The 267,130-nt window shown below is 40.5% G+C and overlaps 4 protein-coding genes across 17 annotated transcripts; 3 read left to right on the top strand and 1 right to left on the bottom strand.

Moving 5' to 3' along the window:
* Window positions 1–17,163: 17,163 nt before the first annotated feature.
* On the top strand, window positions 17,164–53,749 carry ARHGEF5 (Rho guanine nucleotide exchange factor 5). 3 transcript variants are annotated; one of them, XM_072326940.1, is made up of 15 exons: window positions 17,164–17,306; window positions 35,126–38,631; window positions 40,857–40,938; window positions 41,310–41,374; window positions 41,627–41,889; window positions 42,747–42,907; window positions 44,550–44,702; window positions 46,070–46,199; window positions 47,092–47,166; window positions 49,188–49,277; window positions 49,599–49,753; window positions 50,725–50,886; window positions 51,291–51,361; window positions 51,622–51,726; window positions 52,000–53,749. In XM_072326940.1, exons 2-15 carry the CDS (start codon window positions 35,235–35,237, stop codon window positions 52,152–52,154), a joined length of 5,064 nt encoding a protein of 1,687 aa, XP_072183041.1. In that variant the 5' UTR covers window positions 17,164–17,306; window positions 35,126–35,234; the 3' UTR covers window positions 52,155–53,749. The 3 variants fall into 3 exon arrangements, 2 of the variants coding, with proteins under 2 accessions (XP_072183041.1, XP_072183040.1); XM_072326939.1 differs by having other exon boundaries at window positions 51,177–51,361; XR_011902638.1 differs by lacking the exons at window positions 49,599–49,753; window positions 50,725–50,886; window positions 51,291–51,361; window positions 51,622–51,726; window positions 52,000–53,749 and having other exon boundaries at window positions 46,170–46,199; window positions 49,188–49,236.
* Window positions 53,750–58,751: 5,002 nt separating this feature from the next.
* NOBOX (NOBOX oogenesis homeobox) lies at window positions 58,752–69,979 on the top strand. Of its 11 annotated transcripts, none has more exons than XM_072353568.1 (8): window positions 58,752–58,807; window positions 61,066–61,133; window positions 61,599–62,283; window positions 62,735–62,841; window positions 63,057–63,166; window positions 64,116–64,237; window positions 68,196–68,466; window positions 68,966–69,979. In XM_072353568.1, exons 3-8 carry the CDS (start codon window positions 61,650–61,652, stop codon window positions 69,318–69,320), a joined length of 1,599 nt encoding a protein of 532 aa, XP_072209669.1. In that variant the 5' UTR covers window positions 58,752–58,807; window positions 61,066–61,133; window positions 61,599–61,649; the 3' UTR covers window positions 69,321–69,979. The 11 variants fall into 11 exon arrangements, with proteins under 11 accessions (XP_072209669.1, XP_072209631.1, XP_072209696.1 ...); XM_072353530.1 differs by lacking the exon at window positions 58,752–58,807 and adding an exon at window positions 58,954–59,033; XM_072353595.1 differs by lacking the exon at window positions 58,752–58,807 and adding an exon at window positions 58,954–59,033 and having other exon boundaries at window positions 61,066–61,137.
* Window positions 69,980–82,543: 12,564 nt separating this feature from the next.
* On the bottom strand, window positions 82,544–102,431 carry CD9 (CD9 molecule). Its single transcript, XM_072338590.1, has 8 exons — window positions 102,239–102,431; window positions 94,065–94,167; window positions 89,774–89,871; window positions 88,524–88,598; window positions 87,102–87,194; window positions 86,441–86,530; window positions 84,579–84,662; window positions 82,544–83,936 (listed from the first exon to the last, which is right to left on the bottom strand). Exons 1-8 carry the CDS (start codon window positions 102,392–102,394, stop codon window positions 83,871–83,873), a joined length of 765 nt encoding a protein of 254 aa, XP_072194691.1. The 5' UTR covers window positions 102,395–102,431; the 3' UTR covers window positions 82,544–83,870.
* A 35,011-nt stretch (window positions 102,432–137,442) lies between these two features.
* On the top strand, window positions 137,443–266,633 carry VWF (von Willebrand factor). Of its 2 annotated transcripts, none has more exons than XM_072352115.1 (52): window positions 137,443–137,462; window positions 140,286–140,337; window positions 141,469–141,627; window positions 143,083–143,185; window positions 143,277–143,485; window positions 148,443–148,567; window positions 152,814–153,030; window positions 154,601–154,723; window positions 156,978–157,089; window positions 159,036–159,082; window positions 161,411–161,547; window positions 162,834–162,972; window positions 163,560–163,660; window positions 165,068–165,263; window positions 166,133–166,348; window positions 174,206–174,446; window positions 175,517–175,611; window positions 175,854–176,014; window positions 187,441–187,544; window positions 192,190–192,328; window positions 193,978–194,112; window positions 195,838–195,984; window positions 196,677–196,817; window positions 198,400–198,519; window positions 201,339–201,495; window positions 202,020–202,178; window positions 205,789–205,924; window positions 208,567–209,894; window positions 210,478–210,597; window positions 211,468–211,611; window positions 220,006–220,149; window positions 221,105–221,269; window positions 224,601–224,644; window positions 229,914–230,091; window positions 233,163–233,383; window positions 234,315–234,507; window positions 235,349–235,690; window positions 238,465–238,670; window positions 245,227–245,329; window positions 245,434–245,508; window positions 245,971–246,075; window positions 246,540–246,745; window positions 248,319–248,468; window positions 248,992–249,102; window positions 251,070–251,253; window positions 252,169–252,209; window positions 256,737–256,853; window positions 259,891–259,989; window positions 260,857–260,985; window positions 262,331–262,370; window positions 265,343–265,440; window positions 266,232–266,633. In XM_072352115.1, the coding sequence occupies exons 2-52, from the start codon at window positions 140,286–140,288 to the stop codon at window positions 266,418–266,420; spliced, it is 8,403 nt and encodes a 2,800-aa protein (XP_072208216.1). In that variant the 5' UTR covers window positions 137,443–137,462; the 3' UTR covers window positions 266,421–266,633. The 2 variants fall into 2 exon arrangements, with proteins under 2 accessions (XP_072208216.1, XP_072208207.1); XM_072352106.1 differs by lacking the exon at window positions 137,443–137,462 and adding an exon at window positions 138,959–139,076.
* Window positions 266,634–267,130: the final 497 nt, after the last annotated feature.

Below are 267,130 nucleotides of genomic sequence, written 5' to 3'. Positions count from 1 at the left end.
GGATGAAAACTAGCATTTTTGGGATTAAAATGCTGTTTTGAGGGATGCAAAGCATTATTTAGGAAAGAAAATACTATTTTTGCCAAGCTAAGGAGTGATTCTTATGACAGACCTTCTTTTTTGTGGGGTAAGTATTGATATTCGTGTGAAACTATTCTAAACGTTGACAGAAATGGACATTTCGGGTGGAAATGTCCTTGTTTTGTAGAGGAAAACAGGAATTCTGGAAACAATGTGTCATATGATGCTAGAAAGCATCATTTTGTAGAGAAAATGTCATCTTTTGCGGATGAAAGCCAGAATTTTGGGGAGGAGATTTTCTCTCCATAATAATGCCAGAATTTAGGGGAGAAACTCAATTCATTCCATGAATAATTAGTGATACTTATGAGTGTTGTAGGCATGTAGGCGGGAGCGGGGCTTTTCGGGATGTGACGGTGATAATAGCCCCCCCTCTTCCATCCCCTACCTTGTGATGTACCTTGGGCGCGCATTTCAAACGTGCATCCTAGGGGGCGTAGGCGAAGTAATTAAGGTATATAAGGTGTTGATTACTCCTAATAAACGCCATTTTGCCACCTTTCTTGATGAGTCACGGTGGTCCTTTTGGCCCTAGCGGGGGTTTCGCTAGAACCTGGGCAAGGGGGGTTTTGAACTATGATTGCACACGGCAACATATGGCGCCCCGTGTGAGGCCATAAACTCCGGTGTCCCTTTTTGTTTTCTTTTTGGGGATTTTTCCTATTAGGGGTGTTTTCGGGTTTTTTTTTTATTTTATTGGGATGTACTGAGGGGACGGCAGTGCATCCCTCCTCCAGAAAGCTGCTCGGGGGAACGACGAGTGTGCTTTGGGGTTTTTTTAATTATGTGTATATCTGGGGTGTAGTGAGGTGACGGCATTGCACCCCACAAGGGAGCGCCTCGGGGGGACGACGAGTGTGCTTTCTTGTCTTTGTAGAGGTTGCCTGGGGGGACAGGGGTCTCTTTTTTCTCTTTTTGCAGCGCAGGTACTTGTGGGTGGCGATCAGGGGCGCTATATTTGCGGCAGGAGTTCCGGGGGGATGACGGGACGCCGACTATGGAACTTATCAGTGAGGTATTGTTTTCTTTTTGTAAAGAATACTGTAGCGAGACTGCTCCTTCTGTGAAGGAGATTGCTGCAGTACTTATCTTGAACAGGACAGGGAACTTTCATCCCCCCGCAAGATCCTTGACTGTCATAAATGGGATCCGCTCACTGTTGTTCTTGCAGAGCATGCAGTGACTACCCAGACGGCTGCCGAGCTTGCGACCTGGAGCATAATCCTGGGTGCTCTTAAAGCAGCCAGGGAGGAGGGGAAACTTGTTGAATTGTGTTTGTTAGTTAAGCTTGTGTTTGACCCGGAGCAGCCAGGAGGGCGGCCGGGAAAAGCGGCTGAGGACGGTGGGACCCAGGAGAGCCGGCGGGGGAGGCGGCGGGGAGATGGGACGGGGTCCGGGAGAAGCGGAGAAGAAAAAGTTCAAGATGGCGAATTCGAATCGACTACACCCCCTCTCGACCGCCAACTGGACACTTCATCCCCATATCCTTTGTCATTGGGGGGTAGGGAGTGCGGGCGCGCGGCTAATTCAAGTGGTTGGGGAAGTAGGCGTGTTCCAGACCCGGGGGGGACGCAAACATGGCGCCGTCCGGAGGTGGGGGGGAAATGGAAGTAGATGGAAGTATGGTGCCGTTTTCAGTGTGCCGCCCGCAGAGTAGCCTGGTCCAGCAAGTTTCGGCTGGTGGGACGGCTTTGGGCCAGGGGGGCGGCGGCGCGGCTCTGGGCAGCGACAGGATAGCCCGCCGCTGGGATCGCCGGAGGGCGTGGAGTGGAACCACCGCACCGCCCAGAGGGGTGGAGGGTGCCGGCGTGATATCGCCTTGGGAGGCGTGGAGTGCAATCGTGGCACCACCCAGAGGGGTGGAGGATGTGGCGGCGAGACCGCCCCGGGGGACGGGGAGTGCGGCCGCGGTGCGCCACAGAGATATGGGGGGTGCTGATGCGGGTGTTGTAGGTGTAGTGCTATCCTGGGTGGTAAAGGCATGGACAGGGTGGGTCCTGCTTTAAGTGCTGGGGACTATAAACGTGGTCAAGTTACGGATTGGGCAAAGATTAGAGAAGTAGCAGAAGATAAGGGCTTGTTTGGGACTTTGGAGGCGTATCCAGTTGTGGCTGTAAGAGGGAGGTGGCGGGGCAGCCCGCTGCTACGGTCGGACCTGGAGCTGCCCCGGCGCTGTGCAGGGGGGCGGCGGGCGCGCGGTGCGGCGCCCCGCTGCCCGCGCCCGCCCTCCGCCGGTGCTTTCGCATTTCCTCTGTCCCAGGGGGCAGCCCGCCTGGCGTGCGGGGGACCAGGGCTCGATTCCCCGGCACGGAGCCGCTCCGTCTTCCAGCACCGGGCTGCCGGCTGCTGCCGCGGGTTCCATTTGCCCCTGGCTTTAAACACATTAGAGATTTTAACGGCGCATGGCCCTGTGCTCCCTCACGACATTGAAAGTCTCACGTGCGTGATTCTCAAGCTGGTGCAATATACACTCTGGAAAGAGGGGTGGATGACTGAGCTTGGGAGGGTTGTGGCAGCTGAACAAGATGATCCCTTTCACCCTGTGCATGGTATAGACATGCAAGAGGGAATTAGAGCAGAGTGCTTGGAAGGGAAGGAGTGTTGCTGGGCTCAAACCTAGGTGTATGGCTTGCTGCATCAAAACTCAGAAGAAAGAGGGCAGTGCAGTTCCACAAACCAGAAGAAAGGAGGCTTGCTGGGTCAAAATGCGTAAGAACGGGGCTTGCTGTCCAGAAAACCATAAGGAAGAGTTGGTGCTGGCCCTAGCCCAGAAGTGACTTGCTGGGACAAAACCCAGAAGGAAGGGAGCTTGCTGGTCAGAAATGCAAAAAAAATGGGGCTTGCTGGCCCAAAACTCAGAAGGAAGAAGGTTTGCTGGGCTGAAAACCAGAATGAAGGGAGTATGCTGGACCACAATCCAGAATGAGGAAATGCCAGATGGAAGTGGGCTACCTGATATGAAATGTACAATGAAGGGGGCTTGCTGAGCCCAAAGGCTGTAGGACCAGAGTTGTCATTGCCCAAACAATGAAGAAAAGAGGCTTGCTGGACTGAAAAGTAGGTGGAAGGTGCTTGCTGGACAGAAATCAATAGGGGAAAGATTTTCTGCAGAGAGGGTTTCTCTGCAGAAAAGGGAGTAAGTAAGAAAGGGATTTTGCTAGGCTGAAACCCAGAAGGAAGAGGGCTTGCTGGGCTGAAACACAGAAGGAAGGTAGATTGCTGGGCCATAACTGAAAAGAAAGGCAGCTTGCTAGTGTGAAACACAGAAGGAAGGGGCCTTGCTGCATATAAAACCAGAAGGAAGGGTGCTTGCTGCCCCAAAACCCTGAAGAAAGGGAGCTTGATGTTCCAAAAATAAGAAGTAATGGGGCTTTCTGGTCCAAAATACGTAAGGAAAGGGACTTCCTGGACTAAAACATAGAACATAGGGTGCTTGCTGCTCCAATATGCAGAAGGAAGTGAGCTTACTGTCCCCATACCCAAATGGAAGGGGGCTTACTCATCCCTTACCCAGAAAGAAGGGGGTTTGCAAGGCCCTAGGCAAGAAGGAAGCAGCTTTGCTGTGAATAAAACCAGATGGAATGAAGGATAGTGTGCTGAAACCCAGAAGGAAGGTGTTCTGGGTTGAAAGCCAATAGGAAGTAGTCTTGCTGGGCCAAAAAGTAGAAGGAAAGGGTATTTCTGGTGCAAAATGCAGAAGAATGGGGGCTAGCAATGCTGAAGGCCAGAAGGAAGGGCTTGCTGAGCCCAAAGTCTCAGTATATTTTTGATTGGCATCTAAATAGCCCTTTTTTTAAAATAATCCATGCTTCACCGACATCACAACAGACCACTCTTTATCTTTGTATCCACCAGGTGCAAGGAGTTTTTCCTGTGTTTCATTTAAATTGTTTTGAGTTTAGGATAGAAAGACACTCATTATGGCATGACAGGGAATGAAAGTCTGCCAAATCATTGTAAAACAGGTAGAGATCAGCCAAAGGGCACTATAATGAAGAGATAGAAGAAAATAAAGGAGACGAAGTGGTTGGTCACATGACCACAATAGATGTGACTGCACACACCCAGTGTGACATTTGCATGTATTAATGTAAATTCTTAGAATTCATTTGTGTATTGATGTATCACGTAAGTATGTCTAAACTGTATAAATATAGAACCTGCACTCTGGGAGCATGCTCTTGATTTATTGAGTTGTCTGGTATGTATTATGAGAACAAAGGAATGCTGCTTTCTAACAACATATTAGAGTTTGAGTTTTCTTCCTGAATTTTTGATGACTTCAGTAGCAGTACAACCTTAGTCTGAGGTTTGATAAACATTTGTTTGAGCCTAATAACAACTGACCTTCCATTTTTCTCTATGCCTTCAGACAGAAATACCAAGCAAAACAGTTTATACTATTTATTAGAGAGATTGCAGGCATCTGCAGGATCAAACCTTTATGTGACTTTAGGCTTGAAAATGAAAACATAAGCTACTCTGTTCGAAAAGAGCAAATTATCACAAGAAGTGAAATTGCAAAAGCAATGAGGACACAGTGGAGTTGAACAGAACATGTCTAAAGAGGTGAACACTGAAAATCACTAAATATGTGTATAGGAACTGTTGAATCATGGCCCAAACCTCTGATTGACCACCTGAGATGAACAATGAGTCAGTCATGGGAGCACAGGTGAAGACAACTCAGCTGTGTAAGCAGAAGGGGTGGAGCCTGGCTCCACCTCTCCTAGACCCCATTTAAGGGCTGACTGCCAACAGGGAGGCATCTCTTTCTGGAGATTGTTCCTCTTACAGTTTTCTCTGCAAGCCTACATGGGTAGGCATGTTTCATTTATTTCCAGTTGTCCCTTTCTAACCACACCACTTTTTGTTGTTGATTATACAATGTGATTTTTACAGAATCACAGAATGGCTTGGGTTGGAAGGGACCACAAGAATTGTCAGGGTCCAACCCCCTGCTGCAAGCGGGGCTGCCAACCTCCACATTTCATACTAGACCTCATATTCTTCGAAAGGTTAAAAAAAAATATAGAATGTTATGGTACTTGTTTTGTACCCCTGAAACCTAAGAATCTGCCTAGCAGAGTTGACAGTGATGTTTCATGTCAGCACAGAGGTTACTGTGATTATACTCAGAGCTTGGCTTTGGGAAGTGATGTCCTGCCCATAAGCCTCGGGCATGTACTTTCATTGGGATACTATGTAAGGTAGCTGCTACCATTAATATAATTGTGGATTTTAACTGCACCTTCCATCTCAGCATGCAACTAATACATGCGAAGAGCAGGTGAATTCCTGAGGATGTAACCTGAGAAAATCTTGACATTCCTTTGTTTCTGAAGTCTTGTTGTTACCCCTCTGTGGTTCCCAGTGTTGGGTCAGCTAGTTTCCAGTAGTGTTATCCCTGCGCAGAGCTGTATGCAGTGAAGTATGCAGTCATAGGTAGGAGTGGGGGAGAGGAAATGAGATATATACACATAAATATTTATCCCAACCACGAGGAAAGCCAGAAGAAAGACAGATATGGAATAAAAGAGAATGTATAACTACAGTTTTTCCCCTCCAAGTGTATGATTAGGTGAGGATCATGTTGCTGCTGCAATTGCGTGAGCTGGTGTGGACATAAACCAAACAGCTGCTGTTTTTTCAGAGCTGAGCAGAAAATGTGTTCCTCTGGAATACATCCAGAAACTGGGTCCAGCTGGGACAGATGAAGAGAAGCCCTTACTGGGCTGTGGGTAGTGAGGCTCTCTCTTGTTGTTGCCTTGTTCCTGCAGTTGGTCTTCTGGAAACCGTGGATATATATTAATAGTAGTCTGTATCTATGTAAGTTGTCCTGAAAGCTTCTATGTATTTCTATGGAAATGACAACAGATATAAATAGCACAATAATGCTACTTAATAGAGTACATTTTCAGCTACAAAACACTATTTTGCAACAGTCACCACCACTAGCTATAAGGTTTTGCCAGCAATAAACAAAAGCCTGCATGCTGAGCTTGTTTTTTGAAAAATAATAAAAAAAATATGCACCAGCAGAGTGCAGATTCATGTCACTGTTGCCACTACTGAAACATACCACCTGCCTTGCTGTGCTAACATCCACTGTTTGGTCTCCATAAATGTTCAACAACTGTCAGTGAATGTCAGTGGGTGCAATATTTTTCTACATGGAGGGGAATTCAGTTTCACACCTATGCTTCTTACTCACTTCCTGTCAGAAGCCATTTAGTCATACTGCCCTTCTGCTGTACAGAAACAAAATGTTATGGAATATGAGTGGGAAGGTTCAACCTCTACTGCCATACCACTGCCATTCACGTTTCACATTGTGGGTCAATGTAATATAATATTAAGGATTCACTTCATGCTGTAGTGTCCCATCCCACAAATTTCACAGACTCTTTTCCTGCTAGTCCCAGTTTTTTGTGGGATGACTATGAATGCCAGGAAACTGACAAGAAAGCACTTCCCACTCTAAAAGCACCAAATAGTTCTGTAAGACCAGCTACTCTGAAACACAGAGCAGAGTGTGCCTTCCTGCTATAAGGATAAAGTATTTGATTGTTTTCTAATGATGCATATATATTTCTATTTATAGTAATATGTGTGATAACTAGATTTGTATATATTCACATAGAGACATTTGTAAATAATATATATATGTAATATAACTAAGAAATTCTAAAAGCTTTTTTTTTCTTTTCTTTTTTTTTTTTTTTTTTTTTTTCCCCCCCGATTACTTCAAATAGAGGTTTTCTACATAAGCAAGAGGAAATGTGAGAAAGGATATAAACGTGAGAAAATGTTTTGGCTAAAAAATCTACATAGCCTAGTGACTGAGATGACCACACAGTAATTTGTCATTTCACAACCCTACTTCAGATTAAATATTGATTCATTCTTACAATGAATTTTGCTGTAAATAGTTGTAAAGAACATATTTAGCACCACGTTTGCAGAACACTTGTGCTCACTTGTGCTGTGTCTGCTGGTCAAAGATAACTGAGCCTCATGTGTAACTCCAGCAAAGGTTGTCAGTACAGCCTGGCTTTTGTTAATTTTCCCCAAGACTAGTGTTTGAACTGCTGAAGAGACCAGGATGGCTTGCCTAGCATCCCATAACTTCAAAAATATTGTCCTCACAAATTCTCCAGATTTGCTCTCAGAGAACACCAGAGCATCCTCATTAAGAGCAAAGATTAATTTTTTACCAAAAATGAAAACACACAAGAATTAGAAAAATGCTGCTTAAAAGTAAGAAGTCTTTTCTTTAACAAATTGAGAACAAAAAATTCAACAAAACAAGAAAAGCACCCTGATTAAAAAAAAAATTTCTAGGGTGTGAACTCACCACTCTAAAAGTAGACATCTGAGATAGGTCAGAAAACTGCTGCTTAACAGTGCCTGCATCTCTCCAGTGTATCTCCAGCCTGACCATAATTCATATGGCAGCACCTATTTAGTGGACATCAAGATGGGGCAGATGAAACTCTAATATTCACCTGTGCTGCCTCAAACACAGTCCAGTTCCTGCAGGAATTGCTTCACAGTAAACCCATGATAGAAGAAGAGCAAAAGCTCTCCCTTGTTCCTTTGGCTGCCTTCTTCCAGCTTTAAGAAAAACATTCAGGAAGGACTCTTGCAGGAAGGGGCAATGCTTTCCCATCCTAGCCATCCCCTCTGGTGTTAAAGGCAGTGGAAAAAGAGGGTTAAGGGTGTTTTTCTTCTCTGTAAATACAGGCTCACTCTGCTCTGCTTCTTCCCCACTTTTGCCTTGACCAAAATGATATCTCTCATAATTTTCTACTTTGATATATTCAGAATGAGCCAGAAGTTTCAAAATAAGAATTTCAAAGCACTGTTTGATCTTTACTAAAATAGATGTTTTGAAACTCAAGGATCAATCTAATTATATATTTTTGTCAGGCTTGTTTATTTTCTGTAATTTCTTCTGAAAATAGGGCTACTTATTGCACTGCCAGTCCCCCATTACTCACTCAGGAACGAACCAGCTCATTAAAAAATGTAACAAACATATAGAGGAATCAAAGCTGAGACTGCCTCTGTATCTGAGTACCACAGGAAGCTCTTGCTGTCACTCTACAGGAGGATCAGCAGGCAGAGGCTGGTCCTCATTCATTATTTGTCAGCTTTTGCATTATGTTGTCCAGGGAACAGGTCAAAACATTTGGTTTGGGGGCACTCAGTCTGTTGGGAACATGGGAGGGATCTGAAGGTGGTTTAAGGGAAGAGGGAATGCCAATAAGCCTCATTTCTTTCAGCAGTAGCCTGAAACTAATAACTGACAACACAATGTGCTTCTTTTATAATGAATATTAATGGCTGTAGAGCAAATGAGAGCAATGACAGAGCCTTTATTTGAGAAATAGGCGCTACAGGAAAAGATATCAAAAGGAATTAACTCATTCCTCCCGGCAACAGTTTGGAGAAAGGGATGAGCTGAGGAATGTGACCCTCCCCTGTTCATACAGTCGCACTGCAGGAGAGAAGGGTGGGGGGAAAGGAGGATCCCATGCAGACTCAGATTGCATGGAAGTAGGGTGGCTCTAGACCTCCCCACCACTCCAGGCACTCAAGTACTCATGTAGCTCACCCATTGTTTCAGTCTGTGACCCTGGAATTCCACTACACTCCACCCCTTCAGAGCATGAACCATTGCCTGAATAGGTAGTGGGTAAGCTGCTGCAATTCGGTGACTTAAAATACAAAGTACATCGTGATACATGTACAGTACCCGCCACAATGTAGAATGTTAAGACAGTAGAGGCAATTATTGACAGTCTTTTCTGTGTTTCTATTGGGCCAGCACTTGATGTTCTTTCTTGAGGCAATGTCATGGTTTTGCAATTTTGTAATTTTGCTATCAGTATTCCACATCATAACATCATGTTAAGCATAGATAATTTTGACGAATCTGCTGCTCACAAAAGACGACTGAATGTCCCAGGGAACACCACGGTCAGTCATATGACACAGACTCTATATAATCTCCCTTCAGTGCTGGACTCGCTCTCTTGGACCTTGCCAGCCATGGGAGAGCCGTGTGGGAGCATTCCAGCCGTTTCGCCTAGAGTTACAGTAGGCCTCTCGGTTTCGGGACTCACTCTCTCTTATTTTACTTGATTCATTAGCCTTAATTCCAATTATATTGTATTATATTGTGTTATTCTGTATTCCGATATAGTATTTAGTAAATAAGTGTGCCTCCTTAGATTGTTGCCGCTGTATTTATTTCCTTTTCCCTGTTTTTCTTTTCCTTCTGGGCCAGCGGCCTGCAGGCCGACTGCCCCCCTGTCATGGGTGCAGGTAGATTTTAGGGTAACCTATGACAGGCATATCTTCAAGGACCAGTAGCAGTTCTGATTCATGTTCACCAGTTCACAATGTTTCCTCATGAACTCTGGAGCATGCTGGAGTGATGTTGCTCCTGCCAGTTATCCTTTGAACTTATAAGCTCAAGGGGAGTAAAGCAGATGTTTAATAGGTGCAAGGAGGGGTAGGTCTGCCCTCCATGGTAAGATACAGGCTGTATTTCAGTCTCGAGTCAACACCTCTGCCTGTATTGGAGCACATCCTGGTCTTCAATACCACGCCATATGACCTAATATCTGTGGCTGAATCATTATATCAGGTACCAAAGTGGGGGGTCTAATTTGCCACATGAACATGATTAATGTCCCCTTTGCAATGAAAGCAGGGTTGCCAACTACTACATCTGCTGGCCATGCATTGATCCCCCAACTTCTAACAATCTCCCCCAAGGTGCAAGGAGACCACACCATTTTGGTCCTGCTTGCACCTTCCGAAGTCATTTTACCTTGTGTTTCCTGGGCTCTAGGTCCTCAGGGGCAGGAAGCAGAAGATTATTCATGGTGCCAACTTGTGGCTTGAGCAAGGCATCCTTGCCTGTGATTTGTATCCTAAGCGGGGAGGCCCAAGTCGCCTATGACATTCTTAAAAGCACTGGGCCTGCCATCTCTTGCTCTCTCATTCAAGTCTCACAGGGTATCATAAAGCCTGTTGATCCACCCCTGTGAATCTGCCTTCAGAGCAGCCTTTCTATTAGGCCTGCTCCTGTTGGATTATAGGGTATGATGGCTGAGTGATAAACCTTATATGGAAACATCCCTCAGCAACTGTGTCTAGTAGGTTTTGCACCTGAGATGCTCAGCCAATAAGCAGCAGAAGAGATGAGACATGCTTAGTAGAAAGGGTAAAAAATAGTATGGTTTTCACTGATTAAGTGCACAATTTCTTCCTTGCCACAAGGTGGCGTGAGCCTGCTATTGCCACTTTGCAAAGATCTGTGTCAGATTGGAAATTATTGATTTTGAATAATAGTAATCCAGTGTATCTGCAGGGGTCATGGAGGACAAATTTCTAAAGCCACTTCACCAACGCACAGGAACACGTGTAAATGTATATCTGTGTTTGTTATGGTTTTATAATTTGGTTGGTGTTGGTATTCCACATCAAAACAACATCATGTAGGATAATGGGAGTTAAGGGGAGAAGTTTTTTTTTTTTCTTTTCTTTTTTTTTTTTTTTTCCTTTTTTTTTTTTTTTTTTTTTTTTTTTCTGTGGACTGCCTTAAATGGGCATGTGGGGAGCGGCACCGGAGGGGAGGTCGGGAAGGGGACGGGTTTTTCTGGCCCGGCGCCCTGCGAGGAGACAGCGTCGTCGGAGCTTCACGCCTTCCGCAGCCCGTCGGTGAGATTGGGATTTGGTTTTCTCCTTGTTGAAACTCTCTCGTTGTTGTTTAGTGTTACTGGGTTTACTAAACTGCCGTTCGTTCTCAGATCATCCTTTCTTCATTTTTTTTTTTCCTCCTAGACCCATTCGCGGTCTCCCGGAGCGCACGTGGCCGGCCGCGCCGCGCCGCACCGCGCTGTTAGGGAAGAGAGGTACTTTTGTTCCTGCTCCCCTGGGTTTGTTCCCTTGTCACGAGGGAGCTCTAGAGAGAACCCCGTGACAGTGTTAACGTTACTTCTCCTGGCTGCAGGGAGAAGGCAACACCTTCCCAATACAGAGCAGCACGTTATTATATATGGAAACTGAGAAAGCACCTCAAGGATACCTCTCATGCAAGGACAGTGGGGAGGATTGCATATTTCAGCCTTGTCCATGTCATGGTTTTGTAATTTTTGCTACTCTGTGCCAGGGAAGACCACAGACCAGATCCTCCTAGAAGCTATGCTGTGGCACATGGAAGAGAGGGAGGTGATGCGGCATGACTTCACCAACCTGCCTGACCAACCTAATGGCCATTTATCATGGTGTCACTCTGTCAGTGGAAAAGGGAAAAGCCACTGATATCATCTGTCTGGACTTCAGTAAGACCTTTGACATGGTCCCCCATTTTTCTCTCCAAATTTGAAAGATACGGATTTGGCAGATGGATCTTTTGATGGACGAGCAACTGATTGCAAGATTGGACCCAGAGAGTTGTGGTCAACGGCTCAATGTCCAGATGAAGGTCGGTGACAGTTGGTGTCTCTCAGGGGTCTGTATAGGAACAGGTGCTGTTTAACATCTTCATCAATGACATCAACAGTGGGATTGAGTGCATCAAGTTGTGTGATGAGGTCAACGTGCCTGAGGGCTGAGATGTCATCCAGAAAGATCCACACAGGCTTGAGCAGTGGGTCCAGGTGAGCCTCATGAGGTAATCCACACTATCAATACATGCTGGGGTATAAAAGAATAAAGCACAGCCCTGCTGAAATGGACTTGGGGTATTGGTGGATGGCAAGCTGAACATGAGCCACAATGTGCCCTAGCTGCCCGGTTAAAGCCAACCACATCCTCTGCTGCATCAAAAGAAGTGCAGTCAGTAGGTCAAGGGAAGGTGATCCTGCCCTTCTCCTCTGCACTAGTGAAACTTCACCTGGAGTACTGTGTCCTGATGTGGAATCCTCAGTACAGGAGAGATACTGACACCTGTTTGAGTGTGTTCAGAGGAGGGCCACAAAAGCCATCCAAGGAATGGGACACCTCCCCTACAAGAACAGGCTGAGTGAGCTGGGGCTGTTCAGTCTGGAGAAGAGAAGGCCTCGGGGAGACTTGATAGCAGCCTTTCATTACCTAAAGGTGGCTACAAGGAAAAAGGGTCCACTGAAATATGACAAGGGGAAACTGTTTCTAACTGAAAAGGGAGAATTTCATTGGATGTAAGGAACATGTTTTTGAAAACAAGGGTGGTGAGGCACTGGAACAGGTTGCCCAGCAGTGTGGATATCCAGTCCTTGGAGATATTCAAGGTCAGGCTGGAACAGGCTCTGCGCAACCTGATGCATCTGTCTAGATGTCCCTGTTCACTTCAGGGGAATGTGACTAGGTGATCTAGAAGGGTCCCTTCCAACTCTAACAATTCTATAATTCTATATGAAATCACAAGTAGCAAATATGTTGCTGATTCTACTTTCTTCTTGCCCTGTTTTTTTTCCTACCTGCTGTTCACACAGGCTTGCCATGCTTTCTGCTCACAGTTCACACAGGCTTGCCATGCTTTCTGCTCAGCTGACAATGTTTGCATATCCTCAGCAAAATAATGGATAATTCCATTCTGCCTGCTTTTGCTAATAGTGGCTGGCCATTCCTAGCTTCAACACAAGAAAAATCAGAGTAGGTCACGGAAGCCAGAATTTGCACATATAAAGTAAAAACCCTTCTGAAGCCTTGGTACAAACAGTGACACCTGTCTAGATTGCACTGCAAAAGCTGCAGCTGTGACTGCACCTGGGAAGATCTCTCTAGCCACCACAGGGCCCTAGTCCATTTGCACAAAGCCAGGACCATGTTTGTGCCCTTTAAAGCTGGCAGTAGCTTAAACCAAAGTGAACTGTTGGGCAATGACAAAGCTAAAATGGATGCATACAAACAAAAATACACTTTTGCCTCCTCATGCAGCTGACATGCAGGGAGACTCCAGCTGAGCCCTTCGTGTTGTATTTCTCACAGTAGACAGTAGTCTCTGGCAGAAAGTCTGAAGTCCCGTTATTTTCTTTGAAGTTTCTTGGAAGCACCTATAAGAAAGTAGCATGTAGCAAGTAAGCCACTTAGGACAATGGCCCAGTCTGTACATCAGTCAAGAACACTGCTATTATTTTGGAAGAAATATAAGCAACACAGTAAACAAGCCACTTAATCTTTTTTCTTAGGATATGCATGCTCTCTGACAATATAGGTTACTGTCTCAGGACTACTGTTATAGAATCATAGAATCACTCAGGTTGGAGAAGACCTTAAAGATCATCAAGTCCAACCATGACCCAACCACACTACCCTAACTAACAAACATCTGTTAAATCATGTCCCTGAGCACCACATCCAAGCGGTTTTTAAACACAACTAGGGATGGTGACTCAACCACCTCCCTGGGGAACCTATTCCAGTATTTAAGAACCCTTTCTGTAAAGCTTTTCCTGATATCCAGTCTAAACCTCCCCTGGCACAACTTGAGGCCATTTCCCCTCGTCCTGTCACCAGTGAGAAGAGACCAACCCCACTCTCGCTGTAAGCACCTTTCAGATACTGGAAGAGAACAATAAGGTCTTATAAATACAAATCATTTCAGTAATATGGTTTTATAACAAGTTTCACATAGGGAAGCACATATAGCCTTGCAATCCAGTTCTGTATTTTCTTAACAACTTCTGTCATGTCCAGCTGAACTTAATTTGGAACAAATTTCAGGAAAGATTTCAAAAAGCAGTAGCTGATTATGTTAACTTTATTATTTCTTAGACTCCAAGGACAAGTGACAGCTTTGCCCATCAACAGTAGATATTCACAATTACAGTTGTGAATACAACTGAAGCAGATTCAGATTAAGGCAGGCCCAAACCCATTTCCAGAAATGAAGAGCTACTGTGAAAGTATGTAAAGAAATAAAAGCTCAAAATACTGCTGCTTTCTATCTGCTGCAATGTAGGAAAATCAGAGCATGACACATACCTGAATCTGAACTGGGGGGATGGGGTGGCAGCTCAAATCTGCATCTCTGAAAGATGGCTTACATACTGAAACAGTTTAATACTTCATTATGTTCTTTCTGCCCTGCCACAGTGAATCCAAAGAGATGACTATAGGGATCTAGATAAAAAAGTCCTGGCAATATTGCTAAGACTGTATTCAAGATAATAATACAAAAGCTGAGTGGACTATGCAATCCTAACAATATATTCTCTTTTACTCAAGTACTTGCTTTAGCTGAGTAAGGAGTTGACACCTACAAACCTAAGAAAAGCACAAAACCTGTAGCACCTCTAACACTGACTTTTAACTTTCCTCAGAGTCCATCAGCTACTGGCCAAAAATGTTGACTCGTAGCTCATCCTGCTCAAGAGGAGTACTCCCAGCATAGGACTGGACCTTTCCTGCTCATAATGTGTTGCTCCAGATATGCAGATTTCTAAACAAACAAAACCACTTGTACCGCAAGGGTGGTTAAACTGGCACAGGCTGCCCAGAGAAGTCATGGAGCCTCTGTTCTTGGAGATGTTTAAAACCATCTGTTCTGATCATGATCCTAGGCAGACTGCTCCAGCTGATCCTGATCTGAGGGGGGAGCCTGAGCTGGTTGATCTTCAGAGGTGCCTTCCAATCCCATTGATTCTGAGCCTGTAGCACACTTATTCTTCACTGACCTTTCCTTTGTGCTATTGATGGAAGAAATAGCTCAATTGCATTTCAAGAATTTTCATGCATGCACACAGAAGCTAGAAGCCCAGCTGCCATTAGGTTACAGGAGAGCTGGAAGTAGGTACTGTGATACTGAGAGCTGCAGGTTATTTTTAGGCATTTCTTCACTCTAGGTAATCCTCAAAGAAAACTTAGGCACTCAAATTCCCTGTGCAGTACGTAGGGAAAGCAAGGTGATGTATGGAATCAGACTCTATAACCAAAACTAGCAGGTATGTGTTTATTCAGTGCTGGGCACGTGGGGGATCACTCCTCCTATCATGTCCACTGATAGAAGCATTGGAAAGTTGTAGGGCAAGCATATACACATTCAACAGATTTCCAAGAAATCATTAGCATATTCATTGTTTTTTCTGGGAACTCATTTAGATGCTGTCCCTCCTACTGACACATATGTAGTTCATAGAGGGGGTCTCGCTCCGGTGGTCGCTGGGATGAAGTCAGAAGTCTTCCTCAGGTTGACCTTCCTTCACTCAGACCAGTCAATACCAGTTTCTTTGGCTACCCTTCCCTTATGTTTGCCCAGCTCCATTGTCTTGACTACAGAAATGTCAACATGTCCCACTGGTCTTTTTCTTTTGATTTTCCCCAAAGCCTAAGATATTTTAATCTTCACGTGAAAGGCTCCTATTTACCCGATTTCTGATTTCAAAGGTACCTCAGGACCTCATTCACCAAATCAAATAAGAAAACTGGCTCTAGAGCCACTGGAGGTGCCAAGGAGAAGGGTAAAGGTTAAGCCCTTCTTAGACAATAAATCATCCTTTTCTGAATGACAGAGGTGCCATTTCTTAGGAGCTACTGGAATGGGTTTGGAGCTCTAGCTCACTGCCAGCTGTTAGCTGCTTATAAAAACGCAGTGGGAAGAAGCATCACCTGTGTAGATAATGGTCCAAAGGTTTGTGCAACAAATCAAAATAGACACGATCCAGAATTAATTTCCCTAATCTCATGCCTTTTGGGAATATGAAGTATACATTTCTTTCCAGTTGACTGTAAAGGCTGGGATACGGAACAGAAATAGCAACTGCAGAAGCTGTTCCACTACAAAGAAATAATTCATTCACAACTGAAGGAAATCATTAGTTGTATAAGAGAACAGTACCAAGCACAGGTAGGATTATCACAGGCTAGGGAGAGCTTTTAGCTGGCTACTTCTGAAAGGTGTTCTCCTGCCAGAGAAATCCTGCAGTGAAGGGAGACAAGGAATACTCAGGTGTGGGCTGCTGGGTTTTTCAAGTGGTTTGAGCAAACTTCCCCTTTTCTTTTGCTCCACAATGTCCTGGTGGATACACATCAGCAAGCCTCATGAAATGATTAGGGAAAAAAAAAATCAGGGAAGAGATGGTACTGAATATCAGTTCAAGGAGACTGCAGATGCATTATAGGTAACTCCTTCCTCATTCACCTGTCTAGCAAAACTCTTTAAATCTTTGGATCTAGTCATAGTCCTCTATTCTCTACTGGCCTCTGTTGCACTTTGCCAAGTCAGGGAAACTTCCCTACAGTCTGTCCCCATGGCTACAGTCAAACTGGTAGATAATGACAGAACATACTTCACTGGAAACTGATATGCTGTCCCCTTCTACTGCACAGCTGAGCACGACAACCACAGTAACCATAGACAGCTTTTATGCAGCTAGGTTTCCTTGGGATATTTGCATACCTGGAGGAACAGGATGCCCGAGAACCGCTGTTGTGGATTCAGATGTTTTATAGAAATTAGTTTTTCTATTCAAATCCTTCTCAGTAAGCTGTTTAATTCTCTTATCCCTATTTGACAATCCAGGACATAATGTTGGGTCTGCTGCAGGGTTGAGCTATTTGCAATGCTGTGAGAATAACTCTTCTAAAATCCTGGCTATTCGTTGCGGGTGGAGGAAACACAGCAGAAAAGTTCACGCATGCAAAAAATAATGATCGACCTTAAGCAGCAGGAAGAGAGACTGGGGTAATGAAAAAGGTTGTAAAAAAATAAATGACATAGTTCGTCTTTCTGGAACCAGAGTCGACGGGGGACAGGTATGCTGGCTCTGCTGTTGCCTTCCGGGCCTTCAAGTAAACAAAAACAAACAATACCAAAAACAAACAAACAAAAAACAAAACAAAAAGTGTTAAACGCGTTTTCCAACCTGAGTTACGCAGAGGAACACCCCTCGTCGTGCTCCGACGCACCGCACAGTCCAACACCACACAGCTCCAACACCGAGATATTTCCAGTGTGCGAGTTCACCAGGAAAAGAATGTCTCTCCCCGCGCCCACCCCCCCCACCGGCCAGCGGGGGTGCGAACCCCGTTGTCAGCCTTGCACGCCAATCAGGGCGGCCCGCCTGCCTTCCTGTAGGTGTGCCCAGCTCACCTGGGAGCGCGGTGCTGATGACATACCTGCAGCCCCGGGGGAAGCACAGAGATCTCAGTCTGTTGTCGCCCAGGGCAGGGGGGCCGCAGCCGGAACCGTGCTGGGGGCAGCATTGGCCCTGGCCCGGCCGCCGCAGGTAAGGGCACTGTGGGAGTGGCGTTGCTTGTTTGCTTGGAGAGGCGCGGGCCTGGCGCCCGATTCCGCATGGCCCGGGCTGAGGTTGGGCTGGAGGGGCGCTCTTCCCAGGGCCAGCGCGGTAGGAAGAGAGGAGGGCCGAGGGGGTGGCCCGCCGTTTTAGGATCCGACGAGGAGGAGGAGTAAGGAAGGATCTCAGGGGAAGGAACTCGTCCTCCCGCGATGGGGCGACAGGCCTACTACGCTCCTCTGGGATTTGGGGCTCGGCCCGATGCACGTAGGTGTGGGTGAGCGTGTGGGAAGTCGCCGTTCGGGGAAGTCCACGGAGCCAGGTGCGGGGACGTCCGCTCTGGTGCCCACAAGGAGAAAGAGAAAGGAGCTTGTACTCTCGTGGGACCCTTTATAGCTTTATCTTGATGCTCCTGCCCCTCACAGGTAGAGGCGGAAATGTGGGCCCGGCCCCGGCAGCCGGAGCGCTTTTTCACAGCACTGCTTTGTCTCCCACATGAGAGTCAGGTCTTGCTCTGGTCATTGGACTGCGGACTTCAGAGGCCCCGGTGTCTCAGGGCTGCATTTGAACTCTGGACACCTTGTTTTTCTCTCTGCTTTGCTCATTGGTGTCTTGTGACTTTTATGGCCTGTCATGGAGGAACGGAAGATGAGACACATGCTTACTGCAGATTTCCTTTCTCACCAGTTGGAGCTTACCTCAGAGCAGTGTTTGTACCCTTGGTGCCCCAAGCAACTTGCCTGGCCTTTCAAGCTCCTGCAGCTCTTGCCTGGCCTGCCCAGCACCCTTGTTATCCTTATACTTTGTGCTTTTAACTTATTTTTGGAAGTTGAATGGATCAAATCTGGCAGACAATACAGGGCCAGGGGAGCGCCTTTTGCCAAGGGATTACTGGATGTGGATGCTGTTGCCTTGTCCTTGCCCCTCATTTGCTGATCAAAACACATCTGTAACACACTACTGAAGTTTTGTGATAGCATTCACTGATGTTTTAGAATTTCTTGGAATTTAAAAGGAGGTAGCTTGTATTAGGTCTAAGCCTTCTTAAAGGGTTGCATGGGGGGAGGTGGTTTGTTTTGGAGTGATAACGTATGAGTGACCTGGGCTTCAGAAGTGCAGCTGAACTGGGCGAGGAGAAGGCATTGAAAATATGATTTGAAGTTGTTCTAAATCTAAATTACTCTTAAGTGTCAGTTGTTAATGTTTGGCTTCCATGCAGATTCTCATTTTGCTGTCTCACGGCTGATGAAGTATTCGTAGTGCTATTCATGCAGTAGCTTGGTGGCTTTGATGAATCTTAGTGGGAAGGGGGATCACATTCTATAGTCACTGGTGAGAGCATGGAACTGGAACTAAGCCTGGTGCTCTTGCTGAAGCCCTGTTTTCTTAATATCTGAAACAGTGAGACCTGGGTACTTCCTCTGAGAAACTCTTCTGAGAGCCCTTGCTGGATATAGCCTCTTCTTAATTCATTGTGTTAAACTTGGATGTTCTTGCTCTTGTTCCCTGAGCCTTCTTCTAGAAGTAGAGAACAAAATTTCGCTAAGGCTTTTAGTTTTTTATATATTTACATATTTTATATCATTGCTCCAACTGAAAACTGGAAAATTTTCTGGTCTCTGTGACCAGACAATGCTAGGTCTGGTGAAGGAGGGTAGCTTGAAGCCAGGCATGAGTAGCCCATCCTTGTGCTGAATTGAATAAAAGAAGTAATTATATGTTTAATTCCTATATTTCTGGGCTGAGGCAGTAGATTGCGGTTGTACAGATACTCTCAGCTTGCACTGCCACTGGAAGATGCTGTTTTGCTACCATTTGTCATCTGTACCAGTTCCCCAGCCTGGCTTTCTGGAAAGCAAGTGTGTATGTCCCAGAAGAGAAAGCAAGGTAGGGTGGGAGTAAGGAGGATGGGACAGGATGGCTCCGGGCAGCTGTGTCAGCTTTTGATGAGTTATGGGACTTGTGAAACTAAGGCTTGAGGTACAGGAATTGTTACGTGCACACTTTACCTTAAGTGTTTATGGAAGATGTATATTTTTATTTTTTGAGTATTCCCTTTAAAGCAAGTGTGTGAGACCAGCTTCCCTGATTCAATCATTATCCCAAGTTTACTCAGTTGCAGGACTGAGTTGGTTAGCTGAGTTTAGGTCTTTGGTATGGATGTCCAACTTTTTGGTTTGCCTGAGCTAAATTGAGTTAAGAGTAATTGTTTTGGGCCATGTATAAAGTACATAATAATACTGTTAATGTGGATAAGTAACTAAATTTATTTTTTAATGTATTTTTTATTAAAACATAAAAAAGCCAAACAAACAAAAAAACAAACACAAAACTTGTTTTTATTAAACTAATGCATCAATGTCTGGTTGAGTAAAAGTGTTTGCAAGTCTTGGTGAGTTCTCAAAGTGCTCGTCAGAGATTTCTGATGAAATATTACTCTTCCCATGCTTCATCCTTGAAAACAGTTGTTTATAAACATATACTGAAAGGCAATGACATGAATAAGATGTGATTGTGAAGCGAGGGATATTTTTCTCTGGTAAGATAGGTCTTGTAAAAGTTTAGTAAAAAGACATAATCAGACTTTTCTTTGCAACTTAATACATTACATGTGAGAATTTACAGGTAATGTATTTATGTCAGCTGAAAAGGGAGCCACAAATATTTGAAAAAACTGTTTTTTGTTTTTTTTTTTAATTTTATTTTTTTATGGAATCTTCAATCCTATCTCAAATTCCTTTATCAAAATAGGAGGCATGGCTGCATATTTTGTACTGTTCACAATAATGTGTTCAGCCAATGCATCAAAATGTTCATTTGCCATAACTTGAACTTGCTGTAAGTTTGAACACTGTTATGATTTGAAATGTAGCACAGATAAGTTGATTTTCATCTTGAAGATGTATGTTTAATTTATTTAAATTAGTGGTCAAATCCACCAAAAGTGCTAAACTTCTGAGCCATTTCTCATCTAAGTTCTGGTGCAGAATTTCTTTTCGATTCCAGAAATGACTTGGTTTCATTTTTCAGATCATGAAATCTTTTTAGCATTTTACCCCAACTTAGCCACCTTCAGAAAAGTAAATGACATTCCTATAATCAGCAAACAAACTTTTAAGAAACACCTGGAACTGTCAATGATTGTACTTTATGAACAGCTTTGATGATTTGCATTCTGTTATTCATTTTTAAAGCTTGCACATGTAAATTTATTGGATGTCTGATTCAGTGATGTTTCACCAAATATGAGTTGCTGGTGGTAATTGCATTGTCTTCTTTTAATTGTGTAAATCCCTCTTCTTTTTACCAGCCATCTCTGGGAAACTATCAGGCTATCAGATATATTGACAAAAGTTAAAGAAAATTGCTTTAATATATTTTTTCACTGCTTCATAGAAATCAACAGATTAATTATGTCTTTTAATGGCACCAAAGGAGCCATTTCTTCAGTGATCTTATATTCAGTATCGGTATCTGTAATTAAGATGACAAGTTGAACTGTATCTGTATCATACTTTCATCTATCACTTTTGTGATATAAAATAAATTTTGAAATCAGCAGCTTTATTCTCCAAATTTGTTTTGAAAGTTTTTCTGATTTTTTTTTTTTTTCAGTTTGCCTGACTACAGTATGGTGAGACAAACTGATTTTAGAAAAATCAATTAAAAAACAAACAAACAAAAAAAACACAACAGAACAAATATCTTACCATCAATAACTTACCATCAATAAATGGTATTGATTTTTTTTTAATTTTAAATTTTTATTTTTTTGCAATTAGCTTTACTACCACTAAACTAGATTTTTATCATAGAGTTCAAGTTGTGTTCTTTTTTTTTTTTTTTAAGATTTTGTTGAGATTACAGATTTTTTTCAGTTCTGCTGTTTTGCTTTTACATTTTGTGATCTTCCATTGAATTTGGCATCATGTTTCTGCATATAGTATCTTTTCAAATGCTAATCTTTGAAAACTGACACAATTTCCTTGCAAATTAAGCTTGGTGTCATGTTATTTATCTTGACATAAAAGAACTCATCTGTCTTTTTTTGTTGAACACTCTCCCTTCATCCATAATTTTCCTTTTTTAGGGTTCTCTTTTTCTTTTGAGACATCGTCAAGTATGCTGAAATACAGTATCAGCAGCTGTGTTTTGCACTAGTGACACAAGCATGTGCCATGTGTAATACATGTGGGTTTTGATGCCATGTATAATACATGTGGGTTTTGAGTGTGAGTGATGGGTGTGATAGGAAAAGTCTGTTCTGCACTATGCCTCCCTGTTTTGGATAGTATATGAGCAGTGAACAGGAGTAGCTGGCTGTAAATTAACTTCCTGAGACTGTAGCCTGCTTGCAGAATGTCACATTAGAAGTATGTGATGAAACACGGAAATATTCAGACATCAAACTACTTTTGTAGTCTTGAATTGAATGTTTATGTTCTTATTGTGTGACAGCTTTGTTGGAGCTCATTGTCTACCACTGGAGTTCTTGCCACTTATTGTACACAAAACTTCCCAAATCCTAACCTGGGTGTAGTGGAAATACTAAGTCACAGCTTGAAACAATGACTGAGCACTTGCTGGGAAGGCAAGGCCAACCCAGGGGAGCTCAGGTGCAATGCACCTGAGTGAGCAGAAGGAGTGGAGTGAGGATTTGCCCCTTCCCATACCCTCGTTGGCAGTAGAGGGTGTCTCTTGCTGAAGATTTCTGTCTACCTGAGGCTTTCTGAATGTAAGCAGCTCTACTCCTTCATTTCTGCATCCGTGGCTGCTGCATCTGGGTTCGTTCTCATTTGCTGTAGCCAAAGATGTTGCCACCCTGCTATTAGCCTATTATAGCGTAATAGGTACCGCAGCCTTACTGATGCCTCACAAAGCACTGATGTTGTAGCTGTGTCTTTAGAGGATCTGGGCTATAAGCAAGATTATTTTGGTGTAGATTAAGCATGAGCTGCTGTTAAGACCTACAAATTGTACTGTAGGTATTCCACAGTGCAAGTGTATAAGGGTAACTAGCCCTGTGAAATACAATATAGCTGTAACATTTGAGTCACTCTTCCTTCTAAAGTGCTCAGAGATTCCTATTTCAGGTTTACAGGTAAGGATTGTCAGGTTGCATGACAGCAAAGATGAGAAGGTGTGGTGTGAATATTTCCCCTCTATATTTATACAAGAACAGATGTTTCAGGTATACTGCCAGCCTAATAGGATGGGACTAGTGTCTCACTACACAGTATTTAGGACAGCAAGGTTAGATCACAGAATCACAGAATTGTAGGTCCTGATGATTGATATTCTATGTGGATAAAACTTGCTACCGTCTGTTGCCCTCCTGTATCTGTTTCTGTTACTTGCTTTGCCCTGACACTCTTCCTTATCTGCAGGCAACCCTGGGAAGAGGGGATGTTCTCTTAGTATACATGGAAAAGGGATTGAAAAAGAAACCATAAGATTTTTTCATAGTCACAGAGTAAGTACTGCCTTCTGCTGTCTTGCTACAGAGCTCATTTCAGCCTGTATTCTGTGCTATCAGAGAAGGCAGCCTTCCTCTGCCGCTCATGTGGCCCACTGTATTACCTTGCAAAGTGAGTAAAACAAGCTGTTTCCTTCCAGACAGGTGCAGAGGAAGGTGCATGGGCAGCTTGGACTGCACTGGAACAACAATCATGCATTTAACTGGAAGAGCAAGGCAGGCATGTCAGTTGTGTCACCAGGTGGTGTTCTGTGACCAGTCACATGGCAGGGCAGTAGGAACTAACCTGAAATTATATCTACATGTATAGAAAAATAATAGCAACTGTACTATCAGGCACATTGGAGCTCTTTATCTCAATCCTAAATGCAGCTTCATGCTTACCTATTTGGCTGCTGAGTGTATAGTAATAGAGATATTAAAGGAATAAGAGTGGGCATTGAGTGGAAAATGGAACTCTAGCTCATTGATAGTCATAGCAAAATGGCTTTAAAGGAAAAAGTTGAATAATAAAATATGGGGTTTGAGAAGTATGAAGTCAAATCTGCCCTGAAATATATTGTTTTACTAGTATGTTCCCTTTGATAAGATTCAGCATTGTACAAATTTTGATTGTGACAATGGAAACCAGTATAATGCATTTGATTTTTTTTTTTTTTTTTTTTTTTCATTATTATTCACAGAATTGCAGTATTGCAGGGGTTGGGAGGGACATCAAGAATCATTGAGTCCACCCCCCTGCTAAAGCAGGTTACCCACAACAGATTGTGTGTCCAGACAGTTATCGAATCTCCATGGAAGTAGACTCCACAGCCACACTGAGCAACATGTTCCACTGCTCTGTCACGCTTACCATAAATAAGTTCCTCATGTTTGTATGGAACTTCTGATGTTTAAGCTTTAGACAGTTGCTCCTTGTCCTGTTGCTGCACACCAATGAGAAGAGCCCGGCCTCATTCATTTGCCTCCAACCTCCCTTGAGGTATTTATGAACATTTATCACGTCCCTCCTCAGTCTTCTTTTTCCCCAGGCTGAACAGACCCAGGTTACTCGGCCTTTCCTCATAAGGGAGATGCTGCAGGCCTTCTAGTACTGAAAATAAGATTGAATTTCTCCCATTTGGAAGCATAATGTTATGTTACATATCACTCCAATGTGTATTATTACTTCAGTAATATACTGTCTTTAAAATAGTTATCTGGGGACCCGGTAGAACTAAATTTTGTGCTGAAGTGATGCAGTAATCTGGAACCAAGAGTTTAAGACCGGGCTCCTGAAATTAAATACCTGGATCCGTTCAGAATCAATTAAATGTACTCAGTCTGCTTGAACAATTCCAGTGTAATGAAGATGTTATTGATTTGTGTCTGTGGGCTTCTTAAAGCCATAGATACAGAATTATATATTATTTGAGGATAATAGTGGAGGGGGGAGTATTGGATTTCAGCGGTTCTGTTTTCTTTTTTGACAAAAGAAACCCTTTAACTGTCTTGACTGTAGGAGAGGTTTGAAGTAGGACAGAAGTGTGACATGGCTCCTGCAGCAGAAGACATTTAAAAAGTAATCCCAAACTTCGTTTGTCTCAAGCAAGATTTAGAAAGAAATTGCATAGGAGAGAACCTGAATTCAGGTTTATTTGTGAAGAATTGATTTTCAATAATGGTTTGGTGGAGATACTTGTTTTGTGCTTAGAGATGCCAAGAAATATCTGATGCTGTATGCATTGATCTCATAACATTGTTGGAATTGCATAACGGGACTTATTTGAGTAAGGACAGAATGAACAATAGGCTGCTGTGAATACCTGACATTTGTGAAGTTATGGGGCAGGTACTTGCCTGCAACTGGACAGTAAGATCACTAGAGTGTAAGCATGATATAAAGGTAAAACTGATCCAGAATGTGTTGAAACAATTAATTATGAACACTACATTGTATGAAAAATGTTTGTGCTAAGCATCCACAGTACAAAAATACCTTAGGGAACACCTTTTATATCTTGAAGAATTGTGAGGCAATAGACAAAGTGAGGGATCTGAATGAGCAGTTAGTACTTTTTCTGTTGGTGAAGGGATGGTTTAGAAATGGGATGGTTTACCCATAGTTGCAGTCTGTTACAGTTTAAAGCAGGGCTTTGCATGTTGATCGCACTGAGTGAGTACTGACTTATGAATCCTGAGAGGGCCTCTGTGAGGTAGGAGGAGGGGTTGTGGTTTCCTCAGCTGCTCAGATGGGGCAGGAGCTGCTAATCTAAGAGCCAAAACTGGGAATCCTGCTGGGGATGGTTTGAGGGTGAAGGGTTCTTGAAAAACCACAAAAACCACTGATCATCCAAGCCATTTGTAGATTTTTTTTTTTTTTATTTTTTTTTTTAAATCAAATGATAACAGTAGGCAACTGAAAGAATGAGAGCTCCTACTATTCTAATGTTCCAAGTTCCATTTCCCATTATGTTACTGATGTCACCCTTTGTGGACTCATCAACTTGAAATTTGTGGATGACCACAATTGTAACTGTTCACAAGCTGTAGATGTAGATTGAAGCATGGCTTGATACAACTGCTGTACTGGTGCATCTTGATCACCTTTTAGTAGGGCAAATGCTAGCAGTGCAGGAGTACATAAACATTTGTTGTGCAGGGTGTTTGTGAAACAAAAAGCAGTAACATCGCTAATTCCTGCTACGACTATAGCTGTGATCATTCTTTCTCTACTGTGATTGTTTCTTGAGAGCAGGTCTAAGATCACCTATTGTAACTCCTGTTTATGCCAAGGGTGACAGGTGGTTTGTTATCTCATGATGTGTCGCTGTGATTGTTCTCTCTAGCATACTGAAATAATGAGCTTGTACTTCAGTCCTGTGGCAGGCAATCATAGCCAGATAGAATGCAAACCTGAAACTGAGCAAAGACAAAGACCTGTGGAACAGTGGCTGGACATGGGCTGTTAAACCCTCCTGCCCTGTGACTGTGAGGGTGAGACCTGACTTGCTGCAGTGTTAGCTCTCAGCATCATGTGTGCTCTGTAGAGCAGGTGATGTGCAGAAATTGCTTCTTGCTGCTACCTGACCACTGATTCTCTGTGACACATGAGAGGTGCAGGGTTTGTTAATTGTCAGCAATGAATTGTTCTTTGAGCCAGGTTCACAAGACTGGCAGAGGAAAGATGGAAGATCTGTTCTCCATATGGAAGTACATTTGAGAAGAGTGTTTTGACTTCCCTCCCTTTCTGTCATGGTCTATGGACTACACCAGCTCTTTCTTTTATACTATCCTGATCCTCTCCCTTCAGACACCCCTGTAGATCTTGGCTTTCTCAAGGCAGAACTACTGTACCAGACTGCATGCTATGCTGTTGCCTGCAGTGACCAATAAGTGCAGCAAAATTGTTTGCCATATGACAAGTCTGATAATATGGTGTAGGTGAGTCTGATGGTCAGTGTCAGGAGTTAGGACAGAAAGCTATCTGAAGCTTAACTCTGCTGAACTCCATTGAGTCTGGGAGAGAGAGTTTGTGTGTTTATTTATGCCCCACAGGTCAAAGTTTTAGCAGATAATGGGAAAGCTGAGTCTTTGATTTCGTTAACTACTGCCTGTAACTTTCCAGGGGAAGTTACTTATTCATGCTGAAGTATGCACAGACTTAATTAGAATATAGTATGCATACTTGTGTAGGTTGATGGATCCAAATATGTCACGGACTTTGAATTCCTTAGCTTGACGTTATTGTGTAGTAGTGTTATAAAAGAGGTAGAGGAAATGATAAAAACTCTCTATTAAACAATTAGTCATGATGACTGTTAGGACACAAATTGTTTCATGTTCTAGTTTCTCACTAGCATACTGAAATTGTAAGCTTGGGGTGAATTTAGGGCACAAAGGACTGACTTCTCTGTATTCCTTTTTGGAGGGGTGTGGCCTGGGAAGAGAAAGAGCGGCAGTTCTGTGTGCTGTAAGGCTGAGGACAGAGAGAACAGGCCAGTCAAGAGTTGGAGTGGTTTTCTTCAGAGACTGCCAGAGGGCAGTCTCAGGGTTTAAACTGTTTAGTTGAAGAGCTGTGGAGGTGTAAAACAATACTATTTTAAGAGATTTTGGAAGGTGATGATGTGAAGCAGATTTTGCCTTTTCATTCATATTCAAAAGAATGAAAATAGATGGAGGAAGGAATAAAATGTCTGAAATTGTTCCTTACACATTTAAACTCATTTAATTATTACTGTAGGAAAAATACTGTAATTAGTTAATGATAGAGAAGCTAGCAATATTTCTAAGCAGGTATTCTGTGTGTTGAAATAGTACAATCTTGTTCATGTTTTTCCAATTTTTTCCCCTTCTTGCTTCCTTCCTTACCCTGCCCTTCCTTTTTTTTTTTTTTTTTTTTTTTTTTTTTCCTTAATCATATCATATTGAGTTCTAATCTAAATTCACTGGGACCTGTATACCCTCTGTTCTAATTATTCAGGAAGGAAGCCTTAACATTTTTTGGCTTAAAAGGCTAGGACAAAACCAAACAGCAAGATCTTGTCTTTGAGCCATACTTTTTTTTTTTTTTTTTTTTTTCTTCCCTCTCAGGCTTTTTCTACTCCTGTAGAGGCCAGACATAATTTTTTCTTGATTGTAAGCCAGAATTCTTGCATAAACGCATGATTCTAGGAAGTGGGACTCCATGTCTTTGCATTAGTACCTTCCTATTCGGCACCCACACAACTCCTGTGGCATTGGGTATGTGATGCTGTTTTTCCATGGGGAGAGGGATGGGGTCCTCACTGGTGCTTTCCCATATTTACATTGTTTGAAACGTTTTATTTATATGTAATACTTTTTGCTTCCAAAAGCAAACTTCCCATTGTGCTTCTTCAGTCTAAGTTCGCCAGTTAACTGTCTAAGAAAAATCAGTTAGTTCACTGAAAAGTAACTTTAGAGAAAGGTTTTACAAATCCTGTTTTCCAGACATACATCACTACATTCCTTTTGGATAGACTTTTTTTTTTTTTTTTCTTTAGCTGCAGGTTTCTGTACAAAGGAGCATCAGTGCTGCAGTATTGCAAGTATTGTTGGCTATCATATATGTCTCAAAACTATTTTCACCTTTTTCATTAACTCTGATTACTAGAGTAATAAAACAATAAAAATGCTGTGGGGAACAGTGAATGAAAGCATGTATTCTGAAAGCATGAAATGAGGACAAATTACTTTAAGATTTAAGAAAAAATAGTTGCTATATCAAATGTAAAAAAGAACAGTATTTTATTTGTATTTCTATTTGATGTTACTTTTAATATTGAAGCCAAATACGTGCCATGTTTTTCTGCTGTGGATATGGTAGTTGTGCTGGCTGAAGCTGTTAGCACAGTGTGATGGAGTTTTGTTGCTATTACTAGGAACTGTTTAAATTACAAAGAATACACTTCACCTATATTGACATAAAAACACTGTTTTACCAGTGCCTTGATGGCTGAGTGTATTTTGCTGTATAGCTTACCATTTGTCTTGTACTGATTAAATGTTCCAACTTTGTATCTTCCATTCTGTTAAGGCTCTGGCACTATCACTACTGGAAGCAAGAAATCTAACTGTTCTATTATGGAATTTGATCCAGTTGTGAAAACTTATGTTTTTTCCAAGAACATCAGACAAGGTAACTTCAGATGCCCTTCCTGCAAGAGAGGACTGTTTGTTGAGGTTGTTGAATGTTGTTGGTCCTTATCTGTCCATAGCTTAGCTGTACTTATGACTGGTACAGGTAATGGGGCAGTGATTGTGCTTAGCAATGATTTCACTGAGCCTCTGGGGCAAGGCCAAGCTTTCAATTCTGTTTCCAAGCTCTTTGATGTTTTAATGGCATTTATATATGTCAAAGTGGTTTGGTATAAACATTAGCATTCTTTAATCTGAGACTCAAAAACAGCAACGTGAGCTCATGTTTCTGTAATGCAGTAAGGGACTGAAATTTCTGCAGCTAGCTAGTGATCCTCTCCCATCTAGGTTCTGAAACACTTTTGTTTACAAAGAAACTGAAACTCCTGTAGTTTATAGCAAAACTTCAGTCTAGGAATGTGTGTAGCATGCCTCCAGAAATAAGACAGCTCATCATAGTATACATTTCAGAAGTCCTTGCTTCCTTTTGGGCACCAGGTGTTTCTGTTGGTTGTTTTGTTGTTTGTAGAGATACCTGTGTGGTGCAACTGGAAGTGACTGTACACTGCTTTCACTGAAGGGAATACTTCCTCTCTGAGACCAATCTTACTGCTAAGCCATGACAGTGAGCACTGTGTACTGTTCCTGCTTATTCTTAAAGACTGTACTAAAGATTACAAAGTGTCAAAACTTATCCAGTGCTTTTATGAATATGAAGCTGAATCTATGCTTAAAATGAACCAGATGGCTCTGGTTCATGAAGATCACAAATACCCAGCCTGATATTCATTTTCTGCTGTTTTTTGTTGGTGGTGGTAGTGATGTAGTTTCCTTTGTTTATAACATGTATTTAATTATTTATTGCAGATACAGATATGCAGTAGGCCTTGCACAAGAAGCACTGTGTTGTGGAAGTGGATTTAAATGAGGTGTTCAGTTATAGGAATGCCCTTCTGGGGAACAGCCCACTAAAAATTGAGTCTTGTGGTGGGATAGGCTTTGTGCTAGCACAGCCCTGGGTACTGCACTGAGTTTTTTTTTTTTTTTCTTGAGTGCCTGACCAAACTTAAGGATGTGCAGCCTCCAGGTAGAAGGGGAGATTTCTTATACAGGTCTGGATTTTGTATGGAGGAGGGTAGAGTGAGCCAGCCTCTGCTATCCTGACCCCTTTGAAGTATGCTTCAGCTGTGTGGCAGCCCAGCTGGGGCCAGACATCTGTTCACCACCTCATAGGAAAGGCAGTAAGGCTCCTGCAGACCTTGTGAGCTGCAGAGGGCCAGTAGAACAGGCAGACAACCCAGCTAGTAGTACATGTTAGTACACCTCCAGTTGTCAGGCCTGTAATTGCAGGGCAGGGCTTTCTCAGGTGTGAGTCTGTTTATACCAGCATGGGTGTATGCACCGTGTGCTCCCACCTCTCTGCCCTGGCACAGGCTGGCAAGCTGGCTGGAAGCACCTCCAGCTCCTCTGCAGAGGGAAGGCAAGACGAGGGCACAGGAGGTGGGGTCCATCCCCAGGTTGGCAGGAGGAGGATCTCAGCGCTCATCTAACTCTTGGCTTTCTTAGAATTTGTGCTCTGTTTAATTCCATGGAATAGTTGGGCCTTGTTTCCTGGCTAACTAGAGCTTGTGTGTGGTTGACAGCACTTATTTCTTGTTTGGGGAGGGAAGGTGAGTACTTGTTTAAAAACTGAAAAGTTTATCATTTCCATCCAGGTAATTGACACACACTGGAAGGAAGACCGCTAAGTTGCTTTTTGTAACCTGGGAAAACTTTGCATAAACATGTACCATCATAGCAATTGCTTTGTCCTCTAGTGCTTTCACTGCTGTCTAGTTTTGAGTAGCTGGCCACCTTGCTCACCCTTCCACTCTTGAATTTAATGCCCCCTGTTGCAGTAAAATCAAGTACTACCCCTTTTTTTCCCCTCCCATGCTGCTGTGCAGCTCACTACACCCTTTCATTTTCAGCTTGTAGTTGTTTTGCATCTGTACAGTTGGAATAATGCAAGAATAGTAATGTACAGTTGGAATAGTACAAGAATAATTGTAAATAGTCAGAGGTTATCTATAGGAAAAACCTCACCTACTCTGAGGCCTTCAGTCAAGATGGAAAACGTTGAGGCTTGCCACTAGAACTCCACAAAGAAGTGATCTCCATAAAGAGATACTGCCTTAGTGGTGGTCAGCCCTTAAATGAAATCTAGGAGAGGTGGAGTCAAGCTCCACCCCTTTTGGGAGCACAGCTGAATTAATTACCTTCACCTATGCTCCCACAGCTGACCCAACACTTGCCTCAGATGGTTAATCAGAGGTTCAGGCTGTGATTAACAGTTTCCCATACAGCACCTAGCATCAGTTAGCATCACTGTGCACTGTTGTGTGCATGCAAGCTCTGAAATTCTGGTTTTTCAGGTCCTCTTGGCAAAAAAATTGTGGCTAGCTTTATCTATACAGGGGCCATCAGACTTAAGTTATTTCAGAATGCACAAGGGAGAGATGACACACTGAACATCTGACCCAAAAGAGAATGTGAAAAGACAAGCAGTCCCAACAGTGGTGAAGTTGAGGTTTCTTGGAGAGTTTGCATAGCTTGCAGAAATAGTGCATTTGTCAGAGAGGTTTCTGTGTGCTTGTCTGTTGTGTTATTGGCCTCCTACTACAAATGCTAATTGAAAATGTACTTTGGCTAGCCCAGCTCCTGGGAGTTTCCTTGGCTATTTTCTGGAGGAGAAGCAGGCTGTAGTTAGCATAAGAATGCAGTGCTATATTGAGATTCTCTAAAATAATTGCAGGTATGTAGATTCTATATGTGTTCCCTGCAGATGTAGTAGAGGTTATTATTTTTTCCCCATCTCAATGAAGTCCTTGTTGCAGAGACATGTCTTTTACAACAGTGTACCAGACTTCAAGCATGAGCTTACCTGTTTCCCTCAACAGATACATAGGGTCGTCACTACTGAGTATCCAGAAAGTATGCCCATCCTTTCTCCTGCATCATATCCCCAAACTTTTCTCCCTGAGGTGCAGAACTCCTGGCAGCAATTTGATGAGAAAGATCTTATTGGCAGCTTCCAGTGTTGATGTGCTATACACCTAACTGTAACCTGCTGTCTCCCAATATCATTGTGGAATTGTACCAGACACAACTTCAAACTCGGACTTTCACCCATCCAAATCCCTTGCCAACAGAATCGGGAGAGAGGAAACTGACTTAATGCAAGAAGTTCACTGTTAACTGCTGCCCATTGCCCTCTTACAGTTGTAGTTTTTTCTCTCAAATTGAATTGGCTTGAGTTGGAGGATCTTTCAGACCTTTCTAGACCATCCCATCTTTAGCAGTATTAAACATTCCTTAGATACTGGCCTGTGTCTAGGTCCACCTACCTCCTTAAATATTCATGCTCCTAGGGAGCCCATCTTGTGGTAAACAGCATTCTAGTCATGTAGCAAGGATGCTAAAGTTAATAGGAAGAACTAAAAAGTTAGATAGTGTAGATAGTGTAAGCTAACTAAAAAGTTAGATTAGTTAGTGTAGCATGACTATTGTGGCATGATCATGGAGCCTTTGTTACAGGAGCACAAACATATCTCTCGGGGATGTTTTAGTTGTAAGTTGATCCTGCCTTGGACAAAGTGGCCTCATTACAAGTTGCTGCTTTCTGGGCTCTGCCAAGCTCTATGTTTCTTTACTGGAGATACTTTCTGACACTTGTAAAAGATAATTTATCATCACTGGAAGCAATAAGATACAACAAAAGCCCTCTGGGATTTTGAATGAACCTGTCAGTTTATAATTTCAACAAGCAGTATGTTTTAAATATTTACGACTATTCTCAATTTAAAAAATCCAAATGCTAAATAATCTGTTTTTACCTGATTTTGGAGAAAAGAAGTTTTCAAAAGAGAAAACCCACAAAACAAACATGGGGGAAAAAAGAATCATAGAATCATAGAACTACCCAGATTGGAAAAGACCTTGAAGATCATCAAGTCCAACCGCAGCTTAACCAGTACCCTAACTTAAAAACCCTCCACTAAATCATATCCCTGAGTACCACATCCAAACGGCTCTTAAACACATCCAGGGATGGCGATTCAATTACCTCCCTGGGGAGCCTATTCCAGTACCTAACTACCCTTTCTGTAAAGAAGTTCTTCCTAATATCCAACCTAAACTTGCCCTGGTGCAACTTGAGGCCATTTCCCCTCGTCCTGTCACATGTCACTAGTGAGAAGAGACCTGCCCCACTCTGACTGTAAGAACCTTTCAGGTACTGGAAGAGGGCGATAAGGTCTCCCCTCAGCATCCTCTTCCTCAGACTAAACAACCCCAGCTTCCTTAGCCTCTCCTTGTAGGACTGATTCTCCAAGCCCTTCACGAGCCTTGTTGCCCTTCTCTGTACCTGCTCCAGTACCTCCATGTCTTTCTTGTGCTGAAAACTGAACATTTTCTTTCTTGTGCCCAAAACTGAACATAGTACTCAAAAGGAACAAAGGACTCAAAAGGAACAAAGTTAACTGATGAACTCTGTTTGTTTGTTTTCATTTTTCTAAGCCTTAAAATGATGAAATATCATTTGAAGCTGCATCAGGGAGGATCAGATTGGACATTTGGAAAAGGTTCTCAGCTGGGAGGATGGTTGGCTACTGGAACAGGCTCCACAGGACAGTGGTGATGGCACTAAGCTGATGGAGTTCATAAAGCACATGTTCAGTGCTCTCAGAAGTACGATTTAAGTTTGGAGTGGTTTTGTGTAGAGCTAGGAGTTGGACTTAGCAATCCTTGTGGGCCCCTTCCACTTCAGAGTACTCTGTAACTGTATAATTGAGATATGTATGTATATATAAATATATATGTGTATATATATATGTTTCAGTTCTGGACTCACTGATTTCAGAGGAGGTATTCTGTTTCACTTGACATAAGGGAAAGTATTAGCAAAACCACCTTAAAGGTCAGGTATGTCCTTACCATGGAGCTGGATGGGGCAATTAGTCCAGATATAATCATGCCTCTAATGCTTTTACCTTCTGTGTGGAATAAGCACAATTAAATTGTCATTGATCTCAAAGACTACTCTTTCCTAGCAGAGACTTTTCTTTCTCTGTGAGTCTCCCTAGTTGAAATTGTTGTTCCCCTCCATTGCACAATAGTAGTTGAAATTCTGAAAAAAAACCCTCTGTAATCTTAAAGTTGTAGGGAAGATAGAGAACCAGAGAGAGAAAAAGTATATTTAATGAACTCTGCAAACTCTCCAGCTCGTGCCTTAGAGCTATTCTGCTGCTAAACAGTTAGTAGGTTTTTATTTGAAGAAGTGTGGACTGGTTTGTTTGATCAAAAGATGCAGGACTATGTGTCTAGAAACCTTGACTGAATGAAGGAGGAGAACAATGAAGCTTTGTTCAGGGAGAAATTTTCACTGCTGTTACATGTTGCAGCAGGTCCTTGACAGCTAATTTACAGACTCTAGCATGACTGTAGGTGTACCTGATAGGCATGTGAAGCAGTGTCAACAGTTTACAGGTCAGTTTGGCCTGGTACTGTGACTATCCATTTCTGATAAGCAGGGAATTGAAAATAGGGAAGAAAGCATGGAAAGTGAGGGAGCACATCCCCGAAGCCAAAGAAAGGAGGGAAGCCACTCAGGTTTGTCTATTTCTTGCATCTTTTAAATTTGAGGTGGTGAATCATGGGATAGACAGAATCCAGAAAAAGTAAAGCAATGAATCAGATTCTACCGTCCTTTCCATAGACGTTTCTCAAATGTCATATCTGAACTTCAAATGCAGTAATGGATAGGAAATTCCGCTATGTCCTTAGAGAAACTGTCCAACAATCCTGAGATTTTTACATTTTAATAATCTGAATTTTCATTTTGTTTCTCTTTGTAATCTGTAGTTATGTCCGTGTGCATCAGGAGTACTCTCTCCACCTATGCAGTGTGGGAGCTGGGATTGTACAGTCTGGAGAAGGGGAGGCTCAGGGGAAACCTCATTGCACTCTACAGCTTCCTGATGCGATGAGGAGGGCTCTGGCCTCTTCTCCCAGGCAACAAACAGGACCTTAGGAAATGGCCACAAGTTGCACCAGATGAGGTTTAGATTAGGCATAAGAAAAAACTTTTTCTCTCAGAGAGTGGTCAGGCACTGGAACAGGCTGCTCAGGGAGGTGGTGTGCCCCCTGGTGGCGCAGTGGTATAAGGTGCTGCTTGCAACACTGGAGACACAGGGTTCAAATCCCCCCTGTGGCGCAAGTGGTAGAAATGCTGTTCTGCTACACAGAAAGGCTCAAATCCTGGGAGTTGGACTCGATGATCTCTAAGGTCCCTTCCAACTTGCACAATACTGTGATACTGTGATACTGTAGTGGAGTCGCCGTCCTTGGTGGTGTTCAAGAGGTGTCTAGATGAGGAGCTATGAGGTATGGTTTAGTGGCTTGTGGTAGAAATGGTAATGGGAGGATGGTTGGACTAGATGATCTTGTAGGTCCTTTCCAACCTTGTAATTCTATGATTCTCTACACTTGTCAATTGACTAAAATATGTCTTTTGTTTTCTTTCCCCTCATCAGCAGTAGTATCTGTTTTTTAAGTCTCTTAAACTAATTAGTTCTACTAAATCATTCTGCAGTACTAACAGAAAAATTATTTCTTTATTTATTTTTTTAACTGAATGAATCATGGATGGTCTCTGAAGAAATCAGCAAGAGAAGTACCACTCCCTTGGAAGCTTGCAACATTGCTGAGAAACCTGGAAATCTGCAGTATCTGAAAGAGAGCTTCATGCCCCTCATGCATCAGTTGAAATGAGCATCAGCCCACTGGATTCTGCAGAGGGAGAAGAGCTCAGCACACTTCAGGACTGTCTTTCTGCTCCAGGGGAAGCAGCAGAAATGCCAGGCAGACCCTCAAACCCTGTACAAAAAGTGCCAGCAGGACTGGAACAAGAGCATGATGATGCAGGTCCTCAGAAGAGACTCTCAGAATGGGAGGGAGAAATGATTTCAGAGGGTGGACTGGATTGTTCACTGAAACTTAAGCTAGGGGAGTTGGCTGACCTGGAAAGCAACCAGGACTTTTCCTATCTTAGCCCAATCCAGGATGGACCAACTACTGGCAATGCCATCCCACAGCCTGTGGACCTCAGCACTGAATGTTCTCAGTCCCAGACAGAACTGGCTTTTCATGACTCAGACCTTCAGGCCCAGTATCAAAAATCTCCTTTGGCTGATGACATTTCCTCTCAGAGAGAGGTACCTAAATGCTTCTTGGTTTGTAAAACCATTTCAGAGGGGCACTATAAGGCTGAGCCATCTTTGGGTAATGTAGGGTCTTTGCAGGAGATTGATGCTAGTGCAGAGCAGAAGCAAAGCAGCAAAAAGGTGTCACTGGCAACTGGTGAACAGCCTACCATAGAGGTAACAGCAGAGGACATGGCTGAACTTTATACTTATGAAGATGGTAAGGAAAGCAGTAGAGCGCTCCAGAGCTGGGAAGAATATATGGGGTCTTCCTATCAGTTGTCTTCCACCTTAACAGATGACAGCCAAGTAAGCTCAGTAAGCTCACTACAAGCAGGAGGAAACCTCTCAGCTTGTGAAATGAGGAATAGCAAGATGTTCAAAGACCAGGGAACAGTAACGATTCCTAAAGAAAACTCATCCATTTCTAAATGCATTCATCTTGAAGATGATTGCAGAAAAACGGACAGCAGACCTACTTCTTCAGTATCATGTGCTTTCTACATAAAGAATACTGCTAAAAAAGTTAAACAAGCAAATACTTCACAACATAAGGAAACAGCACAGGAAGAAACAGTGTCTGAACTTCAGCAGGAACAAAAGAAAGAGTGCGAAGACCAGAACATGCAAGAAGAAGGAAATTTTTTGAAGCCCAAAAATCAAGAAGAAAAGGAACACAATGAACAGGAACAACTGTGGGGGGAAGAGCTCAAACTGAAGACTCTGTCATCAGCTCTCCTTTCAGAGTCACTTTATATGCCTAGGCATAAAGTGGACTTCTGTTGTTTGGAAAATTTTTTTTTGGCTGAGCAAACTCGAACCGCACCTCCTGGGGAATGTGACTTCATGAGAGAGTGTCTTGGTAAGAGTGTGCTGCTCAAAGCTCATGTCACTGCAGTTGGTTCTAGATGTCAGACACCTTCTGCCATCCCTTTCCCATCAGAGAGTGTGAACCTAGTGGGTGAAATTCCAGTGGTGCCTCTGCACATGTGCCATATCTCTGACCTGGAAGAGCTGAAAGACTCTGTCCATTTTTCCATCAGCAATCAAGATAGTGTAGAAGTTGACTGGGATGACAAGATAAGGCTGGGCGGGGAGGGTGAGCACAGTGGCGAACCTGGAAAGACTGTCCAGATATTTGACAAAAGGGAAGCACCACACTGTGCAAGAGTGGCAGCACTTTCTAGCATAGAGAACCCAGAGGCTTCTGCTGCAGTATGTTTTTCCACTGGTACTGAGAAGATGGACCCAACTGATCCTGTGGATCCTCATCCCGTTGCAGAAAACTTACAAAAAGCTGAGGTTTGTGACTTTGTTTCAGATTTACCCGTAGAGCTCACCTCTGTGGCTTCAGTGTCTGGCCCACAGCAAGAGGATGCCAGTGGAGGGGGCCTGGTGAACCCTGAGGACTGTCCTGGTTCCAGCCTGAACAAATTGCCATACTCTATAGAGAAGCATGCTAACCAAGCTCTTTCTGTGTGCATACAGGACTTGGCATCAGTGGAAACTATTGTTTTAACTGCTGATCCAGAGGAGGACAGTGGTTCCTATGAACTGCTTGCTCCTGAGGAAGATTTTCATGAAGACCTTAGTGGCTCATCTTCTTTCTCTGTAGCGTATACAAGCTCTCTTCCTGCAGAGAAGAGCCCTCCTGGGAACAGAAAAACTCTGTTTTTAATTGCAGAGCCTCCTCCTCAAACACAGAGGAGGACTTCCAACCCCCTGAACCAACCAGAAACAATTCTGCAGTACCAGCCTCCACCAGAAGAAAGTGCCATTATGCAAGAAAATGAAACTGAAGCAAACGTGTTTCACAAAGCACAACAGGTACCTTTACTTGATCAGTCTCACTGGAATCCTGGATCTAGAATCTCAAGCATCCTGAACTCCCTAGCTTGGCCCCCTGAAGGAGATATGGTCCTTGCTGTGAACCAGGGAGGACAGCCTCTGTCTCCTATGCCTAACACAGCCCTAACTCTGTTGTCTGAGCCTGATGCCAAACACCATGTCTCAAGCCCTGTTCAAGCTCAGGCCCCTGCACTTAATGCTGATCACTGTGTCCAGCCTCTAGCCCTTGAGAGTTACAAGACACTGACTCCTGTACCACACTCTGGGCCACATCTAAACTGTAATATAGATGATCATGATTTAGTAGCCCTTGCTAGAAGCCGTTCTCTAAGGACTGCTACTATTGTATCTGATACTAACCCTGTCAACTCTTCTGATACATGTCTAATAGACAAACATGTATTTGTTCCAGCAACTAAAGAGCACAATCTCTGTGACTTGGGTACCCAGGATACAGAGGCTTCTGATGTCTCTGGGGTGAGTTTGTTGGCCAAGGACTTTTTTGCTGTTGGAAATGAGGCACTGACCAGCTGTTCTGACACCAGCACTGAAACAGTGATTCAGCACATGGGTATACAGCATGGAAAATCCTCACCTGACCACCTTTCTTGGTCCTCACTGGAAGATTTGGAAACATTCACAAACTCCAAGAGCAGAGACTCTGTACAGTCCCTTCCAATGCTAGCATTCACCAATCCAATTCACTTTCTCCAGCTGAGCCCTCCATCACCACCAATCACTCAAACACCCTGCCAAGAAGATGAGTTACCAGGAGAGCTACAGTGGGAGCAGCGGACAGACCTCTTTGGTGTGGACACAAAGAACATCCAAGCTCCACCAGCAATTACAGAGGAAATAGAAAGTGAGGGGAGAGTCAAGCAAAGGCTAGAAGGACAAGAAGAAGAACACTGTGTGGTGTCTCAGTTAAAGGAAGAAGTACCCAAACATTTACCTTTGGAAAAATCATCAAGCTGGGCAGACAAAAAAACAATTGGGGTAGTTGTACAAGCACCAAGATCCAGTCAAGGAAGTCTGAGTAAGCATAGAGTGAAAAGCAAGGACTGGCACCGGCAGGGCCTGAAGAGGATATCTGTACCACCAGATGTGGTACATGGTGAGTCCATCCTCCATCTTCACCTACTTTTCTTCCCTTTGCAAAACTTAATGCAGATATCAAAAGTTAAATAGGTGATATGATACAAAGTCATGAGAGTTGAAAGTATGGCAATGCTTTTGTGCATTTCTGGCAATACGTGGAACTGCAGCCCCTTGTGCAACTCCAGCCTGCTATTACATAGCTCTCTTCCAAGCTTCTGTCTGCTACCCCTTCCTGCACACATGGGGACTTAGTTCCCCTGCTTGCCCCAAAACATGCAGCAGAGACCTTATTTCACTTCCTGTTCCTTCACTGAGTTTATTGATCTGCTGCCCTTACCCAGTAACATGAGCAATTTTAGCCTACTTGCTAGAGTTGGCTGTTTTGTGGGGCTGTTTGCAGCTGTTAATTACCTTTGCTGCCATCATACAGCCATTGTGTTTTGTTGCACTTAAATAACAGCCCTTTTCTAAGTAGTAAAAGTGTACACATGTCCTTGGCAGCCTGTTCATATTATGGCATGTATTAGCCCCTTGTTTATTTCCTACCATCCTTCATTTTGCAGCTGGCACCTTTAGTCTCCAATCTGACCTTTTGAAAGAGATTTCTTCCTAAGAATGCAAACTCTGAGATTACAGATAATGAAGCAAATTTGTCAAGTCTAAAATCCTGACTTGAACAGAAGCCAAATGACTGAAGTTATTAATGGAAAACTTGTGTTTTCTGTAGTGCAGCTCTTTCAGACAGTACTTGCTCTCATATGCCTGTCTGTTCCTTACTATATTCTACATGTACATGGGTTACACTGAAAGTAATGCCTCCCATTTGTTCTCATGTAAACTACAACAAAGAGTACAATAATGCTATTTGATAGAGCTAATTCTCAGCTATAAAATAGTTTTTCAATATAGCCACTGCCACTAGCTATGCATTTTTGCCAGTGATGAATGAGTACCTGCATGATGTAAAGTCTTTACTAGCAGAGGTGACTCTCTGTTGTACCTGCTTCAACACATCACCCACTGCCTTGCTTTGCTAACATCCACTGTTTGGTCTTCATAAATATGAGCAAACATCAATGAATATCAGTGTATGAATTTTTTTCTGCACTGAAGAGTTCAATTCCACATTTTGGCACCTGATCTGGAGCATATGAAGCAACTTTGTTAGAAAGCCCTCTGCTGCCATCTGTCACATGGCAACAAAATATAACAGTATTGGTGGAAAGGTTGAATCTCTACTGCCATACCATCATGATCTGCCTTGGATGTTGTGGGCCAGCATAATAAAATAGAAGGCAATACTTTTGGAGCAGCACTCATATAATATTTTAAACATACTTGCTTTTCCTCAAAATTAATAAGTTTATTTTCCAAGCTTCTCAATATGCTAGAGTTCTGTTATGTTATCTGTTATGGAGGAAAAGGAGAGAATGGCTGAGGGTTGCAAAGAGTTTGGCAGCACGCTCAAAAAATTCTTCATTTTTTCAATATTTTTAAAACATTCAAGGCAGTGGTTCTCTCTAACTTACATTTACAGCTCAGTCTCTAGTCTCACTTCCTCTTTCTGCTTCTGATGAATTTATGTGTAATTTCTTCACTCCCTATTTACATTATTTCCTCTCACAGAATAAGAGAGAAGCCCACATTTTCTTCATTTTATATAAATAGACACTGACTCGAACAGCAGTTTGTAAGCAGTCAGGGCACATAAATGCAAATTTTGGATAACACAAATCATTCTCATGCAGAATCCACCAGGTGTCATCCTTTAGAAGGCTCTGGAAATGTGTGATTTTTGTGAGGCGTTTGGTGTTTCTATCCTGGATGTTGCCTGGAGTTTTTGGAGCTCAACATCTGCAAAAGCAAGACACAATGAGTAACTTTGTGTCCATAGATCCTCAGGTACCTGGCCCGAGTTGCTGAAAAGGAAAAGGCAGCTTACAAATATAGGACCTGCAGGCAGTATGAAGATCTTCATTTTGGCAACTGAAAGTCAATGCTCTTAGAGTTACTGTCACTTCTGAAAGTGTCAGCCTTCTTATTGGTATGGAAAGCAAACTTGACTAAGTAATAGATCTAAAGTGTAAGTAATGCCGCGAATTACAAAAAACAGAAATAAAGTTCAGGAGGGCATTTGTACTGTAGACTTAAGACTGCTGCATGGATAATGGTATCTGTTCAGGATTCTCGCTTGACTCCACATTTGTATTTGTGTTTACCTTCTAATTATCTTATGTACAGAAGTCTATCCCGTTCCTTCAGAGGAAGAAGCACACAAGGTGCACAGGGAACCACCAATCAGTTCAGAAGCAGTTATATTGCGGTAAGTATCTTAAAGGCTCCATTGATTTTGGCCTCGTGCCTGCATAACACAGATACTTGTTGCTCTACCATTGTTTCTGAGGGGCCAAAATGAAGATAATAGGTAGAAAACTATGATATGGTGACTTACAGCTGTATTCCTATCCATGTTCTGTAGGAGAGGACTCCATTGCAGCAGAAGTATTTCTGTCCTGTGGATAGTATTTCCATCAAGCCAAATTTTGTTCTTTCTAAAGTAAAGCATGTGGAACTTGAGCTTGTTGGAAAGAGAGGGCCTTGTTGTACCAGATTCATTACTAAGATTTAGGTTATCCATCACTGGCACTGTGCTCTTCATTTTCTCTGTGTTTGCAAATCCTTACTCCCTGACAGAGAAAAGAAACCTGCAGATACAATGGAGACCTTCAAACGTCGGCACTCCAAACTCATTAACTCCTGTAAGTACCTTCTGCTTTAAGTGCTATGGCAGACCCCTATCCTCTGTCATCTCCTACCTTTGCTGTGGCTTTTGTCACTTGGGAGCATTAGAAAGGAGTGTTTAGTGGTGGCAGTGAAGCCAGAGTCATGGTCACCACTCAGCTGATAATAGATACATATGGTTTAATGTTATCCTAACAGTTTTCTCCAGACATAAGTAGAGGGCAGGTAGCTGCCATAGAAAGTATAAAAATATATACCTCTCTTCACAGCAAGGTTGCTGTATCAGGAGTACAGTGATGTGGTTCTGAACAAGGCCATTCAAAGCCAGAAGAGAGTGGATTCTTTTGCAGAGGATACAGAATCAAATTTGCCAAGCTCCCCGAGGCTGCGAAGGAAAGTGTTATCTCCTCAGGACTCATACTTGCAACGTCTGTCAGTGTCATCAAACGCATCCCTCTGGCAGGATATCCCCATGATCCGTGGCAGCAGATTGCTACTCAATATGTCCCGTGATGAGCAGAAGCTGCAAGAGGTAATGGATAGATGTGATAAGGTAGGTAGGTGGCTTGTAGTCAAGGAGGATAGAGGATGGTGGTTTAAGTGGAGAGCAAAAATGCCTAATGTGGGAATGCAGTGGTTGGTTCTCTTGTAAGCAGCTTGGGAATGTGGTGTCTATGCTTATGAAATAGTACAGTGCTGAAGTTCTGCTCTGTGTTAAAAGAAGCACAGAAATAAGATGAAATTTTTTTTCGGTAACTTTGTGAAAACAGATGCCAGGAAATTAGAACAAGAGAAAACAAAGAGTTTTGAACAAGTTTGATGCAAAAGAGAATTCTAAAGAGAAGACTGAGCTTTCTCCTACACTTAAGCTTATGAGAGATGCTAATAAAGCCACAATTAATTGTAGTTCCTGTGCTAGCGTGAGTTTACAGAATTGACCCATGTGTGCCACAGGGCTGAGGGAGAATGAGAATATGTATGTATGTATGTATTCAGCAAATTGGTACATGGAGTGACAGGTTAAGGAAAATGGGAGGGACCAAAAAGTGGATGGGAGAACTCTGAGGGAGAGGAAAAAAACAACAGCATGTGTAACATGAAGGAGAAAAAAAACGTGGGCAATGTGGATGCTGGAAAATTTATGGGAGCATGTAAAATAGGGGACGTAATGAAAGTGGAGTGAAGGAATGAAAAGTAAAATTAGAACAGGTTGCTATTGTTTGTCGTACCACAAGCTGTCTTTCATTCCTGAAGTTTCTCTTCTTTTGTAATTAATTGCACACATCTCATACTAAAAGTTTTCTTGCTTCATCCCATGTCCACCTGGTAAGATTCTTTGCAGGCTTGCCTGGTCTGCTTATGTTCTGCTCCCTTTTTTCTTCTCTCAAGGCCAAATTTGAGTTGATAATGTCTGAGGCTTCCTACTTGCGCAGTTTAAATGTGGCAGTGGATCACTTCCAGCGATCAACAGAACTCCAAGCAATTCTCAGTAATCAGGAGCGTCAGTGGCTTTTCTCACGCCTTCAGGATGTACGTGATGTCAGTGCCAGGTGAGATTCGCACCCTTACTTCCACATTTGATACCCTCCATGAAGTGCAAATACAGCCTTGAAACTACTAGTCTCTATCAGTAACATCTCTCATTCCTGTTCTGTGTGTTCACTGACCTTTGAGTTGGATATATATGCGCATAGCACTTTGTGATTGCATTATCAATGTTGCCCTCAAAGGAAACATCACCTTTATAGGTGACAAGACAATGCAAATCTTGGTGTTAAGTCCTGGAAATGATACAACTGTACACAGAGATCACTGCAGAATCAGAATGTTCAAAATGCTACCATGTCTTATTGGCACTAGCTACAAACAAGTAACTAGATCTCAGTCCAAACCAAATGCAACTCTTGCAAAATACATGTAGAGAAGATGCAGCTACACAGTCCTGAATCAAAAATAAGTAGATATGGTTACAGCTATCATATGACAATATCTAATATGAAATTAAGTAAGTGTAAGTCGTAATACATAGACCTGACCCCATGTGCAAGGAATCAGCTTTGATTATGTTCTGTTTCTCTCCTGCAAGTCTAGGTATGGTTTGCTCTGTGTTTTCAGTTTCTACCAAGGGAATTCTTTTTTGTGATGTCCTGATTTGCTATTGTTTCCTGATTGTAACTTTAGAAGTAGCAAATATAGCTTCTCAGGAACTAATTGGAGGGTTGGGCAGTTGCCAAATGCATGAAAGTTGCAAGATTCAGATTGTATACCTGGGACAGGCCAACCCTCACTGTATGTACAGGCTAGGAGACAAGAAGCTGGAGAGCAGCCCTGCAGAAAGCAATCTGGTTGATAATAAGTTCAGTCTGAGTCAGTACTGTGTCCTGGCAGCCAAAAGGGCCGACTGTACCCTGGGGTACATCACACAGCTGATTGAAGGAAGGTGTTGTCCTGTTCTGCCCTGTGCCTGCATAGCCTCACCGTGAGTGCTGTGTGCAGTTTTGGGTGCCATGACTGTATGAAAATGTAACATGGATATAAAGCTATTAAAGATCTTCCAAAGGATGGTTATCAAGATAGTAAAGGGTCTAGAGGGCAAAAAATAGGAGAAGCAGCTGGGGTTCATTGTTCATCCTGGAGAAGAGGAGGCCTCATGGTGGCCTACAGCTTCTCATGAGAGGGAACGGAGGAGCAGGAACTGAGAGCTCTGCTCTCTGATGACAGCAACAGGACCAAAGAGAATGGCATGGAGCTGCATCATCAGAGGGTCAGGTTGGGTATTTGTCTCTTCACTGAGGGTGGTTGGGCACAGGAACAAAGTACCTAGGAAGGTATAGCACCAAGCCTGCCTGAGTTCAAGGAGCATTTGGACAGCAACATTCACTGACATAGGGGTTGAATTTTAGATGGGGCTGTGTGGAGACAGGAGTTGGACTTGATTATCCTTTTTGGGTTCCTTCCAACCAGGATGTTCTGTGAATCAATGAGGAACAGTAACCCATATTGCCTCTGCCTCTTCCTTGATGTCTAGCCCCAAACTGTTATTGTACAGGCGCTGTGCTCTCTGAAAGTAGAGCTATCTTGTGCTTATATGTGAGCTATCTGGATTTTAAAGAAATGAACATGTTCCTGCTACTACTGATCACTGCTCTATATTTCTCTCTCCTTCTATGACACCACAACTGTGTGCTGCAGTTTCCTTTTTGACTTGGAAGAGAAGTTTGAAGAGAACATGTTCACCTTCCATGTATGTGATGTGGCTCTGAAACATGCTCCTGAGTTCCGCAGGGTGTATCTACCCTATGTAACAAACCAGACATACCAGGAACAAACCTTTCAGCGGTTACTGTAAGTTTTTCATTTGTTGAAACCTTCAACATTTGTTGAAGTCACCTACTTGTCTGCTGCACTTCTCATACACTCTGTTTCAAGTGACAGGGCATACAGCAAGTATGATCTGTTTATTGGTCCTTGCAGTACATCTCCAGAAGAAAAGGTGGAAGCCTTCTTCAATTCAGTAGCATTTAGAACGGAAGGACTGAGGTTCTGTAAGGCTTCTCTTTTGCGAGGACTAAAAGAACAGCTGTTAATAATGTAAGATAATAATATTCAGTAGAATATTTCTACTGAAGGCAATTGCCACAGCCGTAGGTCAAAAATGACTGTCCTAGACAGTTGTTTTCAGACTATTAATAACCTGAAAGTGATAGTTAAGAACAGTGTTGTTGCTGCCATTAAATCTAAACAGGTTATCCAAGAGTGTTTGAAATGGGAAAATTGAAAATCCTAAGGCCCGAGCACCATCAGTTTCTCTTCTGCACTTTGTGGCACAATCAAGCACTGCTCAGGTTCAGTCATGAGCAAGGCTTCCTTAGCACTTCTGCACTAATTCTCTCAGTAAAAACCCAGTCCTACTTGATGACTTTGAGAGAAGTCACTGTTCCAAAAAAGTCATTCAGGCACTGCGTGCTCTGGGTGCTGTTGACTGGGAGAGATTTAGTCTTACAATTGGTTTCTTCAGTAAAGGCTCAGTTCTGCATGGAAAGAACCTTCAGGATATCATCTAGGGCGTTGTGGGCCCAATGGCTGCTTGTGAGATATTTCTACGGGGTCTAAAAGCTTCTTTTCCATCTCTTCAGGGTTATAGGATTTAGCTGTTCTGGCAGTAGATGCCACTTGTGTACCATTATTCTTGTATCTGCTGCTGTCCAAGACAGAAAACTGGGTGGCAGTGGCTGTTCCTAAGAGGTTAAGAGACACACTGGGGGGAATGTAGGAGTAATACTCCTCCCAGAAGTAGCAAGAATGTGGAGGCAGCTTTTCCACTCTCTGGATAAAGTTGCTGGAGCTGTGCCATTTGGTATGAAGAAAGGATTACAAGCCACCACTATCTTGTGAAAGGTATTCTTTTTGTAGGTGAGGTTGAAACATAGATGCTACTTCTGATTATTCTGGAGGACAATAGCGCAAAAAGATCTAACAAGAGTTATACAACTCTGTGATTCTGCTATCCACCTATAGCTGTTAGAAACCTATACTTATCTGTGCTATGTAGAGTGGTCTGGTTTGTTGACATCTCTTGCTCCAGGGCCAAAACATGACTGCAGTGGCTGGCATACTCTAGCATTCACTGGAATCTGATACTCTTCCTCTCTGTTAGAAAGACTGTTTATTTGCTGATGCCTAGATATCCCTTCTCATTTACACTCCCACAGGAGTGGAAATGCAGGATTTCAACAAGTACTGGAGAGATTGGAAAGTGATCCAGTATGCCAGCGCCTCTCACTTAAATCCTTCCTCATCCTCCCTTTCCAGCGCATCACTCGACTTAAACTCCTCCTACAGGTAACTGTGCTTATTAGCTGTTTTCCTACGCTTTCTTTTAAGCAGACCCTTCTTCAAGACTGAAAGTCACATCAATATGAACTAGCATCAAGTGCTAGGAGGAGGGGCTGCATACAGCTCTTCATGCTCTATGTAATAAGTTTGGCTAGATGCCCTAAAGCAACTCTATTGCATTTATTGTGAATATGCCTTTCCAAAAACAAAGGAGGTATTTGTACAATGATAAATGTGTTAGATGAATGCCATTAATTGGATACAGTCTCTCCTGTGAGGCAGTGTAGTTTTGTATACTTGTTAGGACTTAGTTGTAACACTACTACAATTACATACCAATGAGTAATTCATAGAGTAGTCTCAGAACATGTTGTTTTAAGTTTTATTCATTCGTTTATTTATTTATTTTTTGCTTCCAACTAGAAGGCACATGTTCCCTGGCTGCCCTCTGGATGGCAGTCTATCTCTGCTCTTTACTTACAGCACTGTCTCTCTGGGACACTCCCATTAAGTCAACATGCAAGTCCCCATTGAATCAGCCTTGAGCTCTTCTGCAGAACTTCTTTTTGATTATTTGAGCCTCATTTGAAAAGGAGAAAAGGAATATCAGGCAAAGAATTATTCTACACTTAAGACTGTTTGTGCTCAAATTAGTGGTTGCCTCCTATATCACACAACTTGCAGAGGTTAGTTAACTCCATTTAAATTTTCAGGGATGTCCTATTCAGTACAGCTTGTCAGCTGCATCCTGCATCTCAAATTTCTGGCCCCTCCACATCTCCTACCACTACTTCAGTCTCTCTTGAAGCTAGTACCTTAATGTCTTCTTGTTTCTTCAGTCCTTCTCAGAGCTTTGATCTTCCTGTTTACATTATGAAAAATGCTTTTTCTTATGCAGAATATCCTGAAGAGAACTCGGCCTGGGTCTGAGGAGGAAGTGCAAGCAACACAGGCCTATGATGCACTTGAAAAGGTAAGTCTGCCAACCTGTTCTTTAAAGCCATTCTATATTGCACAGTTGCAGAATACCGAAGTGTCAGTGTATGCTTTTTCTATTGACCCTCACCCTTGTCAATGGCCCATATTACCGATTCTCACCTAAAACAAATGACTGTGTTCCTGTGACTCTTCTGCATTGAGCACTTAGATAGGACCTAGCTGGGATGCAACTGAAGCTTTGCCAATAATACTTAACTCAGGATTCATCTTTCCAGTTGTCTTGTCCCAGTCAGTGGGTTGCAAGGGAGGTAAATCTTTGGAGCCTCCAAAATAGGGCACTCCTTTCTCTGCAGGAGTCTCTAGAGCAATGGAGTCAGATAGTTACTCACAGGAACTATGCAAAACAAAATGTTTTCCAACAAGTGTCTATCAATTACTCCAGGGCAAAATTAAGCAAGTTTCTACCAAGGATAAACCAACTACTTCAAGGAAGATTAGGCAACTTTCTAACAACAATTGATCAATGTTATGGATAATTTGGCACTTACCAAGTGTTTCAAGGCAAATTTAGTCAATGGCTACTGAATAAAATGAGTAAAAGAAGATAACAAGGAAAAATAGGGGGAGAGGGAGAGAAATGGAGAAAGACAGAAGACATCACTGCTCCATTTCGAGAACTTCCAGTACTTGCCCACCAGTGCTGGAGAATAGATGAGAGCGAGAGATGAGACCTCATCCAAAGGTTGAATTCTCTTAACTAGCAAATAGCAGAAAGTGAAAAGCCCCCGGAAGCTTCTCTCAGGCATCCTTGCCTGCTGGGTTTGCAGGTACACCATCCCAAGGTTGCAAACAAGAGAGTTTGCAACAGTAAGTTTGTAGCAAAAACTTAATTGTGGAGAAAGTGGACTTTTTTTTTTTTGGACAGAGACTACCCTGTTACTTCACAGAATCCCACTCTTTGTTGTTATCAGTCTTTGGTTTGTAGTCATGGCCAAGGCCTTCTCCTGAAGTGCTGGAAACCTACCAAGCATACCACAGGAAGCCTGAAAGCATTTTTCATTGGTCTATCACACCAGTCTCCTAGATGTTGTCTCTTCTTTGTGTTCCTTATCTTTGTCTCTATTTAGCTATCAGTTTATCCCCCACTTCTCCAAGAAAATCTTGCTCTAAAAAAAGAAAAAATGCATCTCAAGGTGTTTACTTTATTACATTCATTCTTACTCTTACTTACAAGACTTAAAATCTTTTGAGACTATTTATTACCTGCAAATTATACTGCAAAATTGACTTGTTCCTTGGTAGCCCTTGTGCCCTTGTTTTGTCTAGTCTTCATTTGACCTTCTTGGAGTGTCACTCTCTTTCTTGTACTCACTTCACAAGTCTATACCACAAACCTAAACACCAGTTCTACACAATGTGTACCTCTTTAAAATCTGAAGGACTGCACTTGCCTTCTGCACAGATCCCAAAACACTAAAGTCTGAGACAGATGAGTATGGTATCATACATGGAATTCTGTGAGTTAGCTGTGTTTAAACCATCTCCATGACACTGTAATGCAGTTGCCTTGTATCACCTCAGACAGCTATGTGGTCAACTTTTAAGACTGAAATACTTCTTTTGTACCAGGTCCTCACAGTTACTGCAACAAGGTCTGGGTTGTGAAAAAATCTGTGCCTGATATCTAATCAACCTCCTGTCTTTACAGTGGAGCATCAAATAGAAGCTCCACCCAAATGACTGGTAATTAAACTTCTGTCAACGGAAAGGAGAAAGAATTCTCTACTATCCCAAAGTTAAAACAATAAATATAGAATATCCTCAGTTGGAAGGAACCCAGAGACTTCTTAAGAAATTCAGATAAAAACTGCAGTGAAAAAAATAAAAAAGTCACTGTAGGTATGGAGAAGCTTAGTATGTTTGCTTGGAATTTTTTTTTTTAAACTCTCAGGAGGATGCACAATTGTAACTTACTTATTCTTCATGGGTTCCTGGGAACAATACTGATTCCAGTAGGCAGTGCTGCCCCTCACTGACACCCATTTTCCTCCGCAGCTCATCAAGGACTGCAATGAAAATGTTCAATGCATGAAAAGCACTGAAGAGCTGATCTACCTCAGCCAGAAGATTGAATTTGAGTGCAAGGTGAGATTGTCGTTGCCTTTGGCCTTGCTCTAGCCTAATATCTCTCATCTCTTTCATTACAGAGTCACTTGTGTTTTCTTTTGTTCTCCTCCCCTCTAAACATATAAGCTGCTGAATCAGCAGCTTATACAGCTTAGTTCTTCATCAGTGCTTCCCTTGCCCAGACACTTGTGACTTCAACTGAAGGTCTCTAACACAAATTGTCCTAGTCCAGCTGAACTAATGAAAGTATGCTTCCTCTGGAGAAAGACCAAAATCCAAAACTTATGGATAGTTTTTCCTTGCATACACTTCATGTAAATATTTACTTTTGTCTTGTAGATATTCCCACTCATTTCACAGTCAAGGCGACTTGTGAAGTGTGGTGAATTAACAGCGCTGGATTTCAATATTTCAAGTCCAAAATGGAAAGTCACCACCCGTCCTATCTACCTACATCTCTTCAATGACTGTCTGCTCCTGTCTCGGCCAAAGGAGTGAGTGCTTCAGCCACAGTTCTTGTTGCCCCTTATAAAACGCCTCTTTCTGTGTCTTTGCTTTAGCAAGAATCTGTTCCCTCTGCCTGCCAGCATGTGGTAGCATTTGTCAAATCATTTTCCTGACCTTGCGTTACATGAATTATCACGTAAGCATGTGGAATTTAACATTCCTGATGTTTAGTTATTATATGTATTAACATAACCAGACACTTCACTGTCCACAGTGCAATATTGTCATTCTGTTTGTCTCTACAATATGAAACACTTTAATAGCAATTTATTGTAGTTACACTCTGTATGGTAACTATTGAGTCATGGCCTGAACCTCTGATTGAGCATCTGGGGAAAGGACCTGGTCAGCTCTGGGAGCTCAGGTGAAGGCAATTCACCTGTGTGACTGGAAGAGGTGGAGCCTGGCTCCACCTCTCTTAGACCTGCCACTGTGGAAGGATCTCTTCCTGAAGATCCCTCCTTTATGAAGTTTTCCTCTGTGAGCCTGGATCTTTGAGACAGGTGAGCAGTCCTTGCCTTATAACATCTTTCTATTGTGTTAGTCCCTTTGTTATTTTACCTCTTGTATCACCTTGTCATCATGTTGATCTTTCTGATTGTTACATACTCAAAGAATGATTTCCTCGTAATGACAGTACAAAGTCTCATGAATGTACAAATTAGTGAAAAAGAAAAAGTCGTTGGAAAAGGTGGGTGGGTGTTTTTATTATGCTGTAGTCTATCAAATAGAGCCTTGACTGGACAGAGTTTGCAAAAGTAGTATTTCCACTCTTTGAGTTAAATCTTCTCTAGCCTTCTCAGATTTCCAGCAAAAACAAAACTTTTATGGTGCCTGAAGCAGATCAATAATCATTAAAAGCTTCTTGCTTTTCTAACATCAGGGAATTACTTGTACTTACTTCTTAACCTTCATCACCTTAATACTCACAATTTTTGTTCCTCCTCTTTACCTGCAGGGGTGGACGTTTTGTTGTGTTTGATCATGCTGCTTTCTCAGACATACGTGGGGAAAAGTGTGAGATGAAACTTCATGGAACAAACAAAAATGTTTTCCGCCTCTTTCTACTTCAGAATTACCAGGGAAAGAGAGTGGAGTTTTTATTTCGCACAGCGACACAGTGAGTTAGCTCAAGGTTACCTTAGTATATCCTGATGCCATAACCAGGCACCTCCTATAAGCCTGGTGGTTGTCCCTTAACTACCAATATGATGAAATATAAAACACAGCTGCTGAATGGAAACTCAGAAATCATCTTTTTGCCATAACAAGCCCCATTGAATCATGTTGCTCCTCTCTCATCACAGCTGCTTATAGAATACTACATTGTCATTTCATACCATCAGCCTGCAAAAATGGGAGTTTTTCCTTGTCCCACCCTTTTTTTTCTATATTCTCTATTTCTATAAGGACTTGCTTCCTGACCTTTCCTGTAAGGTCCTGTAAGAGTATGCACATCCATACTCTTCTCATACTGCTATCCCTCACACTGAAATCTGACACGTACCCGGTGATGTTTTTCAGCAGTGAGAAGCTGAGGTGGATCTCTGCTTTGGTTCCTCCGCAAGGGGAACTGGACCTCCTGGAATGCCCTGGTGAGACTGCTCTGCTTACCAAGGAGGGTGGGCAACTTGGAATCACTGCAAGGTGGAATATCCCAGAATGACTCCATGGCAGAATATTTGCCTTTATGTAATTGAAATATATTCATGTTTTTTTTTTCCCCTCAGTGCCAGATTATGTCAGTCATTCTACTTATTGTTTACTCCTCAGTCTTTTATCCTCATCTGGGCTGGCATACAGAGGTTTACTGTTACTTTCTTGTATACCATTATGAACTTTGCTCTCCTTTTAGATGCACCACAGGTTCAATGCATAAGGACGTACAAAGCTCGGGAAAATGATGAGTTAGCTTTAGAGAAAGCGGATATCATCATGGTTATGCAGTACAGCAATGATGGTGAGCAGAATATCTAAATTATACAATATCTATATTATATATGAATATACAATATCTAAAATTATGGTTAGCAAGTTACTTAAGTAGCATAAAACTTTTGACAGCACAATCCAGCTTCAGAAGGAGCTTCTCACTTGTGGTTGTTGGACTGAGAGGAAGTTTATATGGAAGCTGAAGAGGGCTTTTAAGGCTTTGTTGAAGTGAGGATTGAGGGAAGAGGAAAAAAAATGCTCACCTATTTTGCCTCATGTTGTTTTGTCCCCACTCCTGCAGGATGGATGGAAGGAGTGAAACTTTCAGACAGGGAGAGGGGGTGGTTCCCCTCAGAACATGTGGAACTCATCTCCAGCAGGCATGCGCGGCAGAAGAACCTGAAAGAAGAACAGCGTGTGAAAAATGCCAAGCAGCAAGTCTTTTGCAGCAAATAATTCTACCTTGTTTGGACCTGTGCAGTCTCCCTGCTATAGAGAAAAACATCTTTTTCTATTGTTTCTCAGAATAAGTACCTCTGCAAAGAGTGTAATACAGATGGTGTCTTTTGCCAAAGAAAGTGGGAATTCCACCAGGAAAAATTATTCACTTCCTTTCTATCACCGGAATTGCAGCAGCAGAAGGGAAAAACATTGCATGTATTTCTTGCTTTGTGTTAGTAGGGAGTGACTTTAATCAAACAGAGCACTGGGATCTGTACACCTGGAAATGTATTCTGGTTTTACCACTGGCAGTTACTTCAGAATCTTGCCTTAGTTTTCCTATCTGTGAAATGGGGGTATTCTTACCTACCTCACTGGACATTGTGAGGCTAAATTCATTATTATTAGTATACTAAGAGCTTTGAGTTCCTGAGAACAAAGGCAGTAAGCACAAAGCACAGCATTAAATGAGAATTTTCCATTTGAATATTTTCTTTATGTATTGAGAGTATTGATCTCCATAGTTTAATTTCTGCTTAGAACAGTGGATCTATTTGATCATACACATCTACTGTTTGTTGTCTTGTTTTCCTTTTTAAAAGGAACAGATACAATGAAGTGCCAAGTTGAACTCAGCATGCTATTAAGAATCCTCAGTAGCATTAGGATACACACTTGAGTTTTATAAAGTTTTTGGAAGTCACTGTGATGATTTCTGGCAACTTAAGAAGTATAGAGCTGAATCACAGAGTTGTAGGTGCTGGAAGAGATCTCCAGAGTACGGCCCCACTGCAAAGGAGGTCCCCTACTGCTGGCTACACAGGTAGGTGTCCTGGTGAGTCTTGAATATCTCCAGAGAAGGATAATCTACAGCCTCCCTGGACAGCCTGTTCCAGTGCTCCATCATCCTTACCATGAAGAAGTTCCTTTGCATATTTCTGCAGAACTTCCTATGCTCAAGTTTATAGCCATTTCCCCTTGTCCTGCTGAAGAACCCCTCACTGCTGAAGAACCTGTTTCACGAGTCACCTCTCTCCTGAACCAGGGTCCCACCAAGCCATCTGAAATGACTGTTTTCTGCTCCACCTCCCACTCAAATGGAACAGTTACTTTTTAGAAAGATCTGACATGTTGGTACATACCTTATACAAAATAACCATGCCTAGACTTTTGGAATGAAGGGGCATTTTCCTGCTGCTCCTAGTCTCATAGCTAATATAGTACTGCATGCACCATTTTGCACACGTATGGCAAACGCTGATATACTTTACTACTGTAGATAAAGTAAAAGTATGTGCCAGGGACTCTTTTGTTTTTGTTGAACTCTCCAGTTGTAAGTCCAGTTTACACACAGTCCTTCTTTTGTGCAGAACCTGTTTATTTGAGAACATACCTTCAACTGTAAAATATTGTTTCTGAATTTAGTTACAGCAATGCAAGATTAAGTATATGAATCAATACACCAAAGAAAACTATCTTTCTTGAATTTAAATTATTTAAATAATTATCTTCACGTTTCCAGCTTTCCTTTTCTATAACATTCTATCTTTAATTCCTATATACATTGTGATATGACTTATTTCAGCCTATTTATGCCAGTAATCGTGGCTGGAATGAAAAAAAAAAAAAAAAAAAAAAAAAAAAGAAGAAGTTTAGTCCTAGTAAATTAATGAACTTCTTCCTGCTTTACTTATTTTAGATTTTCATATTAAATGAGGGTAGCTGACTACTACTTTTTGAGTATTTTCAGAAATATTCAGTATTTTAGTTTATTTTCTCCTCAAACACTCCTTTTTAAATTAAGTACAAAAAGCTATACTTAGCAAAGACAACTAAGAAAACTTGCTTTACTAGTTTTGGTAATGATCTTAAGTGCCTTATGATACATTTGTGAATGCCCTCGAATAGTTGTTGCTGCAGATTTCCTAGTGATATTAGTCATCAGCATATCAATGTAAGCTAAAAGGATGACCTAGAGAAGATGGGATTTTACTGTACTAGTAAGGGGGAATTTTTGAGCCCCTCGCTACAAGAATAATACCAAGTTGCTAGAATGCTTGCAAAGAAGAGCAACAAAGCTGATTGAGGGGACTAGAAAACTAGACATACAAGGTTAGGGAACAGGACTGTTTAGAGAATAGGACTGGGGGACACCTCTTAGATCTTTACAAATACCTGAAAGGAGGTTGCAGCAATGTAGGTACTAATCTTTTCTCAATTGACAAGTGATGGGGTACAAGGAAATGGCCTCAAGTTGTGCCAGAAGAAAGTTAAACTGAATATCAGGAAATTTCATCACAGAAAGAATAGTGAGGCATTAGAGCAAGCTATCTGATGGAAGTGGTGGAGTCACTGCTCCTGGATGTATTTTAAGAGATGTGTGAATGAGGCATTTTGGGACGTGGTGGATCTGTAGTGTTAAGTTGATGGTTGCACTTTATGATCTTAAGTTTTTTTTCAGCCTGAAAGAGTTGTCTCTTTAACTTATGGTCAGACTGTCGCCACCAGCGACAACGATCAGGGTGAATGGACAGGGAGATAGCTCCCAAAGCACCTACAGTTAGGTGGACAGAATAACAGACTGGCACTAACATAGTGATATCTGTCTTCCAGCTTTATTATGCAAAACAAAAGGAAACAAAAACAAAAAACCATCCCTACAGCAAGGTGAACATTCTTATAGTGCTAAACAAACACAGCTGAGACCTGATTACTCCCCTCAGCATCCAGTTCGGATTGGTTGTTACCAGACTTCCTCATTAACTCCCATCTGGGTCAGTTCAAGTAGCCTCTTGGTATGCTGGGTTGCTCAACTCCAGCTGTAGCAGATCACAGCCCTGCTCTATCAAAAACATCCCCAAACCAGGCTACAGTATGCATACACTTTTTTTGCCTAGAAGAACTGAAGCTGGTACCTTCCTCAGAGCAAAAATAACACATCCCAGGAAAATATATTATTTGAACAAGAATCTATAAATGCTGCTAATGTTTTACATTATGAACCAATATACCAATATGGTGTTTTCTGAAGAAAGAAGGAGAAAAAAAAAAAAAAGTTCTAAATGTGAATAATCTTAAGAGGTAACAATTCTTTCCTCCTTGTCATGGCTTCAAGTGCACCAACAGGTTCCTATTACCCTGAATGGTTTCCTACACCAATTAATCTGTTCCTTATTGTATCTGGAAGTATCTTTGAGCTTAAGCATAGAGACATAGAACCACATTCTGGAGTAGGCCTTTGCCTACAGAGTCAGGAATACCTGCTTCTTACTGCAATTCCTTCCGCTTGTGACTGCAGCCTCCAGAGTGTTTTGCCGTTCACCTTACCTTGCCTGAGGCTATCAGTGGACCCTGCTATCACCACCCTGCTCTGATACTCTAGCTGTGCATTCTGGTCAGCAAGGGTACCTCTACTGCGGTCATCACTGGCTCCAAGATGGTCTTAGAAAGCAGCTCCAATCTTGCTGTTCCTGGCCTTCCCAACATGATCTATCAGGTGGGAAGATTCAGACAAGTTCTCTCTTAATCTATCCGATTAAGTATTCCTGTCAGTGTAAGACATGCATTCTACGTGTCGTATAAGCTAAACTTCTCTAATAAGATTCAGGAAATGATCTATTTTCATTTTTTGTTATGTAGTACTCCGGCACATAGAAAATTCAAGGATGATCATCAGAACATTTATGATCTGGACAGTAACCACATGGAAAGAAAAAAAAAAAATTAAAAAATTGAGATTGTAAGATTTGATTTTTAATTCCAGCTGCACAGAGACAGTGTTCACTCACTGCAAAACTGTGAACATAAAACGCATTTATTTGGAATAAGATGCATCTGACAACAGCAAACTAAAAATAGTAAGGTATATAGTAGGAAAAAGAATTTTAAACCAAGCATAATGGTTTAAAACACTCAAAAACATGAAAGATAAACACATTAGCATTATCTCACTAATTTTAAAAAACCCTTTGGTTTTGCACATAAGTCTCTACAGCCAGTAAAGGATTTACCTCTAGAGAGAGATTCAAAACAAAAACCTAAATTAGGGTTCTGACAAATTAGGTTAGGATCAATTGTAATGATTTCTCTTCAAAGAAATTCCCACTACTGCTACAGGAACAGCTAGAATGGTGATGGCCATTAGGAATTTGTGGCTTGAGTGAAGAAAGAAATCAAACTTAGTGCTAACTTAGCTTAAAATGTGGGTTGTAAACAGAAGCACAAATCTTTCACAGGAACCATTTGAGTATCTGAACAAAAAATATAAATAAGTAATCCAGCATTTCCATGCTGCTATGAGAAAAAAAGAACTTTAAGGATAACCCACTGATGAGGGTAATTGTGCATGTTTCTTTTCGTGGTAAGAACAGCAATGAAATACAGGCATGAGCTACATTTGAAAAGTTTTGTTGAGAACCTGGGAAAATCTTGGTTTATGTCTAAAAATAAAACGTTCTAAGTAATATATGTTGTTGTTGTTTTTTCATTTTAAAAAAGTTTGAAATACATAAATACACATGTTGCTCTTCTCCTGCAGAAGCTGGCAGCCTGTGGCTTGGATGGGTACACTCTTGGCTGGGTAGGAACTGGCTGGAGGGCTGGGTTCAGAGAGTGGTGGTGAATGGAGTTAAATCCAGCTGGCAACCAGTTATAAGTGGTGTTCCCCAGGGGTCAGTGCTGGGGCCTGTCCTCTTCAATATCTTTATGATGACCTGGATGAGGGCACTGAGTGCGCCCTCAGTAAGTTCACAGATGACACCAAATTGGCTGGGAGTGTGGATCTGCCTGGGAGTAGCAAGGCCCTGCAGAGAGATCTGAATAGGCTGGAGAGCTGGGCTGAAGACAATGGGATGAGGTTCAACAAGACCAAATGCTGCGTCCTGCACTCCTGCACTTTGATTACAACAACCCTGGGCGCCACTACAGGCTTGGGGCAGGGTAACTGGAAGACAGTAGAGGAAATGGACCTGGGGGTATTGATTGGATGAATATGAGCCAACAGCGTGGCCAAGAAGGCCAAGGGCATCCTGGCTTGCATCAGAAACAGAGTTGCCAGGAGGAGCAGAGAGGTGATTGTTCCACTGTGCTCAGCACTGGTGAGGCTGCACCTCAAGTACTGTGTCCAGTTTTGGGCCCCTCACTGCAAGAAGGGCATCAAGGCCCTGGAACATGTTCAAAGGAGGGCAACAAAGGTGTCTGAATCACAGACCATATGAGGAGAGGCTGAAGGAGCTGGGAACGTTCAGCCTGGAGAAGAGGAGGCTCAGGGGAGACTGTATTGCTCTCTAGAACTTCCTCAATGGAGGTTATAGTGAGCTAGGGATTTGGCCTCTTCTCTCATGACATTAGTGATAGGACCAGAGGGAATAGTTTCAAGCTACGGCAGGGGAGAGTCAGGCTGGACATTAGGAAGTATTACTTCTCGGAAAGGGTGGTGAGGCACTGGAATGGACCACCCAGGGAGGTGGTCGAGTCACTGACCTTGGGGGTATTCAAGGTATGACTGGATGTTGTGTTGGGGGAGCTGTTTGTAATAGGTGAACAGTTGGACTAGATGACCTTTTAGGTCTCTTCCAACCTTGGTGATTCTATGATTCTATAAAACTAGAGCTTCACAGCCCCAGAGACCTTGTATTCATTCTTTCTGAAGATAGAAGAAAGAAAGCATTCTCAATAGTTCTTTTCCTCAGAAAACTAGAATACTCAGAATACTAGAAAAAGCTGATACTAGAGAAAGCCAAACCTTCATACACTGCTGATTAGAGACAAGAACCTCCAAAGCAGTCTCTAGTGTTTATTTTTATGCTTTGGTTTAATATTTAAGAGATTCTATCCATTCTAGGATCAAATTTGTACCTGGTCACTGGATGTCTTTAAGAAATTAAGCATCATTAACACTCTAGTCAGTATGCTTTAAATTTGCTGGCTGAATCAGCTGTATTATCATACTAACTATACTTGATTTACATAGTGCTGCTACACATACTTCATTTTATACTCATTTAACACAGTAAAATTACTCTTGGGTCAAAGCATCTTACCAGTAAAGAGGAGCAGGATCACTTCCCTGGACCTTCTAGCTATGTTTCTTTTGATACAGCCCAGGATATGAATGGCTTTAACTATGTTACAAGAGTATATTACTACCTCTTGTTCAGCTTGCTATCTGTTAGTACTCCCAAATCCTTTTCAGTAGAGCTGTGTTCTATTGTTTTATACCATAGCTTGTATTGATAGCACAGCCCAGGTGCAAGACCATGCATTTGGCTTTGTTAAACCTTGTAAGGTTCACCTGAGTCCATTGTTTGAGTCTCTCTCTGAATGACATCTTATTCCCCAGGTGTGTAGAACACACAACCTGGTGTATCTGCAAATTTACTGAGCATGGACTTGATCCCACTGCTGTTGTTGATGAAGATATTAAATAGCACCCCTTGTACAGACCTGAGTGGTATCATTCTTCACTCCATTCAGGCACTGAGCCACTGACAAACTCTCCAAACATGATCTTGTAACCAGTAGGAGCTGTGCCTCACCACTGGCCCGATTTCATCTGCTGCAGAGCTTTTAGGGTTGCCACCCCATTTCATATGGTTCTATTGGGAGTCCCTGCTCCTGTTGAGGGGTCACCTACCTATTACCACTATATGCTTGGCCTAGTGGCTGAGGTAGGTCTCTCAGATAGCCTCCACGGCTTCTGGGCGGTGCATTCCTTGTTGCTGACTCCACAGGTGGCTTTGATGAGCTGGCTGGTCCCACTGCTCACACAAAGCTCGTTGCTGGGTGGGGCATTAACAACACTGCCTCCGGCTGTGGTGGGTTGGATGCAGAGCAGCTGTCCAGCTGGCATGGATGTGGTGGGCATGGAGGAGGAACGAATGCTGAAAGGGATGGGTAAGAGTTCGGCTTCAGGAAGACAGTGCCAGCTCATGTTAATTACTGGAGAGAAGGTGCCTGGCAATGGGCCTAATGAGCAACTTCAGGAGAAAATAAGAACCCCATTGTTTCTTCCTCCAGACTGTTAACTGGGCAGCAATTCCACCAAGCCTGAACTGGTACTCGCAAGATGGGTAATGAGAGAGCTTGCCGCAGGGATAGCTGCCATCTAATCTGGTGTACTGTCTGAAAGCTGTAGGCTGCTGTCAGTTCAGTGTTTGTGTGGCCTTGGAATTACAGGGCTTATAAAAGCACATGGCAAACTGGTGAGGAGATTGAGGTTGCCAGTCTTCCCTTTATAGTTCCATAGTGTGATCCTTCTACCTCAGAACTTCCAGGCTGGTGGTGCTAATGTCCCTAGTTCTCTTCCTCTTTGTCTGATTTGTATGGATGGCTCTGTAACATTCATGTCTGGGTTGCTTAGTGCTGAATGCTCAAAATAGCCTTAAAAATCTTGCTGTCAATGTGCAAATGCTTACTTTGTTTTAGGACCTCTGAGGAGGTGATTGCAAGAAGAAAGAGGACAAATTTACTCCTTGTTCATGTAATCTCAGACTTTCTAGACTCCACTAGTGTGACCTACCTACTTAAGCTCTCTTTTATTTCTGTTTATTTATTTATTTAAAAAAAAAAAAAAAAAAAGTGATGTTCAATCAGGTCACCTCCTGTAGCAATGATGAAAGAAGGAGCAGGCTGGCAGCTATGTAGCTTGTTACTATGAAGGTCTATCTTTTTTTCCCATGTTTTACTTTCATTTCAGGTCTCTTCTTGTTGATACCAAGTTTTGTGTTGTCAGGTCTTTGCTTTGTGTCTAAGAAACAGAGATGGCAGATTTTTGATGAAAGAATTATTCCTGCAGGTGGTGCAAAAATCCCTGTTTTTGATCTGTCTCTACTAAGAATATGAGGAATGGGCACATGACTTCAAAACAGGTTTTGTGATGTAAATAGTAAAATAAATATATATAATAAATAGTAAAATAAAATACATAACAGTAAAAATTAGTTAAAAGTGTATTTAAATCATGAAGCTGAAAATATGATTTCTAATTTGAGGGACAGTATGACGGGATATATATGTGAAAATACTAGTTTTATCATGTAATGAGCAAGAACAGGACTGAAACAAGTTAAGGTAAAGCAGAAAGGACAGTGGAAAAGGAGATTATGTAGAATATAACTAGCTTTTGCCTCCCTTAGTTCTTGGCCCCTCCCATCAGGGTATTTTATGGTGTTTAACAGTGAAAGAAACTTGCTTCTTAACAAGATCATATTATAATGGGTAGAAAGTATTTTGCTACTGTCTTTTTCTTTTTCCTATACTACTGATTCAATTGTCTTAATTCTGTAAAAAGAAAAACTGGGAGGTCATGGAAGCAGGCTGATGTCCCTTTGTACTTCCATGAACACTGACCCAATTAACTGATGTTGCGAGTTTCCTCCTCTATTAACAGTTGTTTACGAAAGAGTGTTTGGATCAGAAAGCAACTTCTTTATTTTGGCAGTGTGCTAATATAATCAAAAGTAGGATAGAGTGAAATGATTTTTTTTTTTTTAATGCTTTGCTCCCCAATTAAGTTGCCACATATTCTCTGTAAATGCTTACAATTGAAATGCTGCCAGCAATCTGCTCAAAGCTCTTTCCAGAAAGAAGCAGAAATATAGTTCTTTATAGTTCTTTTTTTTTTTTTTTTTTAATTTATTATTATTAAGTAGTAGCCACCCCTTAAAGACAAAAGAAACAAATACACCCATCTATAAGTCACACTGAATTCTACATGCATTCTGGGAAAATCAGTCAGATTTTTTTGGTTTGAAAATGCATGCTTCAGCTGGAAGTGAGTGCACTTTATTTTTTGTTCTGTTAAAGTAATAATTGACTATTTTATTTATCTTGCTGTGTTGTTTCTTAACTATCTTCTACTATTTGATATCTGTTAGCATAATGCAGTCATTGTTCTTTATCAAACTTTGTCTATTTTTGCCTTCAGGTACCTACTTCATTGCCCATCCTTAGGTGTGCTATTCAATAATTATGCCTGAAGCTGAAGAAAGTTAAGTATGTTAGTACGTTTGTGCTATTTGTTGTTTTTTTGTTTGTTTGTTAACTTTAATCAACTTAAGTATGATAGAAACAGAAACATCTGTAATGAAAAATAGTGCCATTGTCAGATAATCACTGCTGACAGAATAGACCGGAATCTGGCTTTCATTTATTTTTTGCTTATTTTTGTAAGGAGTCCTTTGGTGTCTTGATAAATCATTAATTTTTATTATGTTCCTTATTCCAAATGCCTCTGTTGATCACAGTGCTGTTTTCCTTATAAATACTACTGTTAGTTATATACAGCTTTTTTTTTTTTTTTTTTTTTTTTTTTTTTTTTTTTTTTTTTTTCCCCCACTCTTAATTTTTAGTGTGGTGTTGCCCCTCTCCCATGACTGAAACTTATCTAGGCACACCTGGGTAAGAAAATGTACATATCAGTCTGGGGGATGTTTTTTGTTCTTTTTTATTTCTTTGTAGAGTGTAAGGACAGCGAGGGCTTATCACTGAACACTGAGCACTTTGTGTTAGATGCTGAACTTCTTGATGGACACAGTATGGGGAATTGATGCACTAGTTATGTTCCAACTTGCAACTGTAAAAGAAGTTGGGGATACTCTGAAAACAGAAGATAAGACAAGCCTTGTGAAGGAGGAAGATGGTAGTTACTGCATGCTGCAGTCCTCTGCGTCAGCTTCTCAAGACTCAACAGCTCTTCCACTCAACCTTGCCTCAGTGCATGGGCAGTTGTCAGATTTCCTCAACAACATAAATTCTGTGTCTCCTCTTCCTGTGGTTATGTTTGCGCAGGCACCCACAGATGATTCAGGGTCACTCAGACACCATGAAGGTTATTACTCTGATGTGACTGCAAATGAAGAAACGAAAAAAAAAAGCGTAAGTGGAATGTGTGCTGCAAAGGCACCTAGTGCAGACTCTGGAGAACTCTGCAGGCTGGCGCTGTTAGAGGATGTACGTGGCCCAGCTGCTTGCAGGTCAGTGCTCTGTACTTCAGCCAGTATTGTAGGACAGCAGTCCTACAAGGTATCTTCATTGCTGGAATCTGGAAGTAGTCATGGTGAGAACAAGCAGAAAAAAGATATATGTGAGGATCCAGAAATTCTACTTCCGGTCAAGAAGAAGACACGCACCTTCTATAGTGCAGGTAGGTAACAGGGAACCCAGTGGTACGCAGTGCACTTGTAACAATAGTGACACTAATGTATCTTATATCATATTGAAGGCATACCATGAAGGGGCTGAAATGCTCTGAATAATATTTGCAATGCATTCTGCAGTATTACAGGTGTGAGAACTTCTTCAGCTCAAAGATGCCGAGTCTTTGTGCTTGAAATATTTGTTTGTTATACTGTGGAAGGAGACACTAGCATACTTCTCTGGTTTGCTTTTTAAGAAAATACCACCCATGTTGTTCATTTATTGCTAACTATAGTACAGAAGCTGGTAAAAAAAAGTTAAAAATAACTGTTGTTCCTCTTTTGTCGCTCTGCTGTTCCTCCTTCCTCGGCCGCTCTGCTGTTCCTCCTTCCTCGGCTGCTCTGCTGTTCCTTTTTTCCTCATCACATTCTTTCCATTTCTGTCTGCATCATTTCTAGAACAACTAGAAGAGCTGGAGAAGGTGTTCCAAGAAGACCGCTACCCTGACAATGAGAAAAGAAAGGAAATTGCAACTGTGGTTGGGGTGACACCACAGCGTATCCTGGTAATGCCTGTGTGGGTATCAGTGACTTATGGAATCTGTGCCAGGAAAATTTTCAGGGGGAGAAATTGAGGTAGAAAGAAGTTAATCTTGCAGATGCTCTTTGGAGGAAAGCTTCCACGAGTTCTGGATTCATCTGGGCAAGAATGGAGGCAGTCATTGTAGTTCTTTTGCCTGTGTTCCTATTGCCAATCTGAATGTTTCTTTCTATTGATCAGGTCTGGTTTCAGAATCGCAGGGCAAAGTGGCGAAAAACAGTGAAGTCGATTGCCAAAGGCAGCAAAAAGTACTCAACACCATCAGCTCTGTCTGGGTCAGGCAGTTTTGGGTGAGGGACTTGCTCTATTTACTCTTTTCTCCACAATGGATACCTAATGAATTAAATCTTCACCTATTACTTTTGACCTTTTTGTTTAATCCATGGAGAACTGATCATTGAAGCGAAGGTTTGATGAACTTCCATTTTCTGCAGCCAGGCAGGTGTCTGGCAAATTGCTGGAGCTGGTCCTCTTAAGAGAAGTTTTGGACACAGTGTAGCACTGTTTACTGAAGCCACGTGGAGGGCAGAGAATTGAATAGATAGGATGAACAAAATCACTACTTCATTTTTCTTTTTATGTGCTGTTTAGGCCCTTTGTGTGCACAAGGGAAACTTTTTATCCCAGGCCTCTTTCCACCATCACTTAACATTTTCATGGCTTTTTCACTTAGTGATGGAAATGCTGCTTGCATGTAACAGTTTCATGGTGGCATGGGCTTCTCTGAAGAAGTGAAAAATTACACCTTTCATAGATGATTGAGGAGCATTTACATTGGAGGGGAAAAAGGAGTAAGTGAGAAGATATGTAGTCTGTCAAAGGAAGGCAGGGATGGAAAAAATTAAGTCTCTAGAGGGAGGTGTGTATGGCAATCTGGAATGTGATTCTTGTTCTTAAGAAGACTGAATAAAAAGTGAACCATTAAGTGACAGATAAGAGACCACTGATGAACTTCATTGCACTGTCCCAGCTGCATGTCCTTTGCACACAAGCAGTCTGAGACTGCTTCCCCAAATATTGGTTAACTGTGTCTCTTGCACTCATTAATCCTTCTTCCACTCCTAAGTAAGTAAGTTTACTGATGTAATGTCTAGGATCTAGCCATTGTAGGATAGTTTAAAAAATTGTGGGCTTTTTTGTTGTTGTTGTTCTTGTTTATTTTTATTTATTTATTTATTTTCTGGTAATGTCTTGCACTGTCTTCTTGTTCAAGTTCATACCTTTTATGTACAACTCCAGGGCACCTCTTCTGCCAGTGCCTCCATTGGCTGATCAGTCTGCCATATTAAGTGTAGACACTAAAGCTGGGAACTGTTCCTGCAGGCTCAGTGAGTGCTCTGCATTGCTTGCTTCGTCCTCAGGTGAGACTCATATCAGTGCGATATTTTTGTTATTTCTGGTGATGTTGGCAGGCTCTCAGACACTTCAGGGAGGTCATGTTAGAGGCCAATTGCATCAATCCAAAAAGTGATATTAGATTTAGCAGTTCCCCTTTGATTATATTAATGGCTATGTTGAATGGTGCCTCTTTGCGAACACTAGAGCTAGATTTACTATTTTTATTCATTCATCCCAGCAAGGAATTCTGAACATGAGTTCATAAGGATATGAAGATTGAGACATTCTGTTGTTGTAGCTGAATGATAACTGATGCATCTGAAGGTGCCTTTCTACATGATGACAAAAGTATTATTCTGGCTATTATGTGCTCTTTGGTGCAAAAGTATAAATCCACCTGTATTGAGCAGTTTCTTTCTGGAGAATCTGCATGTTGGGATGCAGTTCTTGAAATGAAAAATAAAATAAAATAAATCAACATAAAGATTTATGGATTTTTTACTCATGAACTTTGAACTTGCTGTATGTAAATCTAGCTTTTATGAAATATATACTTCCTTTACTGAAACTCTTATACCTTTAGTATTAAGGACACATGAACATTAATTCTGTTTGTTCTCTTTAAATCAAGGTAAGCAAAAAGTATTGGTCTGTTTGTTACCTAAGGCTGGTAAAAATTTTCCAAAGAAATGTCTGTATGGCAAAAATATTATTATTTTTTTACTTTGCAGAAAAGAGGCATGTTTTGCTAGTGAGCACAAATTGTGATGTTCAGTTATTTATTATATTAATAATTATTTTTATCCTGCTTTCCCACAAGTCATGGGAAAATTGTTGTACAGGAAAAGTAGAGATCTAAGTTATTGCTCCTTCTGAGGGAAAAGACTTGCCATTAAGAGTTCTCATAGGAGAGAAATCTGCATATCCAAATCACAGGAAAGCCTTCAACCATGAAAAATGAGACTTCCTTTTATTCCTCCTCACCTAGCAGTGCATAGACAGACCCATTCATCCACATTCAGAAATAAGTTTGCTCATAAATAACGCCATCTAGGGCTCTCCATTTTTCTTAGAACACTTTAGAAAATGAAGAAGATAAAACCTGGGTAGGATAACATGCCAAGCAAAAGAAGCAAAGTAAGAGTGAACAAATGAATAAAAAGGTCATAAATCCACAAGACAAAGGCTAGGGAAAGTGGTCTCAGTGGAAACAGCTCACGGCAGATTTCACCAGAATAATTTGTGACCTAAGCAGTGGTGTAGTTATGCTCAGAGGCTGGCCTAATAGAGTGATTGTTCAGATATTCTCCTTGGTAGCAGTTTATTGCCACTTTTAGCAGGATGAGAAAATTATTGATGTGCATGAGAATGCTACAACCTGTTAACTGACTTCTATGAAGTGCTCAGTGCTTTTTTTTTTTTTTTTTTTTTTCCTTTGTTTTTCCTTGTTCTCTAGACAATGTTTATGATTTACCTTTTTATTTATGTCTGTCTCACTGTTTGATACAGTTCTCCAAAGAAATTAGAAGTTGGTGATTAAAAATGCCAGCAAGCTGCAATCGAGATATATATATATAAATATTTTCTTTCTGGCAGTGCCACTAATACCAAAATCAAAAGAATTGATAGTACTTCAGAAATTTTTACTTGAGCTTACCTTGGTCTTAGAATTATATTATGATTTTGCTAGATAAGTTCTTGCTTTAAGCAAAGTACTGTGAATGTATTTGACATATCTAATTGTTTGCAGTTTGTCTGAGACTTCTAACAATTATATTACTTTGATTGAGTGATTTAAAGCATAGGTGTCCCCTTAGAGATGAAACCTAAATGTCTCTGAGTAGGACTGAACTTTCTGTTAAGGAGAGTTTAGATGCATGTATAAACTAAATGCCTTTTATATGAAATACAAGAACATGTTTATGCAGGTAAGCACTGGCCTTTTGTGTACATAAACTTCCAGTTGTAGCAGTTCCTTGGGCAAAACTAGGCAGACAGTTGTTTGTAATTTTGGATAATTTTGTGTATTTAGTGAGATTTCTGGTGATTTAGCAGTTGATGCCAATTTTTCAGAAGCTGTTTGTGAGCTTATATTCAGAAAAGCATTTATCCCCCCATAGAAGTAAAAGCTACTTTCTATGCCTCTGTTCACTGAATATTTTTTGTTCCCCCTGGTCATTTTTCAAGAAGAGCTTGTAGCTCATAGGGAAATAACAATGTGATTAATTAGCCAGAAGCAGAAATTTGAATGAAGTGGAGGGGCAATTGCATGAAGTTTAACATGATCTGTCAAAGAAGAGTAAATAAATCCCATAAGTCCTGAGATTTCACTATTCTATATTCTGGCCTTTAAACAGATTACTTTAAAACTGATGATGTGTAGCTTAAATAGCAAATAAGAGTCGCAACTTCTAAAAAAGTTGTCGGTTCTGTTCTACTGAAAATCTAGAAAATTAGACTGACACACTTCTCCTAGCATTATAGTTCTAAGCTGAAATAGGTTTACTCAACTTTAGTTAATTAATTGAAGAATTCTTGTGCTCCGAACTTTGATTTAGATTTTCTCTTTCAAGATGCCATTTGCAAGAATGATACTTTTTTTTTTTTTTTTTTACTGTAATTAAAAATTAAATTTCAGAAAGAGACTGTGTATGTGACAAGCTATATGATGGCCCTTAATGTTCCAGTAAATGCTGTGATTACAATTACACAGGCATGTTTTATTACAAGAAACTGGTTGCAGTGAGTTGAGAGGGGGGAAAAAAAATCATATGGGAAGATACAGTAAGATAAATGCAATTGCAAGCTCAGTGGGGAAACGTAGAAATGGAACTGCAAATGATTGAAGTGGAATCTTATTAGCTCTCTGGACACGCATACCAAAATTCTGAAAATGTTGCTTGTTCTAGCTGCAGCAGTATTATGTTTAGGTGTTATGCCAAAGGTGTGCATCTTGATGTTTCTCTCTATACCTGTGAGGGTGAAGTACAGTTGTAAACTATTCACGCTGCTATAGAATTCCCTGAGTGCTTTGCCATGGGTGGAAGTAGACCAATTGTACTTAATAATGTCTGAGGTATATTCTCATATCTGCTCATATCCTTATTCTGGTTCAGGCTAACTTGTCTTGAAAAATCATTTCTGTTGCCCTATGTACCTGAAGATAGTTACATTTTTTTCTAAAAAGAAATTGTTTGGCTTAATAGAGGAGCATTTTGTTAATGTACAAAGTTCTTGAAGACCACATACAAAATTCTTGAACATCTGTGTATTCTCATTCTGGATCACCAGCATATGTGCTTATGAACTTTTCCTATCATGTCCTCTTTCCACAGAGGTAGCTTTGTAAGAAACTGTTCCACTCTCCTTTTCCAGAAGTGACTGAAGAGGCAGGCCATCAGACAAGACCAACTACTGAAATATGTTGTGCTTTCCCATCTCCTAGCTTCCATTTCACAAAGCTGACATCTATATGATTTTGTTTTGTTTGTTTTAGTGTTTGGCATGATTCATCAAAAGCATATCAGGAGTTAGTTTTGTTTTTAAAACACAGCTGAGATGCTATGTCTCCAAAGGCATGCTTTTTGTTTCTTTCAAACTAGCTGAATTTTTCAAAAGGATAATCTGTGCAGCACCTTCTTCCCAGAGGACAATAGATATGGAAGAAGGCTGGGGGATCCTGTTTTCTTTTCCATGAAGCACTTATTTTAGTTGGCTAACTTCTTGAGAACTGAATAAACCTATATGGAGACTCAAATTCTGAAGGTAATCTTGGCTAACTAATAAGCACAGCTATGTGTTCAGAGAGCTTGCTACTACTTGTTCCCAGAAGAAATGCTGCTACTAGTTCACTTTCATTTGCATCAGTTAACCTACACTCCTTCACTGGCATCTTGTCTTTCTGTTTTGTCCTTTTGTTAGGCTGATACTGTGCTTACTCCTTTTAATTTTTAGTATGATAGTCTCTCTTTTTATTCACAGTCTCACCAGTGACTGGAATGACAGCATCTTGCAAAGCAGTTCAGACAAAGGCGTTGGTGCAGCTTGACTTCAGTTCCAGCAGGGTGGAGTGCTTCCCCAGCCTTCCCAGTCCTCCACCCATTCGCAGGGCCAGCCTGCCTCTCTGTCTTCCATTCAGCCCCTATAGTCACATTGTTCCATTGATGCTGGATGCTCCCAGCAGTGAATGCAGCTTGTCCAGTCAGGAAAACAGCTCCAAGGAGGCCTTTGCTTATAGCATCCAGAATCAAAGGTAGGAGAAGATGAGATTCTCTTTGAGGACGACAAAGGAAGTGAATCTTGAGAGTGCAAAGTTGGGTATGGGACCAGAAAATGAGAGTGTAACTGAGAATTCAAAAGAAAATGAACCCTTTAAATGGAGTATGGAAAAGTGTATAATGGTGTAGTAGGACTATACACTTACTTTCAGAAAAGTGATATTGGTAATAATTGCATGTATATCAAGTGGAAGTCGAATTCAGAAGCACATTCTTCAGAAGTGTTGGTGTGTGCCACTTACAAAGTAGGAAAAACTGAAAGGTAGTCCTCATCAGTGTGCCATGTTATAGAATTCTGCTGCTAATGCTCTGTCTTTTTTTCTTGTGTCCGGGATTTGGAAGAAAGTGTTGGAGACAGATAAGGATTTGAATGGCTGTCAAGAGTGAAAAACAACAGTTGTATATTTTAGAAAGTGCTGTACAGTTTTGACCCTACTTTGAACTCTGAATTGCTTCTTTCCTTGCTCTCCACAGCTTGTGTTCACCAGTTTCTCCTGAGTGGCTGGACTTCATAGGCAGTCTAGAGACCCCATACTGTCAGTATGGCAGCCAGGGTGAAACTTACCAGCTGTCCCAGCATCCACAGCAGCACCAGTGTTCCCAGTTCCACTGTCTGCCATTTCACTTGCCAAGCAGTGTCTCCAGCATTCACCTCACTTCAACAACGCCAATTGAGTCCAGTGCAGCTTTCCTTGCCTTACCTGGCAGCAGTGGAATGGTAACCTATGGGCCAGCAGGAGCCGCACAAGGCTATGTACAAAACCATATGAGGGAACAGCCCATGTTACAGTGGCTGAATGGAAACTCAGGTAAATTTCTGAAATCTTGACATCTCACTCCTCAGGAGTAAGTGTCACCTGAAAGCCACAGGGTGATCAGTGGTTTTAACTGATGACTGAGAGAAAGAATGAATCTGCATATACATGCATAATATATGTAATCACTTTTTTTTTTTTTTCCCCTCCTTTTCTTATAATCTGTTGCTCTCTGAAATGAGTTGCGACCCATTAATTTGAATCCAAAGTTACTTCTTAGGCTATATGTCAGAGAGAATGTTATTGTGTATGTATGTTAGGTATAGCAGTGGTTTCATCTGGATTGGAGAGCAATTTATCTTTTTCAGAAGAATACTGAACAAACTAACATGCCTATGGTATATGTAAAGTAGTGGTAAATAATGAAAAATGAAAAGGAGATTGAGTAGCTGGAGGGAAAAAGAGGGAAGACGGTGGAAGAAAGTGGAAGACAGTCAGAGGCCAAGATAATTTTTTTTTTTTTTTTTTTAATTCTCTGATAGGAATTTGTGTTATCACTTAGAATAAGGCAATTCAGCATAATTTTCTAAGTAACTAGGTAGAAATGGCAATGTTGGTATCCTTTTGTATCTTTGATCTGTATTCCAAATTTGTTCAAGTCCTGGTATGATCAAAAGATAATACTAATGCAATTTATTCAGTTTATCTGTCAGATTTGTTAAATAAAAATCACAGTCTAAAAAACACCTCTCATCAAATAAAAGAACAAAATCTTTTCAGACTACAGATGCTGCTCTTATACTATTTTTGTGGACTTTGTCAAGGAAAAAGTTTGACTCACAGGGTGACTGGTGCAAGATGGCTCACTTTTCATGGAAAAAGTTTCTAGAACAGGTTAGCAGCAACTCTATCTAGCACTTGGCCTGGTCCTCCTTTTTGGTTGTATGGTAAAATTACTATTTTCAGTGGTTTTTCAGTTTAAAGTTTCAGAAGTAATGAGAGGACTGTTTTCCAACACTGAGAGCTGCACTCTCAAATGTCATTTTCAAGCACAGCAGGAGGACAGAATTTCACAGAGCAGATTTTGTACACTCAGCTGCCTTGCTCGCCCTCTTCTCCATGTTGCCTTCAAGTGCTTCATGAAAAAGCATTAGGAACCATGGAAAACAAAAGGGAGTGATAACATCAGACCAAAGTTCATACCTGCACTACCAAAAAGAACCAGAGCTGACTTCTCTTGTTGAACGAGAGGAAATAAAGGGCAGCAACAAGAAGGAAAAGAGTATTGTTGGTAATGAAAAGTCCAGTAGTTTGGTTTATTTTATTTTATTTTATTTTATTTTTTTTGTGACATGTGGAGATCAAGTAAGGAAAAACATACCAAGACAGCAGTAGCTTTTCTGTGTGCAGTTATGGAAACAAAACCATGGCATGAATGGGAGTTGAATTTTTTTTTTTTTTTTTTTTTTTTTTGGGGGGGGTGGGGAGGGCAGTTCTGGCCCAAGATTGGCCTAATTATCCAATTGATGGTTCTCAGATTCATTTCTTCTTAGAAATGGAGAATAAATGGCATGAGTAAAAGATAGTGGAATTCTGTCTTGTATCAGACTTGCAACACAGTAAGCTAAGCAGCTACATAGGATTGTTTATCTATACTTGACAGTATGCAGAAGGCCAAATTCATCCCTTTCCATTGACTACACCGGAGCTAAACCAAGCTTCATCTACTCTGTAGATGCAAAGACAATTTTCTGCACTGCCACTGGTGAAAACAATGACAGTTTTGTGTGCTGAGCTCATGTAACACAAAGAGTTGGTCCGTTACATCTGCCATAGCAGATGCATTAGTACTTCTATAACTTTTTAGGACCCTCTTGCTATTCGCTCTGCTGCAGCTTCTCTTAGTAGAATTGGATATATTTTACCAACACACTGTTTAAAGCACTGTTTGTTTCTGTTTACAAATGCATTGTTTGTGTTCCATTTACAAGATTTTTATTTGCATGTCATTTGATGAAGGCTCAAAAAGAAACACCTGCTTTTTAATCAAGAGGAATATCCTTAGTTTCTTTGAAGAAGGATGTATTTGAAAGTATCAACATTTTTTCAACTAATCAGTTGAAATTCCAATTTTTATCACTTACTATAAAAATTATTATAAAGAATGTAATCTATTGTGCTTGGTAAATATTGATTTTCCTCTTTATATGGTTGACTGATACAGAATTGATAGTAAATCTGCCAGAATAGTATGCAGAGCATAAGATGCATGACATAAGTCATGCACTGTGGGACTTTCAGATGCATTGCACAGTTGTCTTGTGGGTCCTGTGTGCTCACATCTGCATGACCTGTTCAGGCAAGAGCTGGTAAATCCTCAATGTTACACCTGCATTATCAGAGGTCAGTGCTCCAATAGCAGCCCCCTATGTTTTGCTGTGGAGAAATGAACTGCAAAAATAAAAAACAAAAACAACAACAACAAAAAAATTTATAGCAAAGCAGCCACAAGTAGGCAAGAACTTAGACCTTCCAGTTATATGTAGGCATGGGCACCACCCACCATCTTGGGATGCTGCTTGTCTCCATTGTGCTTACTATACATTGTTAGAGCACCTAGATGGGGGACAATAAGGTCCTCTTGGTTTCTTTTCAGGAATTATAAGCAAAATGTGAAGAAGATGTGAAATGGCCAAATCCTGTTTTACTTGCTTTTGTTAAATCTCATCTGGTTTCTTACTACCCAGCTCTCCAGCCTGTCCAAGTCTTGCTGAATGGCAGCACAGGCTTCAGATGTGTCAGCCAATCCTCCCAACTTTGTATCATCAGTAAACTTGTTGAGGGTGGCCAAAATCCCCTTGTCAATGTTGAACAAGACCGGACCCAGCACTGATCCCTGGGAAACAGCACAAGTTACAGGTCTCCAACCAGACTCTGCACTGTCAATGATGATGACCCTCTGTGCTCTGCCAGTCAGCCAGTTCTCAACCCACCTCACTGTGGTGTGGACAGTCCACTCATCTATTCCACACTTCCTCAGCTTCATTATAAGGATGGGAGACACTATCAAATGCCTTGCTGAAATCAAGGTAGACTACATTCACTACATCACCAGGCTACCAGATTGGTTGAGCATGACCTCCCCCTGGTGAACCCAAGCTAACTACTCCTTATAATGTCCTTTTCTTCCAACTGTCTGGAGATGGCATCCAGCACAAGATGTTCCATCACCTTTCCAGGGACAGAGGTGAGGCTGACTGGCCTGTAATTACCCAGATCTTCCTTCTTACCTTTTTTGAAGACCAGAGTGACACTGGCTATCCTCCAAGTCTTCAGGCACCTCCCCCATTCTCTAAGACCTCTCAAAGATCACAGAATCACAGAATTTTTCAGGTTGGAAAAGACCTAGAAGATCATCTAGTCCAACCATTACCAATACTTCCCAGCTAAACCATATTCCTCAGCGCAATATCCAAATGTTTCTTGAACACTCCCATGGTCGGTGACTCTACCACCTCCCTGGGCAGTGCATTCCAATGCCTGACTACCCTTTCCGAGAAGAAATACTTCCTAATGTCCAGCCTGAACCTCCCCTGTCGCAGCTTGAAACCATTCCCTCTAGTTCTATCACTAGAGAGTGGTTCAGCAATCACCTCTGCCAGCTCCCTCCCATCTGGTCCCATGGATTTACAAACATTGGTGTTGCCTAGGTGCTCACAGACCACCTCTTCTCTGACTAAAGGGAAGTCTTCCATTCCCCAGACCCTTTCACTAAACTCCAGGGTCTGGGATTCCTGAGGGAGTGCTTTTTCACTGAAGACAGAAGCAAAGAAGGCGCTCAGTATCTCTGCCTTCTCAGCATCCCCCATTACCAGAACACCCCTCTCACTTAGTAGGGGACCCACATTCTTTGTAGTCTTCCTTTTACTGTTAACATACTTAAAAAAGCCTTCTTAAGTTATCCTTATCACTTATGCCAGATTCAATTCCAGGTGGGCTTTAGCCTTTCTTGTTGCATACCTGCAGGCCCTGACAACATTTCTATATTCTTCCCAAGTGGTCAGACCCTTTTTCCACATTTCATGGACATTCTTCTTCCCTTTGAGTTTGTGCGTGAGTTTCTTGCTCACCCACACCGGTCTCCTGCCACCCTTTCCTGATTTCTTGTTCACAGGGATGCCCTGATACTGAGCTTGGAAAAAGAGCTGTTTATTGAACACTGACCAGCTCTCACAGGCCCCCTTACCTTCTAACAACTTAGCCCATGGAATAGCTTCAAGTAGGTCCTTTAAGAGATCAAAGTTGGCTCTCCTAAAGTCCAGGGTAGCAATCCTACTTTTTGCTTTACTTCTTTCACTCAGGATCTTGAACTCCACCATCTCATGGTCACTACAATCCAAGCTGCCCTCGACCTTTACTTCCTTAATGAGTCCTTCCTTGTTAGTGAGAGTAAGGTCCAGTAACACTCTTCCCCTCACCAGTTACTCCACCACCTACAACAGAATGTTGTCTTCAACACACTGCAAGAACCATCTGGACCACATATGACTGGCCATGTTGCTCATTCAACAAATATCTGGATAACTGAAGTCCCCCATAAGCACCAGTGCCTGGGATTGTGACGCTACTTCCAGTTGCTAATGGAAGGCCTAATCAACTTCCTTCTCCTGATCAGGGGGCCTGTAGTACACAACCACAGCAGTGTCACCTTTACCAGCCTGCCCCTTGATTCTCACTCACAAGCTCTCCACTACTACATCACTCTCCTCCAGGTGGATTTCAATACATTCTAGTTGCGCTCTCACATAAAGAGCAACTCCACCACCCCGCCTTGCCAGCCGATCTTTCCTAAAAAGCACATAACCCTTCATGACAGCATTCCAGTCATGCAAGCTGTCCCACTACATCTCTGAGATCACAACAAGACCATGGCCATGCAACCACATGCAGATCTCCAACTCTTCCTGTTTATTTCCCATGCTGAGTGCATTAGTGTACAGACACTTTAGGGAAGCAGCCCCTATTCATCCCTTTGAACTCCACCCTCTTCACCCATCAAGCTCTGTTTTGAACATCAAACTACCCACCCAACCCCAGTGGCCCTCATTTTGTTCCCTTCCCCCTTCATACCTAGTTTAAAGACCTTTCAACAAGTCCTGCCAGTTCCTGGGCTAGGATCTTACCCCCTGGAGACAGGCTACTTCCATCTGCAGCCATCATGCCAGTTGCTGAGTAAATTGCCCCATGATAAAAAAAAAACCAACAAAATTCCTGTGTTTGCACCAACTTGTAAGCCATTTATTTATGAGGTGGGTTTTTTGGATCCTCTCAGTATCCTTCCCTGCCACTGAAGGTATAGAAGAAAAAAAACCTACACACCTGTTATGACAACAGAGGTGAGCATTGAAAAATTACAAAATGCTGCTGTAGATGTGCAGCTTCTTTTGTGCCCATCTATTAGAATAGTAGGTGATCTTGTAGTTAATTAGTATTTTAGCTCACAGCCTCTGTCTCAGCCAATAGATGTGTAGGTGGTAATTTGGATTTTGGAGGGCTGAGATCATATTTACTTTGTGTAATTTTAATTACTTACTATGTTGTTAATAATTCCTACACGGTATTTTGATGATGCTCACAGCATTGTTGGTGAGTGTTACACAGGCACGAACCATGTGAATAGGAGCCACTACTACCATTCTTTCCTGCATCTTTCCTTTACTGCTTAGGAATGCAGGCATAAAAATGATAAAGTTCAGAAATAGACACTGGCATTAAACGAAGACTATAAAGCTATAGTTGCATTCATAGATGCAATCTTTTGTTGTTTGTAGTTCTTACGGACTTCAGTTGCTGTCATTTGTGCCCAGCACTGTAGCAAAGTTAAAGATACTTCTCATACACACAGAGGGATCAGCTATGTGTCTTGTCCCACACTACTCTCAGTCAGAAACAGGCATTTTGTCTAGTTCTGATAACATAATTTGCCTTCACCACAAGACCGTTCTTTCTCTTCCACACTTCCTCCATATTAGCACTTCCAATCTGCTGCCAAGGGGAAAAAGAGATCTTGCATCAAAATGTATGAATACACAAATTAGAGTTTTCCTTCATTTTTTTTTTTTTTTTAAATTATTATTTAATTATTTATTTATTCTTTTTCATGGTATCATCACTTAAGATTGCAACCTTAATGTCATTTATTCTCAATTCTTGAGTGTTGATTTTTGCAGTTGTTAAATAAGTGGTAAAATGCATGTTTCATGAGGTGGGGTCACTAGCACACATAATGATCATCAGAAAGTTGGATTCCTCAACTTCATCATTTGAGCTAATGAGCTTGCTGATCTTTTCATAGTACCAGCATTTCAAGGCAGAAGAGGCCTTGGTATCTTTTACTCTGATCTTCTGCATACCATTTTTTTCCCAAGTATTACATGTTCCTGTCATTCCCCACATCTGTTTCTGCCTTGACACCTTACTAGTATGTCTAGGTTTTATTCCAGACTTGTGCTCTGCATTTGTGCTCCCTGCTTTGTTTAAAGCTCTGACCTTTTCTTCCACCCCTGTTTTTTCTCCCTTCCCTTGCTTTGATGTCAGAAAGGGCTGTGAGGTGCAAGAACTGCCATGGTGGATTTGAGTACTGGTACAAGGAAAATTCACTGGCTACTCTGAGATTGTTCATTTTTCTGCTGACAAAAAACAGCTATAATAAAAGCCGTCCCAGAGCACTGATCAAAACGCTTAAGCTCACTTTACAACCCTGGTAATGTATAGACCTTTATTGATCTAAATATTTCCTTGTAAAAGAGATCTTGGACTGGAATCTCCCTTCCCCTACCTCCAGGAAGCTAGTGAGCTGCTAAGTCATGCATTTCTGAACGTCAGATTGTTCTGTGGATTGCAACACTAGATCGGCAACGAAGTCATGGGCATGAGAAGACCTGCTCTCAGTGTTGCACCTGACATATCATTCCTCCATCTGACACATTGCCTGTTCTGCAGTTTCTGTAGGAAGTTGGCAACACAGCCCACAGCAGCAGGATGCAATCTGACCGTGCATTAAATGGTTGCTAGACTTTAAAAATATATATTATATATACATATATATATATTTTAAGAATTGACAAAGCAACAAATTGTGTTTCTCCAAGTTCACTGTTGAAAACATCTGAGCTCTACTTGCTGAAACTTAGGTTCATATAACAAAATTCAACTTGAGGCAGGCAGAAAGCTCCTGCACAGACATTTGAACTCTGACAGTGATAAGGAGCTGAAAATAAGGTTTTTCCCCTATAAGTAAGCAAGGTCACTGTAGAAGCCAAGACAGAGGGCAGGTTTACTCACAGTGTAACAGAATGCTCAAAGTGAACAGATCCCTGTTATGAAAAGGAAAATAGTTGCTCCCTTTTGCACAGCTGGAAAAGCTCAGGAAGTGGCTTCTGAGATTCCTGACAAAATGAGGACAGGGAACTGATGGCAGAAAAGCCTGCTTCTTGTACCTGCAGAGTAAGGTAAAGGGTGGAGCTAAATTGGTCCTTGCAAAAAGGAGAAACTTATTCTTTCTAGTGGATCCTGATATACAGGACTATCAATCCTGCCAAAGGCAAGCAGTCCTTGGCAGGAAGAGTTTGCAAAGTGGTGCCTCCACTGATTGTCCAGCTTTCTGTCACATTTCTACCTCAGTATTATTTCCTTTTCTGTGATAACATTCTTGATCATGGACATACTATCCTTCAAAAACCCAGAAGGCAGTAAAAACCTGTATATTGTTTTTCATTGCTACAGTTCTTCTCACTTTGACTACTAACTGGATTGAGCATCACAAGGATACAAGAACAAAAGCCTACAGCTTCTCAGAGAGCAGCCAAACAAGAGCTGTGTATGTAATAACTTTTCCAGACAACTACCCTATGTCAAAGATCCTTCCTAAATATCTTCCCAGAGAAGGAAAATGTTTTCCCTATTTGCTTATGTTGGAAACAGATCCTCAGCCCACAGGTAGTGCAAGTTTCCAAGTGCATAAAAAGAAAAAATCTTTTTAAAGGAGGTCAGTAACTACTATGCTGCATCTAAAACACAGCGCCCAGTTTTGGGCCTCAATATCCATCACTGACAAAACAGAGTGATCTCAGTGGAGGGCTACAAAAATGGTTAGCTTTCAGAAGCATGTTCACTGTGTAAAGATGCTGAAGTTATGATGTTTACTGACCTGCAGAAGAGAAGACTACGGTGGGTGCTAATGGCAGCTTCCCAGTACCTGTGAGAAGGTTACCAAAAAGACAGAGCCACCACTGTGGCACATAGTGTCAGGATAGCATACAACTAGCATAAGTTGAACCAAAAGAAGTTCAAACTCTTGCAAGGAAAGCTTTCCCACCATGAAGACAGTCAAGCAGTGGATCAGGTTTCTGTAAGACACTGTGCAGTTCTCATCCTTGGAGGTTTTCAGGACCATGTTGGATAAAGCCTTGTTTAACCTGTCCCAACCTCATGGCCAACCCTGCTTTGAATAGGTTGGATCTACCTGAGGTCAACAAAAAATTGGCCTGTTCTGTGAGCCTATGATCCCAATTCTCTTTAAGCTTAATAGAGAAATATAAGCTTAATAGAGAAAATAAGAGTCTGACCAGCCTCTGCAGTAAAACTGAAGTAACTTCGAACTGTTTAATTACTACTTGCTTCCTTGGACTGCCAGTGGGCTGGCAGCTGACAGGTTGAATGGCCAAAGCCCAGACATTTCCCCTCATAATTTGCATAAAAAACAAAACAAATAAACAAAAACAAACAAACAAACACCCAAACCCTTGTTGTCCTGTTGGAGTACAATATGTCACCCTTTCTGTTTCTACTCACCTAATCTATTACCCATTAAAGCATGATTTACACAAAAGGAGGATGGAATGGATTTAACTTAGTCTGCTCTCTTCCATCCACTTACACCATATTTGTCATGTTGCTTTCTTTTCAAGAGCATTTTTGATGTGCACAGCATGCAAAAATCTTCAGCGATGGTGCAGGATGAAGGCTGAAGACATAGACTGTGCAAGAGATTGGAGAAGGAGCAAAATCCCCTTCTGTACCACAAGTACAATCTGCATGCTTACGTAGACCCCAACAAAAATTTAAAAAGAAAGAAAACAAATAAAAGCACAATCATTTTCTTTAGAGGAGACTGAAGGGAGGCATCACTGCAGTGTACAGCTTCCTCTTAAGGGGAACAGAGGGGCAGGTGCAGATTTCTTCTCTCTTGACATTGACAGGATCTGATGGAATGGCACAGAGCTATGTCATGGGAGGGTTAGACTGGGTGTAAGGAAAAGGTTTTTCATCAGAAGGTGGTTAGGCACTGGCACAGGCTCCCCAGGGCAGTGGTCACTGGCCCAGGCTACTGGAGCTCAAGAAGCGGTGGAACAATGCTCTCAGACACTGGGATTGAATTTTGAATGGTCCTATGTAGAACTAGGAGTTGGACTCAATGGCCTTTGTGAGTCCATTCCAATTTGGGATATTCTGTGATTCTATGTTAGTGTTTGAGGGTCTATAAATCACAGTGGTCCTATATAGTACAATGCAACAGTCCTGTAAGAGCAGAGGTTCCTCGGGGCTGTAGTTCCCTGACACTTAAAAAGAGGCAGAGCAGCTGACCCTAGGAGACATGCTGCTTAAAAAATAGCTTGGCATTTAAGCTGGATACATTGTCATCTGAAGCAGCAGTTTGACTGGACACAGAAGGTCAGCTGGCTTCTTCATCCTGTGTGGTGAAACAAAAAGCAGTTCACTCGTGATGGGAGAACTTCTGTAATTTCACTGTACCAATAAAGCCAGTCCTAAGGAAAGACACACAGCAGTGACTAATGAGGGCTTTGCTTCCCTTTTTTCCTCTCCATGCTAATTCCATAAATCCAGCAAAGGCAGCCCTGGGGCAGAGAAACATGAGGAGAAACTAACCTGTCCCATGTGCAATATGGCTGCACAGGCTTGAAGAACCAGCCTCTATCCAAAAACAATGATTTTTCCATCTTACTCAGAGTAAAGTCACAGAGATTTGCAAAGAATTAATGAATGCCCTAAAAGCAGAAAATGGTAAACTCTATTGAACATCCACTGCTGTTTTTTCTGTCTGAACAGTCTCCAAGGAGCATGATTCATGACTTGCTGAAAAGGAACCATGTCTCTCCTATTGTGTGTCCAAGGATGGGATGTAACCTATAACTTGGAGGGGAGCCTATAACTGCTGCAAGGGGAACCATACTAGAATGTACAACAAAGCACTCAGGCACAGCAGCAGAGGAGTGTGAAGGATAACAGTTATGAAGGATTCTTCTAATTACCATCCACAATTGATCGCAGCACTGAGGTGAGACTGTGGCTTTTGAAAATGTTGCTGAGCACTACCCCAGCTCTCCAGGCGCAGCAGTGCATACATAAGCTGATGGTGCATTTAGCATAATATTTCACCCCTGCAAAGCCAAGAAACCTCTCTCTCCTCTACCCCTGTTCTTTTCTCATACCAAGCCTCAGAGCACAAACCTAAAATTCTTGTCCTGAGTAGGTTATGCCATGCTAAGGTTGATGCTTCATGTTGACATTGCAAGAGCCATTTCTTTAGTGGGACAAAGCAGAAATGCAAGCACTCAGCACGTGGCAAGTTAGCAATTAAATGTCAACATGGAGAACAAGGCAAAAATAGTTACTTTTCAGCCTAAATAGCTATTGAATGTCAAACAGGCAGCTAGAGAAGAGAAGCATTCAAACAGCCATGAAAGGGTGCCTTATAGATTCATTTTGCAGGAGCCACATGTGTGAAAGCCTGTGTCCAGTAATGGAAAATCACACTAATTATTATTGCCAGTGAAGTCTGGCAGTTGTCTAGATGTTCTAGGTTCATTTAAAAGTGAATTTTGGTAGGAATCAAGCTCCTTAATACTGACAGTTCAAATTAGGTCAGTTTAAATTAGGTCATTTCCTCAGAGCTGCCAACAGGCAGAAACTGAAGAGGCTACTATTTCATAATCATCCTAATTATATAGTGGATGTAGGCAAAAGCCACCCTCCTCAACACAGAAACATGGAATAGTCCAGGCTGGGTCTTACTTAGCTAGAGTTTATGCATGCTCTGCTCTGTTGGACCAGCAGCTTTCCCCTGAGGGACAGAAATCCCCTCATCGGGCCCTCTTGGGGTCCCAACAAGACAGAAATTTGACACACATTTAGTACTATGATTTCAGTCCTATCACTGTTTTCTATCTGCCTCCCCTCCCAGTTTCTCCTAGCCCAGATCGTGTGACATTCACTTGAACCATAGATCCAGCAGGAAAGGTGGAATAGGGAAGATGTACAACCAGTTCATAAGAACTGTCGGCAAATGCGCTACAGTATTTAGGCTGATGGGTGAAAGGGATACAGAATCATCCTGATCCAGACAGCCTGTCAACAGAAGTTCATGGTGTTGCTGCTGAAGCATTTCCTTTTTCACGTCACACTGTAGCTAACAACAGTAACCCACTATCAAACATTCTCTACCCCCTTTAGAAATAAACCTATTAATTGCTGAAATATAGTCAGAATAGTCTGACAATTCTTTCCACACTGAGTCCGTTAGGCTCACACCTTTCCTTTGCTGGCAGCTTCTTCCCACACTCTTCACTGCTGCCACAGTTCAGGGATCTGCTGTTATTTTTCCTTGCACTTTTTTGACAAATTCTGTCACAAATCTGACAAATCATGTCAAAAAAGAACCTCCTCACAAAAGAACAGTGGGAAGTGATGGAAAATTTAAAGTACACAGATGACATAGATCAGAAACTCAATTGCTAATATGCTAGGACTCCCTTAAAACAACAATATGTTGTACCACAGTTGTCCTTCCTAGCTCCACTGTAAAAAGAAATCTCTTCTGTAGTGATTAGTGTTGCTCCTGTGCAAGACCCAAGTTCTCCCCATGTTAGTGCACTCCGTGGCAATGTTGTCAACCATGCAGCTAGCTTGAGACCCCCCCTTAACTTCTGAGGCAGTCTGGGTCTGAGTTTTTAAAAGCGGTCTAAAACTTTTTTTTTCCAGCATAAATACCTCGCAGAGAGCCTCAATCCAGCCCAAGAACTTTGTAAGGTTTGGCCAAGTGGCAAGGACATATTTTCTTGAATTCATAGCAGCAGATATGTTGGTTGTTTCTTGGAGCAAATTTCCATATCTTATGTACTCCTTTTCCCTGCTGTCCTTGGCTAGCTTTCAGCAAACAAATAGCCATATCCTCTAGTGGCTTGGCTTAGTCTTCCTTTGATTTTCCACATAGCAGTGGATAGCAGGCACAACTTGCATCAGCCTCAGAGAAATGCAGTGCAAAACTTATCAATGTTTTCTCATGAACACAGCAAAAACTATGCTCTGCCACATGCATTTCAACAGTTCATGCTGTCTTTGCCCATCATTCATCTGACAGTTCAGCAGTCAGTGTTATGTTAGTACCTTACACAGGACTTACCCCCATTATCGATTATCACCTCTTCTGTTATGCCATTCCAAGTAAGAATCCTTCAGATACACCTGATCTGATTTGAAGATGGGAAACTCACCCTCTACTCAGAGCCTTTTTTTATTATATATATATATATATATTAAAAAAAAAAAAAAAAAAAAAAAAAAGTGGTATTGCCATTATTTAGAAGCAAATTCTTCAGGAAATCTGTCTCAGTTGCTGCCTAAAAAGCCAGTTGCCTCAGAAGCAGTTGTTTGAGATGTATTCATTTCATTTGATATCAGCTTTAACATCTTAGGAGGACTGCAAACAGATTTTATACATATAATTCATGTTCTTGCTAAAAGGAAAGTAGTAATCAAGTAACCATCAGTAACTAGTCACTCTCTTTGAAAGAAGATTTGCAGAAAACTCCAACCAACTTATACAGAACATTCAAGAAGGGCTGAAGTTTGGGTTATAGTACTTCCAAAAAGAATCTGATGGCAGACAATCATGAAACGTTACTATAAACACTGTAGTTAAGAAGGCAGTGTTGTAAGATAAAGACTAATGTGTAGAGAAAATGCTCATTTAGCTTCTTTAGAATACAGATGCAAACATTTCCTTCCAGCTATTCAGTTGACTTCTACATCAGTTTGAGAGCTTCCACCACAGCTGATGCTATTCACCTGTACTCCTGCTAGCAACATTATCTCATGAGCTTACAACTGAGTCACTCAAGTCTAAACTAAATGCATGCTTCCCACTTCCTTTAGATTATCTTTTTTAAGAATGCACACTGAAATAGAACAATAGATTCCAGAGGAAAGCTTAGTATTTGCATAAGGCTTTGAATTTATTAACAAAATCAAGACATCCAGGTATGGCTATGGCTACAATTGGAGCCCCAACCCTTCACAATTCTGACATTTCTCCTGTCAAAAGAGAACCTCCTTACATGAGAAAACAGCATAGTGCTGAAAAATTTAAAGTACGTGGATGACAAAGACCAGAAACTCCTAAGAACATATCTGAGATGCTACAGCAGAACACCGTAGGAAGGTAAAGCACAGCAACTGGCGAAGAGTGAGGTTTGTATCCCATCAGGAAATATTTTAAATACTATAAAGGCCATTTGGATTGTAAGGACAGGAAAACCAGTAACTTTTTAGCTAGAGTTTCTACAGTAACACAGTTCTTTCTGATTTCTACTTTTGGTCTGAAACACAACAGCCACAGTGCTAGTTGCTGCTATGAACAGTGACTGAAGAGCACTACATTAACTTCTAATAGAACTTCTGTGTTCCCTCCCCAGAATTTGAGGTTTGTCCCTGAAGACTATATTTGTCACTAGTTTTGGACAGACAAAGCACAAAGTCAGCTACTGAGAAAAATCTTACAAGTACATGCTATAGGAATTTGCCTAATCAAGACATTGAGGCCATGTCAGATGCTAGGGAACAGTTTTATGCCAGGACACAGGCTAAGAAAACCCAGCTGGCATCAGAGTAGAGCCTCACACAGCAGGGTACCACTGCCTGTGTATCATCAGTATGACAGTTATCCTTTAACATCCCATATGAAGATGATGTTATTGCAGCAGTAAGAAAAATATAATTAATGCCTGGTATTGTTTGTGCACTGAGAAAAGGAGTAATTATGAGACCTTCCACAATATGTACCAATAAAGCAGATCATGAAAGATCTTTGCATTCTTTGGAACTATCTTCTAAAATTACATCAACATAAACATAAAATCACTGAATGGTTTGGGTTGGAAGAGGACTTTAAAGAACATTTACTTTCAACCACCTGCTGTGGGCAGGGACATCTCCCACTAACTGGGCCCCATCCAACCGGGCCCTGCCCCATCAATGATTTTCCCCAAACATAAAATACATCTTACTCTTTATTAAATAAGAAATGCCCTAAAGCATAAATATACCCAACTTAGATAAGTTTCAAGAAAAACAGACATTTTGTGTACAATAGTCATCTTAAGTCAGATATAACTTCACCATTTTAACCTACAGCATAAAAAGCAAACCATACTTCACTATTAAATAAAGCATTAAGATGACAAAGAATTTATTTCTTTTGGAAATGCTTTGAGAACACTGGAGTTAATGACCGATTTTATTTTGCAGATACCTTGAATTTACAGCTCTTAGACCATTTCTCTGTTTCTACGGATAGCACAGCAAAGAACCATACTGAATATCATGCCAAAAATCTGTAAAGAAAACAAACTTATTAGAAATCAGAGTGGGGAAAAAAACATTCTTATCAAGGTGCAGAAAAGCATAGATATTTCCTGGCTCAAAATGCATACTAACAATTTTTTCTGCAGTTTATGACTCCAGGCCTCCTTTCTCTCTGATCCTCAAATTTCAGTTAATTGTCACCAATCCCCCATAGCCTAAGTACTTCAAAACAGATCAACTACAAATTCAAGTCAGTCTTCTCAACATACTTAATTCCATCTGCATCATATTTGCCTCCCAAGAAAGGAAATAAGTGCAAATTTTCTTATTAGCACTGTTATTTCAGACTTCTAGTCAATTTGAGAGGAAATAAACAGTTTAGGTTGTCAAGCCCATGTTTTCAACCTGCACATTCCACACTCACTCAATACAACTTAGCCAATGCTAACACTACAAGGAGGCAGATCCTAATCCAAAGTAGAAGTGTAGAGTCCCCAGGGCACCCCACACACCAAGTTGTTTCAAGGACCCACAGCATACAAATTTACCTTACAGGTACTTATGATCAGCAGAACAGGCTCACAGACTGTAGTTAATGTCTGGCACTGTTCAATAGACTTGTACTCTAAGCACCCTTGGCTAGGCAGCAACCCTCTAATCTGCAAACTCACCATTATCACAGCAATACCAAGGCCAACTGCGCCAATGACATTCAGTTTTGAATTAAAGATATCATCAATGGCTCTAGGGCATGGCTGAAAGGAAACCATATTTGTTAGTTTTTCATGCATATGGAAACACTGATTTGTTTGCTTGCTATAGAGAAAAAGAGCTAACTCACAATAGCTGCTTAGAGCTGGCCTTTTTTTTTTTTTTTTCTTCCAACATTTTTCTGGAAATCTATGGGTGTTCCAATATAAAGTTAGAGAAGTTTAAATCTGAGTACGTAACCCTCTTAGATGCACCTTGTAAAAAGCAGCATTCCCTTGTCAACAGTGTCAGTTAGATCAGGTGCAACAGTTGCTGCACCAGAGTTTATTTATTACTAATGGCTGTCAGCACTTAAGCTGCAGCACTGCTCAGCCCTTATAAAAACAAATCTGAGGACAGAGCTCATACTTCCAACTACTTTATATCTTTACAGACATCCCATAAGTACATGGTGCATATGAATGAGGGGATTTGCATTGCTTGCATAAGTAGTAAGCTGCGTGCAGATTCATACCAGTGCCAGTTTAAAATTGCCAGGACAACAAACTACCATTGCAACTAAAAAGGATTTTAAGTAGCCTTTTCCCCTTAAAGGTGCACAGTGAAAAAGAAAAAGAACAGCAAACTTACACAGAGGTATAAATCTAGGATATTAGCAGCTAGTCTCATCCCTCCACCCACCCTTGCTATCCCAGTAACATACCACAGTGAGATGCTACATACCACTTACTTTATTGTTTCATATCTAAATTGATTTGAGGATTATGGGAATATAACAGCATGAATGAATCAATTAAAGATTAGTACAGTACTGATTTTTCTGGTTTAAGTCATGCTATCAGCCAGCCACACCATTATATCCATTTAGAGTCTGTCTACTATTTTTTTTTTTTTTTTTCTACAGTTTGGACTAAGCCTTCAACACACTACTTGTTGAAGTCAATTGTCCAAACTGAAACAGAAAAATAGCAGATAAAACCTACATACTTTTTCAGTTACACTCACATATTGTAGCAAACACACTGTATGAACAAGACTAAAGACTGAATCTGAATACAGACTGAAATTTCTCTAGCAGGTGTTTCAAAGCACAAAATTATCTGTAGAGAGAGGTGGAGAACAAGTGATGCATAAACAAGTCAAGATATGAAACAAAATCTCTGCATCATAACAAACTCAGTTTCTGTGGGAGAACTAGTACAGGCTCTTCTAGAACATAAAGATCACAAAGCAGTCATAAAAACTTCAGGAAGAGAGTAGAAAAAAACCCTATAAAAGTGCATCTCCTGTCTGTGGTATACACAGGCATCACTGCAGCATTATTTCAACACTGGAATCTGATCCATATGATTTGTTTACGGTGTAACTACCCAAGCAAGACACCAATGTGCTACCTACCCTCTCCTCTCCAAAAATGGAAAATTTCTCACTAAAATTCCAGACTTGCTCCCTTCTCACGTTCTCCTCCCGAAGAGAGGCAACAGCTTCAGTGCATATCAGGAAGGCACTTTATGACAGCAGCAGTGCAGACAACAGAATTCTAGAATGTTTTATGCAAAGTTTTTGCATCAATTTGTTCATTATGCCCCTGAATTTAATGACATAGGCTACAACACCATGCAGATATAGAGCACTGCTTTCCTGCTGATCTTGCTTGTTCTTTGGTAGTGGGAGACTGCAGATTTTCTACAAGTGGATTGTGTGGATAGGCTGCCTATCAAAAACAACAGGCATGTTCCACGGACTGCAAGGTTTTACTCAGAGGTCTGTTTCTCATTCTACTCATTTGGTAGAATTACTGGAGAGTTAAGTCATGAGTTACCATTGTTGTAAATGACTCAGGCAAGGTCTTCTTTGGACAGGTGTCCATCAACTGCTGCTCAAGACCCCCAGTAATACCACAGCAGTTCAGCTACAACAGAAGACAGGAAAAGAAAACCAAGTTATATTTTTTCCTCTCTGTACTTGATTAAAGGAAGAGTTAGATTACATTAGCTATTATTACAGACCTTATGCAGTTTGCTTAGAAGTCTTGCAAATCTGATTAATTTAAAAGACTTTTTAAAACAAGGTTTATAGCAAAAGACAAGATTCCAGACAAGAACTTAAGAGCTTAATCTCATTAAATATACACATGCACACACCCCAGTTTTTGGGGCAACTTGGTACTCCTTACAGGTGAAAGATGAACATCTTAAACACATGTAACTACACATACTGTGATACCTTCAGATAAGTGCTAGAGCTCTAGAGTTTCTTAGCTTGCTTTTAAATTTATTTAGGAAAAGAATTAGTCTTACTTACTTCAAAGGGAAAAATGTATACTGGATTCACTAATGGCATACAAGAAGAACTGCAGTTTGTTACTGCTCCTTTGGTTTCTTTTAGTTAGCAAGGTACTAGATTTGTACAGTATTATGGATGTGTTAGAGAACAGTGTTAAACAGTATTGCTTCCTAGTTTTACATTAATTAGGTACTTACAGCAAAATGGAATGCTTTCAAGGTTTCTCTGGCAGCTGGTTGAGACCTCTTTTCATAGGTTTCTCTGTAGAAATCCTGTAACTCCTCAACAACCTACAAGATAAATGGTTGTATTCTATCAATGTTTTACCTTGATTAATAACTTGTTTTGGATAGAGCAGTCATCAAAACTTCTACAATCTACAATACATGGTTTTCTGACATATAGAAATAGAGAGTGGAAACAGAGTAGACAGCATTACTCACCTGGAATAAGTAAGCCTAAATGGTGTACTCACATTAAAAGCTTGACCCAAATAGATAAGCTTCACAGCTTCCCTTCAGAACTATGAGCTCCTGGGAGGATTGAGAAAACTAAGTTTTCTCCATTAGTTACACAGAATTATTTTCTACTCGTTGCTGTACTCCAGAAGTCACTACATTCCCCAGTTGCATAATATAAGCAACAAAACAATCCTGAACCAAGTACTCAATTTGGAAACAAAAAAATCTGAGTGTTAAAAAGCAAAACTGAATTCTATTCTACAAAGTATATCCAAAAAGTTTCAATTATTTCTGCTGTTTCTAAATGCTTGCCAAAAAGTCTAGAGCCAAACATACATTAGAGTTTCCCTAGCATAGGAGGACAGTACTCCCACACCTACCAACATTTCTACTCTTGTTGACCTGCAGCACCTTCACATTGGCTAGTTTTGCCCACATGACTCTGGCGATTAAGAATAAAGCCCTACTACTCCTGAACTGTTAGAGCAACAGTAATCCGTGGTATTTGCAGCCTGACTGGTATGGAAGACCTCACCACAGGACCTGCACCAAAAGTGCAGCCAGCTCAGTGCCTTGTTGTTATGTAAACTCATACACAGGCAATATTCAGAGTATGTGAACATCACAGTAGTGATATCTGAGGAGTATATCAACTTGAGGCAAGAACACAGAACAGTCATAGCTTAGATATGATATTTAGCCTTTAACAGCAAGCTTCTTCTTAAAAGTGGTAAGACCTTACTGAAGGCTTGCTTCATTTCACAGTACACACACTCCAGAGGGACAACAGCACCTTGGATTCTGGCCTCTCTGCTACAGTCTTTTTAATTCTTAGTATCTAGTTTCTCATATATGGCTGCAACACGTCTTCTCCCTCCTCCTCCAAATTACATAGTAGATGGTATACTTTTCACTAGACATCTACATTTCCACAGGCACACAGTCCTCTCAAATTTAAAAAGAATCCATCAAAAGACAGCATTAAAGGTTAAGAAAACTACTACCTGCAGCTTTGGGAAAAAATCTTCGCATTTAGAAGCTGTGACATTGAAAGAACTAGAAGCTAACAGACATGGTCTTTCAAGTGAAGAACACTCACTTTGAGGTCTCAGATAAGGTTTCACTGATCATTTTGGTTATTACTTAACAGCAACCTACCTTTTCTTTATTTGCAAATCCCCAGAGAGCAGTAGCAATTTCAAGGGCAAAAATCACAAAGAGGAAGACAAAGAACTAGAAGAGAATGACCACATAATTAACCAACACCATAACATTAAAAAAAAAATCCAAAAACAAACAAACAAAACCCCACCACCAACAGTTGCAGACATCCTTGAAAGCTTGTTTGGTCCCCAGTGTTAAGCCTTGTGGGAGTTATCACTCAACCTGATTCAGCTGAAGTTCTGAAACTCTGGTTGAAAACAGGGAATATGACATACACTCAACACTTCCTCCTGACAGCATCAGTAAGCTTGGTAATGTTTTCCAAGCAGGAATTCTGCTTTTTTGATCAGTGTTAATTAAAACCAATTATTTGTTAGCTCAGACTTGAAGTTAGACAGGTCACACAGACATCGTATAATTAACATGCATTCTCTAGTTTGTCAACCTTATTGCTCTATGAGTCATAACTTAATACCTAGCATGCCACCTGAGAGTTCTCCTCCAGAGCTAATAGTCACTTGTGTAATAGAAACAGAAGTCACACCATGTTCAATTGACTATCAGTTCTAGAACACTGACCACTTAAAGTAACTTCAAAAAGAGGCATTCAGAATGGGCTAGAGGTCCAAGGAAGGCAAAGCTGATTCCATTACACAGGAAGTGAATTTGTTTTCCACCAGCTATAGTAGTCTTATTAACCATATCTGGTTATTTGGATTAGTAGTTCCATAGTAGGTACAGACATGCTTGAACTCAGTAAGTCCTGAAAACAATAGGGTTACTCTCCAACAATTGACTTTTCAACTAGACTAGTTCATACAGCGATTATGAACAGCAGAAGTTTGCTTTTTTGAGGATCATATAATACTCCAGTACTGGTCTCAAATATCTAAACAAATTATTCAAAGTTTAAGACAAATTGTTTAACAAACAGCATTAGTCTTATCAAAATTTTAGATCCGCATTCACACATTCTCCCATTCTCTTGATACCTCAGTGTCTAAATGTCACTAACTTGGTCATTTTGCAATCAAATGTAAAATACATTTTGATTTAGTGCCAGAAATGGAAACTAAATGTCAATAATTAAACATTTTAGCATTATGTAAATGACCATAAATTAAAACATTGTGAAAGCCATCCAATTAGCATCTGTTCCCTTTTACTCCATAGCCAATATTGCCCTTCCTTTCTGATCACATTGCTAAGTTTAATCATTACTTGTTTTAAGCACTAATGCTTACCAGTCCAAGCATACACTGTGATTCCTGTAATGCACCACAGCATCCCAAGAAGCCAACCAGCATCATGAGTGCACCAGCTCCGATTAGGATGTAAACTCCTAGGAAGGAGAGGAAACAAAGATTCATACTAGCTGAATCCTCAGCATAAGCTTAAGTTTCAAAGTAAGCATCTCAAAGCTTGTGGGGAAGTTATTAGGAAAAGAACTTCAACCTACAACATCTGACGTGCACCACTGCTGCAGTTTCACAAACTGTAGATAAAGCACAAGATAAAGCCATTCAAATAAAACTATAAACACTTTAAAATTGTCTTAGAGACCAAATAATATTATTTTTGGATAAAAGTGTTGCAGTTAGTTGGAACTAGTGATTTAGCATGATCTTATAATTCTTGATGACTTTCAGTACCTATTCTCCTGATGCAAGCAGACAATACAATCATCTGTCAAAACTTTAAATGCTTTTGTACCCTTCCTGTCCATCAATAATTACCAAATTATTTTACCAGCCACAGTGGCATATTCAGCTGCCTAACCTGACAGCCCTTCTAATTAAAAGAAATTCAACATCTTCTGTCTTTCTGAAAGCAAATACTTCTTTAAATCAAGTGGCTATCTATAGACCATTTTGTCCAGAATTTAAGTAGCAAGTGCTAAAGCAGAGAGAGCAAACAGTTCTGGAATAAGTACTCCTACGCCCAAATATTTCCTAATCTTGGGAACTGTCAAGTTAAGAATTACAGTTCTTCAGCTGCTAGCCACTAATAACAATAAGAGACAGTGTGGAAAACAGAAGTCCCACAGGATGGTTGGCAAGTATCATTGAGATGCTGAAAAATGATAAAAATATTAACACAACACATGTAAAATTACTTCAACATTCTATAGAATAGAATCATAGAATGGCCTAGGTGGGAAAGGACTATAATGATCACCTACTTTCAACCTTGCTGCTATGTGCAAGGTCACCAACCACCAGACCAGGCTGCCCAGAGCCACATCCAGCCTGGCCTTGAATACCTCCAGGGATGAGGCATCCACAACCTCCTTGGCCAACACAAGTGTGTCACACCCTCTGTGTGAAAAACTTTCTCCTAATATCTAACCTAAACCTCCCCTGTCTTAGTTTAAAACCATTCCCCCTTGTCCTATCACTATCCACCCTTGTAAACAGATGTCCCCTCCTGCTTATATGCTCCCTTCAAATATTGAAAGGCCACAATGAGGTCTCCCTGGAGCCTTCTCTTCTTCAAGCTAAACAAGCCCAGTTCCCTTGACTCTTCCTCATAGAAGAGGTGCTCTAGTCTTCTGATCATCTCAGTGGCCCTCCTCAGGACCTTTTCCAAGAGCTACATTTCCTTCTTGTGCTGGGGACCCCAGTCCTGGACGCAGTACTCCAGATGGGGCATCACAAGAGCCAAGTAAAGGGGGACAATCACCTCCCACCCCTTGCTGACCAATCCTCTTTTAATGCATCCCAGAACACAGTTGGCTTTCTGGGCTGCAAGCATACACTGCTGGCTTGTGTCCAGCTTCTATCAATACAGACACGAAGTACAGTTCTTGTGTTCAGTGACCCAATCAAACACTGGTTTAAGAAAGGCTTTCTTTAGCAAACCAGTAGGTATAACCTGCCAAAATAAACATCTAACTTGATTAAGCCTATGTAAATGATTATTCTTATCAACTACTACAGCACTTTCTAAACTCAGTTGAAACTTTTCCCACTGTGGGGGGAAAGGAGTTCATAAGAACCTCTTATTTTAAATTTTACTTATAGTAGAATAGAAGGCCTGAGCCTTGGACCTGAGCAAGGCCTTTGACATGGTCCCCCATCACATCCTCATCTCCAAATTGGAGGGAAGTGGATTTGATGGGTGGACAACTAGATGGATAAGCAATTGGTTGAAAGGCCGCAGACAAAGGGTGGTGGTCAATGGCTCTATGTCCAGGTGGAGGCCGGTAACGAGCGGTGTCCCTCAAGGGTCTGTCTTGGGACCGGTGCTCTTTAGCATCTTTATTAATGACATCGATGAGGGAATGGAGTGCACCCTCAGCAAGTTTGCTGATGACACCAAGCTGAGTGGTGCAGTCGATACGGTGGAGGGAACGGATGCCATTCAGAGGGACCTTGACAGGCTGGAAAGCTGGGCTCGGGTGAACCTAATGAGGTTCAACACAGCAAAGTGCAAGGTTTTGCACTTGGGCCGGAAGAACCCCAGGCACTTGTACAGGCTGGGAGGAGTTGTCCTTGAGAGCAGCTCGGCAGAGAAAGACCTAGGGGTCCTAATAGATGAGAAACTTAACATGAGCCAGCAGTGCGCTCTGGCAGCCCGGAAGGCAAATGGGATCCTGGGCTCCATCAGGAGAGGGGTGGTCAGCAGGGATAGGGAGGTGATTGTCCCTCTCTACTCTGCTCTTGTGAGGCCCCATCTGGAGTACTGTGTCCAGGTGTGGAGCCCTCAGTACAAAAAAGACATGGAGATTTTGGAAAGGGTCCAGAGGAGGGCCACGAAGATGATCAGGGGCCTGGAGCACCTCCCCTATGAGGACAGGCTGAGGGAGTTGGGTTTGTTCAGCCTGGAGAAGAGAAGGTTGCGGGGTGACCTCATTGCAGCCTTTCAATACCTGAAGGGAACTTACTCCCAGGAGGGGAGCAAACTCTTCGAGAGGGCTGATAATAGCAGGACTAGGGGAAATGGTTTTAAGTTAAAAGAGGGAAGATTTAGGTTGGATGTTAGGGGGAAGTTCTTTACTAGGAGAGTGGTTAGGTCCTGGAACAGGCTGCCCAGGGAGGTTGTGGATGCCCCGTCCTTGGAGGTGTTCAAGACCAGGTTGGATGGGGCTCTGGGCAACCTGATCTAGTAAAGACGTATGTTTGGTGGCCCTGCTAGGCAGGGGGGTTGGAACTACATGATCCTTGAGGTCCCTTCCAACCCGGGTCATTCTGTGATTCTGTGATTCTGTAAAGGCCTTTGAGGTAACTTCATAGAACCATAGAATGAATTGGGTTGGAAGGGACCTTCCAGGAGTACCAATCCTCCTGATATGTACATGAATCACCTTCAGCACCTGTAGGGATGAGGCATCCACAACTTCTCTGGCCAGCCAGTTCCAGTGCCTCTGACAGTTTCCTTCTAACATCTAACCAAGATCTTCTTTATTTTAGTTTAAAAATTTAAAACTATTAAATAAAATTTATTATCCAGTTTAAAAATTCTATCACTCTTAGACTGTGAAATGCATCATATTTCCTTCTGTTTAATAAACTCCCTTTGCTTTCTTATTAACTGCAAGCTGGCATATTCTTTTAACCTCCTACTGAAAACTACCACCAGACAATAGCTCTGGAAAAAAATGTCAAACCATTAATTCTTATTAACCTCTTTCTAAACTCAGTTTAACCTACAGACAATAGACAGACAATAGGTTTGTTCCAATGTATTCAGCCATAGACTCAAATACAACATTACAAAACTGCCATAAATTTTAGGAGGTGAAAGGATTGTTTAGGATTACTCAAAATTCAGCTCAGTTAAGTTTAGCTCTCTTCCCCTCCCAAAGTCCAGTCAAAAGCATCTGGAAGTCTAGGCAGCTGCAGGAAGAACCCACTCTACTACCATATCAGTGGAATACAGGCTTTCTTGCCAGTTTGCATGCTTGTGGGTTGCTGCTGATTCATGGTGATAAACAAGTATATATTGCTTTTCCGAACTACTGTCTCTAAAAAACTCAACTCAGTAATAACAACAGCATTCTCTGCAAGACTATCTGATACCCAAAAGCTACTGTGTGAACAGCATATACCAGGATGACTTACATTGTCTTCACTCACACCACAGATGTGTTTGGATGCTGAAAAAAGTTCAATTAGCTAAATCACAAGAAGGCTGCTGAAGACAAACCTGCTGGGGATGGCTAATGAATGATGCAGCCAGTACAAGCCACAAGCCCATGTGCTTTATGAAGTATATTGACACGAAGTATGTGTGTACAACAAACATCCAAGCATAAAATGGCAAATGCATGCAAGAAACAGGTATTTTAATTTTCTTTGTACGCAGTTGTTTGAGACATTCAAGCTCAGCTACTCTGTTCCCAACTGCTTACCAACAGCACGCAGAGCCAACCACTGCTGATCTCAGCACAAGGACTCAGAGCACCAGCAAAAGCAAGCTAGTCTCAGCTCAACAGATGTTGATTACATCTGTTTTGTATTTAGCCTTGATGAAAGTAGCCGGGGACTCTGAGCAAAACAGTGATCTATCCCACTGAGTTACTGCACAACTGACCTGTGTAGAACGTCATGTTGTTGGATTCCAGTTCAAAGATGTTCTTGGTCTGCACATCAAACCGAAGCCATAGTCCAATTGCAAGAACTGCTGTTCCTGCAAGCTGCAGGAACAAGTAAATAAAACCAATCAATTCATTCACCCTACCAAAATCAGTATTATTAATCACAGGATTTAGTACTGTTACTTAACAAGGTGATGACAGAACCAGCATGAACACAGGAATACCAAAATAAGACTGAAGTCAACTCCTGATGTGTGGCATCTTGTTGACAGATCTGCTTGTATATTAAAATACATCAAGAGAACAATGCCATGCTTTTATTTAATTTTTTTTTACTGTTTTTTTTTTTTTTTTTTTTTACCTTTTTAATACTGAAAATGCCCTAAGTTTACAGAAGTGTGAAATATCAGATTTTCCACTGACCACTCCACCCATGTTTTTTTCCAGCTCACTACATAGCTAAAAGATCTTGCATACTTGCATACTCATTATGAATGGCCATGTATAATGCAAAAAACAAACAAACAAAAAAAAACCAAACAAAACAAAACACTCTACCATGTATTATATGGCCTGCTAAAATTGTTAGTACATTTAATACTGATGATAGTTCAGTGTACAGCAGTACTAAGTTTAGAAAGAATTATCTCATTTGTAAAGCAGGAGCAAAGATACGAGAAGTTATCACACCAATGGAAAGTGGAAAATAAAGGCTGCTAAACCAGCAACATTGCTGTGAGCTGGTCCAGAAGAACACAGTTAAGCTTTAGGTAATATTTAGCTTTGCAACTTATCATTTTTGCCTGTATGCCTGCAGGTTCCTTTTGACACAGGGCTTGTGTTTGTGGCAAGTATATGATTTTGAGATTTTCTTTTATCTGAATAGAATTTAACTATCAGAAGAGAAGCTGAAAGAAGAAATATGATATATATAGCAACACACAATACAAAAAAGGTTTATGAAGACCAATAAGCTTAAAGCTTAGCAAGTTCAGAACACTTAGGCTGAGCACGCATGAAAATAAATAATAATAAAAAAAGCCTTATCTTTGAGAAGTCCCATCTAGAAGGGAACACATTCTTGAATTACCTCCAAAAAACAGAGAGGTGTGTACTTTAAAACGCCAATTTTAAACAAGAATATGGAAAGAATTCCTGCAGAAGGCATGTAAACACACTCAGACACCAAGCCTAACCCTTGGACCTATGTTCTCTCCAGAGTGAAAACTTGTTCTCTTGCAGGAATATTCATATTTACTGAAGGCAGGCATATCCTGGTTGCCTATAGCTATCCATTCTAACCTCCTAGGCTTTCTCTCTCCCTTTCTCAAGGGGAAAAAAAAATAATACATATATAAAAAAATAAAAAATCTTTCAAGAGTGATACAGGATGAAGGATCAAGTTAAGAAATGGCTCAGTGGAAAAGTATCATTCTTATAACTTCTCACTAGAAAATATCCTAACTGAAGTCTTCAAGGACTCAGGTACCAGTGAGGAAAAGTGAGACAGACAGCTCTCAGAAAAGCCAAATTTGCTGGAAAAAAACCAAACCAACCAACCAAAAAAAACCAGCACGATCTGTACAGCAGACACATACCTGCCAAGTCTGCCACTGAGAAAAGCTACAGGGTTGAGACTGGGAAAAAGATGAACTGATACATAATGCACAGAACTAAACCCACACAAAGGTTTCCAAACATATGCAAATGATATTTAGTGCCATGTGCATAGGTACAGCCTTAGTCATAATAAATAATAATACATAATATAGCAAGGACAAAGCCTGCACAGAGCCAGAGCCAGAGCCTCCTTTGTAAGAAGTATGCTGACAGAATAACTAAATCATACCACTGATGCAACACCCAAATGTAATAAGGGTGTGTCACCTCCACATACAGTACAGTTGCACCATCCCAAGGGAAGAGAAGCTGCCAAGGGACTGAAGGGAGAGAAGTTCCTGGTCTATGTGGCACTCTCTGCCACAGCACTGCTTGGGAAAGTCCTTGGCAATCTCAAACACCAGAAAAGCTTGGTGAAAAAACCTATACTTACAGCTTACCTTCCAGCCACCCAACACTTCATTCCTTGATAGAGCCCTGTTTTTTGGAGTCATTCAGTTTACAGCTTTTATAGGTATCCAGTTCTGAAGTGTTAGGAGAAAAACCTGCTGCCTCTTCATGTCTTCCTGAGAGCTCATGAACTGCAGAGTTCAAGAGTGCCTGGCTGTGTACAGCTATATATTTCTGCTGTTTAACAAGCTTCAGTGTTCAAGCTGAGAGCTCAAGGGCTGTGCTGCAAGCAGAACAAGGCACAGGGAATGTTTGCACAACTTAAACAGCATTTATAATCCAGCGGATCTTTATTTGTGAAGGAAGTAAGAACACTACATCAAGTAGATAATCTTGCAAGTTTAAGCAAAGCAGAATGTTCTGTTAATCTTTCAGAGAAAGAAACTGCTTGATTAATGTTAGGGAGTCCTGACATACTTGATACAGATCCTTTTAAAAAGCTTAATACACACCCTAAGCACTACAAGTAAAGTGCAGTGTGGTGTTTTCTCCTTTGGGATGTAGCTATCCTGAGGGGGAAAAAAACCAAACCAAAACCAAAAAAAACAACAAAACAAAACACAACAGGATAATCACAGGGCATCAGTGAACAGCTCAATATACCTCTGAGAACTGCAGGATTAAAAGTGATCTCTCTCACAATGGTACACTCGCAAAAGTGACTTTTGCCAGACTTTTGCCTCCATTTCTTAAGGGAAGTAGATTCGTTTTTCCAGTTTGTGAACTTCCTACCCACAATGACAACTGAACTAAAAATGGAAATTTTAAAGCCAAAGGTAAAAATAAGTTAAATCTGGAATTGCTTTCATTAAAACAAGAGTTGAATAAGACAGGACACTAACTTACACCTCAGAGGAAGAAGTAGGCATAGTCCCACTGCACACTTGCAGGCAGCAGCAACTACTCATGCTCCAGCTTGCCACTTGGCACTTAGGAAGAATTTCTGCTCCTTCAATGGTGCTACTTCAATAGTTGTCAAGTGGCTTTGGTAGTTCTATTCTCTCTCCAATGGTAGATCATCTGCTAAGAGGTGAATTTTTTTAATGTTTTCTTAATTCAACAGATGAATTTTTGCATTGTCATGCGAGTTCAGTAATTCCAGATATTTCTAAGTACAAATAACATGTACCAAAACAGGAAATTTAACAGAGAATAGAACTCTCTTCCTGAAGCTAGCATTCCATGTTCGTAAAACCCACAAAAATAAACTAGCTTGTGCTTATGAAAGATATTGTAGTAGTAAATACTGGCAAGAGTACCTGGGAGACAGTTTCACCAGTCTGAACAAAGTTTGTTGTTAAAAGGGATATTATTTACTTACTGTATTAGAAACAAGTTTGAGGCAGCGAAACTCCAGTAGTTAGTTCAAGTGTACTAAGTCATAAGCACAAGTATACTACCGACATTCCTGCAGGATAACTAAGCTTCTCTTGTCTTCTATAACCACTATTAAGCACCTTAAAGTTCCCAGCTTATTCCTTTTCAACTCATCTCTATTCTATAGGGAAAAAGGACAAGGATAAAATCCCTGATTATTCCAAAACCTCTACTTTAATGGAGGCTTCTTGCTTGCACGCGATGTCAAAAGTGACATCTCCATTGCTCTGAACATTCTGCTCCTACATGCATCCTTCCACCTGCTGCAAGAGGGGAAAAAAAGAAGCCTTTCCAGCTATTTTCCACCCTCCTTCCTTTGCAGTTCTGTGGCTCACATAGCACAGTCTCCCACTAAAACTTCTCTCAAGCCAGCCTATTACCAAGTGCTTATGTATCTATGGGTGCAACACAACCTTGCATCTCAAAAACAATGCTTTTAGCCTTCTGTGTCACAAGACATGCTGACAAATATCTGTGTTAGTAGATATTTGCTCTGTACTTAAGATGAGTAACAGCTGATCTATTCTGAAGACAGAAGTGAATATATAACTATATGAATTATTTCCTTTCTGTTTAAGAAAGTTCTCAAGAACGCTGTGGGCTAAAGTCACAACATTCACTGCAATAAAATGGTACTTCAGTATAGTAGCAACAGTACTATAGAATTCCTGAGCCACAGCCAAGATCAGTGGCCATTTCACAGAAGTTCCTGTTCAGAAGGAAGCCTACTGTACTTGTACCTTAAATTGTAAAAGGCAACATCCTCTAGCTCCATTCTTGACTTACCAGCATCTGCTTGAATTAAAAGCTGTTAAGCTGAACCAGAGCAGCATTTGACTTATACACCCAGCAACTAGATTACTTGATTAGAGAAAACAAAACCAACTTCTGTTACTCTTGTATGTACACATGCATACGTGACTGCATATATGTATATTCCATGTTCATCCAGCAATTCTTCCCTTGAACAGTAAAATCAGAGCACTGATCTGACTGTCTCAAGTGCAATATAAACAGCAAGATTATGGCCCAGAATAAAGTCACAGATAAACCCCAAATTAATCAAAGAGCCTGATCCAACTAATCGTGCTTTAGTAGGTGCTCTTCTAGACTAAAGGAAGTGTTTATAAATGAAAGGGTCCAAGTGTAAAGCCTGGACAGGACAGTTGCCTTATGATATAAAGGAACAAGAAAGTAAATCCTTGCAAAGACTCTGACTGAACTCTGACCATATGCTGTAAAACTTTCTTGGTTATAAACATACTAAGTTGTTAATGTTAGCAGACAACATCTTTGTATGCCAGGAAATTCACCATGGAAAAAAAGGGCATTTAAGCTTAATAATGCAAGCCATGACTCCTATTTAGGAAGGGAAAGCCAGTGGGATAGCATGCAGGCGCAAGACTGTACATACAGTCACACCAGGGGCTGCCATACATTTATTAAGAAATAATATTATTTTGCCACCTAGCCCAAGTCAGCTCAGCAAGCTATGGGAGCTTAGTGGGAAGCGATAATTCATAACACAGATTGAGTTAATCAGGTATATGCTCACACTAAGGGTGTTCAGAGCCTGCTTCAGTGAACACTACTCAGGTTTAAGGCACATTATGGGAAGTTTCCATCATTTTCTTGCCAGACTCAAGCACTCAAGCAGTCATGTCAAAAACTACTGGTTGTTTATGATCTCCCTTCCCCACACCATCTCAAACTTTTTTTTTTTTTAAAGAAAAAAGAAAAGAAAAAAACCCAAAAAAACTAATAAAAGCCATACCAGTTATCTAAGTATGAAACAGTCAGGTTTGATAAGATTGTGACAGAATAGTAGTGTGCAAATCCAGGTAGGAGCGCACTGACCAAAACAGCAAGAAAAAAGAATAAAGAAGAAAGAAAAGTTATCACATTGGCTATGCTCAGAATCTAGCTGAGAATCCCATAGGTGGGTTATCTGGGAAGGGTATCAGAACAAAGCAGTGCAGGCAATGGTACTTCTCCGGACTGATCTCCCAAATCACATGTTGAGCACAGGAGGCTACACAAAGATGGAGGTAGGACTACTGCAAATAATAGAATCATTAAGGTTGAAAGACCTCCAAGATAATGAAGTCCAACTGTTAGCTCATCACCACCACATCCACTGAATCATGTCCTTATTAAGTGCCACATCTACCCTTTTCTTGAAAACCTCCAGGGATGGTGACTCTACCAATTACTTGGGCAGCCTGCTCCAGTACCTCACCACACTTTGAGAATTTTTTCCAAATAATGAACATGAATCTTCACTGGTGTATTACCACTCATTCTATCACTAGCAACCTGGGAAGTGGCCCACCCCCACATCATTACAACCTTCTTTCAGGTAGTTGTAGCAAGCAAAGAGGCCATACCTGATCCTCTTTTCCAGAAGAAACAATCTCTTCTCTTGTGCTCCACACCCTTTACCAGCTTTGTTGCAGTTCTTTAGGTAAACTTCAGGATCTCAGTGTCTATCTTGTAGTGAGGGGCCCAAAACTGGATGAAGTACTAGAGGTGCAGCTTCCTCAGTGCTGAGTACAGACATCACCTCCCTGATTTTATTAACTATACTATGTTTAACACAAGCCATGATGCCATTGACCTTCGTGACAACCTGGGCCCACTACTAGTTCATGTTCAGACACCTGTTGAGTAGCACTCACAGATACTTTTTCTCCATGCAGGTTCCCAGACATTTCACAGCAGTGTGTTGTTGTGATTGAAGTGCAAGATCCAGAACTTGGTCTAGTTGAAGTGACTGACTTCAGACCATCAATACAGCCTATTCAAATACCTCCACAGGGTCTTCCTACCCTCAGATTAACACTTCCTCCCATCTTGGTGCCATCTGCAAACTTTCTGTGGGTGTACTCAATCCCCTTATCCAGATCATCAACAAAGATATTAAACAGGACTGGCCCCAATACTGACCTTTGGGGAACTACTAGTGACTAGATACCAACTGGATTTAACTCAGTTCCACTCTGGGCTCAGCTGTGTTTTTTGTTTTGTTTTGTTTTGTTTTTTTTTTTTAAATAACGAAGAATTGCTCCTCAAACTAACGTCCTTTACCCTCACACACATCCAGCACACAGGAAGCTGTACGGTGTTCCCTCTTTGCTTTTACAGAAGGCAAACAACACTAAATTCAGATGTCAATTCAGCAGCCTGAACTTAAGTTACACCATGCTTCCCAATATTGCTTATTACATGAGGTATTTGTACCCAAAACCACGCTAGAGATACAACCCCTATTTGTTCTGCACTGCTACAAATTGAATCATTTTAGTCTTTTCCTTAGGATGACTTGTGGAAATTCAAACTCTATAACCACAAAGTGGTTATAAAGCAGATATACTTCTATTACAGCACTGCACACACATGCTTGGTGCAGAGGTAGTAGCCTCTCCAAGCCTGCACACCACAAAGTGGTATTTTAAGGATATTTATAGAGACAAGTTATAAGTACGCAAGAATCAGAGGGGATATTACAATTGATTCCAAGAAACAAGGTGTAGATTATTCTGATATCACAATTAGAATAGGATAGAATATTACAATTGGTTTCAAGAAATTATTATAATATTCTCCACCCCAATTGCTGAGTTATCATGACTTGCAGGTTGTAGTGGAATTCCTAAATCACAGCCTGAACAAATATGTGAGCACATGAGTGCCTGGCACAAGAGAAATAAGGCTGCATTCCTCGGCACAACCCCCCCACCTCAGCAGCCCTCCCTGTAGTGCCTGTTTTGCCTTTGTTTGCTCTACCCTTACTCTAGGCAAGGGGTACCCTTGCCTAGTTCATAATTAAGCAAATGCCATTTTGATACAATTCTAAAGAAATATGTTCCACATCAAGGAGACATTGCCTAAAAGATCTGATGCAGAAGCTTTTTTGGCTTTAGCTGAGGGTCCCACCTCAAAAATTAAACACACAAGACGACAGTGACTTCAAGTGCTTCCTTGCAAGGATATAATTCAGTATCCCCTAATAGTCTGCACACCAAAACAGCCTCCATACTGCAAAGAAGTACAGCTTCGTGGTACACAGTGCTGGGAAGGCTGCCTTCCCATCCAGCTGCATCACACATTAACAAGCAGGCTATGCAGCCTGTCTTTTCCAACTGTAGCTCTAGGAAAAAAAAATAATATTTTTTTTATTTTATTTTATTTTATTTTTTTTTTAAATGAACATAGTGAGCTGGCTATGAATTCTACTCAGGCTCCTCCTGACAGCACGAGAAACCTCTGAAGGCCGCCACTGACTTCGCTTTGCTGCCGAGCACGGACGGCCGCGCTCTTTCCTCAGCACTTCGCTGCGGGGCCATCGTGAACGCTGTCGGACGGTTCCAGACAGGCCAATCAAGTTCGGCTCCTGGAAGAGCAGCCCGGCTGTGGCCCTACCCCTGAAGCCCTGTAAAACCGGCTGGACGAGGGCGGGGCAGAGGCGCCCGACCCTTGGAGGCTTCCAGGGGACAGGAATGTTGGGGAAACCCTGCAGCTTAAGGGAGCGGACGGAGCACAGCGTCTCCTCTTATGGATAGGGGAAAAAGAACTAGGAAGAAACAAATCCCAAAACAAGCAAACAGCAACAACCTCAGCCGCTGCCCCTCCGTGCAAAGCAGATCTCAGCTCCCTCCCGAGAGGCCCCATCAGGGAAGCGCTGGAAAAAGTCCCCTCCCGGATCCAGGCACGGGTCTCTTACCCAGAATATGAAGTTGAAGCCAAAGAGCAAGTATTTGATGCACTTAGTGCCTCCTTTGACAGGCATTCTGCTGACGGATAGCAACCAGTAGAAGCGATAAGGACAAGTACACAAAGGATACTTTTGGTCCGCACCACTCCTTAAGTACTGCCCCATCAAATCCCTGCCCGCCTACCGTCACCAGCCCCGCCAGCCCAGCCCTCTCTCCTCCCTTGTCCACGCCCAGGTTCGATGACTCCTGCTCCCCACGCTTGCCGTAGCCCCGTGGTTCCGGAGCCCCCCGAATCCCCTGGAGCCCCCGGGACGCACGGGCGTGGCTTTCCCGGGACTGGAAGACGGGAGGTAGCGCTGCTGCCTGGCTGCCTTTGTGCACGGGAGTTTCACGCTGCCTCGACATGTCGGGGACCTAAAGGCACCTTACTGAAGAAGGGTCCTGGGTTGGAACAAAGTACTCTGGCAATTAGTTTTAAGGGTACTGAGTTTTGTGGCTGTTTTGTAGAGAAAGGTGGCCTTGGTAGTTTATCTTGTTTTTGCAAGAACTTGAATTACAAGCAGGTATCCCACTTGGGCTCTGTATCATGCACTGGATGTGTGGGTACAGTATGTGAGTGAAAAAAAACACTGTAGACCCTGGGAAGAATGAAAGCAGGAGAGATGCCGTTGTGGGAGAGGGAAGATTACTTTGAAGCAGGGCATGCCCTGCTGGCACTACCTATAATATACACCACCAGCATGTAACTTCTCTCCCCTTTTCAGGAGTTTGCCATCTCTCAAGGGTTCATAAGTTATAGTGCACTTGCTTAGGGAATTTCTGCTTGTCACTTACTGGGATTATGTAGAATGGATGCCTGTGCGTGTGCATGTATGTTAAATATATAAGCCTCTGTGCTTCTCTGAATGCATAGTTTGCTTTCCTCTGCTCCTGAGAAATCCTGTCTCTCAGATCCAAATGTACCCTGAAACACTAATAAAACTGTATCTAGCAACAAGTGGAGAGACTCTCAGTGCACAGAACAGCACTGCTTAGCGTAGTATGGGTTTAGTTGTATTTAACATATCAGCCTAGCTGATGTCAATTCTACCTTACTTTTACAATTATGTCTATGCATATATAGACATATATAGAGACGTATATATATATATAAGTCTATATGTATAAAGTTATAAGCACACAATTAAAAAAAAAAATCAGAAAATCAGTTAGGATAAGCACATGCCTATCAACTGATCCATACAGGCTGGGTATATGCATGCTGTTATCTCACCCTAGTTGCTATATAAATCTTATTGAATTTCAGAGACATTCCAGTTGATTTAAATGGGAAGTTCAGCACTCAGCTTCTGAATCTGATAAGAAAGAAAACTGAGGTCTTCTATCATCTGTTTCCTTCTAATAGAACATCATTAGAAGTTCAGCAGTTATCAAGATTCAAAACCCAAGCAGAACAGAAAGCACAGAAAAGACTTAGTGGTGAACTGAGTTAAATCCAGATGGTGAGCAGTCATGAGTGGTGTTCCCTAGGAGTGGGTATTGGTTGACTCTTGGCTGAACATGAGCCAGCAGTATGCCCAGCTGGCTTAGACAGACAAGAAATTTTGCTGCCAGCAGGAGCAGGGAAGTGATCTTCCTTCTGTACTCAGCACTGGTGAGGCTGCACAATGAGTACTGTGTTCAGTTTGGGGCCCCTCAGTACAAGAAATACATCAAGACCCTGGAGTGTATTCAGAGAAGGGCAATGAAACTGGTGAGGGGTCTGGAGCACAAGTCTTATGAGAAGTGGCTGAGGGAGATGGGATTATACAGTCTGCTGTATAATACTCTCTACCTGAAGGAAGTTGTAGTTAGCTGGAGGTCAGCCTCTTCTCTGGTGTAACTAGTGATAGGACTTGAGCGAATGGCCTCAAGTTGCATCAGGGGAGAATCAGACTGGGCATTAGGAAACACTACTTTTCTGAAAGAGTGGTCAGGTGCTGAAGTGGGCTGTCCAGAGGTGGTAGGGTCACAAAACCTGGAGGTGTTCAAGGGATGTTTAGACATTATGCTGAGGTATGTGGTTTAGTGAGAGCTATTGGTGATAGGTGGACGGTTGGACTGGATGATCTTGTGGGTCTTCTCCAACCTTGGTGATTCTATGATTCAGCCTGGAGAAGAGAATGCTCTGGGGTGACCTGTTAGCAACCTTTCAATGTCAAAAGGGGAGATATATGAAGAGGGAGCAAACTCTTTAGCGAAGTATGTGGTGATAGAACAAGTAGAAATGGCTTCAAGCTTAAAGATTTAGGTTAGATGTAAGGAAAACATCTATTATAGTGAGGGTGGTGAGGGGAGCTAGTCACCCAGAGACATGGTTGATGCCCTGTCCCTGGAGACTTTTAAAAGGTGAGACTGGATATAAGGCCCTGGGAAACCTGATCATAGAATCATAGAATCATAGAATCACCAAGGTTGGAAAAGATCTAAAAGATCATCCAGTCCAACCGTTCACCTATTACCAATAGCTCCCACTAAACCACATCCCTCAACACAACATCTAGTCACTCCTTGAACACCCCCAGGGTCAGTGACTCCATCACCTCCCTGGAGAGTCCATTCAAGTGCCTCACCACCCTTTCTGAGAAGTAATATTTCCTAATGTCCAGCCTGAATCTCCCCTGCTGCACCTTGAAACCATTCTGTCTAGTCCTATCACTAATGACATGAGAGAAGAGGCCAACCACCAGCTCGCTACAAACTCCCTTCAGGAAGTTATAGAGAGCAATAACGTCTCCCCTGAGCCTCCTCTTCTCCAGGCTGAACATTCCCAGCTCCTTCAGCCTCTCCTCAATATGGCCTGTGCTCCAGACCCCTCACCAGCTTTGTTGCCCTCCTCTGAACATGTTCCAGGGCCTCGATATCTTTCTTGCAGTGAGGGGCCCAAAACTGGACATAGTACTCGAGGTGCAGCCTCACCAGTGCTGAGTACAGGGGGACAATCACCTCTGTGCTCCTTCTGGCAACATTTTTTCTGATGCAAGCCAGGATGCCCTTGGCCTTCTTGGCCACTTGGCCACACTGTTGGCTCATGTTCAGCCAAGCATCAATCAATACCCCCAGGTCCATTTTGTCTATGCAGTCTTCCAGCCACTCCACCCCAAGCCTGTAGCGTCACCTGGAGTTGTTGTAGCTGAAGTGCAGGATGCAGCATTTGGTCTTGTTGAACCCCATCCCATTGGCTTCAGCCCAGCTTTCCAGCCTGTTCAGATCCCTCTGTAGGGCCTCACTACCCCCAGGCAGATCCACACTCCCAGCCAATTTGGTGTCATCTGTGAACTTACTGAGGGTGCACTTGATGCCCTCGTCTAGGTCATCAATAAAGATATTGAAGAGGACAGGCCCAAGCACCGACCCCTGGGGAACACCACTCATGACCAGGTGATCTAGCTGTGGATTTCTCTGTTCATTGCAGGGGAGCTGGACTAGATGACCTTTGAAGGTCCCTTTCAACTCCAAGGATTCTATAATTCTACAGCACATAGAACTTTGCTTACACCCTGAGATTTCGTTTCCACAGCAGATTTGCAGTTTCCCCCAGCAGATCATTCCCTTGTCAGCATTATTTTCCTTAGAACCTACTGACTATGCCAACTGCAATTCAAAAACACCAGCACTTCTGCATAAGGTTTACAATCCTGAAGAAAGGATGCAGAGGCAAGTTACTATTCATCAGTTTAATACAGAGGTTCTCATGTTACTGGGATTGGCTGTACAGTAGTGTGTCCACCCTGAGGTTTCTCCTCGCAGATGCCAGTGGCATCTGACTAGCAAAGAGGAAGCTGGGTGGAACTCCAGACCAGACCCCAGCTGCTCTCTGCCTCTGGCCATCTCAGCTCACTGCGGAGAAAAGCATGTGCTTCCCTTGCACTATCGTAGTTTGACTCCTACTTTGGGTACTCTTCTCTCTCTTGTTTTGTTTGATTTGGTTAAATTTAGTAAATTACCATTCCTCCTCAGACCATTGCCTTTGTGTTTTCTTTTTTTTAAAACTATCTGCTCACTCTCTGCCCTTTCCCCTCTCCTGGACTGCATGGCCAGCCATGCTGGCCGGGTCAAAGCAAACCTTCCTCATTTTTTTTCCTTTGCTCCTTTGTCTCTCCTTTTTCTTATCCCGGAGCCTGTGCACCCCCTGTCATGGACTTACATCTAGGGGTAACCCTGTGTCAGTGTTGAAGCAATGTTTAGATGCTGTAATGAAGGACATGGTTTAGTGGTGAAGTATTGATGGTAGGAGGACAGTTGGACTGGATGATCTTGGAGGTCTTTTCTTACCTTGGTGATTCAAAGATTATCAGCTCTTGATACACAGAGGTTGGGCTCCTCCTGTCATGCATACTTTGCATTTAAGATCTTCAGCTTATGTATATTACTTGCTTGACATATGCAGATATTTTACCAGAGTTATGTTGCATATTTTCTTCTGCTTGGAATAAGATTTCTTCAGGCACTATAGGAAAATATATCAAAAAGAAATTAACTCACCCTTCCTGGTAACATTCAGGAGACAGGGACAAGCTGAGCAATGTGACCCTCCCCCATTCATACTGTTCCACCTCTGGAGAGAAGGGTGGGGGAAAAGGGAGAGCTCTGTAGACTCATATTGTACACAAAGTATTGCAGAGACAGAAGGGGTGCTCCAGAACTCCGCTCCCTACCCCCCCCCCCCCACCTCGCTCCAGACACCCATGCACTCACGTAGCTCACCCATTGGTTCGGGCTGAGACCATGGAATTCCACTACACTCCACCCCTTCACAATGACTGAGCAGGTAGGCGGTGAGCCCACGCTATCTGGTGGCCCAAAACACAATGCACAGCGTGACAAATGCACAACACCCTCCTCAGTATAGAATGTCAAGAGAAAAGCAATCATTGGCAGTCTTTTCCACGGTTGTGTTGGTCTTGACATTCTTTCTTGAGGCCTTTCTTCAAGGACTAGTAGCAGTTTTGATTCAGGCTCACCAGTTCCCAAAAGTTCAGCAGTGCACCACAGAGTGTCACAATGTTTCCTGATGAACACTGGAGCATGCTGGAGTGCTGTTGCTCCTGCGGGCTATCCTGTGAACTTATAACCTCAAGGGAAGTAAAACAGATGCTTAGTAGGTACAAGGAGGAGTAGGTCTGCCCTCCATGGTAGGACACAGGCAGTATTTTGGTCTTGAGTCAGCACCTCTGCCTGTGTTGGGGCATGTGCTGGCCTTTGATACCACACTCTTTGGTCTGATATCTGTGGCTGAGTAATTATATCAGGTCCCAAAGGAAGGGGGAAGGGGGAGCCTAATTTGCCACATGGACATAAGTAATGTCCCCTTTGCAATGAAAACAGTGGTGTCAACTACTACCTCTGCTGGCCGTGCACTGATTTACTGATCCCCCAACCTCTAACCATCTCCCCCAAGGTGCAAGGAGACCACACCATTTTGGTCCTGCTTGCACCTTCCGAAGTCATTTTACCTTGTGTTTCTCTAGGTCTTCAGGGGCAGGGAGCAGAAGATTATTCATGGTGTCAACTTGTGGCTTGAGCAAGGTGTCTTTGCCTGTGATTTGTATCCTAAGTGGGGAGGCCCAAGTTGCCTACAACATTCTTGAAATCACTGGATCTGCCATCTCTTGCTCTCTCATTCAAGTCTCACAGGGTATCATAAAGCCTCTTGATCCACCCCTGCCTTCAGAGCAGCCTCCGGGATCCCATTATATCTTTCTATTAGGCCTGATCCTGTCGGATTATAGGGTAGGTGAAACCGCCATTTGCTGTTGTAGTCTTCAGCCCACTTCTGCACAGTTGCACACGTGAAATGTGTACCTTGATCACTTTCAGTGACCTCAGGAGTCCTGTATGATGCCATCAACTTAGTTAGAGCTTTGATGGTATAGGTTTGGTTTGCCTTTGCTACAGGATAGGTTTGCATTCATCCACTCACTGTATCAACACAAGTTAAGGCATATCTGTCCCCCTGAGATTGAGGAAGGGGACCTATATAATTGATCTGCCATTGCTGTAATGAGTGGTGTCCTCTATCAAGATGGGTCATAGTTTTCAGCAGAAGTCTTGGTCTCATTCATGAGCATACATGGACAGTGTCTGGTAACTATATGGGCAACCCCCAATCTTTAGCTGCCACATGACATGCAGGTTTTCTGTCCTGCATGTCACAGTTTCCAATTCAGCCAGTGGACTATGTCATCTGCTGGTGTATTTCCTAACCATCGGACTTGAGCCAGTGTGTCAGCTTCATTGTTGCCTGGTGACTGCAAGGGTTGATGTCCAGAGACGTGGTATGCTTGTACAGTCCTGTGCCTAATCACTTTCCATATATCAACCCACACATCTTTGCCCCAAATAGTTTGTCAGTTGTTTATGGGCTGGTCCTGCCCAGTTCTATGACTAGTGAGGCAGAGGGATTTAGCAAAATCCACGCCTCCAGAAAAGGGAAACAGGGGACCCCAAAATAATTAAAAACAGTGGCAAAGGAGAAATAAACTGATTTACTAAATATGGTATCGGAATGCAAGATAACACACTATAATACAATATAATTAGAACTGAAGCTAATAAATCGAATATAATGAGAGAGAGACTGTCCAAACAGCTGAAGGCTTTACACTGATGCACACAGTCAGGACAGGCAGCAGTGAGGAGAGGTGAAGGAGAGGAGAGCTGAGATGAAAAGCCCATTCAGGTGACCTTGCCAGGAGTTATATCTCCTCTCTGACTGCAAAGTCCCCTGGGGAATGTAGTTCTTCTCCTCCTCCGGGCAGGTACCCGGAAGTGGAGCATTAACACTTTAACTCCCAGTTCACTACATGATGTTATGATGTGGAATACCAGTAAAAAAATCATCAAACTATGACATAAGTCCAGTCCTGAGTGGCCCACTGTGCTATCCAGATTGTGAGCCCTCAGCAGACTGTCCAGCTATCTGTGCAGATGTTCAGTGCACTGTTGCCAGGCTCTTGAGTTCACCATCCACACAGCTCATAGCTCAGTCCACTGGCTACTTTGCCCATCCTCTTCTTTGAATCATTTCGATTGAGAGATGGTATGCAACAGCTGGCCACCTACCTGGGTTTCCTCTGCTGGATCCATCTGTGTACCAGGCATCTTCTGGAATAGGGTATTTCCCATACAGAACTCTTCTCTGGACAAGTAACCACTATTTCCTCAGGTGTCTCACTGTGGTATGTTACCAGCCCAAGTACATTTTGCAGTTCTTCCTTCAGTGAGGATGATGACAGGCAGCTTCTCTGACTAAGATAGGTGACCCAGTGTGCTCCTGTTTGTGATTGGGCCTCCCCGGTCTTAGGAATGTAGGTTAGGTCTTTTACCCACCCCTGAATTGGTAAAGTTGTCTTAACAACTTTACAACAGTTTGAGTTATTGGTTCTAATGCCTGCAATGCAGAATTGGTAGCCAATAACTGCTTTTCAACCATGCTGTATCTCTCTTCTGCTCCACGCCAAATCTGTGACCAGAACCCAATTGGGATTTGAATGGAACTCTGGTGCTGCCACAGCCCCCAGACAAAGCCATCTTGGGTTACATGAACATCTAGTTCAGCTGGAAGGGTTGGATCAAATATACCCAGGGCTCTACCCCAGTCCCATGCTTGGCCTTTTTTTTTTTTTTTTTTTTTTTTTTTTTTTTTTTTTTTGTTAATCGATATAAAAGTTTTTAGCAGTTGTGCTAAGTGGGGTATAAAGGGTTGCCAGTATCCTAATATAGCCCAAAATTCCTGCAACTGCTTCTGTTTTGTGGAAACCGGGAACACTTGGATCTTATCTATGTTTGCACTGGGTAACACCTTAGTTTTACCTGACCAGATGACACCTAGGAATTTAACTGATAGCCCTGGTCCTTGTACTTTCTGTGGATTTATTGCCAATGCTTTTCCCTGTAAATAAGTAATTAATGATGGTACTGTCTTCTCTAATGCCTTGATTGTGTCAGACATTAACATCAAATCATCTATATAGTGGTACATTTTTACAATAGATAGTTTGTTCCAATTTGCCAAGTTATGTGCCACCAAATTATGACAAAAAGTAGGTGAATGCACTTGAAAAGTCCACTGCCTGCCTTCCCGTGTGAATGCAAGCTAGACTTGAGATTCCTTAGCAATTGGAATGCTGAAAAATGCATTTGCCAGATCCAGAATGCAGTGATATGTTTCTATCTCTCTACTTAATGCATTCATGAGGGAGGCGGTGTTGGGTATGGCTGCATGGACTGGTGGCATGACTTTATTTAGTTCTCTGTAGTCTACTGTCATTCTCCCCATAACATCTGACTTCCTGACTGGCCATATGGGGGAGTTGTATGGGCTGTGTGCAAGTCTAATGATCCCTACTCTCTCCAGCTCCTTCACAGTCTTGGTAATTTTTTCTTGCCCACCTGGGAGTCTACACTGCTGTGTTTGGGATCCATGGTTATGGCAAACAAATAGGTTCAATTTTTGCATGGGCCCCTTATGATTGCCTGCACTGCCCAGATACTAATATATCTTTCCCTTAATCTGAACTCTCCCACAGTGGTTTGGAGAGTCAGATCTGACATGATGTCTGTCCTCAATATGTACTCTGAAACTGGGGCGATGGACACCTTGAGTACTGTGTTCAGTTTTGGGCTTCTCACTACAAGAAAGACATTGAGGCCCTGGAACGCGTCCAGAGAAGGGCAACAAAACTTGTGAGGGGTCTGGAGTACAAGTCTTATGGGGAACGGCTCAGGGAGCTGGGATTGTTTAGCCTGGAGAAGAGGAGGCTTAGGGGAGACTTCATTGCACTTTACAACTTCCTGAAGGGAGGTTGTGATGAGGAGGGGCTTGGCCTCTTCTGCCAGGCAACAAACAGAACCCAAGGAAATGGCCAGAAGTTGTATCAGAAGAGGTTTAGACTGGACATACAAATGATCCTTTTTTCTCAGAGAGTGGTCAGTCACTGGAATAGCCTGCCTAGGGAGGTGGTAGAATCGTCATCACTGGCAGTGGTCAAGAAGAGTATGGATAGGGAGCTAGGAGATATGGTTTAGGGGTGTTCTGTAGGTATGGTACAGGGAGGACGGTTGGACTAGATGATCTTATAGGTCCTTTCCAACCTTGTGATTCCATGATTCTATGATTCTATGATTGTACTCCCGGGGTGGTAGGCGCCCAATCCTCAGTTTCAATCATGTTTGGGTTCCTGTGGAAACACAAGAAGGATTTTACAGAGCAGCAGCTATGTAGCAAGATAATGACTTCACAGAGAAGCAGATGTGGAGCAGGATAAACAGCATGAGAACCAAGGACATCTCTAGGAAAGGAATGAATAGCTCACAGTTTTGAAGGGAGGTTTTAGGGTTGTTATTGCATTAGCTTTTCTCCAATTAGTGTGTGTGATTTTCTAATACCCTCGTCTGCCTGCTATGAAAGTACAGCTTTTCGGGCAATAAAGTTGACTCAGCTATATCTAAACATATTGGTGTGTGGCTGTTTGTCCCAGTGCACTGCCCTCTTGCCCTCACATTCACCAACATTTGGCACCTGAACAGGAACCCAAGCTGGTGTTGCAGGGTCTTGAAGCACCGTCTGGAATGAAGACAGTGGGTGAACTGCAAGAGGATAATGGTCACAGCAGATGGTTGGCGCCGCATGGCAAAAAGCAGTTAAGTGTTGTGGTAGCTGGAAGTGGGGTTGTGTCCCGCCCTCTGCAAGCCACAATCAAGTGGGAAGCTGCGGAGAAACTGCTTTTAAGTATTCTCTCTAAGAGAGGGGATCATGTATCTCCTAAAGACATATCCGAGCTGGCAAAATGGGCTCGGAAGAATGGACACCTTCAGGAGGTGGCACTGATGTTCTGTGTAGCCAGATGGTGAGAAACAGGGGACCATGTGTGGGACTCTATTATGTTGGAAAATAAAGAACATAAGCACTTGTGAGACTTGGGTCCTACATGGAGACTGATTATCAATACATTGTAGAATATGCAAGCTGAGTGGCAGGTCACTGCTGCTGCAGTACAAGCCCTCTCCAGACCTAGTGCTCAGTTAAGGTCAGAATTTGATTCCCTGTTACCAGGAGTCTTGCACTCCATTTACTCATCAGCCTCACAGGTTAGGGCTGCCGCAGAAGCCCCAAATACTCCCCCGTCCTCAACCTCTTTGACGTCCCCAGCCGGTCCGATGGCGGCAAGTGAGGAAGGTGTGGTGGGGATTGCTGAGGGGTGTGCAGAGCAGCGAGAAGAAGCTCCTGAGAATGAAAGCAACTTGGACAATGGTGGGAATGAGAAAGCATTAGAGGAAGATATTAAAACATTAACTTAGAAGCTGTGGGACTTAGAACTGTGTATGAAGGAGGCTTCAGTCTCCCCGAGCACTCCACTGATGTCTTTACAACCCCTGCCTATGCTGCTCCCCCCCACATAGTGGTCCTCCACCTTCGTGTTGATCCTGGGTTATTAGGGGTGCAATACTAGAGGGACAATGGCAAGCTGCATCTCAGCTCGCTTGCCTGGTGATATATGATCAGCATGGAGCTGCTTGGTGGGAAGTGCATGACTGGAAATTGTTACAACAAGCTCGTAAGACTGTGACTATGGGATAAAATCCAAAGCTTCTAAGCAGTTTATTCAATGGATTTTCACTGCAGATGTGCAAATGCTGCTAGACATTCGTAATCTTGAGCAGTTGTTACTAACACCATCAAAATACTTGTTGTTTGTTCAAGAATGGACAAAAAGTGCTAACAGAGAAGCTGCAATTCAATGACAACCAGCAGATCCTCTCTATGGGATAACACCAGATATGTTGTTGGGGACGGGGCTGTATACTGCCGCTGATATTCAAGTTACTTTCCCGTCCAGCTTTTGTAGGCTGTCTGCACAGCTTGCTTTGGAAGCAATATTTGCAATACCGTCAGGAAAAAAGGGAACGTGTATTTGCATCTGTTCGGCAGGCAGCTTCTGAGCCATTTACACACTTTGTAGATCGCATGTGGGTTGCTATTCATGATAGTGATTTACCTGACAAATCCAAACAATGGTTTATGATAATGCTAATCAGGCAACCAGGGTAATTTTAGCAATGTTGCCTCATGGTTCTAGTGTTGAGACTATGTTGCAGAGGATTGCTAGAGCAGAGCAGGATCTGCAAGCAAATTGTGTTGCTGCAGCAGTACGAGCTGCTATTGGTCCAAAAAAGGATGACAAGAAAAGAGATCCAGGTGGTCCACCACGTTGCTATCATTGTGGTATTGTGGGACACATGTAGAAAGAATGCAAAGAGTCAGTGTGGTGTGCCAACAGGGAACACATAATACTAGGAGCTGTCAGAAGCTGGGAAACGAGAAGATGAGCACGAGGTCCAGGGGCACTCAAACAAAAATGCCCGGCCATCCTCAATCAACAGCACAGGTAGTTCAGGCACTGGTTACCTCGACAGCCACCAGTCCCAAACTAGAGGGAGCCTTGCAGTGGACATGGCAACCACAGTAGACATCCATTTACTCGATGAGGCAGTTACCAAAGTTAAGTTAAATGCCCAAGGTCCTCTGTCTGTGGTTACAAAAATGCATGCTATTTTAATGGGCCACTCCTCATTAGAAGTAGCTAGCGTGATATTGATTCCAGGAGTTATCAATGCAGATTACAAAGGAGATATTTATGCTATATTTTATACTCCCTGTCTGCCTATATTCATTCCAAAAGGGACAAGAATAGCACAATTAATACCAATACTTGATCCCCATGGTGACATTCAGGGTGTTGATCGCCAAGGAGTTTTTGGGTCCACCGGTCCTATTGCATGCCTGACCATGGCATTGAATGAGAGGCCAATGGCCCAGATCAGATGTCATAATAGTACAGTTTCTGTTTGTGCTCTCCTTGACTTAGGAGCAGATGTCTCCTTGGTTTCTACGTGAGTGTGGCTGCCAGATTGGAAGACTCGTGTGGTGGCAGGTATCAGTGGAGTAGGAGGTGCTACAGAAACAAGTCTATCAGTGGAGCCCATTGTGATTACCATACAAAATGAGACACCAGTGTCTTGTATGCTCCATCTAACCCCATTGCCTAGTCTTATACAGATTCTCTTAGGGTGTGATGTCATGAGTCAATGGGGTTGCAACTGACAAATCAAAATTTAGCCTGACGGCCAGTGTGGCACTGCCACCACCAATTCCCATTGTTTGAATAAATGATACACCTATTTGGGTGGAGCAGTGGCCATTAAACAAGGATTGCATAGAAATAGCCCAAAAATTGGTACAGGAGCAGTTAGAAGCAGGACACACACGCCCGGCAGTAAGTCCTTGGAATATGCTCATTTTTGTTATTCCTAAGAAATCAGGGAAATGGAGATTATTGCATGATTTGTGTAAAGTAAATGAGCATGGGGGCTTTATAGCCTGGCATGCCTTCTCCTACTACGTTACCTAAGGAACAGAATATTTTTGTTATTGATCTGAGAGACTGTTTCATTACAATACCCATTGCAGAAACTGTAAGCGTTTTGTTTTCTCTATACCATCTCTCAGTAAGGCAGAGCCCTATGCCTGCTATGAATGGGTGGTCTTGCCTCAGGGGATGAAAAATTCACCAACCATATGCCAATGGTTTGTTTCAGCAGCTTTAGTGCCAATCTGAAATGAGAACCACAGATGATTATTTATCATTATATGGATGATATTTTATTTTGTCAAAAAAACCCTTTCACAGAAAAGTGGGAAAAGCAATTGGTTCAGCATTTACTTACATTTGGTTTAAAGGTGGCTCCAGAGAAAGTGCAATGCACCGTGCCATATTTGTATTTGGGGTGGAAATTGTCCGAAACTGTAATACAACCAAAAAAAGCAGAATTGTCTTTTTCTATTCAGAACCTTACTGATTTACAAACTATATTGGGTAATATACAGTGGTTGCATCCATTGATGGGTGTGACTAATTCACAGTTAGAACCCTTTTTGCAGTTGATGCGGGGTCAATCTGCAAATGACCCTATCTCTCTCACTGCTAAGGCACAGAAGACATTACGGAAAATTGGTCAGCAGGTTACCTCTGTAGTGAGTAATTGCTGATCACTCGCATTGGGTCTCAGCGTTATCATTTATGCACAGCAGAAGCATGCATTTACCATCATTTGTCAATGGCAAGAGAAAAAAGATGAGGATACTGTACTGTTATGGTGCATGCCATTGACTAATGATGGAGACTCTCTTTCTCCAGGTTTTTTCAAAAAATTCAGAACTTTGGACCTGAGTTTGTTCTATTTGCTAGAATGGGTATTTCCTTCTGATCAACTGTGGTCTTCTATTGCTACGCATATGGATGTTGTCACGGCTCTAATACTTCAGGCACATGAGAGAGTACTAAGTATTTCAGGATTGGAGCCTGAAGACATAAGTCTGCCATTTACATCTGTGTGGTTGGAGTGGACTTTACAACATTCTCAGACATTGCAGTTGGAGCTAGGGGGGTTTCCAGGTTTGGTGCACAACCGATGACCATCGCAGAAGATTGCACAGTTCCTGGAAAAGTCTGAGTGGTGTTTCACACCCATGCAATCTGAGTGTCCGATACAGGGGCGTACACTGTTCACTGATGCAGGAAAGAAGTCTCAAAAGGCAGTCTGTGTCTGGTGGAGTGAAGGATGGCAGCATAACTACATTTCTGTGAGGCCAGAGGACTCATTGCAAATTACGGAACTGTGAGTGGTCATGTTTGCATTTATGTGATGGAATGATGAACCATTGAACACTGTAACAGATTCCTTGTACGTTGCAGGGGTGTGTCAGCATTTGGAGGATGCTTACCTGTGGGAGAACAAGAATGAGCAACTGATGGGAATTCTTGAGGGAACTACAAGCTGTTTTACAAGTAAGGGAATATCCATACTGTCTTATTCACATTAGGAGTCACTTAACACAATTGGGTTTGGGTGAAGAGAATGATGTAGCAGATAAGTCAGTAGCAGTGGCTCTGGTTAACTCTTGTGAAGCTGCGAAGGTATCTCATGAGATGCTTCATCAGAATGCAAAAGGATTAAACCAACAGTTTAATATTAGTCTCTCGGACACTAAGCTTATTGTTCAGATATGTCCACAATGTAGTCATCATAATAAGGGATTGGGGTTAGGAGTTAATCCCAAGGGTCTTCAGACTTTGGAAGTCTGGCAGACAGATATTACGCACATACCAGAGTCTGGGAGGCAAAAATATTTACATGTTAGCATAGATACCTTCTCGGGCCTCGTGTGGGCTATGGCATTACCAGGAGAAATGGTGAGGCATGTGATTCGTCACTGGCGCTCATGTTTTGCAGTCATGGGTGTACCCAGGTAAATTAAAACTGATAATGGCCCCGCATATAGGTCCCGAATGGTCCAACAATTCATCCAAAAGTGGGGTATAGAACATAGATTTGGTATTCTGCACTCTCCCATGGGTCAAGCCATCATAGAGAGAGCTCACTCTACATTGAAGCTGCAGCTACAGAAGATAGTTGAAAAGGCTCTTATGGTCAATGAGAAAGTATATCATGCCCTATTTACTTCAAATTTTCTTTGCGTTAGAGGTCGGGCTACAGTACCACCTATGGGAGCGCATCATCCTGGGATTAGTCTCCAGACTATAGCAAAATTGGCACAAATAATGTATAAAGATCCACAGACATGCAATTGGATCAGTCCCGTAACTCTTATCTTTGCAGGCAGAGGATATTTTTGTGCCTCTGCAGGTCATGGGCCTTTTTGGGTTCCTGCTCGTCATATTTGGCCTTGGCATGAGAAGTGGAGTAGCAGTTCATTGGATAGTACTGAGACAGAACATGTGGGTCGCGTGGGGATTGGTCTTACATGGGTTCCAGAATGTTCGGCCTCATCTCAAGGCAGAAAATAGCATCCAGCCTTTATAGTACCTGGGACTGTGTTCTTACTTAGTGGTATTGCTTTGTAACTTGTTGTGTTATAGATAATGTTAGTAATGGTTTGGCATAGTGGGTGATTTTCCATGCTACCAATGCAGTCTCAAGAATTAGAATTTTAGGCATTATCTAGGGTGTTGTGTGCTTCTTCTATTTTTTTAATAGATCAAATGTAATCAGTGCTAGAATATATGGGAATAGCTCTTTTAATGTATTAGTACTGCTCGGTTATGATGTCATTAGCCTATCAATTAGACTTTTCTTAATTTGCGAAGTCAAAACCTGGAAAGGAATCCCAGGCAAAGGATGACCCTGTATCATAGAATGATTACCTCTCTTTTATCCCACTAATCGGAATTTTTGAAATATGACCATGCATCACTTGAGACAAAAGCACATTCTAAGAGAGCTAAACTTGATAGTTTATTCTGTTTTTCAAGCAGGTGTTCCACTTGGGCTCTGTATCATGCACTGGCCATGTGGATATGGTGTATAAATGGGAAAAGCCCTTCAGACCCTGAAAGCAGGAGAGAATCTGTGGTGGGTGAGAGAGGAAAAGTGCACTTTGAAGCAGAGAACGCCCTGCTGGCACTGCCTATTACATCCACTGCCAACATGGTTTGCTGTTTCTCAAGAGTCAATATGTAGTAATTACCCTAGTGATACTCTAGCACATTTGCCCTCTAATACTGGTTCTATCCGATATACAACTTCATAAAGTTGCTGGATCATTAATCAATTATTAACCCAAAAGCATGGTTATGAGCACCCTAAAAGCATTTATTGCACAAATTTTAGTGATCAGTCAAAATCAATATATCAGAGTATACGAAGGTTGAAGACTTTTCTCTAACTAATTACAGGTAAACACAGAATGGGACCCTCAGGGATTTATTTCCAGGCTGCAGAAACTTAGGCTGCAGAGCAAACGTGTTTGTTCTTTTTAGTGGGTTTAACAGTATTTCTTGTATTTCTTGTTGTTATGCTGTGTTGGACTTGTCTCCTTTCTCATGTTTAGAGTATTGTCAATCAAGGCCTTGATTGCGTTATAATGATTATGTTATTAATATAAGTAGTGTATAGGTAGTATCTTGCTAATTAATTAAAAAGGGGGAATTGTGGTTATACAAGGAGGATTTTACAGAGCAGCAGCTATGTAGCAAGATAAGGACTTCACAGAGCAGCAGCTGCAGAGCAGGATAAACAGCATGAGAACCAAGGACATCTCTAGGAAAGGAATGAATACCTCACAGCTTTGAAGGGAAGTTTTAGGGTTGTTATTGCCGTAGCTTTCCTCCAATTAGTGTGTGTGATTTTCAAACACCCTTGTCTGTCTGCTATGAAAATATGGCTTTTCGGGCAATAAAGTTGACTCAGCTATATCTAAACATATTGGTGTGTGGCTGTTTGTCCCAGTGCGCTGCCCTCTTGCCCTCAGGTTCATCAATAGGTTATGGGGATCATCTGCCTCCTGGCCCCACATATCATTGCCTTAGAGCCTGAAAATTTGTTTGGGTCACCATATATAATTGATGTTTCTGCCTCCGTATCTACTAATACCATAACCCCCTTCACATTCTTTCAAGACCAACGAATTGTTATTTCACAGAATCACAGAATTGTAGGGGTTGGAAGGAGACCTCTGGAGATCATCGAGTCCAACCCCCCTGCCAAAGCAGGTGTCCTACACCAGGCTGCACAGGTAGGCATTCAAGCGGGACTTGAATATCTCCAGAGAAGGAAACTCCACAACCCCCCTGGGCAGCCTGTTTCAGTGTTCCATCTCCCTCACTGTAAAGAAGTTCTTGCGCACATCTGTGCAGAACTTCCTATGCTCTAGCTTATGTCTATTACCCCTAGTCCTGTCTCCACATACCACTGAAAAGAGACCAGCCTTGCCACTATAGCCCCCACACCTCAGATATTAATAAACCTGGATTAGATCCCCTCTCAGTCATCTTTTCTCAAGGCTAAACAGACCCAGTTTGCTTAGCCTTTCTTCACAAGGGAGATGCTCCAGTCCCTTCACCATCTTTGTGGCCCTCTGCTGGACTCTTTCCAAGAGATCCCTGTCTTTTTTGTATTGGGGAGCCCAGAACTGGACACAGTACTCTAGATGAGGCCTTACCAGGGCAGAGTAAAGGGGGAGGATCGATCACCTCCCTCAACCTGATGGACACGCTCTTTTTAATGCACCCCATAATGCCATTGACCTGTTTGGCCATGACAGCACACTGCTGGCTCATGGCCAACCTGTTGTCCACCAGGACGCCCAGGTCCCTCTCAGCAGAGCTCCTCTCCAGCAGCTCATCCCCCAACCTGTACTGGTGCATGCAATTCTTCCTCCCTAGATGTAAGACTCTACACTTGCTTTTGTTGAACCTCATCCAGTTTCTTACTGCCCAGCTCTCAGCCTGTCCAGGTCTCACTGAATGGCATCACAGCCTTCAGGTATGTCAGCCAAACCCCCCAGCTTCGTATCATCAGCAAACTTGCTGAGGGTGGCCACTATCTCCTCATCAAGGTCATTGATAAAGATGTTGAACAAGACTGGACCTAGCACAGACCCCTGGGAGACACCACTGGTTACAGGTCTCCAGCCAGATTCTGCACCACCACCAACGACCCTCTTACACTCCACCAGTCAGCCAGTTCTCAACCCACCTCATTGTCCACTCATCTATCCCACACTTGCCCCAGCTTTGTTATACGGATGTTGTGGGAGACAGTATCAAATGCCTTACTGAAATCAAGGCAGACTTGATTGAGAATTGCTCTCCCCCCATCCACCCAGGATGTGATAACATCACAGAAGGCCACAAGGTTGGTCGAGCACGACCTCCCCTTGGTAACCTCCTTTTTTCCCAGTTGTCTGGAGATGGCATCCAGCACAAGCTGTTTCTTGCTAACCTCCAGTTCTAATCAGGTCATTGAACATTTGTTTTCTTGAGACCCTGATGGATCCAGCTTGAATTACCTTGGGGGCAGGTCTCTTAGGTCATGGTGGTGGATAGATGTCTTACTTTTCCACCACCATTTGGACATTGTGCCTGGCCTGTAGGCACTCTGTTGCCCCCAGATCTGCCACCAATTGGACTACCTGTTGTATTGCAGCCTCTGAGGCCACTAGGGGATTCAGTATGGATACCAAAGTACCATACTGATGTGGTGGAGCTTGCTGCAGAATGAGGTCCCTCATTCCTGATGAAAATTTCATCAAGTTTGGTCTCTCAAAATCCTCCTCATAGATTGCCTTCTTCATGCTTAATTCTTGAATATAGTTTTGCAAGTCCTCCATGGAGAACCATAGTCTGGTATTTAATGGTATATCACTCTTATTTCTTATTTGTCCATGTTGCACAGCATGTGGCCATTAACTGTGTAATCAATTAATGATTATGTTGGACAACTGCGTATAGACTTTGCCTGAGGACAGGGTGAATGGTAATGGATGCTAGTTTTGAAATTTCCGGTCCATTCACCACAATGCTTTCTGCCCCCGTGTCAAATAATTGGAGCAGCCATGCTGGCATGCTCTCTCGGTTTTTGTCTAAACTGCTGTACTAGATCCATTAATTCAGCTGCTGTGTATGGGCAAGCTGTTACATATAGCATGCTCTGGGCAGGGGGCCACTGGTCAGGGGGCAGACCCGCTGGCCTATCCTGAGTTGTTTGTTTGTTTGTTTGTTTGTTGAGTTACAACTGGTCAGATCTTAAAGGGATCTAGCTCTAGTGGAGCCTCAAGATCCAACCTTTTAGTGAGTTCATTTACAGAGTCCAGTTTATGTGGATTCTCTTGTACAGGGTCCCCAGTGATGTCTAGAGAGATATTCTGGATTTTTTGTGGGGGAATGATAGGATAAGTTTTTTTCCCTCTCAAAATTTTGACCTGTCTTTCCAGTTCTTCAATATGGTCATGCAATAGTTGATTTTCATCAGTGAGATCAGCTTCAGTTATACTTAGCCAGTTCAAGGCCATCAACAGTGGCCACACCACTGCAGAGGTAGATAACTGTCATTCAAGAGTAGTGAGTATTTTTTTGTTAAGACTACTGAAATAATCAGCCTGTTAAGACTATTGAAATAATTGGTCTGGAGACTCCTGGACCTCTGTCCTGCAGGGGGCCCCATTTTTCAACAATACAAACAATCCCATGATACGGGGATCCTAGGAATCCCAGAGTGTGCCCTGGCAAAACTTCACTCATAGTCTTTCCCCATCCAAGCTGTCCCATGATATTGTTCAGAAATGCCATGGTAATTATTTTTAGAGGCTTACAATTGCGTACTTTTAAAGATATATGGCCACCTGGCTCGCCAAAATGTAGAGCAAATGAGGGCAATGATAGAGCCTTTATTTGAGAAATAGGTGCTATAGGAAAAGATATCAAAAAGAAATAACTCACCCCTCCTGGTATCAGTCTGGAGAAAGGGACAAGCTGAGGAATGTGACCCTCCCCCATTTGTACTGTCCCGCCTCTGGAGAGAAGGGTGAGGGAAAATGGGGACCCATGCAGACTCAGACTGCACAGGAAGCATCGCAGAGACAGAAGGGGTGGCTCCAGACCCACCCCTTGCTCCAGGCATCCATACACTCACATAGCTCACCCACTGGTTCAGGCTGTGACCTTGGAATTCCACTACATTCTGTCTTCTAAGCAGATAGCTTGGTTCAGAGACACAGCTCTCTCTGTTCTAGGCTAGGACTATCCATCAACTAACACTAGCAAACTTAACAGTATTGTCATAGCTTGTATCAACACAAGTTCTTTCCCATGGGCTAGCCTCCTGTTCAGGCCATAATCTGTATTTTTCCACTCAGAAGTCCATTCTGCCCTCTAGGATGGCACATGCTTCACTGCAAGAGCTGCTACTGCAAGGCTGCCTAGGCATATGCGGTATCAGCACATGATACAGCTTGTCCTGCAGGCCAGAAGCACCTCCTTCACCAACTGCTCCTCCTTCCTATTCTGTTAAAAGAGCAGGCTTCATGCTTTCTCAACACTGAACCAAACTCCTGGACTTGATCACTAGGAAATTCTCAAGAAGCAGATGGCTCCCAGGCTAAATGAAGAGATACTTACTATTTTGAGTCCCAGGCCCCACCCAGGCATGTAGTGATGCCCGGTCCAAGATTTTGCTTCCCCTCGTCAGCTCCCTCACCAGCTGTGTCAGGGAGTTATCTCCCACAAGCTCTAGGAACCTCCAGGACTGTTCTTTGTCAGCTGTATTATTATTAATTAATATTATTATTAATTCCAGCAGATGTCTGGGAAGTTGAAGTCCCCCACCTGAACAAGGGGGAGTGACTTTGAGACCTCACCCAACTATTTATAAAGCATCTCGTCCACCTCTTCATGCTGGGTGGGTGGCCTGTAGCAGACTCTCACAATAACGTCAGTCTTGTTGGACTTAGCTTTGATTCTGAGCCATTAGCTCTCAACCCTATCATCACTGTCATTGACTTCCACATATTCACAGTCTTCTTTAACACAGAGAGCTACACCACTGCCTTTCCTACCTAGCCTGTCTCTTTTGGAAAGTTGGTAGCCCACAACCACAGCACTCCAGCTGTGGGAGTTGTTCCACCACGTTTCCGTGATGGCAACTATATCAAAACTATCCAAACACACAGTGGCCTCCTGCTCCTCTTGTTTATTACCCATGCTGCATGCATTAGTGTAAAGGCACCTGACTTGGCCTCCTTGCGAGTGGCAGTAACCCTAGTACCCTCATGACCACACTCAGATGTTTCCACAGCTACCAACCTCACACCAGCCCTTGTGTTCTTCCTAGAAAGGGATGAGTTGTCTTCCTCCTTCACCAAGGGACAAGACTGTGGGGTCTTACAAGCACATCCCTCTCCTGCAAGCACAGGGACGTCATGTACAGGCTCCGTATTAGTGACCCCCCAATAATTAAGCTGTTGCTCTGAAGAGTGATGCTTCTCCTGGTGCTTGTGGCTGTTATAAGCTAGTGACTTACACTTTCATTTGGTACTTCATGCTAAGCTGACACTGGATTTCATCTGTATGCTCAGTGGAATAAATAAGTCACTCGCATATAGCTTTCAAAATACCTGAGACCTGGGGCTTGTTTCTAGCACTTCATTGCTGGTAGTTCTCCCAGGCTCTGACTGTGTGTGACATGTGGGAATATCACTAGCATGCCGTGATGTCAACAGAAAGCCAGGAGTAGATTTCCAGGAGTTTTCCCTCAAATTCCTCAGGCTGTCCTAGTGTCACTCTGTCATACATTCCGGTTAATCCAGAGCCATACCACTCAGATTAGGAGACATGATTCTTCTTTTGTGCTAAAAGATGGCTGGAAAATTTTCATGAAATTATGTTTTAGGTTTTGTCTGAGAGTATTGCTTATTTTATTAGTAATACATTTATCTATTTGTTTGTTTGCATAAGTGGATTAGGAACACTATACTTACAGGACTGAACATCAATTTTTTTATTTTTTTATTTTTTATTTTTTTTAATTCAAGTTAAGAAAGCAGGAAAAGTAATGTTTTACAATGAAAAATGTAGGATGCTTTTCCGTGATTTTTCATCCAAGCAGTGTTGTTCCAGAGAAAGAAATTGTTCCAGAGAAAGAAAGGAAATATAATAACAATATAAATATAATAAATATATATAAATATATATAAATACAAAGACATTAAATAATCTAAATTAACCTTATTTATTTCAGTGCCAGGAATAAAAATGATAGCCAAAACAACAATAAAAGGAATAAAAAATATCAAAAGATGTTTCAGTGATAGAAATTTGCTTTTAACAGCTGCTAGTGTGAACAAAATGCTCCATTAGCTCTATCCTCACTGAAAATTAGCATGAGTTCATTTCCACATGACTGTTTGAGACTGGCTGCTGGAGAGTAACTTCCTATCTATACATTCTTTTTAAAAGGAGGAAGGTTTCATTTCTGAATAACCACACATCACTTCCTGGTGAAGTTAAGTCTTTGATTTTAGTTGAGAAATAGCACTCTTCTGAGGGAGATGATCTAATGAGCTGTTCTGGTATATGAAAGGATCAAATAAAGATAATCTTGTTTTCCAGTACTAATCTCTTCAAAATCTTTATTTTTCAGGCATATGGTTTTGAGTTTGAGCTTAAAAACAGCTTTAAGGAAATTAAAGCAACTACTCACATCTTGGAGAATGTTGATCAAAAATGCTGTTTATAGGACTGAAATTTATACCTTATTTCATTAATTGCCTTTCTCTCAGTTCTAATCCCCTCTCCAATTCAGTTGTCAGTTTCTTCTTGTATTTTTCTTTGAAATTAATCTCATGTCATGTAGAGGTGATGAAGAAATAAATGAGTTCAGTTCCAAACTATGAGTGAGCCTAGTTCTTAGAGTAAACAAGTGTTCCAAAGGCAGCTGTCGTGTTTTTATGATTTTTTGTTGTATTACACATAATAACATCATGTAGTGCACTACAAGTTAAAGAGTTAAAGCTCCAGTTCCATGGACTGCTGATATTTCCAGGTACCTGGTTCTGAGAAGAACTACATACCCCAGAGGACTCTGTGTTTCCATCTGCTGTTCAGAGGGAAATATGAAAACCGATTGCAGATCATGAAATTCTTCTTTTTCACTTACTGCTCATCCTGGTAGTGTGTGCTTTCCCTAGTCATCTCCCCTTCAGCATTAGCATAAGGCCTACAGTTTTGAACACTCTCTCTCATTTCATTTGTTAGCATAAATTCAAATTATATTGTATTATCTCTTGCATTCCTATATTTTATTTAGTAAATTAACTTTCCTCCTCAGGTTGTTGCTATTATTTTGTTTCTAGACCCATCTCTCTGCCCTTTCCCCCTTTCCCAGGGCATGGGTCAGTAGGTCTCCCTGCCGCATTAGTCACCGAACTGGGCTGAACCAGCTCATAAACCATTGACAGCAGCTTTAATTTTGCAAAGGGTTTTCAAGGTAAGTGTTGTAAAACTAAGCTATGTAGGAAAAGTGAGACTCTGAAGGAATCTCTTAAGGCCATTGATTTTGACTCCAAATTGAAGAGGAAAACTACTAATAAACATCATAGTAAAATTAGGAGAAAACCATTTGTTTCTCACAAATCTTATGGGATACCTGAAGGATTATCTCTCGGGATCAGACTAAGCATTCTTATTTACATAGAATCATAATCTCGGAATCATAGAATGGCTTAGGTTTAAAAGGACCTTAAACTTCATCAAGCTCCAAATCCCCTGCTGTGGGTGGGGTTGCCAACTACTACATCAGGCTGCCCAGGATTCCATCCAACCTGGCCTTGAATACTTCCAGGTATGGGGCATACACATCCTCTCTGGGTAATCTATGCCAGCACTTTAAGTGCCAGCAATCTCTAAGTAATTTTTTCCAAATATCTAACTTAAATCTCCCCTCTTTGAGTCTGAAGCCATTTCCCCTTGTTCTGTCACTATCACACCATGTGAAATGTCATTCTCTCTCCTGATTATAAACTTCTGTCAAGTACTGGAAGGCTGCAATGAGGTGTCTTTGGAGCCTTCTCTTCTCCAGGCAAAACAAGACCAGCTCCATTAACCTTTTTTCAAAGGAGAGGTGCTCCAGACGTTTGATTGTCTCCATGGGCCTCCCCTGGATCCATTCCAACAGCTTCACATCCTTCTTATGCTGGGGGCCCCAGGACTGGGTGCAGTTCTCCAGATGTGGCCTTACAAAGGCAGAGTATAGAGGGACAAACACATCTTTCTCCCTCCTAGACACCCCTCCTTTGAAGCAACTCAGGATACTGCTGGCCTTCAGGGCTGCAAGAGCACAATGCTGGTTCATGTCCAGCTTTTTGTCCATCCCAACCCCCAGGTCCACCGGACTTTTCCACAGGGCTACTCTCAAGGAGGTTTTCTCCCAGTCTGTGCTTATATCTGGGATTGCCTCCATCTAAGTGCAACACTTGGCTTTATTAAACCTCATTACATTATCATTTGCCCACTTATTCAAGCCTGTTTCGGGTCCTTTGAGATAGCATCCCTCCCTTAGAATTATAGAATCATAGAATCACAGGGTTGGAAAGGACCTACAAGATCATCTAGTCTAACTGTCCTCCCATTACTATTGCTACCACAAGACACTAATCCATATCTCATAGCTCCTCATCCTCGAATATTGCCAGGGGTGGTAACTCCACCACCTCCCTGGGCAGCCCATTCCAGTGCTTGACCACTCTCTGAGAGACAAAGTCCTTATGCCTAAATCTCTCCTGGTGCAATTTGTGGACGTTTCCTTGGTTCCTGTTTGTTGCCTGGGAGAAGAATCCAAACCCCTCCTCATCACAACCTCCCTTCAGGAAGTTGTAGAGTGCAATGAGGTCTCCCCTGAACCTCATCTTCTCCAGACTAAACAATCCCGGTTCCCTCAGCTCCCTCAGCTGCTTCTCATAAGACTTGTACTCCAGACCCTTCACCAGTTTTGTTGCCCTTCTCTGGACAGGTTCCTAGTTCTCAATGTCTTTCTTGTAGTGGGGGGCCCAAAACTGAGCACAGTACCTGAGGTACAGCCTTACCAGTGCTGAATGCCTTCTATGGTGTCAACTGCACTAAAGATTACAATTGCCTAATAGCCTAATAGAGCCTTTCAAGACTCTTCTGGATGATATATGACTAGGGAAAAAAAAAAAAAAAAAAAAAAAAAAGAGAAAAAAAAAGCAATAGAAATTTTAGACCATATCGGATGATTGGTAGATTTTTTAACAACCAGTCTTTACATGTCAGGAGGCAAGGGTACATCTTAAAACGTCTTAAAACTGAGACAGCACTCTAGTATACTGATGATATTGAAGCTTCAAGAATTGCCAACCAATTAATCAGTATCCTAATAGGCAACCATAGACTTGCTCACATATATGCTTTAAATGAATTTATTATAGTTGCATTTATAATAAAATTTTATTTTACTAAGTCAATTGTTACTAGAAATTGTTTATCCATTATGTATCCAATTCTAAAATCATCTAAGTATGATGAGTTCTGTTTATCCAAATATTTTCTTAATATAAAATAAAATTAGTAAATCTGCTGATTTTACACTGAGATATTAAAGGTGGATACAAATCTTACATAAGTACTACAGCTTTATTTATTTATTTATTTATTTATTTTTCTTTTATTTTTTTAAAAACCTTCCACTACACATGCACAAAATTATTTCTGTGAAGCCAACCAGTGTTTGGTATGACTTGTCAAAGGCATCTGAGGAAATGTTTGACTATCCCTTCTTGTACTGCTCATCTCTGTGGTGCTCCCTAGCTGTCTCACCTTCAGCACTGGAGTAAGGCCTTTAGTTTTGGACACTCCCTCTCTCATTTTATTTGATTTATTAGCCTCAGTTCCAATCCTATTGTATTATATTGTGTTATCTTGCATTCCAATATCAAATTTAATATATTAGTTTTTCTCACTTAGCTCATTAACACTGTTTTTTTGGGGGCTCATCTCCTACTTTTATCCCTTTTTCCCCCTTCCCCCTCTCCTGAGGCTTGCACCCATGGATCATTCTACCCCATTAGTCATGGAACCAGGCTGAACCAGCCCATAAACAGTTGATCTATAAACTATATATATATATATATATATAATATTTATTCACTTAACAGAGAAGGTTTTGGCATATTTGATACAATCTTACAGGAAGTATTTGATTGTTCTGTATGTTAAAGAATCAATTAATTTATTTAACTTGCAACATTAATTAAGGTAGTGAGTGTTTATCCATTACAAATGAGAATAAGCTCCTCAGAGTCAGTTTTGGCAGTATCATCATTGTAATTGCTATAAAATTGTGTCTAAGCAATTACTAATGACACAAGTTATAATAATACCTACTTATTTTTATCTTTTTGTCTTCCGGGATTCTGAAAGTGATTATGTGTCTTGTTACATATTTAGTGCCTCAGGGGAAGTAGGAGAGGAAAAATAAAATAGAATAGCGAATGAGAATGAACATAGACCCCAGTCTGGACAGATGAGCTGGGGACTTGCAAGAGGCTAGGAGTATGGATCATCTGGCAGCACTCTGGCATGTTCCAGGCAGGGATGAAGTAGGATGATAAGAAGGAAGCCAGGTTTGCTACTGAAATATGCGTGTGTATGGATACAGTAACCAAGGTTGGTTTTGGTAGATTGAATTTGGCTGCAGTAATGGTGAAGTTTTTTTTGCTATTCTAGAAGATGAAGTATGTCACTGCATGTTAATGAAACAGCTAATATTAAAGTAAAATGGCTGATGGTGAGTTAGCTTTTGGAAACCTTTGACTTTTCTATTAATGTTGAGGGAAGCTGTTTTCATTCTGTGCTGAGAGGAAAGAGTATGAGAAATGTTGTAAATTAACCTGACCACCTGGACAGAAAGATGTCATCTTCTGCCAGTCCACCAGATTCAAATCAAATTTGCTGTGTTATATATTTTGCCAGTTTCCCATAAACTGGGAAATCTGATCAACTCTTACAGTGATCTCTATAATTGAACATCCATGTTTGATTTTCATCTTCCAGAAAATAAAAAATACTGTTGGGAGTCTAATATGAGATTGAAAAGTCAGTTTTGCATGTGTGTATGGACATGAGTATTTTCACAACTGTTTCTACAAACCTAAAAACCTTCAAAGGCGGCAAAGAGGACATGTAATGTAGCTCAATACAGGAATAAAAAACAGGAGGTAGAGTCAACATTTTTTGCCCTCTCCTCCCCCCCTCTGTTTATAGTAGATGGCTTAGGAATTGAAAGGATAATGGGGTGCCTAAGACAGATTTGTTGATCATATAATGGTGCCAATTGTTCCCTGTTAGCAGTGAATATTTGCTCTCTACAATGAGTAACATGCTCTGTCTTGTACTGGAGTAAATCAGCATATCAGAACAAGAAACATGTGACTTAGTCTAACAAAAAGAGATTGTTAAGATAACGTTGTGCTGAGCAGACCCTCTTAGAGGTGTCTTCTGTCTTCCCAACATGCAGGTGAGGGACATCTCCAGGAAACTACCTAGCCTGGTATGACTGACAGACCACAGTCCTTTACTGCTTTTCCATATAGGAAAAATATGCTGCTGCTGCACATGAGTCAAGGGCTATCAAAGGATTTCAAGGTCTTGGAACTGTGGCTACAGGAACTGAATGTGCAGCTCATCTTTTCTTTCCTGCCTTCTATATTGGGTAAGGACGTGGTAACAAACCAGAGGATCACTTCTTTAAATACATGGATTTGTGGCTGGTGCTGTCGCCAGAACTTTGGATTTTTTGACAGCCAATTACCCTATATGGTACTGAGTTTGTGGGCATGAGATGGGGTTTGCCTTTCTCAAAGAGGAAGAAAGGCTTTTGGGAAAAAGCTAGTGGGATTCATTGGGAGAGCTTTAAGTGTGAAGATGGGGAGTGTTGGGTATTGGGTAGGTGGTGCCTGCGTGCACCTGGGGTGGAGTCAGGGAGGTCACGAGTGTCACACAGGGGCGATCACCTGGACCACGATATGGGGTTTGTTGCAAGTTTAACTGGTACTTCCGGCGTTACGCACTGTGTGTGAGTCCCGTCTGTTCCCCGTGCGCTGAGGCACGGTACTTTCACACGGCAGCCTTAACTTGTCGCCGGATCGGGAGGCGACAATTGGCGACCCTGATCGTGATGTGGTGAGAGTGGTCCGGACCGGTGTGTGTGAGACAGCAACTCCATTATAGTTCTGATTATGGGACAGTGGGTGAGTATGCTGTGGGGGATGGCTTCACAGGTGTAGTGTGAAGTGGATGATGAGGACCTCGATCTGCTTATTAAGTGGATGATGCGGAGAGGTCTGGCTGACGAAGTTTCTCACTGTGTGAGTCGGTCGGCATTAGAGAAAGCTAGCAAGGAGCTCTTTGAGCAAGCTTGTGCAGGGGACGAGGAGGCGTAGAAGCTGTTACCCGCCCTTGGCGCTCTTAGAAAGTTAACTGGATCAGCCAAGGGGGAGCAGGAGCTATGGCGAGCCGTTAACACCTCGTTGCGGCCTATTGATTCCGAGGGGGAGGAGGAGTCTTCACTCAGCAACTGGAGCTAGATGATGGGAGGAGACAAAAGAGGGAGACTCAGTAGGAGAGGTAGAGAAACAAAGGGCCTCAGTAGCTGAGGAGAAAACCCCATTATTAGCCCCATTACGGATTCCAACAGCTCCCTCCGCTCCCCCCATGGGACATTCGAAGTGGGGGGAGGATGAGTCGGGAGGGCTCTGGTGTATGGGGGGCCGAGGGTTTACCTATTTTTCGGGGGAGAAACCGCCAGGACTATTTACTTTTGTGGGGTATTGGGTAGGTGGTGCCTGCGTACACCTGGGGTGGAGTCAGGGAGGTCATGAGTGTCACACAGGGGCGGTCACCTGGACCACGATATAGGGTTTGTTGCAAGGCATTAAACTGGTACTTTCGGCGTTACGCACTGTGTGTGAGTCCCGTCTGTCCCCTGTGTGCTGAGGCACGGTACTTTCACATGGCAGCCTTAACTTGTCACCGGATCGGGAGGCGACAGGGGGGAGAGAGTGAGCCTTCTCATAATTATAAGGTGTGGGAAGGCATAACTATAGTAGAGGGACAAGGTGTTGGGAGGGGCCTTGAAGGACCTGATACCTTGAAAGGTGCTGACAACACTGCATGCAGCACATATGAAACTGATGATGAGGCAGTGGCTTCTGGAGCAACAGGAGAAGGCAATGGGGAAATTCAAAGAAAATACCTAGAAGGAAGAGAGAATTTATCCTTTTAGGGAGTGACAAGACCAGCTGCCCAGCTAAAGTGCCTCTACACCAGTAAGCACAGCTTGAGAAACAAACAAGAGGAGCTGGAAGCTACTGTGCTGTTTGAAATCCACAATATAGTTGTCACCAAAACCTGGTGGGGTGATTCCCATGACTGGAGTGTGGCTATTGACAGCTACAAGCTGTTCAGACAGGACGGGTGAGGAAGGAGGTGTGGAGATGTTGCTGTCTACACCAGGAAAGGAATAGAAGGTTAAGAGCTCCCTAAAGAACAGTCATTCACAAGCCCGTGGTGACAATTAGTGACTGAGGCAGCAGAGGGAGCCTTGTGACTGGTGTCTACTACCGGCCACCAGATCAGTCAGAGCCTGTCCTTGAGGCCTTCTACCCCGGGCTACAAGGAGGCATTGCAATTGCAAGTGCTCATACTGCTAGGGAACCTTAATCACCCTGGTGGTTCACATGGTGGTTAAAGTCCACATCTGCTGGAAAAGTAGCACAGTGAGCTGTAGGCAATCCAGGAGGCTCCTGGAATGCATTGAGGATAACTTCCTGGGTCAAGTAATTGATGGCCCCACCAGGCCATGCAACAATGGACCCTTTGCTCACCAGTGTTAATGAACTGATGAACATTAGGATTGGAGGCTGCTTGGGCTGTAGCGACCATGCTGTGGTTGAGTTCATGCTTCAGAGGGACATGAAGCAGGTGACGAGTTAAACTAGGAAGCTAAGCTTTAGGAAAGCTAACTTCCAGCTCTTCAGGGAGTTAATCAACAAAACACATGGGAAACTGCCCTCAAGGACAAGAGTGCAGAGCAAAGCTGGCAGATCTTTAAGAAGTCTTTCTTTAGGGTGCAAGAGCTCATCAACCCCAAGAAGTAGCCAAGAGACCAGCATGACCGAAACTGGACATGCTGGTAAAACTGAAGGGTAAGAACAAAATGCACAGGCAGTGGAAATGGACTGTCACTGGGTCAGAAGAGCCAAGGCTTCTGAAATGGAAAGTCCAGGAGGGCACACTTCCTTCGTGAGTGGCACAGGCAGCTGGTAATGACAGAAAAGGAGAAGGCTAAGATACTTAACAATTTATTTATTTATTTATTTATTTATTCACCAGTCTTCTCTGGTAACTGCTTATCACACAGCCCTCAAATGTTTGGTTTGTTAGGAGGAGTTTGGGGAAGCAACGTCCCCTGATCTGTAAGCAAAGATCAGGTTTGTGACCACCTGAGGAACCTGAACATCTGTGGGTCCTGATGAGATGCATCCAGAGTCCTGAAGAAATTAGCTGATATAGTTGCCAAGCCACTTTTAATGGTATTTGAGTAGTTGTGGCAACCAGGTGTGAAGAAAGAAAAAAGAAGAAAAAAGGCAACATCACACCCATTTTTAAAAAGGGTAAAAAGGATGACCCTAGGAACTACCAACCTGTCAGTCTAAACTTCTGTGCTGGGGATGATCATGGAACAGATTCTCCTGGAAGCTATGCTAAGGCACATGGAAGGCAGGGAGCTGATATGGGACAGCCAGCATGTCTTCGCCAAGGGCAAATCTTGTTTGACCAACCTGGAGGCCTTGTGGTGTGATTGCATCAATGGACAAGGGAAGAGACACTGATGTCATCTATGTTGTTGTCAGTAAGGCCTTTGACACGGTACCCTGCACATCCTTCTCTCCAAATTGGAAAGATACAGATTTGATGGGTGGACTGTTCAATGGAAGAATTGGCTGCAGGATTGAGTTCAGAGAGTCATGGTCAACAGCTCAGTGCCTAGGTGGAGACTGGTGCTGAGTGGCGTCTCCCAGGGGTCTGTGCTAAGCCTGAAACTGTTTAATATCTTCATCAATGACACTGACAGCAGGGCTGAGAGCACCCTTAGCAAGTTTGCTGATGACACCAAGTTGTGGGATGCGATCAACGCATTGGAGGGGTGGGATGCCATTCAGACCTAGTCAGGCTTGAGCATTGGGCCCAAGTGTACCTCATGAGGTTGAACAAATCCAAGTGCAAGATCTTACACCTGGGTTGAGGGGACCCCCCATTAAAAAATATAAATTTGGGGAATGAAATGATTGAGCACAGCTCCATTGAAAAAGGCTAGGGGTTAATGGTGGATGGCAAGCAATGGGCCAGCAGTGTGCCCTCACAGTCCAGAAAGCCAACCACATCCTGAGCTGCATCAAAAGATATGTGACCAGCATGCCAAGGGAGGTGATTTCGCCCCTCTACTCTGCGCTGGTGAGGCCTCACCTGTGTCCAGATGTAGAGTCCTCAGTACAGGAGGGAAGTAGACCTGTTAGAGCATGCCCAGAGAGGGGCCTTAAAAATGATCCACAGCATGGAGCTTCTAATGAGGACAGGCTGAGAGAACTGAGACACTTTTGCCTGGAGAACAGAAGGCTGCAAGGTGACCTGAGACCAGCATTTCAGTATATAAAGGGGAATTACACGAAAGAAGTGGACAGACTCTTTCACAGGGTCTGTGGTGATAGAACAAGGGCATATGGCTTCAAGCTCAGGGAGAGTAGACTTAGGTTAGATGTAAGGAAAAAATCTCTTACAGTGAGGGTCATGAGACACTGAACAAGTTAGCTAGTCTTGTGGTTGATGTTCTGTTCCTGGACACTTTCAGGTTGAGGCTGGATAAAGAAAGCCCTGGGCAATGTGGTCTAGCTGTGGTGTCCCTGTCCATTGCAGGGGAGTTGGACTTTAGATGTCCCTTCCAACTGTAAGGATTCTATGATTCTATGAATCATGGAGCACATGAAGTATATCATATTTATGTACTGAGCCCCATGCTCAGAAAATCCTTTACATGTAAATACACTGTGTAGACCAATAAAGCTGAAGTTCTGACTAATCTCAGGACAAAAAAGTAGGAATATGAACATCATAATCCCTAGCTAGAGAGGAAATTGCTGACTTCATGTATGGAAGGAATTTCAACACAGGAGTATAGGTTATGTCAATAACAAAAGAGATGGAAACAGCTCCACAATTTTCTAACCTTTTGAAGGAAGTACTGCTCTGTTGTAGAAGCATCCTCCTTCTGGGAATACTGTAACAAATTTTTTGCAGTTCGAGAGAAAAAGGGTCCCCTGACACTTTGTTCAGCTTCTGGTGACACTGTAATACATGCAGATTTATGAGGCTTTTGTCTCTTTGACTAGCTCAGACTATTGCAGTACTGCTGGTTTCGGATGAGGAGTGCCAGCTGACATCAGCTGAAGTTATTTTCCTACAGCTATAGTATTATTATTCCTAGAGACTTTATAAAGTTGCTGTACAGAAGGGAGATCTTTTGCTTTCACACTGTGCTGCAGATCCCTCAGCTTAAAGCATGCATCTCGGCATGGAAGTCCCCATTTTGGATATGACAAAAGGGGCTGCAGCCAAACAAAGCACTGCCATATGCAGTTTTGTGATCTGGGAGCTAGATGAAGACCTATATGGTAACACGCTCATGGAATCATAGAATCATACAATCACAAGGTTGGAAAGCACATACAAGAGCATGTAGTCCAACTGTGTCTTGCTCCAGTTTATAGGAGGGAGGCAAGGTTCTTTGATATATGTATACCAGGTGTGAGACTAAGAAACAACGGTTCAAATGTTGGTCTGACCAGTTTATTAAAGTTCTAGCCATTTAGGAAGATGGGAAAGGGAAGGTAGGTGATAGGAAAGGTAGGAAATATAAGCAAGGAGTCTCTGTAGATAGTCACTACTGTGGGTCCAGCAAGGTACACAGTAGGTCCGCTGATCTCAGGAATGCGTCTGATCACTGCAGGGGATGGGAGAAAGCCAGGAAGCTTGGCAGCAAGCAAGCCTGGGGGGTTCTTCTGAAGAGGTTTTCCCGTCAGGGAATTCTCTGTCAAAGGTGCCTTTGGGAGTTTGTCTCCAAAGTCCCAATTTTAGTGAGGACCTTTTATCCCCCATTTCTGTGGGTTTTCTTCTTTTTTTTGACTCTCAGTTTAGTGTGACATTCCTGGATCAACAGATAAATGAGAAGGAAGTGGTGCCTTCGTTGCCATGCACAAGCATTATTGCATTTTGCAGTGGTCGGCTCCTTCAAGATGCACCCCTGAAAAAGACTGCTTGTCCTGCTTCAGCTTATCTTTACAATCATAAGCAGAAGTACTGTGGCACAGTGACACCCACCATTAACCCTCTAGATAACTAGCACTTGTCAGTCAGAGTCTTATCACCAGAAAGGCCTCAGGAAGCAAAGTTTGAGACAAAAAAAGAAACAGTTTTGCCTTTCACGAACTCCCATTACTATTGCTACCAGAAGCCACTAAACCATATCTCATAGCTCCTCATCCAGGTGCCTCTTGAACATTGCCAGAGATGGTGACTCTGATGTGCGGAATCAGACTCTATAACCAGAATTAGGTTATAAAGCAGGTATGTGTTTATTCAGCGCTGGGCACATGGGGGATCACTCCTCCTGTCATGTGCGCCGATAGACAGGAGCGTTAGAAAGTTATAGAGCAAGCGAATACATATTCATCAAATTTCCAAGAAATCATTAACATATTCATTGTTTTTCCAGGAACTCATTTACATGGTGTCCCTCCTACTGATGCGTGCGCAGTCCATAGTGGGGGTCTCGCTCCAGTGGTCGTTGGGATGAAGTCAGAAGTCTTCCTCAGGTTACTTTGACCCAGCTCCTCTACTCAATCAGTCAAAATCAGTTTCTTTGGCTACCTTTCCCTTATGTATACCCAGCTGTATTGTAACTATAGCAATGTTGACATGTCCCACTGGTCCTTTTCTTCTGACATTCCCCAAAGCCTAAGATACTTAATCTTCATGAAAGGCCCCTATTTACATGATTCCTACTTTCAACTCCACCAACTCCCTGGGCAGCCCATTCCAGTGCTTGACCACTCTCAGAGAGAAAAAGTTTTTCCTTATGTCTATTCTAAACATCCCCTGGCCGTTTCCTTGGGTCCTGTTTGTTGCCTGGGAGAAGAGGCCAAGCCCCTCCTCATCACAATCTCCCTTCAGGAAGCTGTAGAGATGGCAGAGAGTGGCTTGGCAATCACCCCTGCCAGCTCCCTCAGCACCTGAGGGTGAAGCTTGTCTGGTCCCATGGTCTGTTACAGTCCTGATGGAGGAGAAGCTCTCTAACTGTCTCCACCTGAATCACTGGGGTTATATTCTGAGTTCCATCCCAGACTTCCAGATCAGGGGTTAAAGTGCCCTGAGGATAACTGATCTGCCTATTAAAAACATATGCAAAGAAGGCTTTGAGGACCTCAGCCTTCTCCTCATCCTCAGTGGTCACATTTCCCGCTGCATCAAGTAAAGGATAGACATTTTCCCTGGTTCTCCTACCAATGATATATTTGTAAAAGGATTTCTTATTCTCTTTTACTGCAGTGGCCAATCTGAGTTCATGTTGGGCTTTTGCCTTCCTAACTTCCTCCCTGCACACCTTAGCAACTTCCTTGTAATCTCCCCATGTAGCCTATCCTTTCTTCCATAGGACATAGACTCTTTTTCTTCCACAGTCTCAACAATAGTTCCCGGTTCATCCACACTGATCTTCTTCCCCTATGGCTTACCTTACGGCATTGAGGAACAGCCTGTTCTTGTGCCTTTAAAATTCCATCTTGAGGAGCATCCAAGCTTCCTGGACCCCTTTACCTTTAAGGAGTGACTCCCAAAAGACCCCTGCAACAAATGTTCTAAACAGGTCAAAGTTCGCCCTCTTGAAGTTTAAGATAGCAGTTTTGGTAGTCACCCTTCTGACATCTCCAAGAACAGAGAATTCTACCATTTCATTGTTGCTCTGCCCAAGTCAGTCCCCAACCTTCACATCTCCCACCAGTCCTTCACTGTTTGTGAAGATGACTAGGAGACCTAAAAGATTACCCCTTGCAGTGCTGTGCATTTGGCTGGGATCTGCAATGTTCTCCTTTGCCTCCTAGTTTGAAATTGGGAATCCTACAAGCTTGCTACTGGAGATGATGCATACTTACAAGGGAAAGCATTTATTTTATCTTGTGAACTTCCCAACGTGTGTATCATAAACTGTGCCAGGCAAAGGAATTGGGCATCACTGGCCCAAAAGTACACTGAAGCCTCTTTTTCTCATAAATTTTTCTTCTTTGCAGAGGAGCATTTCAGGAAGAAAACAGAGAAAGAGTTTTTAACCTTTCCTGGTACTTAATCAAAGTGACCAGAATTGCTAGGAACCCCAAATGGAAGGATATCTCTGAGCCATGACTGCAGTGATTACCAAGTTTCTGTGCACACGGCACACTTTCTTAGATGTTCCATGGGAACCTCCCCAAATGATTTTAGGTGTGTCCTTGCATTAGTGGAAATGCTAAATCACAGCTTTAAACAGTGATTGTGCACCTGGTAGGAAGACAGGGCCAGCCCAGGAGAACCTAAGTGCATGCAATGCACCTGAATGACCAGAAAGGGGTGGAGCCAGGATCCACCCATTCCCAGCCTTTTTTTAAGGGTTGGCAGTGGAGATGAGGGTATGGTATCTCTCTGGAGGTCCTTGTGTACCTCAGGCTTTCTGAAGGTAAGCAGTTTCTCTCCCCCTTTTTTTTTTTTTTTTTTTTAAATGTGCCCATGGATGTTGCATTTTAGTGAATCCTCACTCACTGCAGTGTGGGATCTTGTATCTCTGCTGTTGTTGTGTGTTGTGTTTTCCATTGTGTTATTATTGTCATAAATGTGTTTGGGACAAACTTTACTGCTACTGGAGAAAAGGTGGAAGCATCTGACCAAATGTTTTTTCTGTGGTTTGTCACATGGGAAGGCATAATTTCTCTGTATTCTTTTTTTTTTTTTTTTTTTTGGTGTGTGTGTTTGATGCTATATGGCATTTTAATGTAGCAATGTCAGGAAGAGTTATTTACAAGAGAAAAATATGGCTTAACAAGACTTCTAACTCTTCAGCCAGAGCAGACTCATCATCTAAATTGGCTTAAGTTTTTACTTAAATAATATATTTAAATAACTTATTGCTACTTTACAAGAATCAGCCTAGTTGCCTGAAGAAGCAAAAGGTAAAATTGTTCGGAAAAAGGAATAATTATAGCATGAAGTATTGTGATGTTTTTTTCTTTGTTGTTGGCTTTTCTATATATTTATATACTTTTAATGCTATGCTTTTTTTAAGAACTGTACGTTGTGACTAATAAGGGATTATCATTTTCATAATTACTGACAAGATACCTGAGAGCTCTGGAACACTTAAGAAGTGTGTTTTTTATTTCTGCTTTGTTTATTTGTGTTTGAAGGAAGGAGCTGATGCTCTGTCAGGGTGCGATTTACAGGGAAACATGTTGCCTGCTAATCCCTTTGTTATTGCCAGTAATTACTGTAAAATATGCAGCATGGGACACTGAGAGTAAAGTAAGGTATCATTTGCTCTGAGCTTCTTGTTCAGTGTATATTTGCCCACAAAGCTTGTGCTTAACTCTGTTGACACTTATATGCATAATTAACATTTTATTATGTTATGTCAGGATGCATGTCTATGCATGCAAATTCAAGGACTCAATGTGTTGATCTAAAAGACTGTAACATTTGTATCTGTTTCATATGTGTTTTTGATAAGAGAACAAAAGCATGCCACTACAAGCTGCTTTACTTATATAATAATAATAATAATAATTTTATATATATATATATGACATAATATCTATCTATCTATTTCCCCCCCCCCCCCCCCTCCCCCCAACCTTTAAAGCAGCTATTTACTGGAAAAAATGCTGTGTGACACTATAGTCTTTGAGTCACAGAACATCCTATTCCCTTTAACAACAGTTCTTCAAACAAGCATGTTATTTTTCATTTATACACACGAGAAATATATTTCAAAGACTTATCTATCATGTAAGTTTTCAATACTACTTCCCCCCATTGTAATTTTCTGGCATTTAAGTACTACATGATTTACACAATAGAAATTTTTGAACTATTGTTTTAAGAATCAGACGGATGTGACGTTTTGTATTTATCTTTCCTTTTAAACGAATAAAGTGTTCCTGGCTTGTACAAAAACAAGAAATTTCATCCTAAAGTCACTTCATTTCCCTCTGTTGAGGGAACAATGGCAGTTTAAGCTAAATGCGGCAACTGAAGGAGCTTCTTTTTCATGCACAAGGGGAGTTTCATGTAGAAGAAGGTATGTTTATTACCAATTTAACTAGAAATGAAAATTATAGAGGACTATATACTGGCAGTTTTTGTTGATTGTATCTAGATTTGTTAGTAGTGCCTGCTCCACGGGTGAAAACTTCAAGCAGGCAGCTTAGAACTGACTGGGACATAAAAGGTGACTGAAGCTTTTGTATCTTGTATTCTATCCTTCCCTCCTTTATAAAATTGAGGGGCTAAAAATCTAATGTGATATTGGATTCAGTCACATTCCATAGCACGTGTACTAAAAATACACCTGTTACAAGTTGTAATTACATTGTAAGCTTGCTAGTGTTTGTTAATGTATAGCCCTGTGATTGGTTTGGATAATAGAGAAAGCTATGTCTCTGGACCTAGTAGATAAGGAAGTTCTGCTGAGACTTTGTACCAAGAAAACAAGGAAGTCCTGTTTGGAATAAGTAACTAAATAAGTAACTGGGAAAACCTCTGCATATGTAATACAGGTAATGTATATAAACTGAAGATCTTTTGCACAAGGCATGTATGATAGGAGGAGCTCAACCCCCATACACCTTGTGCTGATAATAAATAATGTCTACTTTCTAACACTCAAGTTTGTGTCTTAGTGAGTTGCCTGGTTGACTGATTTATAGTATCATACCAGCAAGTGTGTAATCTGAGAATAATGCTTATTGTTTACTATGACTTTGCAGTCATTCCCATGTAGTTGCCAGTTCCAAGCTATCTTTCAGAATTGCATCAGATTGGTATTTGCACTGTTATATGACTGGTGTTTATAACATTGTTTCCTTTTTATTACAAATAAGGCAAGCTGTACTTTTATTTATGTGACTGTGAGCTGGACATGCATAATTTACATTAATAAGAGGCGTGTACCTGCAAGTTGAAATCATGAATGCAAACTTGTGTAAAACAGAATATGTGTGTATGTTAGGCTGAATTTATTGTGGAAATTGTTCTTGCAGCGATAAGTGAAAATGGTAACTAATAAGTGTTTATCTCCTAATTATTTTAAGAGACATGGATGGATGGTTAAGTGAGTTACAGTGAAAGTCTACATAAATTAGCTTAAAACTTTCTGAAATGGTGTAGATCCTCAAAAATAACTTTAGAAATTAAAAAAAAAAAAAAAAAAAAAAAAAAGTTGGATTGTCTTGAAACAGACTACGCACCCCCAGCTAGGAATATTCTAATGACTCTTGATTTTTGATAGATGCTCCTCCTGGCACTGTTGACAGAGCTATTGCTGGTCACTGTAGGAACAGGTAGGAAAACATTTTTATTTCCTGATTCCTTGAAACTATGTAGGTTGCTCTGAAAGTAGTTCCTCCTATTTATATCCACAGAAACTAACTACAACAGTTGTGGTTATCACTGTACATTTAAGTATAAATGTACATAACAAGTGATGCACAAGCTGTTGCTCACTACCTGCTGACCAATGCCCATCTAAAGCCCAAGCAACAAAAGGAAAGATTGGAGGCTTTACATACCTTTCATAACTTCTGCATGTTGTCATATGGTATGGAAGATCTCTTTGGCTAATTTGTCAGCTACCCTTTTCAACATAGTCACCACCATTAGCCATGTGTTTTTGCTTGTAATAAATAGGAGCCTTCATGTTGTGCTTGGAGAGGGAAAAAGAAGACTATGTGGTTGTCTGAAATGTGGCTTTTTTTTTTTCAAATTACTGCCGCCATTGTTGCAACACAACATCCACAACCTCACGTGCTAATGTCCACTGTTTTGTCTCCATAAATGTTAAGCAAGCTTTGATAAATGTTAATTTTTTTTTTTTTTTTTTTTTTTTTTTTGTGGAAGAATTCAATTCCACACCTTTGCTTCATACACACTTCCATGTCAGACATCATTCTGTTAAACTGCCCATCTGCTGCTGTCAGTCACGTGGTCACTAAATTTAATGGATTCCTGTTGGGAAGGTTCAGTCTGCTTTGATGTTGCAGGTCAACATATGGTTGTATATATCAAGGACAACTGATACTGGAGACATCAGTAAGGTTGTTCCTTTTGGCTCTTCAACATTAAACAAATATTGTGTAGGGTACTGAAGCTATAATCAGTGAAGTCTGGCTTCCCATACTAGCAGGCTTCACTATTACTATTGAGGCACAGGCATACAAGTGCATGGCATTCTTTAAAGCACTAAAATTAGCTATGCAACATTTAGGTCAGTTGAAATACAGAGAAAAAGCATTTTCACTGATGTATGTAATTAAAAACAAAAAATCTATTCCTGATCATATGGGCTGTCATATCACATATGCAGTCTACCTAGAAGCTGGAGGTAAAAGTCTAGGACAGATACCAGCAGATAAATTCTTAAATTATTGAATGTTTGTTTTACTTTGCAAGTTATATTGTGTTTTGATATTCAGGATCCTCAGGTTCTTTGCTTCAGGAGTCATCAGTTTCCCGTTGCAGCCTTTTTGGGAATGATCACATCAAAACCTTTGATGGTACTTTCTATAGTTTTGCTGGGGACTGCAGCTACCTCCTTGCTGGTGACTGTCACAAACGCTCCTTCACACTCTTGGGTGAGTCTGAACAAGTTATAAAATAGTAACATTTGTGGAATATTTTAGGCATGTGACATTACCCTGTGCTAAGTTCTGTCATTGAGAAGGAAAATAATGTTTCCCTTTGTGAGACAGGCTAAACTGCTGCATTAAAAAATTTTGAATTTTCTTGTGAAGTTAGGAAATTTTGTCACTTTGGCTTCTATTATCCTTTAGTAATACAGATCACTAAGCTTCCAAGAAAGATTTTTCTTAACTGATTCTTCTAATGAAAGAAGGTGAGTTTGCAATGTTTGCAGTGTTATTCTTAAACACATGCAAAAGAGATCCAAATCACTATGTTGCATTTTCACTGAACTCTTTTGGCAGGTGTTCTTATATTTGCTAAGATCTCTTCTCTATTAGTTGTAGTTTAAAATGACTTTATGCTGACTGTAAGGAAATTGAAGTAAACCCATCCTATCAGTCTGAGAAATCATTTTGTTCCTCAGCTTAAGCAACTCTGTACAATTTTCTTCTTGTATGTTGAAGAATTCACCAGTGTATGTGAAGTATGGATTCACTGAAGTGATTTATGTGATTAGTTAGATCTTAAAGCCTCTGAGTATGATTTTTATCTTCATATTAGGAACATAAGTGTAGTATAATTTGTTTTTTTGCTTCCTTTCTCAGCGTAAGTGCTTGGATTTGGGTGGGTTATTTTTTTGTTTGTTAATTTGTTTGGTTTTGTTTTGTTTTTGGATATCCTGCTGTGAAATACAATCTACACTGCTGAGTAAAGCATTCCAGTCTGGGCAGAACTGTCTGCCTCAGAGTAGTCTGACCTCCTGTCTAGAATGGATACTGCACTGTAAAAGTAACTGCAATAAAGTCAGAGCTAGGCAATGGACAAAAGAAGAGAAAGGATGTCTCACTTCTCCTAATTGCTTCTGTCTTGGAATATAACTTTGTCTCCATGTCTATGTTTTGCTTTGAAAAACTGGGAGTGCGGTAGCTCTGCTCAGCTGGACAACTGATATTGGCATCAAACTCTTAAAAACCAACTGAGATGGGTGAAGGACTTATAAAGAACAAAGTTATCCAGGCCTAGCTCTTTCCTCAATTCAGTATATTTCACACCCTTTTCTTACTGTTGAGCTGTGGGTGTTTTTGTTGTTTTGGGGAGAAAACTAGGAAGAGAAAAAGATCAGGGATCAGAGAGGATAAGTGATTAATCTTGGGAACTCTTCTAGTATGCAAGGTGGGATGGAGAATTCACTGACTAGAGAAAATGAAGGGAAAAGCATGAGTCCACAGTTAGAGGCTGGGCAGCTCAGAGTTGACAATACTTACCCCTATCTATTTCATCCTATAATTGTTTGCAAGGATCTTGAAAATAATAGACAATATGTTTCCAGCACTGTAATATGTTCATACAAATTACTTTCCTCAGTCCCAGAACTAACATTATTTGCTTATATCATGTTTCTTCAGGTAACTACAAGGATGGGGAGAAAATTGGTTTCTCTGTGTATCTTGGAGAATATTTCAACCTTCGTTTCTTGTTGGATGGAAGTGTAATGCAGGAAGACAAAAGGTACTAGTACTATTGGAATGGCAAATATTCCAGCAGGAAAAAACAATATGCTTAGCGTCATATTCTGAGAAATTCTTATTTTTTATCACAGGTTTTCCATACCTTTTGCTTCCAATGGCATATTTATAGAAAAGGAGGCAGGTTATTATAAAATATCCAGCAGTGATTATGGCTTTGAGGTGAAGATTGATATCAGTGGGAATATTCAGATATTTCTTCAAGAAAAGTACTATAATAAGACCTGTGGGCTGTGTGGAAACTTCAATAAATTCGCTGAAGATGACTTCAGAACTCAGGAAGGTAAGACTGTGACTATGTGTTTGTACTGTGATGCACTCTGCACTTTTCCTGATGAGTGACTCAACAATTTTGCTGATCCAGAAAAATGTTTCCACAAACATGTTAGATACTCATTTTGATGAAATAAAAAGCTGTCCAGGTTCTTTCATTTTCCCTTCCTTGTAAAGGGAAATGACATTATCTCATAGAACCATAGAATCTCATTCCTGAGCAGAACCCAATGCTCTGAATTTAGCACATACAAACCCTGAATTATGAAATACAGACATGAAACTAAATGGGCTAAATTATGTAATACAGTGGTGCCAGGGAACAGATGAGAAAATCCAGCAAAAATGCTATGAGAAATACTCACTGATTCAACTTATTTTAAAATATCTTAGACAAGAGGCATACTTTTACATGAATTAGACACAGGATGCTGCTGTAAAGTGCTTACCTTCTTCTGAGACAGGTTGCTGTGTTAAAAGTGTGCTTTTTATCACAGCATCTCCTAGAAACAAGATAGCTTTTGCTGCTCTCTGTACCCATATGTGAAGTTTGTCAGTACAAGTGAAGATTAGTGTTTTGGAAAAGTCATGAACACTACCATCTTGATTTAATATATTTCAGAATGCTTGATAATTATTAGCATGCATTTTAATATATTTAGAGTAAAATAAGTTTAATTGCCATGTGAAATTCATAATGTAAAGTATGTCTTAAAAATAAATGATATAGAAAATGAGAGACAATACAACATGGAGAAGAACCTGACTCCACACTGAGGATGTGTATTACTGATTACTAATATTCTATGCAACATAAATAATAAAGAATTTATTAGAATTTATTATTTAGGTTGTATTTCACCATTTTTCTAGGTACAGTGGGGATCATTTTCAAGATATTCTCAGCATAATGTCTTGGGAATGTGTTAATAGAAAGAACTAATATTCTCACATGAAACACAGTTAAAGTCACAGAATAGAGTTAGAAAAGTAGCTATTTTGAAGCAGGTACCAATCAAAACAGAAGTAGTCCCACAGTCAGCTAGGTCAAAATCCTGGGAGGCAGTTTGAGGAAGCATTCTTTTTCTTGATTAACTCCATCCTCGGGAGGAGAATAAGCAGCAGCAATGTGCCTTGAATGTACCAAGAAGCAAAATCCATAGAGCTTAACTCACTGTTGTCCAACCTTTTGGCTTACGTTGGTAGCACTGAGTGAAGAGGAATTGCCACGAACTACATATAAAATGAGGTCTTGGAGAACTGGGGAGGTGTCTGAAGACTGGAGGATGGCCAATGTCACCCCGGTCTTCAAAACGGGCAAGAAGGATGACCTGGGTAATTATAGGCCAGTCAGCCTCACCTCTGTCCCAGGGAAGGTGATGGAACAGCTTGTGCTGGATGCCATCTCCAGGCAACTGGGAGAAAAGAAGGTTATCAGGAGTACTCAGCATGGGTTCACCAAGGGGAGGTCGTGCTCGACCAACCTGGTGGCCTTTTATGAAGATGTCACTCGCTGGGTGGACGGAGGGAGAGCGGTAGATGTAGTCTACCTTGATTTCAGTAAGGCTTTTGATACGGTCCCCATGACATCCTTATAACAAAGCTGAGGAAGTATTCGATAGATGAGTGGACGGTGAAGTGGATCGAGAATTGGCTGACTGGCAGAGTGCAGAGGGTTGTTGTTGGTGGTGCATTGTCCGGCTGGAGGCCTGTGACTAGCGGTGTCCCCCAGGGGTCTGTACTGGGTCCGGTGTTGTTCAACATCTTCATCAACAACCTTGATGAGGGGATAGTGACCACCCTCAGCAAGTTTGCTGATGACACGAAGCTGGGAGGATTGGCTGACACACCTGAAGGCTGTGCGGCCATTCAGAGAGACCTGAACAGGCTGGAGAGCTGGGCAGTAAGAAACCGGATGAGGTTTAACAAAAGCAAGTGTAGAGTCTTGCACCTAGGTAGAAATAATTGCATGCACCAGTACAGGCTGGGGGAAGACCTGCTGGAGAGGAGCTCTGCTGAGAGGGACCTGGGCGTCCTGGTGGACAACAGGTTGGCCATGAGCCAGCAGTGTGCCCTTGTAGCCAAAAAGGCCAATGGCATACTGGGGTGCATTAAAAAGAGCGTGTCCAGCAGGTCGAGGGAGGTGATCCTCCCCCTCTACTCTGCCCTGGTGAGGCTTCATCTGGAATACTGTGTCCAGTTCTGGGCTCCCCAGTACAAAAAGGACAGAGATCTCTTGGAAAGAGTCCAGTGGAGGGCCACAAAGATGGTGAAGGGCCTGGAGCATCTCCCCTACTAGGAGAGACTTAGGGAACTGGGTTTGTTTAGCCTTGAGAAAAGAAGGCTGAGAGGGGACTAGATCCAGGTTTATAAATACCTGAAGTGTGGGAGCCATAGTGGCGAGGCTGGTCTGTTTTCAGTAGTGCGTGGGGACAGGACTAGGGGAAATGGGCTGAAACTTCAGCATAGGAAGTTCCGCACAAATGTGCGCAAGAACTTCTTTACAGTGAGGGTGACGGAGCCCTGGAACAGGCTGCCCAGGGAGGTGGTGGAGTCTCCTTCTCTGGAGATATTCAAGACCCACCTGGACACCTACCTGTGCAACGTGGTGTAGGGAGCCTGCTTTGGCAGGGGGGTTGGACTCGATGATCTCTAGAGGTCCCTTCCAACCCCTACAATTCTGTGATTCTGTGATAAAATACATAATAAATGTTTATAATTAACAGAACTTATTTTAGTGTTTTTATTGAAATGTAACAGATGGAGCAATAAAGACATAAAGCTAGCGGGGTATTTGACTTTGTTTTTGTGAAACTAATGCGTAAGTCTGGTTTGAGTGCAGTGGTTGCCATTCCTAGTGAGTTCTCAAGGTCTTTGTCAGAGATTTTTGGTGAAAAAATTGATCCTGTGTTTCATCCTTGACAATAATTGTCTACAAATGTGCATTTTGCCAAAAAGCAATGATATGAATAAGGTGTGACTGTAATGCAAGGGATATTTTTCCCTGATAATGAAAATCTAGCAAAGAGACTTGACCAGATTTTCCTTTGAGTTGAAAATCTGATTGAATCTCTGTACATTTCACGTAAAAATTTACCAGCAATATATTTATGTTTATGGAAAACTGAATCACAAATATACAAAAAAATAAATCGAAAAATCAGAACTCTTGAAACCCATTCTCAGCTTTTTTTTATCAAAATGGAAAGCATTTCTGCATTTTTTTTCACTGTCTTCAGGACTGTGTTTAGCTAACGTATCAGAATGTATGGAATTATTCTACATAACTTCATCTCGAAATGATTAAATTTCCTTTCAAATGCTGTTATTGTCTGTGGTGTAGAACAGATAAGGTGATTGTCACCTTGAAGATAGGTGTTTAACTCCTTTAAATGAGCAGTCAAATCCACAAATAAGCAAATCTGTGAGCCATTTCTAATCTTCACATTCTTGTACAAAGTTTCCTTTTGATTCCATGAAGGCCTTGGTTTTACTTGGCGGAGGTTTTTTTTAGCATTTTTCCCCAATTTAGCCTCTTTCCTTCTAAAAAAAGTAAATAGAGACTCCAAGAAAATTGCTCTAATGTATTGTTTTTTCCTGCTTCATTCAAATCAAGAGATTTAGCTGTGTCTTTTCAATAGCAACAAATAAGCCTTTTCTACAGTGATATTACGTTTGTTATCAGTACCTCTAATGAAAATGTCGAGTTGAGCTGTATCTGTAGCATAGGTATTTTCATCAACAGCCAAAGCACAAAATTTGAAATTAGCAGCTTTGCTCTCCAAATTTTTCTTCAATAGATTTTCTACTTCTTCAGCTACCTGGCTATGGTTTGGTGAGACAAGCTGATTATAGAAAAATCTGTGGTTTTTTTTTTTTTTTTTTTCTTATCAAGACAGATTTTGTGTCATTCTTTCTATACACTGCTTAACAAATTCACTATCAGAAAACAGTTTTTTTTTTAACCAAATTTGTTATCACATTAACCAACTTTTTTAAGATTCCATTTAAGTTTTAATTATTTTTTTTTTAATGTGACAGACTTTCAGTTCTGCTATTTTGTCTTTATAAAACATTCCTTGATACACAATAAACTTGACAGCATGTTTCTGTGTGTAATATCTTATCAAGCTAAAGTCTTAGAATACAGACACAATTTCCTTGCAAATTAAATTAAGCTTAGTGCTGTACTATTTATTTGTCAGCACCGCACTGCACCTTCTCTGCATTGGCTTGGTGCCAGGCCTGGCACCTTGGTGGGGTGAAACTGCTGTAATGGTGATGGGAGAGCAGGGGGTACTGGCTGCAGTGTTGAGCTGATCTGGGCTGCATGTGATATGTGGGCTGCAGTTCAGACATGCCTGGATTAAGCCCATCAGATTGGCTCCTAAACAAAGCAGGTGCAAATCTAGTCATGTCTGGGCCAAGAGCTACTTGTAATACTGCAAAGAAGCCTGATTCAGGACAAGATCCAAAGCAAGATTAGTTATGGTGTGTGCTGAGTTTCTTTTAAATGACATTTCCATTCAGAAATCAAGAACATGATTAACTGTGAACTGTGAATACTTCCACTGGTTCATGAGAGCAGCTTTGTTTTGTTTGCCTTTCTAATCTCTACTGTTTTGTGACAACTTCAAAATAGTATGAAATGTTTACTTGTGCCGAGGTTTCTGCAGAGTATGTTTGACCTGCAAAAAACTTCCAGCATGTTCATACAGAGGCAGGAAATGCTGGGAGCTGCCTTCTGCCCTACTGTAGAGGGATGAATTATAGAAATCTGTCACTGTGCAGGTCCAGACTGAGGAAGGTGGCTTTCATACCGTCAGGCTATCTGGAATTGAAATGCTTTCAGTGCTACAGGTTTGAGAAACAACTTTAACCAGCCTATGGCATTTATAATAGCTAATAATAATCCTTTGTTACTCAACCCACTGAAAAACTATGTTTCTCCTCTTGTTGATTCACAGGGACCCTTGTGGGAAACAGCTATGATTTTGCAAACTCTTGGGCATTGCGCAGTGAAAATATGTTGTGCAAGAGAGTGCAGACTCCAAGCAGCATGTGCAATGTTTCATCTGAAGTTGCAGAGAAGGTTTGTGCCACAAGATACTATTCAAGTTTTCAACCTCACCTACCTGAAAGCAGCTTGTCTGCTCTTTGTCAGCGGAATATAGATATTTTCTTGAATCCTACAGCAGACGTATTCCTCCATCAGCAAGTGGTTAGGATGCCAGGTGCAGGAGATGCCTGTTTGGGATTTCAGAGGTACATAGTGATCTACAATAACTATGCAAAGCACTGCTTTTGTTGCCACATGGCAAATAAGTACCACAAAGTGTGGTGATCAGTGCTTAGTCTGGTAGGAGCATGTTTTAGGAAGCATGTTTAGGTGTAGCAGTCAGGCATGTATTGGAGGTGGCAGCAGTGCAGCAAGCCATGCTGCGGTGTGGGTGCTCCCAGCACTCTTAAGGCTGGTTCCTTGTTACCAAATGTAGTTTGCATCCTACCTGGCTGAATTATTTTTACAAATCTATTACATATTACCACTCCTCCACCCTCTGAGAAAAAAATCCCAAACCTAACTCAAGCTCTGAACAGGTAACAACTCATTTGATCTTGAAGTATAAGTTGTTGCCAGAGGTACTCCAGCATTACCTGGGAAAAAGTGATTAGTGGATGTCTTCAGAGTTAGGTGACCAACTCCTTCTAGTATTCTGTGGGCAGGAAAGTGTTGAATAACATCTGTTGCCACCGCCACCACCACCAGAAGCAGCATTTGTGTGTGTGCATTGCAGTTGATACCCCTGTGCACCACCACAGCAGGGAGATGCTTAAGTAAAGCTTTCTGACAGTGATAATTTCCTCTCTAGCTGTGTACACTTCATGCCACTCTGCTGTTTCCCCTGCCAGGAGGAAGACTTCAGTTACATATATAGATACTAGCTCTAACTAGTTAAAGAAACACAAAGCAGCTCAGCTGAATTCTGTGATTCTTTTATTTTATAAACCATTAACAGGCTAGGCAGATGCACACTGATGATTGCCAGGTCAGTCTTTTCCAGGCTGAACAGTCCCAGGTCTCTTACTGCCCTCATAATGGAAATGCTCTAGAACCCTAATAATCTTTATGGCCTTCTGCTAAACTCCCTCCAATAGTTCCCTGTCTTTCTTGAATGGTGAGCCCAGAACTGAACACAGTACTCCAGATTTGGCCTTCCCAGGGCAGAGCAGAATGGGAGGATAACATCCCTTGACTTGCTGGCCATGCTCTTCTTAACATACCCCAGAATACCACTGATCTTTTTGGCCTCAGAGGCACACTGCTGGCTCATGGTCATTTTGCCATCCTTCAGGATGCCCAGGTCCTTCTCCATAGATCTCCTTTCCAGTAGGTCAACTCCTAACTCATACTGATACACGTGGTTTCTCCCCAGGTGTGGGACCAAATACTTGTCTTCATTGAACCTCATACAGTTACTCTCTGCCCAGTTCTCTAGCCTGTCCAGATCTCACTGAATGGAAGCAAAACCTTGTTGCATTAGCCACTTTTCCCAGTTTTGTATCAGCAGTAAGCTTGCCGAGGGTGCATCCTATCCCCTAATCAAAGTGAAGATGCAAGATGAAATCCAATGTGAGGAGTAGACTTAAATTAATTTTAATTTTTAAAATCATCACATTAAATATTGTTTCTTTCTTGGACAAAGTTTGCTCACCCACAAGAATATTAGCTGAGTGAAATTATCTTCTCTCTATTGTGAGTTCATGGGCTCACAGTACTTAATGTTGGCTAGATTTATTCACTACGCAAGAATGAACAAAGAAGTCCAGACAAGTTAGTGCTTGATAAAGAATACTGAGCTTCTGAATAGCTTGCTTTATTTGCCTGCTCTGATCTCAAGAGTGTACAACTTCTCTGTCTCCCCACCTCCCTCTCTGCAGCCTCTGCTTCAGCATTTTTCTCTACCCCACACACTGCAAAGTTGCACCACAGATACTCAGACAGCTCTAAATGGCTTTAGATTCCTTACCTGGAGCCTGAAGTCTTGCATTGTTTTATAACTAAGTTTAGAAGAATTTGAAGGTGATGAACTTTGTGTTGTGTCTCATTCAATTTCATTTTGTGAGTTGCAGAGTTAGTCACTAACTAGAGGAAACTTGATCGAGGAACTGATGAGTTAGGGAGAAGGTGGCTCTCCAGCTGGAAGCCAGGGCTGGCAGAGCAGAGATCTTAGTGCTGCCCATTGTGGCCAGAAAAGTCTTATGCATGTGGAGAACCAGCTCCCAGATAGGTTACTGGTAGAAATTCTGATTGTACTTGGCTAATAGAAGTCTGCTGGAGCTGCTGGTTTTCCCAGCCGTGGGTCTGTGGGATATTTCATCTCCTTCACAGTCTTTGTCCTTCTCCTGTTCTACCAAACAATAGCTGTTGCATAGTGAGTGAGTGTCTGGTGCATTTCAGCAGTAGTGAAAGTGAAAGACAAGTTGTTTCAGACAATAGTGCTGCAGAAATTATAAGAATGTGTGAAATACCACCTACAATTCTGTGTGGTGGGAGGAGAGAACAAAGATAGTCAGTGAGCTTGTGACTTGTAGGACTTGCCAGTGCATGGACACTGCCAAGCCATTTAAAGGAACACTTAGGAACTGATGGAGTAGTAAGGGATGTAAATAGATATATCTGTATATATTATAATATATAGTAGTTTTACTCTCATTCTTCTCTGTATCCTAAGCATTATTTCAGGATGGATTTCCTCCCTCCCCCCCACCCGTGCAAAGCAGCTCCTGTAAGCAGCAGTGCTACAGCAGTGGGTGAAACTGCTCCATTCGCTTCACATGTGTACTGTCCCCAAGCTAAAGAACAAGGAGCTCTGCTAGTTCAACTTCATCATTCAGTTTTAAGGAAAGGATTGAAAATACACATGATTTGCAGACGTGCATTAATTTGTCACAACATATAGCTGAGATGTCTAGAAGACAGGAAAATTGCAGCTATAATTCCTTTTATTGAGTTGAATATCCAAGGCAAATTGAACAGCAAGAAAACCTTTAAATAGAGAAAGTTATACTTGCATTTTGATTTCTATCACATAATTTGTTTTCTTGACAATCAGTTAGAGATGACTATTGGGTATGTCACTGAACAAGAGCGAATAACACTACACGGAGAAAAACGTTTTAAAAATTATTAATGATGGGTCATAAACACAATCGTAGTACAGCGACTTTTATGTGCTTTTACCTCGAGTACTTGTTTAGGCATTCAGTAGTGTGTCATTACTGCAAATCAATGAACTTAAAAATCTAATCTATCCCCCTTTTCGTAATAGACCTGAAATATACAGTAAGGCTATAACTACTTATATAAAACATTGATGAATTAGTAGAAAGTTTGTGTCAGGGTTGTTTCAGAAATAATTCTCCTACATTTTTGAGCACATTTTCATCCTTCCAGAAAGCTGCAGTGAAGATTTAAGATTTAAGAAACTATGACATAAACGTAAGGGAAGGTCTACCTGAGAATCTCCCTCTGAGAACAAAGTGAATTCTTCTTAGGCCGTGTTCTACCTACAGCTAATTCACAGCTTAGCTTGCTGCTATCTGAAAGACCAAGGCTCAGTGCACTTTTCTCCATCCCACCACGCAGATTTGTCCTTGCGCTGTCAGCATACAGTTTAACTTGCTAGTAAAGCAGAAAAAAATATATTGTTTTTTCTCTTAAATATAAGAATACATATAAAAATAACCTCAGGGTTATTTTCCAGACATTTATGTGTGTTAGATTTACCTGTCATATATTGGACAAGCCAGCAGGAGTGGCAGAATTATGAAACCAGAAACGGAAAACAAATTTATTTCCTCAGATCCCAGTCAGAATTGATTTTTTCTATCTGAAACTTCCTCTATTCTCCATTTTCTGAAATATAATCTGTTCATTTTACTTCTAAAGTACCCTACTGTAAAGTTCCTCCCCATTATGCATCTCTTCCTGGTACTCTAGACACCATGTGGTTCTTCACCGGATAGTAAGCAGTTCCTTGCTTTCCTGCATTTGGTGACTGATCAACTGACATAAGAGATGCTTCACACAGAAGCATCTCTTACATGTGACTATTTTGTATTAGTTTCTGTGTTAATGTACCTCCATATATACATAGATATGGCAGTGATTAGCTATTGACTGTGGCGTCAACATCTTCTCATTAAATAGTAACCTTGACATTATTATTTAACAACAGTGGTGACAAAGTGTTTGGAAAATTTTTTTTTCTTCTTACGAAGATGCTAATTAAATTATTTTGTTCCCTTTGCCTCCTTGCTCCTCACTTGCCATGCAGGATGTCATGGAAATCTGTGAGCTGCTAAGAACATCTTTGATCTTTGCACGGTGCCATCATTTAGTGGATCCAGAGCCATATATCCATCTGTGTGAAAAAGACATCTGTTCCTGTACCTATAGCATGAATTGTCACTGCTTAGTCTTTCTTGATTATGCAAGGAACTGTGCTCATGAAGGAGTGATTTTGGATGGGTGGCCTGAAGAGACCTCATGCAGTAAGTTCACAGGATTGTTCCCAAGCTACTTACCCCTATGGAGATCATGACTATCTTGAAGATTTATGTGTTGTAGTTAAGAGCAACTGATGCTTTTTTAGGGTATTGATTACAGCAGGCAGATTAAACTGTGAAGTGCCTATCACTTCAGTTTATTTGAAGTGCCTTTTTTTGCTCTCCATTCCAGCTCCTCATCATGCACCTTTACTAAAAGTTTTTCCTAAGTAAGGATTGTTTGAACCTCATACAAAGAAGATCCTAAGCTTCCTAACGGTTTATTAATAACAACATCCAAGGTGTTTTATTTTACATGTAGTTCATATGTGTGACCTTGTTAGTATCATCATGAAATGCACTCTCTACTATTTAGTAAAGGCAATCATTTTTATCTTTGATTTACCTAAAACATCAGAATTAAGGTGTTGACTTGTTTAGATGATTTTTTTTCCCTAGGTTAGAGATCCTGATTGGATCTTGAAACGTTGTATTTATTAACTCAGTTTTCTGAGGTCTTGATTGCATCTGTACTAGGATTTTGCAAAGAAGGAAGTACTTAAAATTGAATAAGATGATTTTATAGAGGAAGGATCATCTTTGCTACTAACATGCTGGAATTAATATAGATACATACTCTACCAAAGAACTCCAGTGTAGCACAAGACAGCAAAGCCCCAGGCCACAGTGAATAAGGATGTGCTCAGAAATAAGAGAAAGAAACTGCTTAACTTCAGAAGACTGGTAAGGCTCTTAAGTAAGCAGAGATCTTTAGATGAGATATCCTTAACTCCACTGCCAAACCTTAAATGAAGTCTGGGAAGGGATGGATCCTGGCTCCACTCCTTCCAGTCACTCAGGTGTATTGTGTGCAACTGAACTCTCCTGGATTGACCCTGCCTTCCTACCACGTGCTCAATCGAGTTCTGACTTTGTTTAAGGGTTGGCAGTGGAGGCAAAAGTATCTTACTGGAGATTCCCATGTACCTGAGGCATTCTGAAGGTAGGCATCTTTTATTTATTTATTTGTTTATTTAGGTGCCTATAGCTGTTGCATTTGAGCAGTTCCTCACTTGCTGCAGCCTTCTGCTCTCCTGTTATTGCTGTGATTTTCACTGCATTACAGTAAAGCAGGCATGTTTGTCTATCCAAATTTCCTAGGTATTTTTGTGAAACTTCTTCCTGTGTTTAATTTTTCTTGGTTCAACCCTTCCTCTCTCTCATTTAAGGGGTAGTAACCAAGAGGGTGGCATCCCTCTGGGTAGGAATTATACTCCTCTTGTGCTGTCACTTGCTGCGGAGAGGGATGAACTTGTTTTCTGTTCTATTACCTGTTATTACTCTATAGTGCTTGTATCCCTTTGAAGGCATTGCTGTTATCATGTTTTGCTCTATAGGCTACTGTCATTTTTTTTTTCCAAATATTAGCTAAATGACCTAATGTTTGATGATGTTGCAGCTAGTTGAAAACTGATCTTTCTGTGTTTAAAAAAGAAATCCATCATTACATGTATATATATGTGACTTTTTTGATGTTGAGCAATTTGCAGTTCTAAATTTTCTTTCATTATTTCAGGGCCAAGATGTCCAGCTGGCATGGAGTATAAGGCATGTTTATCTCCTTGTGCTAAAACCTGCCAGAGTCTGAATATCAATGAAGTGTGTCACAGACAGTGCATTGATGGCTGTAGCTGCCCTGGTAATTTATTTACTGCGCTATTTACAGGGGAATGTTTGGTAGTGCTACTACATACTTTGTTAGAAGGAAGAAAGCTGTGTCTTCTCTTAAGCGTTCCTGAAATCAGAAACACTTCTCTTTTCTGGGACCAAGCCCTCCAGTATGCCAATTCCTACACTGACTGAATCCTACATCAAAGGGCCATTTTTTAAGGCCAAACTATAATGTCACACAAACATCAGCACTATCTAAACCTCTGAGATTGCCTTTCATTCATGGTGAGCAACTGCAATGTCTAGATTTCTTCTGAACTGCTTTTCTCTGGAAATAAGAGGAAGGAAAAAGAATAAAACATACTGAATGTGTTTCATTAAAAACATCACATATAGAACTTGCTTTGCATTTCTAAAAATCTTCAGGGTTTTAGATTAATGATTTTACTTGGTATAATCCTTTGTGGAGGAGATTTAATTGGCTTAAAGGTGACATCCCAATGACTTTTTTTTTTTCTTTGTTTTGTTTTACTTTTAGTCTTCCATCTCTGTTTACTGTATAACTGCATAATATAACTGCAAAAGGATAGTTAGAGTCCTGGCTCCCTTTGCTATCTTCTTTATTATTATTTTGAATAGGGCTACCTCTTCATTTCAAATCTCAAATGTGGACTCCATATGAATGTGCAGAGGTTTTTACTGTCCTGTACTAAGATACAAAATATGACTGAAGTTTATTGAGCTTATCATTTGATTTCTAAAACAAGGCAGTGATGATAAGTAAAACTTGTTGGAGGAGAGGCTAATGCATTCTAAAACATTACCATTCAGAGTTCTCATTTAGCTGCTTAACTCTTGTGTATTGGAGGTTTAAAGATATCACTCCATGGCAGGACCTGAACAGGTGCACAGGGAATTTGGCAGGAAATAGGCAAAGGATCTTATTTTGTTGCGTAGGAACTAGGTATTATAGATTTTTTACATTCACTGGGAGATACTGGGAGAAACTGAAGAATTGAATCTACCAGTTGCAAAGGTCTCTGGCTATTTTCCCTTCTGTAGCTGCTCTGATCAGTCCAGCACTCAAAAGGTATAAGGGGACAGAAACTGAGGAGCAGGGAGACAGAAGCTCAACAGAAAGGGTACTTCATGAGAAATAAGTAAATTACTAGAAGAAACAATATGACAGGATGTCAGAATTGACACTACCTGTGTGTCACTGTCTTTGGTGACTTCAGAGGAAAGGATCAGTCTCTACAAGCATTTGGAAGGATTCTCTCAAAGAAGAGGGAGAGGAATTTATAGCAATCAATTATTATTATTATTATTATTTTTTAGAGCAGGTGCTCTTAAAACAGAGGAATATCAGCTACCTATCAGCATGGGGATCCGAGGGAAAGAAACTTGTCCTTTCTTCTGCTACTAGCTTATGTTGCAATACCTGACAAGTTTTTATAACTGCCTTGTGACTCCAGTTATCTTTGTAAGATGTATAGAATATGTAATTACAGTTGTGTAATGTGAAAAATTTTAGAAACTGGATTGAAGTCCGAAGTTAGCCCTCTCACTTTCTTGTTTCTGCAGCAGTTGTGAAGAGAAATTGCATCTCTACATCATAATTTATGTTTATTACAGACCCTGTCTTGAGGAACAGTACCTTCCCAGTATTCTAATAGATCTAAAAGTACACTGCCTTCAAAGGTTTCTTCTGTTGCTTACTTCTCCTGATAGATTTTTGTTGTTGTTGTTCAACTTGGCTCCTTTGTCTCCTATTTTGTTTTTTAATTCTTCTATCCTTTCGCAACAAACATTAAACGTGTCTGGACACTACTTATAGACAGGTCTGTTAGCTCTAGTGCTTATCCTTTGCACTTGATCTATGTATGTATATAATCCAGAAAATGTATTTTTTCAATTAAGTTCCTAGATCAACTCAGGTCATACTTGATCATGTATGTTCCCATGTTTGACTGCTGTGTGTTCCAGTATTTGTTTTCAACTCATGGACTGGTTGAACACAGAGCTTCTTTGGGAGCACTAGAAACATACCATTCTGCACATCTGTGTCTGTGGGAGAGGCAACAATGTAAGGAAAGTAGATATCTGCCCCCATGAGGCATTTTGGCAAGCCGCATTCTTTTTAATTGCTGCTTATGACTAATTACAAATGGTATTTTGAAGTCTTGTCAAAATATATAAAGAACTGGAAAATCTAATCCTGTTTTTGTTTGTGTCCCTGTGTGTGTTGTGTGTATGTATGTGCTGTTATCTGATGGATCCAGAGGGGAAGCTCCTTGATGGTGAACGCTGTGTTGAAAGTTTTGACTGTTCTTGCATCCACTCTGGAAGACATTATCCCCCTGGCTTCACCATCTTTCAGGACTGTAACTCATGGTAAATTCAGTGTTGTTCTGATATGGTTGCTATTGCTCTGGTGTACTGGACACATATTTGGTGACTGCTTTAGATGATTAGATGATTGTGTGCCCCCAGTGGCACAGTGGTATAAGCTGCTGCTTGCGGCACCGGAGGGCCCGGGTTCGAATCCCCCCTGTGGTGCAGGGGTAGAAGTGCCGCTTCGCTACGCAGGGGGCTCGAAACCCGGGAGTTGGACTCGATGATCTCTAAGGTCCCTTCCAACTCGCACGATACTATGATACTATGATTAGGGTCTGTCTATATGTGATGATGACTTTTTTCCCCAATATTTATTTTTATTGGTATAGAGCCAATAAAACATCTCTTATTGGAAATGCCACCTCCTTCTAGAAATGGGCTGTTCACAAACACAAAATCAGCTCTGCTTTTTGAGGGATGTGTGTTCTTATTTAACAATGTAAGGGTCATACTTCAAATAGTAGAGAACTATCTGTTTCCTGTGGATAAGACAGACTGGCAGACTCCCATGTCTAGTTGGTGTCAATGGTGGTGTCTTTGTTTTGACTTCCTTTATTTAACCTCTAAGCCTGGTTTCTTTCAAAGACGTGCTAGCTCAGGCACGTCCTTGAAACCTCTTGCAAAGCTGGATTTTCCCAGCTGTGTAGCTCATAATTTTTCATTCAATTGTGAATACACGTCTGAAGGGGAAGCCTACCTACCTAAAGAAAGGAAGTGAGTAATATATTTCTGATCTCATATGATTAAGTGTGAACATGTTTGTGAATGGGGTTCAGACAACACTGTAAATATCTGTGCTCAGATATTTACAGTTAGACTAAAGAAGAAAGCCATCATATTCAGAAGGAGGACTGTCTATGTGTAGTTTTCCTTTATCAGCACCATGTGTCACAGAATATGAACCATAATAATAACATTAGTATACCATCTTTTTTTCTCTGGAGTTGTCTGCAGATTTGAGGGTGGCCATGTTGTTCACCCACTGTATTCTTGAGAGGTTAATGCTCCCTAATAGATTGTACTGTTAGAAAATGTTTCCTGTTATTCAGAATTGACAAAGCTGTTGTCCTATCAGCTTTGTGTTCACCATCCTGAGTAAATTCACTCCTTACAACTGCTTTTCAAGGGCTGGAATAATTAAAGGAAAAATAAGAGAAGCATAAATCGGAACCCAATTTTATTTTAATTTATTTTAATTTATTTTAATTTATTTTTATTTATTTATTTATTTATTTATTTTGAGATTCTGGGGCTGCTAGGCTTGTTGTCTCAGAGACCCAAGAATGACAGCAATTTCAGTGTCTGTGAGTGCCTGTTGCTGGTTACTAGTAGCTCTTCTAGGGGATGGCACTAAAGTCACCACCCAAAGTCATTAAAACAGACAGATGTTCTCACAGCTTGCACAAAAAGGGCAACTGAGTGAAGAAAACTTAACTAAAAAGTGTTCAGTCAAAGTGATAAAGGTCTTCATTTGCAGAAAGCAGATGGTACAGAACTGGGACAGCTGCTCTGAAGGTCCATGGGACCTCATCCTAGAGATTTCTAAATTCAAAGGGGTTCTGAGCCACCTTGACCTAGCTTTTGAGTTTCACTCTGAATTGGGTGTTGTAGATAACATTTCTGGAGGTCTAAGTACTTTTCCCTCCATGATTCAGTCACATCAGTTGATATTTCAACTTGAGAGTTGGTTTTAAAACTCATTCCATATGAGAATATGAAAACTTTAGGTTTTGTGAGTTTTTATTACCAGCTGTTGCTGTCAAAGATGGTAGAAGAGATCAGGGGAATGGATAGATTATATTAAGAAACAAGATTATGGCAGAAGGAAAGGATGCTGGAGACTGGTCTAATTTCCATAAAACAAGGGTCTGTATTTCAATTATTTGTGGAAAAAGTAATAATAATTTGCATATTATTGCATAACTGGTAACTCTGTTTTGTAGCATTTGTCGACGTGGCATCTGGATCTGCAGTAATGGGGAATGCCCAGGTATGTTGATCCTACAGTTTCTAGGTTTTGGCAAGTGAGTAAACATTATCCACATCCTTTCTACTTACATCCCACTTATATTTTTTTCCACATGAAGGGTAACTTTGTCTTTGCTCTTACCTGCTTGTTCCAATGCAATCCAGATGAGACTGTACTTCAGTTCTCTTTGTGAGACTAAACAGATGTACTGTATGTGTAGAAATGAGTATTCCTGTTTGGTGGAAAAAAACAGCTCTTTTTCTCTTTTTTTCTCTCTCTTTTTTTTTTTTTCTCTCTCTTTTTTTTTTTTTCTTTTTCTTTCTTTCTTATTTTTTTCTTTTTTTCTTTTTCCTTTTTTTTTCTTTTTCCTTTTTTTTCTTTTTCTTTTTCTTTTTCTTTTTCTTTTTCTTTTTCTTTTTCTTTTTCTTTTTCTTTTTCTTTTTCTTTTTCTTTTTCTTTTTCTTTTTCTTTTTCTTTTTCTTTTTCTTTTTCTTTTTCTTTTTCTTTTTCTTTTTCTTTTTCTTTTTCTTTTTCTTTTTCTTTTTCTCTTTCTTTTTCTCTTTCTCTTTCTCTTTCTTTTTCTTTTTCTTTTTCTTTTTCTTTTTCTTTTTCTTTTTCTTTTTCTTTTTCTTTTTCTTTTTCTTTTTCTTTTTCTTTTTCTTTTTCTTTTTCTTTTTCTTTTTCTTTTTCTTTTTCTTTTTCTTTTTCTTTTTCTTTTTCTTTTTCTTTTTCTTTTTCTTTTTCTTTTTCTTTTTCTCTTTCTTTTTCTTTTTCTTTTTCTTTTTCTTTTTCTTTTTCTCTTTCTTTTTCTTTTTCTTTTTTCCTGTTCCTGTCAGAAGATAGCCAGTACAGGCCTTGCATCTGAACTTCTTTCCACAATGTTTGTAGTAGAAATATCTCTGAGTAATATTCATGGGAAATAATTTGTTTGCCGGCTTCTTCCTATGTGTTTGCAGAGACTGTGGCATATCAAGATACTACACTACCCAATAGTGATGCCTAAATACTGCTGTCTTGGAAATGAAGAGCCACAGCTAACTGAAATATGTTAAGATTCTGAAATGTTTAGGTAGCTTCTATTTGTAGCAGGAGTTGTGGGAACATCAAATTTCTGTATTATTTGTTAAGTACTTTAGTTGTAGATTTTTGTGGATATGGATTTCTTTTTAGCTTTCTACTAGTTAATTAATTAAGGTAACTGTTCAGAATAAAGATCTGCATAAATTCTGCCCTTGGAAGACTTGCAACTGCAATTGTCTTTCAGTTCTTTGTTCTGATAAGATATTTTTTACATTAATAATGTTATGCTAGAATAGGTTATTGGTTTTTAAGGCAGGCCAGCAAAGGAATCAACACTTTTATTTTGGGCTGTGTTAAAGGAAGCTATTTTGAAGAAGACACATTCATAAAATTTTACTGCAGTGCTCTAAATACATCAGCAGAGTGACAACGACAAGGGTCTTGGTTTGTAAGGACACAACTGTGTAAAAAGTACTGAGAATGAGGCATCTCTGTGAAAAGCAGGGCCGCAGCAGACTGTTGTGGCAAATTTATATCCTTAACTCTATGAAAGCTCCTGTACTCTGCTTGCCCAGTCTTTGAGTGCAGATGTGTCACACTGAACTAAATAAAACTGTTTTTCAGGTGTTCTGGTTAGAGATATTGCAAACCCCTGAATCAGTTTAAGGGGCCATGTGGTCCAGTGCAGAGCACACTAGTGATACTGGGGAATCCCAGTTTCCTCAATGGGGTTAGCCACCCTAGGGGTTATCACTGTCACTCTGTGTCTGTTTGCCTATCTTATGTAGCAATCAAATTTTCTTTTTAATAAAAGCGAATGCCGTCAGTATCATGTTAGGTTCAAACTAAAATACTTTAAGAGAAGTTTCAATTAGATTAAAGTCTTTAGTTCAATAAACTAGTTTACTTAAAGTAGTGTAATTTGTATGCCACCTAGCTGGCAGAAACCTTGAGAAACTGTGCTGATTTTGCAGGGCCACACTCACATGCTACAGAAGAATCAAATTCACTTCAGAACAGGGAGCTAAGTTGTCCTCTGGTATTATTATAAGTACCCTCTGAAGCATTATACAGGATTTTCCATGGATGGGATCTCAGTTCCAGAGTGTGACTGATGCCATATTTCCCTGATTTTGTTGGTGCCATTGTTGCTACTAGTAATGACTTACAGGAATAAACGGTGAGATAACCATCTTGTCTATACTCTCTGGCCATTAGAAGATGTTGGCTCTGTGCAGCCATCCAGCTCCTGTTCCCCTTCTCTGACATGGATAGGATTTGGCTTACATCCAGCACTGGGGTCATTAACTGTTCTGTGTATTTTCCTAGGGGAGTGCTCCATCACTGGCCAATCTCATTTCAAAAGCTTTGACAACAAGCACTTCACCTTCAGTGGGATTTGCCAGTACTTATTTGCCAAAGACTGTGTGGAAAACTCATTTTCTGTAATCATCGAGACTATTCAGGTAACAACAGCTTTGGCTCATGCTTGCGTGCACACTCTTAAGTGAGCAGGAAGGGCTGTGAGATTACAACAGGAATTGCATATGCACAGGACAACAAAAGTAATTTTCATATGAAAAAGTTTAAATGACAGATGCATGTTTTCTCCTTGGTTAATAGACACTTCGCCCTTTCTCACTACCATTCCCAGGAGCCTACCAGGAGATTTAAATTCATAATGCAATATGGAGGATCAGCCTCCTCTTCCTCTGTCAACTAAGCAAAGACAAGTAGAAGAGACTGTGCCCTCTCCTGAACACTATGGAGGTTTCTGCTCACTAGTGCCTGTGGAAAACAAGTTTCTACAGACACTGAGTAGGGTGCACTGGATGAACAGTTATGTGGGTTACCTTTCATTGGTCATGCTACTAGGTCATTCCTGTTGCTCAGTTAGTCTAGTGTCAATTCTCAAGTGTCTCCCTTGAGAGAAGAGAAAGGCAAGACAGCTGAAGATCAGTGAGTGGAGATGACTGGACTAAGGCAGGAAGGGCATCCTGACCAGGGCAGGGAGGGAAGGAGACCTGTACAGCCTGTCACGGAGAGACAGTGCCTGCCTGTAAGATGTGTTGGATGAGGTGAAATGGCCTGCAGACTGTAGGTCTTGAACTGGCAGAAATGACAGACCAGAGGATCTGTGGGCAGGCAGGGGTGTGGCTGAGTCATAGAATTTATGCAAGTGAGGGGAGTATTGGGCCACCATGCAGAAGAGGATAGAGATATGGGAAGCATGAGCAGCAGTGGGGCTGCAGGCTGCAGTGGAATTGGGGTGTAATGGATGTATGCATATCTGTGTTTGTATCTTTGTATCAGAGTGCTCTGATAATGTTTAAGTCATCTGTGTTTAGAAACTCCCAAAATGGGTTTTACTGAAACTCCTTTTGAAACCAGGGAGGAAATCTGGGGCATCTGCATAACCCACCACTAGTGAAATTCTCTGACAGTCTAGGTAGTGTGAGCTGCAGGGCTGTCTTGTGGCATAGTGGGTTCTGTGTGGCAATGCCTGCCATTCCTGCCCCTACAGCAACTCTGGGCCTGGCATTCTAGCAATAGATGTAGTACTTGCCAGGACAGGAGCTGCAGAGAGCTCTCTCATATGTGGTTAACTGCGCAATGGAGGAAAGGCTATAGGCCAGCCTGAGGAGGTTCCAGCTATAGGAGGCCGTCTCCATCAATAAAACTGGAGGCCAGGGTGAAGCCATGAATAAAGCAAAATCTAGAGGTTCCAAGCAATTTTTTTGCTTCTCTGTAGTGTGCAGATGATCCTGATGCTGTGTGCACTCGCTCTGCTTCTGTCCGAATCCAAGATATGGACAACAGCCTCATAAAAATGAAACATGGAGGAGGAATTTCATTGAATGGACAAGACATACAGACTCCTTTGCTAAAAGGTGTGCATGCAAGGGAAGTAACGGCCAGCTACTGAAGGAATCCCCTTTATTAGTCTTTTTAGGCATGGTTCAATCAGAAAGAGTTTTCCATGTCAAATTCTCACTTGCAGCCTCTGTATTTCTGTGTACCAGAAGTTCTGTCATTCCAGCTTCTTTCTTGGGTCATCAGTTCTAAAATTAGGAGGGTTAAGATGGTTTTGATTTGGAAGAGGTGATGTTGAAAACTGCCACTGGCTCACTGGCTCATTTTTTTTTTTTTTTTAAATTATATTTTTTTAACCCAGAAGCTTGAAATCCCACAAGTTATCTAGCAAAATGTTGCAATTGATACCTGACTTTTTTTTTTTTTTTCCAGAATGTGCATATATCTTCCTCTAGGGCTCCTGAACAGGTGTTTTGGATGAATTCACACATGTGCACTGATAACCAGGCAAAAATTTGGGAAATAGAAAGGGGGGCTAGCTGGTACTCTGATTTGGGAGGCTTGTATGCTCCTTCCCTCTGTTGTCCTGTTCAGAGAACCTCAGCAGTCCCATGGACTGAAATGCTTTATCTGGGCTTGACTGATATTTTGTGGTTGCCTTGAGGTGCCCTTCGGATCCAGCGCATGGTGAGGACTTCAGTTCGCCTTACCTATGGGGAAGATTTGCAGATTGACTGGGATGGCCATGGTGAACTGCTGGTGAAGGTACTCTTTCACTCTGTCTTGTTTATTTCTGCCTTCCCTCCACCTCCCTCAACCCACCCAAACATATACACAGGCTTTCTTTGTGCAATGAAGAAGTGCTTTTCATTGCATGCTAGAAATACCATTCTCCTTTATACTGCTTTGGTCCTTTTGTATTCCAGAGAACATTTTCATTCCACAGCAGGCTTTTTTTCCCCTCTCCTTTTTGTGCAATGACAGCCATTATTAACAAGCAATACTTGTGTTTTGTTTAGCAGATGCCCTTCAAACTGCATTTTTTGTTTTCAGTGAATTTAACTGTCCTGCCTTATAGCAATAGATTCATATGACTTTATAATAAGGGAAGAATATGACTCCAGGGACATAGTTATTGGCAATTTCCAGGAAAGGTCAATTAGCTCATACTATGTATGTTGCATGCTCCTTCTACTATGAGGAGTGTTAAAGGTCAGTCTTGATTAACTACAAGGATTTGTCTGTGCTGCAGACAGCAGTAGTATAGAAGTGCTCAACCCAGGTTTAAAATAAATGAATTGTAAGGGAAGCTGTTGAGCTGAAAGAACAGAAAACATCACTTATATACAAGTGTGTATATTTTGGATTGTTATCTATGGAAGTTAGAATGCAGAAGAGTCTGTGAGGGAGGTGAAGAAGGCTGTTTACTGTGGAATGTTCTCCTGATAGCTGGCCAGCCAACACACACACCTCATTCTTACAGTGGCTTTGGAATTGCTGCAATGTTTAATGTGTGAAACCCCAAGCCAAGACATAGTGCAGCTTGAACAAATGGAACGAGGTCTGTGATGGATTATGCAGGAGGTCAGGTTACATAGCCACAGTGATCTTTGGTTGTCTTTGCATCTGCCAAAAAGGTAAATGACAAACTATTTCTACGTTCCCCTTCCCTGGCCAATCCATTCATAATCCTCTAGCTCTTACATGAGTCTGTTTTTCTTTAGAATGGTAGAGTCTTGAGGACATTGTCTTTGAGGGTCTGTTTGCTCCCTCAGAGTTGCAGTCTGCCTGTGGTGTTTCTTCCTGGTATACTGATCCCCAGGAACTAAGCCAGCTGGGGCAACTTGTCAGACCTGCATCCTCATGCTCTGTGTGGAGAATCGTAACCACAAGCCCGGCTGAGCCTAATGCCCTCTTGTAATTAGGGTTCTGCAGTCACCTTCAGTTGCTATCTGAATTTATTTTGTATTCAAAAGTTGTCCTGCAGCTATTAATAATAACATATTTATGAGCAGTTAAATAATGTAGTGCAATGGATGTATGTTTATAGTGCTGTGTGATGTATTCTAGAGTTTTCTTAGTTAACTGCACATGGTATGTTCCTTAGAAAATCTTGCCCTACAGTGATTACCTATTCTGGAGGATAACTGGGCTAACATTTGCGTTCCTTAGGTATCTCTAGCATATACTGAAAGGATGTGCGGCCTGTGTGGAAATTACAATGGTAACCAAGGGGATGATTTTCTTACTCCTTCTGGTTTGGTGGAAGTTCTTCTGGAAGATTTTGGAAACTCTTGGAAGCTCAATGCAGACTGCCAAGACTTGTTAAAACAAGACAGTGATCCCTGCAATCTCAATCCTCATTTAGGTATTCAGTTCCCTCCAAAATTAACATGCTGTTGTTCAGCAACCTGTGATATTCCATCCTATATGGAAGAGGAGGAAAAAAAAAAGAGGGGGGCTGGGGGGAACCTCAAATACTGGTTGATGGAGGTTTCTTATGAATAACATACTGTTTTCTAACAATTGAAAAAAATCAGTAATGTGAGGTCACGCTGCCATTTAATTTGGGTGATGGTTAGTGTTAGACCATTACATCTGTTGCACAAGTGTTTAACACTTTTTCTCTTCACCCCTCTGCCCTTACGCATCATACATTTTCCATGATCTCTTGACTTCTGGCTCTTATCAAATCTGTACAAACAGGCTCCCTCTTTCCCTCTTTAGTGCCTAACTGTTCTGCTTGGACAACAGGTGTATTCTCAGAGACATTTTCTCATGACAGGTATTTGACTCTGATTTCTGGGATGAGCAAGAACACAGAAAACTTCATTGTCATAGACCAGAGCAGCCACTGTTGATTCAAGAGTGTAGTATAGCCTAGTGGGTTTAATTTTGCAAATATAAAAATCTGCATAGGGCAGGGGCCCCATAAAAGGAATTGCAGTGCCACAGATAGTGGTAACAGAATATAAAAGTATTATTTGTTTTATTTTACTAATGAAACATTATTCTTTTAGTTGAACTCATGATCTATGAGCTGTGAGGTATCTATGCCTACTTAATCTCATTTTATTCTTCTGTTTTGTTTGTTGCTTTTTTCCTATGAAAGCAAAGCAAAACAAAACAAAACAAACAAACAAAAAAAACCCAAAACCTGTGTCTCTCCTGTTTCTTTTTCTTTAAAGCCACTGATTGATTTGTTGCTTTCATGTCATTTTTCTCTTTTCTCCTTAGCCAAATATGCTAAGGAATCATGCTCAGTCCTGATATCTTCTGTTTTTGAACCTTGTCACCATGAAGTCAGTCCTACTCCCTATGTGAAGAACTGCCATTTTGATGTTTGCTCTTGCTCCAGTGGCAAGGATTGTTTGTGCTCATCTATTACTAATTATGCAACAGCCTGTGCTAGGAAGAATGTTGTGGTCCAGTGGAGAGCAGCTGATTTCTGCCGTAAGTAAAATACTCTAAAAATTAATTTTTTTCTTTTTCTCAAAAGAATTTCTTAGCAATACTGAATGGTAAATAGAACACAAGTGTAACACTGAAGATGTTCTTAAACAGATAGGACATCTACAGCCTTCTGCTTACAACAAGGCAAGCTTAGAGCAGATTTTCTGAGGCCTTGTCTATACATATTTTGAGTATTTCAAGAACAGACATTCTGCAATTACTGTGGCACCTGTCCAAGTGTTTGAAGAATTGCCTAGGAGACTGATTATCATGCTGCTAGTGCAGAGGTCTGAGATCTTTTTTCATGCATACCATTCACCATCAGTTTCCTGGTCAATGTCATTTTGCTGACCACCCTTGTAAATTCTTGTATGATTTGGAAGCTGGTTCAAGATGACAACCTGAGCCTTGATTAACAGTCTGTGAATGTCATCATTTAACACAACAAAAAAGAGCTTTGACTATGGCACTTCATGCGGAAGTTTCTCTTCTATGAGTGTCAGAGAGAACTGAGTTTTAAATTTCCCTGAAGGTCATTTGCAGCATTCCACCCTTTTGTAAGTGGCAGTCATAGTTCAAAGGCTAACAACCTGTAAGATGAGATGCTGGCAGAGTATAAAACAATAATTCAGAGTTGGGGAAATGAAACAACAGGATGTTTTCACACAGATCTAAAAAGATCAGAAAGCCATGTCTGTAAGGCAGAGTTGCCTGGGGTTGTTGTGACCAAATAGGAGAGAAACTATTTTTTACAAGATCTGATAATGACAGGACAAAGGAATGGTTTTAAACCAAAAAAGGGGAGACTTAGTTTAAATGCTATAAGGAAATTATTTATTCAGAAGATAGTGAGGCATTCGAACAAGTTGTCCAGAGAAGCTGGTGGTGCTCCATCCCTAGTGGTATTGAATAAATTGGAATTAGATTAAATGGATTGGAATTAGACAGTCTTTAAGATCCTTCCCTACACAAGACATTCTATGGTTCTATCATGAGTCCAGTGGAAGATTAGTTATGAAACTACTAACAAGCTGGAACAGAATATATTTTTTATTTCGCTACAGCTTCTGCAGGCTGGGTAGACTTTACTGCAAGTAAGAACAAATTAGATTTATGTGCTTCATGATTTCATATTTTAACTAATTTAAGTAAATGTTCAGAAGGTGGGAGTGCAATGTAATAAAAAACAAGTTTTAAAATGTGCATATCTGGAGGCAGAAAGAAGAAGCAGCAATAATGCACCACTGTTCTTTCTCCAATAGAACAAGTGGATTTTCACAGTCTTTAATAGTGCAGCAGTGCTTCCTTTTCTCTGTGCATTACAGGGTGCTTCATCAAGTGATATTTTCCCTGATTACAGATCCATCAGTCCCCATTAAATAATCCTGATGCCCCAGGCATCTCATGTCTTATTAAGGAGAATGGTCCTCTGTTAATGGACTCAAGATGTGAATGTGCAGAGTTGCTTAGTTTGTGTTAATGGCCTGGTGCGTAGAACATCACCTCTGTTCCTGTGCTGGTGAACTGCTATTCAGTTTCTTGAGAAATGTCTGGACAGAACTGGTTTATGAAGGGAGCTGACTCCTGCCTTTACAGCCTTCTGTGAATAAGCAATGGAGCCAATTCCTTTTATGATGTTTAGAAGGAATATTTAGGCCATAATTTCAAGGTCTGGATTGGATACTCAAGGTAGGGCTTACATTCTCATGGGATGTCAGGTGCCTCAACAGAAGTTTGCATGGTTGCACCAACATTTCCCATCTTCAGTAAATAAATAGGAATAATGATTGCATTCGATGTTTGCTAGCATGCTAGTTTCACTTTGTGAACTCAGTGTTAGTTCAGCTCTGCTAGCAGCTGTGTAAAACTGCAAGGCTGTATCCTTGCTATGATTTTTCCTTTCTTACTGTTGCTGCTGCAGTTTTCAACAACTTGTGCTCTTGAAGTAGTGGGCAGAGGGTACTGAATCATTCTACTGGGATGGCAAGAGGAAGAGCTTTCTGTATAACCCCTGATCTTGGTTTTAGCACAATAGAAATGTGCTAGCTTCTATTTGCAGTTGTCTTCTTCATTCCACTGAATATATAATTTCATCACCTTATGACCCTAAATGTTTGTTTAGGAAGACTGCTACAAACACAACAGGTTTTGTAAATCCTGGTTAATAGGAGGCCTGCAAAAATCTCATGTTAATATGAGCTTGCTACTCTCATCTTCGGAAATGCATTGTTAGAGCTGCCACCTAGTGTCAATGCTGTTGTATACAGAGATGCTTATCAAAACTGATTCAGTCTTTTATAGATAAAGAAGCCAGTATGGTTTTGAAGGCTAGCTCTCCAAATAATTAAATTCACAATCAAAAACTCATAGAATATAAGGTTTGCCTTCACAATCACTAAGTGGCTTTGTTATTCATACTTATTTTCATGAACAATCCTAACAGCTTCTGGGTTAGTGTTGTAGCAGTACAAAGTTAGAGATAGACATTCTAATTATTTTGACCAAGTTACCCTTGACTATACTGAAAAGAAAGAAGTGTGAATGTGCAAATAGTAACAGAAATTGAACAGAAACTGTTTCTCATTCTGGATGAAATTTTGTTGTTGAATTAAAGTGCAGGGCTTGCAGTCAAGTCCAAAAACTTATTCCCTCTGCATTTTGTAAGGTTTTGCTCATTTACATAAAGCAATGCACTAGGCTTAACAATAAGGAAAGCTGCTGTAATTCAGTGTTATGGTTTTATGATTTTTGTTATCAGTATTCCACATCACCACATAATGTAGTGCACTCAGTCTCAGAAGACAAGAGAGGTCTAAAGGTCCCAGAAAACTTTACTATTCTGTTTCTGTTTTCCAGTCAATGGGAAGCAAGTCATGAGAATCTGTGTTTTTGCTTCATTGGAACAGAGTAGTAATCTTCATTTTCAGAAACTCTCATTTATTTGATTTATTAGCTTCATTCCCAGTTATTGTAACATAAACATAATATAGCAGAAACATAAATAGTAAATTAATTTTCCTTCTCAGATCATTGCTGCTATTTGTGGTAGTTTGTTATTTATTTGCTTGTTTTTCCCCTTCTTGTTCTCTTTCCCCTTCTCCCCCTGTTTTTGGGTTGGTGGGCCTGCTGTCCCCCTATCATGGACACATATCTAGAGGTAACTGTGAATTTTTAATATTAGTGGAAGAGAGATTTTCTTAGAGTTGCAGAATACTTTAGCTAGCTTTGACCTGCATAGATTAGACTGTAGGACTGCTGGACTTGGCACCGTACTGTTTGTTTTCTTTTGACATCATGCAAGCTGTGAAACTGATCCTTATCTTAGAGGTGTTTTTCAAAGGAATAGCTGCTATTATGTTCAGAACTTTAATTCTCAGAATGTACTGTATTAAGTTTGCTGCTTTCTATTTTGGATGTGTGTGTGTGTGTGGAGGGGGGGCTTCGGGGGTGTGTGTCTGGACGTATGGGTGGTGTGTGTGTGTAAAACCAACTGGGGCACTGATGGAGACATGTACCTGGTACCAGTGTGCTATGTGGTGTGATTGGAACAGTTATATCCCAGAGGGAGTAGCTAATTTTACAGACAGTGCAATGTTTAAACAGGTTTCCAGGCTCTCCTCACTTCTGTATGTTTTTTGGAATGATAAATCGATTATCAACCTCCCTGAAAGTATTCTTCATTTACTTTGTCTGGAGGAAGTCTTCCCCATACCTGGAGAATACTGAGTGGCAAGGAATATGGAGGGTCTTATGAAAAATCTTAGAGGTAAGGGGACCTCTGATGTCATGGGATTTCACTCTTGAACACCTGTGGCATCCCAAGAACCTAAGCAGATATTTAAGTCAAAGATGTTGTGGCTTAGGTAGATCTGAGGAGGTACGACTTATTTGGGTCTTGGCTTGTGCTTACATGGATGTATATAATACTACTTCAGAGAGAGAGTTTCTGAGCTGAGATCCATACCAAAAGGAGAAGTCTCAGAGTCAAACTGCGGAGAAAGAACATTGAAAATGTGCAACCTGATCAATCACAGGAGGCACCAGTATCAAGGTCAGTTGCCCCTGTGGGAGAACAGAAATGGAAATGGTTGTCATTACAACTAGAATGGAAAGAAGCAGCAGCAGTGGAGGAAGTAGAGGGTGTGGGGCCATCCCCAAAACCACTGTTATTGAGAAAGACAACAGAAATAACTGAAAGGCAAGGAGATAAGAGCGTGAAGGAAGAGATGGTCACTGTTACCACTATTTATTGGCCTCTGAAAATGACTGAAAACCAAGGTTCAAGAAAGTCTGCACAGTATCTGAATGAGACTATAGTCACCTGGTTGCTTCAGTGTTGGGACATCAGGGCCAATAGAATGTTTTTAGATGGTAATGAACCTTGCCAACTAGGAAGCACTGCTAAAAACTCATCTTTAGACAGAGGAATTATTAGATGACCGGATGCTGTCTGAGAATGAGTGTTATTTTCCATGGAGGGAAAACACTCTTTAAAAGATGATCTGGAGCCTGAGATGAAAAAAAATGGACTACTATTGAAAAAAGTATCCAGTATTCGAAGGAAATAGCTGTAGTGGAAATGTTGTATGTCCCATGTTTGTTCCTAATGATCTCTACACCAAGACTGTGATCCTGGGAGAGTTAGGAGTATGTCAAAGACTCACAAAAAGAGCCCTAGAAAAATATGCCAGTGCACTAGCAGAAATGTTTGAAAGATATGAGGAACAATGGAAAATACTCCTAGTATTTGAATTGATTATTACACCTCAGAACTTCAAATAACAGTTACTTCCAATCTCATGCTTATATTTCAACCATCTCAAAAGTAACTGACAAGATAAAATGAAGAAGCAGGTTGGTATACTGGAGGAACTGTCTCTATTGATTAACTGTGATGAGCCTGTGACTATATCAGAAACACCTGAAGAAGATCAGGATGATCAAAACAGTCTACTGATTAAAGGTGATATGCCTGGAGAGCAAGGTTTATCATCAAAAATCTCAGGTATCTATCTGCTCAAGTAAATGAGTAAATGACTGCAATAAATCTATGCTACATGCTGCTTGTGGAGTTACTTATGTGAGCTTGGGGAATGTATGAAGAAGTGGCATAAAAGATCTACTCCTGTGATACAAACATCAGTGAGAGAATTATGAAGTGGATCAACCACCAATGCAATTGTTTCAGTTACTGTTGGTCCTGACCATGACTCACAAGAGAATAACACATGTAACAAACAGAGAGGCCCTGTCCTCAGCCATGTGGGGGAGAGTGTTTTGGACTATGTGGATTAGATGGCCTGGCACATCAGGCCCACAGAAATATGAGGCACTGATATTTCTTTGGTGATGAGGGGTTCTCAAGAGTTGACTATGTTGGAGGCCAAAATAAATCTGACTGGCAAAAGCATCCTATTGTGACTGGCCCAGGGGCTCCATGTATACTAGGGACTGATTACCTCAGAAGATGCTATTTTAAGGATCCCAAGTGGTATTGATGGGCCTTTGGAATAGTTGCTGTAGACACAGAAGGTGTTGAGCAGCTGTCTGTTTTGCCTGGCCTATCAGAAAATTCATCTGTTGTGGGATTGCTAGTAACGGAAGAGCAAAAGGTACCAATTGCTACAAAAATGGTGCTCAGAGAGCAGGACTACACTAATCAGGATTCCTTGCTCCCCATTCATAAGTTGATTCGTCAACTAGGGAGTCAGAGATTGATAAGCAAAACTCTATCATTTTAACAGCCCAATACAGCCAGTGCACAAGGCCAGTGGAGAATGGAGGCTGATGGTAGACTACGGTGGCCTGAATGAAGTCACACCCCCACTTAGTGCTACTGTACTGGACATGCTGGAACTCCCTTCTTTTAGCACTCTGACTGCTGGTGCACAACTGGATGTTCAAAGGGAAAGGTTCCCTCCACCCATCATGCTACTGATAACACTTGGAGTAAGTGGATTGCATTGATTACACAGCGAGCTTGGATGGGGAACCCCAGTCATCCAAGAATCTTAAAAGTGTACATGGACTGGCCTAAAGGTAAAAATCCCAGAACAGGAACAGCAAAATAGGTATAGTGTGCTAAAGAGGTCCCACCATACAACAAATTACCAGAGAATGAAAATAAATATGTCCTGTTTGCTGATGGATCGTATATTGTGGGGAAGCATCACAAATGGAAAGCTGCTATGTGGAGCCATACATTACAAGTTGCAGAGGCCACCAAAGGAAAAGGAGAATCAAGCCAATTTGAAGGGGTAAAGGCAGTACAGCTGGCCTTAGATGTTGCTGAATGGGAGAAGGTGGCCAATGCTTTATACTGACTCATGGATGGTGGCAAATGCCTTATGGGGGTGGTTACAGCAGTGGGAACAAAGGAGTAAACCTACTTGGGCTGCTAAACTGTAGAAAAACATTGCTGCACAAATTGAGAATATGGCTGAAAGGGTGTGTCATGTAGATGCTCATGTGCCCAAGAGTTAGGCTACCTGAACAACAAAATAATCAACAGGTAGATCAAATGCCCAAATTGAGGTGGCTCAAATAGACTTGGACTGGAAACACAAGGATGAATTTTTTTCTAGCTCAGTGGGCCCATGAGACCTCGTGCCATCAAGGAAGACATACAACATTTAAGTGGGCTAGAGACCAAGAGGTGGACTTACCTACTGAGGCTATTGCACAGGTTATTCATGATTGTGAAACATGCACAGCAATCAAACAAGCAAAGGGGATGAAACCTCTCTGGGAGGAAGGGCCATGGCGAAAGTATAAATATGGGGAGGTGTGGCAGGCTTATTATATCACTTTGCCACAAACCCATGATGCTGTGTGTTTATGATGGTGAGTGGGTGGCTTGAAACATATGCAATATCCCATGGTACCACCCAAATCACCATACTAGGTCTCAAGAAACAAGTTCGGTGGCAACATGGAACTCCAGAAAGAACTGAGTCAGATAACAGGACTCATTTCAAAGGCTTTCTTGTAAATACTTGGGCACTGAGTGGATTTGTCATATCCCCTATCATGCACCAGCTTCTGGTAAAACAGAATGATACAATAGGTTGTTTAAAAACTATGTTGCAAGCAATACATAGTGGAACACTAAAGCACTGGGAAAAGCATTTGGTAGAATCCACCTGGCTGGTCAACACTCAAGGATCTATCAGTTGTGATGGTCTTGCCCAATTGAGCTCCCTACATACTGTAGAGGGAGATGAGGTCCCTGTAGTACATGGAAAGAGCATGTTGGGAAAAGTGGTTCAGGCCTTTCCACCTTCTGGAATGGCTAAACCTCTCTGTGGTATTGTGTTTGCTCAGGGACCTGGTTCCACTTAGTGGGTGATGCAAAAAAATGAGGATGTTCAATGTGTACCACAAGGGAATCTGATGTTGGGGGAGTGCAGTCAGTAATTCCATGTATATGTATATATATGTGTGTGTGTGTATGTTTAATGCATGTTAATAACTGTTTGTTTGCATGCATGTTAAGTATTATGCACTTATGTGAAATAACAGGTGGAATGTCATAGTTTTATGACAATTGTTACTGATTTACTGCATCATTATATGATATAGTGCACTGAGAGTCTCATAAGTGAGTACTACAGTTTCCAGAAAACTTTGCTGTTCTGTTTTCTGGCTGGTGGGAAAGGTAAAACTGGCTGAAGGTCATAAGACTTTCTCTTTTTGCTCCCAGGTGGATCAGAGTAAAAATCTTGGTTTTCAGAAACACTATCATTTATTTGATTTATTAGCTTCAATCCCATTTAACTTGTATTTTTGCTATTATAATTTATCTTTTTTTCCTTTAGTTCAAGTCCTGATCTTCCTGATGTACATATCTTTCAACAGCAATGACCTGTCCTGAAGGACAGATTTACCAGCAGTGTGGGATAATGTGCAACCAAACATGCCGATCGCTGTCCTACCCAGATGAGAACTGTGATGAATTCTGCATGGAAGGATGCTACTGCCCACCTGGGCACTACCTAGATGAGAGTGAGGAGTGTGTACCAAAGTCCCAGTGCTCTTGTTACTATGATGGTGAGATCTTCCAGCCAGAGGATATCTTTTCAGATCATTACACTATGTGGTAAGTACAGGATCTGTTGCTATGTGCCGTGACTCAGAAATTTTTGGATGGTTTGACTAAGTGGTTTAGTTCTGCAGTTTGATTATCTCCTCTGAAAATAGCTTAAAAGAGCATGGTTTTTTGCCCTTGACTAAACAAATTTTGCTGTTGCATCTCTCCGTATCATTTCTAACGTTGGCTTAGTTAAAATAATTGTTCTGTGAGCAATTCCTGACAGTTTGATTTGGAATTTATTTACTGACAGTGGCTACTTTGTAGGCTTTCAAAATTATATTTTTTGTGTACTGCAATCTATTTAATAAATACTAAAACCTTATTACCTACCAAAGATACAAATATTAAATAGCATTTCTCGTTATTAAATTGGGTAGTAGTACACTGAGAGTGGGGACGTGTAAAGCAAACAAAGACAATGGCAGAGACTTTATTTGAGATGCTGGTGTTAGAGAACAAGATAACAAAGAAAGAGAAATTAACTCATTCCTCCCAGCAACAGTTCAGAAAAAAAGGGTGAGCTGAGGAATGCAGCCTTCACCAGTTTGAAATCTGGTGCACCAGAAAGGGAGCGGGGAGAGGGGAACCACTTAGGCTCTGAGTATGTGTGCTCCCAGAAGCATGGATGGAAGCACTGTTGAGATGGGGAGTGAAGTATGTACCTAGGCTCCCCCTGCTCCAGGCACCCATTTAGATTTGGGAACATGGTCAAAAAAAAAAAAAAAAAAAAAAAAAGAGTCAAATATTGTAGGCACTTTACCTGTTTCCACAGAAAACCTGACTATAATTATGTTCAGTGTTATGCCTGTGCAAGAATAGGACTATGCATTGGATTCAGTGGGACAGGGACAAGAGTAAGGCTGGGTGACCATGCTAATGCATTACCAGTTATCTCAAAGAAGGTTGGCCTTTAATGTTGGTAAGCTCATTGAATGGCGAACAGCAGATCAGTCCAAATTAGAGGTATAATTTTGTTACTCTCACTGGTTTCCTTTAGGCCCATCCGGAAAAAGCATCATAAGCTGGAAAAAAACAACAGATGTCACTTTGTTAAATATAAACTCTGTTTTTCTTAGCTATTGTGAAGATGGTTTCATGCACTGCAGTAAAAGTAAAGCTTCTGGTGCCATATTGCCAGATGTTTTCACTGATGAGAAGCCTTCTGCCAGACGTTAGTATGCATCAATTAATATTTCCTGTTCTTCCTCCTGTTTTTCATCTTTGGTCTTCTGGCAATACAATGTGGGGAATAGGGGTGTGTGTGTATGTGTGTATGTATTTTGTTATAGGATACAAATGTTTGCATGTTGTTCTATTCTATATCCTGACTTAATTATCTAACATCCTCCAGAAAAATACATGCTAACAATACTTGAGTTCTAAAAGAAATTTCTGTGAACTTATTTTTTAAAGTAAAAAGGAGCTTGACATGCAGATCACCCATGGTAACACTTATCTGTCCTGAAAATAACCCAAGAGCTGAAGGGTTGGAGTGTGCCAAGACTTGCCAGAATTTTGACCTGGAGTGTGTCAGCCATGGCTGCGTATCTGGATGCCTGTGTCCAAAAGGGATGGTAAGCAGGCTTAATTTCACAAAATTGAAGCAGGCAACCTTTGATTTCTCTATATCATTCTTTCCTGTCAGTCTTCTTGCAGCTTGGAAACATGTGGTTGTGAGTCATTTCAAAATGATAATGAAGTTACAGCTAGTTTAAAGTGTCTATGTAGGTTGCTCTGGAGCTAATGCTTTTTATTTGATTCCATGGAAACAAATATTAAGAGCAGAATAACTCTATTTTGTAGAACAAATTCTCAGCTACAAAAAGCTATTCCTCAGCATGCTTTCTGCTGTTAGCTATGCATTTTCACCAGTGATGAACAAGAACCTGAAAACCGCAATTGTAAAAATCTGCACCTGCAGTAAAAATCTGCACCTGCAGTGACCTGTCACCTGCAGTGACACAGTTTCTTCGTTGCCATGGCTTAAACACAGCACCCACTGCCTACCTGTGCTCCCATTTACTGTTTGATGACCATGAATATTCAGCAAGTGTTGATGAATGTCAGTGGATGCCATTTTTTCCTGATGGTGGAATTCAGTTTCATATCTTTACTTTGGTCCGTGTCAGTTGCTATTTTGTCAGACTACCTTCTGTCACATGGCAACAAAATGTAATGGAAAATTGGTGGGAAAGTTCAACCTCTACTGCTGTAGCACTAATATGCACCTCTGATGTCATGGAACAATGTAGTGAAATGGTCATTGGTCATTTACTGCAGAGACTAGCTACAGAGCAGGTAAGACTGCACTGGGCAAAGGATCTGGAGTAGAAAAAGCCAAAAGAAAAGCTCTTTTTTAAAGGCTTTTCTGAAGGCAGTAACAGTGCTTTGCCTGTGCTGGGGAGCTGACAGCTTGTGGGCGGGCTCCTGAGTCATCAGGGTTGGAGCAGACACAGTCGCGGCAGTTTAAACAGCCTGAGAACCTGTTGTTGCTTGCCCTTAACTTCAGCACCTGACAACAAGCTTTAAGTAGCCTTAAGGAGGGCAGAAGCTAACTGTTCATCCCGGGTTGTTTTTTGCTCATAGTGAGCCGAGTTGTTTAGTGAGTGAGCATTGCCCCTGCTGCCCATTGGGTGATGCAATGGTGCTTGTAGGAGGTGGCTTAAGTGGTGAGGGCTGTAGGTATTAGCCTTTTTTGCTTAGATTTCCAGCTCTCGTCTTGGTGGTCTGAGACTGCAGGCCTAATAATGGTCTCTACCAGACAGAGGTCCTACTCCACAAAAACTGTGGCAACCCAAATGGAGGGCCTGCCCAGAAATGTAGTGGTTCAGGTTTCCAGCTGTATGGAGTTGCTGCTGCCTGGGGAGAGTGGCAGGGATACCACCTGCGTGAGATGTGAGCAGGTGGACGAGCTGCTAAGCCTGGTGGTGGAGCTCAGGGAGGAAGTGCAGAGGTTAAGGACCATTAGGGAATGTGAGAGGGAGAATAAGAAAGAGGACCTCGGAGGAAACCCCAGAAAAGTGACGGACCCCCACCACTGTCACAGGAGGACAGTCCCAACTGATGAGGAGGGCTGGCAGAGAGTCCCTACTCGCTGTCATGTGTGCTCCCCCTGCCTGCCTACGCTGTGTCCACCGCTCCCCCTGAGCAACAGCTATCAGGCATTGGAAATTGAAGAGGAGGTGAGTGAAGAGAGGATGGAGGAACTGCCTAAAAGGAACCTAAGGCAAGGTGGCCACCCCATGCCTAAAGACTTCATCTGCTAGGAAAGTAAGAAGGATGGTCATGGTGAGTGACTCCCTTCTTGGAGGAACAGAAGGCCCCATATGCGGACTGGACCAGTGCCATTGGGAGTTGTGCTGCCTTCCTGGGGCCTGGGTCAGGGACATAACCAAGAGACTCCCTAAGCTGGTTAGATCCACTGATTACTTTCCGTTACTAGTTGTTCAGGTGGGTAGTGATGAAATTGCTCAGAGAAGCCTGAGAAATATGGAAAGAGATTTTAGAGGTTTAGGGCGATTATTTGAAGGTGCAGGAGCTCAAGTGATTATTTGTTCTGTACCATCAGGGGGAGTGAGGGACATAGAACAGGCCTGGAAAGTACACTCATTGAATAAATGGCTCAGATGCTGGTGTCAAACCAGAAAAAACCCAGTTTGGGTTCTTTGACCATAGGGCAGTTTGCTCAGCTCCTGGCCTGCTGCCTGTCCATCGAACCTCCATTATCACAGTATCACAGTATCGTGCGAGTTGGAAGGGACCTTAGAGATCATCGAGTCCAACTCCCGGGATTCGAGCCTTCTGTGTAGCGAAGCGGCACTTCTAACCACTTGCTCCACAGGGGGGATTTGAACTCCAGGCCTCCGGTGTTGCAAGCAGCAATTCTATCACTGCACCACCAGGGCACACAAAGGGAACAACAAATCCTAGCTTGGGAGCTAGCGGATCTTATCAAAAGAGCTTTAAACTAGCTATGATGGGGAGAGAGGATGAAACAGGGCTTACAAGAAATGAGCCTAGGGGAATAGAGCTTGAGCTGAGGGTGAGGCAGGCGACACGGCTGAAGTGCATGTACACCAACGCATGCAGCATGGGCAACAAGCAGGAGGAGCTGGAAACAACTGTGTGTCAGGCAAACTGTGACCTGGTTGCTATTACTGAAATATGGTGGAACAGCTTCCATGACTGGAGTGCTGTGATAGATGGTTACAAGCTCTTCAGAAGGGATAGATGAGGAAGGAAGGGTGGTGTGGCCCTTTATGTTAAAGACTGTTTTGAAGTTGAAGAGCTTGGGGTTGGGAATGATAAAGTTGAGTGTCTGCGGGAAGGGATCAGGGGAAAGGCCTGCAGGGGTGACATCTTGGTGGGGGTCTGCTATAGATCACCTAGTCAGGATGAAGAGGTGGATGAGGCATTCTATGAGCAGCTCGCACAAGCTGCACATTCACCAGAACTCGTTCTCATGGAAGACTTCAACTTCCCTGACATAGGCTGGCAATATAATACGGCACAGAGGAAGCAGTCCAAGAGGTTTCTGGAGTGTGTGCAAGATTGCTTCCTTACACAGCTGGTACAAGAGCCTACTAGGGGTGGTGCCCTGCTAGACCGGCTCTTCACTAACAGTGAAGGCCTGGTGGGTGATGTGAAGGCAGGGGACTGTCTTGGGCACAGCAACCACAAAATTCTAGAATTCTGTTCTTGGAGATGTCAGAAGGGTGACTTGTAAAACTGCTCTCTTGAACTTCCAGAGGGCAGATTCTGACCTATTCAAGACACTCGTTGCAGGGGTTTCTTGGGAGTCCAACCTTAAATGTAAAGGGGTCCAAGAAAACTGGATGCTCCTCAAGATGGAAATTTTAAAGGCACAAGAACAGGCTGTCCCTGAATGCCGCAAGGTGAGCCGTAGGGGAAGAAGACCGGTGTGGATGAACCAGGGTCTATTGTTGAGATTCCAGAAGAAAAAGAGAATCTATGTCCTCTGGACACAGGGACAGGCTACTTGGGGAGATTACAAGGAGGTTGAGAGAAGAAACAGGAGGTTGAGGTAAGAGAAGAAACAAGGAAAATGTCCACCCCTTACTTAATGCAGTGGGGAATGTGACCACTGAGGATAAGGGGAAGGCTGAGGTCCTCCGTGCCTTCTTTACATCTGCCTTCAATGGGCAGAACAGTCCTCAGGGCACTTTATGCCCGGATCTGAAGGTCTGGGATGGAATGCAGAATACATCCCCAGTGATTCAGGTGGAGACAGTTAAAGAGCTCCTTCTCTACCTGGACTGTCACAAGTCCATGGGACCAGACGGGCCCCACCCTTGGGTGCTGAGGGAGCTGGCGGGGGTGATTGCTGAGCTGCTCTCCACCATCTACCAGTGCTCCTGGTTAACTGGAGAGGTCCCACAGGATTAGAGGCTTGTTGATGTGATTCCCATCTAAAGAAGGGTAGTAAGGAGGATCCGGGGAACTACAGGCCTGTCAGCCTGACCTTGTTACCAGGGAAAGTTATGGAGCAAATCATCTTGGATGAGATCACATGGCACGTGCGTGGCATCCAGGGGATCAGGCCTAGCAAAAATGGATTCATGAAAGACAGGTCGTGCTTAACCAATCTCATCTCCTTCTACGATTGGGTGACCAGGCTGGTAAATGAGGGTAAGGTAGTTGATGTAGTCTACCTGGACTTCAGCAAGGCCTTTGACACGGTTTCTCACAGTTTTCTCCTGGGGAAACAGGCTGCCCATGGCCTAGACAGGTATACCCTTCTTTGGGTAAGGAATTGGCTTGGAGGGTTGTGCCCAGAGGGTAGCGGTTAATGGAATTAAGTCCGGCTGGCGACCTGTTACAAGTGGTGTCCCCCAGGGGTTCAAGGGCCCGTTTGTTTAACATCTTCATTGATGACCTGGATGAGGGAATTGAGTGTACCCTCAGTAAGTCTGCATATGACACCAAGTTGGGAGGTGGTGTTGATCTGTGTGAGGGTAGGGAGGCCCTCCAAAGGGATCAGGATAGGCTGAATCGCTGGGCTGTGGTTAATGGGATGAGGTTCAACAAGGCCAAATGCTGGGTCCTGCACTTTGGCCACAATAACCCCATGCAGTGCTATAGGCTTGGGGCAGAGGGGCTAGATGACTGTGTAGAGGAAAGGAAGCTGGGGGTGTTGGTTGATGTTTGGCTGAACATGAGCCAACAGTGTGGGCAGGTGGCCAAGAAGGCCAACATCATCCTGGCCTGTATAAGAAACTGTGTGGCCAGCAGGAACAGAGAGGTGATCATCCCTCTGTACTCAGCTCTGGTGAGGCCGCATCTTGAGTACTGTGTAGAGTTTTGGGCTCCTCACTACTAGAAAGACATTGAGGCCCTGGAACATGTCCAGAGAAGGGCAACAAAACTGGTGAGGGGTCTGGAGCACAAGTCTTATGAGGAGTAGCTGTGGGATCTGGGATTGTTAAGCCTGGAGATGAGGAGGCTCAGGGGAGGCCTCACTGCACTTTACAACTTCCTGAAGGGAGGTTGTGATGAGGAGGGGCTTGGCCTCTTCTGCCAGGCAACAAACAGGATCCGAGGAAATGGCCACAAGTTGTATCAGATGAGGTTTAACTGGACATAAGAAGGAACTTTTTTTCTCAGTGAGTGGTCAGGCACTGGAATAGCTTGTCCAGGGAGGTGGTGGAGTCACCATCACTGGCAGTGTTTAAGAGGCGTCTGGATAGGGAGCTAGGAGATATGGTTTAGGGGTGTTCTGTAGGTATGGTAAAGGGAGGACAGTTGGACTAGATGATCTTGTAGGTCATTTTCAACCTTGTGATTCTATGATTCTATGAAATGGGAGAAATTATTTTCAGTGACCTTTGTATATTAGGAAAAATGCTCATTATTTTTAAGTGATATACCTGCATAGAAGATGAAGTTTAGCTTGAAATAATAGTTGATTTTTGTATAAAAATACAGAAGATCACTTACTGCTCTTTTATGCCTGTTCAGATTAATATACAATGGACATCACTATTTGCAAGTGAAAGTGTGCGGGCTGAGGTGTATGCTTGGTTTAAGGTTTCAGGTCTCAGGAATTGACTTCAACAGGAAATAAATCAACTTTTTTGTATTTAATTTTCCCTCGTTTTCTATAATCTTTAAAATTTTCAGAATGTTGAAGCTATTCAAACATTTGTTACGTAACATTTTTGCTAGGCAGTACAGTCCATTTGATTCTGTAATGATGTGGTGTGTGCCACTGAATTCAAGAGTCAGGCCACCTTTAAAATAACAAAAGTACAAAACAAACAAACAAACAAACCACTCAGCTAGTAAGGTAAGCTCTTCTATCCATCAGATGACAGTATGGTTCAGTCTTCCCATAGTCTCATATATAATTGCATCACAATTACTTTACATCTGGCAGGGAATATGTCTTGCTCCAATTTACAGGAGGGAGGCAAGGTTCTTTTGATATATTATGCCTGGTGCGAGATTAAGAAGCAAACATTCAAATGTTGTTCCAACCAGTTTATTAGAAATAATAGTCAGCTGAGGGGATGGGGAAGGGAGAGCGGAGACTACCAAAATTAGGGTGATGGGGACAGGAAAGTGGGCGATAGGAAAGGTAGAAAAAGGGCAAGAATTGCGTAAAAGTGGGGATAGTCATCACCTGGATGCAGCAGCATCCCGTCACACGTTGTTTTGTTGGTCCGAGTTAAAAAGGGCGTAGGGGAGAGCAGCAGCAGAGCAGCAGACCGATGCAGCACAGAGCAGGCGGTGGAAAGAGCAGCGAGGTCTCATGGAGCAGGGTCTCAAGCAGCAAGCCCAGGAGAGTCCATTGGCAACAGCAGGGCGACAGTAGAGGAATCTGAAGCCATATACCTCTCTTGATGTTCTTCAGCATGCAGGCATCTTCTTCAGCATGCAGTTGTCACGTAGTGAGGCATCTGATGTCAGAAAACCTAACTTCATGGTTTGTCCATGCTCTTTTTATCCTACTTCTTCCCTGTCTATGTGACATTCCTGGGGGCTTGGGTCAGAGTCATGTGAGTACCCCTGAGATGGCCATCTTCCTTGAGATAAGCCCACACAAAAGACGACTTCAGGGCCATTCATCTGCAGCTTATCTCTCTCTCCTTGCCCCTGAACTTGTCCATCTGTTACCCTCAGACAAAGGATCCCCTGACCAGGGCTTGCCTGGACTTGTCCATCTTCAGCAAACTTTGAGGCAATAGTGTAAGAAGCATGGCCTCTTACAGAACAAAAATATGAAACAGATTCACATTTCTCAAAACCATAATGGGACAAGCTAGTGCATGGAGCACTTTGCTGTAACCATAGCCATGGGAAACAAAATCAAATTGGTGATTTCTAATGAAATGTGGTTGTATATTGCTATAACCTTAGACTCCTAAAGTGTGCCTATATGGGATATGTCAACTTGCTCCCTCATCACCAATAGGTACCTAATTGTTTAGGGGAGGCATTTCTCTGTTTTTTGCATTCTGCAGTGAGCCATTGTGCACCCAGTAGCATTTGATAAAGATGGAAGAACTTGGGGTGGTGACTAGCTTCTCTTCTGTCTTCCTTGTCTGTACCTGTACTGAGGAAAAACACTGCAAAGTCATGAAGCCTGTTTTTTTCAGGGTTGTACTGGCAGAACTGAGTAATAAAGGGACCAGGAGAATGTGAACTCCTGTTTATAAAATTGTGAGCAATACTGGACTACAGAATATTTATGGAAATAAATATTTGCATGTATTCCATGTCCTGGAAATACCTGTGCCATTTTTCAGATCTTTTTTTTTTTTTTTTCTGCTGTACAGTAGCATTTGAAAATCATGAATTCTTTTCAGTAACTTATTAAGAAATGAATTGATCTTCTGCTTATGTAAAATGGCAAGCACATTCAGAAATATCCAGTATACTTAAAAAATTCTTCCATACAATTCGCTAATATATGTAGCAGTTAATACCTAATTTAGTATGTTATCTCTGTGCTTATAGAGGTATTTACAGATCCATTAGTTATTTGTTTTAAAGAGGTATAAAATCATTAATCAAAATTGGCTGCCAATTTTGAATTACATCACTGAAAAATAATATAATCAAGAGTTCTTAATGAAGTTGATGCTGGAGTTGTCTAGATATGAGTTGGAAAATTTTCTTAAGAAAGAAATTGCCAACCAGTCTATTATTTTCTTAGTTAGAAAGTGCAGGAGAAAACTTACTACTTACAGCTGATTTTTATTCCAGTTGAAAAGTTCTCCAATTCGTTGTCTGGAACTTTTATTTATTAAAAAAAAAAAAAAAGCTCAGTGTGTCATGATGTGTCATGAAAAGTAATTGTTTTTTTATTGTTATTTTCTGGAGGGCAAGAAATTTTCCCTACTTCTCAGTCTTTCGTGGAACAAAAAAGATACTTTATAACATATGTGCATAAGTAAGAGGAAAAATATTCTTCTGCATATTAGCTTACTGCACTCCAGTTTTTCCCATTGGAAAATATTAATAAATATTAATAATAAAAGAGGAGCTGTGGTGAGCAGCTTGTTGCTGATGGTTGAAAATAAATGCTAAGTTACTGGAACAAAGGAGATAATTTTTTCCTTGTATAGCCATATTGGCAGCTCGGCAGAGAAGGATCTGGGGGTCCTGATGGATGAGAGACTCAACATGAGCCAGCAGTGTGCTCTGGCAGCTCGGAAGGCAAATGGGATTCTGGGCTCCATCAGGAGAGGGGTGATTGTCCCTCTCTACTCGGCTCTTGTGAGGCCCCATCTGGAGCCTCACCTGTGTCCAGGTGTGGAGCCCTCAGTACAAGAAAGACATAGAGATTTTGGAAAGGGTCCAGAGGAGGGCCACGAAGATGATCAGGGGCCTGGAGCACCTCCCCTATGAGGACAGACTGAAGGAGTTAGGCTTGTTCAGGCTGGAGCAGAGAAGGCTTCGGGGTGACCTCATTGCAGCCTTTCAATACCTGAAGGGAACCTACGCCCAGGAGGGGAGTAAACTCTTTGAAAGGACTGACAATAGCAGGACTAGGGGAAATGAATCCAAGTTGAAGGAGGAAAGATTTAGGTTGGATGTTAGGGGAAAGTTCTTTACTAGGAGAGTGGTTAGGCCCTGGAACAGGCTGCCCAGGGAGGTTGTGGATGCCTCGTCCTTGGAGGTGTTCAAGGCCAGGTTGGATGGGGCCCTGGGCAACCTGATCTAGTAAAGGTGTATGTTTGGTGGCCCTGCTAGGCAGGGGGGTTGGAACTTCATGATCCTTGAGGTCCCTTCCAACCCGGGTCATTCTATGATTCTATGATTCTAGGAGCAGAACATTCTGAAAATACAAAATTCAGAAACTCCAAAACTGGAAAGTGAGATTTTTTCAATTTCCAACTGCAGCAAAATTAAGGTCTAAAGTTGAAATGAAAAATACATTGTCTGCTGAGATAAACATATTTCTAAGTATGATATGTTACTCAAAAAAGAATAAAACTAAACCATATTTGAAGATTTTTTTAAATTTTAATTTCAATCAGTTTTTACCTGAAACTTAATAGATGGTTGCTTTGATTTTCTTACTTGCTCTCCTGTATGTTCCTCAGTGTAGGTTTGTCATACATAACAATATGACAGTCTTCAAAAGGAGGCAGTATCAGCTTTCTAGTGTGTGCCTCTACCAAAGGACTACATTTTGAGTGCTTAATCTTAATGGTTTTGTCTGCATAGAGACAATGGAAGTCTGTTTCACTTATATCAGCTGCTGGGTTTTAACCTCCTTTACTTAATCCCTTACTCCTTCATAACTTTGACTTTCTGCTGAGATTGTAAGGCTTATTAGGAGAAACAGAGTGAAAATCTGACTTAACTGTGTAGTGAGATTAATGCCGAAACTGTACTGATTAAACGAGCAGCCTCAGCAAGAGGCTGAGGCTCTTGCTGCTTAGGGTAGAAAAATCTTAAAGGTTCTGCAGTCTGTAATAGCATCCTCACTTTTGCAAAATTTCTTAATAATTTAATGATTAGGAAGACAGTGAAGAAATGGTGGACATTTCTATCAGGTCCCCAGCTTGGGAGAGATTCAGCATTTAGTCAACCATCTATAATCTCATGGATGCACTCTTAGGAGCAGCACTATAAGAATGTGAGGCAGTGCAAAAAGCAGCTGTAGTCATTACAGTCTTGTGGTTAACACCCATCAACTCAGGTACTGTTTGATCTTCCGTATTAAATGCTACATATTTATGAACTGAGAGGATGCCACAATTTGTCAATAATGACTCTGACCTAGTAGATAATGACTGCATGGTACTGTTCTCACCAGACATGTAACTCAGTATATCTGGCAGCACAGATACCATGCTATCTTCTGGATGTGGTGCCAGTATGACCAGCTTTACAGGAAATAAGAAATTAGCCTTCTGGTGAAATTCCACTCTGTATTATGTATGTCCAAATTTCTACATCCTACCTACCTCTCTGCATCATCCAGATAAAGCAGTCTCTTTACAGAATCATTAATTCACTGGCAACTTTAGAGATTGTCATCTGTTTTTTCCATCAGAAATGCATCAGCCTATTGAGTTTTTAGAGCTGGGCGCAGCCTTGACTAGTTTCATGTAGATGCATGAGGAAGCAAGAAGAACTGATTCTAAAATACCTTTCTATAATCATAAGTGTAATCCCCAATTCTGTATTCAGGAACTAGCACTTGAGTCTGTTGTGAACAGTGCTGATTAACAAAGTTGAAAAATTCAGAAATGTAGCCATGCACATGAATTCATACGCTACTTTTTCCTGAATACCACCATGAAACATTTAGTCTTCTTTGGCCTGTTTTTTTTTTTTTTTTTTTTCCACGTCTGTTGTGGAGATTAGGTTTGAGGCAGAACCCCAGCTCTATCACTTAGAAAAGTATTCCTATTTCCTTCTACCATAATCTACAGAGGTATGTGTGAATGAATGGTCTCTGGGATGTGAAATCCTTTTAATTTGCAGTTTCCTACGGTGGTTCTAGGTCCCTGTAGGAGAAGACAGAGTTATTCTGGTTTATTAAGTATTAGACTACGTTGATCCCATTGGCTCAGTTTTAATGGTAAAAAGAGAAAACTATTTTAATGATTTTATGGAAAGAATTTAAATTGAGAAGGTGATATTCTGTGACTTTTGAGTGAGAGGGATGGAGTGGAAGCACTCTCAATTTCAGTATTTCAAGAAGCCAGAGCAAAACTTCTCCCTAGTTTTACAGAACCACGCTGAAGTAAAAAAATAAAAAAATAAAAAATTAAAGCCAGTCTTCATTTTATGTTCTCTAAAACTGAATGCCTTCAGAATGGAAAGAGAGTTAAAAGTATAACAACAAACCTGACCTGGAGTGGACTAAACCTTTTTTTTTTTTTTTTTTTTTTTTTTTTTTTTTTTTTTTTTTAATTTGTGGTAAGCAAAATATATTATTTGTTGTTATACAAAGATAAACTGATCCCTAGTTTATCCTTAGTCCTAAACTGAAAAAGCAAATACTGGAATATAACACCATATTTCTCTGCAACAGAGCATACGAGGGTGTCATAATATTTTGAATGGACTCATAGTTATTTTAGTTATCTGGTCTTCTCGGTAGCGAGGTGGCATTTGAAACAAATGGAATGACAGCTACAGACTTTAGAGGATGGTGGGCTTTTGAGGGGAACAGGCTATCTGTGATCACAAAATCTTAACTTGCTCCACATCCTATTTCTGGTCAAGTTGAAATTTTCATTGTACTCTAATTTGTTCTTACAGCAGTTTATGCTGGTGTTTAAGTGGTGAAACAAGGCAGTGATTTTACATATTCTCATCTCTACTTATGTTAATGTAAAAAAAATAAAAATAAAAATAGAAATCCTCTATCTTCCTCAAATATTTTGTAATCTTTTTTTTAATTATTTTTTTATTTTTAATATCTTTTCCTTTATCTACATTTTCTTGTGCTTACTATTCTGAGTCCTGGTATATACTGCTAGGTCTGCATGCTAATAGATTATGTTTTGTTTAGGTGCGACATGAGAACAAATGTATTACTCCTGAGAGATGCCCATGTTTTCACAATGGAAGAGAATATGCCAAGGGAGAGACAGTGACTAAGGACTGCAATACCTGGTGAGTCGACGGAACCGTGTTTTTCTGCAGAACACCTAATATATTTCTAAATATGAAGGGTGCCCTAAAAGTAGTGTCTCCTATTTTATTATACTGTTCTGTGATGTCAGAAGTGGTTGTGGGTGGTATGGCAGTAGAACTTGAACCTTCCATTACATTTTGTTGCCATGTTGCAGATGGCAGCAAAGGAACAGTTTGACAAAATGGCATCTGACATGGAAGTGTGTATGAAGCAAAGGGGTGTCACTGAAAGTGGAAAAACCTGCACCCATTCATATCCATCGATACTTGCTAAATGTTTATGGAGTCCAAACAGTGGAGCAGAGTGTATCCACAGAGGCAACAGTGATGTAAAAGACAAGTCACGTTCTTGACAGCTATGTAAACTTTTCTGAGCATGGCATGCAGGCTCTTTTTCATTGCTAGCAAAAATACATACCGAATGATGGTTATTGCTGAAAAATGCCATTTTGTAGCTGAGAATTTGCGCTATCAAAGTGTTATCGTGTTTCTTATATCTACTATATTTTCCGTGGAAGTAAACATGATGCATTACTTTCAGAACAACACATATGTAAAATGTATGCATATATAGTTGTTTCCTTACTTGATTGGTTTTGTATAGAGACAGGATATGTAGTGAAATAATGCAATAATATGTGTTACACAGCCCAACATTTTCCTTTTCCACGTGGCATAAAGATCAGTGCCACATCTGCCAAGGTGCATGTGGTGTTTTACAAATAAGTGGCCAATATACCTGTGTAGGTCCTCTATAGGCAGTAGTTAGGGGATTTGCTGTCTCATCTTGCAACACAATAATCTATAAAGGAGCTCCTCTGTAGTGGGAGGAATGAAGGCTGCATTTTGTTGTTAAGCTCTTTTGCCATGCTTTCCATGAAATCCTACAAATCAGCCTTTTTTAGACAGAAGAATTTATCAGCAGGAAGGCCATGATATGCTAGCTATAATATGACAGATTCTCTTCAGGAAAACGTTAGAGATGTAAATGGTTAAGTAGAGCCTCAGGAAAGGTATACTTTATTTGCCTACTGGACATCTTTTGACTTCTGCCTGGACAGCACACTCACTGTTTTTGAGAAGTGTTTTTGCCTTCCATGTGTACTTGTGAAAAGACATACCACCTTATGTAGAGCTCCAAGATATCCAAGTAGTACTAGGTGCACAGCATCTAGCCACCAGTGGCATGGAATCAGTGTTCTTTTTGATTTTCAGTTGCTCACAAACATTTTACTGCAAATACATATGTCCAGCTCTGTGTTCTCTGGGAACCGTATTTCCATTATCCACTGTACAAGTGCGTGGAGTTGGATCAGAGAACCAGCACCATTAGAGTCATTTGTTTTGTTTTGTGCAGTGATCTTTCAGCAACAATAGTTTCAAGTGTTGCATTTTTAAGTTAGTGGGGCTGAGGAAGTAAGAGGAAGTAATAGGCTTTATATTAATGAAATTTCATTTTTTAAAGAAAATCTACTGTGCAATTTTTATTGTGCTGTGAAATGTGTTCAGGATTAAACATTACTCACAGATTAAAGCAACAGACAATGCAGTTCTGTAGCTGTTATTGCTTTTGTTAGCAATTTGATTTTGGGAAGGTACTTCAAAATTTTTATCCCGCAGCTTTTACATTTGATAGATTTCCCTTTTCCCCACCTTCACAGAGTCTGATTAGAAAATCCCCAGGGAAGTGATAGTGTCCATCTGTCATCATGTAAGGGGGTGGTCTGAAAATAATGCCTACTATTTTATTAAGTTGGCCATTGATGTCAGATGTATATGTTGGCAGTATTGTAGTAGAGCTTGAACCTTTTTGACATTATTCTGCTACATTTTGTTGCTATGTGACAGACGGCAGAAGAAGTGCATTCTGACAAAATAGCATCTGTCAGTGTGTCTGGAAAGGCATTCAAAGCAATGTTGAAGGACTGAATTCCTCCATGAGGCAAAAATTACGCCCTTTGACATTCATCGACACATTCTGAATGTACAGAGACCAAACAGTGGATGTTAGCACAATAGAGTGGCTGATGGGCTTATTGATTTTATTATTATTATTTTTGCTCAGTCTCCTGCTAGCTAGGAAATCAATATATTGAGACATCTTGCTTTGCTTTGCAGGTCAGGTAGTCTCATTTTTTCTTCCACCTTCTATGCTCGTGAGGAAGTCTAGCAGGTGTTCAGTAAAACATTAGTGGCAAGATATATATAGGCAAGAAACCACTGGTATATCTCCTTTCAAGATCAAACATATTCTTATCACAGCTTATGTCAGATAAGCTTAGGTTGGAGTTCTGTTTGTAGCCAAATGTGAATTCTCCTATACAGAAGATGTTCAGATTTCACCACCACAGGAAACCTCAGAGGATTCTATCACACTGTAGGACATTCCTCAGAGAGTGTATGAACATAGCTATTGATGCACAGAAAAAAGAAATATTTCTGCCCATATGTAATATGTCCAATTACTAGGTCAGATAAACTATCCTGAAAAACAGATTTCATTTAAAAATAGGTACACCACTTTAGAAAATAATGGTATTATATTTAACTATAGACTCCTAATAAAAGCCACAGGGCAAAGTGAGTTATAGTCCTGGTTACTTGGTCTCCAAAGTTGATCTCTAGAGTAAACACATTCTTTGTCATCATCAAATATTAAATTTACTACTATTTGAGTTTTCAGCAAGGAAAACCTCACAGTACTGCAAACAAAAACAGTTTTATATTTAACCTGTAATCTTCCTTAGAAGTTAATCAAACTGCTTTTCTAAGAGGATACTGTAAGAAGAGCAGGATATCTAAAGTAAAGTACTAACAGTATTCCAGCAAGCTCTCTTCATGCCTCTTTCTGTAATGCAGAAATTAAAAAAGCATGTATTCCTATGTGCAGCATGTAAAAACAAAACAAACAAAAGCCCACATATTTTTTAGGTGTTGAGCATGTTAATGTGCTATTGCTGCACTTAATGTTACTGAATGTTATATTATGCTGATGAGTGAGGTGATCATTTGGTTCATGATATCATAATTAAAGTCTGTCTGGGTAGGGATACCAATAGCCCAGGCATAGAGCCTTCTCAAGGCTGAAGCCAAAGTGGATCCTGCTGGAAATGCACCTGAGGATGGACAGCAGAGAGAAATCACAGAATCATAGAATTGTAGGGGTTGGAAGGGACCTCTAGAGATCATTGAGTCCAAATGTGTTAAGTTCCTCAGAGCTGCAGCTGATAAAGAGATCAAAGAGATGCAAAGAGGCTTTGCCCCCATTTGGTCTGCAGTAGGATCCTCTCTGACCTGTGCCCAGGGAGAAAAAGGGAATGTTCAGATCAGATCTCACCCTGGGGAATTTAATGATTTGCGCAGAGAATGCCACAACTGAAAAACTGAAACAGCTTCTGTCTCCCCAAACTACAACCAACAAACCTTAAAATGGCCTGCAAGAAAAATTTACATCAAGATTTTTTTTTATACTTGTATTTCCAGTTCTGAATACTGGGAATATTATATATTTGTTTTTCAAAAAATGTGGTACTTTAATATACCAGGCAAAAGATTTCTTGATGTCAATTTAATTCAGGTGATGTCTGGATTGATCTTAAACAGATCAAGAAAAACATTAGACATAGTAACTCTGCATGTGAAATAGACAAAACAGAAGAAAATAAAGTTATGTGAGAACACGAATAATGCGGTACATTATACAGCTGAAGAACAAACAAAAATTAATAATGTACAGTTGTGCACCTACTGTCCAAAACTATTTCCTGCATGGGAGCTTGAGAGATGAGTTAGGTTTTAACATCATTACTTGCACTGTGAGATAACAAGACAGAGAAAGTTGTTCTGTTCATAAGACCTTGTTGCATATGCTTCTTACCATGGATGGATCATAGACACCTCATTTTATTTCAGATTTAAAGAAAACTGATCACAAAGAAAGTCAAACTGAACTGTCAGCTTTTTGCATTTATAATCAACTCTTAAGCTAAGAATCTGCATCTCTGATTATATCTGTGCATACTACTTTCTGCAGAATTTAATCAGTGACACTTGCTTATAAAACTTGGACTCCAATCTTCTTTTCAAGTATCTTGATGGGAGACATAGTTCATTCAGTAACAAAGTTTTTGGCTCAGAGCAGAGATGCCACCTTTCTCATACAAAAGTAGATTTGTCAATATGTCATGCTTTACAGATGTACAAAGACTCAAAATCTATTTTCCTCCCTTAATTATTTGACACCTGTATTCCTTTATTCAAGTGTTTTGTTTTGAAGAACTCGAAAACTACCTAATTATGAAAAAGTTCTGAACACACTTTATGCTGAAGGACCAATCCTTTTAAAAATACATTGAACTAAGGGCCCCCAAAATCTTTGAGTGCAGATCAACTCATTACCGGTGTATGACAAGTGAGATTAAAAGCTCTTTCAAATGGTGACAGGGCTTTATTTTCTATAACTGCTTGTTGTTTGTCCCTTGGAGAATCCTCAGTTCATGAGCTCCTGGAGGGAGATACTTTTGTTGTTTCACTTTTCCTCAAGCACTTTACATTCTTTTACATATATTATACATTGCAAGTAATGATATAAATACTAAAGATCACTCATTTTTCTCTGTTGCAGTGTGTGTCGTGGTCGAAAGTGGGATTGTACCAAAAATATCTGTGATGGTACCTGCACTGTTATTGGTACAGCTCATTATTTGACATTTGATGGAATGAAATACAAGTTCCCAGGAGAATGTCAGTACGTATTAGTTCAGGTAAGAATATGTCAAATGCTTAACCTGTGAAACCTGTGTATTACATCAGAGAAATCTAGCATTTGCATAAGCCACAGTATCACTATTTTGATCTCTAAATTAGGTGCATGGCAGAGGAGAGCAAAGTTTATCAATGACTTCAAAAATACCTTGAGAAATTAGAAGGCTACATCACATTACAGAGAAGTGAATTAGGTTGTGTTCTGTCTAGCTGGCAGTCATAAAATGTGCGACTGCAGCATGTTATGGAGGAACTATCCAAATCTCACTTCTAGTGATGAATTCTAATGTCCATTAGTCAGTCCATTCTCCCTTTCCACTTACCTCTTCATCCTCTAGTACTGACTTACTGGGTCAGACTTCTTCAGAATGAGTTAGAAAAGTATTTAGTGAACACTTTCTAAAAGCACAGGCTGCTCGTTCACTTTGGCAATACCATTGTCATGTTTCATGCACAAAACTGGAGTAAACTACTCATTTTCCTCACAGCAAAGTGGAGGGGTAAATAAATACATAGCACACTAACATTAGTCTGTGATTTACAGGAGCTGTCAGAAATTTGGAGAGTTAAGTGACATTAAGGCAATTACAAATGCAAATCATTATATATTTAAAAGTCTGTGTTCAAAAGAAGAATTTACTTTAAAATCTGGTCTAAAAATAGATGGATCTGTTGCTTATTGATATAATAGCCTTCTACAGTTAAAAACTGTCCTGTTTCTCCTTGCAATTCTTGGACAGAAAAGTGTGATCTTTGTGGCTCTGGCTGGATCTCTGAAATATGTTTCCACTTCTATACCAATTGTATTACCATAGAAGGCTGATGGTCCTGATGTTAGTGAGAGCTCAGTAATACCATTATCTTAGGGACAGTAAGAATATATACTACTACAAGACTATTTAAAATATCACTGAATGTGCCTTATTCTTGAATAGGTGGGCCAAAACCTTTATTCATGCTAACAGATACATAAATCAACGTAGGAAAAATGGACTTGCCAGAACATATGTAGTTTGCCACATAGATTACTTCGAGTATTATGTAGGTCACTCTGAAAGTTATGCCTCCTATTTATCTCCATATAAACTATACCAGATACAAAGTGCAATAACACTATTTTGTAGAACAAATTCTCAGCTACAAAAAGCTATTTCTCAACATGCTTACTGCTGTTAGCTACGCATTCTCACCAGTGACGAACAAGAACCTGCAAACCCCAATTGTAAAAATCTGTACCTGCAGAGGGGATACAGTGTCTTCATTGCCATGGCTTAAACACAGCACCCACTGCCTACCTGTGCTCCCATTTACTGACCATGAATATTCACCAAGTGTTGATGAATGTCAGTGGATGCCATTTTTTCCTGATGGTGGAATTCAGTTCCGTACCTTTACTTCGGTCCAAGTCAGCTGCCATTTTGTCAGACTACCTTCTGTCACATGGCAACAAAATGTAATGGAAAATTGGTGGGAAAGTTCAACCTCTACTGCTGTACCACCAGCATCCACCTTTGACCTTGTAATAATATATTGGAGGCATTACTTTCAGAATAGCTCTCATATTTGAGACTTCCTTTTTCTCTAGACATCTGTATGTGTTTCTAAGATGTCTATCTTAATGATTTACTTATTTGTTTTTGTCTGATAGGATTTCTGCAAGAATAACTCTGGGACATTCCGGATACTTATTTCAAATGAAGGCTGCAGTTTCACTGGTGAAAAGTGCACCAAAAGGGTTATCATTTTGTATAAAAGTGGAGAAATAGAGTTGCTTAATGGAAATGTTCGTAAGCTTATCTTTCTTTCCCTTATTTAAAGAGTTCATTATAATTTTGGAATGTTTGGTAACTTTAGGAATGAATAATTCCAGAAATCCTAAGATATGTCTGGAAATAGTTTTATCTAGGGAAGTAATGTTCTCTCCATTGATTCATTTAAAGATATTCCAAAGAAAGAACATATTAACATTTTTAGTTTGGCTGGTTTGCCAAATGTTACAATCAGAAAGGTCAACATGGTGGAAGGGTGATACATGAGCATAGTAGTGAAGGGACTAGCTTGTACAAAATGGTGTTAGAAAGAAAAGGTGCTCACCCCTCTTTGAAGATCTAGACTCACAGGGAAAACTCCACAAGGGAGGGATTTCCAACCAGAGATCCTACCCCAGGGGCAGTCAGCCCTTAAATGAGGTCTAAGAGAGGTGGAGCCAGACTCCACCCCTTCTGGTCACACAGGTGAACTTTTACCTGTGCTCCCAGAGCTGACTGGGTCCTTTCCCCAGATGCTCAACCAGTGGTTCAGGCCATGTGACTCAACAGTTACCTTACACTTACCATTTTGGCATTTCTGCTTGGTGCAGATTAGATATCAGTTTAAAATGATATTCAATGAAACTCATGTGAGGAGAACTCTTTAAATATCAGAGGTCTAAGACTACTTCAAGCATGGTTAAATGTAAAGAAGAGCTAAGTAGTGACTGTTCTGTGACTAGTAAAACTTCAGACCAAATATAGCCATCTGAAGTAATTAGCACATATGAAGAAAAGAAATAAATAACGACTGAAACTATCTTATCCCCTTGTCAAACGGAAAATCAATAGAGCTGAAATTCTCTCCCCACCCTCCCTTTTCCTACTAAAAAACAGTAAAGAATTGACCAGGATCGACCATGCCACTCCATGAGAGGAAACAAGATTTCTAAAAGGTGTATTTCAGCTCTTTGTCTTAGACTCTGTAGCAGTTAAGACTATCTGCCTCCTAATAGAACTACAGTGTATTACTATGTTTCAATTGTTCAGTTTTCAGAAGTACTGCGCTCTGAACTAGCACCTGGACCAGAAAACTGCAAAGATATTCCCAATGAAATATGAAACCACTCTACCTTTTCCTTGTTTTGAGTAAGCAGATGAAGTTGAACCAGGTTTTGCACAGTCTGCAAATAGTATATAAATTGCTGAGTGTCACTGATACTTGATAGAAACAGAGAACACAATCATATTTAACAATGTCTTTGTGGTGTATATTGACAGCAGGTGAATTATTCAATGAACAACTACAAAATATTTAACTGTTCATTCACTGCCTATGCCTGGCCCTCCTTATAAACCCTACTTCAGTTTCACAGTCTTTTTTGTGTGTGTGTCAGCATTCATCTTTCTCTTAGTAGTGCATGAGACAATACCTCATTCAAAGGTGCAGAAATGTGATGAGATATACTTTGATGATACTGTACTTTCATCCTGATTTGCTCTCCAGAAGCTTTATTTTTAAGGAATTAACTTATCTACAGCAGCTTTTCCAATTACAGACAGACATGTAATTAGTCTTGTATACATCATTTGTTTGCAGGCAAACCCTCTTGGATTATCTGTGTGGTGTCTATGAGCTGTCTGTTCTCTGGCAAACAGCATAGTTGAACATAGCCACTGTTACATAAGTTCATGTCCTGCTGTGAAAATGATATATGTGAAAAAGATCATTGATAATAAAACATGTTTTCATTGTTCAGGTAATCATTAAGGTATCTCCTAAAGACAGCAGTGACATAGAAATCATGAAATCTGGCCGTTATTACATCATTTTACTGGGCAAAAGCATCACTGTGACATGGGATCTTGCCATGGGAGTCTCAGTTATCTTAACAGACAATTTCCATGTAAGTGTTTTTTGTTTTAATTCTTACTCTCACTAAAGAATGCACTTACATCCTCCCCTGAAGACATGCAGATAGATTCCCTTGGACTATTAGGTACTTGCTTTGAAATGAAGAGGTTTTTTTTTTTGTTTGTTTGTTTTTTTTTTTTTTTTTTTTTGTAATACACAAGGGTTGCTTACTTTCCCCAGTGCTTCAACTGTAAAGCCTAAATTCTCTGTCTTTGGAGAAGAGCTACAAAGATGAATGCTATGATGCCTTACAGTAACTGCTTTGAAAGACTTAAAAATTTTTCTTCCATGTACAAGAGGAGCTGTGTAAAGAGCCAGGTTCGCTAGTACTGGTGACTGGAAAGTTATCTTCAGGAATAAAATGCTTCAGGAATAAAATGGGGTAACATGTAATGTTCCTGGACCCGTCCCAAACAGAGCTAACAGGCACCACTAGTCAGAGATGTCTTCTCACCTCCCTGAAGACATGGGGACAGGCTGGTCCTACTTTCAACTAAGCAGAATGGGAACTAAACATCCTGTGTGGCAGACTGTGTATATTTTAGGGAATTTGACAAGGACAGGGATAATTCAGTTTTTAAGACTTTTGCCTTCAAAGCAATAGGTTAAAAAGACTTTTAAACAAAACTCTGAGCCAACCTATAGATGTATCATTTACGTATTTTGTGTTTCTTTCCCTGCAAGGATCAAGTGTGTGGTCTGTGTGGAAATTTTGATGGAATCCAAAACAATGATTTTACCAGCAGCAATGAACATCTTGAAGTAGATCCAGCTGACTTTGGAAACTCTTGGAAAGTTAATACATATTGTGCTGATGTTGAAAAGGTGATTGTGAATGAACTGAGAACTAATTAACACTGTTTACAGTATCACTTAGGAGTGATTAAAGAGCTCTGAAGGGATAGAAATAAACAAAATTGAACTCCTATAATTTTTTCCAATAATATTGTTTTTTGAAATCTGATGAAAGATCAGTTAAGTTTTTTAATGCATCTGGGCATCTTGGCTTTAGATGAATGTTAGCACAGCCAGTCTGAATGGTAAAGACTTCACAGAGTTTGCCAGCCTAGATGCTAGAAATCCAGGTATAACCAGAAATCTCATTGTGAAACTTAATTAAAACAAAAATAACAACAAAAAACACCTCAACCAGTTGTAATTTTCAGACAGAAAAAAATCAGATAAATGTTTCATATTTTTCCATCCAAACTTCTGTATCCCACATCTTAGTTCATCCATTTGTGAATGGCTCAATGCATAGACTGATTTCTTTCTGTATGATTTAGGATGTTATTTAGAGAGCATTCTGTTATTGTTTTCAGATTATAGAGGCATGAACAGAAAAGGCAAGGTACAAGAGTGAATATAAAACCTTTTTGCCATGTTATCACTGCTTCTGAATTTTGAGAAGCTTAATTGCTATCTGAAGGTGTTACCTAAGTCCTTGTCCAGGAGATAATGTGATTTTACAGTGTACTAATTATGCTACAAGGGAGAGTGCGCTTCTTCTTTTCCAAGTGCTGTGTTTTGAAGAAAGAATCTGAATAATAAATTTGTCTCAAGCTCACAAATAATATGTTTAAACATATTTCCAAACTTAAAATTTTGGAAACAATTTTAAGACAACTTTTTTGATGTTTAAAAAATGAAAATTTTCACTCATGTGATGCCTTTAAGGCTGAAAACTGCCTCAAAAACTGGCCTATGTTTTCAAAGGGAGGAAGAAGAGGCCATTTTTAGATCTTTCCTCAAAATATTTAAATAATTAGAAAACAAAATGAAATATTATAATAGATATATATATTATATAGATATATAACAGAATTTTGAGTTAGTTTACTTATGTGCAGTGACATCGCTTCAGTGTTAATTTCCTTTCTATTCATTTATATAAATACATACATGTATATAAATAAATACACATAAAAATGAATAAACTATATATGAGTTGACTGAAGAACAGGAGAAATTACAGTAATGAGGAGTGAGACCTGTAGGATAGAATCTACAATATATCACTATGGTAAATATCACGTCAATATCTGTGGTCTTAGATAAATTAAAATGGAAACTTCTGAGCCTTTTTGCATTCAGCAGTGACCTTGGCTATTGTCTTCTGAAGAGTGGTTGTATTTGTGAGCCTCCCACACCTTCTGAAGAGCTGTGAATAGGCTAGGATAGGTGTTTGGTACAGCAACACTTACCATTAAGATTATATCTGTGTTGTTAAGACAGCAGCATGCAAGAGCTGGAGAAAATGTGGGAGGTGACCTACTCTGCTTTGCATTCTGCAAATTGCTATTGTTATGAAAAATGTCTAAAGTGAATGAATCTCTTTAGTTTGAAGAGTCCTGAGGTTCTGAAAGCAAGTCTAATGCAGTGTGTACATGTCTCTTAAATTATTAAGTTCAACTGGGAACAGACCCTGGTGTCTCCACTGTGTAATGACAACGTATTGAAGCAGGTGATGGTAGAAACATCATGCAACATTCTATCTGGAGGTCTCTTTGAAGAATGCAAAAAACTTGTAAGTATTGTGTCCCATGTTTCTCATTTCTCAGTTCTTCATGACATGTGCTGATAGTTATTACAGCCGAGGGAAAAAGTGCAGTTGTTCTGACAGCACACGGAACATGGAGACTACCTAATCGGTAATCTCATCTGTGATCCTGTCTGTAGCTGACACTTCATTTGAAAATGCAAGATTGCCTTAGTGGAAAATCAGAGAAAAACTTCTGCTTGAGGAAAATTTCATGACAGATGCATGAAGTCAAAAAGAGGGGTTGGCATTTTGGGATGGAAGGGTGGAGGAAAAGTTAACCTAATATAATGCCATTCAAACTTCATTCTACTCAAACTGCACAAGACAGTTTGGTAATAGGGCTCAAAATCACAGAATCACAGAATGACCTGGGTTGGAAGGGACCTCAAGGATCATGTAGTTCCAACCCCCCTGCCTAGCAGGGCCACCAAACATACACATTTACTAGATCAGGTTGCCCAGGGCCCTGTCCAACCTGGCCTTGAACACCTCCAAGGACGAGGCATCCACAACCTCCCTGGGCAGCCTGTTCCAGGGCCTAACCACTCTCCTAGTAAAGAACTTCCCCCTAACATCCAACCTAAATCTTCCCTCCTTCAACTTGGATCCATTTCCCCTAGTCCTGCTATTGTCTGCTCTTTCAAAGAGTTTACTCCCCTCCTGGGCGTAGGTTCCCTTCAGGTATTGAAAGGCTGCAATGAGGTCACCCCGAAGCCTTCTCTGCTCCAGCCTGAACAAGCCTAACTCCTTCAGTCTGTCCTCATAGGGGAGGTGCTCCAGGCCCCTGATCATCTTCGTGGCCCTCCTCTGGACCCTTTCCAAAATCTCTATGTCTTTCTTGTACTGAGGGCTCCACACCTGGACACAGTACTCCAGATGGGGCCTCACAAGAGCCGAGTAGAGAGGGACAATCACTTCCCTATCCCTGCTGACCACCCCTCTCCTGATGGAGCCCAGGATCCCATTTGCCTTCCGAGCTGCCAGAGCACACTGCTGGCTCATGTTGAGTCTCTCATCCATCAGGACCCCTAGGTCCTTCTCTGCCGAGCTGCTCTCAAGGACCACAGCCTGTACAGGTGCCTGGGGTTCTTCCGGCCCAAGTGCAAAACCTTGCACTTTGCTGTGTTGAACCTCATTAGGTTCACCTGAGCCCAGCTTTCCAGCCTGTCGAGGTCCCTCTGAATGGCATCCCTTCCTTCCACCGTATGAACCGCACCACTCAGCTTGGTGTTGTCAGCAAACTTGCTGAGGGTGCACTCCATTCCCTCATCAATGTCATTAATAAAGATGTTAAAGAGCACTGGTCCCAAGACAGACCCTTGGGGGACACTGCTCATTACCGGCCTCCACCTGGACATAGAGCCATTGACCACCACCCTCTGTCTGCGGCCTTTCAACCAATTGCTTATCCATCGAGTTGTCCACCCATCAAATCCACTTCCCTCCAATTTGGAGGTGAGGATACGGTGGGGGACCATGTCAAAGGCCTTGCTCAGGTCATGGTAAATGACATCAGTCGCCTTCCCTTCGTCCACCATCGCTGTCACTCCATCATAGAAGGCCACAAGATTAGTTAAGCTTGACCTTCCCCTGGTGAAGCCGTGCTGGCTGTCTCAGATCACATGCTCATTCTTTATGTGATCGAGCATGTCCAGGAGGATCTGTTCTATGATCTTCCCAGGCATGGAGATGAGACTCACCGGTCTGTAGTTCCCTGAGTCCTCCCTGCTCCCCTTCTTGTAAATGGGAGTGACGTGACCCTTCCTCCAGTCATCCGGGACCTCACCTGACAGCCACGACTTCTCAAATATGATGGAGAGCGGCTCAGCAACCACCTCAGCCAGCTCCTTCAGGACTCTGGGATGCACGCCATCTGGCCCCATAGACTTATACTCATTCAGTCTAAGGAGGCAATCTCGGACTTGCTCTACCCTTACAGTGGGGAGGGATTTACCTCCTTGGTCCCCACATAGAGGTATGGGGGTGCAAGACTTAGGGACGTGAAAAAGACTAGAATCCTGGCCACCAGTAAAGACCGAGGTGAAGAACTCATTCAGCACCTCAGCTTTCTCTTCATCTGTTGAAGCCATTTCTCCTTTTAAATTTACCAAAGTAGGTATGTCCGTTTTGGCCTGTCTCTTCTGGCCAATGTACCTGTAGAAGGTTTTCTTATTGTTTTTCACATCCCTTGCCAAGTTCAGTTCTGCCTGCGCCTTGGCTTCCCTGATCCCACGTCTGCAAGTCCGGACGGCATCCCTGTATTCTTCCCAGGTGACACAGCGTTGTTTCCAGAGCTTGTACACCCCTTTCTTCGCCCTCAGTTCTCTCAGCAGGTCCTTGCTGAGCCATGCGGGTTTCCTACCTCGCCTGCCCACTTTCTTATTCAGAGGAACGGAGACCTCTTGTGCTTCCAGGAGGGCATCCTTGAAGAGCAGCCAGCTCTCCTCAACATCCTTGTCTTTGAGGGCAGCACTCCAGGGGTTCATGGCCAGCAATCCATTGAGTAGCTTGAAGTCTGCTCTTCTAAAGTTCAGTGGATTTTATAATATATATATGATATAAATTTATAATTTTAAATTTTATAAAGCTGATTCACATAAGGAGTAGTAAGGTGAACAATAAACTACAATGCCTGTGACAGAGAATGTGGCCCCATTTGAGTTCTTGCTGGGATAAGGAAAAGGATCTGCACTGATTTACATAACATCTCAGCTCTTGGTGAGTGAAGCAGCCAAACCATCTGAAATAAGTATGTGTAGGTTAAGGTGATTTAGTGTAACGTATCCTAAATTTATCTTTTTCAGGTGAATCCTGAGCCCTACATAGATATTTGCATGTACGACACTTGTGCCTGTGAATCTGTTGGAGACTGTGCTTGCTTCTGTGATGCTATAGCAGCCTATGCACATGTCTGTGCACAAAAGGGTGTCATTGTTCACTGGAGATCACCAGATCTGTGCCGTAAGTATGACGTAGATGGGGAAGAACTGGAAATTATTTTAACTGGCAAATAAATAGAAAAGGTTTAAGTCCTTTATCAAGAAGACATTGGCTCAGCTAGACTGTCCTTATCTAGTTCTGTTCCCTCTGATGTCCAGAGAAATTCACTGTATTGGGACAAAGATAGCAACTCATGGTAACTTTTCACCTCCCTTTTCTATTTACTTTGAAAAGTGATTCACTCAACAGGGGATAGAATGGATAGACCAGTCAAATCCAGATTTTTTAAAATATATGTAGAGTGTGTTCTTAGTAATCATTTTTGTCAAGAACAACTCTCCCTCATCTATGTCAAGTATTTCATTATGTGAAAATATATTTGTAGTAGCCTGCCCTGGATGGACTGGGGGAAGATATTTTAAGTTGTAAATCTGTCTTTCTTAATACATATGTGGTTCACCTTGTACTCAGTTTAGTGTCTTATTTCTGAAAGACATGATGACTTCAGTGTTTGATTTTTTGCCTCCAATTCTTTTATTGCATAGCACAAAGCTGTGAGAACCTAAATAAACATGAATTAGATTATCAATGTGAATGGAGATACAATAGCTGTGGACCTGCTTGTCCTATAACATGCCAGCACACACAACCTTTGAAGTGCCCTCTACAGTGTGTAGAAGGATGCCATGTTCACTGTCCTGCAGGTAGGTCCATCTTTTGCTGTAGTCAGTTTATTATGGTCTCACAGTCCAGGAATATTCATGGATTTCTAAGGATGGAAATTACTTAAGATTTAGATACTGCAGTTAATTCCTCAACAGTCTTATTGACATATTTTCACCACAATTTCTTGCAGCTCAAGTTGGAATTTGGTTAGAAATCCTCGTTTGTGTCTGTGAGACGAGGATGTGTGGTGGGCACTAAATGGAAGAGAAGAATGGAACATTGTCAGCAAGAGAGATAAGACAGGAACAATGTAATCAGGGAGATAGGGGAGATAGGGGGATTAGGGGCTGTTTATTGACAAAGGCTGTTGCCTGTGTAGGGTATGAATTTGTGCTGGATGCAGTGATATGAAATCCAGGAAGGAAACTCTCTAATTGTAATCTGGAGTTAGAAAGCCAGTGTTCCCTATGATACATACAAAGCAACTTGATAAACCAACACTGGGAGTTCAGGTTCTTCATCTGAACAATTAAGACATCCATGTGCAATACATTGGCATACATATTCATTCTTTTCCAAGAATTCAGTAATACTTGCTAATGTCCCTCTGGGAATGCATAGTAGGGGCCTCTGGTGGTCTTAAATCACTTACTTTCTCCTCATTTTTCCATCATCAGCTTCCTCCTAGTGCCCTATGGCCAATTTTTTAGCTGTTTTTCCCCAATTTGGAAAACTTCCATTACTTGTTATGCCATAATGAGCAGCTTTCTATCTTGGTGCACTGTAACTCATAACAATTTATGTGGAACTCAAAAAAAGTTCTTGCACCTGGTGGATGCAAAGATTAAAATAGTCTTACTGTGACTTCATTGCTTCTGTGAAGCAGAATTGTTGACAAGAACAAGGCTATTCACACACCAAGCAAAGCTAAACTGAAATATTTTAGAGCTAACATCGATCAATTCCTTTTAATAAATTAGTATATTGATTGTTAAGCTATGATGTTGATCTTGATAGCTAAACCAGCCTATTTTAATACTCATAAAATGCTTGCCTTCCAAGCAGCTACTGTGGTGGAGGAAATTCATCAACTTGACCTGCTCACTGCACTCAGGGTTTTGATGCTCCTGAAGTTGCCTGGCAGCTTTCAGCTTAGCTGTACCCATTCACTTTCTTAGAAAGGGGAAACTGAAAAAAGTTCAGGAGGAAAGTATGAAAGACAAGGAAGATCCAAATGAAGAGCGAAAACTCAAGTGAATATATAGCTAATAAGATCGGAGTGAAAAGACATACAAGCAGAAAAAGAAAGTATTTTAAGACCAAAAACAGTTATTCTGGGTCTTGGTATTTCTGTTAGCACATTACAGAAAGGTTATAACTTTATGTATTAAATATGATACTCAAGCCTTCAGTATTCAGTATAGATCAGCTTGATCTAAAGAACAAAAAAAGAGTTTATGGTCTCTGGAAGAGTGGGTGAGCTACTTATGAGGATTACAGGTTTGTAGTGAGGCTGTGCAGGGAGAAAATTAGGAAGGCCAAGGCTCAGCTAGAACTGAGCTTGGCTGCTAAGGTTAAGGAGAATAGTAAATATTTTTATAAACACATCAACGGCAAGAGGAAGGCTAGGGAAAATCTCCATCCCTTGTTGGATTCTGAAGGCAACTTGGTCACTGAGGATCGGGATAAGGCTGAGGTACTTAATACCTTCTTTGCCTCGGTCTTCAATAGTAATGCTTGTAACTCCCTGGAAACACAGCCCCCTGTACTGGTAGATCGGAAGGGGGAACAAAACGAGCCCTGTGTGATCTGCAGCGAGATGGTTCTGGACCTGCTTCAAAAGCTGGATGTTTATAAGTCCATGGGTCTGGATGGGTTGCACCCTAGGGTGCTGAGACAGTTGGTAGATGTGGTTGCCAAACCACTCTTCATAATTTTTCAGCAGTCTTGTCTGACTGGGGATGTCCCAGTGGATTGGAGACTGGCGAATGTGATGCCAGTCTTCAAAAGGGCTGGAAAGATGATCCTGGTCCATCAGTCTCACCTCGGTGCCCGGGAAGGTTATGGAAAGGATAATCTCAGGTATCATCATGGATGAACTAAAGGTCAGCCAAGGGATCAGGCCTAGTCAGCATGGGTTTATGAACGGTAGATCCTGCCTGACTAACCTGATTTCATTCTATGCCAAGGTGACCCGCTTTGTAGATGAAGGTAAGGCTGTCGATGTGGTCTACCTGGATTTCGGTAAGGCCTTTGACACTGACCCCCAGAACATTCTGGTAGAGAAGCTGGCTGCCCGTGGTTTGGATGGGCGCACACTCTGCTGGGTGAAGAGCTGGTTGGATGGCTGGGCCCAGAGAGTTGTGGTCAATGAAGTGGAATCCAGTTGGTGGCTGGTCACGAGCGGCATCCCCCAGGGCTTGGTGCTTGGGCCACTTCTGTTTAACATCTTCATTGATAATCTGGATGAGGGGATTGAGTGCACCCTCAGTAAGTTCGCAGACGACACTAAGATGGGAGGGAGTGTTGATCTGCATGAGGGGAGAAGGGCACTACAGAGGGACCTGGATAGACTTGATCGATGGGCCAAGGTGAATGGAATGAGTTTCAATAGGGCCAAGTGTCGGGTCCTGCATTTTGGTCACAACAACCCCAGGCAACCCTACAGGCTTGGGGAAGTGTGGCTAGAAAGCTCCCAGACGGAAAGGGACCTTGGTGTGCTGATGGACAGTCGGCTGCATATGAGCCAGCAGTATGCCCAGGTGGCCAAGAGGGCCAATGGCATCCTGGCTTGTATCAAGAATGGTGTGCTGAGCAGGACTAAGGAAGTCATCCTGCCCCTGTACTCGGCACTGGTGAGGCCTCACCTTGAGTACTGTGTTCAGTTTTGGGCACCTCAGTGCAAGAAAGACATGGAGGTACTGGAGCAGGTCCAGAGAAGGGCAACGAGGCTTGTGAAGGGCTTGGAGAATCAGCCCTACGAGGAGAGGCTAAGGACGCTGGGGCTGTTTAGTCTGGGGAAAAGGAGGCTGAGGGGAGACCTTATCACCCTCTTCCAGTACCTGAAAGGTTCTTACAGGCAGAGTGGGGCAGGTCTCTTCTCACTAGTGACATGTGACAGGACGAGGGGAAATGGCCTCAAGTTGCGCCAGGGCAAATTTAGGTTGGATATTAGGAAGAACTTCTTTACAGAAAGGGTAGTTAGGTACTGGACTTGATGATCTTCAAGGTCTGGATCTTCAAGGAAACCAACCTGGGTAATTCTATGATTCTATGATTCAGGTAATAGACATTTAAATAATACTTCAGTATGATCAGGAATTAGGAAATAAGGGGACAAATCAATAATGTACATGTGAAAAGAAAAATGTTTCTTTCTCGTGACATTTTTAATACTTTGCTCTGAACTTTCTGTATGGTCCTGCCTGTTGCAGGTTCTGTAATGAGTAAAGTGTTTCCAGTATCCCACTAAAACAAAAACTGTTTGTGAAGTCAAACTTACAGTGGCATTAACACTAGATGAGAATTCATAACTTGAACCCAACTCAGAAAACTAGTCATTATTTTTTTAAGCAGTATAAATGCAATGATTGAGTTTGCAATTCAAGAATACTGGCATTTTTATACCACTATTCCATTTCAAAACAGGGAAAGTACTTGATGAACTATCCCTGGATTGTGTCAGTCCAGAAGACTGTCCAGTGTGTGCAGTTGGAGATGTCAAGATCCCACATGGAAGGAGAATAGTTTTGAGCAGAGATGATCCGCAGCACTGCCAATCTTGGTATGATGGAAGAGTTTATACAGTGAAATAGAATGTCTGTTGAGAAGGATGAAGAGAGAGAGGTGAAATGCATCCCCATAAACAAGTTTATGGACTTAACTGTAAATACAGTACTGAAGATGAAGCTTAGAAACCCTCTTCTGTGTCAATACTCTTAAATAAACTGAAAATGAACTTTTTTGATGGGTGGGATAATTGGATGATAATTGAATTTAAGAAAGAGAAATCCATTAATTCCTTTCAACAATGTCTTTTCCCACATACGATAACCCCACTAATTTAAATCATTTTCTGTTGTAAGGTGTGATTCAACATCAGTAAAGTCATCAAAACTCTTTCCTCCTGCTGGTACTAAACAAAATTCTATATGTATAGTGCAAGATCAAAAAATGCACTACATCTTGAACTTTCTAGATTATGAACTGTTGGAACTGTGTAGCATAATTGGAAAAATAGTTTCCCTGAGATTTTAAGATGACATCCTGTGGTCTGATCCTGTATGCATGCATTTCCAGCTATTACAAAATTAATGCAAACGCACTATTCTGTGCGTTATGTGGGATTAGGCTCTTCAAAGTGGCAGAGACAGATTTTCATACTGTATACTGCTAAATAGCATATTACACAAAGTTCTGTATTACCTGAAAGTTTGGCCTGCTTCTATTGTCTAGTCTCTTGATGGATAATTTAACTTATAACTCCTAATGCTGTGAATACAAAAATCCTTTCCATCATGTAATTTGATCTTATCTGACAGAAACTGAGTTGTAAAACTGCAGTAGCTATTAGCCCATACACCTTGGCTACTAACATACTTAGCTCTAGCAAAAGGCTGGAGGTAGTGTGCATCTGCTTTATAAACCCAAGACATGAGACTCTTAGGCTGGTCAATAATTAGAAGAAAACAAAACCATCAGTAAATCAACTGTATACACAAAAGAGTCTTCATAAATGAGTCTATGTTCCCTAACTTTTGAAATTCTTAATAACTTTTCTTAAATGTTGGTCCATTGGCTGCTGCTCACAAAAGACTGCAGAGTATTAGGATAACTTACCTCAGTAGGGAAACATCTTTTTGCATAGTTGTCACCTAATTTAGAGTGCCTACACCACCTGTATAAACAATAAAAGATATTGAATAAAAATGAATTTTATAGCAAATATCCAAAGGAGATTAGAAACTAGAAAAATCTTGTTCATATTAAAATAATAAGTCTTCTGTTGCTATACATTAATGCAAAAAATATCTGAGCATTCTTCTAACTGAAGAATGTCTAAAAAGACATTCAAAGCAGCATGAAAATAACATAGCCCTGGGAGAACTTAAAACTAAACTAAGATGCTGTATGTAAAATGACGTATTTTCCTGAAAAAAAAAAAAAAAGAAAGAAAAAAAAAAGATAATTTCTTCTAGCACTGACTTGTTCAGTCTGTACATCTTTGGTTTTCTCTGGCAGCTAAAATTAGTACTTTTTAATCCTTACTCCTTCATATACTTTCCATATTCTCTATCTTACACTGATCAGTAATACAAGTAAAATATCTTTACTGAATCAGAACTACGTTGTTCATGAGTACAGATGTACTGATCTTTGGTGAGATAAGCGAAATAAAGAAAATGATGCAAACAGAAATTAGCAGAGCAGAAGTGTTAAAGCTTTGCTAAAGTTAGTAAGAAATGAATTATAAACAAGTTCCTAAAAGGTGGAGAGTGACAGAAGTGAAAAATCTTACGGGATTAAGAAAGGATTAGCAGTGGAAAATGTAGAGAAGCATTGGGAAGCAAAGAACACTAGGACTAGAAGGGAGAAGAGAATAATGTAATAAAGGAGGTGAGCAGACACTGTGAGGGAAGACAAGTAAGAAGATAAGAGAAAACAGATAAAATACATAGAGACTGGAAAATAGAAAACAGTGTGGGGAAGACAATGAAACAGACATTAAAAAACATAGAGGATGAATATAGAGACATACTTGGTTAGCAGAGGACATGACTGTGAGCCTAGGCTCTTTTTTTGTTGACAAATGAACATGTACCAGAGCTATTCAATGCAAAATGAAGTCAGAAAAAGTCAAAGGAAACCAGTACAATTTAGATGTGGATAGAAAGCTGCTTACATTTTTCTTTTGCTAAGGTTAAAACCTGAGTAAGCTAAGCCTTTTCACAAAGTCTGCTAAATCTTATCAGACTCTAGGATTTTTCTTTGTATTAGGTGCCTCCAGTTGGCCTCATAGCTTTTCTTTCTTGTGAAGCAAACCACATTTTCCAGTTGAGTTCACCAGGCCTGTAGGTGACTGCATGGCTCAAGCTCAGAGTGTTTCCGCGCTGTTCCTAGACACAGATGTTACATGTTCTACCAAAAGCTATTATAAGAAGAGTACTCTCTGAAAAATACACCATATATTTCCACATTCTTCCTGTATTTAAACAAGCATGCACAAACAGGTCCTCCGAGTGGGTTTAATAGAACTTGGCTATACAATTCCTTGTGGGGAAAAGGATGAAAAAAAAATAAATCACTCTTTTGGTTTTGTTCTAAGATATATAACCAGTGGACTTCCTTTTGTTAGATGTGGGCAGTATGTTATTATAAGCATTGATTCTTTTTTTTTTAATAGTTACTTTTGATGATTTTTTGTAGTCTTTGTGAAGGGAAGAATTTATCCTGTGTGTCCTGTGAACCAGTTGAAGAAATCCTAACACTAACAACACCTACTCCAGAGGAGGACAGAGAATTTGCACCTAGTGAATATTCATGCAGCAAAATGATGGACTTGGCCTTTCTAGTGGATGGCTCCAATAAACTGTCAGAGGAGGACTTTGAACAGCTGAAGACTTTCATAACTGAAATGATGAAGAAACTTCATATCTCTCAAAAGAAAATCCGAGTGTCAATTTTGGTATATAGGACTGGGCCTACAATCTACCTTGGCCTTAAAGATATCAAAACACAGTCCCAGATGAAAAAAATTGTCCAAAGTATAAAATACACAGGTGATGAAGTAGCATCTGTTGCTGAAGTCCTTAAATACATTGTGTTTCAGGTGTTTGGAAAAGCAGAAAGGACTAATGCTGCCCAAATTGCGATGCTATTTATAGCAAGCAAGTCTCCAGGAAAAGTTCGCACCATCATCCCAGCCTTGAAGAATAAAAAAATCACAGTGATACCTGTGGGAATTGGACCATATGCTAATGTGGAACAAATTCGATTCATTGAAAAGCAGTTGCATAGTAGAGCCTTCCAAATGAACAATGTGTTGGAGCTAATGGATAACAGAGATCTTCTAATTGATTATCTGTGTGATCTTGGACCTGCAGAAGGTTCTCCTGTGCCCACCCCAACAATGTCTAATGACATATTTCCTCAGTGGGTGCTTACAGTACCACCACGCTTCTCAGAAAATCCCACTCCAAAAAGTCTGGACATTGCTTTTGTTGTTGAAGGATCTGACAATGTAGGACAGGAAAATTTTGAAATCATCAAGAAGTTCCTTGAGAAGGTGCTCACAGAAATGAATATAGGACAAGAAAATATTCATGTTACTGTCATGCAGTATTCAGACACTATCACTCTGGAGTATTCCTTAAGGGAAATGCAGTCTAAAGAAAGTATTATTGAGAAAGTGAGGAGTATACCCTACAAAGGAGGGAAGGCCACCAACACTGGGCATGCCCTTGACTATATTTCCAAACATACATTTACACCAGCAAATGGGGGCAGGCAGAATGTGCCTCACTTGGTATATATGGTGTCGTCCAATCCTTCCACTGATGTTATAACACAACATCCTATGAGCATAAATGTTATTCCCATAGGCATAACTCCCAGTGCAAATATCCAAGAGCTCAAAATGATCAGTCAACCTAATAGGCCAATAATCTTGCAAAGTTACAGCACACTTATTGAAGTAGCACCTGAATTAGTGTTGCAGTCATGCTGCTCTCATAAATCTTGGACAGAAATACCAGGTAAAGTTGGATGTATTCTTTGTATAATTACCTGTTTCCTCTATCCTGTCTTCTCTGTTTTTACTTCACATATCTGAAATTTCTCATATCTGAATTGATATTTTGTACAAATGCCAATGAAGGACCATTTATCCTTATCAGAATCAGGTGATTCCACCTGAGTTTGGCAGTGCCATCCACAAACCTGCAGACATTCTGCTGTGGGCTGAGCAGTTCTTGGCTATGTTTGTCAGTAAATGTACAGTAGCTTTCAGATAGGATGGAATGTAAGAGCAGAAAAAAAGACTATTCTCATCTATCCACGTCAAGCTAGTAAAAAAGGTCTTCTCACCTAAAGTGACTAAACTCTTTGTTTTCCTGGTATATTATTTTTAGTCCTCTGAGAGCAAAATAACATTAGCAGAAAAGATGGAATTGAAATACAAATCTTGAGCCCTTCATTGAAGAAGCAATGCTTACTCTTTCAGCTTTGTTTTCTCCAACTGCAGCCATCTGCCTTTTCTACTCCTACCAATAGATAAGTAGATGTTAGTTCTGCTTATTGTGCTTAGATAAGCTCTTTATTTTTTTCCTTCCAACTCAGAGTTGTGCAGCAAACCTATGGATGTCATGTTTCTTCTGGATGGAAGTCCCAGTATTGGAGCATCAGAATTTGAGGAAATGAAAAACTTTGTACTGGCATTTATTGGAAGTGCTGATATCAGTATGTGCCTATCTTTTAATTCAAAAAACATGACTTTCAAATTCTTTTGCTTATACTAGATAAAAACAACCCACAATTTATTTTTTTTTTTAATTTTTTTTTCTTTATGATGGCAAAATTGTTCATAAAAGTTAGATTCATATATTTTATGTAAAACATTTCCACTGTGGATCTTTGTGTCCTGATTTCAGCACTATTTGATGCACTACATGGACACCCCTGTCCATTGCACAGAGATTGTAACAAGATGATCTCTAAGGTCCCTTCCAACCCAAGCCATTTGTGGCCTATTCCAGTACATGAAAAAATTTTACATTTGTATTGAGAAAAATTAAGCTAATAGAACTTTTGGTTCAGATGTAGTTTAGTTTCCTCCTGCACCAAGATGTTCTGGCAAATAAAGGCTTGCTATTTTATTTGTGAATATCATGATGAAAAATTGCTAGGGCAGTAGCTCTGAAGAGATTCATGTGCATCGAATAGGCAAAGGTGTCCCTGTCAAATGATGGAGAATTACTGAAACAGTTTTTCTGTGGAAGAAAAGCAGGAAAATAAGTGTTCACTTTTGTTTCTGTTCTGGATTAGGTCCAAAAAACTTGAAAATAGTGGTTCAGGTTTGGTTCTGGTTCAAGGAAGAAAGGATAATTCAGAGACCTTCATATTTGTCCTGACCGCAAAGTTTTGGTCTTTGGAATGTGTATTTCTAGTTCTGACCTACCCTGATTGAATATTCAGTTTTCACACACTGACGTAAAGTCCTTGTCTAGTTGTGCTTAATGTAAAACAGAAGCAAAATGTATTGTTAAGATTTTTATTGTAAGACCTTCATATGCATTACTTAAAATGTTTGTTTTCTGCCTTTCACTTCAGGCAATACATCAGTTCATGTGTCTGTTCTCCAGTATGCCAGAGAAAATAATCTAGAAATTTCATTGAACAAGCCTCAGGAAACTGAAAAACTTGTTGAGATGGTGCACTCAATTCAACAGAGGGAACAAGGTCCTACCAGACTGGGTGAGTGATTATGTGGATGTTAATGTTTAAGCAAGAAGAAGAAAAAAAAAGAAACAAGTCCTGTGAATATAGTCCAATTCTTATCACCAGTTTCTGTAAGTGTTTTCCACTAGAATGCTCAGGTTTCTAATTCAATTATTATCACTACTGTATGTGTATTTATTGGTAAAGTTTCAATTTTCTTCATTAAAATGTAACTTTAAATTACTTGAATTTGGTTTTATCTGAATGTATTTTGGAAAGAAGAGCAGCAATTACTTTTTAACTTTGAAGTAATTCCAAGGATTTAAATGTATTTATTTTCAAACAAGCATAACTTGATCAGAAAGTAAAGACTCAGTCATAAACCTTTCAGAATCAATTACTGAGGTATTTAGCAGCATAGCTGCTTATGCTGGATTTGATAGCTGCCCTCTCCAGCTGTTTGTTGCTCTTTGCTGGGCTGGTGTAATGGGTCTTGTTTTGAAACATCTTAGAACATAACTACTGTGTTGTTGAATAGTTTTGTTCCCTTGTCAAATTGCCATGCTAGTCCCACAAGGACTCAGGTTGACACAAAGCTGGGAATGGTGACAGGAAGCAGAGATTATCCACCAAAAATTACTTGTGAAACAGTGTATATTCTGGGTATCTGCATCCTGAAACACACATCTGCTTCAAATTTTTATGTGCTAAAACATGATACAGATTTCCCACTAAATCTGTGGAAATTCAGTACACACGTATTGATTCTAGGGTTCAGCAAGTGGGGTTCCTACAGTTTATCTGATCTTTCACCAGATACACTGAGAATTTTGTTCTTTTGGACTAGAACTACATTTTCTCTGGCAGCAACCTATCATCAGGGTCCTATAAGAGTTGAGGAACATACAGATTTTTAGGATCTTTAGCCTACAACTGGGCTGTAAAAAGTTATTGGTACAGAAAAGTGAGGAAAAAAAACAAAACAAAACCTGACTTCCATAGTTCGCAGAAGGGTTAGCCATGATTGCTTTCTCAGCCTGGAGAAATAAAAACACCAGATGGCTGATGAGACTTTTATAGGCTCATTTTAGGATAAACCATTACATATGAATAGATAATGAAATCTTATATGGTAATGTGTATAGTAAACAATTGTGCAGAATAAATAGGAAACAATCTTTGGGAAACGAAAGGGGAGAGGCAGCCACATGACATATTTGTTAGTGATTTGTTTATGTCTCACTGGAAAATACATAGTGAGTCAAAGTGGAACAGAGTATAAATAATTTCTCCCAGCAAAGTGGTCCTATCCTGCACTTTGCAATATATGTAAACATGGCTGGCTGAGTAGTCCTTGGGAAATTCATGGTCATTGATTTCACTCTGTCTGTGATTCAACCTCTGGAAATACAGATGCTGTTGAAAAAGTTTAGAAAGCCCTCCTTGAATTCTGTACTGCCCTATGCACTTTTTTTTTAAGCTTATAGAGAACTTGATCATATTCACCTCTTGTGCAATCAATGAGTAAACAGAGACTAAACAGATGTATGGTTAAGAAAGATTATTGTAATGGAAAGATAATCAATAATAAATAGAAATGCTCACCATTGTTGAAGGCTTGCATAAAACTCCACAAAGGAGCAACCTCCAGAAAGTGATCTTTCCTTTGCAGCAGTCAGTCCTTAAATGGGATCTAGGAGAGGTATAGCCAGGCTCTACCCCCTTCCAGTAGCATAGCTGAATTGCCTTCCATGGCTGACTCATTGCTTGCCTCGAGTGGTCAATCAGATGTTCAGGCCATGATCAACAGTTTCCCATACACCTATAAAAAAATATCTTTCTCATCTGACCAGCTTTGTTTCTTCTCATCTGTGCTGGCTTCTCTGTTGCAGAAGCATGATCCTATTATTCTTATGCAACTTTTGCTGACCAAAATAATCCTGTTTCAGTCAAAGCTATGCATGGAGAGAACAGCTATAGGTTTGAGTCACATGACTAACTCCACCTTCCCTTAAGTCATGTGCGTCAAACGTTTTGGCTTGTTTGGGCTGCGCTGAGTGAAGAAACATTGACTTGGGCTGCATATACATAGGTTGCTTTGAAAGTAATTCCTCCTATTTGTTTCCATGAAAACTACAGCATATGCAAAGAGCACAATAAAACTCACTGATTGAACAAATTCTCAGCTACAAACCCCATTTTTCAACACAGACACAGCCATTAGCTATTCATTTTTGCCAGTGATGAAGCCTGCATGCTGCACTTGTAGAAATCTATAGTAGTGGAGGTGACTATCTGTCACTGCTATCGTTGCTGAAATGCACCACCCACCACTTCAGTATGCTCACATACACTGTTTGGTCTCAACAAACATTCAGCAAGCGTCAGTAAATGTCAGTGTTTGTTAGACTGTCCCTCGGTTCCATTTTCACACAGTAACAAAATGTAACAAAATCCTGATTGGGAAGGTTCCATCTCTACTGTCATACCACAACCATCTGCCTCTCATGTTGTGAATGAACATAAAGTAGGAGGCACTACTTTTGGAGCAACCCTCATTAAGTACATAATAGAGTTAATGCATATAGAGTAACAAATATTACTCTATTTTTAAGTTTTTTTTTTTTTTTTTTTTTTTTTTTTTTTAATTAAAACATATGCAACAAAAGTATAAAAATAGTGGGATACATGGCTTTGTTTTTGTGAAATTAACATGACTGTCTGGTTCAGTGGCAGTGATTGCAATTCTTAATGAGATCTCAGTGTGTTCATCAGAGGCTTTTGTTTTCTCCTTCTGTACTTCACCCTTCAAAATAGCTGTTCACAAATGTACAAGCTGCTGAAAAGCATTGACACAAGGCATAGTTCTGAAGTGAGGGATATTCCTCTCTCGTAAGAGTGGTCTTACTCTTTTACTCTCTGGTAAAGAGACATGACCTAATTTTTGATTTCAGCTCTATACTTTCCATTTGAAACTTCGCAAGTAGTGTATTTATGTTGACTGAAAATGGAGTCACAAATAAACAAACAAAAAAAAAAAAAAAAGAAATTTTGCTCCGACTAAACCATGACATTTTTTCAGCAATCTTGAAACGTATTTCCAAATTTCTTTATCAAAAGAGAAAGCATGGATGCATATTCTTTGCTGTTCACAGGACTGTGTTTAGCCAGTGTATCAAAACATATTATCTTATTTGCCATAACTTGAACTGGCACTACACTGCACCCCATGCTCTGGTTTCAGCTCAGATATGGTTAATAGCACACTGATGTTCAGTTGCTGGACTACTCGACAGGAAGAACTGCAGCGTGGGGTGGAGGTGGGGAGTGATTGTGAGCTGTGTGGGCTGCATGCAGGCTATGGATTGAAGATTGGGCATGACTGCTTTAAGTCATGGGTCTAACGTGGCTCTAACAAGTATCTTGTCTCCTAGGGTGTTTTCTTGCATTCACATGCACAGCATGTAAAAGAGATCCAGTCTGTGTGCAATACTGAAAAGATAATACCCATTTTAAAAGCTGATTGGTGGAGATATGACAGAAATTTATACTTCCAAGACCTGACGTGCTACAGGTGTGCTTGCTGAGCTGTATCAGGGACCCTAACTGTTGATATGGGAATATAGTTGGATTAAAGAAAACAAGTGTCTGTCACCACTCTGTATGGAGTTCATTCAATGGACAGTGTTCCAGATCTGTTGTCCCTTCACTTGCTCTGATCTAAGAGCTCCCATCCAGTAAAAAATGGGTCTTGTCCTGCTTCACCAGCTCCCTACTCCCTCCCGAACAGACATTTTAACATGAATGGCAGAATATTGAAGTCTTATGAATGGGCCTTTTAAAGGTGGATACCTGTGGGGTCCGTTTGCAAAAACTAATTTGCCTCAGAATCAGATATTTTCAGTAAAAATAAATTAGTAAGTGAATTCATGTTTAGTTAAAATTCTAAATTAAGATATAAAGACCAGTTTCTGATTTATTGTCTAGGAAAGTTGTTCCTGACAGGTCCTTGGTTACCATGTGCAATCTGGTCTATCCACTGGCTCCACAGCCTTTGGCTGTTTCTGTACCTTTTCAAGTGTTAAGGTGCTATGTCTTTTTGCTTCTTTCCCAGGCAACTTTCAGTGCTTGTGGGAGATTGACTTCTCATTTTTGGTTAAGTAGTTGCAGAAGTGTTAGCAAAACCATTGAAACCACTGAAGACATGGATTAATAAACTGCTGGTAGGAACCTCCACCTATTTGGAATTCCCTGTCACAGCTCCACAGGCCCACACAAGGGCTTTACAGTTTATTCCTCATTTCAGACAAAAAAATTCCTCATTTCAGACAAAAATGAATGGAATAGCTACAATGCTGTTTTAAGCATTTTCTGCTTTCCTTGAGTTACTGACAAAACCATTAAATGTTCTGTGTTGGTTTATGTTCCTCTGGATTGGCTTATTCTGGGATGTTTGTTATTTCTTGGATGTATGTCCAGTATTAAAGGGCAAATTGTGCTTGTTCAACTCATCCCATGATATTCAGAATTATTTGCAATCTAATATCTGTAATTCAGATTAGCATATCTTTTTTTTTCTCCCTTTATCCAAAACATTAATGATATTATTCAGTAAGGAAGAATCTAGGGTAATGCTCTAGTGAACATTTCCAGCCCTACTCAGCAGATTTTTTGTCCTTAAAATCTACTCTATGTATAAGATAATTTAAAAAACAAAACAAAACAAACAAAAAAAAAAAGAATAACTAATTATTGAATAATCTTTTTCAAAGCAGTAAGAAGAAGATTTTTGAAAGGCCCAATTCTATTTGTTAAAGTTGGACATCAATTGTTCATAAACTTAGATATGAGAAGACGACTTAGGCAGTGATATAATCCCTTCTCTGTTGTTTTCTGTTGTTGTTCTTTGTTTTCTTTCCTCTTCTCTCTGTCTTTGTAGGATATTTTCTATTCTTTCCAGTTTAATTTTCATTCCATATGTGACTTTTGCTATGTACTCTACAGTATAGCTAGGAATATTAGGGCCAAAATGGCTGAAAACTTTGCAGTATGTTAGATCTGTTTTACAGACCTGGTAAGCTTGTATGGGCTAAAGCCTGTATAGGTGAGACCTGTTCATTTGACAGTTAAGTTCAAAACTCTTTTTCCAGTCTTAATATCGCTTTGTCCTTTGCAATATTTATTTAAATGTAAACATTTTACATTTCCTCTGTAAGTATGAAAATGTCAGATTACTACTATGTTCCAGTCTAGTGGTAAGAAAAGGTTCAAATGTCAACTGCAGACCAGGTTGTTTATTACTATACTGAGCAGTTTGTTATTACTGGATGTAGAAACTAACAGTTGAGAAGGGACATCTTTCTGCTTGGGATGTCTGAATGCCTCCAAGTCTTCATTTGATCCTGTCTTTTAGACACCTGGCTCTTTTCTCTACAGTTGACTCCAAAATAAGGAGAGAAAGTCAAAGAGATTTGACTATAGTTTAATATTTTTTCCATATACTAAATTGACTTTGGGATTTTGAAATAGTCACTGCAATAGAACTTGTTTTCCTTATTAGAAATTATAAAAATAATTGATTTTACAGTTTATGAATATGTATTAATATTTCTGCAAACTGTCAGAATTAATGGGAGAAGAAAAAAGCAACTGGTGTACAAACAACACAGAAATCAAAGCAGTATTAAAAACCAGGAAAAGCACAGAACTTCCCAATACTTTTCACAAATGAATGAAAAAATTCTTCTGTAATTCTTACTTTGCAAAGGTTAATCCTAAAATATATAAAAGTCAAAACCTTTATAACTTTATAAACTTTTTGTACTTTATAGCAATTATTTATAGGACAGAAGGAAAACCAGGAAATCTCTTGGTATGGGGGCCATCCTGGAGTAATCTCAGGGGTTGGAATACAGTTGTATACTTATTTTCTATGCTTTGTTCTATTCCATAATTATTGATAACTAACATGCTGTTCTGAATTGAACTTCTACTAACATACAGAGGAGCTACTGTAAAGCAAAAGCATTTGTGGCTATGATTATGTGACAACTTTTTTTCTGGTCAGGAAGCATAGAATAATAGAATCATAGGATGGCTTGGACTGAGAGGGACCTTAAAGACACTCTAGTTCTAACTCCCCCTGCTGTGGCCTGACCTTCAATACCTCAAGGAATGGGGATCCATGACTTCTCTTGGCAATCTGATCCCACACCTCGCTACCCTGAGTAAAGAATTTTCTCCTAATATCTAACATAAATTTACTCTCTTTTAGTTTAAAACCATTCCTCCTTTTCCTGTCACTATCAGGTTGTGTAAAATGTCAGTCTCCTTCCTGTTTATAAGCTCACTTTAAGTACTGGAAGGCCAAAATGAGATCTTTCTGGTGCCTTCTCCAGATTGAAAAAGCCGGGCTTCCTCTGCCTTTCTTCAGAAGAGAGGTGCTTCAGCCCTCTGACCATCTTGTGGTACTTTTCTGGGCCCACTCCAACATGTCTGTGTCTTCCTTGTCCTTGGGAACTCAGACTTGGACACAGATGAGGCCTCACAGGGGACAAGTAGGTGAATAGTATTTTGTGAAATGGAATGAACATCACCCAATCAATTATGGTATTTTAAAGTGTTTTGTTATAAGTAGAAAAATATTCAAAATTTACACATTCAAAGTTTCTACTGAACAGAATCTCTTAAGTGATTTAATTTCATCTATAAGAAGTAATATTGGAATAATATGTGACCCTCTGTAGACAAGTTGTTGCTAGTGGGGGTAAATGAATTAGATAGATGGAGTCTTATAAAAGAAGCAGCTCATTTTTTATTGTAATTCTGCAGTAAGTCTGATGAAGTCTGATAGTTCCTAAGCATTTCCAGCTCTTCTGTTCAATTGTGGGCATCTGTGTGGAAAGATGACACTGAAGATGAGGCTAGGCCTCTAGGAAATTAATAGTGATAATGGCCTAACAGGGAAGACGTTATGTCTGGATTAAGCTGGAAAGAGACTGTCATATTAGGGACTGTAGGATATTGGAGATGAAATGATGAGCAAAGCAGCAGAATTTGAGAAGGTAATGCCACCTTAAGCCAGCAACAATGGAGACATTTGGGTATCTCCCAGATTCTAGGCTAGATTCTTCTAAGGGTTAAGTTCTTCCTGAAGGTCTGATTTCTTAAGGTAAAGCCTTGTAGAGTATGCAGTTGTTCACATGTTGTCAATAGTCAATGTGCTGAATGGGCTTCGTAGAGTTTGTCCTTGCAGTAGCTTGGTAAAAGAATTTTTGCTTCTGTCAGTTAAGAGGGGTGGGTAACAGGATAAATTGCAAAATGTTTGGGTGTGCATAGTTATTCTGGTGAATTTCTGGTGTCTATGATGTGATTTGCAAATGTTTTTATTATTCAAAGTTTGTCAGTGAATTCCTTATGCAAACAGATTTCTGCTTGGTAGTTCTTTGAAGATGATTGCTCAGAGGAATTAGTATCTCAGGCACTTATTTTTCACGGTTCAGTGTTTGCCTTGAACATCACATCAGTCACATACTATCCTTTCTGCTTCCTGACCTGATAATTTCTAAATCCAAAGGAGCTTTTAAGATTTTGAACAAAATTTTGTCTGAGTATTCACAAATGTTAAAGAACAGCAGGTACACATTTTAGCTGGTCTGTGTTTTTTTCTGAGGTTGAATTCTCTGGGAGCTGAGCAACCACAGCTGAGTGTACCAGAAATGTTGTATGAAATTGTAGTGTTCAGTGAGGGCAGATCATACAGTCACTAGATGTCACTATTGAAGGGAAACAAATACGTTCTCAGTATTAGTCATCTTCTTTCCTTTTGTGTAACAGAATGATAACTCTTCAGGAAAAGGTAATTACTGAAACAAGAATCATGACTTTATCCTTGTGGCTATGGGAAGGCAGTAAGATTTCCATTACATCAGAGACTGTGGAGAGAAGGAAGAACCTTTTGTTTGGGATGTGTTAGTAATGCTGGTAGTGACTTAGTAGCTTTCTCATGTGGTAGCAATGAAGAAAATAAAGAAGGTACTAAATATCTTTTGAAAAGAAATCCTGTAATATTACAGTAGTGTATAACCTACTAATAAAACATAAGATTTAGTTTTATAGCCCATTCTATGATTCTGTGAAAACTCATAATGGTTTGGGTTGGGGAGGGCACCTTCAAGATCATCTAGTTCCAACTGTCTTGCTGTTGGCAAGAACAACTCCTATCAGACTAGGTTGCCCAGGATATCATCCAGACTGGTCTTAAATATGTTCAGGGGTGGGACATCAACAGCTTCTCTGGGCAATCTGTTTCAGTGCCTCACCACCCTATAAGTAAAGAATTTCTTCAGTCTACCCTCTTTATTTTAAAACCTCTTGTCATATCACTACAGGCTTCTTCAATCATCTCCTTCATTTAACTTTTATTCTTAGGCAAAGCCATTGAGTTTGTAGTTCAGAATGCATTGTCAGAATCCTATGGAGGGAGACCCGGTGCATCAAAGGTGGTAATAATCATCGTGTCAGGGAAATCAGAAGACACCATGGAGACTGCTGCACTCACTGCAAGAATGAACAGTAAATCTCATTTCATTAACATTATTTTTAAACAGAGTTGTTGGGGTTTTTTTAGGTAATTTGCTAGAACAAAGGTTGAAAAATTCAGGCACCAGTATGTAAATTTACTGATACAATCTTACTATGTCTAAAGTTCTGGTAAGAAACAGACCTGAAGAAAACCTTCAGGATGAAGATTCCCTTGAATTACTGGTAAGATCAAAACTAATTTGCAGTACATCTTATAAACTTACAGCTTATAAACTGTACAGCTTATAAACTGTACAGCTTATATGGGTTTCTCAGTTTAATGGCATTCCATTTTCCTGGTTCTTATGAAAGACAGGCACAACTGAAATGTGATTTAATACTATAAATTCAGCATGGCTGCAATACAGTGAATCTTGAAAGATTCATAGTTAGATGGAGGATTTGGTCAGATTCTGTACTGACTTGTATGGGAATTTGGTTTTAGTATAACTGTTTTTTCAAGTTTTCTCTCTGTAGCTTTTGTACCTCTGTTTCTTCAGGTATTCAGCTGAGGAACAGTGACTTCATTTGTTAATTACTCTGGGGGTTCTTAATAAGGCATGGCCTAAATAACAATTGTTAAATTTTAATTAAATAAATTGGAAATAATCCAATTGTGATCTAACTACAGAATGAAAAATTTCAGTATGTTGTTTTCTTATCTGAATAAAGTGAGAATGTTGCCAGTAAATCTGTATCTGCATTCTGTTGACCTTACATAACATTATTATATTTGCGATGAATAGAATTCATTTTCGCTAACACTGATTAGAACATAGCAATTGCTGCCTTAAATTGCTTTTAGCTTACGTGGAGGGAGTGATACAAGTAATATGTGGAAAATTAACTGTTGAAATAAAATGTTCCTAGTAAGTTTTTTAGAAAAAAAAAAGAAAAAAGACAAATCTGCATTATCCTCATAAAATCTTTTATTATCTTATCCTAGAGGTGTCCCTGTTTCCTATTGGAGTTGGGAATGGATATGATGAACAACAGCTCAGGACTCTGACTGGGCCATCGGCTGTTAATAGAATCATGAAGCTCCAGAATTTTGAAGACTTATCCACTATGGTCACATTAAATAGTGAATTTATCAATAAAGTTTGCATGGGTAAGTGCAGTGTAATTGTGGCTTCATAATTCGAGCAAAAACAAAAGTCAAAATGCAATAAGGAAGAAAAAGAGCTACAGCGTACTGAAATGTTTCTCCCTATTTTGCTTACTGTAACTTTCACTTCATTCCAGGCAAGAAAGAATCCAATGGTTTTTCCTGAGCTAGGAACTCAGACTAGATCTCCTTTGATAGTGTTTCAATGACAGTCTTAAAAAATGGCAACCCTAGGTCACCACCATCACTTAAGCGGAAAACTAACCTGAGGCCTATCAGTATGTATCCATCTTCTATTTCAACTAATGAGTTCTCTGCAAGTTTTTAAACTGCAGGAGCTTAAACTTTCATGTATTATCTCCTTAATAATGGTGGCTGGCCTCTAAAAGAAAGACACCAGAAAAACTCAACTGGTTTAATAAATGAAGGAGACGTGTTTCAAAGTATCGTGTCCAGTTCTGGGCTCTCCAGTCAAAAGAAAAAAAAAAAAAAAAAAAGAAAGAAAGAAAAAAAAAAAGAAAAGGAAAAAAAAAGAAAAGAAAAAAAAAAAAAGAAAAAGAAAAAAAAATAATAAAAAAAGAAAAAAACAAAAAGAAGGATTTCCTGGAATGAGTCCAGGGGAGGGACACCAAGATGATAAAGGGCCTGGAGCATCTCTCTTATGATGAATGGCTGAGTGACCTGGGTGTGTTCAGCTTTGAGAAAAGAAGGCTGAGAGGGTATCTGATAGATGTCTATAAATACCTAAAGTGTTGGAGGCAAAAGAACAAGGCCAGACTCTTTTCAGTGGTGTGTAGTAGTAGGACAAGGGGAAATGGCCACAAATAGGAGCATAGAAAGTTCCACACAAATGTAAGAACCTCCTCATGAGAAGGGTGATGGATCACTGGAACAGGCTGCCCAGGGGGGTTGTGGATTCTCCTTTTCTGGAGATATTCAAGATCCACTTGGATGTCTACCTGTCCTGGTCTAAGGAGCCTGCTTTGGCAGTGGGGTTGGACTAGATGATCTCTAGAGGTCCCTTCCAGCCCCTCCAAGTCTGATTCTGTGATTCAAAATGTTAAAAGCTAGCTGTGAGTAAAGATTTCAAATAACATTTTTTTTTTTTTTTTCTGCATAGATCAAAGCTCTGTTATCTAGCTGTCTACAAAGAATTTAACCAAAGTGTAAGAAAAGGAACAATAAGAAAGACTTAACTGTTTATGTGGAAAAACAAACAAGCAAACAAACAACTACTGCAATGTATGGGAGAGGAAAGAAGTGCAAAATATTTTAAATATTAAAATATTAGTATTAAATAAGTTAATTCATGTATTTGTAGATAGCAGTTCTCCTGACCAAAATTCACCTAACAAATTTCATTTCAACTCTTGCTATTACTTTATTTCTTTTGCCTTCTTGGTCTGTGTATACATAACTATTTATTTCTCCTGTTTTATTATTATATCTATCAAAGTAGCATCTATGTAACCCCCCTGCAAGCCAGTGTCTCATTGTGTTAGTCATTTTTTTTACCAGCTTTGGCAGTGCTTATTTCTCTATTAAAATAACAGAGCCAAATACTTCCATGAGGAAGTTGCAGGTTATGCACAGTTCAGCTTTGAGATATTCAATTAGTCTCCACTGGGATCGCTTCTGGCATTTTAAAACCTCTCCAGAGCATCAAACAGCTGCCATTTTCTAGGTTTAAACAGCTGTCATTTTCTTTATTTTCTTTTAAATAAGCTTTTGAAGAACCACTTCCTCTCCTCACACTGTAAAATATCTGATGTTCTTACCCTAGATTACATTGATGTAGGATGAGGATAGGAATTTGAATTCAGTAGCTATTTTCTTATTGCAATCAGTGCTATAATCTATTGATACTAGATGTGGAAGCTTCATTTAATTATAGAACCACATCCAGCTTTTCCAACAAACAAATTGTATGATAAAAGAAAATTGAATATACATCTGAGAAATCTGGCTCTTTCTGTTGATGGTAAAACTATCTTTATGGAGTGTGAAATGATCACCATTTTTTTTTTTCCCTTCTTTTTTCCCCTTTATTTAATCTAATTTAATTTTCTTATAATCCATAAAGAAATATTGTCCCTTCCAGACTCATATAGTTAAATTTCTTGTACAGAGTGTTCTTGTTTTTTTGTTTTTGTTTGTTTGTTTGTTTTTCTTTAATGGAACTGTACCAAGAAGAATTCTATTAAAAAGGTTTAAAAGACTTCCCAAATGCTTTCAAAATGTATTACTTGTTCTGGAAACAAACATATTAGCTATATATGCTAGCATGATTCAGTAATGCATGAGGAATTTGCTAGTTAGTGTTTTAATTTCCTGGATGCATGCTAATCCCACAGCACTTAAGTATCATATCACTTAACTTCAGGTGTGTTATGAAAGCACATAAGCGTGGAAACTATAATTTGGAAGCGAGTTTATGAACATCTAAATGGTTATAGAAAAAATAACACATAACAGTATTATCTGAATGTAATGAAAATGAAAATTAGTACAGCTATTCTCGTATTTATACTAGTCACATATTTATACTAGTCGCTGACACTTCGCTTGAGGTTACTCTGTATTTTTCTGTCTGCATTTAATAAATGTGCGTGGAAATTCTTGTTACCTATTAATTAGAAGAAATACTTTTGATTCAGCAAAGAAATAAGGCTGGATCCTTCCTTAGAGCTTAAACTATGATCTTCTTTTAAGTACCATCTGGGCAGAAATAGATGTCAATATGGGCAGTAATGTAAAATTATGGCCTAAGTGGTTCAATACCTGTCATTCACAGTCTATGTTCAGGATCACCACCATTGTAGAAGTAAGGTAAAGCTAGCAGTAGGAAAGTATACTCATACTTTGACTTTCTGTTATACATTTTGGACAAATGCCTGTGATTTTCAGATAGGATACTCAGACAGGGATTTCACAGTTGAGTACAGAAGCACTTCCTGCAGTTTGTAGGGGAACTGTTAGCCCACAACTTGAACTGGTGATTGGGCACATGGTGAAGAGATGTGGCTGACCTAGTGAGCACAGACAAATTGTTTGCACCTGTGGCTGCTTGATGAAGAGTAGCGCTGCATTGCCAAAGAACCCCCTTCACTTGCTGGTGAATTATACTCTTCTTTCTGTATGAGATTGTTGACCTACCTGTGAATACTTTGCTTGGTATTGCATAGAACCCATCACAAGCAATTGTGCTTCTTTGTGAGAAGAACATAGTCTAATTCACACTTTTAATTAAATAGTCTATATTTTGACAGGCATAACCTTTATTAAGCTTTGATAAGGGAATAAGATGTATAAAAGATGTTTGTTTCTCTTTCAGACCCTGTCAGAGAATGTATAGATGAGGATGGAAACAAAAAGAAAGTAAGTTTACTGTGTGTGGCATCCATATGGTTTTCAAGTTATGAAGTTCATGTGGGATAATGAATTGTGTGCCCCGGTGGTGCAGTGGTAGAATTGCCGCTTGCAACACCGGAGGCCCGGGTTCGAATCCCCCTGTGGCGCAGGCTCGAATCTCGGGAGTTGGACTTGATGATCTCTAAGGTCCCTTCCAACTCACACGATACTATGATACTATGACACCTGAATAGGTGTTCTGAAACAAGAACCATTGGGTAATATTAAGGTTTTCTTTCTGATAAGGATTTTTTGAGGAAGAAAACAGTGGCTTCTGAACTGATGGGAGGTTTTTATACATATCAAAGAAAGTTAATCCAAGAATACCTGATCTAGCAGTATGTTGAATGTGACTGAAGGCAGTGTAGAGCCAAAGTACTACGTCTGCCTTCCCTGAAAAAAAAATAAAAATGTGTATTTCAACCACATAGTAGAAACTTGTAGGAAAGCTATATGTGGCCAAAAAGTATGTACACAGGAGAAGGTAACATTACTATCTGAACTTCTAGAAAGTTTTAAGTACCTTCTTCTTATGGAAATTTAATCAGAAGATAATTATTATGTGATCATTTTCTCTCAAGGAAAATTCATGCATTCTTAAGTCGTGAAACTGAAATCAGAGTTCTTAGCATTTGTTTACATAAGATCTTCTATTAATCCTGAGAAAATAATCAGAAATTCCAGCAAAAATTTGCCTGGTCTCTTGAAAGTGATCCTCTGTATGGAATTATTGAAGTATTACAAATGATTCTGATCCTTCTATCTCAGGTGAGATATCAAAGTTGTTAAGTCAACATGATACTTCAAACATTTAAAAATGTAATTACGAATTTGTTACAGCCTTGTATATTTTATTAAGTGTCAGTTTTGAGTTCTAGTCCATGATTTCTTTTGAATTTTAAATACGTTAAAAGTATCTTTTTTTTTTTTTTTTTTTTTTTTTTCCCCACTTAGATGACTGTAAGGAAGGATGTAGCTAATAAGGAAATGCTTTTGAGTAGGAAATATGTTGGTTGTTCCAAAAGCAATGCCTCCTATTAATTTCCATGGAAACTACAACAAAGAGCACAATTATACCATATGATAGAGCAATTTCTTAGCCACAGAATGCTATTTCTCAACACTGTCACCACCATTAGCTATGCATTCTCACCAGCAATGAACATGTTGTGCTTGTAAAAATCTGCACCAGCAGAGGTGACCCACTACTTCTGTCACCACTGCTAAAATATGTCACACATCACCTTCCTGTACTAACATCCACTGTTGGATCTCCATAAAATGTTCAGCAAGTGTTGATGAATGTCAGTAGGTGCAATTTTTACCGAATGGAGGAATTCAGTTACATATCTTTGCGTAATGTTCATTTGTCTTGGAAAGGTATACCCTCCTTTGGGTAAGGAACTAGCTAGAGGACCATGCCCAGCTGATAGTGGTTAATGGAGTTAAGTCCAGCTGGCAACCTGTTACAAGTACTTACAACCATCACCAATACTTCCCAGCTAAATCATATCCCTCAACACAACATCCAAATGTTTCTTGAACACCCCCATGGCCAGCAACTCCACCACCTCCCTGGGCAGTGCATTTCAGTGCCTGACCACCCTTTCCGAGAAGTAATATTTCCTAATGTCCAGCCTGAATCTCCCCAGGCGCAGCTTGAAACCATTACCTCTAGTCCTATCACTGATTACATGAGAGAAGAGGCTGCCCCCCAGCTCACTACAGCCTCCCTTCAGGAAGTTATAGAGAGCAATGAAGTCTCCCTCCCTTGAGCCTCCTCTTCTCCAGGCTGAACAATCCCAGCTCCCTCAGCCACTCCGCATAAAGCCTGTGCTCCAGACCCCTCACCAGCTTCATAGCCCTCCTCTGAACACATTCCAGGGCCTCAATGTCTTTCTTGCAGTGAGGGGACCAAAACTGAACACAGTACTTGAGGTGCGGCCTCAGCAGTGCCAAGTACAGGGGGACAATTACTTCCCTGTTCCTGCTAGTAACACTGTTTTTGATGCAAGCCAGGATGCTGTTGGCCTTCTTGGCTACCTGGACACATTGTAGGCTCATGTTCATCTGAGCATCAATCAGTACCCCCAGGTCCATTTCCTCCATGCAGTCCTCCAGCCACTCCGCCCCAAGTCTATAGCGCTGCCTGGGGTTGTTGTGGCCAAAGTGCAGGACACGGCATTTGGTCTTGTTGAACCTCATCCCACTGGCTTTGGCCCAGCTCTCCAGCCTGTCCAGATCCCTCTGCAGGGCCTTGCTACCCTCAGGCAGATCCACACTCCCAGCCAATTTGGTATCATCTGCGAACTTACTGAGGGCGCACTCAATGCCCTCATCCATGTCATCAATAAAGATATTGAAGAGGGCAGGCCCAAGCACCGACCCCTGAGGAACGCCACTTGTGACCGGTCTCCAACTGGATTTAACTCCATTCACCACCACTCTCTGGCCCTGGCTCTCCAGACAGCTTCTTACCCAGCCAAGAGTGTACCCATCCAAGCCACGGGCTGCCAGCTTTTGCAGGAGAATAGCATGGGAGACAGTGTCAAAGGCTTTGCTGAAGTCTAAGTAGACTTGGTAGAAGTGCCGCTCTGCTACACAGAAGGCTCGAATCCCGGGAGTTGGACTCGATGATCTCTAAGGTCCCTTCCAACTCGCATGATACTGTGATACTGTGATACTGTGATAGACCACATCAACATCCTTTCCTTCATCCACCAGATGGGTCACAGGATCATAGCAGGAGATCAGGTTGGTCAAGCGGGACCTGCCCTTCACGAACCCATGCTGGCTAGGCCTGATCCCCCGGTCATCCCACACCTGCTGCGTGATCTTCCTCAAGACTCCCTCATTTCTAGGAAGAGTAATCACATTCCTTAAACTAGTGGTTTTCATAACTGAACTTTTCTATTATTGCTCAGTATTTAGTTTAGAGAAGAAAAACCAACCAGCGAAAACCTTGGCTTAATTAAAAGTTGGTAAATGATACATCCGGTCCAGGCACATGATTTGCAGTAATAGAAGGAGTGTGCACGTCTAGGTCCATATGTTCAGAGCTCCCTCAGGTAGGAAGTCTGAGTCTTCCTCTGTCCCACAAGTTTCAGCAGATTTATACTTACCTATCCAGGTTTTGATTTCCTTTCTATTCTGCTTTTACTTCTATGATTTCGTATTGGTTTGGATTTAGGATCTTTTTCTCTTTGGAGTTCCTAAGTTTTTGTCTGCACTAGAACTCTTGATTTTGTTTGAATCTCTCAACTGATATTTTCTTTTAATATGGTGTGCTTTGCTGGACAAGAAGTCCAGCTCTTAGATGTTTTCCAGATGATATACTATAAAAAATTGAAATAAGAAAAAAGAAATTAAATACATATGGAAGCCAGAGAATCCTTTGCCAGACTTGCACAGACTTGCACTTGTAACCTTACAGGTGCCCTACTTTCACTGAGTTGTAGGCAAGGCCATTATAATTAAAAAACATTCAATTACTCCCTATATAAATATTTTTTTCCATACTTAAAGTTCCTCACATTTCCTTTTCTAAAGCATCTTCTAGGCTTACAAGCCTGAAATATTAAGTCACTTTCAGGCCAACTTCCCATCCAAAATCTTGAAACATAAGAACTGTGCATAGTCATTGAAGTCGTATTTAACGTGTGTTGTGATAGTTCTCTCTTAGACCTGGTAGTACGTAGCAGCTTAAAGGTACAGAGCATGACTTTTATGTCACTGTTCTTGGTCTTCACAACAGTGAAGACTTGATTGTCAGCAAAATATGAGTTACGATTTATCTACCTAGATATTGCATCACTTTGTTCTTCTCTTTCATGGGAATGGGAAATAAGCTCAAGTAAAGGGAATGGCTGATAACTTAATTCATTAGCAATCATCTGTACTTCCAGATATATTTCTGCTTGTATTTGTCAAGAAATGAACCATTGTCTCACTTTTTACTGGTACTTCTGAACTCACCTCTGTAGATGTATGGAAAACTGTTGATCACAGCCTAAACCTCTGATTGACCACCTGAGGCAAGCAATGAGTCAGTCATGGGAGCACAGGTGAAGGCAATTCATCTGTGCTACTGGAAGGGGTGGAGGCTGGCTCCATCCCTCCTAGATTCAATTTAAGGACTGACTACTACAGAGAAAAGATCTTTTTCTGGAGATTGCTCCTTTGTGGAGTTTTATTGCGAGCCTTCAACACTGGTGAATATTTTCATTTATTAGTGATTATCTTTCCATCGTGATAATTTGTCTTAACTAAATGCCTGTATAAATCTAACTACTGTACACATATTCATTGTACAGTAGAGATAGGTAAGTCTGGAAGGGGTTGTTTCCTGCACTTGACAGTGCTTTTGGGAGTACAAACCACAAGAATGAACAATCTAATTTAAAATTCATTGAGCTTGTTTGCAGGCTTTTGAGGCCTGTGAGACCTTAGCCTTTTGCAGATATAAGTCTTGAGCTGGTCCAGATTGTGACCACATCTATTTCTCAGTCATTTAGTAGTAAGTAATTCCACTGCCTTAAAGTTTACACAATTCTAAAAAACAGTCTTCTAAAGAAGAGGATGTTTTTTAATTGATTTTAATTTTATAAGAATGTTATACATATCTAATAGCATTAGTCTAGTAAATAAACAATTTCCCTATGGGAAGGAATTTCTTTAAGATTTGGGAGCTGTGGATGAAATCACTAGAATATTCTGTGTTTCCATAGTTTGCACTAAATACTGTTAATTCTTGCTGTGCTGTGAGCACCAGTGCTCAGAGCTGTTTCTAAAATAATTTCGCAACATATGAAAACTAGAGTCACTGTCATTTAAATAAGTGTCACAGGGAATTATGTATTGACTGTGTTATCCATGCATGATTTAGGATGGTTAGACTAAAAATAGGTGTAGTACCAGATAATTCGTTTTGTTGTGGCATAGCACCTCCTATTCTAGACTACTAGCTTTTGCTCAGAATTTCAAAAGTCTATTTCCTGCAATGGTGCTACATTTATTTTTCTCTTGCTCATGAAGTCCTTAATACAATGCATTTTATTATTTAGTTATTCAAAGCTAACTTGAGTAGCGCTACTATAGTTGTTATTTTATGTGCAATCTGGAGGTTATAGATTGGAGTGTGGTAGAAGGCAAGTTTTGCATTTTTCTCCCTTCAGCCTCCCTCAATCCCCTGGTGATGTTCTTTTCAATAGTTAAATATTCATGTCTCTTTATCTAGCCTGGTGACAAATGGACATTACCAGATCAGTGCCACACTGTGACGTGCTTTCCAGGTGATTACACAGTTTTGGAGAGTCACAAAATAAACTGTGAGAGGATGCCAAAACCTATGTGTCACAGCAGTCTTCCTGCTGTTAAGGTTGAAGAATCTTGTGGCTGTCGATGGATGTGTCCATGTGAGTATCTATTTTTGCATGCATGTCTCCCCTTGCAGTCATGTGAAACATTTGTCAGAAAGGTAATGCTGAATTCAGTAAGGATAAGGTTGCATTTCTACAGTCCAGTCATATACACTATATATACACAGCAGTCATATACAGCTAAAAATCTGTAAAAACATCAAACTAGAACTTATAGGTGTTTCCTACAGTATTTTCAGCCAGTTCACAGCCTGAATTTCACTAGTTTGTTGAATTTCACTGACCTTGATGGTGCTTAGAGAAGTGCTAAATTCAACATAATTCTTAAAATTGGGTTTGTATTTCAAGTTGTAGGATTACTTTTTAAAGTAAATCAGAACCCTCAGAATGTATCAGAATATATGCACCTCTTTATAATGCATGATCTCAGTTTAAAATAACCTCTGCAGAACTGGATGTTTTAAGAACAATTCCTAGTTTGTTGTCTTATTCAGAAACAACATAGTTGTTTTGATAGAAATACTTGAAAAGGAAATATTTTAGTTAAAATGTCTTAAATATTTTATAGAGTTTTAAAGACAGTCTTAGTGACTGCACCTGTCCTAGTCTTCTTCATTGCAAGTGTGTTAATACCAATATGAAAATATTACTCTTGGCAATGAACTCATGTATTCTTAATGCATTTCTGAAGGTTTGAAATTAAAATTGGCATTCATGTCATTAGTCAGTTGTCATGAAGAGGTCTGCAGTTCAGTTGAGATTGCTGCTGTGTAACAGAAGCTAATGTTTTTGTAGCTCTTTATTAATTTAATGGGACGTGATTTAATTTCTCAAGATGACACAGCTTGTGGTACATCTGACTGGAACTAGGTTGACACAACGTCATTAACACCAACATCAGCCATAGATCCAAAACTCGCAATCATTTCTAAGATTTACAGATGAGCATAAAAGGGAGATAGATCACTGGGAGGTCAGAATTTCTTTGTTATTGGTGAAGTTTGGCAAGGCAGTCAGTTCTGTAGGAGCATAGCAATGTGTGTTTTGTTCACTGGGATTGAGTGAGGTAGTACTTAGTTGAAAGGGCACTGTCCAAATAACTAATTGTTTGACAGTGCAGCAGCAGAAGTTGTTTCTTCTAGTTTAATTGTGTTCTAGTTTAATTGTGTAAAAATTGCTGTTAATGTAGTCTCATATAGTTACAGAATGATCTGGTTTGGAATGGACCTTAAAGACCTTCTAGTTTCATCCTACCTTGGGCAGCGATGAGTTCTAGTAGATCAGATTTCGAAGGGTGCCATCTGCCTTGAACACTTGCAGGGATCAGGCATCTTCAGTTTCTCTAGGTGCTTCCAGTGCTTCGCCACACTTATGGTGAAGAATTTCTTCCTAATATCTAATCTAAATCTACCATTTTTTCGTTTAAAACTAGTACTCCTTGTCCCATCACTACTTCATTGCTCTCTGATCAAGAATTTCTTCCTATCTTTCTTATCGTACCCATTTAGGTACCAAAAGGTCACAATAAGGTCTCCCCAGAGCCTTTTCGTCTCTAGACTAAATAGCACCAACTTTCTCTGCCTGTCTTCACAGGAGAGATGCAATGATCTGAGGAGGAAAGTTAATTTACTACATATGATATTTGAATGCAAGATAATGCAATATAGTACAATATAATTTGAATTCAAGCTAATGCATCAAATAAATTGAGAGAATCCAAAAAAACCTGAAGGCCTTGCTCTAATGCTAAAAGTGAGATGGATAAGGAGCACACACTGCAGATGAGCAGAAAGAAAAGGGGAATTTCTCAGGACTTGCAAAAAATTTTTGTATTTCCATCTAAATGGAAAATGGAAAGAGAACAGAGAAAGTCTTCAGCGATATGTAGTCTTCTGAGAACCAGGTACTTGGAAATGTCATCAGTCTGTGGAACTGGAGGATTAACTCTTTAGCTCCCAGTATATGATGTCATGAGGTAGAATATCGATAACAAACATCATATAACTGACATTCCACACCTTAAAGAGATCAGTGGACACTTTATAGACTTAGCCCCCAGGTTATGGGAAAGATATCTGTATTAAGTGAAGAATGGTGATTAATGAGGATTTACTGACAATGCTGAAGTGCTATGGAATCACTTTCAGAGTGATAGCATCTGTCTTCCAAAGAAAGTACAACATATGATGAGCCCTGGAAGTGGCTGAACACTTGCATGGTGATGGGAAGTAGTAAATGAATTCCTTGTCATGCTTTACCTTTGTATGGCCTTTTTCTTTAAGTAGTAAACTGCCTTTATATATCAACCCATGAGCTGTCTCATTTTCACTTTTCCAACTTTCTCCCCATCCTTCCTGAGGAGAGTGAACAAGCAGCTGGGTGGTTCTTGGCCTTGTGTTTAGGTTAAACAACAAGAGAAATAAAGTTTGAAGGTCAAGGAACACAAAACAGATTACTCACAGCTGACAGTAGTAAAAAAAAGAACTTGAGTGATAGTTTTTTCCTACATACTTAGTAGTGACTTTTACTTTAAGCAAAAGAACTGAGTTTGAATCATCCTTTTGTTTGGGACTTGTTTAGGTGCTCGTGGAATTATCATCTTTTTTTTTTCTCCAGCCTGTGGAGAAACAACACTAGAAGCACTAACCCATCAGCTGGCCATCAGTTCATCCCATGTGTGTTATTTTTCCTCTCTTAACCTTTTTTCCATCTGAAAAAACATATATCCATTTAAATCCATTTATTGCATGTTTGATAAAATGAAACAGTAAGGTGTTTGTTTCAAACATAATACAGAATGAAATGCAATGTAATAATGACACAAATTAGTCAAATATGATTGCAGCCTTTCTAAAAATGCATTTTTCATGCTTTTATTTTTCAAATTAAATTTATTAGCAGATCACATTCAATGTGAAGGAGCTTCATTATACTTTTGTAGTACAAATTTGTGCAGATAACGTTATACATAATTTGTTATAATTATAGGTTAATAGCTATTATGATTACAGTGATTTATTAAATTTATGCGCTTATAATGATTGTGAAGAAACAGTCTAATTTGAAAGAAAGCACATGTTTATGTGACATTATTTGTTGATTTACAGGTGTCTGTATGGGAAGTTCATCTCGACATATTGTCACTTTTGATGGGCTTAATTTTAAGCTCACCAGCAATTGCTCCTACACCTTGTTTCAGGATATACAACATGATGTTGAAGTTCTTCTCCATGAAGGGCCATGCAGAAATATACCAAAGATGAACTGTATGGATGCTATTGAAGTGAAACATGGTGGTGTATCCATTCAGCTCTTCAGTAATATGACAGTAAGGAAAAAACAGTGAAGTCATTTGCTCATGCAGACTTTGTAAGGAGGACAGATTTATCTCCTTTATCCAGTTTCTGCTCCCCTTGCAGTCTATTCTTAGTTGTTTAAGCAAATGCCTCATTAAAACTTCCTAATGTGTTCTATATTCACATAATAAGCCAGTCATGTTTCCTCTCTTGTTTTCCCCACTGTGCTGGGGTGTCAGCGTTTCCCAGACACTTCTGCCAGAAAGGCAGGAATTAGGACATACTATACTCTGATCTTCCTTTGTTGGTAGAGGTCCTCTGTGCAGTGTTATCAATTACTGAGTGGCAGAGCAGTCTCTGTTTTCTAAAAACTACACAAGACTGTGGCTACCTGAAGAGTAAGGGAGTCAGTTCTTACCTTGCTGGTGGATCCCAGTCTCGGAAGAAAGGCCAGCTAAGAGTTATGTATTGCATTTATTTTACAGGTAGAGAAGTATTCAAATTATGTATGAAACATTTGCGGTCTCTAAGTTCCTCATTTATATGTGAGTCAACTAAACTGAAAAGATGACCTCATCTAACTCAAGTAATAAAAAAGGATTGACAAAAACACTTTCAATCAGTCTGGTATGGTACTGGATAGTGTTGATTTTCACTGGAGTCACAACAGTGTTCAGGGTCTGAATGTGGTATTTTAGCTTCATGCATTACGTCACTGGTCTTTGTATCTGTTATGCTGAAGCAATGCATCCATTTGGAAAAAATGCTGAAGAAGTTGTTCATGTAATGCACAAAATGTAAGACATGTATTTCTGTGCATTTTTAGATTCAATGTAAAGTTTCAGTGTGCAGAATTAATTCTTATAACCAGATTCAGTGAAAATGTGATTCAACTCTGATTAGGTTGGACTGATCCTAACTGCTTGTCATATTGATGTAATCATTTTGCCTTTTTAAAAACAGGTGACTGTTGATGGTGAAAGCATTCATATTCCCTACTCTAGCAGTTTGTTTGAAGTCACTGTCTATGGAGCAATAATGCACGAAATCAAGTTCTCCCATCTTTTCCATAATCTCACATTTACTCCAAGAAATAATGAATTTATTCTCAAGCTCAATCCAAAGAGCTTTTCTTCAGAAACACAAGGGCTTTGTGGTAAGTTAGAAAGTTAGTGACTTTAACACCTTGCTACTCAAATTTGAACTATTATTAATGCTGAAGTTTGTACAGTCCTGAGCTTGTAAACTTTCTCATCCAGGCAATCCACTGTTGTAGACTAGTGTAGGGCAAATGAGGTCAATGACAGAGCCTTTATTTGAGAAATAGGCTCTATAGGAAAAGATATCAAAAGGAATTAACTAATTCCTCCTGGTAACACCTTGGAGAAAGGGGGAGGGTCACATTCCTCAGCTCATCCTATTTGTTTAGTCATGCCACAGGAGAGAAAAGGGGCTGGAGGAGGGGGGGGAACCCGCACAGACTCAGACTGCACAGAAGTAGAGTGGCTTCAGGCACTCACATACTCTAGTAGCTCACTCATTGTCTCAGGCCGTGACCCTGGAATTCTGCTACAGCTAGGCATCTGTCATGTTTTACTTATGTTATCTGTTCTAGATTTTTTTTTTTTTTTTTTAAATGTGGTTTTAAATATAGCTTTTTACGTATATGCAAGAACACAGTGATTTGAGTCCCATCCTGTGCTTGTATGGAAAGTGAAGGTCTTGTGGGGGATATTTCTGCCTGGGAGAGTTAATTCTGGGGTATCTTCTACAACAGGTTGGACATCTATGGCATCATCTGTGCCTCTTGTAATACAGAAACAAAAATCAGGATCTTTATGATTACTTTGATAGCTGCTATAAATAATATTGATTCATCTGTCCTTGGAGTTCACTGAGCAGCCCCAACAAGCTCAGTCTTGAGCCTGTTTTCTCTAGGTTTGTTTTACTGCTGACTATATTCAAACTGTTTCTTTTACCTTTATTTGCCCTTCTAGGAGTGTGTGACCAGAACCATGCCAATGACTTCATGTTACGTGATGGCACAGTTACTACTAACAGTGATGCATTTATTCAAGACTGGACAGTGAAAGAGCTGGGGAAGGACTGTGAAATCCGGAGAGAAGAAGAGTGCTCTGAGCATGCCACCAGTCATTGCCACCTTCTGCTCTCTGATCTGTTTTCAGCATGTCACACGATAATACCCGCAGACATCTTCTATGAGGCCTGTGAAGAGAGCAGCTGCTATGAGGAAGAAGCCTGTGAGATGATAAATTCTTATGCTCACATCTGCAGAGAAAATGGGATCTGCATAGACTGGAGAACACACGAGTTCTGTCGTAAGGGGTTTTCATATACTAAAACTAATACAGAAACTGCCTGACTCAGCACAATATTACTTTTTGAATATGAGGCAGATCAGATTTTCATGTATAAGTGCTATTAAAGATCTGGTAGATGACTTATCATCTAATAAGTTGCTTATTACAGAAAAAATGTTTCAGTGATATTCTAACTAGTGAAATGAAGGGCACTTATGCAAAGCTAGAGGAATAACCTATGAAATAAAAATGCAGCCAGTGTGATAGTATCTGACTTCACAACCACTGAACTGTCATGGGGTCATGTTTGAATTGCCCTCATTCTGTCAGGCAGTTTTAGTTGCAGACGTAATTGCTTTGGTACAGACATTAGAGGGCCTAAGCAAGACAGACAGGGAGGCTAATAGTTTGTGCTGGTGAAATTCCATCCTGACCTATAACTTTTTTTTGGTGCTGATTGCACAAAAATTTACTTTTCTGAATTTTGTTTTTGCATGTATTTGTATGAGAAGTAGTCTTTATAAATTTGTAAATTCCCTATATTTCAACCAAAGCCTGAATCTTCTACTGTACTTTAAAAAAAAAAAAAAAAAAAAAAGGAGGGAAATGACTATGAACTGTGGTGTTTTCTTTCCAAAGCATGCTCTCTACACTGCCCAGGCTATCTTTAAGTTATTTTGCAAATCTGGTTAGACCTCTGTGTTTTAGTTCTTTATTGAAGGTGAAGAGTTTAAGTGTTATGAGAAAACATTATGGCGTGATGCTGGCCTTGTGAATGCCCAGAGTCTAATAGAGGTGCTAGCGTTAAAGTCATCTTGTTGTTGTTTCGTATAATTACTTCTCAAAATTCTCATAGACCTAAGAAATTCTGTCCTGTTTTTTTTGTTTGTTTTCTTTTTTTATTACTTTTTTTTTTCTTTTCTTTCCTGACAGCCCTATTATAAATGATCTGCCAAAAATATACCTTGTATATTAAATGGCTCTTGAAGTGATATATTCCATGCTCATAGAGTAATGCTGTTTGTCTGTAGTGGTTATTACAGTCATTTTGATATTCACTTTCAGCATTTCTGGAATTTCAGGGACCTGGGATTGCATATACATATATAGCAAGAGACGTTCTTTCTCCCAGCTAGTCCATTTGGTTTGAGATCAGTATGAGGGAATTATGGAATACATTGTCAAGAATGTGAAATTGGCCCATACCTCCAGTTAACATCTCTAATTCTTTTCTAGATTACATTATTGAACAACATATTACTGTTGCATACTGGCTCTTTCTGGAACAAAACTCTCTGTTTGAAATGTAGACCTAGAAAAGAGCAGTAGAATATCACCTGTAATTTTTCAGATTTAGTGCTTTGTAACATGTTGCAAATTGTGATGTCCAAGTACTTAAATAACTCTGTAGCCTTCAAATTTCCATCTTTCTTATACAGCACGTACCAGGATAGCCAAGAAGTTGACAGTTTTAATGCTACTTATGTAAAGAAGTTGTTAGTGTCCTAAGAATAGCATCGTCCTTTTACTTCAGAAATAAAATTGCTAATTACAAGGATGTAGTAGAGGGTACATTAAACAGTTAAACAGTAAAAATAGTGAAGTACTGGAACAGGTTGCCCAGAGAGGTGGTGGATGTCCCATCCCTGAAGGTATTCAAGGTCAGGCTGGACTGGACTTTGATCTAGCTGTGGATGTCCCTGCTCATTGCATAGGCATTGGAATAGCTGATCTTTAAATGTTTCTTCCAACACAATTGATTCTATGATTCTTACTGCAGTTGCCTTGTTTGCAGAATTTTTTATTTTTTGGACTTTTTTTTTTTTTTTTTTTTAATGAAGAATAGTTTTTGTAAGTAGTACTATTGGTTTTTAAGCAGGCAATTTCTCCTATTTTACACAAACAGACTTTTTATATTTTCAGAACCCAACCAAAACTTTTAATAATGGGATTGAACTCATCAACTGAGGTTCTTCAGGTTCCTCTGTACATTCTGGACTATGGTTCTTGTCCTAAAGTACAACCATATCCTCCAACACACCAGAAATAATTGAATTTACCTGTTTCTTGAAACAGAAGAGTTTTAGTTTGAAAGACATTTATTTTTTTTGTTTGCTTTAGCTAGGAGATGTACATGTGTGTAGATATGGTGAATGCTGGCTGACTTGGGAGCTCAGGCCTTCGTTCATTAATTTTATTTCAGTGTTTTTTGTTTTGTTTTGTTTTTTCTTGCTAGAGGAGTTAAAAAAAAATTGTAATGCTAATGCAAGTATCCAGAAGATTCAGTGTTGTAGTACCAAACAGTTCTGTTCATTAACTTTCTTTACTTGCTTGGGGACACTACTGCTGATCAAGTTGTCTAGATCTCTTTATTCAGTGCTGTTGTCTGTCCTGGATATGTCCTAACCCTGAACTGTTATCAGTGCTTCTCTAATGCACTTAAAGATGGTTCCAAATCATTATGTTTATTATCCAGTGTTGAAAACAAAGAACAGGCAAGATGTTCAGCTTGTGAAAACTGTTGTATCATTATTGGCATAAGTCATGCTATTTTGATTCATGAGATTTAGAATAGTGGCTTCATGATTTTTCTGGGGGTAGTAACTTAAGCATATGCCTTTAAACACTTTATAAGGCAGATTTTATTATTCTTGAAGATATGTTTTCAAAGATGTTAATGGCTGCAGAGGATACTGGCTTTCAAAAATCTCAACAATTCTAAAGAAAGTATGTGTAGGAAATCTGCATTTTAGATCTCTAAGAATTTTTTTTTTTTTCCTGGTCTTCCCCAGCAATGAAGTGTCCCACATATTTGATATACGATCACTGCCACAAAAACTGCATAAAGATGTGTGAGAATGATACCAGTCTCAATGTCTGCAAAGATTATCCGACAGAGGGCTGCTTCTGTCCAAATGGGCAGGTGGTTTTCAATGACAGCTGTGTTGGTGAAGAAATTTGCACACAATGCATCAGTGAAGATGGCATGCACCATCAGGTAACTGTATACTTATTATGTTGTCTTCACGAGTGGTTGTGGTTTGTACCTAGGCAAGTAAATCTGTATTCTAAGTCTAACTACTTTTCCCTTTGGACAATTTCTTTACTAACTCTATTCATCATAACCAGACAGCTGTCAGCCCCATAAGCATTTTCCTAGTGTGAAATTAGCTGGTATGGATATAAAACTCACAGCTGGGACTGTACACATCCAGAAACACATCCATATGGAGAAGAGAGCTAGAGGGAAGAGAAGAGAAATGGTATAAGCCAGCTTTTAGCAAGATGAACACTTCATTCAGCAGGCTTTTACCAGTAATTGTGTAGAATTCATGTGGATTGGCAAGACTGGCACATGTGAGATGCAGAGTGTTCTTTTCAAATCTTTTCCTGACCCAGGGTTTTTCTCATGTAAGTTTTCTCTTCTGAGCCATGAAGTGAAGCCTAGAAGAGATGATTAAAAAAAAAACACACTTTTTTTCCTAAGTGCAGAAGCAAAGATGAGCTAGCTAATGTTATGCAAACATTCAGGTTGTTTTTAAGATCCTTATTTTGGACAATATGTTTTATTAAGCTCTAAAAATTTAAAGGTGTTCTTCATGCTTTCAGAAAGACATCGATAATGAGTCTAGGAGTCAAAGAGCATTGGGCATAGTTAATGAATTTGCAGTACTTCATGTCTAAGTTACCACTGCCATAGAAATTTTGTGTTATCTATTTTTTTAATTTAAACTAGAATTTACATTAATGTATTTCAAAATAGATTAAAACATTCTTCTTTGTAAATATGAATATAAAGGTTTCAGTTATGCAAACTGATGTCTAAAAATCAGTTGTTTCTTCTGGTCTATTGAGCTAAATGTGCCTTACTTTTAAAAAAATATCAAATGTATTGATAGTGCTCTGTTTTAAAATATGTTATAAATTTAAGCATCCTTAGCAAAACGCTGGACAGAATATATATATATGTATATATGTGTGTGTGTGTATATACACACATATATACACACATATATATACATGAGAAAATGTGAAATAAACACGAACATTTTTTATAAATTTCCCTTTGCAGTGCCTTGAATGCTGTGTAACTGCTAGGACCAGAGCAGAAAATGAACCCATCAAAAAAATCCAAAACAAATGAACCAAAAACCTCTCAAAACTACCACTCTTCCTGTAGATCTAGAGTTTGATCAGAAAACTTCAGGATGCCTAGAACTGACCTCAAGGCTTACTTTGCACTTCAGATTAGATGATATTGAATGTTGTCTTTGCATTAAAGACACAGTTTAATTAAAGATCATGACTAAGCTGATATTCAAACTACTTTCTGCTTTTTGTTATTAATTCCACTGCCAGTTTTAAGATGGTGAAATGTCACTGTTCTTCATATCATCCAACTTATGTGAAAACAGCTTACAGATTTTTACTTAGGAATTAAAGAAACCAAGCCACAAACAACAAAAAAACATCCTCCAAAAACAATAAAAAATCCATAACAACGTAATACATAACAATCTGTCATCGTGAAGATGCTACTGTTCTCCTGAGTGTGACCAGATTAAATGCAAATCTGACCTATTCTTTTAATACATACAGAAACATTGTAGAAAGAGGTACTTAGATTAACAGTGAATGTAGCCTTTTCATCACAAACAAGATGTTGTTTTGCTTTAATGTGTATCACAGCCCTGTCACTTTTTCTACTGTCTCCTATCATTCTCACAAAATTTTGAAAGAGCAAGTAGGTAACTCTCATCATGCATCTGCCCCAAAGAGAAGTGATATCTGTACCTCACTGTTCTCCTGGAGCATCTAGATAAATGTTTCTCTTGAGAACATAAAAATACAATCATTTAGAGAAGCATGGCTGGTGATAATTGGTGTTCTCCAGGGGTCTGTGCTAGGACCAGTGCTCTTTAACATCTTTATCATTGACACAGACAGTGGGATTGAGTGCACCCTCAGCAAGTTTGCAGATGGCACAGAGCTAAGTGCTACGGACAAAATGAAGAGATAGCATCCAGGGAGGCCTGGACAGGTTTGAAAAGTGGGCCCATGAGAACCTAATGGCGCTCATCAAAGCCAAGTGCAAGGTGTTACACTGGGGTTGGGGCATTTTCAGATATGTGTGCAGACTGAGAGAAGAACTACTTGAGAGCCACAGCTGTGTGGAGGAGAACTTGACTTAAAGGTGCTGGTAGATTAAAAACTTAGCGTGAGCTAGCAAGCGTGCACTTTGCAGTCTGGAAGAACAGCTGTACCCTGGGCTGCATCAAAAGGAGAGTTGCCAGCAGGGTGAGGGAAGTGTTTGTCCCACTCTACTCTGCCCTTGTGAGGTACCATGTGGAGCACTACATCCAGTCCTGGGGTACCAAACATCAGAAGGATTCAGAACATTTTGGAACAGGTCAGGAGGAGGGCCATGAGGGTGGTCAAAGTGCTGGAACACCTCTCCTGTGAAGACAGACTGAGAGGGCTGGACTTGTTCAGCTTGGAGGAAAGAAGGCTTGTTGTGGCCTTCCAGTGGGAACTTACAAAGAGGAAGGAAATAAACTTTTTACACATGTAGCGACAGGACAAGGCAGAATTGTTTTAAAGTAAAAGAAGGTAGATTTTTCACTGAGAGGGTAATGAAGGTGCTGGAACTGAATGCCCAAAGATGTTGCCATTGCCCAATTGCTGGAGATTTTCAAGGCCAGGTTGTATGCAGCCCTGGACAATGTGATCTAGTGCTTGATACAGTGGTTGGCAACTCGACTCATGGCAGGGGAGTTGTTGGAACTAGGTTATCCTTGAGATCTGTTCCAGCTCAAGCCAATCTGTGATTGTATGAATGTTTGTGCCTTGTGTGCAAAGACATAGTGAGTGATAGTTGCAATAGACTATGAAATCTATGGCTTTAAAATAATATATTTCAAGATTATATTGACCTTTGAAGGAGCATACTTTGATTTTTACATGTAAAACATGGGACTAAATTGCTTAGTAGTGTGTATATTAAGAAGGTCAAATAAACTGATTTCAAAGGAAGACTCGTTTGAGGATTAAAGATGTTCAGGATCCTATTTAAAAACTGTGACACTCTTGGCAGGAAGTATCTTCAAACATCCTGCTTGCATTTTCAAGCGCAATGTATTATGGGAGTTAGCAAAGGATACTTTAATGTTCTAGATACTTTCAGATAGAGAATTAAGCTCTTACCTGGGGTAAAGGATCTTAGCTCCAGGGATCTATCTAGAATTGTGCTGATTCATCACCACTGAAGAATTTGCATTCGGTATTTAAAGTTCGTTTACATTCATCCCATTAGGTCACTTGCTCTTTTCCTTCTCTTTTGTTTCTCTGGTGCTCTCTAGGGACTCTCATCTCAAAGCATAAAAGTGAAATAATGGAGCCTTCTTAAAATTGCTGTATGTACTTTCCATCATTTCTTTCCTATTTTGCAGGCCAGAAGGTAGCTTATAGAGTTCTGGCCAAAACCTTAGTATACATGAAAAGATTAATTGTGCATACTAAGCAACAGGATGAATTGAAATGAAAGCAGAGAGTGCCCACATAGGCCAGTCATAGTCTATGTGGATCCTTCCTGCAGTTTTGAGTGGGAAGAGGGACCAAAGTGTGCATTCTCTGGAAACTATGGAAATTAATCTGCAAGTCCCAGTTCAAAAGCAGGCAAAATTACAACCCTATTCCACTCCTCACACAGAACAATGCCTTAATCTCTGCAATTAGATCTGATAAAACAGCCTGATCTAGTCTCAGAGCTGAATATTCAGGTTCTCTGTAGCAGCTGCACATTATCACTGGTGGGTTGAGTCAGCTGAAGGCATCTGTTAAAACGCTGTCTTAGGAGTTGCTCAGGAGCTGGGAGCTGTGACCTTCTGTGTTTCTCCCCCTGTGGAGTCCTCAGATTTTGAGCCTGCTGGGCACCAATAGGCTGAACTGTGTGAAACACAGTTCATTGTCAGTGTGTTGGTCATACGCTTGTCTGCTGTATGGCATCTTGTTTGATTTGCTCTTTAGAGGTCTCTCATAATTCACACAGGTTTTGTGAAATTTGAACCTTGTAGCTGGGTTTTGCTTAGTCAAGTTTATCATAGGCAACTTGTAGCTTCCTATATCTCTGAGTTTGCCACATGAACAAAAAGTTGTACCTCATCCTTCAGATAGTTCACACACATATTAAATAACTGAAAAAGGCATATAATCAGGTGAACAATGTTTTCCACAGTCTAATAGTGGCAGGACAGTGCTGTATATATGTGCAGTTATACAATTGTACAGTTATACAATTATAGTCAATAGGAAAACAGAGGTTAAGCAGATGTTTCATATGAAAGATTATCATAATAGAAAGATAATCTATGATAAATGAAAAATGCTCACCTATGTTGAAGGTTCACAGTAAACTCCACAAAGGAGTGATTTCCAGAGAAAGAGATCCTGCCTTGGTGGTAGTCAGCCCTTAAATGAGATCTGGGAGAAGTGGAGTCAAGCTCCACCTGTTCCGGTAGCACAGCTGAATTACTTTCACCTGTGCTCCTGCAGTTGACTCATTCCTTGCCCCGGGTGGCTAATCAGAGGTTCATGCTGTGATCCACAGTTTCCCACACACTGTCTTTATTTGAAATAGGAGAAAATCAGACACTGGGGGTATTTCCTTTCCTTTATACAGTATCTTTATATCTGCGTAATGCATAGAAAACTGGTAAAAATTGAAGAAAATTGTTTGTTTTGTAACAAGAGGAATTAAAATTCATTGTATTATTTCTGTTGAAGGAACAAGGCTGCTTTTTTTATGTGTAAGTACTGAAACTCATATGAGTTGTTGCATACCCCTTAGTGGGGTATTAACTCTGCAAACTTCTAGTCTGTATGCCAGTAACAAGATTTAGCTTCAGTTACTGTGTTGGGAAAGGAGGATCAGCTCTTATCATTTTCATCTCCACCACTGCAGGACTAAACATGTGATCAACACCTCAGAAAGTGAAACTGTTTCTGGGTTATGATCTCCTTAGTCCCTTTCTTTTCCCCTAATGCTCTTTTCCTCTGCTCCTTTCTCTATCTGAAATAGTGCTTGGGCTTATGGGATTCTCAGTACCAGTACCCATATAGAGCTCTACTAACACCATGCTATCTCAGGTAATCTTACCTAGTATTAGAAAGAGAATTGTTTACATTGAGAAAATTGAAGCTGATGAAAAAGTTGGATTCTCTTTTTGCATCCTGAAATATCTAAATGATTTTCACATCACCATCTATAAATGTAGACTTTCTCTGTCAGCTTCTCAGGGCTTTCTAATTCAGTCCATTGAAATCTCTGACAGAAGGCTCTCCCAAACCCTGAAGTAATGATCTTTTCTAGCAGATATCAACACAAGCTTTCCTTGACCGAAACAGATTTCTTGTGCATTAATTAATCCTATGCAATTTGGTTCTTAAGCTTAGTTAAACCTCCAGTTGTTTTGGTCTGGCATGTCTCCTGTCTTATCCTTGCCATGCTTTCAATCTTTGTAGGTAAATATCATTTTAATTGTATTTATAGACTCCTATAATTGCTTAGAGCACATAGGTATCACTAGGTACGGATGACACTATGTTTCCCTTCTTTATTGCTGAAAGTTTCAGCAAACTGTTTTTTTTTTTTTTAAATGCACTTCAGAGTTCTCTGGATGTCATCTTTTCCCGTAATGACATCCTAGCTAATCCATGTTATCATCTAGAACCCTGTTTGAGTGTACAAACCAACTTTATTACCCTGTAGCTCATCTTTTCACTAATACCAACCTATTGTCATGTCATGGGTTTTAAATGTAGGCAGCACTTTATAAGTTACTACATCTTTACGATCAATGATTTCCTCTCTCTAATGAGAGAAACCAGTAGCTGAATAATCACATACTTCACTGGTACTTTCTTAATGTGCTTGTTATGGCTGGTAGTCATCACAAGAATGATTCTTTTAGATTTGGGCTTGCTATATAGTGTTTTTCCAGCCTGCAAATGAATGGGAAATCAAGTGATGAGACACCAGAGATTCTTAATTAAAAATATACACTGTTTATTTCTTTACATTTAAGTACAACTAATTTGGGAAAAGGAGCCACTTCCATGTATTCCCAAAAATATCATTTCTTGTACTATTATTACTGAACATCTAACATGGCATATAGTTCTGAGTCCACTGCTACTGTTACTTTCACAGGAGCTTAAGATTGCATTTATAATGTCTGAGCAGTTTTTGTGCATAAAACAGTAGTAATTCCTCATTTCATTCACATATTCTTTACATGCTTAGCTAAACTCATACACTCAGAGTTATGCATCTCCTCAGTTTCCTACTGTTAACAGAGCAACCAACTAATTCCTCATGTAGTCTACTGGTTTTCCTCATTAACTTTGCTCACCCTTACCCATTCCCATTGCTAATATATTAGTATACTAGTGATCATAATATGATAATGAAATCTCAATCAAACAATCAATACAGTTTTTTTGTTTGTTTGGTTTTGTGTTTTTTTTTTTTTGTTTTGTTTTGTTTTTTTCTGCAGCACATGGAAACATGGATTCCCTCCAATGAGCCTTGCAAGATCTGTACATGTCTTGACAACAGAAAAGTAAACTGCACTCTTCAACCTTGCACTGCTATCAAAAGTAAGTTAGTTTAGCTCTGAGTACAACTGGTCTCAAACAGATTTTTGTTAACCTGGTGTTTTAGTTCTTATCTAAACTTAATTTATGGATGTTTCATTCTCTAGCTGTGCAGTGTGGCTCCTGTGAAGTTCCTCGTCTACGCAGGGACCCTAACCAGTGCTGCCCTATGTATGAGTGTGGTAGGTTCTCATAACCTTCTGGAATCTTCTTGGTATGTGTTTTTACTAGATCATTCAAAACTATGCAATACAGTGTATTCACCGAATCCTGAGGAAACTTCAAACTCGACTTTGCCCTTCTGTAAGAGATGAAAGGAAATAAGGTTTTTTTTTGTTGTTTTTTTTTGGTAAGTGACATTAGAAGTGTCAAATACACTTTTCTTTGTGACCTGTTTTTTTTTTTTTTTTTTTTTTTTTTTTTTCCCAGCATGAAGTACATTAGAACTCCAATCCTCATAACCCAAACTTGAGCTATTTTTGAAAATGATCACTGATCTCCTGAATACTAACTTGCATCAGATTTTAGGATAGCAATTGAGCATAGGGAACAAGCCTAATGGGCATGTACCTGAATGCATACACCTTTTCTAGAAGATTAACTTGTGAAGCATGGTTTTAAACACTCTCAATTTCTCTTCTTAGTCTGTGATCTAGTTTCTTGTGATTTGCCTCCTGTCCCTGAGTGTGAGTTTGGCCTGCAGCTTGTTCTCACCAACCCTGGAGAATGCAGACCAAATTATACATGTGGTAAGATGTAGATATATACTTAGCACTAGATGACATTGAAACACTGCATTTGAATAACACTGACAATGTGTTTTATTCACAGCATTTTCCCTGTGAAATGTTTTATTTGGGAGCCACTGGCCATATAATGATTTCACACTTGGAAAAAAGTTATTGTTGGCAATTTCAAAGGTGTACTCACATTTGAATTAAGGAAGCTGTTAACACTGTATGTGTGCTCTGAAATTTGTGTGTATTTTATAAATTCTTTTTATGTATATAAGAAGATACAAAGATATTTGGCAAGATAGGAGCTTCTTCTGAATCTACAGTACAGTCTCTTACCTGTGTCTTTTATATTTGTTTTATTTATTACTGTTCTAAGTAGGTGTGTAATAAGTAGTGATTATTGCGCTACTACCTAAGAACTGTCTTGTTCATTTGCAATGATCTGAAATTACATCTGCTTAATCTTTTTCTGCTAGCTTGTAACAGAGAAGCGTGTAGTTTTGTTCAAAGACCTTTCTGCCCACCCCATCGGGAACTGACTGTTAGGAAGACAGAGTGCTGCGACAAATATGAGTGTACCTGCAGCTGCAGTAACTCAACAGTGAGCTGTCCTCTTGGGTATTTATCCAGATCTCTCACCAATGACTGTGGCTGCATATCTACTACTTGTGTTCCAGACATGGTAAGGGAGGTGAACTAGAAGTCCATGGATGAGATTATCCTTTATCATATCATAGTATCATAGTATTGTGCGAGTTGGAAGGGACCTTAGAGATCATCGAGTCCAACTCCCGGGATTCGAGCCCTCTGTGTAGCAGAGCGGCACTTCTACCCCCTGCTCCACAGGGGGGGATTCGAACCCGGGCCCCCTGGTGTTGCAAACGGGAATTTTACCGCTGCGCCACCGGAGGCACACATGTGTGAAGTGACAGCACCGAAGGCAGTGGGTAGATATAAATAAAACCCCAAACAGGCTACTGGAAAGTGATACACAGGCATTTTTCATTTGTGTGTGTGAGAAAAGTACACCCTTGAAACATAATGTAGCTGTTTATTACAGTAATTTTATTATGATGTAATCATTCAATTTTTGTGACTTTGAGAAATTCAGATGATAATACATGCTTGAATATATTTATACATATATATAATCCATCAATATATATAAATATTATATCCACATATATATATATCAAATCCATATATACTATGTATGAAATTTTAGAGGTCTTTTTGAAATTTCTGGTTTATTTCTGGATAAGAGTCGTGTACTTTTGGCTTAGTACTTACTGTACTTTAGAATTTTATATTTTCAATTGTATACTGACTTTATTGACATATTTACATCAACCTAGATCTAGACTTCTTCTGTTCTTTGATTACTTTTCTCTGAGGAGGAATGGTATCTCGTGTGAAGTATATTTTACTTTATTTTTCCAAATTGGTATCTGGCTTGGTTAAAGTTTCACTAGGATACTTTTTTTCCCCTAATGTTGTCAGTCTTTCATTAAGTATTATGATATATTAATATTTAAGATAAGGTTGCTTAGAAGAGAGATTTCAGGGGTATTAAGCCTGTTCACTGGAGTTACTTACCAGCTTAACATAAGGTTAGAATGTCTTGCAGCTCAGGAGAAGTAAGCTTTATTTTCTTTCTGTTCATACGTAGTTCAAGACCTTACATAAGTCATTTTGTTGTTCCTTGAATCAATTTCTGTGTCTATAAAATTAACGGACACATTTCTTTAATAGTATGCTGTAAAATTTACTCAGAGAGAGTGCAATATAAATGATAACACTACTTTTGTGGTTGCTGTGATGTTTTAAGGTTGATAAAAGAGAATTACTACATGTAGCTTGCCATAGTATATTTTTATATCAGATGAGACAGCTGACAGAAGTTTTGTGTGTGTGTGACATATTCTACAGGATTCATTGTTTATTGTCTCTACATACTGGGTCCCATTATATTTCCAGTGAAACCCAGTCAGCCCTTGAACTGAGTCATTATTTGCCTCTGAATACAATTAAAAATCTCCAATTCATTCATTATAAAACAGCTGCTTGAGCTGCACTTATGTTCCTTTCCTCAACAGAATGATTTCAGTTTTGAGATTTGTAGCATATCCAGTGGCTTTCAAATATGACATACAACTTATGGTAGGTTTAATGTGTTAATAAACAGCCTTTTAGAACTAAGTGTATCCTTACAGTACCAGTGTGTTCTTTCATATATTAACTGCTGCATTCAATAGGTGTGTGTGCACAACAACATTGTTTACCCCATCGGGAAAACCTGGAAAAATGGCTGCAAGGAATGTTCTTGCACTACTATGAGAGATGATATTACAGGATTACAGATGGTGGAATGTCATGACAAAATATGTAACACATTCTGCCCTCGGGTGAGTAACATTTAAATTAGTGCACTAGCACTGTCCTTAGTATGCATATCCACTCCGACCTCAGACTGAATTCTAGCCTTTAAGTCTCAGAGCTGGAGAAATGAATGTGCTATCTTATATCCATAGTTCCAGTAGAACAATTTTCATCTTGTATTTTCTTTTGTATTATTGGTGTGTATATGTGTGTATGTGTGTGTGTGTATACAAATACTTTCAAAAACAAATGTTTCCCACTTTTTTTTTTTTCCTATCAGTTATGTCTAATAACAGATGTTTTCATGTAGTGATTCTCAAAGAGATTTTTTGTTTGATTTTTCAAAATTGGATTATTTGTATTCACATACATTTTTCTGAGTGGTGGATTTCTTATTTGTAATATCAGTGTACAGCCTTACAGTTCTGTTTTAAAAATCCTCTTTCCTTAAAAAGTTGTTAACATTAAGCCTTCAACTCTGCTTTTTTATTTTTTCTTCTCATTTTCTTCTCTTCTTTGATCGATCTGTGTTTTTCTTTTCTCCTTCAGGGATATAGCTATATTGTTCAAGACGGGGAGTGCTGTGGGCATTGCCAGAAAACTGCCTGTGAGGAGCAACCATTCTGGTCTCGGGGTGATGCAGATCCTCATTTATATGAGGTGAGATGATACTGGGGAGGATTCTTCCTCTTCTAAAATGAGCTCCCTGTCCCACAGAAGGAGGCAAAGTTACTTTTCTTGAAAGGTAGGCAGTGCCGAAAGCTAGTTGGTACTGGGCTTGTTACTTACTTCATTCTGCTAACAAGCAAACCCTCCCCCCATCCCATTTCAGGTTCTAAGGAAGAAATATATATATATATACATAAAATTCATGATTTCACAAGTCATAGTTCAAAAGAATTTTAATGAAAAAATATACTTCTCTGACAGTAGAAAATCTGTTTAAATTATCCTAATAATGGTGGATTGTGTGTAGATTGGATATCTAATTGCTTGAATTCTATGGTTCTGTTCAAATAGTATATCCTATTTTATATGAGTTGAAATATCCGAATATCAGGAGCTGAATGTGGATAGAAATATTAATTGCATGTATTTACTGAAAATAAAGGCTGAATGTCAACTCAGTCTGCGGTTGACTAGGCACACTTCTTCATTCAAACTAACAGCTTACTTTCAACAATGTCTCTGCCTTTAGTATTTCTTTGTGTCCTTTCCAAAAAGATGAATAATGGGAAATAAATACATGCAACTAGCCATTCGGAATATTCTGCAGACACTCTATCACTCTAGAAAACTAGGTCAATATTTTCTTTCTTTACTCTTTATTTATGTTTAAATTCCTTCAGTTTATTCTGTCCCCAGTCCAACTAACCAGCATTGACAAACCATTGCCGTCCCTTGTAGCTTTAAATTACTTAATCTTACACAGAAATTTGGATTTGATGAAGGCAGGAACAGTAGGTTAAATGGGCTTTTTTTTTTTTTTTTTTTTTTCCCTCTTATTCACTGCAGCATGTTTGTGCTTAAAGTTACATATCACTTTCATATATTTGGTATTAACTTTTAAATTACCTCTTTACAAAGGCAGTTTGCTTCTGTTCTTTTAAAAATGTAAATGTATCATTTTGTTGTCTGCTACTTCCCTGATTTCATCAAAGGCATTTCACAATCTGGATCAATATTTTTCTCTGCATCATAAATAAAGCCCTCAGAAGGCCTTTTTTTTTTTCTTTCTTTTTTCTTTTTTTTTTTTTTTTTTTTTTTCCCCCACATCCTGCTATGTATTACTGGGTTCTGTTGTGTAAATGGAGTTGCAGATACTTATACACTGTTGTTCTTGTTGTGTAGTCTTTCATCAGCAAAGAAAGAACAAACAAACAGGAGAAGGAAGAATATTCAGGAACTTTATGAGCAATGATGTTTGACTCCTTGGGAAGGGTCTGATTCTCACAGAATGGCTTGGCTTGAAAGTGACCTTAAGGGTCGCCTAGTTCCAACCTCTTGCATCACTTTTCTTGAAGTGTATTCAAAGTGCATGAAATGTGGAAGCATCCTGCCTCAAAGCAGTAATCCACTCTGTGTGGCACTGAACTAGGGCAGCATTTTCTTTCTGGCTATCTCTTCCCATGACCTGCTTTATCTGACTCACGGATGATAATAATCGGCAGGGAACATCAACAGGATGTGGTCTCTCCTATGTTTGCAAGTTTTTTCTCCTCAAGAGTTTGTTGTCAAAGCCCCTTTTAGGCTTAGTGAAGCTGATTTGCAGTAGGTTCCAGTGGAAAGATGGCCAGCTTGGCAGCTGAGTGGTGCAACACAACCAGCTACCAGGAACAAATGTAAATTTAAATCTATGTAAACATGCCTTTTCTTCTTCACACATTATTTCACCTGCCCCTTTCATTTCTTCCTTGTAAATCCTGTACCCTACAAACCAAGCAGAAGACCATTTTGTAAGCAGATAGTCACAGTATGATCCTGTGAAGAGCTTTTGAGTGACAGGTTGTTCCCAAAGCAGTGGATGTATATTCTGAAAACTATCAAATTGACTGAGGTGCCCTTCTCTTTGTTTGGTGGCACAAAAACTGCTGTCCATATTTAATCCTTTGACAATTTCTTGTCAGGTTGGCACGGAGTGGCGATCCCCCTTCAATAAGTGCATAATTAATGAGTGTGTCCAAGTGAATGATGAGGTTTTTGTTCAGAAAAGGAATCTGTCCTGCTCTCAGATGGATATACCTGACTGTCCAAATGGAACTGAATTACGCTGTGACCAAGTAATAGACTGCTGTCCTTCATGCAGATGTGGTAAGGCCTTATGTATGACAAATGAAATCAGTGAAGAATTATCTCATGTGCCAATCTCCTGTTTTACAGTGGCAATTTCGAAAGTGTATCCTATGCAAGTGTAATATCACTTTGAAGCTGTCCTGCATGATTTAAACATTGACAGTTGCTCCTGCTGCTGTTACTTTCTCTTTCTAAGCAGTGTTCTCAGTCTTCTTTTGAACTAATTTCTGTTGTCACCAAGAGAGACATGCCAGGCTATGTCTCAACAGCACTTCCTTGCATTGTTAAGCAGTTATTACAAGGTCTTGACATGCTTTTGACCTAGAAAGGTGCAATGCTGTTGCCAACAGCTGTGTTGTTACTCCTTATGAACAAGGAGTTTCCATGTAGCCATTATACCTTCTGGATATCTCTGAGTGTTATAGCTGTGTCCATTTACTAACATATACTTAGATCAAAAATAGATATTGAAAGATTTGGCTGTTTGGACACAGTCTGGGAAGACTCTCAGTCATATTTAATTGACAGGTATTTGGGACAACTGCACAGGGAGGAACTTCAGTGGGAGAAGGAAGAGAAATAAGTGCAGTAACTTGCTGAAAACTTTTGAGCATGTTTTCTGAGATTGCAAGAATTGAAATGGAGGGGAAAATCTACATAATAAATAAATTTAAGAAAAGGGTATGAAAAGAAAAAGCAAACAACAACTCATCAAGGGATACTTGGAGGCAGTGGATATTTGGATGTGGAGATCAGTATAACTGACGAAGTTACTTTTCAAATTATAATGTAAGAGGGTAGGATTGTATTTATTTTCACTGAATCTGGATTTAAATGTCCTCAGTTGGAACTTTAATGAGTAAAGAATGTACGCTTCTGGTTTATTAAGTTCAAGTAACAGTACAGTAAATGGAATGTTATCATCTCTTTCAGTACCTGTGAATGGTTGTCCTTTGAATGGCACAATTATTGGGGTAAGACAAGCTTCCTTTTCCTGTAGTAATAATACTTGAAAGAGCTTTTGAAGAAAGCAGACTTGCTCAAATACACTTGAATGCACAGGGCAGATTTTCTCAGCCAGAGTCCTTACCAGTGAGATGTTGTACCAAAAGCAGTCATAGGAGCTCAGCATGTGCACATCCGGGTCTTGACCCTGCCACAAATGTTCTTGTATGACAGTGAGCATCTCTGCAAAATAGGGAAAAGTTGAGTTTTCTTATCTTGAAAGGATGTTTGGAAAAAAAAAAAAAAAAAGTGCTTACAAACTGTGTTAGTTTGCATTGTGTAATGACTTGCAGGCTACCAGACACACAGGAAACTGCCTGTGAGGGATAATCTCTAAGGTGATTCTTATCAACTTCAGGGAAGGGAATGCTTCCTGTGTTCTACCTAGAGAATGAAAATGAGTAAAAAAAGGATAGAGGCTCTTGTTCCACCTGTGTGGAAGGAGGACTCTCTCTCCTTTGCTAGTAGCAGGAAAAGGAAAGCTGAGCTCCTCCTGCTTGCCTTCTGTGCTATTTCAAATCCTCTGCTCAGAGGAAGTTTTTGTCTCAACTATATACTTAGTGGATAGGTAAAAAAGTGTTTTACTGAGTCCATGACAGTAGGAAGGATTGTGGTTAAGCATATGATCTCACTTATGCAGAATTTATCTTTGGAGAGCCCTAACAATAAGCCATTATTTCCCTAAATCCATGTTCTGGTATCACCTCTGGTGTATACAGCTTTCTCAGCATCCCAAGGGAAACAGGTGTCCTTTATTCATTTAACCTAACTTTTAACATATATGTTCCTTTTTTTTTTTTTTTTTTTTTTTTCCCATTTATTGATAAGATATATTGATAAAGTACAAGTCTCTCTGGACTCAAGGAACAAAACTCTGGGTTCTCTTGAACAGACAGCACCTCTCTCCATCTACTGCTTCCATTTTAGATATTTTTCATATCTAGTAGGTGTAACTTTTTCATTTTGTTAGAGTCTATTCCATTCAACCTCCATCATTCTGTAAGTATAACTGTCCCATAGAATTAAATCCAAAGAATAACTATGCCTTTCAATCTGAACACTGCAGGAAATGTTTTAAAGTGGTTAAATCTGAAATAGACTGCTTTCTCTTTGATTCCACTATTTGTCTCCTCTACAGTATGTTGTGAAATGAAGAAATTGCCTTTCATAAAAAAAAACAAAAAACAACTTACTTGTAGAGGGTATTATCTGGTACAATTGCCAACTCATGTCACCCATTGTCATAATTGTGTAGGTATAAGTTTAGATATAAAATTCCACGTTGCAAGAAAAAGGTATCTTTCCAGTTGCATGCTGTTATTTGATGAACAGATAATTTTTTTTTCCTTCTAACAAAACATTTGCCTGATTTGTCAGTCCTTATTGTATTTTCAAGTTGTATGGTAAAATGATACAAAGGTGGTGACAGATATTCAAAAGATTATTTATGAGGAAAACTCAACAATATGGATGCCTTCACTGGGAAATGCTGAGACAATCTCCACCAGGGAGTGATCTCCAAGAGATGCTGCCTTAGTGGTGGTCAGCCCTTAAATGAGGTCTGGAGGAGGTGGAGTCAAGCTCCACCCCTTCCGGGAGTGCAGCTAAATTACTCTCACTTGTGCTCCCACAGCTGACCCAACACTTGCCTCAGCAGATTAATCAGAGGTTCCGGCTGTGATTACCAATTTCCCATACACAAATATATAAAAACATTTTAAGTACAACATAAGAATTTTTTGGAAAAGCTCTTATTTTGAACATAAAGCAGTAATTTCCGTATTTTGAAGATAAAAAGTAAAATCTTTAAACTTCTCAAATATTGAAAAAAAATAAAAATCCTATCTTAATAAAATTTCCTAAATTATCATGAATTCATAATGTGGCACGATTACATTTTGATTCATTTTTGTTCGCTATTTAGATTTCTATAAAAACTTTTCTTTTTAGAATTCAGATTTTAAAATGTATCATTTGTCTTGCTGACAATTAACCATTTTACCAAACACAGTCTGTGAAAGATTTTGAGGGTTTCTGATGTAGGCCCCAGCTGCCCTATTACTTTTGTGCTTTTCCTTTTGCACTGTATCAGGCACCTAGCATTCAGCAAAGCATGAAAAAGAGTGTGAAATGTGAGTGGAGATAAGAATTTTGGAAGCTGTCTAGACAACATGGACTTCCTAATGGAAAAAAGGATGAAAGTATTTTGTGGATCTTAAATTACAATTTGTTTAATGACTATGTTCTTTTTGTCACAGGGTTACCCCTAGATGTAAGTCTGTAACGGGGTGGGGCCGGCCGGGGGGGTACACAGGCCCCGGGAAAAGAAAAGAGGAGAGACAAGGGAGCAAAGGGAAAAAAAGAGGAAGGGGTTTTCTGCGACCCGACCTGGCCAGCGCGAGTGCTCCGGGAGAGGGGGAAGGGAAGAGAGTGAGCAGATAGTTTTAACAAAGAGAAAACACAGTGGTAACGATCTGAGGAGGAATGGTAATTTACTAAATTTAACTGAAAGTAGGGGTTATTAACTCTACATCCTGTTCTTTCTTGTCTAGTAGTGTGGCATTTTCCACTCTGTTTTAACTTCATTTTAGCTTGTTTTGAAAAAGGTGATGGGATTAAGAAAGCACAGCACTGCAAAAAAGTTCTCTGCCAATTCAGTCACTGATTTTACAGTAAAAGAGGTGAGATTTAGGTTAGACTTTAGGAAAAAAATTTTTACTCAGAGGGTGGCAAGATAGTGGAATAGGTTGCAGAGAGAAGGATATCTCATCCCTGGAAGTGCTCAGTGCCAGGTTTAATGAGATCCTGGGCAGGGGAAATGGCCTCAAGTTGTGCCAAGGTAAATTTAGGTTGGACGTTAGGAAACACTTTACAGAAAGGGTAGTTTAACACTGGAATAGGCTCCCCAGGGAGGTGGTTGAGTCACCATCCCTGGATGTGTTGAAGAGCTGTTTGGATGTGGTGCTCAGAGATATGATTTAGCAGAGGGTTGTTAGAGTTAGGGTACTATGGTTAGGCTGTGGTTGGACTTGATCTTTGAGATCTTTTCCAACCTGAGTGATTCTATGATTCTACACCCATGTGTCTTCATATGTGCATCCATTAAGTTCTTTCAACTCTCTAGATTTTTGTATTAGAAGGTTAAAATGGTAAAAGTGAAGGATCTTATATTGGAATTTAAAGATAAATTATTAAAATACTGGTATCTTCCCATCAGAATTACAACCTCCATCAGATTGTTCATGGAGGATCTTTTTCCTAGACCTCTACGAACCAAAAATAAGACATTTCTTTTGTTGGTGCTCTATTAAAATTCACTGTTCTAAAGACAGCTGTTGTGCTGAGGTCTAGAGAAAGAATGTAATTAATATTTTTTATTCAAAACATTTGTTCTTCAGTGGGTATGTGGGGGTGCTCAGATGTGTGCTCAGAACTACCCCTAAACCCATTACATTTACACAGTTGCTCTGGCTGACTTCTTAGTTTTCCTCTGTTTGTTCCTTGTGTGGAAGAAAAAAAAAAAAAAAAAGAAATTATGGTTACATGTAGTGTACATTCCATTTTGAAGCCTACTGAAAGGTTTTGTCATGCAATATTTGGTGTCTTTTTATTAGTTTTCAGATGTTCTTTGTGCAGTCTTTTATGCGCTCCACCAATTTTGTCCACTTAGCCAAAGGAGTTTATTATTCTGAGGTTAAAATGGAAGGCTATGCTCTTTGGAGGCAGAAAGAATTTGGATGTAGAATTTTTTTAATCCAGTTATTAACTCTATATCCTGTTCTTTCCTTATCTAGTATTGTGGCATTTTCCACTCTGTTATAACATAATTTTAGCTTGCTTTGAAAAAGGTGATGGGATTAAGAAAGCGCAGTGCTGCAAAAAACTTCTCTGCCAAATCAGTCACTGTTTTCTTGCAACTGTGAGGAAGCCAGTTCATCATTTTGTAGCTGCTTTTTATTTGTTTTTTTATCCTTCTACTCTTGCCATTTTTAAACTTTTAAGCCTCCAGGGATTCCAAGTAGTTTTGTTTGTTTGTTTGTTTTGTTCTTTAAATAGAAACAATAACTAGCAATTTGTATTTATAAATGGTTGTGATGGCTCAAGAACAAAAAATTGTTGGTGGACTGACTCACAGCACTTGAGAAGAATGAACTGGTGGGAACCACCTAACACATAGTAATGACAAAATTCTTACTGTTTTTAGGAATTCCTTTTTTCCTTGCTAGCTCTGTAATTAAGAAAGAAATAACAATGCCATTTTGGAAATTACAAAATTCTAAATGATTTACTAGAAAAATATGCTTCTGCTTTACTGCTTGTTGGGGTATGTAAAATTTGGATCTCTGGTAAGTGAGCACATTGATTTGCTTTCTCTTGCAAACACATGAAGAACTTTGCTTAATGAAAGATATTTGACATAGATAAAATTGCTCATTTGTTTGAGTTTTGCTCAAGAGACACACTCTGACTTTTACAAGCTATTTCTAATGTTTCAGCCATGGAAACGCATGATGGTGGATCAATGCACAACATGCATCTGCTCCCTCCAGTCAGTGTCTTCTCAGAGATACAGTCTAACATGTACGAAGTTTAGCTGTGAACCATGCCCAACAGTAAGTGCAAATATTCTGCATGCTTTGATTAAGAGTGTCTGATGAAAAAATCTTTGTTGTGTATACCAGGTTGTTTTGTACAATTTAGGCTACTTACCTTTTGGGCAAAATGAGGTATTAGAAATCACTGTTATAGAAAGCGCTATAACTGCTATAGTGTCCTTTCCTACATTATCTCTCACCATCCAGGAACTGACAGGTCAGTCAGAATCTTCTTTCGTTGGGGCTTTCCTATGACTATATGAACCTAGTAGTAACTTGAAATGATTATCTCTATCAGTTTCACTGGTCTTTTTGAAGTCTAGAATGCACCAGTGAACAATAAAGTGTGCATGTGTGTGTTCCCACACAGACATGCAAAAACAAGAATTCTTCCTTTTCAATGCTAGCTGTAAAAATTAAAGGTAGGAGAATCAATAAAATACATGGTAAAATCAGGAAGAGAAGTGTTGCACTCTTGCCCCTTTCAACATCCATATGATTACCAAACAGAGCCTTCCTACAACCTGACTCAAAAATTCAGACTGAAGACTGGACAAAGAACAAAAATTAAAACTGAAGAAAGAGGTATTTCCAGTTGGGATTATTAAACACTGTGAAATTGTGTTTAGGAGACGCACACCTACCCAAGGTAGTTTACAGGTCTAAATATATGTGTCCCATTGTAGCCATAGTAATTATACTACAACTTGAGGGAAACCAAATTCAAATAAAGCAAATTAATGGAATATTTTCATCACTCTAAGGCCAGTGGAATTTATTGTCACAGGGTTCTCTCTAGAGCTCCCTCATGACAAGGGAACAAACCCAGGGGAGCAGGAACAAAAGTACCTCTCTTCCCTAACAGCGCGGTGCGGTGCGGCGCGGTGTGGCCCGGCCACGTGCGCTCCGGGAGAGGGGACGGGAAGGGAGACCGTGAATGGGTCTAGGAGGAAAAAAAAAAAATGAAGAAAGGATGATCTGAGAACGAACGGCAGTTTAATAAACGCAGTAACACTAAACAACAACGAGAGAGTTTCACAGAATCACAGAATCACAGAATTTTTCAGGTTGGAAAAGACCTAGAAGATCATCTAGTCCAACCATTACCAATACTTCCCAGCTAAACCATATTCCTCAACGCAACATCCAAACGTTTCTTGAACACTCCCATGGTCAGTGACTCTACCACCTCCCTGGGCAGTGCATTCCAATGCCTGACTACCCTTTCTGAGAAGAAATACTTCCTAATGTCCAGCCTGAACCTCCCCTGTCGTAGCTTGTAACCATTCCCTCTAGTTCTATCACTGTCTATACGAGAGAAAAGGCTGCCCCCCAGCTCACCACAGCCTCCCTTCAGGAAGTTATAGAGAGCTATAAGGTCTCCCCTGAGCCTCCTCTTCTCCAGGCTGAACAATCCCAGTTCCCTCAGCCGCTCCTCATAAGGTCTGTGCTCCAGACCCCTCACCAGCTTTGTAGCCCTCCTCTGAACACGTTCCAGGGCCTCAATGTCTTTCTTGCAGTGAGGGGCCCAAAACTGGACATAGTACTCAATGTGCGGCCGCACCAATGCCGAGTACAGGGGGACAATTACCTCCCTGTTCCTGCTAGTAACACTGTTTTTGATGCAAGCCAGGATGCCGTTGGCCTTCTTGGCCACCCGGGCACACTGTCGGCTCATGTTCAGCCGTGCATCAATCAGTACTCCCAGGAGAGTTCTCATTCAACAATGAGAAAACCAAATCCCAATCTCACCGACGGGCTGCAGGAGGCGGGAAGCTCCGACCACGCTGTCTCGGCGCCAGGCAGAAAACCCCGTCCCCTTCCCGACCTCCCCTCCGGTGCCGCTCCCCACATGCCCATTTAAGGCAGTCCACAGAAAAAAAACTTGTCCCCTTAACTCCCATTATCCTACATGATGTTTTGATGTGGAATACCAACACCAACCAAATTATAAAACCATAACATTTATACACTTGCTTTGGATCCTTTCTGTCTCAGTCACTAGTTTTGTAATATACCTAGATTAAAAGCAATTCCTCCCCATAATGGACAAAATCATGGGGTAGAGTATGTACTGTCTCAGGAGCACTTGCTTTCTACTGTATCTTGAAGCTATGAAAGTTAGTGCACTGGTCATTGAAATACAGCCAACTGCAGTGTATTCTGTTCTTCAGGGTTCATGCATTTTTTGTTTATGGCCTGCCATAAGTGCTTACGTTTTTGCTGGTAGAGCAAAATTGCCTAATTAGTTTTCTTCTAGTGGTTTAATATTAACACCCCACTCTACCCAAATTATTTTCTATAATAATACATATGGATAACATGCGTGCTTTCATTTAACCAGAAAGTGTTTGTTGTCTTAAAAAAAATTCAGCTCATCATAAGCAGCTGTTTGTTATATGTAGTAGCCATGTAGAGACATGGCTGTGGGACACTTCATATCTTAACTCAGTTTCTCTGTTTTATTTTTCACTTACCATTATACCCATTGTGTTCTAACCATCTAGTTCTGCTTGTTTTTCCATGCTCCTTTCCCTGCTGCTGTTTTATCCTTTTTTTGCCATTTTTTCAGGCTCCATTATTCCCTTCTTCTTTCCTTCTTTTTCATTTTATGATACTGCAACCTCTCTGTTACTCGCTTTCTTTTCATAGTCCATAATTTCCATCTTAGCCTTAATCTTCCATTTCCCTGTCCAATGTAAGAGGTTTTCTTCCCTCTTAGTTTAATGGAGAAAAATGGCCTTATGGAGAAAAATATTTATTAGCTCTATGTAAAAGTTCTTACCCACCACAAATGTGAATTGCACACCTCTCAGAATATTTTAATCAATTTGTTTCCTCCTGCTATCACTTCTTGGTTGGTGAACCTTATCTTGCAACAGTTATAGTCACAGAATATTTAATTTAGTGGGCACAGGAGACTTTGTAATTGGAAATAAACTTCTTTCCATATTTATTATAAATCAGTACAAAGATTAATACCAGCCTTTATAAAACAAAAGCATCCAATTAATTAGATTGGAAACAATTTCATGTGAAGTTCTTTGCCTTCTAGAATTACAGAAGGCAGGAAATCTCTGGTTCTTGCTGTGGAAAATGTGTGCCAACTTCATGTGGTATCAGACTGAGAGATGGAAGGTTTCGATACCTTCAGGTAAGTTAAAAGCACTATTTCTTTTGCTTAAGAGTTAATGTATATGTAGCACAGCCTTCTTGGAGCTACAAGGAAAGTTTATTTTGCTTCTCTTTTTGTTAGTCAGTAAAGCATCATTAATACCTTTTCTTTTATATCCCGGAATGTTCTCTGAGGGAGAAGTTTTTTTGTTATTGTTTATAGAAGAAAATGAAGAGTTCACAACACAGTGAATTAGAGAAGGACAATCTGATACATCTAGAAGATTGAATATTATTAAATAACTTTAACTTGAATAGGAACTCGAACAGCTACCTAGCAGAAATTTAAAGCCTCCTTTGAAATGGATGGATAATTTAAGCTGAAAATGTAAATCTCAAAAAAATTTCCCAGCTTGATAGTTTCTTAAACAGGAGTGGATATTATTCTGCTAAAAAACAGTCATTTTGTTACAAGGAACAACATTCAACATCTACTTTTATTCCATTTCTAATTTAAGTTTTTTTATAAGGAGAGTTCTTTGTGTGTGTTTATGTTATCTAATTAAAGAAGCTTCTCACTCAGCCAGCAGTTAAATATGCATGTAAAGACAATTTGTTTCTCCTTTACATTAATGGAAGTTCCTTCTCTGGTAAGAGCTAAAAAAGGTCAGATTTGGCAGTCTTCACTGGGATGTATTCAGAACTGTTATGAGAGTAAATAATTATTTTTGGAAAACTATAGCTTAATGGAGACTGCCATGTTTTATAAGCTTTCCCACCATGGTGTATTACCTGAATATGGTATATTACTTGAATATTAATAAAGGAATAGTCAGGTTGTACAGTATCCTGAAAACTTACTGTCCTATGTTTTAGTAAAAAGCTAACAGTTCTTAAATCTTTCCAGCCAAATGAATCACTTCAGGATGGCTGTGATAGTCACTTCTGTAAAATAAATGAGAAAGGGGAATTTATCTGGGAAAGGAGAATCACTGGCTGTCCTCCATTTGATCCCAGAAGATGTTTGGCTGAAGGTGTAAGTAGTGAAGTGGATCCTGTTTCTAGGTTTCCCAATAGACTTTGTCATGTTTATTATTCTGTGTGTAAGTACCTTATGTGTATTAGGGATAGGAAACTCCAGTTCTCTCAATGCACCTTGGCTAAACTGAATTTGAACTTACTTAGAAATTCAGAAAACTGTAAGTTTCCTTTTCCTTTATTTTAAAATAAATGCTTGTTTTATGTGAGAGTCTACTGCTGGGGAGGTGCAGTAATTCCATAAGAGTTTTTATATGAAGCAGTAAAACCAAGAAAATTATTGTTCTCACAATATTTTCAGTTCAGTATCCTGAGCAACAGTCAAATTGGACTTTTTTTTTTTTTTTTTTTTTTTTTTTTTTTTTGTGTGTGTGTGTGTGTGGCTGTTGTGATTGGTTGCACTTTTCTCCTTGTTTATTTCTTGAATAATAATGATGGATTATGTTGCAGGTGTGGTGTTATCACAACATCCAGAACATCCTAGCATTTATTCTCTTCCCCTGTAAAACAACAACATCAACAAAGCCCCACTAAATCATCTGTAAAATTAGTGGGTTTTTGTCTTGTTATAGTAAGTTTAGTGCTTTTGTTGTTGTTTTTAACAAAATATCCTCCAAAGTATTGCATGTAAGTTCAGGTGTTCAGTGCAACATTTGCATCATGTTATAGTATAAATATTCTTAATTTTTAACTTACATAATGTTACTGAAAAAAGAAGAAATATTTTTGGCTTTTAAAATTTAATCGACATGTAATATTTTATGCTGACTGCCCTGTACATTTGCAGCTGTTGTGAAATAGTCTACATAAAAACATTTCCCCCATCCTGCACCTGTACCCTGCAAACAAACAAGCAAACAAGAAATAAACAAGCAGAAAAGTGCAACCAATCACAACAGCCACCGGAAAAAAAAAAAAAAAAAAAAAAAAAGAAAGAAAAAAAAAAAGAAAAAGAAGAAAGAAAAAAGAAATTATTTAAGTGAAGATTTAAGTACTCTGTGTTTTGTCATTTCGGTTCCTAGAAATTGATCTGTAATCAATATCTTTAAGAAACTTCTACTATTAGCTAAAGTGAAAGGAATATTTTTAAGCACTGAACTTGTTAATACAGTTAGTTATTTCTAGCCTTTTATCAACAAATGTAGTCACATGTTCAGCACCTTTGAGTACATTAAAATGAGATTGATTACTACTGTATATTTATATTTTTATATATTTATAGGAATACAATTTATTTTGCCTAAGACACTGTTTCAAACATCCGTTCATAGACTTTCAGCAGAACAAATATGTATCTCTTGACTCAAAACATTTATATTTTTATATTTATATTCTTGTTTCAGGGGAGAATTGCAAAACTAGGCAATACCTGCTGTGACACATGTAAGTAAACAATCCAAAAGTCTTGACTGGAAATTGTAGAGAACATAAGCTATTGGGTAAGGAGAGCTAAGAAATGTAGGCACCCCTGTGCCCCTATGGATACTGCTGTCATGCTTTTTTACTCTAGAACATGTGTTTTGACAATATTCACAAGCACTTTGAAAGAAACAGATACCCTCTGCATTTCAATATATACCATTATGCACTTGTTAATTATGAATGTAATATTTTATTGTTTACCTAAAGAGAAATGGAACAGTTACAGATATGCAGGTTGCCATGTCACATAAACTGGGTCAAAGACTTTATGAATAATCAATGAACTGAAAAGAACAGAATGAGCTGGTGTAAGAAAAGTAATTATAATGTGTTTTTTTGTTTGTTTGTTTGTTTGTATTTTAATATTCTAATAAAAAAAAAATGTTGGAAACAGATGCTTGTCAAAGGTTCATGCCTATTGAACCACTTGCTTGCATCTTAAGTTCTGCAGTTAAGGAGTCAGTCCTGAAACTCTTAACTAACGCATTAAATGGCAGTCAAACTTCTACAAGAGTCTTCCTTATGTGAGGAAGGGTAGGCTCTCATTTCTACAGTGTATCTCTGATTCCTTTTTTTTATAAGATAATATCTCAGTTTTCTCCTTTTTTAGTAGTAATAATATTAACAATAAAACAACACTCAAAACCTGCAGCACATTAAAAATGAAAAAATAAAAAATGACATTACCTGTAATGACAGAATATCAACATCTTGCCCGTCCTCCATTATCTCTTTTTCTTTTGCTCTATGCATGTGTTAATAAATAAAAGATACAATGTAATAACACCCCTGGTGAAGGTAGTAAACTCTACGGAGTTTGCAGCCGTTGCTTGTCTGTACAAACACTGAGTTCTGGCTTTAGTTATAGAAGTAAAATGCTATGGAGGTAGATTGTCATCAATGGGCATATACTCATAAACTGGTAATCTAGTGATGAGAGCTTTAGTCTACCAGGCTTCAAGTAAGGAATGCTGAAAATTACCTATTCACAAAAATACTTTAAGATTTAGAAGATGTGTGGGTGAATGGGTTTTACTGAAAATGCCTATCACTGCAGTCGTGTAGAGAAGAAAGCCTCTTCTGAATGATCATAGCTCAATAAATATGTTTATTTAATGTTTATAATAATTTAAAAGCTCCTTGCAGTGGCAAAATCAAGTTAAGTGAAATATTGCACACACACACAAACACAAAAAAGGGTGTTAATAATTGGACAAATATTTTTTCACCCAAGTTCAAATAATAGTCTAGAGTGGTCTCAGCAAAGGTTGTTTAAGGACCAGTTTCCATTTGTATGGTATAACTTGGAAATTTTAGGTAATTAGGGTGCCATGTGCATTGTTCCAGGTTTTAAATATTTAGGAGTGCATAATTGAACAGGCTTATTTTCTCATTACATTTTTGTGTCAAAGGACTTCATTATTTGCAAAGGATATTCCTTGTTTTCCTGCTTAAGAAATTTGTTGTATCTGCTTTTTACCTCTTTTCTCAGCTGATCTCAATTGAATATGTCTTTGTAAGTTACAAGCAGCAGACTTTCCAAGGAGAAAGTCTACGAAAAAGTAAATAAGAGAAATAAAGTAATTTGGGAACAAGTCAGTACGTCAAGGTTAAAAAGTCAATGAAGCTACCATTGAGTCTAACAATTATTTTCAGTTCTGCACATACAAGTGTGTATTTCTCCCATGTGGACAAGTTTTATCAAGTGACGTGATTGAAACTCTCAAAGAGAATTTGCAACTCCAGCAGCCCTGAAACTATGGAGTTCTTTTGTGTTTGCTTGTTTTTTGTTTTGCTGCTCCCCACATAAAGAACGTAGACTTTTTTTCTAATTTCTTGTTAGATAATAGCATAAAGCTAAACAGGCGGATCTTAGTAATCACTAAAAGCAAAACGTACTAAAAAAACATGTATCACATTATTTCAAGTGTCACTGAGGACAGTGACAAAATTTCTATTAACCAAGACTTAGATATGTTCAGAAATAGCTCTGTAATTGTTCTGTAATATTTTTTTCCTCCTCCACATTAGTTTCCTTCAAAATACACTCCACATGCAAGGACTAATAAGTATTGTAAAAGCTAGCAGCCTGAAAGAGGCAAGGCTGCTCGTGCTCCATGTTCCCAGCTCTAGGCAATTGCAAGGCTGAGCATATATCCTAAAAGGCAAATACACATAAACACACGCACATTCTTAGTACCCTGGCAAACATGAGTAAGACCCACAGTCTCATCCTGATCCCCTCTCTGGTTGATCAGTATGAAGGTCCTGAGTGGCCGTAGGTACTCACTGTCTGGTAACTGTCATCACAACCCTGCAAACCTAGACTCAGACACTGTGACCTATAGTCCAAGTGCTGATGCTTAAGCCTCCATACCAACCATATGCACAGACTAAGGAGTCTGTCATCCAAGGTATTCCTAGAAATATCCTAGTGAGTCTTGTAGAACACCAGGCTGTACTTCCCTAGCATACCATAATTAGCTCTTGTAGTCAATGACTCACTTCAATCTGTAATGTGATCTGGAGAGCTGCTCCCATTGATTCATCTTAAAGGGCACCATATCAAGTGAATGAAATATCTCTCTTGCGACAGCTCCAGGTGTAGCCAAGCCAGGGTGCTAATTTTTTCTCTTATTGCGTTATTGGGTTTTCTGGATGTGTCATCATTCTTTTACATCAGCTTGTCCAATGTAGTACTGAACTTTCTGTTAAAATTGAGGCATCTAACAGAAGGCACCAGAGAAAAGGCAAATATTAGTTGGCAAGAGAGTTTTAAAGCAAATAATTGAAAAGTAAAATAAGAGAAACTCTGTTCTTCTGTGGAATTTTAGGAATCACTGCAGTGTCACTGTAGTGCAATACATTCACGCAGAAACAATTGCTAGCTAGCATTGTTAGACACTGTTGCTGTTATTTTTCTAACTTGGTAGGTGTGGAAGAGGAATGTCGACCAGTAAGTACCAGACTGCAGTATAAGAACGTCAACGGATGTGTGGGTGAAAAGGAAGTGCCTATTTCTCATTGTGAGGTAAAAAATAAAATCACCTCCCTCATTTGCCAACACACATACTTTACCTTGCCCACTTTTTCTCTCACGCAATGGGAACTTTTGGCTCCACCACAGCATCACTTTGCAGAGCATCAAGTTTTTTTTCCTCCTCACTGATTCCCTCAGAAAGTGAAAACGTCTTTGACACTTCCTAAAGTAATTTGGTGATGTTGAATTTTCCTTGTTTGAGTCAGCATGAACATAATCCAAGGTACAAAAATGCAGCTCACAGTCCTTTGCTGCCGTTAGAGATGAATGGCTCTGATAGAGTTTGACATGGGTATTTGTTTTTATATCATTAAAACATATGTTAAAATTATTGACATCTAAATACAAATTAGAGAGGTGATGAGAGAGGAGGAATGAAAAATTACAACCAGAAAGACAACAGTGTATTTACTTAGCATGAAAAGCAACAAGAAACATGGCTCAGAAGCAGTTGGACTAAGTCATTTTTCTGAATGTGGTTCAAAACTCATACATACAGCTAAGATAATAATAAAAAAATAACTACCATTTTTGGTGTGCTTAGATGCCAGCTCCACAATCCTGAAAATATTTATTTATTTATTTATTTCATCCATGACTAGTTCATTTATCTTTTGTTTGCTGTATTTATGGTTATGAGGCATTACTCTTTGACTTCATGTTTTGCAGCAGTGTGCTGAACTTGAGGCAGAGAAATCATGTATGTTTTGAAGGAAGAACCTGGATTCTGATTTCACTGAAGTCTGGTACTGTTCAACCTTGGTGTTTCTTTTTCTGCCTAGGGTAAATGTAGAAGCAATACAAGATACTCCATTCAGACAGAGAAATGGGAAGACATGTGCAGCTGCTGTACAGCCATACAAACAACCACAGTTACAATCGCACTCCAGTGTCCCAATGGCACAGTAGTACAACATTACATCCCTTCTGCCTCTCAATGTGAATGCAGCTTGCGGAAGTGTACAGAGTGAATATTTTGAAGAAGCTCAATGATGTAATCTTGAGTTGAGTAATATGATGAAAAACTTTATAGAGCAAGCCTCATTTCCTCTCTGTAGCCAGTCTTATCCAGTAGATAACTAATTGTATCAACGTAGCAAACAATAAAACTTACTAGCACAACAGAACACTATTTTCCGACTGTTATTGCTATAGAAATAATAAACATTACATTGTTTCTTCATATACTTATAGAAAGTTATTCTCATTAATACAAGAAAACACCACACTGACTGAAACAGTTGCTCGTACACAAAGTATTTATCACAAGGCATTTAGCATTGTCTTTGAAGACATTACACATGCTTTCCCCACTTCAGATCTTAGCCACAAATAGTAGAAATTTCATTTTTTGCTGTTAATTCTCCCTTCCTGTCAATAAGTGATTATAGTGTGAGACGTCACAGTAAGAGGGAGATGTACTTGGTACAGAAACTCGGGCAATTATATCTGCAATACAAATATATTTTTCTCTTTAATCTGAATGCAAAGAAATTATTTGCTAAGGACTTCTGTACCATTTGCAAATCCTCAGTACTTCTGAATGGGGCTGAGAGACAGCTCTTAACTATTCAGCGCTTCTACAGACCAGCTTGAAGAAAAAGCTCATCAGTTATCTCCCTTTATTCCAGATACTAGATTTTCATCTGCTGCATTAGCTAAAAGATAGTTTTTTCAAATG

The sequence above is a fragment of the Excalfactoria chinensis genome, chromosome 1 (assembly GCF_039878825.1).
Source record: "Excalfactoria chinensis isolate bCotChi1 chromosome 1, bCotChi1.hap2, whole genome shotgun sequence".
NCBI classification, from domain to species: Eukaryota; Metazoa; Chordata; class Aves; order Galliformes; family Phasianidae; genus Excalfactoria; species Excalfactoria chinensis.
This window is presented reverse-complemented; position numbering and strand designations above follow the sequence as displayed.

Bases quoted from the DNA above. Each gene is read 5' to 3' on its own strand.
- VWF (XM_072352115.1), top strand. From the start codon at position 140,286: ATGCTCCTCCTGGCACTGTTGACAGAGCTATTGCTGGTCACTGTAGGA. The intron at 202,179-205,788 runs GTAGGTCCATCT...ATTTCAAAACAG, and splicing joins CCATGTTCACTGTCCTGCAG to GGAAAGTACTTGATGAACTA. The intron at 252,210-256,736 runs GTAAGACAAGCT...CTAATGTTTCAG, and splicing joins TGAATGGCACAATTATTGGG to CCATGGAAACGCATGATGGT.
- ARHGEF5 (XM_072326939.1), top strand. From the start codon at position 35,235: ATGAGCATCAGCCCACTGGATTCTGCAGAGGGAGAAGAGCTCAGCACA. The intron at 47,167-49,187 runs GTAAGTCTGCCA...TTTCCTCCGCAG, and splicing joins CCTATGATGCACTTGAAAAG to CTCATCAAGGACTGCAATGA. The intron at 51,362-51,621 runs GTGAGACTGCTC...CTCTCCTTTTAG, and splicing joins GGACCTCCTGGAATGCCCTG to ATGCACCACAGGTTCAATGC.
- CD9 (XM_072338590.1), bottom strand. From the start codon at position 102,394: ATGGGGCAGTACTTAAGGAGTGGTGCGGACCAAAAGTATCCTTTGTGT. The intron at 89,872-94,064 runs GTCAGTTGTGCA...TCTCCTTCCTAG, and splicing joins CAACATGACGTTCTACACAG to GAGTTTACATCCTAATCGGA. The intron at 87,195-88,523 runs GTAGGTTGCTGT...TTTATCTTGTAG, and splicing joins GATTTGCAAATAAAGAAAAG to GTTGTTGAGGAGTTACAGGA.
- NOBOX (XM_072353568.1), top strand. From the start codon at position 61,650: ATGCTGAACTTCTTGATGGACACAGTATGGGGAATTGATGCACTAGTT. The intron at 62,284-62,734 runs GTAGGTAACAGG...CATCATTTCTAG, and splicing joins ACGCACCTTCTATAGTGCAG to AACAACTAGAAGAGCTGGAG. The intron at 63,167-64,115 runs GTGAGGGACTTG...GTACAACTCCAG, and splicing joins TCTGGGTCAGGCAGTTTTGG to GGCACCTCTTCTGCCAGTGC.